Consider the following 288,358-nt stretch of genomic DNA (forward strand, 5'->3'; position numbering starts at 1 on the left):
CTCTGACCATTTAATTGAGGTTGGAACTGCCTGTATTTCACATACCTCTTCAGAGTTTCTTAACAAAGACCAGAACCTTCCAGGTTATTAGGCTACTACCCAAACAGCCCAGTCCTCAAGTTACTAACAGACCACAATGATTCCTTTAAGACGCGCAGTGGCTGAATTTAAATTATGCTGTAACAGCAGTATGATTGTACTGAAGTAATTGAATTTGCCTGCATCTTTTCAATTTCCTGGCTGATTAATTGTGAGGCAGGGGGAAATGTTTCATTCGGATGAGAGTTCTTGGGAGATGCAAATGAACAAACCCAAAAATACCTGTGGTCGCTTTGACCCTGGAAGCATTATCACAATTGCTATTCCCATTGCCAGAATTAAAACCTTAATTGCTCTGTCACAATAATCCTTGAGCTGTTCTTAACATCAAGAGAAACTGACTACCCCACCTACAGTACACACCCAACCGCTTTTGTAACCAGATTATCACAATTTTATCCAGCTTGATTACTACAAAGCAGAAAAAACATCTGTTTCTCTATTTGACAGCTTTTTTTCATAATGCGTATCTTTGTATTTTATAAAAAGCTCCATGCCAGGCTGGTGTGATGTCATCTAACAGCTATTTCGTATCAGTGTATTTGCAGGAAGTCTTGCCCGGGAGTTCTCTTTTACCCAAGCCCAGGCTAACAAACCGTGGGCAGGCACTGAGGAAGCTGTACAGGCAGCAGTGCGCTCTGCAGGTGCTGCTGCAGGGAGGGGAAAAGGAGAGGGAGAAAACTCATCGAATTGTACAAACACAGGAGCCTATAGGCAACGTGAAGAAGGCAATTATATTCAGACTTCCTGCTGGTGTGGGTCATTTGATTTGTGCAGATACAATTCATGTTGGTAGACAACTGGAGAGACGACTGGATAAAACTCAGCCAAACGGCTGAATTAACAGGATCACGGCCTAGACAGGGGCACTCTTCGCTGGGTAACAAACTGGCTGGACGGCCGGGCCCAGAGAGTTGTGGTGAACGGAGTTAAATCCAGTTGGCGGCCGGTCACGAGCGGTGTTCCCCAGGGCTCAGTGCTGGGGCCGGTCCTGTTCAATGTCTTTATCAATGATCTGGATGAGGGGATCGAGTGCTCCCTCAGTAAGTTTGCAGACGACACCAAGCTGGGCGGGAGTGTTGATCTGCTGGAGGGCAGGAAGGCTCTGCAGAGGGACCTGGACAGGCTGGATCCATGGGCCGAGGCCAACTGTATGAGGTTCAACAAGGCCAAGTGCCGGGTCCTGCACTTTGGCCCCAACAACCCCAGGCAATGCTACAGGGAAGAGTGGCTGGAAAGCTGCCCAGAGGAAAAGGACCTGGGGGTGCTGGTTGACAGCCGGCTGAACATGAGCCGGCAGTGGGCCCAGGTGGCCAAGAAGGCCAATGGCATCCTGGCCTGTATCAGAAATAGTGTGGCCAGCAGGAGCAGGGAGGTGATCGTGCCCCTGTACTCGGCACTGGTGAGGCCACACCTCGAATCCTGTGTTCAGTTTTGGGCCCCTCACTACAAGAAGGACATGGAGGTGCTGGAGCGTGTCCAGAGAAGGGCAACGAAGCTGGTGAAGGGCCTGGAGCACAAGTCTTATGAGGAGCGGCTGAGGGAACTGGGGTTGTTTAGCCTGGAGAGGAGGAGGCCGAGGGGAGACCTCATCGCGCTCTACAACTCCCTGAAAGGAGGTTGTAGCGAGGTGGGTGTTGGTCTCTTCTCCCAAGTAACCAGCGATAGGACGAGAGGAAGTGGCCTCAAGTTGCGCCAAGGGAGGTTTAGATTGGACATTAGAAGAAATTTCTTTACTGAAGGAGTGGTCAGGCCTTGGAACAGGCTGCCCAGGGAAGTGGTGGAGTCACCATCCATGGAAGTATTTAAAAGACGTGTAGATGAGGCCCTTAGGGACATGGTGTAGTGGGTATCGTGGTGTTGGGTTGATGGTTGGACTTGATGATCTTAGAGGTCTTTTCCAATCTTAATGATTCTATGATTCTATGATTCTACATTGCATATGCTTCAGTATCCACTTAAGACGTGTTTAATTAAGTTGTAGATCCAATAAGGTATGTGGATCCTTTTGGTTTGAGTTGATTGAGGATTTCCCTTCCAGTCTGTCCTACTCACAGACAAAATAAATATTTTTTCCATTTATTATTTCTTTAATAAGATGGAGGAGCTTCATATTAGTCTTTGTCATTTAATGATACATGCACGTCTTAGGAAATTTATTCTGATGCTGTCATTCCGTTGAAGACCATTTGCCATAATTGGCATGGGTGCCTTCTCTCTAGCATTTAAAATTCTTGTTATTTCCAATGTCGGCAGAATACATAACTTCATTCTGAAGCTCTGATGTAGTTATATAAAAAAAGCTGTATGGTTTCATGAATTCCAGAGTACGTTCACATAGCTGAAAAAGTGGAGACAGTGGAATGTAAATGTCTTCCGATGTTTTATTTATTATATTTAATAACAGGTGAAATTAAAATATAATGGTGAACGATGAACAGTCAAGAATTAAAAGGCAAAAACCCTCGAGAATACCTACCAGAAAACCCATCATGTGCTTCTAGCCCCTAAAGAATTTTCCAGATACTGTATGTTTAAATACTTTTTAAAATGACATTTAGTCTATTTTATGCCTTTTTGGAGTATTTTCAGTGTGTGTCTGAACCTCTCTGGTTTGACTAATTGTCTGATACGGAATTTGTGGAATTCAGTAAAGCTTTTTCAGCTACTTAAATTAGCTGCCTAATTTTAGAGACGGGTAACACAAAATATGAATGAAAGAATTTACTTTCCTGGAGTTGTTTCTATTTGCTTTTACTGTATCTACCTTCTTCCCAAAGATACTAGGAAAGGTCTGTTGTATTCAGAATATTGCTAAACTGAAAGTCGAAAAAAAAGCATTCCCATCCTAATTCCTAACTGAAACCTATCACAGCATAACGGTGAACTATTATAAAAGTGCACAGACCTCTTAAAGCTTGCCAGCACATCCAGCATCATGGATGTCTGTGTCTTATAGAAGTGAGGGCTTGGGTACTCTGGATAATCTCAACTTCCTGAATCTTAGGGGGCGAAAGACTGCCTTTTGAGCAGCTAAGGCCGAAATTTAGGTAGACATTTAGGGGTTCACATTAAATCCTGGATATGTATTGACAGTAAATAGAAGTTAAAGAGTGTTAATAAGACGTGTTCACTGTGAGGAGAGTCGCTGAAATAGCCTACACTGCGGTGGTCTGTTAGTCACAGTTAGTCCTCATTATGAAGTAAATCAGCTTCAAATTATGGCTCTGTTAATCAAAACAGTACCCACAATTTTCAGAATTTGTTCTATGCAATGCAGAGTCAGTCAATACACTGTCTGAAATCCTTTACTTTTGATTGTACAGTAGATATTTGGGGGGGGTTGAGGAGAACTTAGTACAAACTGGCTATCTGCAGCCAACAGGATTTCCCAGTACTGGGAAAAAATCATGATGAATCTGTCAAGCTTTCAGACATTTGGGATCAGTAAATCAAACTAAAGCTTTATCGGTTTTAAAAATCACATTAAGTAGCATTTGTACATGCTACCTCCTCCCATTTTTTCATACTGAAGTGCAGAGCTTTAGGGTACCATGTTCATGAAATAAAAAATGAAAGTTGTAAATAACTTTTCTTATTTTTCCGGTACAAAAATCGCCAGGTAAGAGGGAATGGGAGTGACTTCACTTTGTTGCTTCGAAGTGACATAAGTATGTTCTCAGCTTGATTGTGAAGCTGAAGGAATGACAAAATTAACTCAACTAGCTATAGGTAAAAGAAGAATGCAATACTTCATACCATATTATAACCTGTACATGTCCTAGCTCACTAATTTCTGTATAGAGAAGCCTAAGAAAATATTGGTCTAAAAGTTAAATACACACAATTCTAAACACAGAAGCTATTGTTAATTCATTTTTATTTTTCTAGCAGCAACAAAGGAAATACTATAATATGCTTATGCAATAGCTAGTTGAAGAAAATTAATGTAGATAAGCAGTGGTAGATAAGAGTAGTTGTCTTTTTACATGGTTGTTCCTTAGATTTTGAAAACATCTTCATTTTATGGGCTATACTTTATCAGTGTAATCCAGAGTAAATCTTTCGATACCAACTCCAGGTTTGCACAAGAACATTACCAAATTTAATTGTGTATAAGAAATCAAAGTCTGTTTTCCCACATAAAAATTTCTCCAGGTGATGTGACCAAAATCAGTGCATTAACATAAAGACTCCGAAGACCTGCTCAACAAATCAAAATCTGTCTGAAACCCTGAGGTCATAAAATAACATGTTATTTATCTTCCATGTTGAGAGTGTAAAAAAATGGGAAAATGACAGTGGTTTCAGTCCAGAGAAACAACTAGAGCTGCAGCAGTGTGATTTAAAAGTGACTGTGAAAGTCAAGGGGTTATAGCTGACGCTCGGAGCAGAGTCAGGAAAATTCACGGATCTTCCTGCCTGGGTGTGGAAGGCTGCCCGCGTTCATGGTGAGCGTACAGCTACTGCTTGCAGGCCACAGTCACATGCAATATGGAGTCATTTCAGTTTTACTGAAGGGGCAGACTGGCAATAAAAAAGACCATAGGGTTATGGGAAGGTTATTTTCTTTTCTTTAGTCTATTCAAAAAGAAACCAGGCATAGCTAAACAGGACATCAGGAGAGCTGTACTGTTTCTATTCTAGTTTAAGTGAGACTAAAAGTAGCTTCTCCAGGATTACTTCGTCACTTTGAAAGCTTCTGACCTCCAATTTTATCTTCTCATCTTGTATTTGTTTCCTAACACCCAGGGTGTAAACGTTAGGTGCTCTGTATTTCAACATGACTTCCAACAGCAACAGTACACACTGGTGTAGAACCATTGATTTTGAAAGTGCTCAAAGCTGTAGTACGATGTAGCCACCTGCTGGCTTTGGGAAGTGGCAAGGGAAAAATACATGTATCTTAAAAAGCTGCTCCTGCAAGTCAGTCACAAGATTGCTATTACGGAGCAGTTACTAATGAGTGCTTCTGAAGTGTCTCTGTTGTTTTTTCCGTTTGGTTAGACCACGTCTCTTCCCTGGATAGCCAAGCATTCATTCTGCAGTCACTTGCAAGTGTACTTATCTCTTATGCCATAGAGCCTCTCGTGCAAGGAAGTTTGGCCACAAAGGTAACTGCAGCTTTAAATCCTGTCCTTATTAGCTCTTACATAATTAAAAGAGCCGGATCAATAAAGAGCAATAGTCCTTGCAGTAATGTGGAAAGGAATTAACGACAAAAATCAGAAGCTATAAAGACAGCTGTATCAGAAACTGAATATTGTTGCATATTATTATTTAAAAATCACAGTGTTAATTACTTTAATAACAGACTCTGGATAGAGATTAGATGCTGGCAAGATCAACAAACTTGAAATACCTGTTGTATATGATACATGTTTTTCCTGTACTACTTAATTTGTTCACAGAATGTACTAGGAACCTGTCTTTCCTCATGTGCAAAGCAGAAGTTTTATTTGCTGGACTTCACCTTGATTTATGCAAATTAGACATGGTCCTCCGACAGACCCCAACTTCAAGGATCATTCCTGGTTGGAAAGGCGCTTTAAACACATTTGAAGTTAGACAACTACCAGTGCAGACAAGGGATGTAAAATTCAAATTGTATGTCGGGAGTTTTAAAAATCAGAATAACCCCAAAAGAAGGAAAGGAATTACAAAACCAGCCAAAACTGGTCTAAGCACTTTCAGCTGTTTCAAAGTGCATGTGCAGCAGCCATGGAAACCGGACGTTACTGCAAGCGAGTCCTGCTCATCAGTGTCCAAATTCTAGTTGGTAACAAGAACAGTATAAAATAACACACCAAATAGGTGTGTGGTGGGGATTATTTCTCTGTGCACTCAGTAAGCAAGGCTTTTGGGATGCTTGGAGCTCTTCAAAGCCTAGGTCTGAAGAGTTTGCTGGACTGGCCACCTGGTAACTGATGCTAATGTAGTTTTTGTATATTTTATGACTAGTGTTAGTTACAGTAATGATCAACTTTTACTCTTGTTTTTACCCTCTCTGCAATGATAAATTTGAAAAAATGTGACTATTTGGTGTAACATTAGACTGTATTTTGAACTGGAGCCTTACTAAACATTCGTTTAGATAAATACTATTAAAAAGAGGAGCTGTTCAAGCTATAGGTAGGCAATACCTCTTTTCTGCACCTGGCAACACTGTCTGCAAATATACCTCTACCTACTTAAAAAATGAACTTTTTTGCTATATTCTTTGTCTATGCACAAATACAGTCAGGAGAGCAGAGCTCTGATTTTCAGCTTGATCAGGAGATGCAGAGTACCTTTATTTGGATTACTAAGTCACCGGTGTGGGAATGTTTCTTTAATTCGTCACAGACTGGGGAGATACATGGATGTGGCAGCCACCCTGCATTCAGCAAGAGACAATCCGGTTCCTGTAGATACTGAAGTACCTGTAGCCATCTGAAAACACCAGTTGTGTCACATGCAAAACCTGTTAGTCTTTCAGTGGTGTGAGCTGCAGGGTTTCTCTGGGGCTGTTAACAAGCCTGGAAGCTTACTGTGTGGACTGTGTGAAATCAACTAGAGGGAACCAGCAGTGAAAGAAGTATTTGGGAACAAACACGGTCCTCAGAGGAGGGACACTCCTTGGGGAGGCAGCAGGGAAACTCTGAGAGAGTACATTGCCTGCTGTAGTTTTCGTGACAACAGTATTAGAAAAACAGGAATGTATGTTCCCTGAAAAGAGAAGAGCGTACCAAAAAAATGTTTCAGTCCCTTCTGGTAAAAACACCTTGGCAAGTCCCAAGAGCCAGTGAACCATGATAATCATCTCACTGACTTTGTACGCCCTGAACCAAGGGCTGGGAGCTGCCTTTTGCCTTCATGGTAGTTGTCTTGTGTGGGTTAAAATCATGTAAAGTTTGCTCCTGTAAGCAGATTTCAAGTGTGGTATTGTGCAACGCAGTTTAATTCGGACAAATGCTGATTGATATTTGAGCTTCCAGGTGACATCTGCAGGAAGTTTGCTAAAAAGTTTGTACAGTAAATTCAACCCATCATTCTCCACTGGAAGGGAGTATTGTAATGTTCTTCCCATACTTGCTTCTGAATCTTTGCAGAGATTGCTAAACTTTTTTCCACAGCAGTGGAAGAAAATGTGTACTTCTGACTCGCCCCTGCTCCCCCTATGAGCCATGGTTGTGACTGCCCTCGCAACTACACCCACGGAATTTGGAGGCCAGCAGGACCACCAATGCCATGCAAACTGTGATACACCCCGACATATTTCAATAGGACTTTAGGTCTTTTTGCTGGCGTAGTTGTGGCCAAATATATCACTGGTAGGTCTGCATTTTTTAGTGGATATGGAGTAAGAGCATGTTTGGCTCACAATAGAAATTCCCTTTGAAGTACAAACATGAAAATCCTGAGTACTTTGGTACGGCTGCCAAATAATGTCATATTTTACAGATCTTGTTGCCTGCTCATTCATGCAACAAATATGTGATGTTTTTTGTAATGTTTTTGTAATGTAAATGGAAGTAGAAACCTTATGTGAATTAAATTTCAGCTTCTGGCTCAACTTTGCCCTCATTGCAATCAGTAGAACTTTTGCTATTTAAATATTTTTTCTTTGTAAATGATGTATCTTTAAATACTCGTAGAGTTTGTTAGTACAGTAATAGGCATTATAGAAATATGCATTAATATTTTATATAGAATTTTTAAATTACTGGTGTAATATTCAGATGTGAGAGACCTTTTACTTCAAGATGCAAAACCCCCCTTTTTCCTTACAATTTTTTTTGCTATAAAGTGAAATCGATCTTTTCCCTTCCAAATGCTTACTTAAGATTGAAACAAAAGCATCCGTAGGTGTGGGATCTCTCTGTATACATAACACTTGATGAGCTTGTTTGTTTTCATATTTTGAGTGCTGCCCGATATGCCCAGCTCTATTCAATTAGCTCATTGCTAATTTCAGCTTGGCTTCTGGGTACATTTTACACAAATACAGTGTGTGTCTCAAAGGCAATTCCATTGAAGAAAACAAAGTATATCCACAAAAATTTGGGGCCTTCGTATGAAAAGGTTGTTTGCCTGGTGAACTGGGTCCTTCAGAAGTCATCCAAACCTTCTTCTGTGTAATGGGACCTCTAGGACACCTAGGAAGCTAGCTTTCCTGTGGACCTTGCGACTTTGAGAGCAAAACTCACGCTTCCCTGACTATAGTAAACTGCTCCATGAAATACTGGTTCATTGCTAGCTCAACCCCCACCCTCCACTCTTTAGGCTATGTTCTGGAGAAACCTCATGTCCAGATCATCTGTCCCCAGCTGAAATATTTTAAGAGTTGGAGATCCCAACCTTATTGTAGAAGGGAACAGAGTCAAATCTAAACTGTGCTAGACTTCATTAATTTTAATGAAGTTACTGTTGTTTGCTTATGGCACCCAGATCTCTGAGAGTCTTAGCCACAGCTAATTGCTGTGGTGCTGTATGGCCTGGCTGCGAGAACCTCACGAGAGGCCCAAGCCCAAGGCGATGGGTAGGTGGGGGCCTCGGGGAAGGAGGTTAGTGTGTTGTGCAGGGCACCCCTGTGGGGACAGTGAATTGTGTATCTGCTCCACCCAAGGTCTGACCCAAGGCAGGCGTGTTTACAGCTGCAGCAGTTGCATCCAAAGATTGGATTAATCTTTGAGTATTTGGAAATATATATACATATATATATGTGTGTATATACTTGTATAAATTATAAACATTGAATTGAAGAGGTAAAGTTGCTGTGATGATCAGTCACTGAAGGGAAAACCCTTGACTATTAGATCCTGTAATACGGCTCCATGCAGAATCATCCAGAAATAAAAGTACTACTCAAGCTCATTAGTGCTCTCTGCTATCCCTGAATCTAGCTCCCTATCTGGCAGCAATTCCTAGGTAAATAAGAAGTATAGGCTACTGTCCCTCACTCCATCCAGCTGTACTCAGCCCAAAGGAAATTAATTCAGCGCCCAGTTAGATGAACAAAGAATGAGAACGTGGCTATTGCGCTGAGTGTTGAGTAGTCCTGAGATTGATGAATCTCAAATGCATTTCAAACATGTGCCTACCCATCATCTTTGTTCTTGCAGCCACAACTAACTGGTATTGAGATCTCCCATCAGATCGGCCAACTCTGCAGTATGCAGCCAGGCGAGTGCTTGGATAGACCTCTCCACAACATGCTGTGGTCTTGGCAGCAATAGCAGTGGCTGATAACCTTCCACTGAGTCAGATGTGGATAGGTGTACAAGCAGTGTATTTTTTTTTTTATACTCCATCAGCTCAGCATTTACTGGTAACTGAATTGAATTTATCTGTGTGTTGCTTTCTGTTTTCTAATATTGGCCATACTATTTAATGCCAGTTTCTGAAGTACCTGACTTTTCAGGTAATCTTTCCAAACACTAGCTGCATAAGGATTTTTTGGCCTCCAAGATACAGCAAAAGGGGCGCACTCAGCCAAACATGGCTGTTGAAATATGTTTGTGGAGTTTTCTGTATAATTGGTAATAGTATGAGACATTTAAGAGCCTCCTATTTGTAGGGGGGGGGAAAAAGCCTATGCTTTTTTGAATGAGGAAGGGATGGCAATCCTAAACTCTGATGCAAAATCCATCTAATGGATTTACATCCTGCAGTTCTGACTGGGCAGAGTGTTTTCTCTCGTTGCCTGTTTTTTTCTCCTACCGGGTGGCGTATTTGTTTTTGATCATTTCATTTATTTGGTGACTTCCTGCTAGATGGCTGCCATATTCTGTGGTAGTAGTGACTGTATTTCTGTAAAAACTGAAACATAAGAATCTGTTGTCTCTCAGAGCTCTCAGACACCTCAAGTCTACATGGTATAGGGTATTACAGAAGCAAATAAAGTGTCAAAAAGACATAAGTGACCTGTCTTTAAACCAGGCAAATAAAATTTTCCCGAGTGCTCTGCTCCTGCAGCTGTGCTGCTCTCAGAACACACCAGTTCACACCTGCAGTGTAACAGTCAGTTTGGAGATGTGAATTTCATGCTGCAACTCTGAGAACTCCTGGGAAGCTCATCCCTCTCCACATAGTCCTGAGAGTAAAGCAAAAAGCCCTCTTAACAGTGGTAGACTTTGACCTGCTCCCTAAAGCTTCATTACTAGCTCAGGTCCCTCTTCTAGGTCCCCTTTTGGATGGAGAAAGGCATGCTGCAGAGACTGAAGGGAAAGGTAAAATATCCAGCTTAGAAAGTAAAGATTCCTTCTCTACTGTAGGCAGGAAAATCTGTGTTGCCGGAGAGTCAATCCACACGTGGGCTGAAATCCTGCCTCTATTGAGCTCCTATGCTGCAGGACTGAAGGGCAAAAAGCATTATTTTATTATTAATGAGTGGGTGTCCACAACTGGTGTCTCGGCTGATAAGGACCTTCTTCCATACCTTGTGGGCTGACTGTGGCTATTGAGGTGCATAATCTGTTTTAAGCACTCACTGGTTTGCTTCACCATTCACTATGCAATTGGAAGCATTTATCATTTATGAGAAGCATATACTTACAGTTTTTCTTTTATGTTCCACATTAAAGGGCTTTGCATATTTATTAGCTGATGACAGTAAGCATTATGTACTTCTCATTTGTTTGTGGTTGTCTGTATTTCCTGCTGTTAGCAGTCCAGCAAAAAGCCAAAGGAAGAGTTGGCAGGAGTAGCAGCGCTTCAGCTTTTCCATTGCGTTTTCAAAAGAACATTACAATCACACAGAACTATTTTCAAAATATGGAAGTTTACAGGTGATTAAGAACAAATAGGCAACATGACTGAAATACACCTTGTGTGCAGCTGTCAGTATTTTTTTTTTTCTCTTTGTAGAGTTCCAGTCACATCCCATTTCGCACTAGCTGTTTCTCATCTCACACTGAAAGTGCTCCTTTTTCAACACAGTGCTGACGCCTCTTTCAAGGCTGGTCAACTTCAGTGCTTGCTTCCCGCATGGTTTTGCACAAATGTATATAGCCTTTTATGGTGGACAACATAATAGTGAAGCCATCGGATGCTGTATTTTCTTTCCCACTTACACAACAAATGGGATGAGGCTGCTCCTCCCTAATGGACCATTCTTTTTCCCTGAGGAAACAACTTTCCAAGACTTGCACTCTTACACAAGGTTGCATTATATTTTCTTCTGTTTCCTTACAGCGCACTCACCTTCTTTGGTAGATTTTGTTATATATATAACAAAATATATGTATATATATTTCACAGAGTCCTCCTCCTGCTTTGGGCTGTGTTGGGATACCCCGGAGACCCACGCTGTGGGCGGGCAGGCAGCGTGGGTACCCCACTCCCCGCCGGCAGCTGAGGGGATGTCCCCCCTTCGCGGGACACCGGGCACTCCCACGCGAGTATCAGTCGCTCAGGTGCACTCAAAGCCGGGCAAGGCACGCCTGCGGCGGGGAAGGCAAACAAACGGGCTGACCATTTCCCTCTCGGGGCTGCCTTTTTTCCCCAGCCCGACGGAGCGGAGCCCCGCGGGGATCCCAGCCAGGGTCGGTGGGGCGGAGGAGCGGGGGGAGCCGGTGAGGGCGGAGAGGTGTCCCCGCGGGCCGGGCCGGGCCGGGCCGTGTCGCGCCGGGGGCGGGCGCAGGAGGATGCTGAGGCCGGCGAGCGGAGCGCAGCCTGACGCAGCGGCGGCCCCAGCCGCGGCGGGCGGGCGGATGGCGGGCGGCGGCGGGCCGCCGCGGGGCTGAGGGGCGGCGCCGCCGCCGTGCCGTGCCGCGCCGTGCCGCGCCGTGCCGCGCCGTGCCGTGCCGCGGTCGGCCGGGCGCCGCTGCAGGCTGGCCCCCTGCGCCTGCCTGCGGGGCGGCGGCGGCGGCGGCAGCAGCGGCGGGCGGGCTGCCGGGATGATCCGGTTCCGGAGCTCCAGCATCAGGTCGCTGAGCCCGGAGATGAAATGCACCGTGCGGCTGCTGGACGACTCCGAGATCTCCTGCCACATCCAGGTGCCGGCGGGGAGAGGGGCGGCGGCGGGGCGGCTCGGCGGGCAGCGGCACCCCGGCCCTGGGGGCGCAGAGCCGGGCTGGGACTCAGGCGGCGGCTCCCCGGCGCGGAGCCGGTCGCAGGGCCCGGGCGGCGGCTCGGCGGGGCCGCGGCGGGAGCCCCCGCACCCCCGTTCCCCTGCGCGGGGCTCCGCGCACCTGCGGCGCGGGCAGCCGCTGCTTCTACGCCGCCTCCCGGCGCTGCGCCACGGCGCTGCACAGCACGGCGCGGAGACCGACCGGCCGCTGCTGGAGCCGCGGGGTCTGCCGTGCCCCGGCACCCCCGGCACGGCATCCCCCTGGGCGGGAGAAGCCCGCTGGGCTGCGGCGCGCCCGGCGAGCAGCGGCCCGGGCGACAGGGAGCACCCGGCGGCGCCTTCCCCGTCCCGCGGCGCGATGGCGGAGCGCCCCGGTGGGCACTTCTGGCTGCAGAGGTGGTGTGCGGGGAGGACCTGCTCCCCGGTGCCAGGAAAGCCCTGCCTTGGGAGCAAGGCCCGCGGCGTGCGGTCTTAGGAAACGCTGTTCCGGAGATAGCGGGCAGGGTTCAGAACGAAGTGCTGCTCCCCCTTCCTCGGAATTTAAGGCAAAAGATAACTTACAGGAGGATTTTCGGTGATAGTAGTTGTACAGTTGGAAAGAAAGCAACTTTGCTGTAGTCCCTCTCCCTAATTACTTAGTCCCTTTTTATTCCTTCAAGTAACAAGGATAAAGAGGCGAAGAGTAAGGAGTCTGTGAAGTTCTGGTGGTGCAGCAATGTGTGTAGTGTGTGCAAGCAGAGGTATTTTAGGTGTCCTGACAAGACCCAAACTCTGATGCTTTATGGATGTCTTACAGATTCTTGAACTGCAAACATTAGAAACCAAGTTACTCTGAAATTTCCGTGGCATCCATCGAATCACTGAGATGAGCTTGGCATCGGAAGATGTCAGTGGTCTTTTAGGAAGTTGCTTGTCACTCACAATTGGTCTTTCAGTCTCTCTGGCAGTATGAAATATCCACAGCTTTAACTCAAGTTGGTGGTCTTGTACAAAGACCAACTATGGCTGAAAAAAACAAGTGCCATGAGATGCAAGCTGCATTTTTGCTTGCACCAAATTCTGTTTTTCATTAGTTTCAAAGGAGCCATTTAATACTAGAAGAGAAGAGAATAGAATAGTTCCAGTTGGAGGGGACCTACAATGATCATCTAGTCCAACTGCCTGACCAATTCAGGGCTGACCAAGAGTTAAAGAATATTATGAAGGGCATTGTCCAAATGCCTCTTTTTAAGGCACTGGCAGGCTTGGGGCATTGACCACCTCTTTAGGAAGCCTGTCCCAGTGTTTGACCACTCTCTCTGTAAAGGAATGCTTCCTGATGTTCAGTCTGAACCTCCCCTGGCTTTGATGCATTCCCACGCGTCCTATCACTGGATCCCAGGGAGAAGAGATCAGCACCTCCCTCTCCACTTCCCCTCCTCAGGAAGCTGTAGAGAGCAATGAGGTCACCCCTCAGCCTCCTTCTCTCCAAGCTAGACAAACCCAAAGTCCTCAGCCGCTCCTCACATTCCTTCCAGCCCTTCCACCTCCTCTGGACGCATCCTTCTTAAATTGTGGGGCCCAGAACTGCAGACAGTGCTCCAGGTGAGGCCACACCAGTGCTGAATACAGCGGGATAATCACCTCTCTTGACCGGCTGGCTATGCTGTGTTTGATGCACCCCAGGATGCGGTTTGCCCTCCTGGCTGCCAGGGCATGCTGCTGGCTCCTGTTGAGCCTGCTGTCCACCAGCACCCCCAGATCCCTTTCTGCAGGGCTGCTCTCCAGCCACTCCTCTCACAGTCTGTACTTGTGTACTAGTTACACTCAAACAGCATGTAGCCTGGAAGTAACAGGAAATTGCTGAAACATCTTGTACCTGTATCATTGTAGTGCTCTTGTTAATGAGTAGCATGGTTATGAGATCATAGCATTAATGGGTAAGAAGCAGAATGGCCTTCGGAGTCTTTTCTCGGAGGTTAATGCAAGCTTTGCATAACTTATTTGGCATCTTTAAAAACTAGTCTCTTTAAAGAATGATGAATTTAAAGTCAGAATTTGAGATGGTGTCATTACAGCTCTGTAGATTTACAGCACTCAACAGATTTACACGTGCTAAGAGTATGCCCTTCAATGCCTACAGGGTAGAAAAGAACAGTCATTACTTTAGGTGTTATATAGTGCAAGGTGAGGTAATGAGCTCAGAACCAGTTGAATCATATTGCATTGTTGTGGCTCATTCCACATGTAATGCATGCAGGGGAAAAGTGTTTTATGCCACAGTTGAAAATGTTTTAACTGTTACAGTTCTAAGGGTAATCCTGAAAACAGAATTCTACTATAAACTTGTCTAGAACTTGTTTTGCTGAGTCTGCACACTGACCAAAAATATTTAAAAGGTGGGAATGGCTCCTGTTTTTTTTCCCCTAGGATTTTTACATACTGAAATTCTAAACACGTAAATGCAGATCGTAGTGTGAGGAAGTACTTTGCTCTTGGTCACTTCAGCAGAAACATGCAATTAATGGTGACATTTCATAGTTCTGAATTACCTTTCACTCTTTCCTGTGCCACACGCTTCAAACTGCTTAATCCTATCTATAGATAGCTACCCCTCACCTGTCACCGTATATGCAGAGGAGATATAATTTAGCTGTATAATTTATTTATCCTCTTGTATGTGTGTAGCTGATAAGACACTAGACTAACAAATCCCAAACCACTCAACTTTTTGTGTTTAGCCTCTCGATCAGATCTGTATTTGAACTTCATCATGTGGACAAAACTTGCTAGGAGTTTTCACAATGCTACAATTTTATTTTTGAATGGAAAAAAAAAGGCGCGAATTAGCTGTATATATGCATATTGATGCATATTCAGCGGGACAAAATAGCCCAGATGATGTGCTGCTGGGTTAACAGCAGAGATGCCAGGGTTGTGCCAGCTGGAACATGTTGGACAGCTGTGTTTTGGTCATTGAGAGGATAAGAAAGCCTAATTCTACAACACTGAGAAATGCCAACAGAGTCTCTTAAGGACATGGGATGCAGTAAGGAACAGTGACGACTGAAATTCTAGCTGTGCATTTTCAGGGGGAAAGGAGGGGAGCTATGCAGCTAGTCTGGATGGTCATGTACATAGCTGATGATTTGCTGCGTTTTAGCGCACGAAGTTTTGCCAAACCCTACTTTTTCAAGTATATCTTTCCAGCAGCTGGCTTGCACACATGGGCCAGTGTCCGAGTACCACGTCAGTGCAGAGATGTCTGCTAATTAAAATCCTTGCGGATGCACTGTAGATCTTTAGCCTTACAAAATGAGCAACCAGAATTGTGTGTTACTCAGCTAAAACATTGGGAGGTAGTGTTAGGAAAAGTAAGTGGGAGCAGATTATTTAGGTGCTGCATATATATGTGTATTTTTTTTTTCTCCCTGTGTAAATTTCATAGTGTTTAGGTAGGAAAATAAAATAAATTTTTCTTTTTACTATTTAAGTTCTTTCAAAGCAGGGTTTCAGCAAGCCAACAGGCTAATAAAGCCTGCTTTTGGAAATTACATTTTATAGCAAACAGTCTAATGACAGCATATGCGGTGGTGTGGGGAGAATCAGAGATGAATCATGCATTTGCAGACTCCAGCCAACTAGTTATCGAGCTGTGCAGCTGCCATGTAGGTCACCAAGTTGCTCAAGGCTAGGTTTGCAGCTCAAAGGTCGGGATTCAGTATGTCGTCCTCCTCATCTGAGAGACTTTGTGACTGCAAATTAGCCGAAGCAGTGACAGACACAGGAAAGGGCTGGTGCCCGAGGGACGCTTAACTAATTCTTGTGATGACATTTATTTTCCTATGGTTTTTTTTTTTGTTTGTGAAGCCTCTCTGGGACATCGGGCAGTCTTACAGCAGCAGTAGGGTGAAGTTGCAGTGGCACAGCTAAAATGGAGAGGTTACGAAAAACAGCCTGAAGGGCCAGTGGCCACTGTCTGTTTCCATGTGCAAGAGAGAGAGGTGACCTGCTTGTGCAGGCTGCTTGATAAAGCAGAGAACCGAGGCTTGAAAGAGGGCAGTGGGGGAAGTAGGTCTTCAAAACTATTGGAAATGTGTCTGGAGCAGCAGGAAGACCTCCTTTCTGGAGGTACTAATGAGATACTTATTTTCTGAGTCATTGACATAACGAGCGCTTTACTCCCCTTTTTGCAGGCTTCATGCAAAAATTTCAAGCATCTAATTAACCTTTTACTAACACTAGCCTAAACATCTTAAGTAGTAAAGAAAAAGATTTCTTTTTTTTTGCCTGACTTATTCTGTAAGATTACTTCTACTTATATCAGTTGTGAGTAGTTAGCCATCAAGGTCCTGTTATGGTAGACTGTTTGTTATTAAATATGTAAGTACATCTTGGGTTCGCTGGTACCGCTGGCATGCTTTAAATAAGGCATGGGCTTCAGTATACCTCATTTAACTGAAATGACTCTTGAGCGTGCTACTGTTCCTTAAGTTTTTAAAGACATGAGTAAGTGTGTTTTAGTAACCATTATAACTCTAAATTTATTTAGAGTCTACTAGAGGTTAATACAACATTATAAGCTCGCTCTAGAAAAATGCTACATTTAATGTATTACTTAATTTTTAAATTAATAAAAGTTTTATTTTACTCCTTGAGCTGTTCAGGTCCAGTATGCAAAACTGGAGGTAAGGTTGGCATGAATAAGGCTTTTCTCTCAGCTGGAGCTTATTATTGACAGTGGTAGTGAACTTTGCTGTCTGTGCGTTTATTTGTAGAAATACTGTATGACTGGATCTTCTTGTGCCTCAGCCCACATGTAAAATTGGGTAGTAATGGGGCCTTTATAATGACACAGGTTTTGCTTCCTATGAGCTTTCCCAAACAAAAATCTGTATAGATATCCCCAAAAATATCACCTGGCTACACTACTGATTTTTTTTGTATGTATCTAAATGATTATTTGATTGTCGTTTAAAAGAACAAACTTGAATTTCTGTGTATGTCCAGCTTTTGAGCAAGGAGAAGACATAATTTTTAAAAATCGCTTTAGAAATCAGCAAGAAGACAAGCAGAGCAAAGCTTTGGTTTACCTGTGGTCTGTTCTTAGACCTTTTACCTTATTTTGCACAAGTAAAAATGAGGGTAATATGAGGTAAATGAGGTAAAAAAGTAAAAAACTGAGAAGGCTCATTTCTTTCTGCTGCTGGTGGTCCTATAGTGTAAGATGGCCTTGTGTCTTTTTAAATCTTAATTCAGAAGTAGTTTCTGTGCAGTTTGAATACTGCTGCCTGTAGTTTGGCTAATAATTTACTAGCTTGATTTTTTTTTCCCCCCTTTTAAATGTGACATACATTGTCCTGTCTAGTTCTTGTTGTAGCACATTGATGCCTAGAAACTTGCCTTCTTGCTTAATATTTTCTGCTTGGTCTGCGTCTTGCAGGCAGATGCTACATTTAATAGAAATCTGTTAACCAAAGAACTCTCTTTAAAATTCCCATCCCTCAGTAAAGTTTAAAAACCAAAACAACAAGCAGGCTGTGAGGTAAAAGAGCAGTGTCCGTGAATCTCACTGCGAAGATATGCTGAATGTGGATGCTTTGGATAAGTAAGTGGGAAAGGGAAGGCAGCATGAGAAATGAAGAGAGCAGAGAGGCCAGAGATGAGAAGGCGGCAGAGAACCATAGCTGCGGAAGGGGAAAGGTTAAGGGATTATGTAGGCAGCAGGCAGGAGATTTAGTGAATTTATATTTATCCTGTAAGCGATGTCAGAACTGTAACCAGCATCTTGAGCTGCTGGGATGATGCTGTAACGGTTCAAAATAGAAAGACGAGATAAGGAAGGGGATGCAAGTTAGGATGGATTCTGTGCCATGTTCGGTTGACGCGTTTTAGAAACCGCATACTAGGGTTTGTATTCCTAACTTAATGCTTGAGCCTCTAATTGTACAGTTATAACAGGTACTCTTGGTGAGAGCTGCAGATGAGAAGCCTCTCCAATTAAGCTAAGCCTATGGGTTAAAGTTACCTCTGTTGTCGTTTCATGTGTGTGTTTGATGGAATTTGCAGTAACATGTTTTCTTTTTGATAGCACTTATGGATGTGCTCTTACCTCCTTCCAGGGCTGAAAAGGAAACAAGGAGTAGAAAGTGCTACTAGAAAGTTGCTAGGGTATTGGGAGTTCTCATTTACAAATTAAGAAATTAATTGTCTTGACGCATTTTGGTAAGTGTCTGTGAAGCTCAGCATTTGCTTAACGTTGATTTCTGTTTCTCTGGTAGGGGAAAGGCACGTATCTATGTGTAATACTTACGTGTTGCTACCAGTTCACGAACTCTGTTGTTCTTTCTTGTTATTCTTAAATGAAAACACTTACAAAGTTGGCTTATGTAGGATTTTATCCAATATATACTAACTGCAGCTGAGCTGCTTTTGTGTTGGATAAAGCTTATTAGTGATGTTGAATTAGGGTTTTTCCACACTCCATGTTGTCTGATTAATGAACAAAATCTGAAAATTCTCTATCCTCAAGATGATGCTCTGGCCTTTCATTTTAACTGTGTATTTCCTGTGTATTGCAATTGGCATTGTAATTCATGTTTTGGTTGCTAGTGAACAAAGGTGGGGGAACTTACATGCATGCTTAAGGACTTACCCGACACAGGGTTGAAGACAAACATGTATTTCAGTAAATACGAACAGTGTAGATGATAAGTATTTCAATATATTGGTAAGACCTGGTGCTGCAGTGTGGAGGAAAAAAATATGAAAAATGCAAGTATCCTTAGACAAAGTTAGCTAGTCAACAGGGACAAGCTAAAAGGATAGTTACTGATTTAATATGTAAGTATAATCTTTTAACTTTTACCCACCTTTCATTTTTCTTACACCTTTGAATAAAAACTTTCACATTCTTTATTGTCATGCATGTTTGGACACTGGCTAAACAGTAGAGGTGGACCTGTAGTAATAATAAAAGGCAACTGGAAAAGCAGTAATACGATGCAGCGCAGCTTAGATCTCCAAACTGCAAATCATCGGTTTGATCCCATGAAGGTGGCTCCTGTGAGATACAGGGTGCTTTCTGCTTGCAGGAACTTCGTACACTCTTTGGCCTTGAAAGGGCTTTTGGCACCTCATGAGGCATTCTCTCACCTTGAGATGCTCTCTCGCCTCCGGAGGCATCTTCAGCACACTGATACAGATTGCTGCCGAGAAGCAATCATTTGGCAGAATTAATTGGCCTAAGATTAGAGCCAAAATGAATCATTGGTGAGGAGGTACTGTATTTTCACTTTTTGGTTGTATTTGCCTAGGTTGAAGTTTCTGTGTAGGTCAGGAATGACTTAATAACATATATCAATTCTCCTGAAATGACCTTTAACAAACGAAGAGGTTAGTGCCTTTTCTATGGGAAGGTGAAATAGGGAGTCTGGATTTTGCCTATATGGTTGTTGCTGGTCCCCTGGAACAGACAGTATATTAAAAACTCAAGGTTTAAACACTGAGGTTAAAGAACGGGAGAAATGGCAGCTGATTTTTCTCCCTCAAAATGATGACTGGAGAGTAATCTTTCTGTGATAAAATGCTTGTTTTCTGTAGCACAGGGCTCTGTCCTTCTGGATATTTTGGCTTATTAAACCAAACATACTGAAAATGGCCATCTTCATCTTCTTACTCTCTCTCTTTTTGCACTCCCCCTCCACTCCCTGGTGTGGATAATATCAACCTGTTGGCAAGGTTCATAATGTCCAGATAATCTTTCTCTCCTTTTCCTGTTACAGTCAAGCTGTCATCAGATGACTTCTGCTGTGTCTTTCCCTGCTGCATATGGAGTATATCTCCTCATAGTTCTTCCTTCAGCTGAGGCTGCTTGTCTGTTCCTTCATTCTTTGTTTGCATAAATACAGCCTCATTCTTCTCCCTAGCCTTGCTTTCTCGAAGATCCTTTCTAGACCTTACAAATCGTCTTTTTGTTCCTATCAGATTACCTTGTTCTCACTCTGTTTTAATTCCTTGTCTGATAGTGAAAACACAACTGTAGTAATTCAGCAGTAGTTAAATTAATACTAAATCTTTTTCTTTCTGGCATAAAACTAAAAAAAAAAAAGGCCCTAAATACTCTTTCTTCCTTCACTCCTCCACTGTCAGTTTATTTTATCCTTTCCAGCTACAGGCACTCGGTTCATAAAAGTGTTCCTGTTTTCCTCTTTTCAGGAGGAAACGTTTAACACGTTGTTTTTGATGGAGGTGTGTTGATAATCAGCTCTTGCCATTTCAGTGTGCTGTCAAGATAGATGCTGTTCTCCAGCTCACAGTTAATTATGGCAGTATAGGCCAAGTGTGAATAGTAATCATCCTATTCATGGTTGCTGTTCATGGGAGAGAAACTCAATTAAGGAGGACCCAGGGATGAAGAATGAATGTTGGTGCTCTAGTATTGTTACATTTAGAGGAAAAGTTTCCTTTGACTGAAAGTAGTGCTGGAAACTTGAGGTAAAATGGATCATACCAATCTGTATAAGGTTAAGTATATGTATAAGGTTAAGTTAATGCATAAAATTTCTCAAGGTTGCTCACAGCTGGAAATGAGAAGGTATGGGCTATATACGATGAGCTCTTTCTCAGCAGAGCGGTTCTCAAGCAGAAATAACTCCTGCAGCAATTGGAAATCTGGCCATTCAAGACAGTTACAGTAAGAAACATAAGTATTAAGTGGCTGCAGAATGATTGCTCTTTAAAGGCTTCCTTTAGTAAAATGTCGAATGAGTCAACATCTTTATTAAAAACACTTGTTATTTTTCTCTTGTTTACTTAAACCCCAGGAAGAAGTAAACAATCTGGATTGAAGATGTGCTTTGCTCCCTGCAAACGTATTATCTCGCAACGATATTTTCCCCATCGCAACTCTCTTTGGAAAAGAATTGTGCTTTAAAAAAACCCCCAAAATCAAGATCTGCACCTGGCCATTTTTTGTCCTGATGTTGTAAATATGTAAACTTATTATAAAAGGGCACATGTTGCAAAGATAACTTTGGGTATTTCTGACGACACTGTGTAAAACCTTTTTCATATAGTCAGTCTGTTTGCCCACTTTTTTTGATCTTTTACGTAACTGCAGCAGAAGCAAAAAAGAAATGGGATTGCAAAATCAAAACAAACAAACAAACAATCCCCTCATCCCCCCAAACCCAAAAAGTATCAGGAGAATTTACAACAGGACTTAATAATTTATTAAATATAAAGAGACCAAAAAGCAGTCACAAACAATTTTTAGTTAATGGTGAAATCCTGTGGAAATTGATGCATAAAGTTCAGACTGTAATGGTGTATTTGTATTGTTTCCAGGCATGGAGGCTAGTCAAACGTTTTTGTCTCCAAAACAGAGTGTCTGTGTGTGAACGGCCTTTTGGGAATGGTTCCTGGACCCTTCTGTCCGCCAGGCGATGCCTGGAAACTGGTCAGCAAGAATGCTAATTGGCACAGACCGGATTTTTGTCAGGCAATGCCCTAACAAGTTTGCTAGCATGGGTGGTGGATTTCAACACCCCAAAATGCTTGAAGGGTTTTAGTAGTTTTAGTATGGATCCAGTCTCTGTTTTCAAAAAGAAAAAAAAAAGATTTTGTGAACGACTAAAGATATATTTTATAGTTCTGATACTAAAACGTAAATGGTAACTGTGTTCATAACACTGTCCTCCTAAGTGGAAAATCTAAAGTATTATTTGGAGCATCTTAAACAGTTGGTGGTAGTTAAACTAGGAGTAGCGCTAGTTTTAATAGGTGCTTACAAAAAAACTGTGCATGGGATCTGTGGCTGTAATCTTGGATTTGAACCTGTAATCTCTTCTGGGATGACAGATTCTTGATTTTTTTTTTCCCCCCAATGCTCTTAGCAACAGAGTCTAATACAAAAGTACTCTGCAGGACCAGGAGACCAGGACATCAGTTGGTGGTGGTTTTTTGATTTTGTTTTTATTTTTACGGACACAAACTCCAAGCCCTATAGTGAGAAATGAGACGTGGTTGTTTCTTTGAACAGTAACTGCAAAAATGCAGAGATGCTCTATGGAGTGCTATGCACACCACAGAGATGCTATAGAATGTACTTTTAATGCTATTGCTTTAGGCTTTTCAGAATAAAATACAGCTGATCCTTCACTTTCACTCTGTTACTTTAAAATTGGGTAACAAAGATAAATACTTCACAGTCAGAGAGTGATGGTTGCCCTTGTGTTAGGTGGGACAGTTGAACTCCGGGGGTGTGAGTTGAACTCTGAAGCTGTGCAGTGCCAGCCTGAACTTGGTGACTTCAAGGATTTCTGTCCAGACGTTCAGTGTGCCAACAGGTGGAGTGCACCAAACACACTGACTCTGCTCGCTCCTGCTCTATGTGAATTTTCTTTCGCTCCATCCGGGGAAAAGGAAGGAAAGAGCAGAGGCTTTCACAGACGGTGCCGTGAGTGATTCAGCGTGCAGACTCAGCTGTTCACATGAAATCGCTCCAGCAGCTCGCGGTGCCCCCGCCAGTTGCTAGGTGCAGATCCAGGGAGGCTTTTCTGTTTTGACTGGAGAATCCACTCACATTGCCAGGATTTCCGGATTAGTTTTCTCACAGGGTCTGGCAGTTGGTACTTCACAGCCGTCAGAACGGAGAAGACTTGAGCAGGAATCGTCAGTCCCCAAACCTAACGATGCTGCTGGCTTGTGGGCATTAAAGCAAAAGGAGTGGCACATCTAAGTGAAAAATGAACGGTAATCTACACAGTTTCAGGACAATGTGTTCAGGACAATTCTCGTTATTTTTTGTGCATGCACCAAATAAGTAGCAATTTTCATCCTGTAGCTTTTTGAGAATCAGAGGCTGGTTTGTATCTTGCCCAGAAGAGTTTATGGTGTCATTTCAGGGAAAACACAACAAGGGAATGCTTGATTCGTGTTGTGATGATGAGACCGCACAAAGTAATTCGTGTAGTTGGCCTGAGTTTTAACTTAAGTAAAGGGGGGAGAAATACTACTGCAGAAGAAGAAATTCCAGGAGTTGGATGCTGGTATGTGTGGGCCAGAGAGTAAGACTCCAGTTGTGTAGAGATTTCAGCAGTTACATGGTACATTGCAGAGAAGGTGGCAGTATTGACTACACCCTTCCAGAGTTTGTACCTGTTTTTGGTTTTATTCTGTTATTTAGAAACTCCTTCCAGTGAAGGAACACGTCGTTCATAAATCTATGATCCCAACCGCTAAGGTAGTTTTTACTACCCTAATCTGTTTCCCTCCTTATTTTTCACTTTATGTTTGCTTTAAGGTGTCAAGAGGTGAGCTCTGTTGCAGTTAGGTTTGTGTAAATAACTTGCCACCTCCCTGTTAGAGGCTCGTGCAGCTTGTGAATGTAGCAAGAACCACAGCAGGTTGGGTTGGGTTGGAGCAGGAGGGGAAATATGAGTTGTAATTCTGGCTTGCAGACCCACTGGTTTTGATTTCAACTCTTGCCTTTCAGCAGCTCTTAGCTTACTGCCTTCTCCATCGTGGATGAAGATATCAATACCATGCCTAAACCCAGACTCCTGCAATACCCTTCTGAGGCCATCACCTAACTCACCAGTTGCATCTCTTTTTCATTACCGTTTTCTTCAGTCCTCCAGACAGTTTTCAATCCTTTTCACAGTGCTTGAATTCATGGCACTTCTAAGTTATGATTTCTACTATTTTGGAAGTGGGGCAGTACACTGTGTTGGATACACAACAGAAACCTAGATCTGCTGATAAACATAATTCCCTGGTTTGCTGATTCTGGTAATTATTTCACAGAGGATGTTCAAAGAATTGTTATAGATTTGTACTAATCATTACTTACTTTTCCCCCAAGGTGCTTTTTTGGGTCATCATTTTGATGATGATCTTTGGACGGTGATTACCAGATTACTGGTTTTTGAAGTTTCATGTTATATTTTGGTGGGTGGGTTTTGGTGGTTTTTTTGCGTGGTGGTTTTTTTTTTTTTTTTTTGGTAATCTTTTGTAGTTTACTGCAGTCTCAGTGAATTATCTTGACTCACTTGTTATAATTGTGTTGTGGTAACATGCTCTCTGCACAGGGTGATGTGCATATCTGTGTGTTTGTATACATCCTGTAACTTACCTGTAATGGTCTGCATAGTTGTAAGGCTTTTACAGTATCCTAATCGTATGTCTTTGTTTTGCTAACTGCAATTTATAATGATCAGGTTTTATAACAGCCAGGTCATAGCTTAGAAACTTCAGTTTCTTCACCTTCTTGTTCATTAACTGATTTATTCTTACCAATTTAATTTCTTTTCATTGATTCTAAAATCAGAAAAATCTTTAGTTTCATGGTCTACTAGGCTGACCCCTCTCAACTCATATTACGTTTTTTTATGTCTTTCCCAAAGCCTTAATGGAATTTACGTATTTTTAAATTGAGATCCAGCACTTTCAGTCTTTCTAGCACAGATTTTTGCCCATTCTTTACATTTGCACTGTTATGTGAAATCCTAAATGATACTGGGGTGGTTCAGAAATAATGGAAATGTTTTGATGTCCTGCAGGGGTTTTCATGTAGCGAAAGGAAACAAATAATTTTTGAAAACTAAACCTCCCTTCCTCCCTAGATGAATTTCCTGTTAAAACTCTTAGCACCGCCAACATACTCTTCTGTATGAATATTCACATCTTTTAATTTTTTTTGTTGTGTTAGAATTTATTTAGACATCCTGTCTTGTTTACAGGAAATGATACATAGTTTTCTGTCATGAGGTGATAAGTAGTTCAGTGGATATCTTGTGTCCTGAAAAAATAGATAAAAACTGAATGTTTCTGTATTCCTAGCTCCAACATCTGTCTTTTTACAGTTCTTTTTTACTCGTGAATATTTATGCTGTTGTTGCTTTGTGATCAGAAGTATCATTGTAATCCAAAAACCGCAAGAGAGTTGTACTTCCTTTTCAGTTTTTCCATATATAGCCAGTGTTCTGAAGATGGAGGAACTTATGTTGCATTTGATGTGTTTCCGTTAACTTGCTTTTAAGAGCTCTAGCTAGCCGTATTTTTATTGATTAGGAAACAAAAGGGAAGATGCAGATGTGGATTTAGGTGCCTTCCCCTTCTTTCTTCTTCTCCCCACAGTCCACAGGTGGAGCTTTTGCTCATTTTGAGGGCACTGATTTCTAATAGCGATTTTGGTGCCTTCCTTCTCCTTAGCCAAGCTGTGCTTTGGTGGTACTCCAAGAAAGATGAAAACTCTACCAAGCGTAGGCAGGTATGGCCCAGAGGTAGTATATTCTCCTTGATGTCCAGGCAGGTTGCTAGTTACGCCTGTGATGTCCTCGCTCCTCTCCTGCCCCAAACTGACCTCTGTGGTTCTCTTACTTGCTGCCTGTCTCATTGTTACTGGTATTATTTGTATTACCCTTCTTCTCTATGAAGCAAACCTCTTTGCTGTCAGTCTTGGCTACACAGGTAATCTGTTGAGGAGGGAACGTTTTTTTTCTGTTCACTGCATCAAAGTGGGTTTTTTACCGCTCTCCTAGTTTCTGGTTTTTTACAAGCAGGTAGGCACGGTGACATATAAATCCTGTTTGAAATTCCTAATTCACTGATTTGACAGTACTCAGAGAAGACAAGAAGAGCTACGTTCATGGTGATCCTGCAGAGCTGGTTTGTGCCCTACATAATGTTTGGCACGTCTCTGAGATGCACATAAGGAATTGCATTTTCTAACCTCTCTCTGCCTCCTCTCTCTCCAGAGGATTCTCTGCTTACGCAGAAACCAAAATGTTTGCTGGAGAAGGATTCTGAGGGTTTTACCCTGCAGGCTGAATGGTGAAGAAAGCTTATGAATCCAGGGGGAAGCCAGTTTAATGAATTCTGTTTTCCTATTGTGTCCATACAGGTCTGATATTGCTTTGTAATTCAAATTGGATCTGCTTCCACAGAATATTGTTTTTCTCATTTTGAACTATGTAGCCTTTCCCATGCATTCCTGAAATAGAACAGCTAAACATATGCTTAAAAAAGGAGGGATATAAAAGGGAAAGTACTGTCCTCCCAAAGGTGCACTGGGATTCCTGTAGCAGTATTTCTTTGCAGAAATATCATGAGTTGAGTTTTCTTGCCGAGAGAGAGGTTTATGCTTTATGAACAGGATAATTGTATATTTCTGTTCAAAGTAGACATAATTCTGACACGTTTCATGACCACAAGATATTTTATGCACTCACTGGAATAAACAACACACAGGGCTGTCTCAGGCACTTAGTCAACAGATAACGTTGTGCCTGCTTTTACACATCTTTCAGCTAAATCAGAGATCAAAACCGAACTCCAGCACTTGAGGGCATGTGGGGGGGATTTTTGACAGTCTGGAGGAAAGCGAGTCTGTAAAGCCTTAATGATTGCTCCTTCATCTATGCAGACTCGCTTTAACTGGTGCCAGATCTGCTGTAATATTCATGACATCCTTCACCTTGTTAATGGCCCAAGCATAACGGAGTGTATGCTGGTAGTCTAATTTTGTTCTCTATATAGGGAGACCACAAATGGTGAAGATTGCATATAAGGATGTGAACTATGGCTATAAATTTGTCATGTAACATGCTTTCTGTTAAGTGAATGAAAAGTGTTTAAAACTTGCATTTTTGTGCACTGGGCACATCCCATGGCTTAGCTGGTATGGGAAGTTCATTAAGCAAATTCTGGAACAGTTCCCTGACAATGAGGAAATTAATAAAATGTTGCAAGATATAACGGTAAAGTCATATGTTGAGCGACTGCCTTTATCCCCAAGAGAGTATGAGAGTGCACGGAGGTACAAATCGCCTGTTGCCTTCCATCCATCTTGTGTGGTTTGGAGTTTTGGTGAAGTGTTTGGCAGTTAGAGCACAGCAGTAGTTGGTGAAAAATTAAATAGGGGTAATATGAACGTTTAGCCAGACTGAGCAGTAGTGGAGTTCAGGTTTACTGGTTTACAATAGGGGATTGAAAATGCCTGAAGTGGGGCTGCAGTGACCCATGGTCATAGTCAGGGCTGCTCCTGGGAAATGGGCTGGCTGATCTGGTCCAGTCCCTCAGAGAAATAAGAAGTGCTTTCCATGACTTTTTGTGGTCGTAGTGGAACCATTCATCCTCAAATGTCTATTTATAGTGTTCCTATGGGGCACGCTGAGAGGTGTACATCTAGATTTTAAGGATAAAAGCTGCTGTTGGGAGAGAAGCTGTAATGGAAGCTGTTTAATTTGGAGCACGGAATGAATTCTGCAGGAATGACTGCAGACTTCCCAAATCTGGGAGGGAAACCCTAATGCTCTCCCCTCTGTACATGTAGATCCATTCATGTGGGAACATCTTCCCTGAGATTCGTAAGAAGCATTTAGTTCCTCAGGTGACCGTGTGGCATGGAGCGTCTTGCACTGAACTGGAACTTGTCTGCTTGCAGAGCTCATCAATGAGAATGTGCTTTGCTACATGTAGTGTGGAAAACCTGCCTCCACAGGTTGTCTGCCTCCTAGGCCTCTCCTGCTTTGCAGAGAGAGGAGATGGAGCTTGCATTGACCGCGGCATAGCTGTAACACTCTTCCTGGGTTTGCAAGGTCACTGTGTCCCTCCAAAGGGTGCAGGAGAGACGTAGCCATCCAGGCTGTCTCTACGTTGTCACTACTCCAGAGCTGGAGGGGATCGATGGATAAATGTCGTCTTCTGCTGGGTGGGATAGATGTTGTGTCCCAGGGGGATGTTGGGCATCAAGCTTTCCTGTGTCTTGTGATTCTCACAAGCAGAGCTATGACCCTGTGCACGCCAGTGTTACTGCCAGACCTCAGGTACTCTGCGTCATCTGAAGCATTATGTTTTTCTATATTATTTACAAGATAACCATTCATGGGTACAAATAGAGAGCATAGCACAGGAAGCATTTAGAATTTCCAAAAATTACATCATAAGCCTTTCAGAGGCTTATAATTTGGCGAAGGCAGAATCATGTTTCTTTCAGAGCCCATTGTTCCTCAGTGCTAGTGTTGTCACAGATTTTCAGCGTACCCTTTTCTGCTTCCTTGCAAAACGGACTGATAATAATTTTCCTCCGTGCTAGTAATTTGTTTTTCTCTACCATATTACCATTTTATTTTTGCAGAATTTGCCATTTTTAAATGATAAATGTGTGTCTTACAAGTTTGGGTTTTTTTGTTAAGAATGTCTGCTCTTTCGCTTCTGTGATTTAAAAAAACCACACCAAACAACCAAAACTCAGATGCTTCAGTTGTCTTGGTATATCTAATGAATGCAAGGCGCTTAGAGCCAACATGCAGATGGCAGCTTGACACAGAGAGTGAAGCATGTAGAGTGCATTTCCATGGGCGGTGATAGCAGTGTTTATTGTGTTATCACAACAGTGCCTCAGAGCCTAAGGCGTGGATAAAGACCCCATTTTGCTATGCAAACACAAAGTAAGATACACTTCCTAGTCATGTCTGAGGACATGGACACCAGTGGAATATTATGTTATATAAATAAACCAGCTTGCTGCCGTTTAGATGAGAAGTTGTACTTGAATCTGCATGTGCTTTTGGACCAGGAGTGAAAACATAACAGTCTGAAGCCTTTTTGCCCATGCATATTAATATATTGCGGTTGGACAGTGCTCATCAAGGCAGGCAATAATCTATAAAATCTTCACATGCAGCTGAGTTATATTCTGTGCCCACATTCTTAAACTAAGACTGATGCCTAGGTGGGCACGGGCAGACAGAGAAACAACAGTGGACGACGTGATGTAGTGGTCTCCACACATTGTCATCTTTGCCAAGAAAAGAAGGGTTTAGAAGGTCATAATGGAGTGTATTTTGTGGTCCCTCCTTCCTGACAGAAGGGCTGACCCGGAAGGAAATGTAGAGTTGCTTGTTTTGGAAGTTTAAGAAGAGGACTGTGGGAGCTGAGAAGAGTAGGTGATTGCTACCCTCTCTCATTCAGCAGGAAGGAGACGAGGAGGCATAAAGTGAGAGGGTTCTGAGAGGCAGGGGTCCTGAATTACAGCTGGGAACAGATGGATGAAGAGTAGCTGGTGGAAATGTCGAAATCCCTGGAGGGATGCACAAAGGGGTACGCTGCAGTGGAAGACCAGGGAAAAAATCTTTGCATCATTATTTGGAAAGATACCAGTGGAGCAAAATGGCATTTGGCAGGCCAGAGGACATGATATTGGGATAATCCAGTCACAAAATAATGGTAATGAAAGAATGTCTTGTTTTATATACCCTTGTCTACTTAGGGGTTAAGAGGAGTAATGATTATTTGTAATAAGAATATGATTTTAGCTAACAAAGTAGGTGTATGTTAGGAGAACATCAGCTTTGTCATACTTCAAAATTAATTGAGCAGGTAAGAGCTTTTTAAAAGCCTTCTTTGACAAGACCAAGAATGCATGGGCTGTGAAGCTGGTTGTACTATGTACTAGGTGTGCTTCCAAGAATGTAATAAATCTCCAGACACTTAGCAGTAGAACCCTATTTTCAATTAATAAATGATATTTTAATACTTCTTTGGTTTGAATTTGGCATGGAGAATCCTGAATGACATGCTAGCACCCAGTTGTGTGCTGGCAGGGTCATAGTCTTCTGGATGATATAATCTAGATTTAGACTTGCCCTGTTTTGGGATTTTCGGTAATGTTATCTACAGACTTGAAAGGCGAGTCTTAACTCTATTAAGCTCTTCAATGTCTACAAAATTGCTGTACTTTTATCTGACAAATTATATGCACTCTGACCTTGAATGGTATGATTTTCAATATGATAAGCAGCTTTTAATGCTTCAAAAAATATTACACTCTTTAACAATAAAAACGTCTGGCATCTCTAACATGAAAGTTTTAGTGTGAAAAAGTCAGAGGTTTTAACAAGGTGCTAGGGGACATTGCAGTAGGGTAAAAGTACTGGTGGGGTCCTTCCAGTGTAATTTGCTGCTTTGGAGGAAAAAGTTGAGTCACTAGGGAAAATGAAAATCCATTTAGAAAAGGTAATGTAAATGTTTCTATTGATTTGAATCAGGTATTTGACTAGATTAAGTTGAATTAGACTAGATTAGTTTACTAAACTAGAAGAGTTAAAATTAGACTAGCTAACAGACTTTTGGCATGAGGCAACCAGCTTAAATGTTAGTGCTGAAAGACTGCAATATAGGGAATGTCTGTTAGAAAATTAAGAATTTAAAGAACTTAATGAACATTTCACAGTCGTCTTTTAAAGGGTTGTTTCATGTGATTAAGGATTGTGTGGTGAAGAATGCCAGCAGACTGTGACTATTCTCAGTTCCTGACCAAAAATGTGAAGGAAAACCGGTTGCATGCTTACTCCATTATTCATGAACTACTCAGAGATATTATGTGTAAGGTTTAATATGGCACACCTGAATTATGAAAGTGGTTTTCGTATTTGCAACAGATTTCCCCTTACCTTTATTGGATAATCATAATGGAAGTGTACATAGTACTGTCCTTACCGCTGACGCCAGAGATGTAGGAGTGGGATATGCAAATACACATATCTTTCATTACATCTAAATTTTAGAGTACTTAAAATGTTTTTTTCATCGATTATAACTAGGCCATATGACAGATTACATGTTTGTTAACTGCAAAATATGCATTGAACCAATGCCTTTGAATATGAAGGGACAGAAGTAGGCACTTTAAAATGCATTGGTGCCAGTTGGGTTCGCATGTAACTAATTGGATGGATCCGTGCTTGGTCGACTCCTGGCAGAGTGGATTTGGAGGGAAGTTAGAAGTTACGGGTGCTGCTTTACAGCTAGTCTATGTTACTGTGGGAATACGGTTATAATTTACATCAGCTTTAGGCAAAACTGTACTATGAATAATACACAAAGCTTACACAATTTTTTTTTTAATTTAGGTTAAGGTGTGTACAACTCTTATTTGTTTAACCAGTTAGTGACATCAGTTAGAAACAAATCTTTAATGCAAAACATCCTGGAGGAAATGGATCAGTTTTCAGGTGTAAAGCACTTCAAAAGCTCAGGGTGGGAAACAAAGGCAGAAGTTTACATACAGAAATTTTAGTTTGGAGAAATGGTTAGCTCTTTTTCAAGAAATCCTCCGAAGGGTGTTAAGGTGAGTGGAACCAGCTAAGGAGTCCCAGTGGAGGCAGCGGAATCAATACGGTTGAGGATATATGTAAGGTACAAGGGTTAAAATGTGAGTCACCTTTATTTCCTGAATCATGCCTGGATCTGGAATTGCACCTGCACAGTACGTAAAAGCAGTTGCTGTCAAATACGTGTGCTTTCTTATAATTTTGTTATGCTTACACTGACCAGGGCCATTTTCTTGCAGGCATGACTTCACCTTGTTTTTTATATACACTGTAAGTGGTTTCCCAGCTTGCTCTTTTGAAGTTAACAGAGGAGAGGTTTGGAATATTGTATCTGGGCCTGCTGGTGTAGATGTACTGACGCTCCTGGATTTTGGGCAAAAACAGTAGCTGCTGGTTTAAATGTTCCAGCTATTACCTTCAGTATTGTTTTTCCAAGAGACTGAGGATGCACTACCAAAATCACATGAGCATCACAGTCAGCTTTGAAGGTTAATTTTATGTAACAACTCTGAGGTCTTGTCAGACCAAATAAATAATTTGTATGAGGCTACGTAGTTCTCACGAAGACAGTCTTTTGCAATCGCTCAGAACGCTGAGGGTTTATATACTATAATAAAGCTTTATATACTTTTGCTTTATATACTATAATAAAGCTGATTTTATGCCTGATGCAAACAAATAATGAGCTGGAGTTTCCTGTGGTGATGTTGCTAGGTCTATCCGTGATTTTTGAGTTGCAGTCAAGGAAAAAAGGGAAAGTTACAAACCATGCCATTGTCATAAGAAGCCACTAATCCATGTTTTGCTGCATTTTCTCTGCAGAATACATTAAGGATTAGGTAGTGTAATACATAGTGGAATCTAAAATTTGACATGTTTAATGGTACCACATAAAAAAAAATTCCAAAATGACAAACCTTATAAGAGCTTGTACTGTGTAATAGTATTTCTTTATCCATTATTTACAACAATAGCTTTTCCTTGAACAATTATACAGATTGTTCACCTCAATGACTTGTACAATCTTCAGAAACTGATGAGGAGAACTGAAGAAGGAAGGCTTTTTTCCTCTTTAGCACTGTGAATGAAGTGATAACAAAAAGATACAAGAAACATACATGAAAGTAGTACTATAAAAAAGACTGATAGTAATTGCTGTTCATGGGCAGTCCCGCCGCTGGTCTGTAAAACAGGATGAATTATCGATTTAAAGGGAACTTACAAGGCTGTGTGGTGTTTTTTAAAATTGTGGTTCTTAGGAGGAGACAAATATAAAGGTCTCAAGTATTCACATTTACTGAAATAGATTTTTCAGCGTAGGTAATTTTTCTTTGCAGAAGGGTCGCAAAAGTGTGACAGTCTTGACTTTGTAAGTGATGACTTTGTGACAGTCATCACTTTGTAAGTGATGTTTGAAAGCATTTTGAAGGAAAGAGACAGCACTGGGTTGGAAATTCCTTTTAACAATAAATAATGTTCTGAGAATAGGACATCAGTATTTCTGGAGGTAGAAGTCTTACTCTGCTTATGAACTAGCTGGAAAGAATCAAGCCCATTAAGGGTATGAATTTTTGTAATTATTTTAAGAGCAGATATCTAGCTTCTGCCATTTTCAGTCACATAAGCCTGATTTATCCTGTATAAAACAGCTAAGTAACGTGTATTATTTAAGTGGGAGACTGTAAACACACATATTGCAATTGAAGAGGGGAAATTTGGGGGCATGCAATCTGTCGTGAAACATAATTTATAGAAGGGATTATTATGAAGGTTTTTCTGATTCCTGCTGAGTGCTTTACTGAATGCTACGTAATAATATTAAATTACTGGTCACAGAGGATGTCCTTGTGTCAGCAAAGTTTTTTAGGTAAATGGGAATGACTGCATTTTATTACTTAGCTGTAAAAACATTTATTTATTTATTTATTTATTCTGCATTTAAAAAAAAAAAATTATAGATATATATCTCTCCTTATTTATTTTAAAGAAGGCATATGTGCCTGAAGGGAGAAAAGCAGAAGCAGCATCTGCATCACTTGTGGAGAATTTTTTATTTTTAATGGAACTCACCTTACTTTGGGGAAGAAATCCGTCACCAAGCAGCATTACATAGCATTACCCACATCCTAGGTATATGGCAGTTCTGCGCTGAGGCCTGCCTTGGCCGTATGTGGGAAGGACCTGTATTTTACTGTATTTTTTTTTAATTCTTAAGCTTTTTTTTTTTTAAGACCATGCTTTTAGTTTTTTTAATTTGGGGTAGCGTATTCAGATTGTCCTGAAAATCCCTGAAGGATAGAAGCTGCTATCATCATCATCAGAAATTTTCAGCTCCATTATTTATAGACTCCAGCTGGTAGTTTAAAAAGGAAACCTTTCCTGCCCATTATCTTTTGATGCGTAACTAAAGTCTCAAACATTTGACATCTCCGGTCTTGAATCAGTTCTATCTATCCGTGGTGTTGTTGGGCAGTGTTTCAGAGGGTATTTTCCTCTATACACACTCACACCCCTCACACATCTCTGGATGTCTTGCCTACTGGGATGGGAGGCAGGACCCAGCTTCTGCCCTAGCTGAAGTTTTTAGCAGTGTAGCGTTGAGAATAGGAGCCTTGGCGTTGCTGCAAGCATTTCGCATGTCCTCTCTCTTATGCAAGTCCCTTTGTGCCCCGGTGCAGCAGAGCGTCTCAAAGCTGCTATTTGGGAGATGCTGCTGTTTGGACAGGCAGCAAGTAGGCAACTAGCGGGGACTCTTCTGCTTGCACAGCCCTCTGCTGATGCAAGTGAAAAGATGATGAGGAGTAGCATCTTCTACTGTAGGGGTGACAGTGGTGGCCTGTGACTGTGCCACCAGGAGTACAGGCCATCCCTTGGTGGCCTCTGCTGTGGCTGCTGCCTTGCTTTCAGGCAGGGGAGGATGCTTTGTAGCTTGGAGAAGGGTGGGGTTGATTAGGAACGGTGCTGATAGGGATGGGATGCTGATGCGACAGGGATCGTTGGCTGCACACCTGTAGTAGGCAATGGGGGCGTCCATGGGGAGAGGTTTGTGTGTGGTTGGGGCTCCCGTATCTTACTGCGTGCAACTCCATGGGGTGAGCAGCTGGGACCCCAAGGACTTGCTTTGTTGTTGCTGCACTTGCGGGCGACAAGGACAAGATGATATTTTTTTGTGTAGAAACCTTTGAGCTGTCTCTGACTCCTTCCGCTTTATGTGTTTCCTTATCAGCTTCATTGTATGGGTATTCCTTTGGGACTACAAAATGCTGTGCATGGAGGTTTTAGTCCTATTTATGCCATTTCTGACATTTCAGGCTGGCAGCAGTCCAGTTGCAAAGTACAAATTTGATGTATTTCCATTCCAGTCACAATAGCGTGTCTCAAGATGTAGTTGTAGCTTGAATATTAAGAGCTGTTTACATTTTTATTGTACAGTAGTGAGCAAGTTCTGCCAAAAAAATTATCTATAGAACATTTTTTTCAATGTGAGATTCATATTATTCTTCTCATTTCAATTAAAACAGTGTATATCTTGGAAGTTTTTCCACTCCAGTATCAGTTATGTGTCTGGGGGATACATTTAGAGTATAAATGGGTCTTTAGGAATGGGACAGGCCGATTGGTTTAAGCCATATTGAATGCTTGAAAATTGAGCAATATGGCACAGGTGAAATTCAGCAAATCTGAACTGGACCTTTACCTCTTTGCTTTACGGATAATTATTGGGCCAGATCTTATGGACTCTTGTTGTATTAATCTCAGTTCTCTAATTTATTCCTAACTTGTATCATTTAGTGATCCAGAGGCATTTGCTTCTAGGTTTTTCCATTTTTTGGATACTCCCAATTGTTGGTCTTTTTTTAATTGTGTGCTGAATATATCTTCACAAAAGGCAAAATATTCCCATTCATATGTAATATTGCAAGATCTGTATTTTTCATTATGGTCAATCTGTGGATAAAGAATCAAATCTTCCAGAATGCTTCCTGGGATGCCTTGGTTTGTGGTTGTTCAGGGTTTGATTTGTTTGTTTGGTTTGGTTTGGGTTTTTTTCCCTTTAGTTTCTGATTTAGTTTCAGAGTGCCACGGAGACTTGGCGTACCTTTGTAGCCTTAAACATGATAGCCTAGCCTCTATGTTTCTGAAAATCAACAAATGAATAGGAAAATAGTATTCCACAGTATAATGAAAAGGACTGAGAAAATCTGTTGTGGTCTCTTTCCTAAGATCTTTTTACTGTTTGCCATCAGAAATTGAAGGGATCTTCAGTATTCATGGTTACAGTATATTGAAAGACCAGAGGGAAGCCACAGTGGCTTTTTTCTGTCGGCCCAGCTGTGGGTGAATGATATATTTAACTGCTTCTCTAGAACCAGGCTCAAAAGCTTGTTTCATTCTTCTGTGAGAGCGTTTTATTTGTAGCATGCAGTATTTGTTAATTAAGATAGAACTTGAGTAAATGATCAAAATGCTGATTTTGCTGTTCTTGAAGCTGTGCTATTTTTGAAGGTCAGGAGTAATAATCTGTTATGACTAATGTTTCTGATTTAAAAAAAAAATCTTATTTAAATATTTATATATTTGCTTTTATTTAAAATTTAACCAGACCCCCCCCCTCTTTTCTATGAGCTGTATCAGAGAGAAATTATCAGGGCTCCAGGTATACATTTATTATGAGGAAATAATATGTCTGAACGAAAAGTTGAATGGTGGTTTATACTTAACCATCTCTGATGTTAATTTTGGTGGAGTTAGTTTATTCTGTAACAGATTTTTTCATTGGTAGCTGACATTCCCCAGTTCTTTCAATTTGTGGGATTTATATACATGCTTACAGAAACTTTTCGGTCTCTGGATTTTTGAAGTGGGGAAACTTTCTTTTGAATATATTTTCTTCTGTGGTCAGCTGTGTCAAAATATTAAGTTGCAATTGCTGCATGATAACAGCGGGCTTTCTATATTGGATACTATGCTACTAGTTTATGACTATATATGTGTGTGTGTATGTGTGTGTGTACAGTATTCGTTTATTATTATGATTATTGATTCGTGTATACCAGGACAGGTTCCAAATACATGGACCAGGTCAAGTAGAAATATGGAGCTATTGGGTGCTAAGTTCAATGGGTGCCATGCGTTCCTCACAGCTTGTGGAGCTTAGGTCAGAATGTTTAATGGTAATGTTACTTCTTTCTTCCTTCTTGTTTATCTAATTTAAATAATGTGGTCCATGCTTACATAATCCTCATTCTATATGAAATGTAAATATATTATTACCTATCTGGTGGGAATCCCCCACAGACAGTTCTGTAACCTGTGCTACTTTATTCCTCCCTTACCACATCTGCTAAACGGTGCAGGTAGTGAGGATTTTCGCTTAAATTTGTATTTCTTGTATTCTGCATTGCCCTTCAGCGCACCCCTCTCCACAGCACCTGCTTTTCAAAGGCATTGCACAGGGTGACATAATACCTGATTCAGTTGTGGAAACTAATGACATGTCTGGCTAAGTTTCAGAGCCTGGGCAGATCCTGACTTTGCTTTTTGCAGTTGCAAATACGTCTTCTTTCAGTTGCTGCTGCCTCATTCAGCACATTATTGTTGGCTTTTCAAGTTGGAGCCGCTGATTGTACAAACTGTCATTAGTTGAGCTTTTTTAACCTGTCCCACCCTTGCTCTTCCTCCAACCCATCTCTCCTCCTCCCTGCACAGAAACTCATTTGTAAAGCTTAGATGTACTTCCCTAAAAAACCGAGGACAGATTATTTATTTTGATGCAAGTTCTCCCAAAAGGCGATTTGTATAGAGACTACAAAGGTTTCTTTCACAAGGGCTGGATGCAGCACCTGAATTGCTTGCAAGGACCAACTTCCCAGAAAAGCTCCAGTCACTGGCTTTTGGTGAAAATTTCATGTCCTTTTGATGATCTGTAATCATTTTATGAATTACACTCACTTGATCATTGAGATGTTTACTCTGTGAATATCACAGTTAACAAAGGACTACATAATTAATTTGAGTCTACTGAAAGTAGGCCTTGATTAATTCACTGTCCATGAGGTCCGGCATCAGGGAATAGTTGCTGTGTGCTGACTCTAGCTCTGCAATGCCAAAAGGCACTGCATGTTTTCTAAGCAATTGGGAACTGGAGCAGCACATTGCAGCTACTTCCCAAAGCCCTGGGAGAGCAGGGGAAGGATTTGCTGCCAGAATCTAAGAGGCATCGCATATCTGGGCCATTGGTGGAGCCTTGACAAAGTAGAGAGCTGGCTGTGGACCAGAATCTGCCATTTAAAATCATTGTATGCCTGGTTTAACATGTTAGAAACCCGTAAGCAGTAGCAACTAGTAAGCAAATAGAATTGTTCAACATCAGCCGCTGCTTTCAAAACACTGAAGAATTAATTTGAAAAAAACTCAAAATATATGTAGGATCTTTTGCGTGTAGCAGGTTTAGATTTGTGTTTGCACTGCTTGGCAGATACTGCTGTCATTTTACAACATATTATGGCACTACAGTGAAAAAACAAACTACAGCCTACTCTTACTGCCGGTCACCTTCACTTCTCTTTTCTTTCCTCCTGTATTTTTTCTGCTTCCTTTGTAGTGCCCCCTTTTAATAATTTGTAATGATGCTTACTAATAAATCTTATTTGGAAAAAATGGAAAGAAGAAAAGGGAAAGATGACTGAGATAAAGCAAGAAAAGTAAGAAATAAAGGAGAATGGAGAGTATAATGCTGTGGTCAGGCACTGGATTTAAAAAAAAAACAAACTACTTTTAAAGCTTTAAAGAAGCGTAGCAGATAGTCAGTTGCAACTTTTTATTGTTTTCCTCTTTACCTTCTGTCAGCTTATTCAGGATCTTTTCAAAGGGTCATAATTAAGCCTGCTAGCTAAAAATAGTCTTACAAATATACAAATTGTATGATAAACCTGAGTGAATTAACTGCCTTTTTTTTTTTTTTTCCTCAGAAGTGTGGAGGACAGCATATTTCAGCCTTGGGCTGAATAGCACCAATACGTTTTCCTGATGCTCTGACCCAGGACTGGGTTTGGGGTTAGGTTGAATTTCCCACTCTTCCAATCTCAAATGAAGTCTCTTCCCTTTCCTAATTGTTTGTCATAAACTTGGATATATTGACATATATAGATATATTAATACTATTACTTTTGTTATCTTTCATTTCTGTCAGTTGCACACATGCATGCACACACATGCATGTTCATGTATGTATGAATTTATTTTAAAAACTAGGTACAACGTCAGCAGAGGTGAGATAAATCTTCTCTTCGTAATCTGGTGTATCCTACACGAGCAAATAAAGTGAGAATTAGTATCTTCCTTTCTTGGGAAACAGTCTGATTCAGGTAAATGTGGACTTCCCCTAGGTCTTGCGTGTTCTCAGTGAATGTCCTGATGTGATGAGATGCCAGGATTTTCTCTCTGTTTTTGACAGAGAGCTGGTGTCAGTAACACTTTCCTCAAAGCTTCGTATTTGATGAATTGACATTTTTTATTAAAACTTTGTCTGTACAACTTACTTTGTCTGTGCGATTAAGAAAGAAATGGACCAGTTTTTTTTTACTACAGAACTTCACATTTAACCAATTTCCTTGGCATGTTCATAAAAGTGCAGATAGATATTACGGAAATTATCTTAGTGAGTTTGAATTTTTTTTTTTTTTTTAAATAGCTGGACTGTTGAGTTTTCCCTTCCTCTGTTGGATACTAAGTGCTTTGTACACCATGAATTTTATTGTGTGAACAGTTACGAGAGGACAGTACTACTGGCATTTTCTGCATCTAATATTTTAGTGTTAGTTAGGTGACTTGTAAGAAAGTTTCTTGTCTCCCATTCTTGATAAGAAAAAAAAATAATTCTGGCATCATCTCCTACTGTTCCTTTTAATTAGTTGTCTGTTGGCAAAGTTTCTCTCTGTGCCACCTCAAGCCATTGAGTGGGGATTCGAAAGGAACACAATGATGCTCATTTGCTAATTTGCAAGAGCTGCATTCTCGTTGGGATGGATTTTTCTTGCTTCACCTGTTCAGTTTCAATTAGCTGTTAGTGTAGGTGTCAAAATGTACTACAGACAGTGTGGCCAGTTAGCTCTGAAGTATTTTGTTGATGTGCTTCAAAGGTCTATGCAAGTTGTACGAGAGTATATACCTGCCTGGGATGATCCACAGTTGGGAAAATGCTATTATCTTGCTGCTTCATGGGCAGAGCTAGAAAGTCTTACAATTGTTAATTTTTTGAATGGGCTGTGGCCTTACAGACAAGTCATCCATCTGAACAAGGAGGGGCTTGAAACTGAGACTAGCAGCTCACCCTGATGTGCTTGGTGCATGCAACTTCCACCACTTTTCAGGATGAGTTCTTACAAAATGGTGTGTTACTGCTTTTTTTCTGTAAGTGGTTTCACAGAAGGGTGGGATACAATTGCTGCAATTTATTGCACTGTTTCTTGTGTAGGCTCTTGAGTTGAAATGTATGGGGGGAAGCTCTTGCGGTATGTGAGTCTTCGGCTGTTTTTTGAAGAGGTAATTCACTTAGCTTTCTGCATACCTATTCCTCTCTGTATGATCCGATCTGCTACAGTAGTACATGAGTAAAAGTTGCACCTGCAGTGGGATGAGCTGTGAAAATGCCTGGCTGGGATTCAGCTGCTACCTTCAGGGCAATTTTCAGAAGCCCGTTTTCCCAGAGTCAACTTGACTCCTCTCTCTTATGTGAATGGATCCTCTTTTTGTCACAGTGGGGAGCAAGGGATGATAGAAAGAGCCATTGGAGGGGTCAGATCTGCTGTTGTGCAGGTCAAGTCTACGTGTTCATCAGCCTCTCTCTTTAACAAAAACATAAAATAAAATACAGCATATGGGGAACCAGAGGCATGACCAGCTGAACTGTGGCCAAGTTGCATGTTAGCAAAAGACAGCATCTGCTGTGTAATTCTTGTCAAAGGACAACACTAATCTCATTGAGTCATTATTTCTCATGAGATAATTTTCTCCTTTTGCTTAGCTCAATAGGCGTGGTTAATAGTGTTTGCTAGCCAAGATAAATACTGCTAGGGTTGACTGAAAGGCCTTGGTGCGGTGACCAGTTAAATCTGTGGAGAAGGTGGTACAGGTTAACTGTGGAGTTGTAACACAGTGATGCATAAACTCACTATTCAGAGCATTTTAAATGAAGTACTGTAGCCCCAAAGAAAATTGAATCAATTGAGTGATTTATTGTAAAAAGTGATAAGGGGAAGAAAATAATTTGAATATTGATTGTGAGTTAAGCCTGTGTTATAAAAATACAGAAATTTCATAAAAACTAAAATGACAAGACGAAGTGTGTTTAGCTTTTCCAGTTGCAAACTCCACCTCACACTTGAAGTTTGTATACTGCAAAAATGGTACCCTGTTTAGTTCAGTATTTGCTGGTACTTGAATCTTCTTAGACACATGAGTGGTATCGCTAATTTCAAGCCAGTCGTAGATACTTGGATTTGATCCAAGCAGTCCTTTGATTTCTGCCAGAAGAGTCCTGCTCAGAGTTTCTGGGGTATCTTTACCGGGCACTGCATTGTGCCACTTTAACGTATGCCAGATGTTGAGTCCCTTGCTGCTACTGTTAACGTAGCATGTGCTCTCCCTTCTCTGCATCTAAGAAAAGGAGAAGTTGCAGCTCATAACAGGAGATGTTAGCAAAAACCAAATTTCATTATCTTCTTAGCTCCAGTAATTTCCCTTTAAATTCCCCTCTTGACTGGAGAAACAGGAAATGTTGCTGATAAAGTATCATGGGCTCAAGTGGCTATTGCATATTTTCTGAGAAATGGCATTTCACATGTGACTTCCAGTGTTTCTAAAAGCAGCTGAGAAGATCTGTGAGAAGAATTCAATAATCAAAACATCAGAAAATCAATTATAAACACACTGGAAAATGCTCTTATTTCAAAATTGGTCAGTATGACTACTACCTCATGTTTTCGCCATTGTAATTTGAACATACTTCTAGCTGATAATATCATCTGCATCTAGAGTGAGTGGAGATTAACACTGCATGTCATTTGAAAGCTGTGATTATATGCTTCCAGCTGGAATGCACATTTGCTTTAGTTCCATCAATTCTGCAAGAACAGCCTCATGAAATAGTGTGAAGGTAGAAGGAAAAGAAAACAGAACTGCAAATAAGAAGTCTTCTGTTGTAAAGTCAGTTGGCTAGCGGATATTGCTAAGACTAATTGTCAACTTAGAGTTCTAGGAAACTATTAAAACTTGTAGGAATTACAGGGGTTCGTGGTTGGTTTCTGTACTTAGAATCCTCAAGTCCATGCTAAAGATAAAAATGCTGACACCAAACAGTCCAGCACCTCTTAAATCAGTCCTGGGTAGGAAGCCTCACATTCTTAATTTGGATTTTGTTTAGTCAGTTTACAGGCCACACTCTCAGTAACTTCAAGTTAGAGCTTTACCTCTAATCCTTTCCCTAGAAGTGGTCACTGCACTGGCGCCTACCAGGGCTCCAACCAGCTAGCATTTTTTAGAGATTATTGGAGAGATGTATTGAGGAGGGTGGGGTTGCAAGGTCAAATCAACTATCATGACATATTAGGTCTTTATGCCAAAATAAGAGCCCAAGAGAGATTTGCTTTTCCAGGAGATCGTGCTTGATGCCTGAGAGAGAGAATTGCAGGAGGGCAGCTAAGATTTCTGAATGCCCTGTATCAGGGCTTCCTAATCTTGCGGGTCATCTTGAGAATGGTCAATTTGCTGCTTTTCTGTGAAAGAAACACAAGTAAAGATGAACTTGGGTGCTGACTGGGGTGATTGTCCCAAAAGTCTTTCATAAAGTGATAATTTACTCTAAAAGACTATTGGACTTTAGAATACTGTTGCTGCTAGGGATTTTTTCTTCTTTGTAACTCTAACACATTACACTCAAATTTATATAATGCTGTTAGTCTCATATTTCAAACTGTTTTCCATTTTCTTTGATTGCTGTGCTATATTTAGTAACACGCAAAGAGGACTCAAGATGAACAAGGGCCGGGAGGGGGCGGGACAGGGAGGAGGAGCAGATACAATTTTAAAGCTGTAAACAATTTCCAGCCAGAGACATCTCTGTTGATATCAAAGAAAGGTCATAGCTACTTGAAGAGGCAATACTAACAACTGAGCGTTGGGAGAAGCCTTATTCTCTACTAAAGTAAAATTTATACCATAGCAGCTGGATCGAGCTCCTTGTCTGTCTGATTTCTTTGAGATTCTGACGGTTCAGCCCTATGAGGAGAAGCTGTCCTAGGGCAAGCAAGTGCCCGTCAGACCATCTCATTTGAAGCCGTTCAGGGAATCTGTTCAAGAGCATTCAATGTGTGCACTGGCAGCATCGGTGGCGCAGCGAAGGCATGCCTCCTGAGGAGCTGCTTCTGCAAGCAGGCACAGTCTCCTTTTCTGGGAGCAGTTATGGTCCCTGCACAGCCATATGACAAGCTGACATGCAGATCATGCACAAGTAGAAAATTCTGCATGAACATGCAATGTTCTCGTAGCTGCAGTTGGCTATCGCAGCTTGAGGGGTCCCCTGAAGATTGTCTACCGTGGGATCTAACTGGGAACAAGACTTTTGTCTATTCTTGGCCCACTAAGAAAAGCGTGCTCTAGCACGAAGTAGGCTCTCATTAAAAAAACTTGCAAAAAGTATTTTTTGTAGTGGACAATGGTAGGGTGGGGTAAAAAGGGAAAGGAGGAGTAATGACAGTCCAGAGCAAATGGTACTGTTTTATGGTATCACATGTTCCTAGACCTAATTATAGATATCTAAAGGTGGACTTCTAATCCAAGTCTATCCAGGATAATAAATTTCAAATAACAAGAATCAGCTGTTAGGATCAGATTTGTAAAATTCAGCTCACACTATAATATGAAACTGTGTATGCATTTGTTGCTCTTGCCCTGTCTGAACGCAAGTGGGCTGTTGTGGTGGGTTGACCCTGGCTGGTTGCCAGGTGTCCACCAAAGCTGCTCTATCACTCCGCTCCTCAGCTGGACAGGAGAGAGAAAATACAATGAAAGGCCCGTGGGTCGAGATAAGGACAGGGAGGTATCACTCAGGCCTGTCACAGGCAAAACAGACTTGACTTGGGGAAATTAATTTAATTTATTGCCGATCAAAATCAGAGTAGGGTAATGAGGAATAAAACCAAAATCTTAAAACACCTGCCCCCTATCCCTCCCTTCTTCCCAGGCTCAACTTCACTCCCAAATTCTCCACCTCCTCCCCCCTGAGTGGCGCAGGGGAAGGGCAACGGGGGTTGTGGTCAGTTCATCACACGTTATTTCTGCCGCTCCTTCCTCCTCACTCCGGCGCCTTCCTCCTCACTCCGGCGTGGGGTCCCCCCCACAGGAGACAGTCCTCCATTAATTTCTCCCAACATGGATCCTTCCCATGGGCTGCGGTTCTTCATGAACCGCTCCAGCATGGATCCCTTCCACGGGGTGCAGTTCTTCAGGAACAGACTGCTCCAGCGTGGGTCCCCCACAGGATCACAAGCAAACCTGCTCCAGCATGGGCTCCTCTCTCCACGGGTCCACAGGTCCTGCCAGGAGCCTGCTCCAGCATGGGCTTCCCATGGGGTCACAGCCTCCTTTGGGTGCATCCACCTGCTCTAGTGTGTGGTCCTCCAGGTGGATATCTGCTCCACCGTTAACCTCCATGGGCTGCAGGGGGACAGCCTGGAGCTCCCCCTCCTTCTTCACTGACCTTGGTGTCTGCAGGGCTGTTTCTCTCACATATTCGCACTCCTTTCCTCCAGCTGCTGTTCTTGCGCTGCCGTTTTTTTCCCCCTTCTTAAATGTGTTATCACAGAGGCACTACCACCGTTGCTGATGGGCTTGGCCTTGGCCAGTGGCAGGTCCGTCTTGGAGCCGGCTGGCATTGGCTCTGTTGGACACAGGGGAAGCTTCTACCACCTTCTCACAGAAGCCACCCCTGTAGCTCCCCTGCTACCAAAACCTTGCTGTGCAAACCCAATACAACTGTTGGACTTCTGAACTAGCCTCTATACTTAATTGCCATAGATAGACATCTCTTACAATGACTTGTGGAAACTTGAATGCATACCTACATGCACTTTTGTGGATGTCTCTCAGACCTGCCTTGTGAAGCTGTGGTCTCTACATTGCTTTTAATCCTGAAAGGTCAGATGAAGGAGATGCACAGAGCCATCCAACCTCTTGGCTTTGATCTAGTTGCAGGTTCAGCAAGTATAGAGCTAAGGTCCTGTTCTGAAAAATACCTTAATAAGGCACTTTGGTAAGGTGTGTTGTGAATTTTTTCTACAAATCTCAACTCTGCAGTGGAGTCACCTAATGATGATGGTTTAATGAGGCGGCTAGGCTTGTCTTAGTGCAATTTCGGTCTGCAGCCCATGTTGTATCCCTCAGAAGCATCCTTAGAGGGGGTCATTGCATTCTTGTGGTAGATGGCTTTGCAAATAATTGGGGTATTACAGTAAACAAGAGACCTGGATTGCTGAACAAATCTCTTCAGAGAAGGTAAGGACATTTATGGGTTAGTGTAACTTCACGAATGAGAAGCAAATGTCACCTCTTTTTTTATGTTCAGACATTGTCATTACTCTCTCATAATTAACTTTAGCCTTCTCCACTTGTTACTTGGCTGTCTGTAACTCTTCTAAGCAGTTTGTCGAGGACAATATCCTGCATAATTGCAGAAGCAATGTAGTGAGTCTCTTCACTATTAGTAAAGAGAAAAATCAACCCTCTTTTGAGCTTTTCTAGTCATGCTACATGCTAAACAAATAAAATTGTCCCTGTTTCCCTTTGCTGCAAAGACGCAACTACTTTAAGCTGCTGGGAGGCTTAAATAGTACTAAGAGCAAAGCTCTTTCTATGGTGTTATTTTATTAAAGCAAGAATCTCTGCCTGAACTGGTGATACTTATTTTTCTCAGGTAAATGCTTTTGAGGGCCAAGTAGAGAAAGCTTCCAAAGGCTTTAAATGTAGAAATGCGAGTGCAACAAAGAAATTGAAGCTGAACTGCAAGCAGTTGTATTTCCCCCACGTTTTAAGTATGTACTCAGCTGTTTGACCTTGCATGATTCCAACTCCATATATTTCACTCTAAGGATATCAACTTCCAAGGATGAGGTCCCTCTGTTTAATGATTTGAGGACACTGTCATGTCTGTTAATACGGATAGCATGGTGATAATGAGTGGAGCTGGTGAGATTTTTCTGTTAGCTTTGTTGTGTATCCTATAATTGCTGTTCTTAGGAAAGCAAGTGAAATAAAATTTAACTTCTAGTTGCTCCCATTAAAAAGGAAAAGGGGGGCCAGGAAGACGGAAGAGGAAAAACAAACATAATTGAGGTTGATTGTGAAAATGGATGTAGTGATATCATCATATACTGCTTGTCCTAGAAAGTGCAGTACAGAAGGAATATTTAGTGTACTGCATATTCTGTTTTTCTATAATCATATTAGTGGTGATATTTAATAATATTCTCTGGAGATGCTGCATATGAAGTTCTTTTAATATGGTAGATATCATTCATCCTGTAATCAAAATTAGCACGTTTTGGATGTATCTTGTGTTAACAATAACAGTGTCTCAAAGAAGCTGTTCCACTTCATGCTAATTTTTTTCTGGAAACCACCACTGACAGAAGCAAAGTTCTTCTGTCTTTAAATAGGTACTCATTTTTCTCTTTTCATGGCTAGATCTCATCCAGTTTTTTGGAAACTATTTTTAGCATTTGTAGGAGGAGTGTGCTACAATCATTCATCCTCTTGCCTCTGTCAGTTGTTAAATGTGCAAGTCAGGGGAACTCTGATGTGACCATGCTTGTCAGAGGATTTGTTTATGCCTTAGGGTTTGTATACATGTGGGCTTCATCACATGTTTGCAAGGGATAAATATTCCCTGCATCCATATTTACAAAGAACTTTTTTGCATATAGTCATTTGTGACAGCTCCTGAGAATACACGTGGGAGCGTGGGGGGAGACGATATGCCTCTTCAGCCTAATTATATTTTGAGTTTCTGTTTTGATGTATTTTTAATCTTGTTATTGGTTAATGTAGATTAGTGGTTTAGATGCAGTATTATGTCTTCCAAGATATTTCACAGGTTAACTCAGAAGTTGAACAGCTGGTTGCAGTGAGTTGCTGCTGTTGCACAGGAATTCAGATATGTTAAACTTCTGAGTTAGAATGAAATGTGCTGATCAATACAGACAAAGTAAGCCACTAAACATAAAATACTATCTTATAAAATGCAATTGTGCCTTAAAGTGAAACTCAGGATTTAGTAGCTTGTTAAAGAATTCTTGTTTGCCAGATACAGTTTGAAAATGAGCTGTAAACTTGTTGCTGTAGAGTCTGGAGTAGCTTTTAAGCCAAAAAGCTGCTGAAAGAATACGGTAGAAACTGGAAATTAAATGGAGGGCAACATTAGTTTAGTGGTAGTCAGCTTCAGACTAGTTAACAGGGATGTACTTGAATGTGGAGGATTTTCTGGCAGCAAGATTGTAATTGCATTCTGCAAAGGATGAAACTCTTTTTTTTATAAATGGTTTAGTATAGTTAGTCTTTAAGGAAATAAATAAAATTTTCATTAAAATGTTGGTTTTACAGATTTTTTTGGTGTCTTTTTTTTTTCCTCAGTTGAACAATAGCCTCAGTGTCAGTCTTATTCACTCATTTCATAAGTATGCTTGTACTGAGATGATGAATTCCACATCCAGGACTTTCCAGTTAAAGGCTGTCCAGCTTGTTGTGCAGTTTTGATCTGGGCTGATGGATTGCACAGGAAAGGAGCAGATTTGCAGCTGCACTTACTTTCATTTTAAGGGGTGATTTGAGGACAGTAAACAGTATACCATCTTGCACTAAATCCATAAAACATAAAAGAAATTGAAGCAAGAAGTAATTGAGCAAATACATTGAGACATTTCTGCAGTTTATGTGGCAGAAATAGCTTTTACCTTGGGGGTAAAGGTAGACACCATAGATACTTGTGTTGCTGCAGGAGGTGCATATTTAGTCATCTTTTGATTTACACAGTAGCAGCTCTTCTGTGCAAGGGCTCATTCTGTTTACCATGCTTCCTTTTTAATTGATAGTGAATCTGAAACTGCCAGCTACTACGTATGGTATTAATTACACACCTATAATTTATTAACCGATTATATGATTGGGCTAACTGTCCACCATTTCACCGTGTGTTTTCTTCTCTTTTGAAACCTTCACTGTCGTGAGCTCATGTTTTCATAGTAGCTATTTACTATGCATTTTTGAACTTCCTATAGAAGTCTGCATATAACCATTTAGCTTCTCTAGAGCGAATAGACCCTGGTTAAGGAGGAACAAGAGGTAGTGTGTCTTTTTAATAGATAGTTTCTGATGCAATCATCACGTACTGCGGATGGAGAGAGATCAGTGTTAATCCTATATACTTTACTCCTATGTGCATTTCTCTCTTTTCTTACTTGTGTGTGTTACAAACAGGTGTACTTTCAACTGTATTCAGAATTCGGTGTTGGAGGCAGAAAAGTAAGTACGAAGAGGTTGACAGCAATGGATCTACAGCTAAAGAAAGCACCTAATTTTAAGCAGTTGCCCGATTTTAAAGCAATGCCCTGCTTAGAAGTTAGGCATTTATAAGTGGTTTCCAGTTTTGCATGAAAGCATAAACGATGTGCATTTTCTTCAGCAGTTGACTAAAAGGAAAACACCGAAAGCCAAAGTTGGGGCTGTGCCACCTTGTCTTTGCTTCCATTTTACACTTGTTTCTACCCACCTCTCACAAAAATTGAGGTGGCTCCGCTTCTGTGGTAACCATCTTACAGATTTGAAAGGGCTAAGCTTCTTATCTCCCTTTAGAAATTTTGATGGCTAGAACAACAGATTTGCAAATAAATGTAAAGATTTTAAGGAGCTATTTACACCCCCTAAAGGATATGAATTTTTCTGAGAGAAAGGCAGGTAGTTTAGACCCATTTTACAGGAGAGTAAAGACTCAGATGTTCAGAGATTTGTCCTGGTTCACACAGGCAGGGTAAATGTAGGACTACAGAAGCTTTCTTTGATAGTGGGAAGCTCAGACCCCTGTATCTCCATGTGGTGAAAGAGACCCATACGGTTTGAGGTCTTGAACATCAACAATTCTGGTGCAGCTTTTGGTAAGGTTTACACAGGTCTACTTGCAAGTGAAGTGAAAATGGATAGATGACTTCAGCAACACTATCTGTGTAAGTGCACCTTTTTCTTACACTGGTAACATGAGTATGCAGATCCTATCCACAGTGACACAAATTCGTAAGTGGTGTTCTGCAGTAGTGTCTGCTTACAAAATAATTTGAGTATCAGGGAATCTTCCATTTTTGGGAGCCTATGAAACCTCTGGAATGGTTACATTAAGTTTTCAATGAGATTATTCTGGTGAACTTTCGATCTGTAAAATAAAATCACAACATGCAAAGTAGCACGTCTGGGTTTTTGATATTTTGAGAAATTTTTACTTCTCCCAATCAAGCTTCTAGCTGCTGCCAGGTGAAAGGAAGATGGATTCCTTGCATGCGCCGTGTGCTTCCTCATGTGCACACCCCAATTCTACCCCATGCTTCACATTGACTCCCACTTGCGTAATTTTAAAAGTGTGCGCTTTTGCAAAATGTACAGTGATCCTACTTTTGAAAGTAGTCTTTAAATTCCATACTAATTTTCTTTGAAAAAAGAGTATTTGTGTGGGGCGAAAGAAGCTAAATATTTTAAAATCTGTAGAGCATTCTCTGAGTTCTGATATACTGATGTCATAACGATATCACTGAACTTACCCTCATGAGGCATCAATATTTGTTTACTACAGGTGTATTTAAGGTGAATTTTAGGAATGCCTTTTCATATCAACATTCATACAGGTTTTCTTTGTGCTAAGATCCTATGTTACAGTATTTAGAATATTTAGTTATAATAAGTTACCTTTTATTTTAAAAGAACCTGCAAAACTTGAAGCAGTTGTGAAATTTGCATTTATCTGGAACAAAGTTGTTTACCTCCATGAATTGAATGGCATTACTGTAGTACAGGGTCGCAGGAGTTAACTTCCTGTGCTTACACTTGAAAATTGGTATGCAAGTGGGAAGTTGAATGAGTGGTGGGAGGCTTTTATCCCTTCTCCCCAAAACAGTTTGGCAGAGCTTGTATGAGAGCAACGGGACACATGCCTCTATTGTCCTGTTAAAGAACAGTGGGCTTCTGTTGTATTCTTGTTAAATGCAACCTCTGTGGTATTTTTAACAGGGAGTAAATTCCTTGTTCATGCATGTTTCTGAAGAAAAATGACATGCAGATGAATAAAAGTCGTAGGCTGATGCTAACCAGGCTGGTCGGGAAACAAGCGGGATTGTCAGCTAGGGACACAAACTGGCATTTCTGCAAAATGTTAATCTGTTGGGACTTGTTTTAAGTAGTCTGAACAGCCTTGGGGCACTGAGCTGGTAGGGTCCAAAATTGGTATGGAGAAAGATGAGATTGAGGAAGTAAGCAGCAAATATAAACCTACGCTGCCAAGCAGGAGATACCTATCTGTGTTGGCATCCTATTGGAAATGTTTGTGTAGTTCACTGGGAACTGGTTTGTAGTGGAGACAGCAGAGGAGAAGGAAGGATTTATGAGTGAAGAGAGGATCTCTGCTAATTCACTTACATTAAGTTTAGGAAAGCGCCTCAGAGGGGGAAAAAACCCAAACCCAAAGTACTGCGGCTATGGTTTTCAAAACTGGAGAGTCCCAAATTCTCAGGGTATAAATGCACAGGGGTGAGGTGCAGGCAAAGTACTGAACTTGCCTTCACCAGAAGCAAGTGAAATTCTCAATCTCAGTTTCTCAATCTCAGTTTCTCAAACCAGCTCCAAAGTGTCTTCATTTCCTGGCTGAAATAGGAAGCATGGTGCATCACAAAGATGCCACAAGAGAGGTGAATCTACTAATATTTATTGGAAGTGTTACATGACAATGATGGGGGCTTGTATTATGCTCTAAAATGAAGGACTGCAGAACTTTCTGCATGCATTTTTGCAATATTGTGATATATGGCCAATTTGGTAGTGAAGTGGAGACCTTGGTTGACCTGGCTTCTGCAGCTCTGATGCATGCAGATCTTGCAAAGGGATGCTGTCGTACAGATTGCTTTTACCTAGAAGTTCACGGTTCTCAGCCTGCTGAAACTGAAGGCACATGCTGAACTCTTCATCTCTGAGGAAACCAGTTTTATGTTTAAGAGGGGAATTTTCAATGGTGTATATAAGGACTGTTTCAATCACTTACTCTTCCCACATTCAATTTTTAGTACTTACCCATTAATTTTATATCTCCATGTAGTAAATAATAATGTAAAAAAAAAGGCAAACCTGTTTTCTGCGATGTTTTATTTCTAGTTATGTTTTTACTGGAGACCTATTTCATCAGCAGCAATGACTTCACCTCCTTACTTGTAAATCTGTGAGCTATAGGACAGATCAATGGGAATCTAGTGCATGACTTGTAAGTAGGAAGATAACAAAATCCTTTATTTTTATTTTTGGTTGCAGAAAATAGTAAACAATCTCTCTGGACAGAAAAGCTTAGTATGGTGAATATACAAATAGATAGGAGGAGGGAACGTGGGGAGGGAGGAATACTCCTGGCCAGACAACCTTTGAGTTTCTCTGATGAACCAGAAGGGTGTTTAATTCAGGCTTTTTTTTTCTTTTGTTCATGTTACTTCCTTAAAGGAGCAGGCGTTGAGGACTTTTTCCCCTTTCATTTTACGTTGCTTTAGGCTTTCAATCCATTCCCATGCTGACTGCAATTTTTTGAGAACTGGCCCAGAGCACAGTAAGGCATGATGGTATTTTCATCATACTCTGTACCACAGTATTGCCACTGGTATAGTGCTTATCACAAGGCTAAAAAGCCTGGTATAGAGACAGACTGACTGGAGAAGAATTAGGTGTTACCCAAGAGACAGTTCTTTTATGACTAGGTTAGGCAAACAAGTCAACTTGGTAATATGTAGTTTTCCCCTCTTACTGTGTGAAATATTTGCTTACACGCCATAATGTTGCACAAATCTGAGTCTCTAGAAGTCTATAGCCTTTTTCTGGACAGTAAAAGAAATTTACTTCAGATGAGGCACTGAAGATTTAAGTTGCGATTCAAGTCTTCCAGACTGTTCAGATGTTTCATAGCCTGAATTTTTTAAAACACTGGCTGTTTGTGAGCCTAATTTTTGTACGTATTTTTAGAAGATAATATTTTACTTTACAGAAAGATGGAAAATAAATTGAGGATATCAGCTAATAGACTTCTTGTAGCCCTTGTGTCTTAACCAGAACCAAAAGAAAGAGAGTGGTAAGAAACTTGGTAGTGTATATAGTTGTAACACTGCAAATAAATCAAAACTAACCAGTGTATGAGTGTGTGTATGTGCATCTGTGGAAGTGATGGTTTATGGCTAGTAATGGATGCGTCTTGCTTTCAGATAAAGGTAGCTTTGTTAGCTCTTGAGGCAGAAGCCTGCATTTTTGTAACAGGAGACCCCAGGTGGCCATGATCCATGCTATGCCTGCAGTGCTGAATGGCCATGGAGTGCAGAATAGGTGACTGCTTGAAGTCCTGGGCGGAAGGTGATCTACTTATTTATTTTATCCATTTATTTTGCACTGCAGAAGCACGTTTTTGATGTTCATTCTAGTCAGCTGCCCTTGCCTAGATCTCAATGTGGGGTTTTTATGCCGCTAACCCACCAGCACGGTGCAGCGAGAGAGGCTGTGGAGTGGCTCCTAGCTTGCTGTGGGGAGCTGAGCCTTGTCCTGTGCCTGGGCGAGGCTCTGCTGGTCCCCGGCAGGAGAGCCTGAAGCACAGTAGCTTCTCGTTGTAGGCCTCCTGTAGGTCAAGCTTTATCTCTCCTGTGCCCGTTAAGGAGAAGTATGGGGGAGGAGGGAGAATGTTTAATCTTTCTCCTGCTTTCCCTCAGATTTCTCCATCATGCTGCTTTCCTAGGTGGCAGAGCCCATTTTTTATTCAGCTGTAGGCACGCGCTGACCAAGAGGAAGCATCAGGGTTTAGGCACCGCCATGTGAGACAGAAAAGCAGCCAGGCTTAAAAGCTAAGAGGGGATTTGTTTAGCTAAATATAAAACCAACATATAGAGAATAGCATGGGGCATGAAGTGTGATTACACTTGTTGTCAGCACTTTTCAGTGATAATAATCAGTTTTTTGGCTCTAATCCATTTCTTACTGAAATAATTTCCAACTGACTTCAAATGCAGTTGGATTGAATACTTTGAGAAATCATTCTAAACTCCCATATGCTTCTAGCATATTATGTAGAAAAGGTCAGATTTTTTATTTGAAACTGATGATCACTGAAAGGCCTGTTGCCTGCAGGATTCCCAAGCAGATTCTTCAGGAATGGGTATTTGTGTTTTGTAGAGCCCTTCTGAAGCCAGTAGCATCTCCTGTTGGTTTCAATGTTTACTCCTCAAGGTAACTTTGGAAATTCAGGACCTAGTGGTGTGCACTGGATTGAATGCTAGGTTTAATTTAACACTTCTCTGGATGGGGATGGAAAAGAAATCAGAAGGGAAGTATTTTTGTTGCTCTAAAGAAAATTGCTGCTTTCTCTGAGAAAGAAAATTGCCCTTTCTTTGAGAACATAAGTAGAAACCCTGCACTGAAAAGGTTGATCACTAACTACTGAATGATTTAAGGGAAGGGTCATGATAAACTTCCTTTCTAGTATCCCCAATAATGCATTTTGCTTTTTTATGTTCACTTTCAATATGAATTCAATACGAGGTTTTTAAAATTTGAAAAATACCTATGATTAATTTTGCATGTATAGTTCAGCATCATATTCTTGAGACCTTATTTATAAAATTTTCATTTGTAGCTTCCCCTCAGTACCAATGTGATCTATAAAAATGGTCAGAACTGTCACTACATATGAAAGAAACAGGGATTTCCCATCTGCTCTTGTAAATATATATTGTAATTAGATTTCCTTGTGGTTTTGTAAGTATAAGTACTGTCAAGTTATCAGCGTTCGCTGCCAGTGTTCAGTAACAATAGAGCTTGAAAATGTGGAAAGGGGCCATGCTGGTAGCAGTGCTGTCCATTACAAGTTTTACCTTTAATAGCAGAGAAGAAAATCTTACTGTTACAGTTCAGTGAACATGGGAAGAATGTGCTTGATGTTAGTAGCAGACTCAGTTCTCTTGCCTGTCCATAATGTTCACTTCCGCTATAAAATGAGGTCTCTTAAAGTAGATCATGATCCAAGTAAAATTTTAGCATCCACTGTATACTTGTGTGGTTTTTTATTTGATTGGTGATTTGTTTTATTTTTAATTTTCCTGGCACCTTTTTCATATCAAGATCCAATTTGGTTTTTTGTTGTTGTTGTTGTTGTTGCTTGTTTTTTAAAGGTATTTACAAATGCCAAGTCCCCAGTGAAAGAAATGGGATCTGCTCTTGAGATCAGAGCAAGGTCAGTAATTGCCACGAGCCGTGGAGCATATGTTGTTCCATGTTATCTCTTTGTGCAGTGACAAGCAGAGGAGAATTGAGGAAGAAACAGTGGTAAATGGATCGCTGAACTGCGTGAAGCCACGGAGCAATTCCTGTTAGAGGCGTGCACGGGAGGCATGGCTGCAGTAGTGGCCAGAATGGCGCTTTGGACAGGGAAAGCGTTTCATTTCCTCGTTGACTGCATAAATCATACATGCAAAACCCATTTGCTTCATCTTTGTGTACCAGAGGAAAAGATGACTCTAAATGCTGGGCTTTCCGTTAGATGATTCTAAATGCTTGATTTTCTGTTTCCGTTATTTCATTTAAATGACTTTATTTTTTTGGCTTTAAGCAACAATTGTTCAATAAATACTCAGTGATATATTAGTTAAATTTATTGAAGTGCTAACTGCGAAGAGCTTTTTTCCCTTTTTATTTTTTTTTTAATAAAGAGAATCAGTATCAAGTTCTTGTAGATTGAGTGTTTTAGAATGTGCATTTTCTCATTTGAAGTGTCTTTGGTGGCATTAGGTGTGCTAAATCCTAAAGGGGAATGACTGGCATTTCCTGGAACGAAAAATCAAAGAGAATAAGGATTGTGCAAAATAGAGATCAGTTGTGTTAGTCAGTTTCCTAGGGAATTTAAAAGAAAATTTCAAGCCCTGCTACTTTTAAAATATTTAAGATTTACGCAACTTACTGGTCAGCTTACTTTTGAACTAATGAACATAAAAGCAAAACTAATTAATTAGCTTTTTAATCTCTAGGAATCTTTAAAATTAAACTTAATCATAATTAATGAAACTAATACACAGATGTCTTTGGTTTACATGAAAGGAGAGTGAAGAACTGAGGCTAGGCTACAACTTTCTGTTTCATTGCATAATTTACTCAATCCATTTGCCTTGAAGATGTCATTCCTCTTGTTCTGCTGGTTCAAGTTCATACCTTCGCTGAACAACACTTTGATGTAATTTCCCATGACTGCACCAATTGATACCGGGAACAAACCTACTTTTTCTGGCTTCCTTTTGGGAATACAGTAAACTTTTCAAAGATTCCTGCTGCAAGTAGGTTGAAGGGATCCAGCAATCTTGAGTCAGTAGCTGTTTCATCCTTGGTAGTTCCCATGTGTATCTTGGGATGCTACGAGTGCTGTACCTTCACACTTGTGCATTGTAACACTCCTTTTAGCCGCCGGCTAGCTGCTGGTAAAAACCTATTTGCCCGTCTCTTTCAGGTGGATGCCTGTGGGCTACTGCTGAGTCTTGTGACTGCTGACAGTTTTTCTGGTTTTCCCTGCCCTGCACCGAGGACTTGTGCGCGGACAGGGTAGTCTGGACCCACATCTTCCCCTCTGCAAATCTGTGGCTGGCCCTCCTTTTACTTTTTCCTGAGAACGCATGATGTACACGTGTGATGCTACCATGATACATGCATGTATTTCAGACCTTCAGAAGTCTACGTGATGTGCAGTGCTGCATCTCGCAATGTTAACACATTGGAAATAGAAAAAATTTAAGTCGAGAGTAAAGAAAATAGGTAAGCATGTTAATGCAAAGAGAAACACAAGAAAGGGTGACCCTGGTTTGCTCATGTTACATATACCTTGAATTTTATTGAGACCAAGACAAGAGAACTTAAGCACTGAACTCTTTATTCCGCTTTAGGAGTTCTGTAAAAGTTTGAGCTCCATAAATTAGCACGAAGAGGTCCTTTTGTTATGTGCTAATAGCTCAGCTAATGTGCTGAGATGCTAGCCTAAGACTGCAAAATGCTTTGTGGTGAGTGCTTCTTTTTCTCCCCCCTCCCCCCCCCCCCCAGCTGTTAACTTATTCAGCCTCCATCAAGTGTGAATTTAGTGGGGCATTTGACCCTTGCAGAATTAAGCTCTGAATTTTAAAAAATAAACCCAGTAAGATTTGCAGAGTGGGGTCCAGGATGCATAATAAATAACTTAAAAATGTGGTCTTTTGCAGGAGGGATCCCCTAAAATCAGCCTTTGAGCTAATATTTTAAAAATGCCATTTGAAAGGATATTGACCTATATTATTTACTCAGTTAGAATGGTTTAATAAACTTCTCAAAATTCTTCTCACACATGTGTTTTTGAAAGCAATGAAAAATTTGTCATGGTAGCCTGAAATTCTGTGTTGGTAGCCCAGAAGCTGGTGTTGCTGAGGTGGTAGCAGTATGTTGTTTTATGCTGATTCTGCTGCCACTCTCACTGTTACGTGCTTTAGACATGGAACACCCTGAAGTGAGTTAGTATTGCATGTTTGAAAGCTATCCTTGCTTTCTGCCATCTCACTGGTGAAGCTGGGGTAGAGCCAGCCTCAATAAACTGTCAAGACAAAGCTGAGTCCGTTGCTGTATGCATTCCACAGTGGCCTTGTAATCTTTCCCTCCTCCATCATCTGGGAATGGTTCGGCATTCCTCTGCCCTGTATAGTAGCGTGCCGGCAGTGGAGTCATCTGCCTGTCCTGGGCTGTAACCTAAATGGCTGGCTGGGGGATATAAATGTTGGTCCGTATTTTCTTTATGTGATCTTTACGCTATGTTGGACTGTGACTAATGGTCAGAATAAGACCCTGAATTCTTTGTGATCTTCTCTGAGAAGCCAGTATAGGCAAGAAAGTTTGCCTTTTTATTTGCTCTGTGGTGCTTTGGCCGGGGGTGGCTTAGAGTTTTCCTTAGCTTAGGACGCACGTAAGAGAGAGCGAGTGTACTTCCATAGTTATGTTTCTGAGGGGAGACGTGCTCTGTCATTCCGTGCTGCTGCTCTTGGCCGATTGATTCTCTTTATGAGTAAATAAATTTTCTCTTGAAAAGAAAACAAATACGTAACTTTATTACTTAGATGTTTTCCTTGAATGTAGTAGGCAACTGTGAGATGTTCTTGTAAATAAATAAATTTCCTGGTCCATCCTGTCCAGAGGAGTTAGGTTATATGATACCTATGGTTTTTTGTATCACCAGGAGACAATCACAACGTCCCTTATTAAGATGAAAAGTTAATAAGAATTTACCCTCTGGTTCTCTGCAGAGGGGCTGATTCATTGTTCAGGCTAGTCTGAAGCAAGACTCTCTTCTTGGCTGAAATACTGGCGTTAAGTGGATGGAATGGATGGATGATTAGATTATCAAGCTGCATAATACAACTAAGCCACCAGATGTTTTTGTTGCTGTGTTTTAGGGTGTTCAGTGCTAGAAGAACATAACAGAAAGGATTTGGAAGTCCATTATTCCTCACTATACCAAAATAGGCATCAAAACATGAGGAAGTGGAATACAGCTTTTTTTGCACGTGAAGAAAGAAATTGATAGGAAAGCAAGCGGTAAGGCAGAAAACTGTCAAAACATAATTCATTAAATCTGGGCAGTTTGTCACTAAACTTTTTTATTACCAAGCATTAAAATTTGTGAAATGGAAAAGATTATCAGGTATTTATCATAGATTATCAGAATAAAGGCTATTTATACGCTTGGTGTAGCATTCAGACAGGAGATATTTTTCTGTATTATCTTGCTGCTGCAGTTGAAAGCAATGTTGATATTCACAGCAAAACAGTTTTTTGGGAGTTTGTATTTTATTGTTTGAACCCATTAAGCTATCTCAATAAAATGCGGCACACTCATTCCTAGACCACATATAATGCTGTAATAAATGTATTCATATTTTCATTTAAAATTTGAAATCTGTAATGGAAATGACCTTTAGATGTTTGCTTTTTCACAATCTAGGCAGAAGAGTATTGCATTAGGAAAGCTGAATCTTTGTCCTTGACATGGATTAATATCTCTGTGTTCAGGAGAAAAGCTGAGTTGAGTCTAATTTATGTAGTCCTGGCAGGATGCTGTTGAAGGCTGATAGTTTATTGATACTGTTTTGGTTGCACTAGTTCATTTGCTGCATGTCATACAGCATATTTGCTATTCTTTCCCAATACTGCCAAGAGCAAACATATGAAAATCACCCCTAAAATTGCAAGACTGGCTTATAAGAAAAGCAAACTGCATTTACAGAATGCAGTTTGCCTCTTTTTTCACTTTATGGTGTTTTGAGGAGGGTGGGTGGGTTTTCCTTAGCTTGGGGCGCATGTTTTCCGTGTTACTTTTTTTTAAGTACAACCAGAGATTGTTGTCCAGTTTTATGGCGGATGATGCTTTCAGGAGTAGATCAAAGATGACAACAATTTTAATGCAGTAATGGGAACTGTCATTGTCAGTTCTCTATATCACCCCTTAGACTGGGTGATGTGCAACAGGTGATAGATGTCATAGAGAAAGGTAGGATGTCTGCTACCTGATTGTGCAGCTGAGAGGTTGAGACCTGCTCCTGTTGTACCACTTGTTTTGGAATATCGTGACCTTTCTTTTGGTGATGAGAGAAAGAAACGTGTGAATTTTTACGTTAATTCGCCTTTTTTTTCATGCGCACAATGTAGTTATCCAATAACATTTTCGCTAGTGGAAGAATCTTTATGTGTTAGCTTTCTGGTAATTTCAAAGCTCTCCGGAAGAGTCCATAGTTCAGGGCAGGAGATGAGGCAGGATGAAGTCAACTGGGAAATGTTCTAATTAAAACAGAGGAAAGTCTGAAATAGCCACACAGGGTCTAAAGTGGTTGGAGTTGCCACCCGCTGTAGGCAGGATCTGTTTTCTGTATCTGTGTCCTTCTCAGCTGAGCTTTTTTTAGGGAACTTGACAAATACAAAATTCAGCTCAAGCGTTCAGCGCGTGGCCCTGAGGATTTCCCTTGTTTCTGCCAGGAGGGGGGAGCCACGCTTACTTTCCCCCCTGATGTAACATTAGAAAGTTGTCGTGCCACAGCGAGATGGGAACCATGGCCGTCACACAGCCGGGGCTGACATCTGGTCCCCTGTGATTTCGGGGGCAGGAGCGCGCAGTTTCGTCCCAGCGCAAGCTGCCTGCCTGCCTGCCTTTCCTTTCACTAATCTGTCGTGAGCTTACTGGGAATGGGTGTTTCCAGGGCTGCTACAAAAGGGATATGCGCCCCCCTGACTCTTTCCTGGTGCTAGCTCCCCATCGGTGATTGGGGGGCAGGGCAGTAGGCACCAGGGCAGGAAAATCGCTTTGCTTTGGGAGCTTCAGTGCAACTGTGCATATTGGTGCCTGAGGTCCGTGGCGGAATGTGCATTCTGCACAAGTAAGTGCAGAGGTGCTTTGGGGGATGGGGAGAGCGGGGATGGGGACAAGATCCGTACTTGAGCAAGGGGCTGAAAACTCACTGGACTCAGGAGGGCTGTTCTCGCTTTGCCCCACAATTATAAGAAACTGCAAGCCTGTGACTCTCACCTAAAATGACGTGTGGAGCAAGTTAACTGCTTTCAGCATAAATTAGGCAGCTGAACTGATTATCATATAGATTTTCCTAATGTTCGAATGATTTTTTGTTCCTTTTATATTTTTTGGAGAAAGGATATCGTCTGTAAAAAGTTTCAGCCAATACAGTGCTTCACTTGGCTGCTCATGGGTGTTTTAGGGACTCAATAAAATAAGGGTGAGACTATACTTTAAAACTTTTTAGGAAAACCTGTGCTTAAAACTTTGGAATGTGTTCTGGTTTGTGAGAAAGTGGATGTTATTAAATATGACAGCATATATATTTTTTAAAATAACAGTTTTTGAATGCTGTCAAATAGATCATGGTCCTTCATTAAATCCATTTGATCAAAGGAGATTGTTCTAGATATATAGCTCTTTTTATCAGCATTTTTATTTTTGTAAAAATGTTCGTAGGGAATTATGGTGCTCCACGGTGCTATGCTGATGGTTTAACCGAAGCATGATTTTTTCCAAGTTTGTTTTGTAAAGCTTGTAATGCAGTAGAATAAACCAGCAACAGAATCTGCAGACTGCAGATTTTCAACCTCTGTTTTTTTTAAAGCTTTAAATCGAGAGTGACTGCCTCGGCTGAAGATATGCTGTAGAAAAAATGCAATTATTGAGCTTGACAAAAGATAAAGCTGGCTAGCATGAGACGTAAATTGGCTAAAATTGTATGTTCCAAATTATATGGACAGCCAAATGATCGCCAAATGATCTAAAGGCCTTCTCTAATTCCTTCTCTAACTTCTCTAAAGTTCCTTTAGTCCTTTTTCTTGACATCTTTCTTATATATTTATACATAAAGAGTGTGTGTGTGTGTGTGTATAGACACATATGCATAAAAAACTACGGGCTGTAGTGTATGTATGAGAGATATCAAAGACACGTTATAAGCTACAAAAGGAATTGCCTTTTATGAGCTGAATACATGATGACGGTCAGCATTTTTGATCTATCGGCCATTGCTTATTATAGGATTTAAATTGATATTTAAAGACTAATATCTGCTGCTCTCCAAGACAGCTCTGTATGAATATGTACTAGAGGGATTCAGTAGGGTGACTGTTTAAATAGGTAGTCCTAAGTAGAAATAAATACCGGCGTTTAATTATTGAAACACCTTTCAACCACACTGTGAAGCTGTGTCCTTCAGTAGTTCATTTATTTCTGACAGTTGTGCACTGCTAACCACTTACGCCTGCTTTCATGCCTTGCCTATAACGCAGCGTACCTTACAGTCAAATGCTCAGAGCTTGCAAGCTGATGTTCATTTACTTTTGGGTTTCTGGTTTCTGTTGAAAGAAGGTGGCAAAGACAAAGCTGTAGAGCGTGTTGGCTGTTGGGTGTCTCGATGTGCTCTTCCCACCCGCCTGGACTGAGGTGGCCGCCTGCTGTTGCGTGGCAAAGAGGAAGATGGGCAGGACTGGGAAGGGTTAGAGAAGACCAGGTGGTGGGACAGGGCAGCACAAGAGCGGGATGTCACTCCTGCACCAAGGTTTAAATGCTTTGAAAAAAGGGGATCTTCCACCTTATCTAGAAGAATACATCCTGGTTTACTGGGTCTCAGGTGTCTTTGATACGGCTATGCTTAACTGTGGTACTTTCTCAGCTGAATTGGGAGCCCTGTCTTTTCCCTAAGGCTCTTCGGAGAACGCGTGAAGACGGATGGTTTTGGGTTACTGACAGAAGCGCACCTGGTGGTGAAGTCATCCCTTGCTTCTCTGCCTTCCTTCTGCTTGCTGCTCATGCCTGTACTTCGGGTACACGGCTAAGGATGGTTTCTGCGTCCCACAGGAGGGGTGCAAGGGCACTGAAATGCCTGCTGGCTCTCTTGCCCATTCCCATGCTGGCTTGTTTCTCACTGTTTCCCAAAAGTCCTTTTTGCTTCACTGTGTCAGGCAGAAAGAGAGATCCAAAAAGTTGCCTTATGCTGTAAGGCAAAAGTGCCTTTTCTTCTTTGGTGTCTTCTGCTCATTTATGCAACTTCTCCAGTTTTGAAAAAGAGGATCGTTATAAAATAATTGCATCCTGAGTTATTCCAGTCAGTTTTGGCACAGCAGGTATGAAGCTGTCAGAGCTTTGCTTGTTATAATCCGTATGTCAGCCTTGTGCTGACTCTAGCTCTTTCTTAAGAGACGATTTTTTTTTTCACATAAGCCTGTAGCAGCCATAGATGATCTGGATGAAGAGAAGGGGAAATGTAGCCTTAGTCTGCTCCCAAATTACAAAAGGTTCAGCACAGATCTTTCAACACTTAGAGGGGAGAAAAAGAAACCTTACTTAACTTTTTATCTTGAGATAATATTCAAAGCTGTTCACTCCTTTGTCAAGTTGCTCAGTTTTTGTCCTGACCTTTGCTGCGGCTCTGCTTTTACTCTAAATGTGAGAGGAATGTAAAGAGAGTCTTTTCTGATGCAACTGGTGACCTAGGAACCAGCTGTACCATTTATTTATGAATGTTACTGTATGTTATAATTTTTGACAGGTCTCCCCCCAGCCCCTTAACCACCTGTGTGAGAACAGGACTGTATTTCCAAAAATTTGCTTTCATGCTTAAATACCTGTAAACAAAGCACTTTAATTTTTTTTTTTAATTTCCTGTGTTAGAATTTGACTTCTTCGAAGAGACTTTCTTGGGAGAACCACGCACTGCTTAATTGCGTACAGAATGTGGCTTTCACTATGTGGCTTTCTTACCCACCACTACAGATAGTAAAATGAATAGAGGTGATCCTGTTCAGTATCTTCCTCTGGTCTTTTCTTGCTTTAATGAGTTTCCTTTACACGTGTTCAATTGCAATAGGCAATGTGGATAGCTGAGGGACACCGGTCAGCGTGCATAAACATCCTTCGCATCATATGCAATAAACTGAGTGACTTTACAATGTTTTTCTTAAATGCCAGTTGCTGTGGAACATGTCAGACAACTCCCAATGTTTAAGCATATATTCTGAAGTCTTTTTTTTTTTCTTTCGTTTCAGCAGAGTGCCAAAATGTTATAAATACCAAAGACAGCAAATTGTGTCCTGAATAGGCATATACAGTGTTTCTGTGAGGTCAGGGTTTGCACTGGGAAAAGTGAGTTGTCATTTGGTATATAATTCAGGACTTTGCTTTCCAGTTATTAGGTGTAAGAAATGTTTGCAGTGTCCTAGGATTTATTTCGGGAGTGGGGATCTTAAAAGAGATACGAGAATAACTGCTGCTGAGAAGAATCAAGTGTGATGAGTTCCCAACTTATTCAAAAAGGATGCATTTTAATAGTGTGCCGATATGTACCATGACTCAGAGATGTAGAAAACAGACCAATTACTGAAATAGTAAAAAGCTAGGTCAGTTTGCCTTTGATCTCTGCTGAGTGCATGGGAACAGGAAGTCTGGGCACAGGACAGAAGGATGAAGATGAATCTGACAGAGTAAGGGAGAAAAGTGGAATCTAGTAAGGGAGAAAGAATTCATTTGTTATGGGACCTGTAAAATGTATTGCTTTATTATCTTCTTTTTTGCAGCTGTGATTAATGGAACAAGCCTGTGGAACCCTCCATTTGGATTTTTGCTAGCCATTATTTAAAATGTGTTGTGTCTTTTTGTGGTGATATTTAAAAGAAATTCAAAGATTTTTTGTTTTAAATCTGGATTATATCTAATTGTTCTTAAAAGAATTTAAAAAATACTTATCGTAGTTGAAGTTTTGTGAGATGATGATGAGAAATGCAAGGGGAGTTCTGGCTGTGCTATCAAATGGAGGTCTTATTTTAGGTAGTGCTAATGAGGCAGCTCGTGTGGCTTTCAAGGACTGAATGACCTCCAGAAAGAGAGAAAGAAAGAAAAAAATCAATCCAGCTCCCCCTACTACAAAAAATTTGCGAACTGGGAACTTTTTTTTGGCATAGTGACAGAAGCTTGTATGATACAGAGAATGAGTTCCTCCTCTGATGGCAATGGCCGGCTTTTATTAAATACCATTGGGGTGCACTGGTGTGGGCACTATGTCCAAGGAATGCTTCTGGAGGACTTCTTTCTCCAGTGTTTTCAGTCTACCATAAATTGCTTTTCTGAAGATTGGATGTCTAATCTCACGAATTTCATGTTGTTTGTTTTCCTTCACAACAAGCATTAAACAGCTGAGATTATTACAAGGTGGGGAGAAAGTATTGATGAAAGGTTCTTTTCTGTGTAATTATTTCTGACAGGAACATGTATTTATGCATGTGTGTATATAAAGCACTAGTTGAGCAGTTTGAAAATAGTTTTTCGTGATAAAATTTTTCTTTCAGTTTGCCCAAAGAGAGTAAAGGAATAAAACTTTTTGGCAACTGGGAAATGACTCAACATGATTACAAAATTTCTGCAGTCAAAACACATGGGAAAAGTGAGAAAGCATAGTGCAATATTAACAAAGACCAAAGAGTTTTCTCAGAAAGGGGTTACTTACCTTGGGCAGGTGAGCAAGATGAGCATTTGAAAGAAAAAGTGTGTTGATGGATTTTAAGTTAGTAAAAGGTGGGAGAGCTTTTTGTGCATCCCCACCCTCTTCCAACCCATAAAAATCTTTTTGGATATCCTCAGAGAGTATTGTGACAGGTGTCCTCAAAGGCATTAATGATATGATTATATGGTCTGACTATCGGACAGTTCAAGTGCATAGCATGGTTAGCCAAAAGTTTTTATCTAGGCCCTTATCACATCAGATTACTGTATGAGTTACACTTATATCTGGTTCACTGGGAGCTGTTGACTTCATCACCGTGGTTGAGAGTCTTGTCAGTCAGGAGGCTGCTGTGGTTTGCAGCACTTGAGATTCAGTGTGCTTCAGAGTTGATATTGCCAGACCACTGACTACACAGCTGGGCTTGTGATTCTGGAGTAATCCACATAACGATGGATCAAATTCCCATAATATCTAGTCATATATTCTGTTCTTTACGTAAGCTCTTAGCCTCACACATCACTCTGATAGCCTTTCAAATGGGCATTAATTCAGCACTGAGGAAACCTCTCCCTCCACGGATTATGTTCCATGATCTTTCTTTCTTTCTCCTTCCCTCCCACCCAGTGCGTGCACACCCCGTGTCATGCTTGCAAGCACTCGTGCTATATTTCCCTGTGACAGGAGAGGAACGTGGGGGGTTACCCCAAGCTGGGGGGGCGAGGGAGACCAGCTGAGGCGCCCTTACGAGCGCTGACAGGGGCACAACTGCCCTATGGCAACAGCAGCTCCCCTGCTCTGCGCATCTCTTCTTCCAACTCCCCCTTCTCTGCTGTGGTCGTACTTTCCCGCTTGGGGTGGAAACAACGGTGTGGCTGTTCCTGCATGACCCTCACCGTGGCTGGGGTTCAGTCATTCAGCTGAACCCTGAAATGCAGCTGCAAAGGGGCATTCTTGCCCCTCACCAGTTGGTTGTTTTTCTGTGAGCGGCTTAACTCAGCTGTGTCACACCATGTCGATTCTGTCTTCTGCCTGTGCTCAGGGAAGTGTATTGTTTGCCTAGAAGTATTTTTGGTTGCTTTTCTTTTTAAAAATACTTCTTTTTGTATAAAAAGGGCACACTGCTGTGTATCTGTTAGAAAAGGTATAGTTACAGAACTGTACTTGGAGCAGAATATGTGGGAGGCCTCATTTTCTGGGTCTGCTGAACCCACTGAGAAGATTCAGTAATGCACAGGGCCAAGGGAGGATTGCTGACCATCATCTGTACTGGGGGACATCAGGTAATTTTGTCAAAATCCTGATTTGGCTCTTCGGTTGCTTTGTAGGTGAGGGCTGAGAACTCATTCTTGAAATCTCTCATTTGCTTTGCTAGATGTGCTATGATGGTGTGCCCTAGCTGTATCTTCCAAGTTAGCTTTGATGTCGAGGATGCAAGAGAGAAAGCAGAGTTGGCTTTTCTGAACAATGCTGGGTATTGAATAAAATGATAGATTTGTTGACAGAAGCACTCAGTTCCTTTTAAGAAATCAATAGTGCTTCAGATAGCATCATAAATGCTGCGCTAATGGAAACTGTTACCAGAAGTGAGCAGTTAATGCTGCAAGCCTTCTGTGAGGCTGTCACTTCGGGGACACAAAACCTAAATGACCAAGTGTTGCCATGTGCAGAGGGACAGAAAATGATGAGGAGCCCTGTAAATGAATATTGCATTTGTGGTTTCTTCAGTGCCTGCCTGCCTGGCTGGTGGCGACTTTTGAGAACTGCAGTATGTGACCTATAATATTTCTTTTTGTCATTTATAATTTACTCCTGGGTCAGAGTAATTTACTTGCAGAATAGCACTGAGCTTGAGAGCTGATTGTGTGAAAGCTGTTATCTGTGTTCACTCCTGCCATCCAGGTTTTACGTGTGCTAGAATACAATTTTCATTTTCCATACGATTTTGTGTTTGTGATCGTTTCCATTGCATGGGACTGGCATTGTGTAATTTTTCTATGATGCAATTGTTTCTTTTTCCTGTTCATCTTTTATTATTTGACCAAAATCATCCTACAATAACCTCTAATTCAAAAGAGGGCAAAAATGTGCTGTTGTATGGACAAAGCTGTCCATCTGCTGCAAATGAATAGTGCAAAACTAAAGAAAAATAAGTAACCTTGAATAACCCTCTTCATTTCCCAGCCGAGGTAGCACACAAGAGGAATCATCTTTGACAAATACATTTCTGACCTCACGACAGCAGATATTCCTGGGTAAATTTTCAATGCTGTGTACATTTAGCCATGCAGTTTCATTTAAGATTAATAGAATTTCCACAGCTGCATTCACACATACAGCCTTGAAATTGCTCTCCACTTACTTCTTTTCTTCTCAGCATAGACATTTTCCTCCTTTTTTCTTTGGTTTTTCCTTTATCTTCGAGATGTATTTGTATATTTGTTGCCCAAATGAAACAGTAGGAAGAGATTGGTTCATGTTTGGGTTTATTATTAATTAATATATAGCACTTGGAGCTCAACTGATAATTAAGGGCTCAGGAATTTGACTTTAAAGACTGATATCTTTGTAAAAATGATGTTCTTCAAGACCCATTCCAGGTTAGCGAATGAGTTCTAAAACCAGAGGAGTACAGGTAGTTTGTGTCTCAGGCATGAAGTGTTCTTGTGGGCAAAGGTTATCACTAGTGGCTGCTAAAGTCCCTATGAAATAAAACGGGCATTAACTCTCCAATGCTTTCTCTCATGTGTTCACATCTTTCTCTTTTTTCCCTCGAAAGTATTTCCCGCTTCAAATGAGGGTAAAATAAGATGATCACTCAAAGCTGAAGTTTTACTTCTGTTAGTTTTGAGCGAGTTGTGCTGTTGCGTCACTGTGCATTTCTACAGTATATGCGTCTGGGAAGCTCTGTGCTGAAATTACTGCAACTAAGGGAAACATGTATTCTGGTTGCTTGTCTTATTAGGGGGCTTATTAGGAAGAGGTGCATCTTCCGTGATGTTTATTCAGAAAGTGAGTAGATAAATAAGAGCAAGTATAGTTCTTCCTCCAGTATGTTTTCATATTGTAAGGTGTGTTTCTGCTTTGTGCATTACCGTGTTGGGTTGTCACTCTCCTCCCTAGAGGTCGATTTTCCTGTACATCCCTCCATTCTTCCCATTTCTTGAGCCTGTGTCTTGTCAGTCAGCTCCACCTGGATGGCATTTGTAAGTGGACGGTGTTGGGGCTGGATTTCCAACAATGTAGTAAAGTGCCACTTTTTCCTTTCAGTTAAACAAAGATAATGAAAACTCTGCTATTGAGAGCACATTCTTTGATTTATTTCTGTCAGATTGGATGAGTAATGGAGTTGCTTAGAAAGATCTGGACATACACTTTTACAAAAGCTGATTTCATAACATCATGTAGTGAAATGAGTGAATTTATACATAACAAAATGTATTAAGAGACACAGATTAAAAAATCCATCCTCCCCTACATTCTAGAATGAAAAAATTTTGATACAAATTATGGTTAGGTAATTGACTATACCGAGTGAAGTATATAATTTGCAAGAGATAATTCATATAAAATAATGTATGGAAGAGGACCCTTGTAATTAAGTAAATGCCAGCTGCTTTATTGCAGTGTCATTTTTTGTGTTCTTCACTAAGAATTATTAGCACTGATTTTTTCCCTTTGTTTCAAGTTTGTAGAAACACAATTAATGCCTCACTGTAAAGAAAAGAAAATTCTGCGATAAATACTTTGCTTCTAAAATAAAATCTGCCAGTTCCAAGTTGGGTTTTTATTAGCAAAAGTTTGTTGTCTTTTTTCATTTTGAAACTTTAACAACAAAAAAAAAAGAGTAAATTACAGCTGGCCCTTCTTAAAATTCAGAAAATTTTCCATTTAATGCTGTATAATAGACTTCCAGTGTATTTTCAAGTAGTTTGAAGTACTGGAGGGTGCTGATTATGAACAGGTAGGAAATCCTTTTGAAGGGTTACAACATTTTAGTTGAGGAATGAAACAAGCATGTTTTTAATTGTTCTTTATATTTTGAAGGCATTATGCAATGTCCAGTTCTTGTGAAACATACACAGAAGAATATTCCTATGGCTGTTTCCAAAGGTGGAGTAAAAAAGGCAAAGAGGTTGTCTGTGTATCTGTCTTGTGAGTAGTTACTGTCATTTGTAATCTCAGTGAATCTATAAATCCAAAGAGCTGTAATAAATTTGCCCAGGGTGCTGGAGGTTGTCAGGGTTAGGGCTGGCCCAAGTGTTGCCAGCTTGGTGCTGAGCCCGTTCCACCTCGCTGCCTTCGGTTGCTGCAGAATGAGGATTCTGATCTTGATGTTGCTATTGGGGCGGGACTTAAAAATTAATCCAGAAGATGATAGTGCAAAATTTGGGCATGCCAGGTTGCCTTCCTTCTCCGTGCCCTCAGCCCTCCCTATTCAGTTCTGAAGGGTTGTTATTAAATCAGTCCCATTCCCATAGCACGTGTCCCAGTCCAACGGTGATGCTTAGTGAACTTTTTTGCTGTGCCACTGGATAAAAATGCAAATGTGATGACAGCTGTCCCAAAACGGACATGAACAGAGAATTGCTCCCAGATGTCCTTTTACAACCACGCTTTGGTGTATGAGAGCAGGCCCCGATACTGAACTATAAAGTAATTGTTGATGAAATGGTAGATGTGCGCCTGTTGGGATTCAAGGTATTTCTCTCACGAAAAGCCTAGAAGAAATATGATCTCATCACTGGAAGAGGATGTCCAAAGAGAAGTCAGAAATGTGAGAGGTGGCAGGCAAGGAAGCAGTTTAGCTCTGTAAATCTCTGTTGTTTTTTATCATTTTTGTCACATATTGTCATATTGACAACTATACTTTTTCAGTTTCCAATGGGTAAAGCTGCTTTTTTGAATTATGTTTTTGCCTTAGAGGAACTTCTTGATTTTGTCCATTTTTCTGACCCGGTTAGGTTTCATTCTATGGTGGTATTATGATTATTCCTGGATTCATGTATTTAATTTTTTTACATTGATATAACTTCAAAATACGTTGCACACTAAAGAAAACAAGCATGCAAAATCAGACATTATTCTTGCCTTGCCTGAGAGCCTGGACTTTCCATTTATTTAAAGAGAAATACTATTTTAATTGTGCTTTTAATTTACTTTTTTTTTTTTTTGAGTGGATTTACATTAGTCTTGCAAGCACTTAAGTACGTGAACAGCTTTACACAGAGGGTCACTGTTGGGAACTGTTTGCACAAGTAAAGAGTGGGATGAGGACTGAAATCCCAGTACAAATAAACACTGTGTTTATGACTCTGCACTGCTTCTTAGTAGTGTCAGCGGCTTCCTGACGGAGATAAGCGCAGCTGGCAGGACTTCAGTGGTTAGATAACAGAGCAGAAGCGTGGTGTTTAATCTGCTTATGACTTCTGCTCTTCCCTGTGACGACATTCGGATAAATAGACACAGAACTCCACAGCGAAGCAGATGCAGATAGGGAAGACATTTCACTGAATGCAAGGTCTTAAACTGCTATAAATGGTTTTCCTCTCACTTTCGGGATTGTGAAAGCGTCACAAATGTTTTGTGGTCTCATTTTACGTCATCGGAGGATGGTTAAATTGGCAGAACAAGATATGGTCTCCCTTGCTTTTTAACTTGCACAAAGAAACTAGGAATAAAAAAAGAAAAGAAATCCCCAAAGCAAGCACAAGATTGGCATATTGTGTTAGACCGAAACTGCGCAAGAGCCATGGAGATCTTTGTTTGGATTAGTTTCTGAGTAACAGAGGAGTTACCAAGGAATTGGGTTACTCAGTCATAAATTTGCAGAGCTGCAGAAATGGGAGCTGTAATAATAGTGTCTGGTAGTGAAAATGAAGCATCTCTGCAGTGTCTTACTTGGTTCCTAGAGCGGAGGAAGAAACTCAGCTTGTCCTGCGAGTCCGTCAGTGAGGACTCTGTATGATCATGTTTCCATGTTTTGTTGGAGTGGAGAATGTCCCTTGTTTTGCTTAATTCTTTTGCAACAGCTGCTAGTTTAATTTGATACATACTTGTTTCAATAGAAAAGTTAAGTTTTGATCTAGCTTAAAAAGCAGAGTTTAACAGTTATTTGCAAGTTAACCTTCTGTGTTCAGGGATTCTGCCATTTACATGGCATTATATCCCTTGCATACGTGTTGGGGTTTGTGGTGGGATTTTAGTGGTATTAAGGTCAGATACTCAAATGCAGCCTTTAGGAAAAACAACCCCATCTTTTCTGTGCCTATTTATCTAAGCAAATCAGAGTTATTTCTCAAATTATTTATAGGAATCTCCAAAAGCCTATTTTGCGTGAGTGTGTCGAATGGGTACGTTACAGGACTTTGTTTAAGACCATTTTAAAAAACACTTTTCATAGAGTATGGGTTACAGAAATCTGAAAGAAAATGTATGATGTCAATTGAGATAGCCAGATGTTGTATTTTAATTAATGAACTTAGAAAAAATAGCTTGTTTAACTAGGTATTCTTCACTGAAAACAAAGTATTGATTGCAATCCAGGACATTTTGGTTCTCTTGCTTACACACTTCTGTGACTCTTGTTTCTGCCTGGGTTGTTCTTCTCTACTTGAGAATAGTTGATGACTTCTGGGTGAACTGTGGTATAATTATCAGAGATTTCAGCTGTGAAGCTTTTAAAATCTGGCTTGACTTTTGATCTCAGATTCCTGTGGTCCTGTTGCTGACATTTTTCAGTAGTGTTTCAAATAATGGCTTTTTTTATAATGTCATTTTTTTCATGTTCTGACAAGTATGCTGAAATGTAGCATTAAAATATTTTTCTGAATTGCTGCAAAGTACTTTACTGGTATAGCAGGGTTTGGGGTTTGGTTTTGTGTGGATGTGTGTGGTGTTTGGTTTTTTTTAGGGGAGGGTTTGTTTTTTTAAAGGATCATTTAATTGGAAAGCTATATGGCAACTGTCTGAAATTTCAGGCAATGTTTTATATTCATTATTCTGTGACCCAAATCCATTCTTGTGCTCTGTTGTGGATGACTGGCAGTTCCTAATTTAATTTATCCATATTCTTTCACAAATGAGAATCAGTTTTGGATTTAATATATTCTTTTGTACTGTAATATGTAATAAGTGTATCAAAGAACACAGGAGACAAAGATCATCAGATCCTGAAGCTCAGGAGAATTCAGAGCATTGTTAGAGAAATGTAGATGTTTATGGATGCTGTTTGCAGAAAACAAAATGAACAACCATTGCCCATCCTTTTTGCCACACTATCTATTATGAATTCAGACTTGAGGTGCTCTGTGCCACGTCCAGTATTTTCCTCTGTGTATCAATTATGATCTGAATTTTTCAGATTTCAGGTATTTAAAAAGCATAATAGTGGAGCATTTAGAACAGTATTTCTTATAAGAACGCTCATTACATTATGTATGTGCCTATTTAGCCACTTTTATCCATCTTGAATTTTTTTTAATATCTGGTAATGAACCGTGTGGAACTTGAAGCCTGACTGAGTAGCACTATTAACTGAAGGGTATACAAACCAAGGGTGAGGTTATTAGCTAGCACCTTTTATTTACCTATGGAGGGCTTAAGGATTCCTAGAGCATGAATTTAGCTTGGAGGCTTTTGCTCGTTTGCTCTTTTTTGTTTGGTTGGTTTCCATCACCTATCTTTCAAGCAAGAAGACTAGGGCATCAATTCATTTTAGAAAGGGAGCATTGTTACTGGGTTGAAAAACACTGTGTGTGCATTAGCCTTTTATCAGATTCCTCAAGAACTCAAAAAACTTCTGTGATTATTTAGGTGGGTGAAGCAAAGGACTTGTTAAATGAATGGATTAGAATGAGAACCTATAGAAGTTAGGAGATTTACTGACTGTTCTTCCAGTCACACCCTCTAATGTCAGATGAAAATATGACTAGTCTCGTTTCCTGATTTCCAGTGTTTTAAAAATTGGATTTCTTTTGTACGCTGTTGTCAGTAAAATCTATTTTCATGTTTGACTGTACCTGAGTCACCTAATAGCTGTTATTCCCCAGTTCTATTTAGTTCATTGGAGATTCATCGTAAAACTATGTGCAACTTGAATGTCACATCTGTGTTCAAATTTTTTTCTACTGGCTTTGTATTGAAATGTCACTGTGCAATTTTGTCTTAATATTTTGACGGTCTTGCTTATCGCATAGTCACAAAAATTTGCAGATGCTTCTAAGATTTTAAGCTAGAAAATGCTTCATTGAGATATGACTGTATAAGTGTACACCTTTTTTTGTCAGTCACAGGGAGAGTGGCAGTTTTCTTCTTGCAATTTTCAATCTTTGATACCGGCTTTGCCTGTTGAGGAAAGTTCTCTCTATACTGTCACTAGCATGCCCATACTTGTAACTGGGTGCAGTATAAAAAAAAGTCAGTGTATGTGTTAACCACTCTTAGCAGGAAACAAGTCAGTTTTTAAATGTCCTGAGGCTGGAAATTACGGAAGGAAACCTGTTGCAGTTGTGTTTCAGGAAAAAAGGTAGTAGTGCAGGGCGCAAAGCATGAGGTTGAGTGAGCATGTACAGAAGACAGACAAACTGGGTTAACATCCTTTGACACTGGCTGTTTAAAAATAGGAAAACAAAGTACAGAAATACCATGGCTCAGACAAGGCAGTGATATCCTCCAGGCAAGTAGCAGCATATGGAAGAGTAAAGGACACATAGTGAGGGGTAAATATATAGGAGATAGAAGGTGGAGGAAGAAAGAAGTAGCAGAAGTACATGGCTTACACAGTAGGAAGACAAGCAGAGACCCCTGCATCTCGGAAAAAGAAATCTGTAGAGAAATTAGCAATTTCCTTGTGGCTGGAAGTGAGTTCAGGAGGAGAGAAGGTCCTTGTGTCAGGGAAGGGGGTGGCCGCAGGAGCCCTGGTGCGCTGGAGGGGCCGTGCAGCTCTGTCGGTGCCTTAACTGAGGATGTTTTTTATTTAATTAGTCTATTTGTTCAGTGATGGGAGCGAAAGGATGAGCAACTGTATCCACGTCAGAATTCCTTATTAATTGTAAAGATAAGAAAACAAAGCAGTAGTTCACCGATTGTGTTCTTTTTCTAACACTCCAGTCTTGAAGCATGTCTCATTTTTTCTGTGGGAAGCAGTAGGTCTCACTGGACAGTGGTGGTCCTGAGGCCATTGCTTCCTCTGCCCATTAGAGTATGACCTCGGACAAGTCATGGTGCTGTTTTTGCCTCAGCTGCTCCTATGTGAAATGCAGATGATAACAATGTCCAATTTTGTAAAGTACCTGGAGAAATGCAGGAGCTATCTGTTCATTTTTGCCTAGCCATGCTGTTTATGGCTTAAATTGCCTGTTAGCTTCTTAAAGACAGGTTGAATAAGGCATAGCATTAAAGTTTTCACGCAGTCATTTGGGGGAACAATTAAGAAATTTTTTTATATAATGTGATTGCATATCCTGTGTCGTTTCTATTTTGTAGACATTAAAGAGCTAAGTTCAAGTTGTTTCATGTCAGCAAAGGGTAGAGTCTTGCAAACTCGCTACCTGGTCCACAGCAGAGGCGTCTCAGTGCAGGACCAGGGTAGACAGATAGAGGGAAAGAAATGCAGAGAGCTGACACCGCGGTGTAGTGAAGCACCTTTGTCTGCTTAGAGTGGACTGTTTTAGGAGAGCAGCTTTAGCCTGGTGTTAATACCCACACACACCACAATTCAGAAAAAAAAATCAGAAGAAATGTGAAAATTCATGTAGGTTCTCCATATCAGACAGTAGATTAAGGAAAAATGAAACACAGTATTGGGACTGAAGAAAGCAGAAATAAAGAATGAGATTGTTAACTAAACATCATGTGTACAGTAAGTTTCCTTAAGGCTATAGCTACCCAGTGACAATGCAAAGATAAAAACATCTCTTTCAGTCATTTGGGCATTTCTTCCTTGTGCTGTAGTGCTGTCTGGGAATTAAGGATCTCTCTTGCTGCAGGCATTGCGTAAAGTTCCAGTAAGGTACTCGCTGCCAAAGCTGCTTGCAGACTTCGGGGATACAAAAAGACACACACTGCTTTGAAATTCCATCTGTAAACAGGTATCTGTTATGCCATTATAGCATCAGGTGGAAATGTGGTTACTAGTAATATATTAAATGTTATAAATGTACAGCTATTAGAGTAGCATGAGTTTTCCTGAGGCAGGAGTAGTGATGATGTTTTCTTAACGAATCAATTTGTGAATGTGCAGAGAGTATATTGATCACGAATCTTGTGCATCTTTTAGCAGAGATGAATGCTCAAATCCTTGTCCTCATCTGAATAACAACAAATTTCGCGTGCCATTTTCCTTGACACTTTGATTAGATTTTTTTAATATTTATAGACAGCAAGTTAGAATACTCAGAATAATATATGAATTCTTTCTTTTTTTACAGAGGGAAACTAAAGGTCAGTTTCTCATAGATCACATCTGCAACTATTACAGCTTACTGGAAAAAGACTATTTTGGCATTCGATACGTTGACCCTGAGAAGCAGAGGGTATGTATATGAACTCTGACTACATTTGCTTTTAAGTAATGCTAAACTGTTTTTTTTTTCAACAAGCAGGCAAGTTGTAATGCAAAGTTATGTATCTCTGAGGGTTTATACTCTGGTCATAATCCATAGAGGTTCCTAAAGTGGCATTATTAAATTAATTTTCCCCTCAGTTCATGTATTTAGTTTCAGGTAAATTGATATATTCCGATTTGTGTAGTTCTCCTGGGCACTGCAGATAGAAATGATCTATAGGCATGACTCAGAGGTAGCACAGGGTAGCTCTAGAATTTGGGATTTTTTTTTTTCTATAGAGTTGATAGAGGGAACTAACACTTAAGGGTTAATAGCAGAGCCATTGTCTGGCTTGCTAGTGCAATCTTTTGTAGCTAGCAACTCGGATAGACAAGATGCTGTTATAAGCATAATAAATATTGTAAGCAGAAGTTACAAAGGCTGTGTAGATAACAGGATCCTTGAATTACTAAACTAACTAACAATTCCTGACTGAGACTTTACTGTGGTTCATCCTCCCACTTGATAGGAGAGGATAGACCTTGAGCTGGCTCTTTAGGCCTCCTATGTAACAGCTGTGACGAGATTAGTGTCCTATGTAAATCACTAACAATGAACAACTGTGAAGGGATAAGTGTTAAAGGACAAGATAACCCGATGCCTCGTTACATTCCAAGAGTCGAGGAACTGATGAGTTAATTAAGTGACCATATATAGAGAAAGGAAGCCCAGAGTTCAACTAACGAACACAGTGAAGAAGACTCTGGACGACTGCTGGAGAAGGAAAAGACCCTGACCCTAACCCTAATTTTACTGTGCATGCTTGGACTATGTAAATGACTTCCAGGAACTCGTTACCATAAGACCGCCTTTTCTAAGGAATGTAATGAATATGTATATATTGATTGCATATAACCCCTGTAAGTTAAGTACCCTGGTGTGCACGATTGTGGTGGGGCAACCCCCCCGTGCTGCCCAGCGCTGAATAAACATACCTACTTTATAACCTTCTAGGTTGTGGAGTCTGTTTTCCGCACGTCAGAGTATGCTTCTTGGGAGATGGAGGCAGGAATCCTATTGAGTTTAACCGTTAAAAGCGGTCATTCTATTCCACTTGTCACAGGGCGCATAGACTTAGATATCTGTAATACACAAAATAGGTATGATTTGTCAGGTTGTGGGGGGTTCTTCAGATTAGTTCTCCCTATGAGCACCTTTACATTTGTGCAATAAAATTTACAGGCCTGTGCTCTAGGCATTTGTGTGGACAGTGGTTAGTCATCTCTCTTAGGTGGAAGGTGGTCCTGCAGGTTGTATTCTGTAGGTGATTTGCTACTGCTACTCCACTCCCTGATTGGTTTCAGATGATACTGTTTGAGAGTAGGAAAGGATGGTCAACACAGGAAGCAGAAGTCCTCGGACAGTGAAATTCAGAACTGCTTCTTCACTGTGGGGTCCTGCTGGTCTCAGGATTAAGACGTAGGTATGACTTTAAATATCATGGGGGCATGTACTGCATTTAATCTTTGGAAGCGATCACCAGTTTGAAACTGCTATGATTCAGGAAGAGAAAAACATTTTGCTGGGTATGTCTTGCTACACCCTAATCAGTTTTGTTAAAAATCACTGGAATTAGGGAATCACCCTCTGCTCAACCTTATAGAATTGCAGTAGCTTTGCAAAGCTGCAGCAGGTCATTTCCATTGCATCCTCCTTCTAAAATTAAAATAATTAGCAGAATAATTAGCAGTTATTCTGACCAGTGTACTTAATTCTTCACAATCATTAAAATTATAGAGGTGTTCACCTGGTTGGAATTGGTAGGAGAAGTAGGTGGAGTGCTGGATTAGACTATAATTAGGTAGGACTTAATGAATACTTACTTTTGTTGGGCCTTTCTCTGACAGTCACTCAAAAATTGCTACAGAAAAGTTATTTTACTTAACAGCAATCAAGAGGGTTTTTTAGTAAAAACTTCAATTTTTTTTGGCAGAATACTTTAAAAAAGTAATGCTTCAGAAAAAACTCTAAAACCCACTCCCATTGGGATGCCTGTTACATCGTACCTTAAGTGACTTCCATGTTTCAGAGAGCTGCTAACTATATTGACAAATTCACTGCAGCATCTTATTCCTGATGGCTATACAGTTGTTATTTTACACCTTGTAGTATAGCTAATTCTGTGTTACGTTTATGGAAGATTATAGTTTATACTGAAGCTTAAGTTATCTCTTGGTTAGTAGTAAAAGGCAATCTGAGAAAATATTTGTGTTCTTACTTAAAAAACCTTAGGTCTTCACTTCCCTTTATATCCAACAACTCAGAATACTGTGGCTATCCTGTGTAGTAGGATGGATTATATCAGCTGGCCCACTCTTCAGTTGGATTTTGTTAAGCAAACTTCTGAAGCTTACATTTTCCATGTGTGGCTTTTTAAATGCTGATTTATAATTACTCTCACATTTTTAAGCATATGGATAACTTCTGTTATTGGGTATTAGTTGATTTTGATTAGTTGATTAGTTGATCAAATTCTTGATTTTAAACTCTCTCATGAATTAGGACAGGAATTATAAAGGACATGTCTTTATACAGACTTAAATACTCTGGATGATGAGTTGAAAGCAACATATATTTTTCTCTTAAGTTTATTACAGTTTACCAAAATAAGCTATTTTTACATGCAGTATGTTCTATTGTCCCTTTGTCCTGTTCTGCTGGTTTTTTTCTTTTTTTTTTTCTGTTAAGATTGCACTTCTAAATATGTATACATAAAATGCTTTCCCTCAGAGTGGATATTTCCTCTGCAAAAAACCCTATCCTAAGGACTAAACTGCAGATAAATGTTATAATAAAGGAATACTGTTTTTATGTCATCTGACTCTTCTGAATCTCTGATCTTGTTGAGGTTCACTTACCTGAGTCTTACCTCTGTATCAGATGCAGATGCATGAATACTTCCCAGTGAGATACAGGAAGACTGTGAAACTATAATTACAATTCTTCTCCCATCAGCCGAAGACTGTTCTGATCTTTTTCTGATCTTAAAGAAATGTACTAACCAATAATCTCCTAGTAGTATAACAAGCCTGGGACTTCATGAATAATTACGCTTGGGCCCAGGCGTTGTAGCTAGATAGAGTTCATCAGTAAATGGCTCAGCAGAAAACTGGAGGAAATCACGATGAGTTAGGTGATGGCTGTTCCCACAGTTTTGTATTTTAGCAGTTGTGAGCTTAGCTGCCTGAAATTCATGTTAACGAAAGCCCTGAGGTTACAGAGGAGTAATTGTTTAGGTATGTGGTTATAGAGATAAGCTGTAGCAAGTATAAGATGTCGTGGGGTCACAGGAGGAATGGCACATCATCGTAGCCACCTTACAGGAAAGAGTACTTAGAGCTCTGTAGAAGAGGTTTCTGAAGTTCCGTGGAATTCTTGCAGGTCCCACCAAAGAGACATTTCCTGCAGTACATTCTTATGCATTGGTTAGATGTATTACAAAACCGAAACAGTAGATCAGTAAAGATCTGTAGGTGGAATTCACCAAGAACTTCCTTCTGAAGTTAAATCTGGTGATTTGACTGAGAGCAATTGCTTTGAAGGGAAGTGATAATTCATCCTAAAACAGTTCAGCAATGTGTGCGACAATGTACGTCAGTGCCCTGTAGGCAAATAAAGAGATGCATAAAATGAATATTGCCTGGTCTGGTTCTGGCAATAAACCACCGGCATGGCTATCATAAAAGACAACACTTTGTTTGCCACTTTTTAGGATTGTATTTTCAGGGAAGTATTAATGTCATTACACCTTAATGAGACCTCAGCTATTCTGATCTAGATGTCTGCATTTAAGAAAGATAAATTTAACTGAATCGGGAGAAGGATTAGAAAGATAAAGAGAATGGAAAGCTTGTTTTTGAGACGGTATTCAGAAGGGCATAACCCATTTAGTGCAGCAAAATAAAGGATAAGAGGATATGGTTATACATGCATCAGAGTGTAAAATAGAAAGAAAAAGAAAGTTTAAGCAAGAGAGGTGGTTTCTTAATTAACTCAATGGGAGCTGCTGTGTCTGGAACAGCCATAATGGAGGCAATGGGGCCAAATTTTTAACTAGATTTGTAAAGAATTTCAAGAGATCTCTCTATAATTTTATGGAAGGGGTCTATATTAAACATTGAGAGAGACAGAGACTAGGCACCATCTTCTGAATTTTCTTTCAAAGAATTTGTAATAAAAGCTGAAACAAGAAAGCATAACGATTTTTTTTTAAGAGAGTTGTTACTGATTCTGATGCAGGTAGTGTACAATTCATGTTGCTTTACCCATTTTCTTGGAAGTGTTGAATGCCTCTGTTATAGTTTATATTCCACTGCATAGTCTCTGTCTTTGCACAGAAAGGGCTGTATCTGTGGTTCCAAATGAAACTGCCAAAATCATGCATTTAAATTCTGGCTTTTAGTGAATTATTCTTGATTGGCTCTTTGGCGAGTTAATCTATATGACATAATAGTATATTATTATATAGTGTACCACACATACATATGTATATATAAAAAAATATTATGCAGAATTACTCCTGCTGGCATTTAGTCTACCAGTGATGCTTCCCTCCCTTTTATTTGTATGCAATTTCTTGTGTGAAGGTTGCAGAGTTGCTCCAACAGCTAATTTGCAGTCCTTTTGTTTTGTAATCTATTGAGGGAGCTCAACCAGGCAAAAATACCAGCTTTCATTCATCCTAAATGTCTTCTTTCAGAGTATGCTACCAAAATGTAGCATTTTGACTTAGGAGTGTTGAAACACTGGACTGAGTTTGAGAATTTAAAAAATGAGATGTTTCAATATTTCAGATGTTTCAAATGAAAAGTTTCAATGTTTGTATTTAGAACATTCAGAACTTCTGATTATGTGAAAAATGTAGATAATTGAGCTAATTGTCTTAGGTTGGAAAAAAATTTTGAAATGTGGGAAAACTGTGGTGGGAAACCACTGTTGTTTTTATAGGTTATTTTTCAAGTAAGTTATAATGTATAGTTCTTCCTCCCCTCAGCCCCCCTTTTATAATAATCCTTTCCTTCTGCATAAGTAAATGCGTGTGGATATTTTAGGCATACTTAAACTTTGTAAAATTTTCTATAGTTTTCAGTTTTCTATTCCAAAAAAGAAACTCTGGAAGACACTCTTAACAGAAGGCAGCACGGTAGCTTTTTTTATATCTTTGAATATGCAGGAGAGCAACAATGCCAATGACCTCAAATTGAACCAGCAGTTAAAGATTCTAGGTTCTACACCGTATCTGCTGTTTTATCGTCACATTTGGATGTTCTTTTGGGGAAACTGTGCCTTAGGGTAGCTTAGAAAAGCCAGGATTGTACTAAAAGTATGCAGTAAATTGCAATATGCCGTTTTATGTCTAATGGTACTACAGAGGAAAAAATGAGCGCCTAGTGTTCATATATTAACTGTTGAATCTTTTGCATGGATTTCTGAGAAAACTAGGTATATGGGGTCACATTGCCTTTCTCCCCAACTCTCAACTGTAGTAACTTTTGAAGCCAGTTTTGGTCAAATTTTGCTGGGGTCTCAAACATTAAGTTCCTGTAAGGTTTCATAAAGATAAGCTGCCACATCGGTTGGTAAAACCCTATTATTCTTTTCACTGAGGGAAATGCTTTAGGGCAAACCCATGCCATAGGGAATCTAGAGAGAGCTGAGAGAGAGACCCTGTAAGAACCCAGAAACCATAATTTGGAGCTTGGATTTTTTAGAAATAAGTAGTTTCAAACAGGAGACATACGTGGAGGAGGTGTTACTGATTCTGCTACTCAAGGAACTACCTGTTGGTACATGTTCATGTACTAGCTGTTATTGAGGCCAGTTATCACACTCTCACCCCTGAGGAAATGTAGCGTGGCTAATTCTGTGCCAGGTACCCTGGGTTGACTCAGCACCTTTATTGTGGTTTTTTTTGGGCTGGTAGGAGATGGGAATAGGATGAAATAACACAGCTACTGTTCAGCATCTCTCACTAGAGAGGATCGCTTGTTGAGAGAAGCCACTGGTATTGAGGGCATTGGAGGATTGGGCTGAAGGAAGATGGTAGTGTGGTGACATTTATTCTTTAAGTCCCTTCAGGAGAGCATCTGAGCAGTGATTTAAAGTTGGAAATACTTAAGTTTCCTTTCTTTTTCCCCCCAGTGGTTGGATTTGAGCAGGTGCTTGTGATTATGTTTTTGAATGTGAAAGTTTGAGGTGGTAGTTAGGCAGAAATACCTTGGAGCTACCCATGGGGTAGGTTGGAATTGTTAGGTGTTATGAAAAGGCTTTGTAGGACCCTGAAGCAACTGTGAAGTCTCACCAGTCACTGTAGAAACTGTTTGAGATTGTAATCACCCTGAGGCATTAAGATGCTTTGTCATTTGGATGTGCTGCAGGGTTGTCTGGGAGGAGCAGAGCAGTGCAGCGGTTTTAGCTCTGCACATGTATGCCTGCCAGTATGAAAATAAAGCTTTCAGATCGGTGAAACTGCTGTATGAATACCCTCCCACTATGCAGCCGATCTTGAATGGTGGCTGTGAGTACACTGTGATTTTCTAACTTCCCCAGAGCACAGAGCCCGGCTCTGCACATCGTTAGAAAGACGTCACTGTGCACTACGGATTTGCCGGTACTCCTGCCCGTCTCCCCCTAGAGAAATGTCGCAAATACAATTCTTGTTTTGCTTTCAAGCTTAGATGCACTGAAAACCGGTAGGCATCTCTACACACAGGTAGTTTTTTGTCAGGTTACATGTTTATTTCACTAGTAAGGCTGTTGGGGAGTCCCATTTGTATTTTAGAGTACGTCACTTCTAATGGACCTGGACAGAGTATTTGTTTAATTCTTTAACCTAAGTTGTTCGGCATTGCCCCAGTATTTACTAGTGAAGGAAATGGGAGCCTGTTGTCTGTGAGTAAAGAGTTGCTTTATTGTGAAGTAGCAGTTCTGTTTTTAGTGGGACATGTACACAAAATGTACAGCAGTGCCTCATCAGAGACACCTTTTGAAAAGGTCAGCGTCTTGGGTGCAGCTGATCTCTGCTTTAGCAACAACAGCTATTTAATACATGTTCTTGAAAGTGTGCACTTAGTCCCACGTGAGGGTGGTGAAGGTTGGCAGAAAGGACAACAGATAATTTGCAACCTCAGTTTAACAAAGCTATGCCTTTGTGTAATGACTTGTAAGGCTCTGTACAGCTATGTAAAGAGCGCTATCTGGGAGCTCCCCAGTCTCTTTGAGGGGGGTAGAGCCATGGGTTAATCAAAATTTTAATGCTTCTCCGTGCATATGAACCTCTCTTCCTGGGCAGGGTTATCACAAAATTTATGTGCTTTTGCACAAAGTCGTGCTGTGACCCTGCTTGGTGTGTGCAGTTTAGGTCATGCTGTTTCAAAGAAATATAGTAGAACTAGAAAAGGAATAAAGAAGGCCATCAGAATGATAACAAGTAGGAATGTATTTCATACGAAGAGAGATGGATTAGACTAGAATAATTCAGCTAGGAAAAGAGGTGAGCGAGAGAGAATGAGTGAGAGAGAGAGCAAGAGAATGAGCAAGAGAGAATGAGAGAGAACAATATGATGTAAAATGGCTTGGAGATGGTGATCAGGGAAAGATTGCCCTGTAATTCTTATAACAGAACTAAAACACACTTAGGGAAATTATAAAGCAATTGGTTTCGATGAACAGTTTTAAAAACACCATACCTAGTCATAAAATTCATTGTTGTAGCTGCCAAAGGTATAAAAAAAAGTGTTAAAAAATGAGTGTTTAGACAAATTGGTGAAAGTCTATAAAGACTTAAAACCAAATTGTAATGGAGGCTAGTGGAAAAAGCCCAATGAACACAATGGAAGCTACTACTCTTGTTCTTTTTCTAAGTGTTTGCTTCAGGCCATTTTCAGGGACAAAGTGCTGAGTTAAATGGATTCTTGCTTTTACCAGTAGAGGTGCATTTATGTACTAAACAAAATCTTGGCACAAATGAATAGTACTGTGAATATACATATACATATGCTTAATTCAGCAGTAATGCTATTAACTGACGTATCTTGTGTGAAGATTAGTAACCTTGTAAACCAAATCATTCTGCAGGCACTTTTAATGAAAATAAAGATGGTTCTTCCATCAATTGTGAACCTGTTGGCTGTAAGCATGTGGTGGCTCATGAATACATCAATATATGCCGATGTTATGGCCCGATGTTCAACTGATGTAGAGGTTATGGATCGGTTGAGCTACTCCAACTTACAGCATTGGAGTTTCTCTGAATATTTCAGTGTAGTAAGAATAACAGAGTGAGAATTTGGAAATTTGTTTTATAAATTCCAGCTCAGAATCATACAAGCGGTGATTCTATTCCAGTGTATGGTACTGTTTCTGGACCAGATTCATTTTTGTGACAGTGATGTACATTGTTTCTTCCTGCTTAGCATACCACCAACCAGAGCCGATGCCCTGATTTTGGGAACAGTAGAGAGGAACAGGTCCCTTGCTGCAATGCCGATATTCTTGGTATAGAGGTTCTTGAAGGTGTGAAAAAATGGTGTCAGCCTCAGGATATGAAGAAGGAGACATGCAGGGTGCCCTGGGTCATTTGGCATCTGTTGTGCTGGTATAGAGTGGGCACCCAATTAATTCCACTGTCTGAGCTTCCATTAGCTTTGGATACTGTTACTATTTTTTTGAGTCTGACTTTTGGCAGGCGGTGACCTGGTGCAAGTCACTGCCTTGAGGCTAAAGCAAATTGATTTTGATTTTGCTTTTCATTCAAGGAAAAGGTTAGGTACTAATTTTCAAGATGAATATAAGGTTGAGGTTTAAATGAAATTAATTTTATTACTTTTCTAGCAGTGTTTTGGTGCATATCTCCATTCTCCTGCTTTCTTCTGTCCATTAAACAAAGTCTTCAAATCCAGTCCTTGCCTGGCTAGAATATTCTTCTGACATCTGCAGGTTCTTCTGATTCTGTTTTACTGTATGCACATCTGAACACTTGACTGAGTATTGCTTGCAGGGGGGGATTTAAATATTCACAGCATTTGGCCACTTTTGATTGCCCCTTCATTACTGCTCCTCTTGCAAACACAGGGACTAAATCAAAAGCCTCTTTTGTTGGAGGAGGGGAGAGACTTTTCACTGAATTCATGGGACTTCTGGTTGGTCAGGTCCCAAGCACCTGCTTTTGGTTTGGCAGTTTTTTAGGAGTTTATGCCAGTCTTGCGCAGGAGGCCATAGGAAGAGGAGACTGGAGCACACATCTTTGCACTGTAGAGTGGCTGTTGCAATGTAGACGAAGAACAGTGTGGGGATTATAATGACACCTGACCCCTTACAAGGGCTGTAAGAGTAGATATGGGACTTTCCTCCCCACTTCTTATTCTAAAACCCTTAACCCTGTGCTGTACTGAGACCAAGCTCAGTCCTGTCTGAGCTTCTCAGTGAATGACTTTGTTCAAAACAGGTTGTCGGCTGAAGTGTCTTTACTAAAAGCATATAAAGCATATCAGTGTTTGTGGAGTTAAATTGACTTTCTAGAATGGTGCTTTTACCCTTGCATGGTGTCCTTGCTTATCCTGAGCATTTGCTGTAGAAGCTGGTAGCACATCAGCTGCTCAGCATTTGTGGGTAAGCAAGAATACACCTGGCCTCGCTAATGACTACTCAGTGCCACTTAAAGGCTGATCACAGGTGACGGCTGTATTTACAAAGTAAAAATTGCTCAAGTTTGAAACACAGCATGCAGTCGCAATGAAACCTTAGTCAGAAGGCAATTCTCAACATATTTTAGGATCCCAGGACCAAAAGTAATATCCATAATAGTTTGCTTACTCACCACTGGCACTTGAAGCACCAAGACTCAGTAGCTATCCCATGACTGACCTTCAGGATCTCTTAGTAGCTTTCTCTCTGCCTTCTGCTTCTGTGAGGATGTCTGCCTGACCATCTCGATAGCCAGCTGCTACCCAAACCTCTTTCGGCAAAAGATTAGAAACTGGCAGTGCTGAACATGAATGTCCTCACAGGATCCTTGGTAATAGGCGTTAGCTGGATTAGGATCAGTCTTTTCTTCTCCACTGGGCAACAACCATGTTGCTAACATGCCATCAAGGAAACGGGAGGCTCAGCCTCTGCAGGAATGATTTCCGATTATCATTAAGTACTATCACATATAAAGCCAAGCTGGTTTGAGGGTGTAGGCTGTCATCCAATTAAAGCAACCTTTATGGACAACAGTGTGAAATACATGAGGAAAAATGAAACTGTGTAAGATTGTTGGGTTTTTTTTCTTCCGCTAGTTTGCACATTTTACTTCAAGGAGAGAAATTAAAGATTCTTGTCTCTGGTTCCAAGTTTATCTCTGGCTTGTTTTGTTTGTCTGTTTTGTTTGTCTTATGAGGTGTTAGCCTTACAAGAAAGAATTGGAAACACCTATGGTGTGTTCCCACAAGGCAGTGTGGCATACTGTGTAGTAATGAAAATCTTTTGCAGTTGAAGATTTAAAAGGCTTTTAAAATTTGGCCTGGCAAGCTAACTTGAAATGTTATATTTTCCTTTCATCTGAGGATTTTTTTTTTCTTTTTCAGCAAAATTGTTAAAAAAAGGATTGATACATGGAAAAAGCATTTTGCAAAGCCAGATGCTTTTCAGTTGAAAATTCCTGCAGAAACCCTTCAATGAATTTATAGGAACCTTAATCTGGTCCTTGCTATAACAGCTAATTAATCTCGGAATAAATATAGCATGAATACGCTCTAGTAGAGATGAGGCATAGTTATTAATTATTAATAGTCAATGCTGTGAGGCTGGAAGATAAGTACTCAGGGGAAAATCTTCCCTAAAACTCAAATTGAAATACGCAAACAAATATAGGAGTGGCTACTTTCAGAAGTACTAGCAATGACTAGGTGTTTATCTTCCCCTGACACTCAGAGGGCATTAAACACCTAATTGCTGTGTCTTTGAAAATCTCCACAAATTGTGAAGTAACTGCTCAGTTTTCTGGAAGGTTCAGCTGAATTGCCTACACATTTGCAATCTTCCACCAACAGAAGGTCACCACAGAAATCTGAGCTTCTAAAAACTGCCTGTCAGTTCCTTGACCTCCAAGTGAAAGTCTAGACTGCTTAATTGCTCAGTGTCTTTTCAGTCCATTTTTAACCCATGAAAGTCAGGTCTTAAGTGAAACATGTTTGCGTTTGGACATGTTAGCTAAATCTGCGTTCCTGGGGGTTTGGTGCACTGCATGAGTAATTTCATCCATGTTTCCCCTTTTTCATTATTCACGTAGTGAATTATGAGTGTTTCATATTTGCAAATTGTTTTTTTTTACCTCTGACTTTTTGTAAGAATAGGTAATTGATTTTTTCAAACAGCTATAAATGCTGACCTGGTCTGTGCTAATATTTCAGCCTGGCCTTTAAAAAGAAATATCAAACAAATTGTGTTGTGCTCCTGCTAGATGAAAATAGTGAGATACCTCTTACCTCTCAGGTCCTTGGGAACAATACAGAATGGCTCACTGTCCAGGTTCCAATTTGCTGTCTGAATCTTCAGCTAGGACTGCCGAGGCGCTGGTGGAGATGGGCTGGGTGTGTGAAGACGTTAAAGAAAGTAAACTTGCATATCTGTGTGTCTTGACTGGTTTCCTATCTGTGAATTCATTCTGGATTATGTATCTATAAGTACTGCAGACTGTATCAGATTTCTTAAATTGCCTTACCTTTTTATGAACAACCCTCACCCCCCATTATTCAGAGCAAAATGTATGAATAATGTATCTGTGTGATCTAAAAAAGAATGAAATGAACAGGTATTTCTGGTAAGTTGGTGAAACTGTCATTGCTTTCTCAGTTCTGTTTCTTTCTTCTTTTCCTCAGAAAAGAGAGATACTGGGGAGAGGGAAGAGGTGAAGAAACAGTGTGGGGTTGTTTTTTCTTGCTGTTGTTGTTGTTTTTTGACGTTTGGGTTTGTTGGTTTATTGGGTTTTGTTGTTGTTGTTGTTTGAGTACCAGGGTTCTATATCAGTCTCTCAGTGATAAGTGAGCTTCAAACAGAAATACATAGTCATGCTTATCTCTGATAGTGCTGTAAACTATATGCAGGAGTTGCTGAGCAGCCATAGCATATTAGCTGCAGATATTTGAAAATGTTCTTTCCAAGGGATTTGTTTTGTCAGAAGTTCTGTTCCAGAAAATGCATTTACAGTTACCCCTGATCTTGACCGAATATTTGAGACGTACTTACATGATTTTTAAAATAATAATTTTCTGTCACCTAAATTGCTACAAAATATCTTCCTCTGCCCTTTCTCTGTAGTAGAATTACTATAAGTTATGAGAAAAAAACGTAGCTAACGTGGAATATTTTAAGTATTACATATGGTTTAAAAAATGCTAGGTTTTCTTTTTGCAGTAGACTGTAGGGTTTTAGAGCTAGAATGAAAAGGGTTAAAAATGAAACCCCTTAGTGCAAGGCCTTCCAGTGTTGATTATGCTTATTAAAGCTGAATACTATGCTTTTTGACCAGCTGCTTCTGCAGCACAAATCTCATTTTAGTGTGGAGATTTTTTGCTTACAGGAAAAATCCTAGTACAAATGCTGTTGGCTGTGGTCAGAAGTGGCACTTGAATATCAGCATGTTCTTTTGTCAATCAAAACATCCTCCTGAACAGTTCAGCTAGTGTTAGCAGGGGATGTGCTAAGGCTCTTAACTAAAATGTGAGCCTAGCTTTTCGTCACAGAAGCATCTGAGTTTATTTTCCAGGAGAATAAAAAAAGGAAAGTTTTCCTGCCATTGCAGTCTTTCCCTGGAAGGTCACACACCAACTGGTAGGCATCCATACCTCTCGGTTGTGCATTTACTGTCCGTAGCGTAAACATTTCCTGGAAAAGTACACTCTTTTTCCCTTCAGATTTTTAATTCTTGCTAGAAAAGAACAACAGCTTGTATTCTGAGGGCGCTGACTGAGAATGCAGTATTTACACATGCTTTAGTTATAAGAACTGTAGAAGACAGCATTAATGAACAGATGACGTTAACATTTCTGAATAGTCTGTCCTACTGTCCAATATGATCATTCTTCTGGAAGAAAATGGCTGAAAGTGTAAGACTGAAATGTCTGCTGCAAACTAATCACTAGAGCCTGTCTCCTTTCAATTTGTCTTTGAAATATTTGTCTTATTTTTGTCTCAAGCGCATCTTACAAGCAGTAGTAACTTCAAGTACGCTTATACAGTGCAATTCCAGTATTACAACAGTATGGAGGTGCTTTTTCCAGTTTATGTATGTCTCAGTGAAACAAAATCCTACTTCCTATTTTTGGTACCACATACATCTACAACGATGTTGTTGTCTGCTGTGATCCATATTAACCTCTGCTCTCTGCTTTGCCTTTCCAGCACTGGCTTGAGCCCAACAAGTCCATCTTCAAGCAAATGAAATGTAAGTGTTGAGAGCTCATGTTTTTAAACTGCTTGTGAAATGCCTAACGGTTTTCCTGTGCTTCCATTCAGTAATTTAGAATATGCTTCATTTGTTTCCTGGTGCAAATAGGCCCTTCATGTCCTATCTGGACTTCTAAAAACTCCATGCTACCCTCATTTCAGTGTCTCACAGTGCTCTGCAGATCAAGAGCTTTCCCTTACTGCTCAAGGCTGGAGCCAGAGGCCAGCTGATGTGTGTGGGGTGGCAGGTCTGGTGGGAAGACCTGTACGTTCTGGCGCTCGTTTTCAGTCAGATGCCATCAGCCACTGCGAGAGGGCAATAAAATATGGAGTGTGGCAATCTGCTTCTGGGTCTTTCTGGCTTGCTTTCTTTCCGCTGCCCCCTGCTTCCTGACAATGCAGAGCATTGGTTTGAGACCATTGTTACAGTCCAGCAAACTCAAGTGCTGTGGGTTAAGTGGTTGAGCTCCTGCCACAGGCGAGTGGAAAATTACAATTGTTATTTAAAAAAGACTCCTCAAAATAGGAATGTATTATTTTAATTATCTTTTTGAAATGTTATGGTCTGGCTCATCCTTTCCATTAAATGGGCCAACTGTGAAGACTTCTTCAGGAAACAGAGCTGCTTTGGTACTCAGAAGTTTATATCCAGCAGCGGAAGAGAGTGTTTACTTGTTCTGGAGACTTGATTTAGGTCATTGGGAGTTGTGTCTTGTTTAATAAAAGCTGTTGTCTATTTATCTACTTAGCTTATGAAATGAAGGAGAATTTTGCTCACATACCCTTTGTATGCAGTTTTTTTCTGTTTTAAGCATAAGTACAAGGTGTCTTTTGTGTGGGAGATGACATACTTGCTTTAAAATGTGATGAGGCTTAAGAGATCATCTAATATGTAAAAACAGTTAATCCTGGGTGTTGAGTGGACTGCATGGAATACTTCAAGAAATTCTTCCATTAATGCAGTAATAGTATATATTGCAACATTTGCATACGTTTATATAAGCTTGCAGACATATACCTGAAATATTCAGCGTGAACTGTTTATATCTAGTGTTTAGGTAACCGGGGTAAAAAACTGGTAAAAAAATAAGTTCAAGAATGTCAAGCTAAAACTAAGTTGTGCTCCTCTGCAGTGCTAGTGAAGGAAGAGAGACTGTAATAATTAATTATCTTTATCTCTTTCTTCCTTCCAGTGTGTTATCAAAAGTAGAACAGAATTTCCTCAAAGTATCCTCTAATCTGCATTTGTATCACTGCTTTCACCCAACAAAGCGTAAGGGCCCGTGCTTCTTGTTGCACTTTGCATAGCAACATATTCAGGAACTCTGCCAACCGATGCACTGAGAGTGTTTTGATTTATTCAGAACAACTCTATCTGCATATAGATGTTCTGCCTAGATGTGATCATACATCTGCCTAGATGTGATCAATGGTACTCCGTAAATGCCACAGATGTAGTGATGTGATGGCCTCATCAGAAGACTCGTGTGGCTTTTGGGGTGGAATCCTTATCAAAACTCTGAAGAATGAAAAATGAATGCATAGAAAGAAAGCAAAATAAAATGCAGCTAGTATGAGGTTTTTATCACAGTGAAAAGGTCTCAACAATAGCAAAAGAGAATGAGACGCTAACAAAGATGTTTTGTTACCAGCCTTTTGTTATCAGACACAGAGGTAGAATTAACTATGTGATTGGCTTTTCATGAGCAACTTCAGTTTAACACTAGTGTAACTTAACTTTACCTTTTGTCACAGATGAAAGACTTTAGTTGCTACAATAACCCTTTAAGGAAACAAAACAAATTAGAGATAGGTATTTTTTTATATGCATCTGTAGAATCCATGTAGATTATGCATAAATATATCTTTTGCTCCCACAGGTTTTAAGGACGTTTTTGTAAGCATTTCACATCAGGAACCTCTTGATTTATTTTTCTAAAAATATGCTATATTAGTGTAGAACACTAAACAATTTCTGAAGGCACACAAGGTTAATTCGTATGTTACCTAAAAATATTCAGTTTACTATGAAAAGATTTAGACTCAGAAGAAGAAATTACCGATATTCATTTGAAAAGCATCGCAGTCTCAGATGACACAAGTGAGGACTGAAGTTAGTAGCAGGTGGAAAATGTAAAAACTGAAGCAATGAAGTGACTGGTTAATAGAACATACATTATATATATGACTTCTGGAAGAAATGGTGGCAGAAAGCTGTTCACGGTAAATGTATTAGATGGAGGTTTCCTTTTCTTTCTTTGCCATTAAGGAATTCTGAAAACAGTGAAATGATCTGTTTTGTAAGAATGGACTTTAATTTCCTCTGATGCAAGAGTAGATTGTATTAATACTAATGACTCAAAATGTTCTAAATTCAGTTGAATGCTCAGATTTATATAGGATTATGGAGCACTTGCATACATGCAGCAAAATTTGAAAAATGCTCTGTGCTTGATCTCAGCTACTGTTTATGGGGAGCTTCATCTTCCCCCAGCACAGTAAGAAGTTTTTCAGTGTATTTATTCATGCAGCTCAGTATTGACAAATATTCAGAGCAGAAAATGAATGACTGGGGGTAGTGTTCTCATACAAATTTCAGTAGATTTCATGGCCCTCAGTAGTACGTGAATCATTCAGGCATAATCCCTCTATATAGTCAGGTTGTACAGAAATCACAGTTTGGCAGCTATACGTTTCTGTTGGTGGGATAGCAGGTTGTATGTTTGAAGCTCTCAAATTTGCATACGTTCTTGTATGATGTGCTACCATTTTAATTTCTTTAGCTTTAGCAAAGATTGCTTTAAGTTCCTATTTAGAAATACTGGGATGTGACAGAAGGAATCTTCCAAAATATTTTATATTTTGTCTTATCACATATGAAAACATATTTAAATGTGTCCTGGTGCAACACAAGAAGAATGAAGGCATGGCATCTTTTTTGTCTCAGCATCTACCTTTGCATTTTCCATCTTCACTGAAATTGTTTGTGTCATAACATGATGTGTAAAGTCTAGGTCTGTGTCTCAACCATTTTTACCACTAATTTTGCCTGAGAGGGGAAATTTTAGTCTCTGAGAAATGTCCTGAACCACTGCCAGTCTTGTTTGTACTGGTTGCAGCCAGTTGGTGGCCAGTGATCAGTAGCTGTGAGCACCATGCTTCCAATAGTGTGTTGAAAAACTCTCTGGAAGGTTGCCTAAGGTAGCTGCATCTTTGTGGTTCTAGATAAAGACCTTTTAAAACCAGTTTTTCTGTCCTTTTGCATGCTTTTGTGTACTGTTATTCTTTCTCAGATGCTGACAGTAACGTTCCTCTCCATTTGGCCATGTTACTTTTTTTTAACTTATTTTCTGCCTAGGAATGTCTTGGTGTAAATCCTACTGATCACATCAGCACTAATGTTTAAGTAAAGAACGGAGGTTTCTCATGCACTTTCCTTCTCTCTTTTTTTCATTAATTTTAAGGGTTATTCTGAATAATAAATATGCAGCTATCCTGTAACCTGCTTTGTGAGAAATATCCAACTATATGGGTTTTGTTCTTGATGACAGTGGAACAGAATCAATTCTGTTGCTCTGATGTGCAGGAGTTAAAAATTTACATGTTTTTCTTGCTGCCTTGCATCTCAGATGATATGAGAGAGTAATGCAAAAAGGGTGTTCTCCTGTGTCAGGCCATTGGAATTTGTTAAGTTAATTTCATTAATCTCTAATGCAGTTACAAAATGTGAAAGGAAATGGAATGAACCAGGGGAAACAAGAACCCAGATGCAGAGATGGGTTGTGCAAAACTTTCTAAAGATTCTTCAATCTCAACAAACTTGCCATCAGTTTTCGTGTCTCAGTACAAATCTGAAAAAGAGTTTAGTCAAATATGAGGCTCATAAATCCATGCACAGTGAAAACAGGAAGTTTTGTGTGATTCTTCAGGCACTAATCTGAATGCTGTATATTCTTTACCTATGATTCTTATGAAGATTTGATAACACGCTTTAAAGCATTATTATAACTGGTTGACGAAAATCCACCTTGCCCTGTCCCATAACTAACTGAGTGCAATGAGGAAGACCCCACAATTTGAGGTTTGTGATAGCTCAGGTGTCTTTTATGCATAAAATAAAAACACTGAGTAGTGTTCTGTCTGTCTTAAACATGCTCAGCAAGTGGTATGGATAAACAGCTGATTCAGGAAGAGGTGTACGGAAACAATAGCATATGTCTTAGGGTTCCCCAGAGATCCTTCTGCAGCATCAGTGAACATGAAGACTGTTTCAGTGTAATGTTTTTGTTTTTTTTTTTAAATGGGCACTAACTTTTGGTAGGGTAATGTAGTTCAGAGAATATGTAACATCAAGGAGAGATGCAGCACGTTTTCTGCAATGTTGCATTCTCAGGACTATGAAGATGATTTAAACATCTGCTTTTGGCTTTCAGTATCCATCTGTACTCCATGTTTAATCAGAAAACCAACAGTGCCAGTACAGCTCATTACAGAAGCTAGTATTTGTGCTAGGTTGTTAAAAAGCAGGTTGTTAAAAACAAACAGGAAACCTTCCCAAAAGTGGCAGCTGAGAATCTTCCGTCCTTCTCCCTCTTTGGTTCACACTTCTAAAACGTCAATCAAGTTTTTCACCAGCTTTTAGACACAATTTTTCTCTTACATAAGTTTGTTGTTGTTGTTGTTTCAGATTGTCTTTCTATGAAGAAAATGGTAATATGAGTGTGTAGTTCTTCTTAGGCTTATCGTTCCCTATAAGCTCTTCATCTACACAGAAGAGGAATGATTCAGTGGGCTTTGCTTAAAAATGAATGCATGTGAGACTCAGTCCCTTACACATTGCTGTCTGTGCCAAGGGGTGCCGCTCCCATATCCCTCTTTGTTCTGGTCAGGGTGTTAGAGGTGTGGTCTTTAGCTGGGAGATCCTCACTGTTTCATGTACATTGGATAGTTTGTCTGAGTCAAATGCAACTGAAATAAACCTTAAAAACATACAATCAGTTGCCTGGAAACCTTCCACACTGTGTGTGTGTGTAGTTCCTTCATGAGGGTCTAGATCATGGCTGGTTTCAGCATTTGATATCATTTAAATGGTTTTAGTTGTTCTTTTGCCTTTGTCTCTTATGTGCTGTTAGCACATAAACTGGCAAATTAATAGCCTTATTGCAATAGAGTTTGCAGTCAGTGCTATTCTCCACGCTAAAGTCCTTTGAAATTATTGTAATTGTGAATCTTTTTTAGTGAGAAAGCAAAGCCTGTGATAGTAGGAAATTCTGACAAAGCCTTGGGCATTTCACTATACCAGCTGCTCCTTATCTGACAGATAAAGGACCACTCTGAAAGGAAAAGCTTATAGCTATTATAAAACTGATTATATTCAGGCTAGTTTTGTGCTGAAGAAATGTTCTTCTGCAAATTGAGTTCTGTTTTGGGAAGGTTGTTGTTAATGTTTCCACTTTAATCTGTGAGTAAGAGGTAGAAAGTAATTTTGCTTTCGATGAATTGTCTGGCTTGACAATCTCATCTCTTGAGCTGATACAATTCACTGCCTGTCTTGCTTTCCGCGACAAGTGAATGAGAGAATATGAGGCTCTCCTGTGTGTTTCTCCAGTGCTGTAAAATCTGTAAGACAAAAGCCTGACTAAACGTTTACATATCATCAAATGCATTTTTGGAGGAATATTAGGCTTATGATCCATTTTAAAATTAAGATGGAGAGGAAAGTGGATAGCTGTGGGGGTTCCCTCCTTTCCCTTTCAAGTGTTCATTGTTTGTGGCTGGTTTTCTAACTGGGAAAGAGGAACAGAAAAAGAGGATCCTGTTTCCTTCTGTAATTGCAGGGCACCTTCTTATCTCATCTCCAGAGGTGAATTGGACGGAGGGGATCATATTCTTCTTAACATTTCAAATTGCAGGTCGTGCCATTCTTGCAGGTGTTACTGAGAAAGGACCTCTGTTTCGCAGGCTGCGGTGGCCTTGTTTTGTATTGCTTGCTGCACTGCTGAGGATTGTTACAGAAGCCTGAGTTTGGGAAAAGGTTTCCAAAGCAGGCTTCGAACTGCCTTGCCAAGTCTCCTGCATGTTCTGTCCATTGCTGTATACTTCTGTCACGTTCTGTCCTTCTGCTACAAGGAAAACATTTCCTATTATAACCTTTGCTATTAGCTGAATGTGGGCTATTTTTTAGTGCAGTGTACGCCGTCCTCTTCTCACTGTGATACTCTCTGCATATGGGGCAGCTGTTGCTTTTCTGTGGTTTACCACATACTGCCAGATTGTGGCTCTTCTACTGTAACCTTTTTTTTTTCCTTTCTTTTTACCACAGCCAAAGTTTCAATCATTTCATTGACATCCAAAAATTTGGATAAAATTCAGTACATTTTTAGGGTCTTGCAGTAAGCTTGTACTAGCTAGGGCCCTGCAGAGCCATGCACTAGCTATTCTTATTTCTGCATCCCTATTTCAAGCACAAACTACTTCTAAATCTGCCAGGACATTTAAAAGTCCTTTTTTGCTGAGGAAGAGCTCTTGCTCATTTAATACAGGTTGGCTCTTCTATCACGTTTTGTAAGTGCAACCATATTCTGAAAATGCAAGTTTTTCTCCCTTGCATAGTTTTTAGAAGGCTATTTAGAAGAGACAGAACCATGAAGATGACTTATGTTATCTTTTGCTTTGTCCAGGCAACACGACTCCTTAGTGCATTTCTGGATGGCTGTTTTCCTTTCTGGGACATTGAGTTCGGTTTACCTTCTAGTTTGCCATTGCAGGGCAGGGAGGACATAACAGTATCCTCTGTTTTGCAGCCTATTTCCAGTCACTGTTAGACAATGCTGCGGTCACATCTAAGATGCCGAAACCCAGAGAAAGCAGTCTGTTTCTCTTGCCTTCAGAGGGCTCGTTCAGATTTAATTAGCTTGAGTGTTCAAACCGTTCCTAGAGAACACTTAAGGCTTGTTTTCCTTTCTCCATTTCCCTTTTTTTGTTTCTATTTGTTATTGTTTCCTGGCTTGCTTTTTTTCTGTATTTTTCATCTCTCGATCCCCGTCTCTTCTGACATTCCTCCTTGTGTCTTAAATGAGTAGTTATTTAAACAAGTAAAAAAATATGAAATCAGCAGTTTTTGTTGAAGCTGACCATACTTAAAAAAAGTGCAACATGAGGTCTTCAAAGGGGAAAGTATTCCTTCATCTTCAAAAGCAGTTGAACCCTCTGAAAGATATTATAAAAGAACTATAACAAAAGATGTAATGCATTTTTATTTCCTGTTGCTTTTGTACATGAACTATGTGATATCCAGAGATGTGTTTCTGGAAAACTGCAGCATACAGGTAAATACTGCATTCAGAGTAGCTTCAAGAATATCATGATTGTCGAACTAATTTCCATATGCAGTTTATACAAGCCAGTGAGCTAGTAAGCTTGAGGAGATGGTACAGTAAAATGTTCTGGTAGCTTAGTGATTACTGTTATAGGTTACAATAACTAAAATGTAATTCTCTGTTTTACCTATTCTCTTCCTCCATTTTCTCTGTAATTTTCTTTGTCTTTTTCTTCTGCCTTCCCTTCTTTTCCTGCTGTAAAAGCACCATCTCTTCAAGATTTAGGAAGGTTAGATTGACCGTGTGCATTGAGTATACATTAAGACTAAGGGACTTTTAAAACAACCTAGAATATTATAGATCTGCACTTCACAATGAATTAAAGTTGCATGGATGCTTTCCTTTAAACAAAACAAAACAAAACCCCAAACCCCCAGCTTGTTAAAAGTAAGGGTCTATAAACGTTGAGTACTAGTGTAAATATATGCAGAAAGTTAATTTCGTCGTTAAATATTTTAATAAGAGGATTAGAATTCTGCATTCAGGTCTGTAGGACACTCCCCAATGAGCACAGCGATCACATGTTCCCATTTTGTCTGATGCCTCAGCTTTTCCTCCATTTCTGTCCATGTAAAAAAGGCTGTGCCGCTAAACATTTTGGTGAGGAGGACCCTCGCACGGCGCACTGTGCCGAGGCCCTTGCTGCTTGGACAGCAGTTCTGCCTTGGTGCTTGCTCCGTCCCCCAGCTCTCTCTCGGTGTTACCAGCAGGCCTGCGGTTACCATGGCCTGTGTCATACAGGTGGGTTTTTTCCCCACGCGCAGTTTGAAGATGTGGTATTTTCCTTCTCACTTCGAACTGGAATTTAAAACATTGCCTGGCTACAGATAGCTCTGAGGGCTCTGCCTACCTGTGTATTGTGCCCGATGTGATATTTTTAAGCCTTCTACTTGGTTTTCACACGTCTTTTATCCTAACGTGATCATCACAAGATGCCTCTTTGACTAGAATAGTAGTCTTTGATTTGCTTTCTGTCCCTCCTGTAATCACTGAAAGATCACTGGCTTATGATTAGATAATGTCTTGAATGCTATCAAAGATACAACAGTGGGATATAAAGCTGTGTTCATTAATGTAAAACTGAGAGACACTGATCGCAGAATTGAAATAATTCCTGTTACTGTGATTTTCTTTCTTTCTTTCTTTCTCTTTTTTTTTTTTTTTTGAGAAGTGAAAGTATTGTACTTAAGACCTGGTATTGATACCATAGTTCAGGAATAGGAAATGTAGTCGTCTTAAATACTGGAAACAGAAACAGTTCTGTTGTCTCTAGCTTCATGAACCAAATTTAATTAATGGTTTCTTCCATTTTGTAGTGTAGGCATTATCATTATGAGGAATAACAAATACACATAACACCTTTGTATCTCATTGTGACAAAATGCAATTGCTTCCTGTTTATCAATTGCCACAAGAAGAAGAAAAAAAAAAAAAAGAAAGAGCAGCCCAAATGTATTTTGTACTTCTTGGATCAAGCACTAAGTCTTGTGAAGTGCAAAGCCATTTGTAAATTGATTGCATAGGTTAGCTCTATTTTGCACGTGCTTTTGCCTCTTTGTCATATGTTCTATTCTTTTCATATGTATATATATAACATGTATTGGTTTTGTTTGTTTGAATCGATGCCTGATGCTTATCATAGAATGATAGAATCATAGAACAGTTTGGGTTGGAAGGGACCTTTAGAGGTCATCTAGTCCAACCCCCCTGCCATGGGCAAGGACATCTTCAACTAGATCAGGTTGCTCAGAGCCCCGTCCAACCTGACCTTGAATGTTTCCAAGGATGGGGCATCTACCATCTCTGGGCAACCTGTGCCAGTGGTTCACCACCCTCATTGTAAAAAATTTCTTCCTTATATCTAGTTTGAATTCCTCTCTTAGTTTAAAACCATTACCCCCCTTGTCCTGTCACAACAGGCCCTGCTAAAAATTTTGCCGCCATCTTTCTTATAAGCCCCCTTTAAGTATTGAAAGGCTGCAATAAGGTCTCCTTGGGAGCCTTCTTTTCTCCAGGCTGAACAACCCCAGCTCTCTCAGCCTTTCTTCATAGGAGAGGTGTTCCATCCCCCTGATCATTTTCGTGGCCCTCCTCTGGACATGCTCCAACAGGTCCATGTCTCTCTTGTGCTGAGGGCTCCAGAGCTGGACGCAGTACTCCAGGTGGGGTCTCACCAGAGCAGAGTAGAGGGGCAACTGATGAAGGGCAACAAGAGATGCTTCAGAGCTAACCGTCACACAGGCTACTTTGTAGGACTCTTGGAGGCCACTCCTTCGGAGTGGCTGAGGCAATGTTTGTTTGCTACGGTTCTCATGCTTTTTCTTTATAATGTTTCAGCTCATCCACCATATACCATGTGCTTTAGAGTGAAATTCTACCCACATGAACCCTTGAAGATTAAAGAAGAGCTCACCAGGTATTTTTGTTTGTTTGTTTATCTCTGCATTTAATGTACATCGTTAACAAGTTCAAAATAAGACATTTTGTTACGTAGGGTAAGGTTCTCACTATTTATGCTAAAATACTCCAGTAGACAATCATTTGCACTACTGATAGCTTTTTTAATTTATTGAGATACCTATGGATTTTTAAAAGCAGGTTAAGGGGACTTTTCTATAGCATATAGAGAAGTAGTGATGGTGTTGAAGAACTTTCAAAAAGAGAGGCAATGGTCAAATGAGTGGGCAAGGATTATCCTGACTCTTCCCTTGGCAGAGATTGTGGTCTTGAGTAAGTTCCTTTTGTGTCTCAGTTTTTCTTTTTTTGTGTGAAACAAGCTGTGAAGTTTAATTCAGTAATGGCCCTGACTCTTTCAACAGGAACATGAATAGCCTCACTGAATTTGTACCACAAACAAGATAGTATTTTTTAAGTGCTGATAGACCTTTAGCCAACTGGTGTAGAGGTGCAATACATTTGTATTTTTAAAGTACAGCTGCTCTGGAAGTTAAGAAGTCTTGTTGCTTACATTGGAGTTTTCCAGCCTTTGCTGTGAAAACACACCTGTGCAACAGATCAGTCATACTTAACGAATGGGAGTTTTGTCCTTCCTACTAGCCGTTGTGAATATTCTATTGCTCTGGGTATTTTTCAAGAAATGTACTTGGGGGGAAAAAGGTAGGAAAGTAACAGCTCTTTTGACCTCTGCACCAACTGCGCAGGGCTGTGTGTACCCCTTACTGCGTTGTTAGTCAGCAGGTCACACCGCTGTTGCAGAAGCATGAAGCGCCTGAGCGGTTGTTGCCTGGAGTTCTTCACTGATGCTCTCCCCAATCCTTGCGAATTCTTATGCTCACAAGTCACTTCATGAATGGGAGTGATCCCATTATCCCTGGTCTCATACTGAAAGTTTCAGGAACAGCTTGCATTATGCTGAATGGTAAGTTTATAGTTTGTCTAGAGCAGCTGGAAGAGTTTATAGTTTGTACAGAGCAGTTCATATTATAGCTGTTCATCTTGGGTGAAATACTGAAACTGTTTAGCTGAGTGAACAGATTGTAGACCAGGAAGTCGAGGGATTTTCATTATTTGTTAGCATTTATCCTTGGATGAACATTTTACTTTTTATGAGCCAGAGTATAAACTTTGTATAGACCTTCCTCATTCAAGAACCTTAATTAATTAATTTTTTTTTTCTCTTGACTACTTGGATACCCTCCCAGGAGAAGTTTTATCGAAATGCAAAGCACCTAGGATTAGCTCACTGAAGTGTATTGTGCTGTCAGTATGGTTTAGGCTTTGGTGGAACATTTCAAATTAATTTTTAAAGTCAAGCTGCTGTATGAAAAATGTTTTACAGTCTTTTGTTAAAACTAATACTATTAAGACCTTGAAAAGGAGAAATAATTTCTCTTTTCATATGTCCACCTTGTGCACCTGACACTTTTTTGTATCTGATCAGCTTTATAGTTTCCCAATATTGCTATTTGGGAAGCTTTGCTTTGTCTCTGCCCAGGTCTCTTACACAATAATAAAGTATAGAAAATGCTCCTGAAATGAGCAAGTGAAGTGTAGTCATGTAATTCGCCTCTGAGAATTTGCTTCATTGTCTAAAGCAGAGGGTCAGATTCAAGGTGACACTCTAAATTGGCTTGAGTTAAATTTTTTTTCTTGAATTGCAATGGTTGGTGAAATTCAAGAAGAAAAAAGTCCATTAGTATTTGGCAGAGGGCAGTCAAATGCCTAGTTGGTTTTTTGGTAGATTTTTTTTCTTTTTAGCTCTGCTAAAAAATCACATTTGTTCAGTGTGTACTTAAGATGATTTGAAAATAAATTAATAATATTGTCACCCTTTGACTTAAAAGCCATCTGTACTTCATAGCTGTATATACAGTCAGAGTACTAGTGCTTTGCATTTCTGCTACTCCCCGTGCCTAGGCATGTCACAGAGCTGCTCTCTTGCTTCTTCAGATGGGTAGAAATCTGACGGGTGTCTGTAGTCCCCATTTAGATAATGAAATTAAGATACAGTAAGACTCATCCTGTCACATTGTCATACTACTCTGGTTCAGAATATTAATTAACCCTGTCTAAATCCCCCATGTGGATTATTGTTGATGCAGTCTTTGTAAAAGCTTTATAGGAATAAATCTTTAATGAAGTACCTTAAAAACATCAGAGACACACAGATGTTATAAAGAGCTGGTTTCCTGCTCTTCCATGGCAATATCTGATGTTAAAAAGTTATCATCTATTCAGTACATGAAGCTGTATGGGATAAATTGTTTGATTTCTGTGAAAATAGTATAACATGGATAGAAATACTATTCAGGATTTAGACATCACTTGCAAGAAAATTGAGTATGTGTCACCTCAGATTACTGCTGCTTCATTTCTGTCCTGCCTTTGGTAGGCTGGGCTGGGCTGTAATCCTTGTGTTAGTTTGTGGTTTTACAGGTGGAACTATTTTCAGCAAATTAAGATGGAGAATGACCTAGCTGAAGTCATCCCTCTGTCTATGTTATTATAGAAAAAAAACCCGTAAGAGCCTGAAAATGTGTGCACACTGCGTGTTCAGAGGCCAGGCGTGCCTTGGGCAAAGGATGGAGCTACGCGCTTGCCTGTCACTGTGTTTCGTTCCACTGCTCAGGACGCCTGTGAATATTGTCAGTCACATCGTACCATTCCAGCCGCTTACTTTCATCTTCCCTCGTTTTAATTAACAATCGCTTCCATAGCTATGCTTTTGAAATAAAATCAGTGCCTGCCTCTGGTTGTTAAGGCACTTTGAGATATTATTGCTAAACAGGGAATACTGTGGACTCAGGACAAAGTTTCCGCCTCTCGCTGCAGAAGGAGGTTCTGTGTGGTCCTTGATCACTGTTTTCTCTAGAGTCAGCTGGTGTTGGGATTGCAATTCGCAAGTTAAGTTCAGCGGCCAAGGGGGTTGTGGCCTTGAGCTCTCGTTTCTGTAATAACAGGCTACGTGAAACCTGACTTGTCAACAAGGTCCAAATCTTAATGCACTTCAGTGCTTAACCTCCTCAACTCATCTCCTTAACTTGTATCAACATGGATTTAGAAGATCTGTCCTTATTTTTGGAAATTTTTGCTTCCTCAGCAGGGCAATGAGGCCATACATGTTTGAAACGTGTTTGAGAAAGACTAAAGACACAGTTTTTAATAGTTAAACTGATCAGGCAGTTTTTCCAATGCCTTTTAAAAAACTATGATGAGAAAGTGGCAAGGATTTAATTTACTTTTCTCAAATGATAGGGCCTCTGGCTTTATTTCAGGTGCACTGGAGGCTCAGCAGATTGCACCACAAACAGTGAATATGGATTTTTGAACAGTTTGTGTAATCTTTTAAACGGTGAGAGGTGCTCAACCTTAGTGGAAGAGTGATGTTCCTCTATGCTGTGGCCATCTCTGAGGGTTTGACTTCTGCTTCATGTGTAGTATCTGGAGGACATCAGGCTCTTCTGAATGGGTACATGGTGGCTTTCTAGAGCTCATTGTCTAGCACTTACAGGTGATGTGAAGTCAGGACAAAGTATTTCAGTTTCAGAAAACATTATTTGATTGGCTTCACTGAGCATCCCTAATGAGAGTAATAACTACTCTCCACAGCTGGGAAAGCCTGAGGTGCTGTGCGTGAACAGAATGGGTACAGTCAAGGGAGTGTGTACAGCTAGATCCAAAGACCACTCACACTTGGGCACAGATTTTTACTGTGTTATTTCCTTTCAGTGTTCTTCCTTAGGTAATAAATAAATCAGTTTTTATTCTTTCTTACGTAATAAAGCAGCCCAAGGCCTCATGCCTTGTTATCTCCAGATCCCTACATTATACGGGGTATGTATAATTAAAATGAGAGAATATAAAGTCATTTGAGATCCCAAAGGAACGATCTAAAATGCTACACTAAAATGCTACAGATAATACTGTATCAGCAGTAATCCATGATTATTGTAGAAAAAACAGACCTAGAAGAGGGCATGGGTGAGTAGCTGGTGGAATTAACCAAAGATGGATTATTTCAACTAGCTTTCATCATGCGCTTTTTTCCTAATCCATATTTCCTAATCCAAGAAGCAGTTCTTCAATCACTAGGCTGTCATAAAAGAGTGTAATGAGTACTTTGATACAAGGAAAGCAGATAAAAAAAGGTTCAACTGCAAAGCATATAAAATGACAAAGACTTGGGGTGTGTAAACACGGCAAATTCAAGAGCCCTGAGTGAGCTAGCTTGGACGAGGAAGAACAATACAGCTGCATGCATGTAATGCTTGACTAGTCCTATCTCAAACAGCTGTACTTGATACTGCCTTGTGCTGGAAGAGCCTGGTGCTTTTCCCTCCAGAACTGGGAGGCCAGTTGAGCCTGATAGTGCTCCAGCTGGTTGTTAATGCTTGAACATCAAACGATTTATTTGCAAGTTGAAGCGTCTTGCAATATGTTTATCCTTCCAAGAGTGAGCCAATATGAGGTGGGCCTGTGCTGCTGAACCCTGTTCCAGGCATCATTCAGGAATACCTCTGCCTCGCTGGGTACCCTGTCCTGCTTTTCTTGAGATGTGCAATGGTAGCTATGTTTTGATGCCTCTGCAAGTCCACTTGTCTGTTTTGGCTTTCTTGAGGCCATATTGGCAGTTGGCAAGTGAATTTATAATTTTAATTAATTAATTAATTTTAATTTAATTAATTTAATTAATCACAATCAGATTGAATAGCATAAGTCTTAAAAATGAAAAAGAATTGTTAGTAAGAGCACTTGGTGCTGGCAGGCTTGCGGAGAGCATTTGGGGCGGGGAAAAAAATTATCTGGGAGAGTCCTGGATTTTTTTGGTGGAGCTTGTGCCTGTGGAAGGAGGAGTCCTTACACGTTCAGAGGTCCCCTTGTGGTCCTCTGAGGGGAAAGCAGGAGGGTTGAGAAGATGCAGTTCAGTTGTAGAAGCTTGCAGAGGAGAATCTATTCCTGTGCTGTGGTGGGGCTTTTATGTACCCAGTATCCAAAACAAAGCTTGTCCCTTTCCACTCCTTTGTCCTCTTTATTCATCGGTGAAATGGATTATTCTTGTGTAGCAATAAAACTTTTTTTTCCCCTGTAGCCAGTGCTGTCAAGCAGCTGGCAGGCATGGTAATTTCTCACACTTTTCCCTTTTCCCAAGGAAAGACCATACGCTGTGGTGCAGGCACTGGCCAGCTCCAAAGCCAGGAGGACAAGCCCACGTATTGCTAGATCAAGTGGCAGTCATCACCCTCACCACAGAAATGAGAGATTTGAGATTACTGGAAAGCTGTTATTCAGGTGACCTTCCCACCCCCACCCCAGGGCAGAAATGGGCTATTTCTTTCTGAGGGAATAGTTTTAGTGGTTTGTTTTTGTTTTTTTTTTTTAATACTATGGATCCAGGTCTTCTCTGATGATTTTGGTGATCTAGGAGGAACATAGGTTCAGGATGGAGTTATGGGGTGCTGTTACTTTCATTCTGTTTGAATCCTTAGCATTAGTACGTCTTTCCAGAAAGAATAGAACAAGGAGGGTGGTTCTTCCTAAAGGTGCCTGTTAACACAAAAGACAGTCACGCAGTTTCCCAAATAAGTTAACAAGATAGTTCCTACTACTTCTGGTGTTAGATATTTTAAGAGAAAATGATTTTTCTTTTTTCCTGTGTTTGAATTAAGATTATGTTTTGAAGTCATGATGGCTATGCTCCTAGTTCCTAATTCCTCTGCTAAAATTTGGCTTATGACTGATTAGGTGGATTGAAAGGGTGACTGCTGTACTAACATCACTGTGGCACGCTTATTGCCGTGTGTATCTGTTTTACAAATGCTGTGAGGGGTTTAAGCCACGCTAGTGTGAACAAAACTTTCATATTCCAGAAAAACAAGAAAACAAATAGATGATCTCGTTCTCACCCAAATTCACTAAAAGGTTTCTTGAATTATTATATCAGGAATTTTAACAGTTACACTCCTGCCTATTCATTTTAGTATTATTTTCTGGATCTGTTGCACATGAATTTGTCTATTTGTTCTTTTTTTGGACTTACTAATGCTTTTTTTCTTCACAGCCTCCTGAGGCAGTTAGTTCACTGCCTGCTGTGTAGGGTACTTTCTTTCATCTGCCTTAAGCAATTTTCTGATTTCACTGACTTCCCTCTACTTGTAGTATTGCAGGATTCAGTGAATAGCAGTTCTGCATTTGCCTTTCCCGCTCAAGATTTCATAAGACTTAGGCTTATTCCCCCTCAGTCACCACCTCTCCTTGTAAGGGAGGCTCTATCCTCTGACTCATTTTAGTTGTTCTTCTCTGTATCAAGCTCAACTATGTCCTACTTAGGATGTAGAGGCTAGAGCTAGATAAAATATTCAAGATGTGATTACACCCAGGCTTTAAGTAGTGGCAAAATGCCCCTCTGTCTTGTTCAAGTACCTTTCTTGATGATGCCCAACGTTTTATTGGCTTTTTTGGCTGCTGCTGCACCCCGAGTTGATGATTTCAGAGACCTGTCTGTGATGACTCCAAGATCCATCTGTCAACTTTGTGTTTTATTGGTAGCTAATAGAGTGATGCTTGTCTTTAGTTTATAAGATATCAAAATACTTCTCAAATATTAGTAAGTAGACAAGCAATATATTTTTAGAGAATATAATTATTTTCTCTATTAGCCTTGTTATCTAGGTGGCACTGTAAAGCACAGAAAAGATGTTCTCTTAGTTGTGGTATTACATACTACTCTGTAGTAGTTAGTGTTTAGTTTAGATTCATAGACTTTGGCAGGAAACTAGCGCTCCTGCAGTGTACTTGATGATATCAACTGTAGAAGACAGAATGCAAAGTTAGTGTCCCGAAAAATATACATAAAGAACTCATAAATTCTGCTGGGGGAGGAGGGCACCCAATACAGGAATATTGTAAACATCACGTGCATTTGCCCTCTGCTACTCTGCACCTGAGTATGCACAGTAGCATGGGAAGGAGCAGTGCAGTCAAAGTTAGACACCACGCCGAGATACCAATTTCTGAAACAATTGCTGGATCTCTCGAGGTGACCGTGTCTGTCAGCTGGAAAGGCTGCAACAACACTGGGAGAAATGCTTGTTACTGGAATAAAATGAGTGAAGTGACTTGAACGCAAGAAAATAACAGTACGTGGACAAACCACAAAGTTTGGCTGTGGGAAAGCTTTCCTTCCTCGTTGAACATCTTAAAATAGATAAATAAATTGACTGTTAAGCAGTCAGCAACATGGTCTCTGGGGGTCATGAAGCCTGCCTGAAAACAAGAATAGATATTGCTGACCCTTCATCTGCAGTTGCAGGAAGGGCTTGGCTAACCTGGAGTTGAGTCATCTGTACTGCAAACAGATAATAGATGGAAATGAGGTTATTCCAATGATAGACATTTGTAAGCGTAAGTGCTGAAGCAAACATTTATTAGCTTGCTGGTAAGCCTGAGTACTTAGGGCTGTAAATCAGCCTATAAAGTTGTGCCAGAGCTTGGAAAAAAAAGATGTGGTGGAAGGACACGAGAAGCAGCAAAATCAGATCTAATGTAAGTGTAGGCAATTTCAAGTACGTGCATAAACCTTACTGAATTCAGGAGTCAGGTACGCATTCATCGGTCTTTGCTGACCTGGGACATAAATTACTTTATCAGGATTATAGGAAGTGTCTGAGGTTGAGCCAACCTTTGGCAAAGCTTGCAACATTGGCTTTCAGTCCAAAGTGCATTATATCTCCTTTATTTGAAAGAACTACTTAATGTCTTAGTCTTGTTCCAGGCTGCCCTTCTAGCTTTGGAGATGAACAGTTTCCTGTGCAGCTTGCTGTGTGGGTGGTCTCTGAAAAACACATTCGGACTCTCTGACTCTGCTCTGCATGGGTATTCCCCTGCCCTTCTTACAAGTGCAAGTGCTTCCCTTGTGTCCCAGCCAACAATTTCTCCAGTCTCCACTGCGAACTGCACTCTGTGCCTCCTTTCCCCTCTTGACTGCTGCCTTCTGTCATGGAGGTGTTTCTTTTTTTTTCTTTTTTTTCTTTTTTTTTCTCAGAAGTGGATTAATTCTTTGAAAGTGCAATTTCGACCCATTTGATTAAGGATTTCAGTGGTCAAATGCATGTAGCAACTCAGTAGCACAGAACCTTAGTGACAGAAAAAATAAATTTCAGTATTTTTATTTTACAAATTATTAGCGTAATAGAAAGGTACATGAACAATTTAAGAGACACCCTCTTGCACCCCAAACAGCCAATGAAATGTTGCAACAACAAACCCCCTTTCATGTAAGGGAGGAAAAACAGAGCTTCTTGCTCAGACTAGCAAGTGCTAGGGATTATATATTTTGAAGCAAAGACAGATGAATAACATCTATGGCCCACATTTGTGACAGAAGCTAGCCTAAATGATGGCTTGTGTTCAGCTCTGTCATGCCAGGATGATCACTGGGAAGAAATCAGCTCTGAGGCACAAATGTTCTTTTCCCTAAAATTATATCTTATGTGCTGTTTTGGTTATATATCCTCTGCTTACTCTTATTTCTTTTCTGTTAACATACCTCTCAGCAAAAATTGAATATGTATTTGTGTTTTCCCAATTGTTACAGAAAGGAAATATTCCCTGGTATGTTAGGAAGATAAGACAATGAAAAATGTGTTATACTGAAGTTACAGAAAAATTATAATGGAAATTTTCTGCAATTTTTTAATTCTGATTTTTTTTTTCCTGTACAACTTGCCGAGCCAGTGATTTGGGTGGGGGGAATGGATAATAATACATTTTTATTAGCTTCATGTAATTGACAAAAATGCATATATTGACAATTTAGATTGAAAGAGTATATATTATTTTTTATTGTAATGAAGCTAACTTTGGGGGATATTTTTTTGACAAATTTTGGTAGTTTCATATTGCACACAGGCTTAAGCAAGAAACTAGTATAATACCTATATTTATTCCTGTTTGATTTCTTTCTGGGGAAAATAAACCCATGTATTTCTTGTTTAAGATTAGCTCAGATAACTGAGACTATTATGGATGCAGAAATTTAATAACGACATTGAGGATGTTTGATCCTGGTCAGCAACAAACTATTTGCTTAGAAATGCCACAAGTATGCACACTCCCACCCAAACTCCCATGTTCATCTATATAGAATTTTAGTGGAATGCATAGAAATGAGTTTTTGCCCTCATTCTGAGGGGTTTCTGTCGATGCTGCTGTTGTCTTTGATCCTAAGTGCTGGTGTAGTATCTTGGTGACCCATCCCAAACTGTTGTATTTATGGCTGTCCCCCTGTATTAAAAAAACTGGTTCTGAATGCTACTGAATTCATGTATGTGTGTTTTCAGGTTTGTTCTCATAAAATAACTGTATATTGGGGGACTCCCTGCCATCTCACTTCAAGACTCGTGATTTGCTGCATAGCATTTGAGAGAAAGAGAGAGGCTGCCTGACTCTTGAATAAGTTTGAGTAATTCTTGAATATTTTCCATTCTCCCTGGGCTCTGAAGATAATGGCTTGTAATAGATGGTCAAGGTGGGCAGCGTTGGTGCCTAATCTTTCTTTTGTCAATAGCAAAATATTAACAGAAAAGTAACCGTTTGTAGCGTTTGCTTCCATCCGTACAGCTGGAGAGCCGGACCTACCACAGTCATGAGACTTCAGTGGGTTAATACGCTTTTCCAGAAGCCTATTTACTTTCATATCTCATTATAGTAATTTTCAAACTCAGACACCACCAGTGTACAGTGTCACTGGAGATCTGTTGACCTTACAGCTCCTCTGGGAACTACCTGTACTGTTGCAGTACCAAATTATGGAAGTGAATTAGTGAGCTGTTACTGGACACTGATTACAGAAAAAAAAGGGGGTTGCAAAATAAAAAAAAAGGCTTTGAAGTGCAAGGTTCCTGTAGAAACTTGTAATACTGTAATGTAGTGAATGGATGTGTTCAAAATGAGAACAAATTGCTTTTCTCAGTGATAACTCTCTCTTATTTATGTACCATTTAGAAACAATCCACGGAAAGGAGGAAAATTTCTCTTGCCCTTCAGATAATACTTCCAGTCTTGCTGGAACCTAGAACTCACTGTAAGCTTCAGATAAGCTACTTGGTGCAGGAGCTCATGGTACACACAGAACCAAGTAACTTGAGCAAAATATGTCTGACATCAGTGTTATTCATAAAACACGTTTTTAGTGGCTACACTGTAGCTCAAGGTTGGAAATGGCTGGCAGCATCAAGGAATGTCCTGAAGGTCTGCAGAAGCCACTGAGTCTCATAGCACCCTCTCGTAGGTTGACTTTGTCTGGCTAAAGCAACGCTTAAATGGTTTTATTTTCCCAGAGGGGTGAAGCTGCTGAATGGTGCAGCTGTAACCAGCCAGGTGCCTGGGAAAGGAGCTGCCGGTGCGTCGCTGGGCTGAGCCGGTCCGTCTCTGGGAGGCTGCTCTCTGGAGGGGGAAGGCAGAAGAGAAAGCCATGGCCTCGCGGCTGCGCCTCTCCTCTGGCTATTAGAAATAAGGCTGCTCCATGGTAGGAGGCGGAGGGCAGGCAGAAGGAGCCTTTTGTCGTCTTCTCCCCAGTTCTTCTGGAGGAAGAACAGCTCTGAGAGGAATGGGAGAGGTTCCCCCCAGGCAGGTCCCCTGTGCCCACCACCCCCGCCAGGCCTCAGGGAGTCGTTTCTGCCTCAAAACTTCATCTAAGATTCTTTGCGGATTAAAAAAAGAAAACGAAAGAAATCCTCTCCACTGTGGTCAATGTGCTATTTTGTCTACAGCAATAGAGCGAGAGATTTCGTTGTGTAAACCTGTATTTAATGAGAGGGGGTGTGCTCAATCAAACTTACATTACTGTAATTTATTTCACGTTACTAATGAGCATCCTAACAGCTGTATATTTTAAATAAAGTACTCTCCATGCTACCTCTTAGTGGGTTTTTGTTACTTCTGCTGTCATTATTTCACTGTTAGTGAGAAAAACCTCGTCTTACATCTAGTTTCTCCTGTGGTTCCACTTTGCCTCGTTTTCCTGCCATTTAAGGTAGCAAGAGAGGGATCCAGAATAGTTGCACATCTGGTTTCACACTGATAAGTTAAATCTGTCATAAAAAAAAGAAGCATCATTTCCTAATTTTTTAAATTATATTTCAGATACCTCTTATATCTACAAATAAAAAGGGACATTTTCCATGGCCGTTTGCTGTGTTCTTTTTCTGATGCTGCCTACCTGGGTGCCTGTATTGTCCAAGGTAAGTACAAGCAGCAGGCTTTTTTAAATACTTAACTCATAGGTGCCTTCAGTAGAAAGAGAAACTCAAAACTGTTGTGGGAATATAGCTACGAATAACGTGGGGATTTTTTTTTTCAGTTGTACTGTTTCCCTGCATTGACGTGCACTGTAAAGTGTTTTAAGTAATTCAGCCATTTAGCCAAATAAAACCAAACTGGAACGTCAAAAAACAAACAAACAAACAAACAATGAGTTATCTTAGCATTTAAGTGAAAAAGCATGGCATCAATGTTAGATTCCAGTTATAAACAAAGCAAAATTCTGTTCTGAATCCCAAATGTAAATGCAGCCTATTCCATTTGAACTAAGCAGGAAAAAGTGTCATTCAGTGCCCTTACTTATGGTAAAGGTGACCTGTGTGATGACGGAATCTTTGGCAAAAATAGCAGATGTCATTCAAGGAGAAAGGTCTTTTTTCTCCCTTTTTTTTCATTCTCCTCCTCTTTCTCCCCATCATTTCCTTGGGGCCAAATTCAGGTATATGTCTTGGATTACACACAGAGAAATAGTTAGCTAGATGTCTGTTAGGGACTTCATGTGTAGAAGTCCTCTTCATTCTGCCTTAACATGAATTAAGCTCTTAATGCATTATAAAGCAGCATATCCAAACCAAGATTGAGTCTAGACCTTATTAAAAGAGGCTTATTTAGAAAATTAAAACGCCAAATGCCATGTTTGGGTACCTAAGTGACACATCTTTTAGAAGAGGAATCAAATACTGCGGGCCACCTTAAACAATGTTACAGCCTGTGTTTCTCTCCTAGAACAGAATTGTAGCAGTCTGTATCGGTGAGGATAAATTGGTGTAAAAAAGAGGAGAATCTGGAGTGCATTGTTTTAGTTCTGCCTGGTACCAGAATGACAAGTACTGAAAGGGGGAGCATTACGTATGCCTCTGTTTTACAGAGCATGTTTCTGCCACAGAAAATAGTCTAAGATTGCTAATTAGTACTGCAGTTAATAAGCCATGATCTTCACTTGAAACTCATTGATTGAAGTAGCAGATTTTGTTGTTTCAGTTAACTATCAATTTTCCAAAGTAGCATTTCTTGAGAGATGCTGGATTCTTACTGATCATGGAAATGTCTTGAATTACACTGTATTTACTGACTTTTTTCCATATTAACTAATGTTGCAATTGAATTTTTTTGTTTTGTTTTGTATTTCGGATCTGTTTAGCTGAGCTTGGTGATTATGATCCTGATGAACACCCAGAGAATTACATCAGCGACTTTAAGATTTTTCCCAAGCAGTCACAAAAGCTTGAGAAGAAAATAGCTGAAATGCATAAAAATGAATTCAGGTAATTTAGAATGCTATTTGGTAAAGGGACAGCTCAGAAATACTTTTATCTGTTTCCAAATAGCGTATGTTAATTTAGGAGGGTTTGTTCCTTGGATTATAATAGATGCTCTACCAATATACTGTCTAATATGCTGTATTTGAAAATGCGGTTTCAGCTTAGTGGGTTTTCCTTTCCTGTTAACCTTCATTAATCATAGCTGATTCCTGCACGTGTGCTGGTAATTTAGACTGCATTTGCTTGAAATGTAGGCCTGGTTAGTGGCTCCCATCATGATTGCTGCTCTGGTTGATTAGTGCAATAACATCTTTCATTTAGGGATCACACTTACGTTTTTTGCTGTGAAATTTCTGGATGTAGTGCAATTATAAAATTCTTGATAGATACTGACCTCACTGAAACTGTAATGAAGTTATTTTATCTGTAGGTTGTTAACATAGTGGTGAATTGCATAGAAATGTATTTAAATAACTTCTCTGGAACACTAAGGAGGTGAGATTCAGAACTCTGCATGCTCTTTTTCTGTCCTAAACTTTTAATAGGGTGACAAAGGGGAATGGAGAAAGGTAGATTAATCAATCTCTTGGTTTCAAACTTGAGTATGTCTCTGAAGTATGGTGTTTCGGGAGAGAAGTAGCAGTGCGTTGTGCAACTACACCCTCTTCAGGATTGTCAGCAAATGACACACACGCACAGTAGTCGTGACGGCAGCTTGCACCATACCCTAGTCATTTCGCTTAGTCGAGCATAGTCCTCGGAAAACTTACAGAGGAATCGGATGTGAAGAACATAAAATGAAAGCCGATGATTAATTACATAAAGTAGAAGGACAATTTTTATTCAATGATTACAGGGCTCTTTGCACTTGCTTAAAGCCCCTATGTTTTGTTTTCATATTGCGATATATGTAAATGCTTTGCTTAAGTGCATGAAGACTATTTATACAAAAATTAGACCAAATTCCTGGGGAAAAAGAAAAAAGAAAATGAAAAATTCCTTATCAGAGGAGTTAAAGCTTAAAACACGTCTTTTTTTCAGAAGCCCATCAAACCTGTTGTTCAATCAAAGTCCAACATTCATGACAGTAAGCTTGCCAGTACTAATGTGTCTTCTCCTTTTTCCTTCCTGAAACCTATATCCTTTGTCCATATTTCTTTTAGTGAAACAATGTTTTAAATGGCACAGCTACATCTAATATTTTTAGAGGAGTCCAGGCTCCACTTTACACAGACCCGTAGAAACAGCCTTTTAAAAAACGAAACAGAAATTCTCTTACTTTCAGTATTGTTCCATACAGTGGCTGCAGATTTCCAAAGGGTAAATTCAACCTTTAAAAAACCAAGATCTTTCATCAACTAAGCCAAGGTGCAATTGAAAAGATTTTGATCAATTCAGTCTTTCAAGAACAGTCTAGTCCTTTATTTGAAGTTAGGAGAAAGGGAAGGAAGAGTGGTTAGCCAAAGCTGGTGGTTTTTGTATTTCATAGCCCTGGGAGAGATGTATTTTTCTGTGTTATTTTTTTCCCTTCTGCATAATTCTGCCCATCCATTGTGAATTTAATCTGCTAGTTCCTCTATTATGAATAACCAGCACATTTTTTAGCTCATTTTTTAAACCCCTTTTCCTGTTAGTGTAATGTTCCTGATCCAGGAGTGTGAAATAGGAGTAGTGATGTATTTTACAGAAGTCATGGGTTCCTCCCATCAATGGCTGCTCAGCATGTGAGGATGTCCCCTGAATTTCTTCAGTAGTCTTGGTGAGGGACACTATTCATTATTGCCTTTTGGAAATCAAATGGTATCAACCCGACTTCTTTTGCCTGTTGATCTGCTGATTCCTGCAAAGAATTCCAGGAGGTGTTTGAGGCATAACTATTATTTATGGCAGAACTCTCCTCATATATCCCACATATGTAAAGAGTCCTTAATTCTCTTTCTGTTCTAGATTTTACTGATTTGTAAGTTATGAATGTTAGGCGCAGTGGCTTATAGCTCTTTGCAGGAACTGTTTTCTTTCTTTTCTGTTTTCTTTCACTTATGCCAGCCTCTGGTGTGCCTTACCTATTTGTCTGGTTACAAAGACAGTTTCAGAGCTGTCTGGATAGCTACTGTCTGGCAAATTTCCACTGTAGCTCTGTCTTCCCATTTATTATTTATTATTTATAATAAATTATTACATTTTTTACATCAGACATTCACTAGTCACATAGAAGTTTTACCTTTTTCCAGATGTTTAATTCCATGGATCTCTATTCTAGGAGTACAAATTAATAAAACATATCTGTCATATAATGAACTATATATAGAGAGGTCCAGTGCTAGAGGATACGATTTCCTTATCTAGCTGGAAAAAAGATGATTAGAAAAAACCCTGAGCTTACAGGCTTCTGTCTGTTATTGATCAGCACATCTGTCTCACTGCATTCAGCAAGTTGAATTTTCTGATAAGAATTAACATTTTGCTGCTCAATGAGTATTTTTAAAAACGCTGCAGAAGGTTCCCCTGGCCTTTTTGTAACAAGATATTGAATGACGTGTTAGATGAGAGCTGTCGTGTGAGGAGAGCAGAAGAGACTAAGAGCCCTTTAAATCCAGCTGCCATTCTGCTACCTTCAGAAGAGTTACTTCTGAGTGTCAGCACTGCAAGTGAGTCTGGTTCTTCGTTTTCTTCACACATGTAAATAAACAAAGATCATGGCATCTCTCTCGTGCAGCAGGCTCCCATATAGCCAAAGCCCTGTGACTTGGAAGGGGCCAGTTCTTCACTGAATCCTGTCTCGGCCTCCTCCAGGCCTGTTCACTGGGCACATCTTTTCTTCTGTCCTACAGCACGATGGAGGAATTTGCCTTTTGAAAGGTGCATGAAGACTGAGGGGAAGTGGCGATAGGGTACTGTGACAGCTGCCAGTGACTTGGTGACTCATCTTGTGTCATTTAGAAGCCTTGTTCTTATTAATTAAAACAGATGTATGATATGGTGCCCCTATTTCGTATCCTTTGTGGCTGTGAGAACATCACCGGATTTTAGCAAGTGTGACCTTTTATGTGACTTTCCACTGCACCTAATTGCAAAAATATAAATGTAACAGACAGAAATGCATGTCAGCTTTATTGAGCTGTGATTAATTGTCTTGTGAATTTTAATTACTTATTCTTCCCTCATTGAGAAAGGGAGAGGTACAGAAATAATTTCATTGAACCTTACCAGTGGTGGGGTAAACACCTGCCTTCATTTCATCACAGTACATATTCTCCGTTTCCTGTCATTCCAAGTAAGTCCTCTTTTGAAACACAGTATACCGCTGGGAGGCAAAGAGATAATGCTCTTGTGACTTAAAATCTTAGAATATGTGAGGATGCACTAGGAACTGATGAGACTTGGAGACTTATTCTTAAAAGAATTCAAAATTGATTCGAATGTTATGTTTTTGGGTACGGTTACAACAGAACATAGCTACTGAAGTAGTAGTTACTTGCATTTCTGTTTCCCTGCCACTCTTAACAGATTGGGAAAAAAAAAAAAAATCTAGATATTCTGCAAGTATATTCTGGTATACCTTCTTCTTCAAGTGAATGCTAAGGTCCCTCCCCAGGTTGCTCATTTGTATGTCCCTTATCCAGTTTAGTTAGATGTCTGCAAATGTTTGTAAGGTTGCACTGTAAATCACATCAGTGAAATGATTCGGGTTAAAAATAAGTTATTTTCTTTTACTTGACTTCCACGCAAAAGTACATGGAACCACATGTTCAGTTCTCACCTATTTTGTCAGTATTAAAGATATTTAATACACTGCACTGTGCTCGGTGTATAAAGCCATAGTTCATTCGTATTTCTGGAGACCAAAAGCCCCCAGCTTAACAAAAATATAGTGAAGAATTCTGCATAGATTTGGGGAAAACCAAAACAAAACTAACCTATCAAATGAGGTTAAGCAGAGTCATAAAATCTTCTAGGTAGAGGAGAGGAAAGCTGAGTCACAGGTTAATTCTTCAAGCATAACAGCAGGGATTACTAGGATTACTGGGGTTTTATGCAAAGGGTCACTCAGGTGATCTTAATAATCTCTCTGGGATTTGAGGTTTTGTTTTGTTATTTTTTTTTTAACATATCAGGAGTTTGCTCCTTTCAGATGTTCCCAAAACAGTTGTACTTTTTCCATGGCAGAATTAGTACTGTTTGTTTGTTTGGGCAACCTGCATTAGTAGCTGGCCTAGTTATTGCTTCTAGCTATTGCTATTGGATTTTGTGGGCTCCTCTTACAAAAGAATGGACTTTGTACGTATGTACGCACCTGTGTCAGTACTAGTTCTAAATTGACTTCTGTGTTGTTACAACTGTGGGATTTGCTTCACATGACCAAATAAAACATCAGATACTTTTAGTGCAATCACATTCCTTTCTCCCTTTTCCAAGACAAAAATTCCTTCCTATGAATTTATGTCTTTACCTTATCGTATGTCATTTAATAGAACATTTGATACTTCAATAAAATTCCCTGTCTTTTGAAAGATACCTGTCAGCTAGAGCTCCCTGAGGCCAGATATCTGAAAATACAAAGATTTCCAAAGAGAAGATCCACATAAATCCTTATCAAGGAAATTTATATTTGTAGGAATCATGGTTTTTTTCCCTTTTAAACTTTTTTGAAAGGACTCAGTGGTTGAAAATAAAGATTATTTTTTGAAAGCTTTTTCTGAAAGCTAATGATCCATTTTTACATATTTCTGGTATGAAATATTATGCCATGTAATTTACATGAAACTGTTACGTAAACAGCCATTAATTTATCTGAAAGTCCTATGCAAATGTTAACTTTGCCCAGTAAATTACAGAGTTACATGACCTATTCAAATGACTGTTTTCCAGGCTGACCTCATATAGGTAAATGCAAGTTATTTATTACTGCTTGGGATGGTGTCGTGGTTTAACGTGGCAGGCAGCCAAACCCCACGCAGCCGCTCGTTCACCCCCGCCACCCCTCAGTGGGACGGGGAGAGAATCAGAAGCGTAAGAGTGAGAAAAACTCGTGGGCTGAGATAAAGACAGTTTAATAGAACAGAAAAGGAAAAATAATAGTATTAATAATGATAATGATAGAATATACAAAATGAGTGATGCACAATGCAGTTGCTCACCACCTGCGCTGACGGATAACCAAGTAGCGATCGGTACTTCCTGGATCATGCCTACCATTCATATACTGAGCATGACGTCACATGGTGTGGAATACCCCGTTGGCCAGCTGGGCCAGCTGTCCTGGCTATGCTCCCTCCCAGCCTCTGCTTGGTAGAGCATAGAAGCTGTCCTTGACCAGGAGGGTACTTAGCAACAACTGAAAACATCAGTGCGTTATCAACATTCTTCTCATACTAAATCCAAAACACAGCACTAGGAAGAAGTTTAACTCTATCCCAGCCGAAACCAGGACAGATGGCCAGTGTGGATACAGGCTCAAGAAGGTTGAGTGCTACTGAATTGGCTGTGGTCTCCATCGTGTGTACCAAGTACTCCAGCTTTTGCAAAAGTCGTATGTAGGAGAACATCTTTTGGGAGATTAAAAAGTTTCCTCTGAGGGCGTGAAATCACTGCCATGTTCTGCTATTAACTATCTCTAAAACAATTTAAACTTTTAAGCTAAGAGCTAGTATTTTCTTCAAAGCCAGAGTAGCAAATTAATGCTTGTCTTTGATCCAAGCTAAATCAGAAGTGTTGTTTAAATTTGATTTGAAAGGCATATAACATTTTTATCCTTTGCTGCATCATCTACACTGTAACTACTCGGTGGGGATTTAAGCACTTTTAACTCTCCTCCGCTGCTCTAACTCTTACTGTACTCCTTTCACCGTACCATCGGTTACTCTGGGTGCTTAGACTCTGGTGCTAGCAGGAGTACAGGATTTCTCGGTCTCTTCCGATCTGGTTCTCCAGCTCTCATGCAAGACACGGAGCTGTCGGTGGAGCCACTGGCAAGCATAATTACAAATGTAGCTATCAGAGTATATTCTGGGAGGCTGTCCTAGAACACTTGGCAAGGGTTGCTAGAAAATGCTTCTCTTTGTGGGTGTAATATCGTTTGATCCAAGATTAAAGCAACTTCTTGCATGATGTTGAATACATTAAAAAGTGCTAAAACTAAATTCCCATTTAGCAAGTCCAGAATAAGGTGGAGCTTGTATTTAATTTAAGAGCTTCTTGCAATTAAAACTACATATTATCTGCTTTTATGCGTTTAATGCTGGCAGCGCACTCATCTATGCTTTATATTTAGCTGCTTGTACTACCCTAATCGCATTGGTATGTAATGGCCTCGTATGCACGAAGGGAGTCCGATCGGAAGGACATACGGTGTGCTCCAAAGCTGGCAAGTCACGTTACAGGAGACAGAAGCCACTTTGCTGGGGACTGAGGATCTGTTGAAGTTTACATGGGGGGGGTGTGATGGTGGAAAAGAGCTGGCCTTGGGCTACAGCAGGGATAGCTGACTTCCAGGCCTAAGGAGCCAAAGTCTTTGTAGTTCTCAGGACTTTGGAGAGCTGAGGATGATGATGATGTGTAGTGGGAGTTCACAAGTGCTGACAGCGGCTCGGGGTCCCACCTACGTTGCAGCCCTGGGGTACACTGAATGTCCTCTTCATTTCAGCCTTGATAGCCCATGCTGGCTCCCAGTATAGGCATTTAGATTTATCCATCAGGCTGTATGTTGGCACCTTGTCATGCAACTTCAAAATTATCTAATTCTCTCTAATTTAGCAATGTGGTATTAAAATGCCATTGTGTTTGCTGTAATAGGTGAATAATTTGTTTGTTTCTATTCTGCTATATTTTCCTGGTGTATTCTTTCACTCCATAATTCTTATCAGTTGTAATTTGGCTGAATTAGAGAGATGGCTGGAATGTATATTTATTAGAAGTTTGAAATAACAGGTTCTCCAGGTCACCTAGTCCTTTTCCTGAAGAATGATGTGTGTGTTGCTTTCCTCAAAGCTCTGTTCTTCTGAACCATTTTTTCCTCACAGAAATAACCAATAAAAATTAAGGAACTGTACTTGTAATTCTGGATGCACTGACTAGAAAATGGGAAGAGCGAGATGCTGTTTGTTGAATTGGTGTTTGCATGGTACAGAGAGTATTTCCAGAAGCTTTATGGTGGTGAGGAGCAGCTTTTACCTGAGCATGATTTTAATGGAAGATGCAGTTGTAGCGATAATCTAGAGAAAGGAACTTCACAGACAAAACAGGTGTCTTTTCCCTCCTTTTTTCTCAAAGGTCTATTTGATACAATGAAAAACCGAAAAGATGTATCAGTACATGTGATTTTTCTTTTAATGGGAATTTCAAGAAGTATTCAGTAGAAAGACAATCTACTTGAATTGAAAAAGCGTTTTTTGTTGTAACACTGATAATTTTTTAGCTTTAGGAAAGATGTATTTTGTGTGTGTATGTGCATGCGCTTCCCCCCACCCCTGAGAAAAGTGATCATAATCATGATCCACAAATGTGGTTGTTTTCTTTACCAAGCTAGTTGTTGCCTGTCTCATGGTGAGGTTTGGATTCAGGTTCTGCATATTTAGCATACTGCTGAATTCAGATGTCTGTGTGAATTTCTACAATTCCTTCATCAGCTGAAAAGACCTATTTCCTCTGCTGCTCTCCTCCTTCCCTACCTCTTCTTTATAAAGAAGGCTTTATAGGCCAAATGTGTCTGGACTGGAAAGATGAATCTACTGTGATATTAAAAACAGATCGCTCAGATGTCTCCGTATCATGGGAATAGATTTTAAATTAATAATAGGTAAATTAAAACTGCATCTGCTCTGTAAATGTATTCTGTCTGTTGAATAGGCTTAAAGCTGTCTGCGTCACTGCATCAATTTATGAAGTAAAGTTGAAATACAAGTACCTAAACACAGATTTCCGAGATACCGTCTCAGCCTGATCTCCGAAGCACACAAGTAATTTGAAATGTTGTGGTAGAAGGAGTTATGTAAGTGGCACATGTCATTACAGCATGTGTGGTGTAAAATTAAACCCATAAGCATTTAGTAGACTCAGTAAAAGAGTTTGATTATTGTTTTAAAGTGATTATTCAGATTTTTCTCATCCTAGAATTCTATTTATCTGAGAGAAAAAACAATTTTGCAGTACAAGTTAAAATTGATAATTGAGTGTTGCGCAGTTTTCTGAGTTTTATATGTTCCAGCAACATTTCAGCAATTCAGGCCTTTTCATATGCAGACCCATTTAAAGGCTTTTCTCCTCCCCGCCGCTGCCTGGGCAATGTGCAAAGCCTGGCCTCCCTATTCTGACAAACTGAGCCACAGCCTACAACGCAATTTCGTTTACCAGCATCTTCATTTACTGCTTTTCTTTGAAATTATCACCACCGTTGTGCTATTGTCTTCAGTTCAACTGAAACACTGATAATTGTAGCAGATTTGTGTTTCAATACCACAAAATCCTCCTCAGCACCTTCATTCTGACTAAAAATACTAGCAGACAGACTGTATTTAAAAACATCTCCACTGTGTACCAAAATCTACTGAGCTTAAAGGAAAAGTAAAAACTACTCAAGACCTTTAGCACCATAATTGTATAGCAATTGGAGCCTCAACCACCTGTAAAAAGATTTAAAGAAACAACAGCAAAACCTCAGCCATGTGGTAAGCAGTTCTGTGATAAGTATATGGTGTAGCTAAACGTGTTGATGCTTTATGCAGAGTTCTGGCTTTTTTTTTGGGTTAAAAGGAAACCCTGTTCTGCTGAGGGATGTCCTGTACAAGATCTAGGATGTAACAAGGAGAATATTTTATAGATGGAGATCCTTCCTGAAATAGTCACTGTGGTCTCTCCTGAGACTGCAGTGAAATATGTCCACAGTTGCAGGGCAGGGCAAAGGGTGTTTGATGGAGGCTGAGCCTATGTTATTTAAAGCTTTATGGCTGATACTTTTACCTTGTTTGCACAGAGGTGAATACGTAATGCTTCTAGAGGCCAGATCATTATGTACATACTTATTTATTCTTTGACTTAATTACATTGAAACACCCTACAGACCATAGATACCCAGAAATTAATTGCACATGGGGCATGCTCAAGTATTGTTATTGTTTGACATAGAGATAAGGCAAAAGAATGGACAATAATTATGCCTTTTATTATTAGTAGTAGTATGTTAATAGTAGTATCTCACAGCACTTTATAAGTCAGTAAGAGAATCAGAGAAGATACATGAAGTGACTTCATTAAGGTCATTCAGGAAACAGGAAACCGAGAATGGCATTTTTCTTTGCTGTTATTGCTATATAGTCCTCTCCATTTGTTAAACGGAATTAATGCTCAATCCTTTGCTATCTCATCCCTGGCTTTCACTAAGTTTCACTACTTCAGTTTGTAATAGAAACGTACCTCAAAGGAAAGGTATGAAGGGGAGAAAATTCTAGAGTGACTTGGTGTTGGGCAGCCAGCAAAACAAGTAGATCATTGCTGTGGCACATCCTGGAAGTATTCCCTGTTGAGCTTCCTGGCCTTTGAAGTGCTTCAGAGTGGGGGGCCCTGTGGGGAATAAACAGAGCTTGTACATACTCTAGTGCGTACTTCTCATGAGCCTAAAGGAAAAAACAGAGCGTGTTGCAGACTTCTCAGTCTTCCGTTAAAGTCTTTGTTTCATTAAAATTTTATTAGGAACTTTTAGATTGATTCCTAGGTTGAATCATTAATTCATAGCTAATAATGTGGAGCTCTAATTTCACAAGTAACCCACATTTTATTATTTGTATGGTATACAGAGACTTTTCTGTGTAATGGTTTCTTTTACTGGTCCTGTTGAAAACCTTTGGCACGCTGCATCTGGGTGCTATAGTGACTCCAACATATGGAAAGGGAATACATCTTCCATTTAATGCTGAATACATACTGAAACATTTGGGAAATCATATAAGGTCAAAAGGAGTGAATGCACTGAGAGAGAGACCTGACTTTCATGAGAGAACCAACTTACAAAACAGCAAAGGTGCGTTGTTTAAATATTCCCTGATTTTCCACTGTAAGAGGCATTAGTTGAAACACTTGCATAAATGAGGAAACTCTATACATTTTTGTGTAAGGCTGTTTGTTGCTTGTAGAAAGCCCAAAGGCTTTTTAACAAAGCCAATCAAAGGCATATCTAATGTTAAATCAATGATTGTTAAAAATATGTTGACTTTGCTGATAGAATTTGCTATAGTTACATTTTTATTTAGTAAGGAAAATTTCATTGCTAAGTTACAGATGAAAAGCCTATTATCAAGGCTTGAATATTAATCCCTTGATAAGGGATGATAAGAGGATTTTTTCATTTGATATTGCCCTTGACTCTTCTGCTTTGTGATGTTCTTTTAAGGCTTTCCACAGTAGCCATTTGATTAGCCTGTAATCCAACAGGATCAAACTTGTCCATGTCTTCTGCTTTTTTTTCCAAGTACCACAGCTTGTTCCACTTGATGTGCACAAAGACAGCATAGTTTCAGAGGCTATAGGTGAGGAGAGCATGCTAATTCTTTTTTAATGTGTCTCTTCAATAATAATTGCAATTTAATAATTTGTTCCCTTTTGGAAATGCCAAAACCCCCAAATCACATTGTTCCAAATTATTTGTCGCTTTTCGGTCCTCTCAAACCAGAAGACTGACTACTTTGCTTTGTACCAGTAAAGGGAGGTGGGAAGAAGATGCATTTTATGATCTTATTTTTCTGTAAGGCCCTATTTCCAATAGCAGTCAAACCATCTATTTGTTTTTATTCTAAGTAATTTAGGTCAAGTTTGTTAATTACTTCTGTCCTGTGCAGTTGGTTGGTACATGAAACAAGCTTGTTGCCTTTTTAAGGCTCATTTATGGTCTTACAGTTGTGATTACACTTAAAGTTGTGATTTATTAGTATTGAAAAGGGAGAAAAACAGTTTAGTAGAGCCATCAGAAAATTGATTGGGCAAAATAAGCATTTCTGTTTGTTTGCTGCTTTCATGCTGTCTTCTCCTTAAATACTTTGCTGTGTAAACGCACGTTGTAATTTTTGGTGTTCCACTTGATACATGTTCTTCTCTATTGGAAAGTGGTGAGAAAGAGACCAAAAAAGGAAGGAGAAAGAGGGGCGCTTCTTCTCTAATCTTGTGTGGTTTTTATTCTTTAAAAGCTAAACGTCAACAAAAATGTGATCTGAAGTAAAGTGCAAGTAGTGTAGTATCAAGGAGGACCAAAAGACATACGGAAGGAGCCAAAGAAGTATCATGGGATTGACTGGGAGATGATGAGCAGTGAAGTACAAATGAGCATGAATTAAAACTTTGTAACAGAAAAGGTTATTGACACTTACATTGCCACAGGCATCAGCTTGGTAGGTTCAAAATGGGATTTGACATCCACAAGCATGCTAGACATTGTCTTAATTGGTAGACTGAACTTTGGGCCAGGTACTGAATCTTGTATGTCAGTGCTTGTTGGTTTCTAGCCAACTGGGGGATAACAGACCTACAGGGAAATTATTCTACACCAGTGCACAGAGCAGCTTTTAAATGCCAATTCCCGAGTGCCACTGGTCACAGTGTGAGACTGGACCCCAAAATGCAGGGGTAAGATAAAGTATGACTGTTGCTGTGTTCCTTGAAGATTTGTCTATGGCTCATTTTTTGGATAATTTGCATGAGAGGCATTTATGAGGCCTGGCTTTCTAAAGGTCCTAAGCAGTGCTCATTGTCACAAAACCGTATTCTCTATCAGAATCATGTACTCTAGTCGTGCAAATACACTAATAAAATAATCCTCAGAACAGTTCCCTGAGAAACAGGCATTGTAAATCTGTGTTAGAGCTTATTGTAAAGGCAGGAGTTAGAAGAGCAGAAATCAAATAATAAAACTTACTCTAGAACTCAAGTCTTGCATGCCATGTTTCAGGCTTTAGTGTATATTCATGGTTGATTATAGACACCCTAAAAATAGGAGCATATAATGGAAATTCTGAACTATCATGATGGTAACAGGCACTGCTATAATTAGGCATGCATCTGAGTAGACAGTGTAATATGATTGCCGTGTTTATACCCTGCACTGGAAAGAATGTTTGTTAATCTGCACAATCCTTTTAAATGAGTTGGGGAGCAAGAGTTTGTGGAAAAAAGATGCTGAGGTTTATTTCATATTCAGGCTGACGTGCGTGTATATCAAAAGACAACAGATACTTGCAGAATATTGGATAACTCTGGTTGACTGCATAACATGTTGTTATCTCAGGATTGAGAAAAAAACATCAGAATTTACCTGAAAACATCAGGCACTGTACAATTCAGCAGGAGAAAACATGTGAAAAATTTTCTATCTTTATATTATAAACAGAACATGGTTGAAATAGTTTCAGTAAGAATTTTTCTTTCCTCCCTTTTTAGGCATTTAAACTCTCCAGTCAAAAATTCTTTTTCTCCTATTTTCTTTTTGCTGTCAAACTACTGTTTCTTTTGTAATTTCAGGGGTCAGAGCCCAGCTGTTGCTGAATTCAACTTGCTCCTGAAAGCATATTCTTTGGAAACTTACGGTGTTGATCCTCATCCTTGCAAGGTAACGGTTCTTTTTACTAACATTCAATAAAATGTTCTTTTTACTAACATTTAGTAAAATGCCATTAATTGAATTGATTTAGCTTTGTTTTTTATCCAGGCACAAATAGGGAGTAATTCATAAAAGAACTTGCCCTGGAACTACATATTACTTTTAAGCCTTGGAAGAACATTGACTGGTTGACATTTCTGCATCAGTCAAAGGAAAGGTCTCTCCAGAGAAAGCAGAACATCAAAGGAGAATGTAGTAGAGTGTCATGACAAAAGCTTTGATTATACTTCATAATTTCTTTGCATTTAATGCAAAGGTTTCTCTAAATACTCCAGGTGTGAAATATTTTATGTTTGCCAAGACGTTCAGGATTCAACATTATTCTTGTCTAGAAGATGCAACAAATCGTTAGTCCTTGGCAGATCAGTTTTTCAAACACCATCAAAATATGCAAATCTTAGGAAGAACAGCAAACCAAATGTATAGAGAGGAGAACCAGATATACATTTGCATATTCCTCCACTTTGCTGTTTTGTGGTTCTCTATAAGAAGGTGGTTTTAGTTACCAGTTCTGATTATCCCTTACACCTGCGTTTTTAATTACTTGGTTTTATCTGCGTAATCTGCAGTGTTTGTTTTTAGTGTTACTTGCTTCATATTTTAACTGCTGCTTTTACTTTGACTTGTATACCATCTCTTTTGGTGGAACAGCAAAACTGTGAACTGTTCTGGTGGTGGGCTCTAAACAGTCAGCTCTAACATAGAGTTGCATCGTATTTCATATGTACTTTGCTAGGAATGGTGGTCCTGTGTGAAATACAGGGTCTGGTTCAGAGCTCAGTGAAGTCAGCGACTTAGTAAAGTTTAGTTTGAAACTATACTGCAGATTTTCAGAGTGCATCCCAGAGACTTATGTTGGCACTTAGGACAGAGTCAAAACTGGCTCCGAATTTCCTCTTTACCTGTGTGGCAGGGTTTGTAGTGTGAGGGCATGCAGGGGTTCACGGCCCATGCTTAAGGAAAATTTTTCAGTATCTGGAAGTGAACTGCAAAGCAAGGTGCTTCCCTGGCTCCTTACGATGTGCTCCATCCAGTGCTGTGGCTGCTACTCCAGAAGCATCACTATTTCTGTTCCCCCTTATTTTGTTAGTGGAACGTAAGGCACAATGATGTTGACTAACTTTAGCAAGGTGAGGGTCTGGAACTTGGGATGGACAGGAAATCCAGTTAATACAAAACTCACCTGAATCGTTGTGCAAAAGCTATGAGCCAGAACTTTTATTGTGGAACTAAAAATTTTAAAAATGGTCTTTCCTATTTGAAGGGCAAGTATCACCATATGTTCTGGTTTATACTCAAGAGTACTTGCTTGATGTAGTAAATGCTGTCTGTCAGCAGTACTTCCAACACAACATCTTGCAGAGGAACGATGTATTGTGAAATCTTAAAAAATACCAGTGTTGAAGCAGATATGAATCTCTGGTTTGTGTTAGTCAGCACGTTAAGGATGGGACATACGCAGCAGTATGTTTTCAACAAAATTAGTAAGTATACCTATGGATTCCCCGTTGTCATCAGCTACAGGTAGATAGAAACAAAGCATAAGATGCTGTTACTCACTTAAATGCCTAGAAATAAATGAGGCCTGTATTGCCCACAGCAGTCTTTGTTCTTTAGAAGTGTACAATTTGAAGGCAAAATTTATTTCGAAAGGGAAAACAAAATAGAGGTAATCTATAGTGGAGTAACAATTCATGCTATCAGTAAGAAATACCTCACTGGATGAGGGGAAAATTATATTTCTTTTTTTTCTTTCAAGGACTCAACGGGGATGACTACATTTTTAGGATTCACAGCTGCAGGATTTGTAGTCTTCCAGGGGAATAAAAGAATTCATTTGTTAAAATGGTAAGCATGTGAAGTAAGAGTAGATTAATATGCAAGAGTCTCTTCTCCTGTGTCTTCCCTTCTTCCTACTATCTTCACCTGCATCTGTTGTCTTCAAGGTGAACCACATGAATATTCCTTCTCATGCCCCATCATGTTTCTCTTTTAAAGGATCTTAGATGAGAAGTAGAATAGTAATAATTTGGTCTCATTCTTCGTCCAGTGAAAATTATTCCACAGGGTGCATTAGTCAACATAATGCACAAATGCCAAAATTGAGTAAGCTGATTCTTCAACTATGCTGTAGATCACCAGTGGGGCTTTTGGCAGAGATGTCTGGAAGAATTTACAAGAGTCCACCTGCATCTTTATTTGTGACTCTTGGAAATATTGCTATTTCCTCATTTAATTAACCTCACCTTGAAAAGAACTATTAAACTACGTATTAAAGAACTAGTAAAGAACGTAAGCAGAGAAGGAGATGAGAATGCCTTTGAATTTTTATTTTTTAGCCTCTTTATTTAAGAAGTAGACACTTACGCAATTGTCCTTGGTTGGTCTGGCTTTGCTTTTCTTTTCTGCTCCTGTAAAACATTTGACTTAATTGGGCAGCCTCAGCCACATTTGAGCTTCCGCAGGTGGTGTAACAGCAGCTGGGCATGCCCTCAGTAATGTGGTGCAGAGTGAGCACAGTCACGCTCGGACATTGATAAATCTCATTTTAGCCCTGCTGCTGAACAGATGCCAACAGCAGTTACTTAGATGTGGCTGCTCCACCTCAGTGCTCCCAGCCTGTCTTGTGGGAAAAAGATGGGCAGGAGGTTGAAGAAACGATGAGGTGGTTTTTTTGTGTAGAGCCAGTCTCTTTGCTGCATATCCATAGAAACCTCCCCAAGAGCTGACTAACCTGAAATCCTCAGAGGTATAAAGTCGGCATGGTCCTGTCTGTACGATTCAGTTCCATGTGGAACTCTGGGGACGTGTCTGTCAAATACATTTGTGATCCTGGATTTGTGCTGCAGGTTCCCTAGGGTTAATTTCAGGTAGCCCTTGTCACAGTGCTTTGGTGGTTTGTGCTTTTGGCATAAGGACAACGTAACTGTAATGTTAGTCTACGGTGCAGGGAGGAGAGAACAGCACTTGCAGAGCATGTATCCACCATACTGTGGGAAATGAGTTTCACAGCGCTTAGTTTTTCATGTTACTCCAGGATAACGTGTCCCTTCGGAGATCTCGGTGTATTCATTTAGTCCATTGGCATTAAACCAGATACAAAATGAAATAGTGATAGAGGAAACGCCGTTAAACTGTCTCAGTGTTACGCTGGCCGTTGGAAGGTCGATCTGGTGAGATTTATCTGAACGCCATGTACTGCTCCTTTCATTTCTGAGACCTAGAAGTGAGCGCTAGTAGCTTTAACTGATATTAGCTGAAATTTGCACTACACAATAAAAATCCAAATTCATATCTGAGATTTCCTTTGCAATGGAAAAGCTTTCTCATCTGGAATCATTTTTTGTTGTTGTTGTTTAATGTTAAAGCAAAACTCTTGTTACAAAGTTTCTGGGATAGCATTGTTCTTGCCTCCAGAATCGTTCCCATTTCAACCATCTGACATCCAAAATCTTTAGAGAAGTTTGTGAAAAACTAGAGTGTCTCCATTTTAGCTGTGGTAATGACAAAATTTTCATTACAATTTAAGCAGAGGCATCATATTGCCTTTACATCGTGCATCACTATTCCATATGTAGACTGTGCTTTCAGCCTTGGTTAAATTAAACTTTGATACAGTTTTGCAACTCACAAGGCCCCAATAATAAGTGCTGTCAAACATTTTCTTCTTCTTCCTGTTGTGTTCTGTCTGTAAGTAGTCAGTTACTAAGATGTGTGATATGGAACTACAAATAAGTAAGGGCAGAGATAAGACGTTGCTGGTAAAAAGTGCCTGCATCTAGAAAATTGTATGCCTTCTTATGCAACATATGCAAGCTAAAATTGTCTTTCCCTCAATTTAATTACATTAGATTTTAAGATGTAAGAGGAATTACAAACTGTGTAATAAATAGAATGTAAACATAAGCTTCTGCCTACTTTTAATTTCCTCTGCGTTTTCCAGCAGTCAAAATTAATTCTTTGAAGGTGCATAGGGATGTAAAAGAAATACTTTAGGCTTATCTTCCCTACTCTAAAGAAGATTAGAATATTAAATGCTTTTTTGCTAAAGGTTGTAAGATTTCTGTTGAGGCTCTTTGTCATTTGACAGCCTGCTTGACTTTGGTAATCAGGGAAACATGCATGCAAGTTGCTTTTCTTACCTGTAGATCTATTTTTCCTATACTTAAATGATTTTTCTCTTTCTAGGTGTGATGTCTATAAACTGAAATTTGAAGGGAAGACTTTTTATGTGTTTGGAGCTCAGAAAGAGGTCAGGTTTAATATTCTTACAGAACTTCTGTATTGGATTTAGAGTCAACTAAAATATAATGTTATTTTTTAACTAAACAAATTTCTAAAAAATCAATAATTGTACTTCATATTGTAACTAAAATATAGAATATGAGTGAATGTGAATATTGCTGTTGTCAAAAGAATGCCTAATTTGCAAAGGGTTGAGACATTTCTCACTTAACATTCATGCAGTGCTATGTTGATTGCTCGTGGTTTTGGTTGTCTCTGTAGTCAATTTTTAAAGGATTTTAAAGCGCTAAAGCTGTACCCACCCACTCTAAAGCATCAGCGACATCTGTATATGATTGAAAATTCAGGTGGGCATTGATACCTGGATCAATGTGAGGTATTTCTGGCTAATTATGATCATCTCCTCAAATCTTGGTCAGCTGAATAGGCTGGAGTCTGTCCTAGGTAGTTAGGAGTCCTATCATTGGGCTCTTGCCATTGCAATCATAGAGATTTTTGCCTACAGCATGCTATAATCAGTTCTTCCCCCAGGGCAGAGTGATATAGCCCAAGATTATGGCTTTGGATGCAATCTAGATGAGGAATAGAAAGTGGAGGAAGGAAATAACAAGAGAGGTATCAGGGGCTGTTTGTGTGGTTGACAGTAGGACACAAAGAACAGGGAGAAGGAGGTGGTAAGTAGTGCAGCAACTGTGCAATGTGGAATATTGAACATAGAGACTTTCCTCCTTTGATTTTGGCCTGAAGACAGTTGGTACAGATTCATTCTACAAGCCGCTTGCACATAGCTCTTCTCTGCCCCCTCGAAGCATCCCCTTTTATTTCTGAAACAATTGCCTGGGCAGTTTAAATATCAGCTACATAGGGGTTGTACTTCTGTGGGTGAATCACAGATGGAGGCTACACAGGAAAACTTGGTCTTCAGTGTATGTGGTTCATGGTGATGCTGTCAGGTACAGCTACTTCAATTTTTGAAAATTCAGCATTTTCATTACTTTTATTTGCTTTCTTTTCCTTGCACTTAGAAAAAGGCTGTGCTGTCATTCCATACCTCTACACCAGCAGCCTGCAAGCATCTTTGGAAATGTGGGGTGGAGAATCAGGCTTTTTACAAGTATGTAAACCTGAAGTCATTATCTATACTAAAAGTAAAAAAAGTGCATGTGAGTAGAAGATTGTTCAATGTGAAATGTTCCATTTCATTAACAGAATTCAAAATGCAAACTGAAAATATGCAAATTATTGGGGAATATTATTTCATTTCAAGCCAGTATTATAAATTGTTTAAAATCTGAATGAGGCAGGAGGGTTTTGGCAGTGAATAATTACACTTTTTCCAGCACACGGTTTTTGCTGCTCTATAGTGTGACGTTGGATGGACCCAGTACTGCACTTGTGTCTGAGAACATAGTTGTTAATCTCAGCCCTGCTGTTGAATACCTTGACAATGGAGGAAAAAATCTGGTATGCTTGATTCTCTGGGCTTTTCTGCCAGTAGGAAATGTTCTCCCACTTGAAATCCAACGTTTAGTAAGAGTTGATTGGGAAGAAAAAAAAAAATTCTCTGCAATGATTGAAAAAAAAAAAAAAGACAATGTTCTTAGATAGGTTTTAAACATACATCTCATTTAAAAAAAAAAAAAAGCCTGTAAATTGACAAGAAAAAAGGAGTATCTTCCTCCCTATTCCCTAAAAGACAACCTGAAAATAATTCGTCATTAAAAAGCTCTTACGCATTCTCTCTGCCCTCCATTGACTTTGTCAGATCTGTTTATTGATGCTTCCCTTCAGGCATGTAGCTTTTATTCTTGCTACTTAGTCTCTCCTTACGGCATCTTACATATTTTATAAAAAATACTGTTTCTGTTTTGGAGCATCGCAACACCAGGGGGCTGTTATAAGCGTAAATAATAACTAAGTAGAAAGAATGCGTCTTCTAAGAAGGATGTTAATGACCTGCTTTATTTTGAAGAAGATTCATTCTTTCGTTTCAACACTGATACAATAATATATCAATATAATCTATTCAATGAATATATTCAATGAAGAAACGGGAAATATGAGCTGGCACTATACAGCTGTTAATTATGTTAACATCTACTGTGTTTGAGACTGAATTAATAAAAAGATTATCAGGAAGTGATTTCCATTGGAATACATGTAAATAGGAAAATAGTGGGTTGAGCAATTTTGAGTGGTGTTTGAGCAGTTTTATTTTATGTTACTAGAAATAAATATAGGGGATAGGAAACAATTCCCACCAAAAGGAGAGAAATTAGTGCTTGAAGTAAAGATGTCTGAAGAAGACTCATAGGAATATCATCTCTCTGCTTTTATTGTTAAATGGTTGTAATATTAACTGTTTGGGTTTTGGTCACAAATACCACTCCACCAATGGTTGTGGTGGGTTTGGCCTTGACTAGGTGCCAGATGCCCACCCAGCTGCTCTCTCACTCCCTCTCCTCAACAGGTCAAGGAGAGAAAATAAGACAAAAAAGCTCATGGGTTGGGATAAAGATAGGAAAATTACTTAGCAGTTACTGTCGTGGGCAAACCAGACTTGCCTTGGGGAAGGTTAATTTAATTTGTTTCTCACCGTCTTACTCTATTTTTAAATGGCAATAAAGACAAAATCAAAACCACCCCTCCGTGTCTTCCCAGGCTCAACTTCACTCCTTCATTCCCGACTCCTCTATATCCTCCTTGCCCCGAGGAGCACAGGGAGATGGGGAATGGGGGTTTCAGTCAGTTCACAGCAGTTTCTCTCTGCTGCTCCTTCCTTCTCACACTTTTCCCCTGCTCCAGTGTCCTTCACAAACTGCTCCACCATGGGTTGTTCGTTGCAATCCTCCAGGAGAAACCTGCTGCAGCATGTGTTCCTCTCCGTGGGCCACAACTCCTGCCAGGACCCAGCCCCTCTGTGGGCTCTCCAGGGGCTGCAGCTTCCATCAGGGCATGTGCACCTGCTGTAGTGCAGAGTCCTCCACGGGGTGCAGTGTGGATATCTGCTCTGGCGTCGTCTTCCATGGGCTGCAGGTGGACAGCCTGCTCCACCATGGTCTTCTCCAAGGGGTGCAGCGTAGTCTCTGCTCCGGCACCTGGAGCACCTCCTCCCCCCACTTTCTTCTCTGGCCTTGGTGTCTGCAGGATGCCTCTCTCATGTCTTTTTCTACTTTCCAAATGTCTTCAGGGCACTACTGTGGGGTTATTTCTTTAGCATGACTGCTTAAAATTATGCTTGCCTGTTTCAGTTTTGGTGGGTCTTAAAAGAAGATTGGTAGTGATATTCAATGGAGAGGAACCTGGCTGATAGATTGGAAAATAGTAATGGCTAATATGTGGAGTGCAGAAAAATAACAACAATCCTCCAAACATGAAACTGAAGCCAAAGCAATCTGTAAATAAAGGCTTAGGATAGTGGTTTTGAAACAGCAAAGTTTTCATACATTTCAGAGAAACTGAGCTGTACTGGACTGTTAATTACTTAACAGCATCAGATACATCCTGTCTATAGTCTGTATAATACCAACAAGTTATTCTAATTAGATTAGAACAGATGTAGCCAGGTTGTGTTAAGTAATTCATGATAACAACACTTTGCCTTAATTAGATTTGGTCCTCTTCTCTGCTTAGAAGAGCTTGAGGCTTGGAATTTAAGATAAGGTCGTGATCTCTTGGTATGCCTTGAAAAACAGAGCTTTAGCTCTGTCTCAATCCAGGCTCAGGGTTGACTGTTGGGATTATTTTCAAGTAGATCTAAACCATAAAAAATTGTCTACTAGGGTCTTGGAATGAGAGACTCGGTATGAAATCGATTTGCCATTTTGAAGGCAGGGAACATCAAGGAGATGGCGTGTCTGAGGTACTCTTCCATCATCTTTGTGATAAAAGACTGATAAAAGATTGCCGTGTACTTCGTGATTTGACAGAAGCAGTAGGGTATGATGTAGGCTACTAAGAAGTTGACTGTATAGAGGCATTGGAAATGCAACTACTTTTGGAAACAAGTATGTCCCAATCCAATGTTAGGGGAGGTTTCAATATGATCCCAGGAGCGAGGTTAAGACACAAAAACCGAGGTCAAATGCCAGCAATTTCAAATGTCCTAAACAACTTTTATTATCAGAAGTTAAACTTATTAGCGATACGATAGATTAGAAAAAAGACAGAAATTAAGCAAGCATTCGGGACAGAGTTGCAAGAATAGTCACCACCATGGATCCGCGGCGTCCCGAGGGTCCAAGTCCTTCAAGTGTTTCGTAGGCGGGCAGTCGCGCTCGGGTCCAAATCTCTCGGTGTTTCTGTTTCGGCGGCTAGGCGGTCGCGCCGGGCTCCAAACGTTGGGGGTTTCGGTTTCGGCGGTGGGCGATCACGCCAGGCGGGGTCTGCGGTAGGCGACGGGCGGGGACGTGTCTGGGCAGCCCCCCTTATCCTCCCTCAAGGGCCGCAGTTTCCGTGGCAACGGCACGTACTTGCACTTTGCTACATTCCTGCGCATGCGCCTACGCTTCACGCGGCTCCAGCCTGGCTCTTCACGCGGCGAGCACGCGACTAGCACGCGGCTGCACATGCGCACACGCGCCTCACGACTGCGGCTAGCGCGCCGGCTCTCGTGACCTTCGGTTGACCCCAACCGAATCCTGCGTGCGGCGCAGCCCCTGCAAACCGGAGCGGGTCCCCGTGGCCCCGCTGGCCCTCCCATACTGTGCTTCGCTTAGACAAGCAGGCTTTGAGGCAAATGCTTTACAGTTCAGTCCCGTACAAAGTGTTACCACTTCTTTATTATTTCTTTGCTTTACGAGTGGGAAGGTGGAAGTAGCCGTATCTTCCCACTAACAAGGTAGTGTTAGGGCAAACTTGTCCTAGGGGCTTTTGGTGTGCCACGGTCTTTCCTTCGTCCTGTGAATGAAAGTCACTAGAGGTGCAGCAGGTGTCGGCACTTAATTTTCTTGCTTTCCTATCCCGGTAATCACTTGTTTGATGTTCGGTCATTCTGTGCTGTCTGAATTGTTTTATGTATGCTTTATATTCTAATTTGTATGAGGGCCTTAAAAAAGGTGGAAAGCCCAATTACTGAATGTTACTTTGTGGTATAAAAATAACAAAGCTTGTAGTAGGCCTTGTTCGTTTTCGCTTATCAGGTTCCTTCTGTGCTGAAAATGTGACAACTTGTGTTCTTTTTCTTCAAGGTATGCAAAATCCAGTCAGATCAAGACCATGTCCAGCAGCAAGATATTTTTTAAAGGCAGTAGATTTCGATATAGGTGGGTGTTTGCTGTTTGTTTTTCGTGGTAAACTATTTCAGAAATTAAGAGAAAATGTCAGTAATTACTCATGGCAAATTAAGGGCTTTTCCTTCTTGAGGACCTGTTCACACCTAATCCAGGTCAGGATTCGAAAAATTTTCTGTTGTCTCTTTAGCATCACTTATAAAATAAACTGGAGGCTTCATACAGACTTCTGTCAAAGAGCAGTTTCACCAGAACAGGGCTCCAGTTTTGGTGCAGTTTCTGTAAAAACAAGGATGTGTGGCTAGTGTAGAGATTGTATGCCTCCTGTAACTGGGCAACTTGGGACCAGAGGTGCTTGCAGTCCAGTCCCACTCCTAGCGTTCTACTACAGAAGGTTGCCTTTTCTTCAGTAGCTTTGCAGAAAGTGGTCAGCAGAATTTTTAATCTGGGACATTATATATCCACTACATGCGATATTTTTTTTTTTTGCCTTTTCCTTTTTTCTTTTGAATGTAACTTAATTGTTCATGGATGTATAGTGCTTGGCGTGTAATGAGCTCATCTTAGTATTTACTTCAATATTTATTTCACGTTTTAATGCAGTGGAAAAGTAGCCAAAGAGGTTGTGGAGGCAAGTTCTAAAATCCAGAGGGAACCTCCTGAAGTTCACAGGTATGTCTTGACATTCAATATTAAAGTGTAAGGACTAAGGAGGATTATTGTTCTCTACAGAGAAATTCTCTTTCCTTTACTGTGAGAGGTAATGGCTGTCATTCTGAGCTTCCACAATGAGACATGCAAGCCTTGGGAAATATGTGTTGCCAATGTTAGAAAATTCTGACAATAGCGTATTGTCTCCTTCACAAGGGAACTTAATCTGTGCTGCTTCTAAACTGGGTTTAATCAATCAGTCAGATAAGTAGCTTATATTATTTTCTATGTTATGACATAGACTGTCATTACATGATCTTGACAGAAAAGTACATTCTCATTTCATTCCTGGTTCTTGCCTGGTTTTGAAAGATTCTGGTTTGTGTATGTATATGGGTATGTTTAAAGGTATACGTGATAGTTTTTCCATAACACAGTCAGATTAAAAAGTAAGAAGTTCATTCAGTAAAGAGAAAAAAGATCAGAGAATCCTTTTTTCGGAGGAAAAAGATTTGGCTTGTTAGAAATAAGCAGCTGGACTTCGCAAGCAAACTAATACTGTCTGGTCCTTATCACTCATTGTAGTGACAGTGAAAATTGATAAGAACCTAATTAAAGTCCTTCGGAAGAGAAGAAAGAGGCCAGCAGGAAAAAGCTATTTAAAAATCTTTTTAAAAGGTTACTTAACTTTCTGGACATTCTACAGCCGTATCCCTATTGTTATTGTGATTTTTTTCAGGGGCAAGGGATGTGTGTTTGGTTTATTTTTAATTGAATATGGTGATTCCATCTATATTTGAAAGAAAAGTGGATTGTCTTTATTAAAGGGCAGGAATATATTTGCAGCAAATATTTATAAATAAGCTGTCCAGCCCTATTATGTAATTAGTAGTAAGGCCATGCAGGAATGCTTGTGAACATGCTTTTACATTTAAAAGTGGGGTAAATGATAGTCTAGAATGTGTTAACTGAGAACACAGAAGGCAGAATATTGGTCTATCATTGAGGCAGGGTAGATTACTTGGGCACACAAATGCATTTTAAATGAAAATAGTTACTCACATAAGGAAATAGCTTATTGCCTGCTTTCCATAGGGTTTCTTTCTTCCATAGGGTAAGAGAAGATTTTCACGTCAAATTAATTTTTCTCTTGTATTTTACTTTTCTTTGCTTGCAGTATTTAAAGTATTTTAAACATATTGTTTAAAACTCTTAGTGTACATAAAGAAACAGATCAGAGGACAAAAAAGTTTATAGAGCAATGTCATATGGATTTAACACCCATAAATAGTAATGTATATTTTTTATGATTAACCTTCTTAAAAAGCTTGCGTTTACAATATTATGGTAGCTCCAAGTTCAGTTTCTTAGAAAGACTAAGAAAATGTCTAATGATTTCAAGTGTTTTTATAATGCAGGTTTTGAAATGAGAGACACCAGTAGATAACTTGTCCTTCTAAGAGCACACGTAGGCAAAAAGCACAGAAAATTTTCAGCTCCAAAAAAAGCAAACTTTAGAAACAAGTTAGTCTGTGAAAGAGGATTTGGGGACAGGAAATGGTAGTTTTTCAGATGCAAAACATTTAGAGGAAATAATATGATTGAAGTTAAAAAAAAAAAAATTATATATACATAAAGTTTTCTCTCTCTGCGCCCCCCCGCCCCCCCAAGTCAAATCAATGGTACCATGGCTGCATTGAGAAACATGCAGTTGTGAGGAGGTTACTGTTCAATATCTTTGTGTTTGGATATTACACTTAAAGCACTACAGACTGAAAATCTGTTGGAGTGTGTAGTCATGCAGCATTAATGCGGTGGCAAGTTCTTCTGACAAATACACAGTGAATGATTTAGTATTTTGCTTCCAGGGCATGCCTGAAGGAGGAATCTTTGTAAATAAGTATGGAGTAGGAGCCTTATGGGTGCTCCCAGGCACAACTCTGGTTCTGGGACTTGCTTGATAGCTCTATACAGCAAGCACAAAGATCCAGGGGCTGCGTAACAAGTCTGTGGAGGTACCGTTGGGTTGGAGTGATTGTAATTACAGTAGTCTGAGTGAAAAACTTCTTTGGATAGTGAAAAGTTAAACTAAATCGTTATTAGAGACTGCTCACAGAATGCAAATGAGGATATAAGTAGCTTTGGGCATATGTTAATAAGCAAGGAATCATGGCAATTGAGCAAGAAAGCTTGTTTATCCCCACAGAATATTTAATGACACGTAATGTGACTTAGAGTAGGACATAGCGTTTACCTAAACCCTCAGCAACACACAGTGTCTTCTTTTCACTTGCAAATAGGTGCTTTGTTCAGTTTGTTTATCTATGTGGAATTTTAAGTTGAGTCTTTATGCAAACTTGAAATCCATTTTGTGAAACTTCAGCACTGTACCTATGTACCATTTGAAGTCAAGTAGAATCCTCTTCCCTTTCATCTTTGCTTTTGTCAAAAGTAAATATTTTATAATGTAATGGTTCAGATTTATTGCAGGATTCTTACTTCAGGCCTGTATCATGTAAGTGCTAGATAACATTCTGAAGAGCCGTTTTATTTTCTCAGTAATACGGTTTTAGGCTAATGAGCCTCACGACTGAAGCAAATCATCAGCATTCCTCAAACTTTCCTGAGAAAGTTCAACACTTGCTGTCAGGAAAGCCTGTTAGAGCCAAGTAAGACAAGAAAGAAAACCAGCCTGAGCACCTGGAGGCATGGTCTAGAGGCAGTGTCTGGGGTGCGTGAGAATGAGAGCACTGTGTATCTGTTAACAGAAGGGATACGGTTGTTCCTGCTTTAGTCTTTAGTCTGCAGTAATCAAACCGTAACAAATCCTTTACCGAGTCCCGGAGGCAATGGAACAACATCAGGAAAATGATTTGTATCCTCTCTACCTTCCCCTTCCTTGAAGCCAAGTGCTCATGCCTGCTGTGCAGTGTGGAGCGGCGCAACATGCTGAAATCCTGCAGCAGATGAGAAGGAGTGAGGCTGAGAAAAAGGAAGTAAACCAGCACAAAACCTTCTCTTACACTTCAGATGTTGAAAGGTTTATAGCTGCTGAGGGTGCAACATAACACGGCTGAAAGCAGTGTTCAGCGTGCAGAGCTTGTTATGATAGCTCAAGGCCTATTGTAATTTATGCAAAACAATTCTGAGATGAGACTTATTGGACTGCAGTTGTTTCCTTGTGAATAAACTGACCCTGTTTTCCCTGTTCTTTTAGAACCAGCATTACCCAGAGTCGCAGCTCTCCCTCGTTGAACAAGCAACTCATTATCAACATGGAACCTCTGCAGCCCCTCCTTCCTTCTCCCTGCGAGGAGGAAGAGGTTCCTTTAGATGATGGTGAGTCACTTACCCAATTCTTGCCAAACACTACCAATATTTATTATAAAATGTATGGAAAAAGGTGTGTTAGTGACTCAGGGATATGGAAAAAATCTAATAATTTCCATTAGGAGTACGTCATACTGAGAAATGATTACTAGCTCAAGGAATTGTGCACAAGCTTCATGCAAGATACATTGTGAGGAAAGTTACTGCTCTTAAGCTTTCTGTTTCAAAAATCTTTTTTTAGATTGTCAGGTGAAAGGAACTTAACAGGAAATAAATAATTCAACATAGCACCATTTTACTAAATAGTAACTGCACTTACTCAGGACTGAAAACTGGCAATTTACTGCTAGGTATGTTTTTTTCCTTGCTTCCCTTTACTTTTATATTTCTTTCTTTCTTTTCTAATGTTAGGAAAAACTCTCTGCTAATTTAATTCCATTGACAAAAAGGGACATTATTTGAAGGTCAGCTTGGAAAAAGTCTCTGCTAATTTAATCACATTGACATAAAGGGATGTTATGGGAAGATCAGTTTGAATGTATTTTGTAGAACAAGGTTTTCCATGTATTTGTTTATTCCTTGATATTTTAAAAATCACATTCAACACCTATCTTTTTGAAATGTGGTCATTACAAAGAGGGTTATGAACATTTTAGCCAGTTTAAATGAGGATAACTGCATTCTTCCTAATAAAAAAGGAAGCCAACCAAACAAAACCTAACAGTGGTTCTTACTTGAGATGTTGTGAGCTAATTGTTTCAGAAGTTGGGAAATATGACCACTGCTGTTGCTTTGTTGTGGTCAATTAATGGGAAACAGAAGAGAGTTGAGCAAGTATGTTCATTCATTTTCATGGGAGTACGTCCTAATTTCATTCTATAGGAGTCATATGAACATGTTTTGTTCATTATTCAGAGTTTCAACACTGAGTGTAGTTAAGAACAGGGTGAATTAGATTGTCTATGTATTTAGCTTATTATAATGAGTAGTAGTAGCTGCATGACATGTAGTTAATAATTACTTGTTCACCTCTGCTGTGAAATACGTGTATCTGAGAATTCACTTCTTGGCAGCCAAGTACCAAGCACTGTGTTCCTGCTAGGCAGTTTCCACCACTGCAGAGTACCAACAGCTTGCTGCTTGTAAGACTGCTGTGTCACACTTACAACTCTAAGCAATGAAACCCATTTTTGGAAACTGCTGACTTACCATTGCTATATGCTCACCAGAGAGTGCTGGTTTCAAATGTATGTATTGCATAAGTTTGAAAGTCATGTTTCCTTTTAGTCAGATTGTTGTTAGTACTACGATTTAATAGAAATATTCGCTGGTGAGTTTCCTGTAGGATATGTTATGCATAGTTAAATACCACCAACTGCTAAGTTAACAGTACTTAGCTCTTTTACAGTATTTTCCTGCAGCAAACTTGGCTATATTATCAAATTGCAGCTTGAACTGATCTCACAGCTCTCTGACACTGATGCTGGCTCTCTTCCCCACAGGCACTCAGTCCACTTCTGTGGATTCCCATCTTCTTCTTTGTACCAGCACTAATCACCCCAGAGTGAATTGGGAGAAGTAGTTTAAAAAAAAAAAGGCAACCAAACCAAACCAAAAAAAACCGCCCAAACCCACAACCAACAACCCCCTAACTGTACAGTGTCCCACCACTGGCTGGCTCAACCTTTAAGTGGCTCATCAGAGAGGGTTGGGCAAGGTCCTGGGCGAGGGCAAGGGCAGGAGCAGGAGATGGGGAGAGGGAAGGCAGCTAGCCCTGAGACTGACTCACCTGCATTGGGAAACTGGTTTTAGTGTGTTACACGTGTGAAACAGCCGTGGCATCTCTAAATGTCTGGGCCTGAGGTGGGGGTAGACACCCTGGGGTGCTTTCCAAAGGACCTGCAGATGCTATTGAGAGCACAGTGCAGCCCTGCCTAGGTCAGATGTCCCTACACTGCATGGGTTGGCTCATGCAGCTTCCAGGACCCATGCTCGTATTTCTGCAAGGTGCTGCCGTATGCATACGGATGTTCCAGCTGCTGATGGCCGAGACCTTCACAAGGTGCTGCATTGTGCTGTGTAGATGAGCCCAAGCAACTTGTTAGCAGAGCTGGCTATAATGGCGCTGTCAGCTGTGCTTACCTTGGGTAGACGCAGGAGAGTGAACAGCTTTGTCTTTTAACTGAGAAAAACTTACTTGTTCTTAATTTTAAATTGGCTTTATATATTGTGAGCAAAACACATGGCCAAAAATATGGTGGCCTCAGTGTCTTGAGTAAATACGTCTGCTTCCTGAAACTTCTGGAGACATGAACTCTGAGTTGTCTGAGCCTGGGCGGTATGAAACTGAACTAACAGAAGCTGCCAGGTGAGAGGGAAGATTTTGTGCCAATTACTTGACGGTTGCTAGGGGACAAATCCATCGGAGATGGCGATAGCAGAGTCTGCAGGGGATTTTGAGCAGCTTCAGCCTGCCTTGTTGTCCATCCTTTCAGATGGAAAAAAAACACTATGCAACCAAATATTGAAAAACAACTAAAGGCCAGCCATTCTCCTATTTGAAATTCCATCTTACAAATCTACTCTGGCTATTATACTGAAGAGAAGCTGTCCTCCGAAAAAGCCCAAATTGTCCAGTGGTTTTGCAGACATGTAAGAAAGGGTATACTGACTAAACATGGTCAAAAATGACATAAATGACCACTGTTTGTGGGAAGAGAGATACCGGATGCCCATAATATCACTGTAATAGTTACTTTAGCAGTTGACACTTATGCAAGAGGATTTGAAAACAAGTAATGGCATTTTATTTTTTGTTAGAATGACAGGCAAAAATATCCAGAGTTTGTCTATTGGTGTGTCATTCTTCAAGGGGCAATTCTTTAGTCTGCACTCAGCGGTCATATACAGGTGTCTAATTACTAATTTAAGCACCAGATTTGAATTTAAATGTGCTTACTTAAATGTGCTTTCATTCCTGTTTTAAATTATAGTTATATAAGTGACTTACCTAAGAGATTGGCCAGCAGCCAATACATATTTTATCAAACTAAAAAACTGATCCCAAGTCCTCATGGCTTAGGTATTGCAGGTTATCTCTCAGTGCTTTGTTGCTACTGCTTAAGATTGATTCTTCAGGCTTTCACATTCCTTGTTACTGTCTCTTGTTTTGCACTAATGTCCTTTCTGTCTCAGGAGGAGGAAAGAGGCATGGTAGTGTAAAGATGCAACCATAAAATTACTGTTGTGCGTAGAATGTTATCACATGGAATTAGATTTCATGAGTGTCAGATATGCTTGGAGAGATAATTTCTACCTTTTGAACTTAAAAGACATTGTTCAAAAGGCACCTAGCTACAAAAGTTTTAAGTGTATCCAGAAGTATGATGGCAAAATTCATTTTTGTCACAGATGGCCAAATTAGGTCCTTCTGAATGGTCCTGTTAGGTCCTTTTCATGGTCCTTGCTCCACGTGGAGTTGAGCATGTTAGTTTTTTTTGGTATTGCTATAGCTGTGGCTGCCTTCTTTCACCATCTGATTTAGTGAGACAGTTTATTGCCTGTCCTGATCACTTGGCAATTATTTTGCAGGTAGTAGATCATTGTCTTTGGATTTCCCAGCACCAGATGCTGTCAGGGCTTCACCTATTTGAGTAGTCCAATTGGAAAAAAAAAAAAAAAAAAAAAAGGGCAAAACCACACCCTTGTGTCACAAGATGTTAATGTGGTTTTGACAAAGTGACGAAAACTTCTTTTAAAACTTGCTTGATACTTGTGTGCTCAGGTTTCATACATGAATTATTTTCCTGGTGACATTGACTTTTGCCTTTGGAGCAACCAAATCCATGTTTATCCATGTTTCTCAATTTTTTACTCCCCAGGGCGTTACACACTTTTTAGATGTCCTCATTGACCTTTTAAGATTTTTTTTTCTTATGAAATTGTAAGCCTGTGTGTCTGAGTTGTGTACGGAGAGCTCTTATCCTTTAGCAAACTTAATTTTGTGTGTCATTCAAGTATAAGAAATATTGCATTAATGGCAATTAATTGGCACGAATGATACCTTTACTTTATAATGTGGAGCCTTTGTTGCATCTTACAAGAGTGTATGGGAATGAGTACACACCAGCTACTACCAGTCTAGCTGTCTCTGTATGTGAGTTCTCATCTGTGTAAACTTCGGCTGTAGAGCAGAGGCATATGGAGTTCTTGTGGGTACAGCTTAGGCAACATGAAGTGTGTTGGCCGCTTACGAATAATAGTATGAATAAATATAAAAAATATGCTAGTAAGAAGTGAAATAATGGTAAGTATCTGTTCACATGTTATGTTTGTACAGCAAGAACACTATAACAGTATTGAACACGGTGGTGATTATTGTAAGAATTGGTGCTTTCCAGTTTTTGTAGCTGTGTAACAGTGAAGACTCAGCCCTTTTTTGTGAGATTTTAATGATCATTTTCTGGTTGCTACAGCAGTTATGACAATAAAGGTGAGAAAAGCAGACAGAATCTTACTTTTGAAGTGGTGACAAAATGGAGATAGAAAGCGAAGGGGCACTTGATCTTTCCTCAGACCCACGAGGAAGTGCTTGCAGAGAAGGAAAGGAAGAGAGGAGTGTTTACCCTGCAGGGGGAAGGAGTAAAAAGGAGCACTGCTGGATATTCATACTGTATGGGCCAGGCAGGGGAAAGGAGCCACCGTAAAGACGTTTTCCAAAAGCTCCGTTGAAGCAGATGTCTTTCATGAGGGAAATCACTTGGTATAAAATACACTATTTGCAGGACTCTCTCCTCTGCCGCCTTCTTTCCCACATATTTGTGCAAGGCTTGAAATGAAAGCATTTTCATCCTTTGGTTTACCTTGTAACTAAGGTTTGTAAGCACAGCATAGGATTTTTCCTTTTGTATCTGTGCATTTTCCATAACTACTTTCCAGGCAGTTGTGGCAAACCGACATCAGTGGCCAAATTGAAGCTCTGTAGAAAAATAATGGGCACAGTGTCATTTTGTTCCGTGAAAACAGACCCTAAATGCTGGCCTTTTGTTTCACTGCGCTATGTTTTGATGCCCTGGATATTTTTATGCTTGTGTGTGGTTCAGCTGTTATGCTAGCAACTGCTAACTGAGATGGATGCTGTGGAAGTTTGTATTGTACGTTATGAGGCATTTGGAAATGTTTAAAAATAACCTCTCGTTCTGTTCCCTACTGGGATATTTTTGTGGCCATGTTAGAAGCTTGTCATTTGATTCATTGAGAGTGACTTGTGCTAGTCTTTTAAAACTCAGTGGGAACTCAATAAAAGGTCCAAGCTGGTATGGGTAGAGCCTTTACAAGACTTTGAGAAGAGGAATTAATAGTCAAAATGGTGAAATGTCTTGTAAAAATCCAAACCAAGAGAAGCATTCATTTGCGGATGGTTAACCATTGCAACAAGGAAGTGTGCATTCGATTACTGCGGCACGGCTCCAAGATCACAGCCAGAAGGGCTGGTAAATTTACATTTATTTTACTCAAACCTTTTTTTCCCCGCCCTGTAGTTTATTATGCTAATAGTGGTCTCTTGGAAAGGAACTGTACTGTGAATGACAGTGTTACATCGAGCACAGCAGAGAATACGGACAAATTACTGACAGGAGCAGAGTTGCAAATGGGGAACGAATGAAGTGAAACTTAAATGACATTTGTTGTAATATCTTAAGTAAATTGTGGATTTATTTGTTAATTGCTAACAAATGAGTGACTGGAATTGTAATTTTCTTGGACTCGGGAATAAATACCTTGAAACTGTGATAATTTCTGACAAAAGTAAATAGTTCTTAAATCAGCAGGTAGGTTGGTAGCAGATTTTGAACGTCAGCTGAATACAGTAGTGGATACAGTTTAGCATTTTACTGCAACTGAGTGGCTTGGGCTGCCAGACCATAACTTTGTTGTTTTTATTTTTCTAGCTACTGAATAATTTAATATACTGGGGGAAGGGTGGGTGGGGAAAGGAGCTCTGATTCAGGTCTCTTTTTCACTACACGTAACAGGAGTGCAACCCAAGGAACAAAAAGTACTCAATATTGCTTTGGATAGCAACCAAAATGAAGGGTTTTATTTTCTTGTTTTTATACCAGATCTCTTTGCCAAAGATAGATTGGCCCCTCTATCACTCTATATGTCTCTGTTTCCTTAATGAAGTAAGACATTTTGAAATTTGTTTCTCCATGCTTTCTGTGGGACTGTTTACTTTTGATGTTTTGGCATATATAGGTCAACAGATTTCAGTTTCCATGCACCTGTATAAAACTATGCCTTTGTATTGAATCTTCATGTCAGAAATGAGTATTTACAGAAGAAGTAACTGAGAATGTTCTGGGAAAACCCAGAATATTCTCACACTTTTGGCATCTGAAAATCAGAAAGCAGTAAGCGCAGCAGATAGGGGAGAACCTGCTTCTTGCAGTGATTTGTCTCTGAGTAGCAACAGCTCCTGGCTGCCTTTGCTTCATGAATTCATCACTCAGGGGAAACTATAGTGTCTATGAGAATGCACCTAACTCCCTTGATTCAAAAATTAGTAGCAAAATTGAAAAAGCATTAGTATTTACATGTATTTTGAGTTCTTACACCTCAGAAGTTAAATGCTGGCTCCAAATAGATACAAGCCATTGGTTTAATATGACACCAGTCTAGTAACAGATTTGTGCATTGGGGCTACATTGGATCTTAAAAACCTTGATTTTGCAGTACTGTTTATAGGATGTTACTCATTTTGGTGTACACATGCATAAAACCTGTATATCAGCATATGAAACCTAAGGACTGGAGTTAGTTTGTGCAAAACTCATGTCAGGGGGCGTAACTCCTTGGGAGAACCCTGTTGCTGAGTGGGGATGCTGAAATGTCCCACTTGTCCTTTTCTCGGGTGCTAAGCTTTCACATCAGTGCCCAGCTCTTTTCAGCCTTGCTGTCTTGGCTTGGTGCTAGGCACTGAGTCGCTGCAGTCCCTTCACCAGCTCCTCCCCTTTCTCTGAGCTGCTGACAAATGTATCTTGCCTTCTCATTCCTGCTCCCATGATACACAGTTCTCTCTCGCTGCTACTCCCCTCAGCCTTTTCAGTGCTTAATCCTGGTTTTGGAAGGGGGTCAACAATGCTGGGGTGGGCTCCTTCCAGGCCAGAGGGAGGTTAGAGGCACTCCAGAACGCCCGCTGTGCTGCATGTTCTGTTTTGCTTCTATCTCTGCGCTTTGGGTGCCCTTTGCGGGGTGTGAAAAGCAGAGCAGCGGTCTCCGGTGGCTGCACTATTTGTGACATTAGTTGAACACCGTGACACACCACACAGTTGGGAGGCCAGTTGTAACGCCACAGAGTCAAAGTGCTTGCAGCTCATGTGAGTTGGCAACTGCGACAGGGCTTTACTCCCTTCTAGAGGTTCCTGAAACACTGAAACGAACGGGAACGGCCAGCAGGAAAGCCAGGTCACTGCCTAAAAAGGAGTTACTATAAACTGTCATTGATTTACTCTCCTTGCGAAGCTACAGCAGGTGTCTTCTATGGCTACAGGATGTGGGTAAGGTAGGGTATCTATGGCCTCCTACTTCTGAGGGCTGGACATCTGGCCGTGATGCAGATCCTGCTTTGATACAGATCCTGTGGGGGGGAATATTTGAGTTTAGTGCAATTCTGGATTCTGTTTCCTACATTTTCTTTGTGACATCCGTGCACTTCGCTCATGTGGGAAAGTCACCTTCTCCTTCCCTCGAAAAGGTGATTCTGTTCATAGTACAAATAAATTTTGTCCACATTGAAAATAAGCAAAGGAATACATAGTATTTCTAGAGGAAGTAATAAAAGGGATAGGAAGGAACTGTCCTAACAGCAGCCTGGCTGGCCTTCCTTGTTTACATGTCTGTATGAAGTATTCCCAGCACTGCTCTTTCTGGACCATATCTAATTTTTCCGTTCTCTGTTTAAAAGAAGGAAATCTTCACACTTGTTCCTTTCTCCATTATACAAAGCCTTTACAGATGTGTAATTCTGTTTGCATGTCTGGTAAGTAAAGCTGTGTGCAGTATATCTGGCCACCAGACAATATGTGAACTGAATTTTTTAATAAGCAGAAGATGCATTTTTCTGGGGTGCTGTATTTCCAGCAACTGCAGCTTCTTAAGAATGGTGGAGCTGGGGCTGCCCTTCATCCTGCTAATCCTCAGCTGCTGCTTTTGGCCCCTTTAGAAACACTAGCAGCTGACAACATTTATATCAGACCTCTTGCACGTTCATGTTCGCAGCAGATGACCACTGTAAACTCATGTTTTGTTCAGCTGTTCATGTTCCTATCTGCTGCAGCAAGTTAGAGGTTTGGAGCAATCCCAGTGTTTGGTGGAGGGGAAGTACTGAGTTTTGGCTAATGACATCTGGCTCTGTAAAATTTGTCCTGTTGCCAGAAAAGTGTAGCAAATTTTTGCTATGGATATATAATATAAGAAATAAAATCGAGCTTTTTTAGTTGCTATTCCAGTAATATGTATTAAAAGATTCTCATCCATGGAATGTAAATTGCCGGTAAAAATATAAAATGAAGACTGGAAGGAAGAAGTCTTCTCAAATGTAATTTAATACTCAAGTCATAGTCCTATAAATCTAAAAACAATATAAATTTTAACTAAAAAACCAGTAGACTTTTCAAAGTTTAGCCTAAAAAATCATGCAAAATTATAGCCTTATAAGGGTAGCAGCAAAATAATTGTTATGTATGAATAAGAGCAAAGGATTTGCAGCAATATTGTAGAGTAATTAAAGGATATTGGCTTTGGGCTTGCTTTAGCTTTTATATTCTCTTTTTCCATTGGAAGACTCTGAGGACTTTTTTCCTTTTAACCTGGTTTTATTACTTCAGATAACTGACTTTCTCAAAGGCTATCCAAAAAGTAAATAATGTGAAGAACTTGTTCTTTTTTAAAATTTGTGTCACTGCAATATTTATTGTAGCGTAGAATGATTTTGAATTTCGGTGCTTTAATGTGATATTCTTATGCCTGCACAAGCATTGTAAATGATATGTGTCATAATGACACTACACTTGTGTCTTTTGACACCATCAAAATCTGAGTGGCCCAACATACTTATCTGTATATTGCAACATGACTGGAACTTTGCTGTGGGCTTACATTGACCATGGTTAATAGCCAAGTGTTTCCTCAGTCCTTGAGAAATGTTGTGCTGTTATAGGGAATATGAAGGAATGAAAAGAACAGCTTGATATATTTGATTTTTTAAATATCAAATGACCTTGCACCGGCAGCAGTTAATGCCCATTCCAAATTTTCAATTTTTTATATTAAAATATTACTTATTTACACGTGTATTTGGCTGATATAAATGCAGTTACTTTGATGTAATACGTTTTAACAACATACAAAACAGCTGAAAATTCTTTTTTACTTCTTGAACTTTTTTTTTTTTTGCTTTGATGCTATGGAATAGGATGTAATTTCTTTACTACCATATTAGGAAAAGAGTACAGGTAGGATGGATTGGCAGTAAGTAATTGTTTTAGTTTCTGTGTGATTGTGTTGCTTTTAAGTTACCCGCTCAAACTAAATAGTGGACTGTAAAGTTGATGTATGCTCCGGAACTGTGACCCATTTCAATTTTAATACAACCCCTTCGGAAAACACTCATCTGAAAAGGTTCCTCTGCTGCCTTCTGTCTACAGGTTAATCACAAAGTCAGACATTTGCCAGTTATTGGAGAAAAATACAGTTTTAGTTAAAGTTAATATGATCTTTCTTGTGCATGCTCACTACGTATGTTATGCACGCTGGAATTTACTCTGGGGAAGGAGAGAAGGCTCAAGAATCATAAATTGGGGTGACCTTTCTTTGCAGTAGCTGCAGCTGTCCTCTCCGTGATGAGAAACATGATGAAGATGTATTACTGACCTTACATCTAAGCAGGTATAGAGAAGCCTATGGCCAGGATTCTCAAATTTGGGAGGTTAAAATTAGATCCTTTAATCTATATTGAGGTGCCTAACTAAGTGGCTTAACTAACCTTTTACTCCTATTAAGAGAAAGTGAAAAGCACATTTGAAAATCAAAGTGTAGTACTTGTGTATGTAAAGATACGTGTAGATGCTTAATATTGGGCTCCAGAGTTTAAAAATTTTGGCTTTTATATTTTAAGGTATCATGAGTGCACTCTCAAATGACTCGGAGTATGGTTTGATGATCCAGCATTACCTGCTGTTACGGTAGGCTTAGGAGAAAGATCCCCCCAAATCTGTTCTCACTTCTTGGTGATCGTATACTGTTGTGTCTAGTTTCAATTAGTATGTGTCCTCCTCTTGATGACTGTGGCAAGTATATTTGTTAATGCAAAGACTGGAGTAGACAGTAAGTTCCAGCACAAAACATGTCTCATGCTGAAATGTGATGAATTTCTAAAATGGCTGTGATAGGAGAGGACAGAGTAGTTCAGGCAAGGAATTATTAGCTAGGCAGTCAAATTAAGAACTAATAAGGAGACATCTGCATTTTCTTTATTGCGGACAAGGTTTCATTTCAGCTATGCAGATCTGCTGGCTAGGTGCTGGTGAGAGGAGCACTCCTGCTCTCTCTCCATCCCCTGTAATGTGCTGCGCTCGTGAGAACATCTGACAAGCCAGGTCAGGAAGAAAAACCATCAGAGAACTAACCCAGGAAGAAAAACAGTTATCTTCCTAGGTCAGCTTTACAAGCTGGCTCGCTGAGGGATGAAATAAGAGGAAGCAGAAATGGTCTTTTTGGTTGATTTAGCCAGAATGTGAAAACTCAACCTGGAGGCATGGCCAGCTTATCTCCTAGAGAGCAGGAAAAGAGAACAAATTACAGGAGAAGAGATCTGTCTGGCCCATTCTGAAGACTTAAAAGAGGAAATGAATTTTAATAGTTAATGTGCTCTACTGAAGGGGGGATGCTTCCTGAGGATGGTATTCTGTAATGAAGAGATTTTCAGTAATGAATATAACGTGACATGTAAGAGCATGCACTAAGAAGGGGATCCAGAAAGTTGTCTGGTCAGGTAAGGAGCGAGCTGGCTTGTTCAGGGAGTGTTTTAATGTGAGTAGGTTCAAAGTGCAGGTGTTCTGTCATTTCTTATATCTTTTAGAAATATTTGTAATATGTCTTATATTTTATGTTGCATTTATTGGCATTTCATCCCAACTGGCATTAAGCTCGCTATAATTTTAAAATTACCGGATATTAACAAGCCATTGCCCACCCAATTTTTGGGAAGTCTATAAACTGGGGTAACTTAGCAAGTAACTTACTTACCCTTTTGATTGTCTGGAGAACATGCTTAACAGAGCTGCAGAGGTCACATGGAGGATTTTGTGGTAACTGTCAGGCACTCTGGCATACAGCAAGGTACTATGGCAGATACTTCCATGAGGAAGTATCTTAACAAACTTTAAGATTCCTAGTGCAGCAGCCCCATTTCACAAAGTATTAATCTGCTTGTTTAATTTCATTTACAAAGTTTTGACATGTTAACTTTGTATTGGCAAGTGTATTTCGCGCTCTGGCAGAAATGTGATCATGTGCCTGTGTCTGGCTCAGGGCAGGTCTACTGCTGAGTGACCTGGTAGTACACAAATCTGGTATCAGTTATGAAATGGAGATTTTTGTGGATATGTCCTGTCCTGAGCATGGTAGTCATGGTAGATACAAAAGGAAAAAAAAAAAAAAGAAATTGAAAATAGAGATTGTAAGACCTTGTAATTCAAGAAATGCAAAATTTGTGACAGAAAGTCTAGGGTAAGGTAAGTATTACCGACTTCGCTGAAATGTAGTTATGCATACTGCTAGTTAAATGATCAGTAGCTGATGGCATAAGAATATTCTTTTGCTATCTAGTCAAATAGAGGGAAAGTAGGTTTCAGAAACAAAGTTAGTAATTTCAGTACAGTGAATGGTATCTACCATTCTTAGGACTAATAATGTAAAAAAAAAATCAGGGACATTTTCAAGAAAAAATGTGAAAAGGCTTTTGATTTCAAAGTAAGAGCCTTTGCAGAATTTTGGTCAACTGTAGTTGCGTTACTATTTAAAATTGTAGCTTAGAATTGTGATCCAAAATGCATCCAAACTGTGTATCTTCCTATATTGTAGATGTCTTCATGATCGGGATTTTTGCTTTTCAATTTTTGTCCTTGTTTGTTTCAATTTTAATGATATGTTTACAGAGCAGTGATGCATCTTTTCCTTATAGTGTGGTTCTGATCATGCCTTATTTCCCTTACCACAAAAGGACCATAGTGGGCCTTTTGTTTAGTTCAGGTTTTTTATGTGTTTGCCATCTTTTAACAGAAAACTTTAATAGAGCTTGCTGAGACCTTTTTATTTCACACTGAAAACCATTATATGTCTAGTGTAATTAGCACTGCAGATGTATGCTTTTCTGACTACTTGTTTTTCTGTAGTAATACATTTTCTTTTATATCACATTTTAAAATCTCTGAACCTTAATCTTTATGCACTAAAACTGGAATGAATTTGTGATGATGTCAGTTCGCTATCTTTTACAGACATCTTTCATTGAAATCAAATAATTGGGCTAATCTGAATTATAGATAGTACTTTGACATTTATTTCCTGAGTTACTTGTTGGACAAGTCATGTAACTTTGTATTGGTTTTACCTGCTATATCCTTATCTGTATGTTGCATTTGGATTAGTCATTAGTAAAGAATGGAGAGGTGCTTAACATCACAATGCTTAACATCACAAAACGAGAAGTACTAAGCGTTATAGTATATTACTATTGCACATGATACTGTGTATAGTCTGTTCCTTTTACACATAGATGGCATCTGAAGATGGTAATGAGTGTTGGATGTGGGACAAATTTAAAACTGTTTTCCCATCACTCTGTCCAAGCTCTGTGCCCAACTCTCCTCTGTTCCACGCCTACAACTGCAGTCACTGCAGTGTTGATGTAGCTGCAAAACAGCTAGACTTTCTTGTACACTTACTGCCATTAGTGTTAGACTGGGAAAAGGATAGTAAGTTTTGAGAGGAGAGGGCTTGGGCAGAGAGTGGGGTCATAAGAAACAAGCATACCAGTAAGGCTATGAGAGACTCCTCTGTAAGGTGGAGAGAGAAGTTTAAAGGAGAGGGAGAAAAGAGACTGTGGATATGAAGAGTGGAAAGATGACTGGAAAAAAAAAGAGACATGAGGAGAGGGAGCTTTTTAAAGAGGTGAGGCATTTCCATTCCATTTCAATGATACCTAATCCTCATACTGTGTGTCAACCTTCCTCTCCTTTTATCCTCTTTACTGTTAATATGAATTCATCATGATAAACTATTGTCTCTTTTTAATGTCATGCTCTATTAAAAATTCCCAATCTCAGCCACTATCTTATCACTTTCTCTTCATTCATCTCAAAGAAATAAAGATGGGTTGTTGTTATTATTATTATTATTATCATAATTATTAGACACCAAATAGCACCAATTCACATATGTACTAGGTATTCATTTATATCAGAAATCTGACTGTCAGAAGAAAATAGGCTGTTCTGTTTCTGTTTTGCATTACACCATTGTTAGTGGTAGCTGCATCAGACAAAGTTAAGCAGATCTGGTGTACTGCAGTGTTGTAAAAGATGTTGCCCTCCTCTGGAGCTTTTCAAAAAGCTTTTCCAGTTTTTGCTAATTGTGTGTGGTGTGGTTTCAATATGCAAAATGATTGCAGAATCTTCTTTCCAACCTCTGTTAGATAGTATTGGAAGGCTGAGTTTTGCCACCAGGAAGGCAGAAATTTAGGATCACTATTTTCATCTCCTTTTTTCAGGTATCCAACTGCCAAAGGAAGATGAGATTTCAGTACCTGTGACTTCAAGCTCCCCAGTCAAAGACACTGGGGAGAATGTTGATCTTGCCATTGAACAGGAAGAGAAGATGAAAGAAGAGCCTTTAACCATCTCAGAACTAGTATACAATCCTAGTGCCAGCTTGCTGCCCACCCCTGTTGATGATGAGATTGACATGCTCTTTGATACCTGTCCAAGAGTAGAGAATGAGAAAGATGATACAGATTCATTTGAGGAACTGGAAGCAGATGAAAATGCATTTTTGATTGCAGAGGAGGAAGAACTGAAAGAAGCTCGGAGAGCACTTAGATGGAGCTATGACTTTCTAATGAGCAACATAAAGGTGAATGCCTTTGTGAAGAGTTTCTCCAGACTTCTCCTTGTAGGCCTTGGACTGTTGTTGTTTGTGTTCCCTCTTCTCCTTGTTCTCTTGGAGTCGGACCTTCAAATCTCTTTTCTCCATGAAATCCGTCAGACGCCGGAGTTTCAGCAGTTTCATATTGAATATTACTGCCCCCTTAGGCAGTGGGTGGCTTGCAAAATAAACTTCATTCGTGACAGGCTGGGCAGCTTTTAAATTTTAAATAAATATGATACAACTAAGGGCTGTATTCAAAATTTCAGTTTAGTGCCAGCCTTCCATAATGTCCCTGGGGCCATCAGTCGGTAACTGTCTTCATATCCAGTTCATTACAAACTCTTCAGGTTCTTAAGTTCCCTTTACGTACTTAAATTGCCCCTTTAGTTACAAGCTTATACAGTCACCTTTCAGTAACCAAAAAGAAGCTTTATTTTAATTGCATTTCAGACTTCCTGCTCATCTATTACATCATATAAGACGGGGTCACAATATGTTTCATTGTCCTTAACCTTTCAATCCATGACACTAAATCCAATGAAACTGAAAGAAAAACTTTTTTGAATATACTCCTTAGTGCAGCAATCTCTTCTAACCAATGCCTATACAAGCAACGTTTATGCTGGGTTTTTGTTTTTGGTTTGTTTTTCTGTTTGTTTGGGGTTTTACATTTTTATGTGTTTAAAATATTTTGGTAAATTTTTAGCAAAAGACAACTTCTGATGTTATTTAAATGTACAGGTTGGTAAGAATAATGCACAGGGGCATGTAGGGTGTTTTTAGTGTTTTAGCAATGATTTGTTTTTAAACTACTGGCTGGAGAATGAATGAGTTTAATATAGCTCTATACAGAGGGACTGTGGTTTTGGAAATATATAGGAAGTTCACTCAAGTTCAGTAGGGGCTGCCTGGGGGAGGTGAAAGGACACCAAGTACACAGAAGAATTTCTGAAAGGCACAGTTGTAAAGCTTGGGGAAGTGAGCAGAACTGGAAGTAATGATCCTTCCTCTTACATGTCAGGTTGTCTTACACTTTATCAACCCTGTAGAAAGTTTTGACAAGGTAGTCCAAGTATGTTTTGGAAGAGAGTGAGTCTTCAGTCTAAATATAGATTATTGTACATAACATGGAAGAAGATAATAGTAAGTAGCAAAAAAAAAAAAAAAAAAAGAAAAAAAAAAGCCAAAACCCTAGCTATATCAGTAGGTGAGTGACCTACTTTTGAAAATGACAGAGAAGAAAAATGTATTCCTTTTTACAAGCAAAGCATTAGGCTGTACAGTTGACATAAAAGTATTCTATTGACTCACAATTAAAGGCTTAAACACTTTAAGAGATGCATCTTCATCCCTGATACCCATTATTACTAATCTCTAAGACAACGTATTTTCTGTGCATAGTAATATGCTTCTTTTCACATATAGCAGCATACTTACCCTCTTTCCCTGTCATTACGAGCCCAGTTACATGATCTAATGCTGTTTCGTGTAACATGGATTTGTATATCTAAAGATATTCCAATATAGCTTAGAGAATATACTTAAGTAAAATTTTGTCAATGCTGAGAACATTTTAAGGCCCTCAAATGTACCACAGAGGTTGTATTTAAAAGGAGAAGGTTTTTATTCTTTCCCCCCCACCGATCTTAGTGCGGATGTATTTCATATTTAAACTAGGGAACTCTGATTTTGGCCTCAGAGTCTTTCTGCTGCTTAGAGATTTTTGAATTGGAGATGTATTTAAGGCTGTTTTATTAGATGTGCATTTAACACATTGTAACCACATCTCTAATTCCCCTAAATTCCTTTAGTTTCAATATCAAAGAATCGGTTTTGCTTGGTTTTCTCATGTAAGCCTTTGCAAATGTCTGGTTTGAAAATGCCAGTTTCCTTAGAGGATTTCTCCTTCCCTTCTAATCTTCTCCAGTTTTTAAAGGACAAAACAGTTGCAAGGCTTAGGAGTTCCTTTTCTCAGTTGAAAACTTTTGGGTTGCTATTAATTTCCCAACCAACAAAGGCTAAATTAAACAACAGCCGTTTTTCTCTTGTCTTTGTTTGTCCTTGCCAATCTGTTCCCCAGAAGAATTATTATTGATTCGTTACTTGATGTGTATTTCTTCTTGTGCTACTTGCAGCTAAATGATCCTTTCCCATGAGGTAATAATCCTTCAGCCTAATAGAGAGTGAACTAAAGTAGACATTTGGCCTTAACAGGAAATTACTCACTTGCATTGTTTCTAAATAAAGGTGTTGGAAAAGGTGTTTCGAGTGGTGAAGGCTGTGAGAGCTGGCATCCTGCTGGACTATGGAGACATGGTTCCATACAGGCTCCTGTATGTCTGATAATTATTTTAAAAAAAAAAAAAAAGTTAGATCCTATGCTCAAAAATACAGTCTTGTCCCTGTGAATTACAGCACTCCAGAGGTAGGAGTATTGTCATGCTTGATTTAACTCTATCAGAAAATAGCTGAGTTGCATGAGAACATAATCTCAGAAAATGTGCAGTGCAGTGAGGTTTTATGTAGGGTTAAATGCAAGCGTGTGTGTGCACATGTGCCTGCCTTTACTAACCATGTGCATACATTCAGGCCTGGCCTTTTAAAATTCTTCCCTTCCTTCCTGATACTCTCTGGTCTATCAAAGTAATTTAACTGAAAGTCATGACAGTCCTATAACTTAAAGGCCAGGACCATGTAATGGTTGGGCATACTCAGAGAGAGTAGCAGTCTAGTATTTTATTGGTGAGGATGACGGACTTGGATTATGGAGCATCTATAGGTACAGTATTGTGTATTTCTGTCTGTGCTTGGATTATATTGTAAAATGTTACGTACTTGAAATCTATTTTGTGGTTTGTCTAACATTTATAAATACAACTCTGGGAAGAATTAAAAATGGTTTTATTTCATGGAGACTAAGGGGAAAATATACCTGTAACTCGAGCCTTATCTTTGTACAGTGAATTTCACATTTCTATATGTCAACATCCTGATTGTTTTGTATGTTGATATGATGGCAGGAATCCCTAATAAAAATACACTGGAGAAAAGCTTTCTGCAGTTATGACAGTTCTTATGGTGAAAGATATTTCGTAAATAATAGTTTTTGTTGAAAATTAGTTGGTACATGGTACAGTACAGATTTCTTAGGACTCTTACAGGGTTTTTTTACATACTTTTTTTAATTCATCAGTTGGAGAGACACTAAGAAAGTGCTTTAAAATAAGACATTATTAACATGCTTCAGGTGCACTAACCAAGGGCTGAATGGTTTGCCCAGTTACCACGTCAGAGTTAGCCACAGTCTTGAATTTGCCCCGAAATAAAATTACTAGACACAGAATAGAAATTGAGAAGTCTGGTTTTAAAGTCAGGCCCTGGCTGTAGTCACATGGCTGCAACCGTTTGGTAGGCAGATCTGGCTAGAGTGTCATGCAAGCAAAGCTGTGCAGCTTTTGGATGGAGCTTGCTTACATTAAGTTGTTTTGGAGCTCAGACAGTGCAAAAGCATCTGGTAAGAAACATACAGTCTGCAGAGAGGCAATTAAACATCATTTTGGGGAGCTAAGTCAGAGAAACCAGGGCTACTTCTTGAGCACATAAAACATTTAGATGCAGACATGTCTGTACTGTATAAAAAGTGCCAAAATCTAAATGGACTTTCTGGCGATTTGAAATGTAAAGGACCAGGACTATATAGTACAGGTAGACCTATTTATTCAGTTAAAATGGTGTAGGTTATAACACTGCTTTCAAAAGAGGTTGCATTCCTTCTTTAACATAAGAATACAGCATATCGTCCTCAACATTGTTTGCATTCTAAGTACTTACCACAATTTATGAAAATCGTATGTGTACTTTGGTTAGAAATTCAGCATTTGCCATAATTTCTTTCTGAATAATGACACACAAAATTTCTCTAAAATTACAACTCACTGAAATGTCATGCCAATATGTGCAGTTGAAGAGATCAGGCTGCATTAATCAGCACTAATGGTTGCTGTAGGTAACTGTTACAACTTGACAACAGCCGTGTTGGCCAAACTGGAGATGACAAGCACTGGAATGCAAGAAACTTCAAGGTACGTTTCTCGACTTTTTGTTTTGTTTTGATGTTTTTTGTTTTTGTTTAAATCCCAAAGGAAGTAATTGTCCCTTTTGTTTGTATGGATTTGCTGTAGGATTTCTTACAGCTGTGTTTTATGTGGAAAAAGGTCTCTGAGACACCTTGTGAAGATCTCTACAATTATGGCCGTGCTACCAGACTTTGATCGCATAGTATTATGTCTTTCATTCTGCCCCTCTACAAAGGCAAATCTTTTATCAGCCTTATCCTCAGAAATTTGTAGGAGCTGCTCTGACGTTTTGAAGCTGTCTTGCTTGCAGTTGCTTTCTTTTAAGGCAGGTTATTGCTGTTCATCTCAGGCAGATGAACTCCCTGCAGGAATTCCATCTTACACTGTTACAAAGGTTCACAGCTTGCCTTCTACATGCCTTGTAGCTCCCTCCTAGAAAACTTAAGCACTGTCTGTCCCTGTGAATTGATGCTTAATGATGTAGTGAGAATTTAAAGCTGTGGCATAACTTTTATCATGAAAGTTTTACTGCTATAACCAACCACAGCTCAGTGCTTCTGCATTACAATGAAGAACAATAAGGCATTAATTTCTACTTCACAATCATGTAGTGGAGGAGTACAAAAAATGGTTACAAAAAAAAAATATGAAACATGAACATGAAAAATTATCTTCTCTATTTATTTCATTCTGACTTTTCCCATGTTAACTTGCTTTTAATGTCAATGCAGATATGTTTGCTGAGCTCATGAAATGGCAGATACTTCAGAGAAGTGAAGTGGCCCCTAGAATCTTCAACAGTGTCTTGATGAACGAATACCACATACTAATTGCTAGTCACAAAAGATGAAGAGAACATAATTGGTTTAAATGGACTAGAAATTGAGTTGAAATAGGTTACATTTCTTTGACTGAAGAATAATTGACTATATTGATTGAATAGAGCATGTATTACTGGAAAGAGCTGTAGACAGAAGAAATTGAAAGCCTCTCAATTGCAATCCTATACATCCTATATAGAATCTGTAATAAAAAGATCTACTAAATGTAATGTCTTCTGAAAAGTCTGTTTTTAAAACCACTTTAAAATATCTTCTGATTTTCAGTATTATGCATAGGAATAGTTTCCTAAAGAGAAGTTTTGAGAGGGCTGCAGGTATTTTTAAATTAACTTCTAGTGCAATGAACCTGGCAATAAAAACTAAAATGTCACTTAATGTGTCCACTACTTTTCTCAGATCAAATCTTCAGATTCCTCTTCCCACGGGTAGAGCTGGATGGACATAATGAGATACACTTTTTCCCACCTTAGTATGGGAAAAAAGGACTTCTGCAAAGCCAAATCCAAAAAGCATCTGAGCACAAAGTTTGCTTAAATCTTGTTCTTGGGATCTAAGTTAACAGCTGTAATCCTCACTCAGCAGGTATATAACCACCAGAACGCCAAACTCAGTAACACAGCATCTCATGACCTCCTCATGATGACCACCATTCTTTTACTGGTTTTGCCTAGCTGATGGCATGTGACACTTCAGTCTGAGATCCTGGTATATCCACAGGGAACTGTAACAACAAAGGTGATGTAAGGAGATGTCTGCGCTGTAGTAAACTGGCATAAAAACAAAATAAATGTCAACTGCTGGTGAAAAATAGATTGAGTCAGCTTTGCTTCATAGCTGGCTATCTGTTCTTGTTATTTCAACCCACTGCTTTTTTGGAATAAACCTACTGTTGAGCCAGGATAGCTGAGTTGTATTTGCTTTGGACAGCCCACCAAAGATATTTCTAATTCTATTACCTTTGAGACCATTATTCTATCCTCAAAATTTTCTCTCTCTCAGAGGGGTGAGAAGTCCTCTTCCCTTCTCCACCCCCTCCCCGCCCACCATTGCTTTCCCCAAAAGTTATTTTGGAACCTTAGAAATGAGATAAACCAACATGTCTCTAAAGAACATGACATGGTATAGGTACACTGCTCTTCTTTTAGTGTGTGAGCAGTGCCTTTGTCATTACAATAGCATAGTTGGCACGTTTGTGTGGGAAGGGAGCTCAGAGGCTGGAAACAAAGAGTTTCTATTGCCAGCCACGTACTCATGACTTCCTCCTTCCTGTATATTGTCCTTCTAATCGAAGTCTCCTATGCTGTTCTGATTTAGGCAACTGTACTCCACAAAGCACAAAGCTCCTCCTGCCAAAGTCCTCATTTCCTACGCCTCTCTTCCTCTTCCACCTCTCGTGCAAATTTAATACACACCCTAGACCTCCAAACCATTGCACTGAACTTCAGCATAGCCCAGGGCTCTGTCCACCCCCAGCTCCCCGCCGCTTCTCTTGCCCGTGCCGACCCCTGAACACCCGGCACCAGAAACGCTTTGAGGTCAGGTGGAGCCCGATCTGCCTCCACAGCGATGGCTGCGTTTCCAGAAGTGCACACGCAGACCCTTCCCGCTGGCGCGCTGGGGAGGCTGCAGAGCTATGCCGGGGCCAGGCCGGCAGCTGGGGCTTGCCCGGCACGGGTGTCCGTGGGTGTGCCTCACCCCACAGCCCCACACGTCGGCTGCGTGCACCAGGGACTGCAACGGCCACCTTTAAGCTGCTTGTGAACTGTGGTTTGGGCATCCTGGCTTATAGGGAAGTGCAGCTGTAGCAGTGTTTGTCCGTATCAGGGCAGGGTAAACCTTTGGCAGTGCATTAAAAGGGGTATCCTTTTCATTCTTCTGGTTATTTACAAAACGTGCAGCTTTTACACTGAAAGGGCTGTTTCTGAAAGCATTCTAATAACATTAAAGTGAGAGACAGTTCTCAGTTTCTTTCCCATCCTTTTAAATTTAGTACTACTTTGACTCATAGTTCTCCTGAGCTGTAAAACATGTACAGCTGATTCCTGTATATTGTGTGCTGAACAGTTATTTTTTATGACTTGCATTGCAGCATTTGCTGTCCTTACATATTTGCTGAAAGACTACAATTATAGCAAATTATACTATGATCCAGCACTCTCAGGACCTTTGTAAAGTACAATAGCATCTGTTTCAAAGATTTTGGCTCTGTGGGTGTCTCTACTCTCCTGCCTGTGAATAACACCTCTGAATTTATGGTTGCACTTTGCATATTGACTTCTGGAGTTATCAGGATTCCCTTGGCAGGACACTGAGAAGAGCATTTAGCAAAAAGCAATCAGCAGAACTCTGAAATCACAAGGTATTCCCCCACAAAGGCTGGAGCTATTCATCACAAAGTAACAATCTAGAAAAAGGAATACAGCAAATTTGAAATTACGTAATCATTACTAAGCATTAATAATGCAGAGCTCACATCTAGCTAAAACATTTTACAATTGTGAACGTACACCAGAAAGCCTTGCTAATTATGGAAGTTTGACTGTCTCCAAAGATATAGACTCCAAAGCAAGGAGTGTAATCCTACTTGCAGTTACATTTGTCTAAATGTTCAGCTCCCATGTAGATTATAAGAGAAGAAGAAAAGAGAAAAAACACAGTGGTTCATATTATTATCAGCTATAAACTGGGTATGCTTAAGAAGTGTAAGCACTTCTGGTTGTTTTATTATGAGTTTCTTCATGTTTTCTTTATCCAAATCCTTCCTGGATATGGTGGCAGTGCGGTAGATTTAGCCTGTTGGAAATGCCGTAGTGGATCAAACAGGAGCTAGTGATGTGGGAGAAGCTGTTTTGGTAGTACCACATCAGACTGAACAAAAATCAGCAAACAGATGTGAAGGGCCTAAGTAAGCCTTAGCAGAATATCCCAGGGCTGGCCACATTGGTCAAGACAACAGTAATCGTGGTATCCTGCATCCACTTAATTGCCGCTATGATGAAAGCCGAAGTTAATTTTGAGGCTTTGAATAACATTTTGAGGTTCCTCTCCACCCCTCAAAACATTATTATTGTAACATTATTATATTATAATATATTATATTACAATATTATTATAATAAAGGTGTTAAAGTCCTACTCAGCTTGGTTAACAGTATCATTCAACTCCATGGCAACTTTAAATTGAAGTTATGTATGAAACATGTTTATCCCAAAAGTGACCAGCATCACCAGCTATCTTAAACTCTATTGTTCCTAATCAGTTTATTGTTAAGTTGTATGTGTAAAGAAACTAATTCATCATTTAACTGTTTTTTTTTTGTTCTTATTCAGGCCACAGAACTTACTGCAAGTCATATAATAAGCAAAATGGAGGAAGATTCTACATCTGTTTGTTGTAAACACTTGTTCCACCAGAGTTTACTATAAAGAAGCAAGGTATTTTATGTATTTGTGTTCCTTTTGTTCCAAACTGATGATTGGGTTATATCAACTCATGTGTTTTTAATGTATAATTCACATATTCTAATTACTTGCTTGGCTCTATCTAGAAAACTTGCACCCAGTGTCTCTAAAACAATGATAAGGCAATGACATTGTAGTTATTGCAATACTTTTAATACTACTGCTAGTTTCATGAGCCTAGTTTTACATTTCTAGAAATGTAATTCCTAAGTAATTTTTTTAAAAAAAGCATACATGCCTGGTTGCTTTGAGCAATTAAAGACAACGTATATGAGTACTGGTACCAGACCTTTACAGATATGGAAATAGCAAGTTTCTAACAATGTTGTAACTAAAGTGTAAAATATATTACATGCTTTCAGAGAAAAGGTATAAGTACAGTATTAGAAAAAGCTGTAAGAACAAAGCTTATGCAATTCGTATAAAGGGCTACAGCTGTCAGTTGAGCTAAAATTTTTAAAGCAGATATAATAACAAATTTTATTAATTGTTTACTACCTGAATTCTGAGCTTAAGCAGGATTTGGTGAATATGAAGAACTGTCCTTATCTTCTGTGTTGCTGGGGAGCAAAAATCTGTATTTACCACTGAATACAAAATGACTTGTAAAGTGCCGGACTTCATTAAAAAAAGTGGTTTAAGAGTGTCCTCTTGTGGCACTCTAGAATAATCCATCAGAAGTCTTGCACAGAAACACTTTTTTAAGAATTGGTATAGGGTCGTGTTTGGCTGATGTTATGGATAAATGCATTTAATCACAGCTTACATGTTTCCAGTCTAGTCAAACAGGAGATCTTTAGTCACTTTCTCCCCTGCCCGTCTTGTGCTTCTGAACTTACTTTGTGCCAAACATAAAGTAATCACAGGCGATTTTTAATTTACGACAGCACTACTGTAGCTCAAGTGTCCCAGAAGTTAATGGAGACATTGGTGATGTTGAACAGCATCACACAAGGGAAATCTGTTCATCCAGGATTGACGGCCTCTGCTGTGCATTCACCTCCTTGATTGCTCTAAAAGGTCCTAATAAGGACCTTTTAGGTCCTTTTAGGCAATTGAGAATTACCCTTAGAGAAGGCAGGCAAGCAAAAGCATGTGGGAGAGGCTTGCTTTGAAAATTATTGTGGGCTGATAACCTGAAAATCAGGTTTCTGAGAACAGTTATTATAAAAAAGCACAGTGTAATTTTCTTTCCCATTCAGATAGTGTTTGCAAGATGAAGTTAATTTCCATGTTCTTAGGTGTTGTTGCTGTGCCCATAGTATTTGTAAATTATTTGTGAATGCTAGTTTTTTGTTTTATTTTGCTTTTTATCAAACCTACAAGAGTCTGGGTTGCATTTCTTGCTGTGCCAGTTAAGATTTTGAGTCAACTGCTTAGTTGTTGTTTTTCTTACCTCTTGCAACTAAGAAAATGTTTATCGGCCCCAAAGGTAATATTTAAAAGGTAGACATGCACAAAGTTATTATTACTCTTGTGGTCTAAATTAGAAGTGGAGAATAGAGAGCTGTTGAAGAATTTAGAAATAAAAATAGTTAGAAAAAAGCCCTTGATATGTACAGGGAATGTCAAGTTTTTGGGTCTTAAAAGAACTATGTGGGAAGGAAACTTAGCCTGTGAAATAATGAAAAAGTATTTTCTTGGAAGGAACTCCAAGTAAGTTTTCGAACAAGAAAACCTGTTTTTCTGCACTGCTTCCCCTGTCTTCCATCTCTTGTTTCCTGCTGTATCTTACTTATGCAGCTTACTTATGGCTGCAGGTATCAATCGTCAACTCTGCTGTGTTTTACAAAATCATATGATAACATTTAATTTATTAAGCATTTCAGTTGTTATAGATGTCATTCATTCCCTATAAATACTAGAGGAATTTTTCCATGTTTAACTGATGAGTGCCATTTTGATTTGACTGTCCTTCTGACAGTCTTGTGGTGCCTCATGCTGCCTGCTCTGCTGGAGTCGGATGGGCTGTGCAGATGGCTTGGATTCACTCCAGTTGCTTTGCTGATGTGGACATTGTTCCTGAGGCCAGCAGGTATGCAACAACTCTTTGTTAGAGCAGAGGCTGAATGGAATAATATTTTTCTTCTTGATTGCTTTGATACCTGAGCCCGTGTGTCCTCTGCTCTATGAAGAGAGTAGTCAAAGGAGGAGGAGGAGGAAGATCTGAGTCAGTAGTAAGGTCAGCCTAACCTATCTTGAACCTGAGGAATAATATCACACGACTTGTGAGTTCTGACTTGTTTGTTATTTTCTTAATATGAGTCAGCCTGCTTAGGTGAGTTACTTGGGCAAGGGATTAAGATGAGGTTGGGAACAGAAGCCCAAGAATATGCAGTGTTTCACCTAAATTCTTGATCATCTGTATCAGTTCACTTTAGTGGCTTTAAGTGTAGTGGAAGCTTCAGATTTTAAGGAATCTGGCTTGCCTTGACAGTATTTGCTGTCAGTTTTGCCTTGGGAAAATTTGTGCTAAGAGCAGCCTTTGAATGGATTTGTTTTATTGATTATATTAACTTGGAGAACTGATCTTTGGAAACACAAAGCCAGTCTTAGCTGTGCTGTCAATTCAATTGCTTCACTGCTCCCTTTTTACTTATCATTAAAATTGTGATTGATTACCTTGTAGTGTATTTTATTGCTTTGTTTCCTAAAATAAAAAAGTAGCAATATGAATCAGAGGGCTCAAATACTCAAGGAAAATACTTAAAAATAATCAGCATCTACTTTCAAATGAGTACTTCAGCCTGAAAAAGACATTGCTGAGGTTCCTTCTTATTAAGGGAAATTCATGTTTACAGAGGTGACCCCTGAAAAATGCTGTTGAGAGTAAGCCTTACCCAGGTCTTATTAATACAGTCAAACAGCACTCAGTTCATCCAATGATACAGTGACAAATGACCTAGAATATCACATTCGGGAAAAGATCAGATAACAAGTTCAGAAGTATCTAGAAAATGTACAGGGCAGACTCATAGTAAAACTCACAGGGGCAATTGTCTATCAAGAATTTCACAGTTGTACCAGGAACGTCTCTTTTCTCAAGATGATGAAAGTGAGAAAGCACCGTTTAGCAAGATAGAGAAATCTGAAAGTTCAGGCAGCTTTTGCTCTTTGTGGGCAGACAGTCTCAGTTTACATGCTGATGTGTGCAAGAGCTCTAGACTTTGTACCATTTCTTCTATCAGCATGGAGTGCACAAAAGAATCCATTCGTATTAATTTCTTAAGAGAGAATTCATTACCTTCTCAAAACAAGTGTTTCTGTAAGATGCAGTCTAATCAACAAAGAACAGCAATTATAGATAAACAGGAAGGAAAGGATCCTGAGATCTTCAAAAGTACTTTGAGCCAACCTCCAGCTGCTGACCAACCACAAAACCTCAAGGAAAAATATTTTGAAAGCTTGAATGAGGGAGAAACAAGGGCAGACGTGCGTCAAGCCCAACCTCATCCTTCTATGTGTAATGAGGATGATTATTCAAACACAGTTACAAAGACACCACATGAAAATACTGATACCTATTTTTGGGCTCCCCTAATTGATAATTCTGATGAGAACTGTGCAGAAAGAATTTCTCTGACAGAGATTAAAAGTATATCGGATAGGGAGACCATACTAAAAAAGTCTCCAAAGAAGGTCGCTTAATTCAAAAGAGAAAAAACAGAACATTTTTGTTCTACTTGGTTAGAAGGCAGCGTTTTCTTCACAAAAAAAGACCAACAGCAGTGGAAATTGCAGCATGGGACAAAAGCACATATTAGATAATAAAGATGATGAGATGAAAAATTCCACCTTTCCCATAAAGACTGACATTTCCCGTGTTTGCAAAAATATTACAGATGATAGCACCAAGGGGCAGGCTTTCTCTCATGAGGCAAAAGGAAAAAGTAGATGATTTGGAGGATTTGAACTTAAATTTTGAAGTTTTGAAAGTACATACAGGTCAGAAAAACAAAGAAAGATTTGAAGGTACAGAAGAGGAAAACAAAAAGTCAGAAGTGAGAAAACAGATTTACAAAAAGCAAATGGATAGTACCCTTAGTGAATCAAGTACTGACAACATTTTTGGTGGTAAAATAGTGCTACAGTCACCTGCAGAAGGTTCTGCTGTGGAAAGCAGTGGTTTGATGCTGAACTCAGGAGCCAGTCCTTCAGGAAGCTACTTGTCCTTTAAAGTTTTTTCCAATTATAAAAGTCTCAATTCTCCTAACACGAATTCATGCAAGCAACGAGGATATACTCTGTTCAGGATATCAATAAACTCTGGGAAATATGATGTGGAACAGCATACTGATGAGCAGAAAGAGAGTGCATCAAATCAGATAAGCATATCTACATAAGTTTTGAAAAGTAACTTAGATGAGGCTCCCAAAGTAAGAAAAGTGTTGTGTTGGGAGGATGAACCATTAAGCATAGGTCACAAAATGAGTGTTTTGGGTAAATAATATTTCCTTTTGAGGATGCTAAGTATGATGAGAAGTCTTCAGCCCAAAGAAGGAAATGAACCACCTTTTCTCTAAAGAGAAAATGTATTCTTTGAAGAGAATACATTTGCCAGACATCTTGAAAATAAAGTGGTTGAACAAGATAAGATGGAAGAAACTGGCAATGGTTATAGATCATCCAGACTAAATTTTATTAGTAATTGAAAGATTGGTGATGTGGAACAAAAGACCATACTTCTTGAAGATGAGAGCTCTTAAGCAGAATTTGCTGTAGAATGTGTTTTTTCAAAGCCTTTGGATAGTCCTGAGTCAAGCAATAAAATAAAGTAGAACAAATGTCAGGTTCACATAGGTAAAGAATTTTTAAAAAATGCTTAGCTATTGATTTTAATTGTGTCAATAATCATTGTTAATGACTGTTAAATACAAGTCACGCGTTTTGATATGACTGTGATTACTTTTGTTATAAATACACTTTGTTACTGTCTTTAATGTGGTAGTAGGAATAATTGCATTACCCTGAAAAGTAGTACCCTTATTCATTGAAATACATAATAGATTGATCTATTCCAGCATGGTCAATTTCTGCATTAGAAAAATGTTGTCAAATAACACCTAAAAGTTGCTTGTATAAATAATTGGTAATGTTAACGCTTTTCTATAGCCTGGTTGTACACAAAACATCCCAAATAAAGCTGTTCTTGGATGTTGTTCACAAAAGATGACACCAAAAACTGCAGCACAATGTAGTGGAGAACCATGAAACTGTGTTTAAACAATGCAGTTGTCTTACATTGGAGAAGTTTTGCTCTCCCCTTATTAAAAGCAACACCCATCATGTTTTGCATTAAATAAATGTGTTCGGTAACATTCAGTGTTGTCACATAATTTAGATAGGAACCTCTCTGGAACAGAAATCCTTAGAACCAAAGTGACTGGTCCAAGGAGGCACTGGGAGAAGTCCAGCATAGTCATCTTATATACATGGGCAGCTGAAGCCAAGGTTTGCTTAGTTTTTTAGTTTAGATTTCTTATAAGATATTTTTTATTTTTAGTGAACATTCCAGTGAGAGAATACTGATTGTGTCCTTAGCCCTTATCTTCAGCTTTAATATTTTTCTCCATTTTTAGTGTATTGCCTTAAGGTTATAATTGTCCTGAGAATGATTTCATTTAACTCAAATAAATCAAATTACAGTTGTCAGAGCTTTGTTTTAATACACTCTCCAGTGAGGTGGTACACTACAATGAATACATTCTTTTAATCAATGTTTGTACCTGTTTGAAGCACATCCATAAATGAGATAAGTTAATATCCCGTAAGGCCTCCATAACGTCTGTGGTAAATTTTCATTCAAAAGCCTCAGAACTTCATTACTTTTATTTAGTAGACAGCTGAATATTTAAGACAGGGAATAGAAAAAATAACTATTAGAAATAGAAAGCTTGTATACTTAAATAGAAGAGATTTTTTAGCATGGATCAGATTAGCATTTACACTAGATGTAAACCTAATATAAAATGAGTTTAAAATGAGAAAAATTCTGAAGTAGCTGACCTAGTGATGGACGAAAATCAAGCCCATTGGAGGAAAGCGGTGGGAGAAAAAAAAATCTGGAAAATAGGTGAGGAAAAGCGCATTGAGAAACCATTTACATAACAAATACATATTTTTCTATTTCCGCCTTCATTCTGCACCTTCTTCTAAGTCACTCACAGCACCAGGAAACTGAGTGCAAGTAAACTGGCTGAGCCCTAAGCTGGTGTGTTTTGAATGTTCCTGTTTTCAGAGTGCACGGATTTTGTCTGAGTAAGTCTTTTCCTGTCCTCTCGTGATGTGCTTGTCAGCATCCTTGCCGAATTGTTGCCCACGGAGTCCCACAAAGGCAGCAGGACTCTGGACCTAGTGGGTTTCCCTGCACTCTCCCATTCCAGTTGTGCCTCTGCATGCTTGATAAATATCCCAGCCTGAAAGTGGGAATAACAATGTGGTAGGTGACTGAAGTGCTGCAGATAGTCCTTTTCAATATCTTTTTATTCTTGAGGAGTATTTGGTTTTAGCGGGAAATCTGTCCTGTTCACTGATTTGCAGGGGCTACTGTCCCAGTTTCTTGCCATGGGCAAGACATGCCACCCTTATTTTTCCTCAGAATCTTTTCCTGCCTTTTATCCTAGTTTTACTTGAGATTTAGCTGAAAACTTTTTTTGCACAAAATAAAAATGAAGAATTCAGTGTTATTCTCAGAACCTTATGACAATATTATGTTTTGAAAATAAAAGTTTCAATATAAATTTATATAGGGAGATAATAAAAAAAGTAGTGTAACAAAATAAATTTGAAAGACAAATACATTTTATTTTTGAGACACTTAGAATTTTTTTATTGAAAGTTGTGTCAAAATGGTGCATTTCTGCAAAAGCTTATGTTTGCAGTTAAGTAACAGCTTCCAGTGGAAAACTCCTCCACCAAAATACTTTAACTACTTCCTTTGAACTTAGATCATCTGTGCAGTGTCTGCACTCAGATTGTTCTCAAACTATTATGTGCATATGTTGCTAAAACCTATGCATGCATGCACCTTTTTCAACTACTGTATTGGAGACTTTCATGAAGAGAGAAAAAGGAAAAAGAAAGGTTCTTCAGTGTGTCAACGCTATTTTTTACTTGTCTTTCTCTTTGACAGCACATATTTCTGATCATATTGTGACCTTACTACCAACTGAAACTTTCCAAGCTGAATGTTTTTGGATCATCCTCCCCCCCCGCCACTGCATTATTAATGCTTTTCAACACTTTGCTGTTATTCTTTTGTTTTGATTAATGTATAACTTCTTATGGTTCAACAGCAATGAATTTTAGTCATGGCTAGGATTATTTGATGTGGTATTGGTCATACGGTAAAATGAACTAAGCAACCTGGGCAATCTCCTCCACTGCTAGGTTCTGCTCCTTTGCATCATTAGCAAGGAATTTAAATGTGATAAAGCCAAAGGTTAGGACTCTGGATTATTCCTCTAAACGTCTCCCTACATAGAGTTAATTGCTGCTAACTTGGTGCTTGTTTTTCTTCATTCCATCAGTTTTCGTTGCATGCGACCCAAACAAATTTGAATGAGCTTTGTGTGTAATGTTGCATGAAAAAGTGTAGCAAATACTGTAAAAAACTCCATCAATTTCCTAAAAGACTTTTGAATGAACTTTACTGCTTAGAAATGACTCTGTATTTTGTCTTTCATTTTTTCTGGTTCATTCATAAGGGCAAGCAGTAATAATTCATATTAACAACAAAAAAATACAAGGCTAAAGCTTCTTTAACCCTCATAGTGTAAATCTGTATGCATGTATTCATTTTTTCTGGAGTACCTCATTAAGAAGAAATAATGAGAACTCTTCTGAAATATACTGTTGTCAGACATCATATTGCTAGGTGATAGGTATACTTGCATGAACATTTGATTTAATTTGTTGTATGATGCTAAAATGAACACAGAAATGCTCTTAATAACAGATGACTGTTAGTATGAACGTCTGATTATGAAATTAGTATAAGCAATGTAACAAAAGGTTGGAACTTCTGATACTCACGTTTTAGTAGGAGGAATCTATATGCAACTCTTCAAACTAGTTAACCCGTGAAAGTTAAATAATGGAATTTTAATTACTTCCTTTGAAGAGGTAATAAGCTCATAAATATGATAGTGAATTCCTGAAATTCTTCATATGGCTATTAGGATGGTTCCACATTCCTTATATAGATTCGCAAGTTATTAAATTATACTATCTCTGCAAAGAGGCACCCATTTATTAAGGCATATGTAATATGCTTAATACATTTAGTAAAATACTACTAGTATGATTTCTGTTATGTTTTTGTCTTCAGTGTATTTTAGTACTATATTTGGCTAATGCTCCATAGTATGCTAATTGGCATGCTAATAGCTCTTGATGAAGAGCAAATTAAAATAAAGAACTAATTTAATGAGAATTTTTTCATTGCCTGATAGAGATCACACAATGTCCAAAGACCAGTTTCAGCTGCTGCAAACAAGATGATGTTTAATAATATGAATCAAAATGGTCAATCTTCAGGTATGTGAATCAATAGCCATGAAAATGACAAGAGTCCTTAGGCTAAATGTATGGCTAAGGCAATGGGGCATATCTGTTCAGGATGTGCCAGAGTAAATGTAAATGCTATTGCATATTTGTAGATAAAATACAAATTCTGATCAACACCTAGGTAGCCTGTAACTCCTGCTGATGAGTGTGAGAAAAATTCAAGGTTTCAAGATCTACATTTTCACATGGTCTAAAATGGCCATGTGACTCTGTTAAGAAGGATGAAAATAGATTTCAAATTTTTAATATTTTAATTAAAAACAGAAATAAAGCCTGGCTTTTCAATGAAAGGGGAAATGGTGTATTTGAATCTCTCGATATTCTTCAGTTTATTTCTTTCTGTTTTACTTCTCTGAATGGGTGTCATTAAATGTGGTGTTCTGGTAGCTGCAATCTCACTTCCGAATAAACAAATATTATGAAGCAGGGAAAAGGAAGCATAGAATTGTCTTCTCATCAGCCCAGAAAGTGGAACTGGATTGCATATATGCCTAGGAATACACAAAGACCAGCGTAACATCCCACAGTTTGGTGGTAATCATGTTGTGTTTCTTTCTTGCCATGCAGAATCTGGAGCCTGTGGGCTCTGTTGATTACTACCCTTCCCTTATCTCCAATTACCTCTGCCATCTGGTAGACAAAGTTACTGAAAGCTTGACTCTGAGCCACCAAATGCAGGAGACGCATCTTTGAAAAGTAATTCAGAAGGTTATTAATTCGCGTGTACATGATTTCTACATGTCATCTATGAGCTCATTTTCTTCTCTTGCACACGATCCTACTTTTTCACTCTCCATCCTTTTGGAAAGGCATTCTTCTACTATCTACATACCTCTGCTGAAGGGCTTTCACAAAGAGTTATGCTTTGCTTTTTGGTTTAAACATGCAAAGTAGTGTCATTCCATTTATCACGAGATTACTTAGAGTAAGCATTTTATTGTTCACATTGCTGAGATTAGCCTTAATAAAGAATGAAAATCAGAGCACTTTTTGAAAAACTGGGAGTAAATAGTCCCCTGTTTACTGAATCACAGAGTCACTGAAGTAGGGGGACATCTGGAGACTGTCTCATGCAGTGTCCCTGCTCAAAGAAGGGTCAACTAGAGCAGATTACTCAGGTTGACTCCACAGTTAGTCTCCTTCATGGCTGTTTGCTAGACTTGGTCTCTCTTATAGTGGGGAGCCCAGAGCTGAACCCAGTTTTCCAGGTGTGTCTCACCAATGGTGGGTAAAGAGGAAGGATCTCCTCCCTCAACCTGCTGGTGATGGTCCTCCTAATGCAGCCTAGGTAGTTGTTGGCCTTCTTTGCAGCAAGGGCACAGTGCTGGTTCATGTTCAACTTGTTGTCCATAGCACCCCCAAGTCTTTTTCTGCTGTATTTTCAGCTTTTCGTTCATGCTTACCCTTACGCTTACTGTGTTTCTTCCATTGCCCTTTTACCATTAGTGTTCTGCACAAATCATACCATGACAATGATAATTATATACACTTTCTATAACAGGAAAATTCTTATTTAGCTGAATTTTATCATACTGTGCCAACAGCTACTTATTTGACAATTCTTAAATGGTATAGAAATATTAAAGGGTTTTACATGCATTCTAAAGCATGCTGGTTTATATGTCCTGTGTCTGATCAATTAGATGAAATTTTCAGTGGCAAATAATTCTCAGTTTTACAGATTACAAAACTTGTTTTTGTCCTTTTTTTTGTATGTTTTTTGTGCTACAAGGCAGCTATTTTATAACAGACAACTTCCAGTAAATAATTTCATGCATGAACACTTCCACAATATACAGAAAATATACTCATAATAAATGAAGAAATTGCATTTCAGTCTTTCAGATCTCAGTGTCAGAACACTGCAAGAGATCCTGGAAAGGCCTTAATATCCCATTCCTTAACAGGCTTGTATGCTTATACTAGGTGCGTTCTTACTGGAAGTAATGAGGGATCGTTCAAAGATGGAAGGCCCCAAACCAACAATCATTTGACAGATAATTTTATTTAACTCTGACTGTGTGACTCAACAATAATTGTTACATAAAGCCAACCTTGTTCACTAGCAATGCAACTAGAATCCATAATATTCTTTTGCCATTAATCTAGTCATACATTCAAACACAGCACAACTGAAAACGTCAGGCAAGAAGATAAAAATAACTGGGGTTTTTTTCCCCTTCTGTTATTTTCCTATTAGTTTATATCTCTGAGTTCATCAAGATGATAAATCCCAAGTCACATATTATGAGAAGCAGCCCATGTCTTCTGGGACATGATGTGTTTAAAATGATTAAAATTCTTAACATAGGGCTTGCAGTATTTAAAAAGATTCAAAAATAGGATAGAATGTTTGGTCCAAAAAATACCTTCCAGGTAAATTCAAGACTGAGTGAAGAGGTCTGATGTGAAAACTGAATCATTATGATTCAGCACCACGGAACTGCTGGATTACTGCAGATACGTTATGCATAAAGACTGAGTTGAGCTGTGGCATGGATTCTTTCCAACCTTTGAAATAATTTTGTTCTATGTTCCATTACTTATCACACCCTGAGAAACTGAGAATACTAAAAAATCACGGATTTGCTGATTAAGTAATTAACTTCTTTTATTACGTTACAAAAACATTTTTTCCATAGGTTGCGTCAGTTCCAGACAAGGGAAAACACTTCCTTCCTGAAAATTTACTATGTCTGAGAAAGTACAACAGAAACTGCCTACTGAAGACAGAGTAGTAACTCTTCAGAAGACCGTAAATGCACATAAATAAAAATCTTTATATAAGTATCACCTAATTTCTGTGCTTGCTACATCCATGACTTTCCCTTGCTTGTTTTAACTTCTGCTCAGATCTGGTGTCATGAATTAATCCAGTGATGTTCTGAGCAGCTGAACATTGAGCAGTTGAAGCTGCTCCACCTCTTATAGTCAAGTTTAAGAAGCTTGCAGGAGGTGGCATAAAAGCATAATCAAATAATCTGTCTTAGAAAGGGTCTGAAGCTATTCTTGGATTAGTGGCTGAAGTGATATTAATAGGACTGTAAGATTTGAATGGGATGCTACCAATATGCTATTCTTTGAAGAGATAATCAAGTAATCTCTAGCTTTTATATCTTAACATCTTGTATGAAGTAGTGTAGACAATAAGTAGTGTATTAAGTTTTAGAATCTGTAAACTGCATGAAAATGATATATATCTATATAGCGTAGACATAAATATAGATATCTGTTATTGTATTTGTTGATTGTAATTACTTATACAGCTTGTGTCTATAATTGGAAATAGTGTAGACCTTTGCACTTTTGCTATTGTTTTGCAATGAATGCTAGCAATTACGGTCCATCTGAGTTTATGACACTATTCTCTTCCACCCACAAAGATAGTCAGTGACTACTTCAGTCGCTGAAGTCAGTAGTCACACGGTAATATTAGCATGGATAGCTCAGCATGCTAACTATTTCGCTTTCCAAAAAAGACTCTGTGAGTGCACATGGAATCACATGTGGCTTTGCATAATTGCAAAAGCTATCTGGATAAAATACGGTTGCCCTATAATCACAGGTGCTTTAGACTCAGCAAGCTAAACAGAATTTAATTTCCTTTTTTTTTAAAGTTTATGAGTCATTCTGTTTTTGTTAGAAATGCACTTTTGGTATTCTGCAAAAAATCACGTCAACAGAAGTGGTAGGATGATTTTCATGCATAGTAACCCTATCAGCACAGGATTGTTGTTAGCTGTCAACTGAAGCACAGTAGTTGAAGTGAAGGGCAGATAGCTTGGCACTCCATGTTCTCACTTGCTGTGTTTATAGCCTTTTAAGCACCAGTTTACTACGTCCAAAATTACTGGACCGCCGATTCTCTACTCTGCCCAGCTATTTAGCTTCACGTATAAGTGCAGCAATGGAGTGAAACTTGTCAGGCCGATGGTAAGCCAGTGGTCTTCTCCAATCCACCATGCTGCTAAACTTGAGCAGTGTTGAGTTCAGTCTAGAAAGCAGGGTCAGTATTTCACAATGGTGTGTAGAAGCTTAATTTGCTTCATGCTAGAGTAATTCATCTGCTATTAACTGTTGACCATGTAGCAATTGCTGTGACAGAAATTAATGTATAATCACATAATATCAGTGACTCAGATAAAATACTAATTGAATAAAAGACTGGCAAATACGTAGTTTGTTTGGTGAGGTCTGATTTCTTAGAAATGGGAAAGACATATTAAAATCATGTAATCTGTCTGCCACCTACTCTAGGATGATTCCCTATAACGTAGTGTCTTTGTAGTTGTTAGAGCTGGTTTTGTAGAAAATGTTCCTCTGCATGCTCAGACATCTATAAGACAGCAATTCTGCCCAAGTAAGTACAAACACAAATGATCCTGGCACAAAATTTTGCCTCCAGTTGCCTTTGCCAGTAATTTGGAGGCTTTTGATAGTCTGAACTAAAATGTGGAATAGATCCCTTAACATCGTAGGGCTTTTTGACCTTTTGCACTAGAAGTTCGTAGAAATTACACTCTGGCCAGTTGTATACTGGTTAAAATGGAAATGCTGAATTCCTCATGGAAAATTTAGGAATTTGATATTGATACTGTTTGCCCTGTGGTGACAATGTACATATTTAAAGTTCTGGTAGGGTACGCCAATTCAGCTTGAATTGCTGAATCGCTTAAATACATAAGCCACTGCTTATGTATTTATTACTTTGGCTTTTTTTTGTATGTTTCCTTACTAAAAAAACCAAAGAAAATTTCTTGTAACTCTGGGATTTCAAACTAATCTCTCTTTCTCCTAGGGTCCAACTCCAAATACAATCCAACTTCCAAAAATACAGTTCAGACTACTGAGAGAACTGAGATCTTTTATGTATTGGATAAATATGTACATCTATGCTTAGGTATGTGTTCAAAATACTACATTTGACCTTAATTTTTCCAAAGCCAAATCAGCCTTTAGGTTATTTTTTTTTCAGGTCTATCTTAAAGATTCTCACTTTGGGATTGTAGAGGCATTAGTATCAGAGTTGAAAATGACAGAAGCATGGTCTTTATTTGCAAAGCTGTTCTCTAGCTTATTTTTACAAAATAACTGTCTTCCAGGGTGTGGTAAGCAGCTTTTAAAGTAGGGACTAGTGATCTTACTTCCAAGAGTCTCTGTTTCATGCTTTAGACCACGTTTCTTATTCAGGAAAGTCACATGGCATTAAAATAGATCTGAAGAACAAAAGAAAATGCTCCCCTCTTCAGTATCTGACTTTGCATGCTTATTTGCTTGGGCAAGAATTGATTGTCAGAGACTGTACTGTATTTGTTTGTTACGCCTTGCAATTACGTGTAGCTTTAATCTACTTTCAGAGCAATAAAGGCAAAAGTGACTTCTCAGTGTGGCTTCTTCTGCCTGATGAGGTGTGGCTATACATCTTTTCATAAGGAACTTTTGCAGGTTGCTCAAGTCTGCCACCGATTCCACTGGCTAGCAAGGGATGAATTGTTTTGTAAGAACATTACAATATCTAGATTAAGATCAGTAAGCAGAAGGGGAAGAAGTCTCCTCTGGTGGGGAATAACAAATGAAAATTCTAAGAAACACCCTAGTAACCACTGATAGATATGGAAAACTTCCAATGACATATTTATGTTTCAATCAGGTAGTTATTTAGAATGTAAATAACTTAGTGTTCACACATGTTCAGGCTTACATTTTAATTTGGCAATACAGGCCCAATTCTAATTGAGTTATAAGTTTTTGTAGAATAAATGTCTGTGAATATTGTATTTGCTCAAACAATAACTCCTGTTCATATTATACAGTCATTACAAATAACAGGTTACCATTGAGAACTTGTGCGAATATTTCATTTTTAGGGAATTTTTGAAGAGGAAGAATCTGCTCAGTTTTTGAGCAAATAAGTGTAATCTTTTATAAGCTATTAAACCCATTTTGGAAGTCATAAATTGTAAAGATTTCCTTTGTCTCTAATGAGTTATGTAGTGGAAAGGTGATTGGAACAATTTCTCTGTATTGATAATCTATGCAGATCACGGTTACAAAGAAATGTATGTCTGTCTGGAGGGGAGATGGAAAAGAACTTAATTTTCATGGTCTTACTAGAAATTTGTCATGTGCACTGTGATATGTAATGTTTGACTATGTTATTTAAGTCTTTTTAGATATGCCGTCTTTTAGACATGACCTGTTTTTCTTTATATGTGAATCTCCATATTATTGGAAATTGAATTCAGTCTAGGCTTGTCTACATGTTCAGCCTCTTCATTAAGTAGGATAATATTCCATACTGTTCCATTTTTCCTGGAACGTAGAAAGTCTGTTTTTATTCACTAAACTACTTCTACTACAAAACAGCCTTGCGAAGTGTTTTTTTTTTTTTGGTATATTATCAATCAAGACAATGATAACATGTAATGGCTAAGTAACTGCATCATATGCAACAACAACAGATATTATTATACTTGTTTTGTTCCATGTAATGTATTTAAAAAAAAAAAATCTCCTGAACATATTTATATTTAAGTTCTTTAAAAAAAGATACATAAAACCACAGCCATTATACATTTGGGACTATTGCAAATGCTAGTTAATAATCCTTGATAAAATGTGACTTATACATTTCTTTAATTGGATTTTTTCAGTAAATGAAGTGTTTCCATTAAGGAAAATTCTCACATACTTACCTCTTGTAAGTGATTTCCTCTCAAGGTGCTTTCTCCCTTTTGTATTTTTTTTTTCATTTTTAAGTTCATCTTGACATGGTAGCTGTGGATTTTTTCCAGGTACTCTAAGCACTCCTACATTCAGTACCCAGCTAAATGTATACATGAGTGTAAACCAAGAATGAAAAAAAAATTGCTTTTATTGTTATAAAAGAGCACATAAATATATGCTTTCTTGTTATGTCTCATCCACATACTGAATTTGGCTGATTGTGCTTGAACAAGTTTTCTGTAAAGAAAAAGTCTCCCTGCTCTCCTCCCAGGAGATTTTGACCACCTGGGCTTGCATGCATATGCAGGTAGGAAAGTTGTAGGTTTGTGATCAGTGGCATCTGGATTCAGATCTTTGTCACAAATTTTGTTCATGACTGGGGTAAGTCAATGAACACAAGTTTCTTCAGTTTGTTCATACAGTTTTCCAGAATCTTTCACCCATGGGAAAGTTTAACTTATTGCAGAGAAATAAAAAGAAAGTTGAAGATTTTCCGCTGTCAAACAGTGTTTCTGTTTCATTGTTCTCAAGAATTTAGGTCAAAATATAATCAAATAAAAGCATGTTTATCCAAAGGCCGAAGAGGAACAGTTCAGAAACAAAGCAAAAGAAAACGAATGTGCACCGAATGACCTGAATGGTTATCAGGGGAGGTGGCTTCTAAAAAAAGAAGAAACTCAAGGCTGTGACTAAGGAAGCAAACAAAACTGTAGGTCACCTGCTGTAGGTAGCTCTGTCATGGCTTATGTCACGTTCTCACAGTGAATTCCTGAGCAAATACTTACACCTTGCCCAAACAAACGTCAGGTGTTGCATTTCAGTGGTGCTGAACAAATGTTCTAGCAACCAAGCGTGCTGTTCCCGCGGAGGGGCGGCGGCAGCGGCGGCAGCAGCGGCAGCAGCGGCAGGCGGGAGCCCTGCGGGCGGGCGCGCAGGTCCTGGCTCAGCCCAGGTGTGCCGCCTGAGGAGCCTGCGACAGAGGAAGCCAGCAGGCCTCTGTGCAGGATCTTTGTGCTGTGTCACAGACTATCATATATGAGGTAAACTAAACTCATCAGGCAGGCATGGAAAAACCCAGGTCAGAGTCTGGGGTTTTTCCTTTGGTGCTTTCGTTTTATTCTGCTTTGGTGGTTGTGCATGTCGCGAAGAACCAAAGCTTCAAAACTCAGTGAGGTTTTTTCAGTTGTACGTGGTCAATTAAATAAGAAAAAGTCTGTCAACTTCTGCGCAGTGAAGATAGGTATGTTGTACTTCCAAAGGCAGCATATATGTTCAGTTTCCAAGATTGATTAAGGCACGTTGTTATGATTGACTATAGATACTTCTGAACGTATATTTCTATGCTACCAGTATTCTGCTACTAATAACACACAAAGTTTGCAAATACGAAGGTAATGCTGATCTTCGTTAGCCTGTTAGGAAGCCTCTAACAGCTGAGCCTAACTTTTTTCTGAGCTGAAGGCACTTTGTTTTAAGGGTTACTCTGTCTTTATCTTGCCCTAATGTTTCAGACTAACATAATATTATGTTCAGTCCATGATATTGATACAATTATGTACTTCATATGTGTATTTTTTAAATTTTAATAAATTCCTGTATTCATATGTTCAATAACTGTAGCTACTTTCCACTTCAATGGTTCCAGTTTCTTAACTGGTATAATCAAGAGTAGGGAAATACAAGAGTGAAGCCAATCCAAAGGCAGCTTTCTAAAAATCTGCCTGCTAGTGCCCAGCTGGTATTGACAGAAAGATTCATAGTAGTATAAACAGTGATCTTAACAAAACTCCCCTCCAGTTCCTGGAACAGAAAGTACGGCAGGATGGGAGAGCTAGTATTCTGAATAAACTAAGGTATGAAGATCCTGGACTTCTCCTGTAACCAGCAGCTCTAGGTTATTCCAGCTATTAGGGTTACTAGCATGTATTTTATATTTAAGAATATCTTATTTTTAAGAAGAAATACAGGTCTATAGTAGCTTATCATATGTATTCTTTAAGCAGACAAATATACTACCTTATCAGGGTCAATTAGAAATAATTAAATCTTTTAGCTCCACTGTAGTCGTAAGTGCAGACAGCTGCTCTGGGTTCATTGGTAGTCTCTCAGCAGGTTGAGCAATACTGTGTTATGCAGCAAGAGTGGAGTGGGAGGCATCTCCTTCCGTAATTTCTTTAGTATATAGAGTTTATGTCCCTGAAAATCAAATCTTGTTCTGCTTCTAATGCTTAGTTCATACTCTTAATTTCTGTTCTCAACCAGTTATTTAGATGTATTTTTTGTCAGTCTGTAGTAATGGTGAATGTCATTTTCCAGAGTGATTGTCAGGCAAGGATTTGGGGACTGAGCGTGGGGCAATTTCATGTAATCAGGCAGTTCTCTTTAGGAAATGGTGTTTCTCTGAGTGACTAAATTATATTTGACTGTTTAAAACGGTAGGCTTGTTTAGCTTATCTATATTGTTCCCTGTCTCCCCTTTGAGGAGCTGAAAATGGGTCTCAACCAAAGTTATGGATTTTTTCTTAAGTCCTACGTGAAGCTCTCCTAAATACAACCCATAGAGGGATGTATATACATATATATATGTACATATGTAACTGCCACAGAGGCAGTAATTTTAGAAGAAACAAATCTTTGAGTTCCAAGCTCTGGAAAACAAAGTGCTTTTTAATATATATGCTATTTACATAAAAGGGGCTGTGTGTTTCCTAAGCTTATTAAGTCACAGTTAATTAAGTCTTTCAGTAGATGTTAGCATGTCTACCACAGCAAATTACACACACCACAACTGTAGAAAGAATAACCTGTATTTTTCTGCCTATAAAGTTATCTTTCATCATTAATATAAATTTGTAAAATATTCCTTTTGCTTCTTGCATTTTGAGGTACTCTGGGCCCAGTTTTGGAGGACCAGCAATTTCTGTAGACGTGAGTGCAACCTAGGCGAGTTTACCATTGTCTCCAAACAAAGCCCTAACTTGACAATATACTACATATGACTAGGTCATTTATATGTACAGTTTGAACTGATGTACATTGTGTATAAAAGAGAAGAAAGACTTTAAATCAGTGTATTGAAACAGCTAAGTTTTGTCAAGTCACTTAACATAGAATCTGTTTTGTACTTTCTTCTTTTTGGAACTGCAATTTAAGTTAATGGAGGTAAGTACTGTGATTGCTTTAAGTTTTGTTGTCAAATCCTACAACACAAATCCTGTGTCCTTTTGGCACACAGAAAAAGGTGCTAAGGTGATTAACTTAAAGTAAGATAGCACACATGGTGAGAAATAGCAGATTCTAGATCTTTTGTGAATTGTTATTGCTGTTGTGATCATAGCTATTTATACAGCACCTGATGTGCACGTGGTACCCTTTGGACAAGTAAGCAAAGTATTTTAGCTTTGTTTTAGGTTAAACTTGATGGTAAGTGAAGCAAAGGACAGTGAATAAATGGGAATAATTGATAATAGAATCTTAATACGGTTTTGTGACATTATGAAATCCTAAGATGTAGGTGCTTAAAAAAGGGAAAATGGAGGACTCATGAATGGCTGCAGCGAGCTGTTTAAACAGTGCCCTCAAACATTTCCCATTAGTAGAACAGACTGTAGAACACTTTTGAATGAGAGTATAAACTCAGGCTGCTGTACATTGAAGATCTATGCAATAATGAGAATATGAAAAACCATATGAAATACTGTAACAGCTATTATCCTGTATTGCTTCAGTTTGGATGCAGAATATAGATTGGTGTACAATAGCGGAGCAGTCCTACCAGCTGAAGCCATTGTATGTTGAAGATTTAAGTAACCTTTTTAAAATAATTTTGACAACTGTCAGGGAATTTTTGTGGGACCCCTCGAGGTGAATTAAACACATGTTTGTGCTTAAAATATAAAAGAAAAACCTAATGAACAATGCACTGGACAGAGTCCCACCGCAATACCCGGTTCTACAGGGAGTCTGCAAAGACACATGACAAGCAGATTCCTTGTATACACTTGCACCAACACCAATCCCTTGAGCGGTTGCATGGGTCACCTCAGCCTGGCCGTGGGTCCCAAAGGTGGCCCCTGCGCTTGGACCCCTGACTGCTTGCATTCCAGAATGGTCTACAAGACAATGCTGAGGCTGTTTCTGATCTCATCACCAAAGGAAACTTCACTCCCTTGCAAGGAGTCTGTCTGTGTCTGACATTCCTGCTTCCAGCAAGTTTAACCTCTTCTTGCAGTTGGGCCTCCTTGCTCTTCATACCAGATCATTCCTTCATCACAGATCACCACTGCTGAGCAGTTACAATTAGAATTTCCCTTTCACAACTAAAATATGAGTTCTTCTTGGCATCCTACATCCGGTCTCTTCTGCACCCTCATATGCACTGAGCCTAGCAAACTGCAATCATTTAATCCTTCATTTATCTGTCCAGGAGCTTTGGTTTTCTTTTCTTTCTTGCTATGCATTGTATATCTCTCTTGATATTAAGCAGCTAATTCAAAGGCTGTTTCAGGTATTTATATAGAGGACTTCCTGTTGTTGGATCATCAGCTAAAGTAACAACATTTAAAACAGAGAAGAACGGGAGGTAATTGGGATGACCTTTATTAGTGCCTTGCAACACCCACTGCTTTGGGCGATGGCTGAGTGAGAGTCTGCCCTGGAGCAGTGTTTTATTATGAGGTTGCTATGGGCACTGGTATACAATGTGTTGCAAACACAGACATAGGACTGAACTTTCCAGGGGGCCCTTTTTTAGAGATAAGTTTCAGTTACTTGGGAAATGTTGAGCCTTAAAGTTATTTTGTTCAGTGGTAGCAGTCAAATTAACCTTTGCTATAACAAATCATTAGCATTCGAGCATGTATTACAAGTCTTCTGGCTACCTTATTTAGATATATGCTAGAAGTAACTCAGGTTCCTTTCTGCTCAGATTTTGCCTTGGTGATGTCCCATGCATTTGTTTTAAGTCAGTTAGTTGCAGAGTCAGCTGGGCTAGTGCGCTTTCACATGGTAAGCAGCTCGAAGTAAGGAGTCACAGCTGGAAAGAAATAAAGTAAAACTCTGGGAGTTAAGATCCTTTCAAGACCAAGATTAAAAAAAGGTTTTTCAAGCCAAGAAAGGCCCTGCCTAGATGAATATCTTTGACAGATCAAGACCATGTTGAGGGGGTAATTCAGAATATAAATTTGAAATTTGGAATCCATTCTCAAATATGACCTGAGAAGTGTGCTTGAGATGATGCGTTTACTTGAAAGCTTTTATTATGCTTCTTGCGTTAGCCCAGATACACAGAGCCTTGTTGAACAGGCTCAAGCAGTGCAGAACTAATTAGCTGACATCAAAGACATTGCTTATTTGGAAGCGAATGAAGTCGACATGAACTGCCTGAGCAACATGATCGTTTTCTGAGAAGTAAGCAGAGCATGACTGAGGTTGAGCTGTTCTTTATGGAAAGCCTGACATATATCCTAGAGGAAGTTGCTAATATACCTTCAGTTTTTAGCAAGCACAAGGTAGTCTAAACTTTATCATAACATTTTGAAACAAATAAAGAAATTTACCAAACACCAGAAAGTAATTTTTTTTCTCATGCAGCTAAAAATTAGGAGTAACACTTTTAAGAAAGTGATAGTATAAAACCGGATCAGCAAGAAAAGTGTCTGCTGGTTTTATTCCAATGGTGTTAAAGGAAGCAGAGCTTTGTGAACACCCTATGTGAAGAAACAAAATTGCATCAGTGAAATTACTGCCTTTTCATAGATTCTCCTTCTAAGAGAAATAACCTGACAAGAATCCAAGAGACATTAAAGTCTGCTGTAGCAGCTAATCATCTTGCGGAATAACCGATATTCAGCAGAAGCACTTTTTAAAAATCCTTGATATATTTTTTGTAATAGCCTCAAATGTTCCTCATACTAAAAATGTCTGTTTTGAAAAGCAAGAAAAAAGTTTCCTAAAAGTTTTACACATACTTATAGAATGGACAGAATTACAGGAGTTTTCACCTCTAAATATACTCAAATGATACCTCTTGTTTGGTGTACATTGTGTAGCTGTGATTAGTAGTTCAGGAGCTAGAATCAGTATAGCCACATCACCATGGCTCTGCCCTGTGCTAATTTGGCTGATTGGCAGAGCTAATTAACCTGGAGGCAGCATTGTGCTGATGCAATTATACAGCTTTTTGGAACATAAGCTAATATTGTGGCATGGTAATGTGGCGTTCCAGTTCATTAATAGTTAGATCAGCTGTTTCCCTACTGTGGTATTGCATTCCCTGGTGTAGATGTGCTCACAAGGACTTTGCACAAGGGACAATTTCTGAACATTTTCCCTAACCATTAACATGACACTGGAAACACTTGGAGACTTAGGGTAAACCAGGTTGCTTTTGCTGCAGCTGTTCTTCAATCCTGCATTAGTAAGACTTGCACTAAACAGGTAGATTTGTAAAAGACTTTAGTCATATTCATTGAGACTAAACTTTAAAGGAAGAGAGGAGAGAGTTTTTAGAAAGTGATGCCATAATAGACACAGCCTATCTATAGCTTTGGGTTTCTTTGTTTCATAGAGTCACAGAATAGCTGAGGTAAGAGGGACCTCTGGAAATCCGCTAGTCCAAAGCCCCAGCTCAAAGTGGGTCAGCTAGTGCAGATTGCTTGGGGCTGTCTCCAGGTGGGTGTTGAATATCTCCAAGGATGGAGACTCCACAGCCTACGTGGGCAACGTGTTCCAGTGTTTGATAATCCTTAGAGTCAAAAAGTTTTTCCTATGTTTAAATGTAATTTCAATTTGTGCCCACTGCCTCTTGTCCTGTCACTGGATACCACTGAGAGAAGTCTGGCTCTGTCTTCTTTACGCGCTCGCATCAGATAATTATACGCACTGATAAGATCCACCCGAACCTCCTCTTCTCCCAGCTCTCTCAACCTTTCCTTCTGTGATAGATGCTCGAGTCCCTTAATCATGGGACATCAGTCTCCTTCATGGCTGCTTGCTAGAGTCAGTCCAGTATGACCATGTGTCTCATGTACTGGGGAGTCCAGAGCTGGACCCTGCTCTCCAGGTGTGTCTCACCCGTGCTGAGCAGAGAGCAAGGATCACCTCCCTCAACCTGCTGGTGGTGCTTCTCCTAGTGCAACCTAGGCAGCTGTTGGCCTTCTGTTGTCAAGCTGCTGGCTTGTGTTCCACTTGTCCACAGGACTCCCAGATCTTTTTATGCCAAGCTGGTTGGCTCCCAGCTTGTTCTGGTGCATGTGGTTATCCCTCCCAGAAGCAGGACTTCGCCTTTCCCTTTGTTAAACTCTTCCAGATTCCTGTTTGCTCATTTCTCCACCCTGCCGAGGTCCCTCTGGATGGCAGCACAACCACCTGGTGTATGAGCCACGCCTCCTAGTTTTATATCACCTGCAAACCTGCTGAGGGTTCACTCTGTCTCATCATCATCTAGATTGTTAACGAAGATTATAAATTATATTGACCCCCGGCTCAACCACTAGTAGTCTACTCCACCAATGACTAGTCCATTGTCCAATGGAACTTTGTGCCACTGATCCGTAACTCTCTGAGACGAGCATTTTAGCCTGATCCTCTTCCACCAACGGTAAGTCTTCCATGCTCCAGACTTTCCCCCAGGTCTCAGGGGACTGAGATTCCTGGAGGCAAATCCTACCAGAAAAGACTTAGGTGAAGAAGGCATGGAGCACCTTAGCCTTTTCCATGTCTGTTGTCAGCAGGTCCCTGCCCCATTCAGCATCATGCCTGTATTTTTGCTGCTGATGTACCTGTGGAAATTCTCCTTGCCCTTCATACCCCTCACCAGATTCAACTCCAGATGGGCTTTGGCTTTCCTAACCCCATCCCTGCATGCTTGGACAGCGTCTCTCTATTCCTGCTGAGTTACCGGGCCCTGCCTCCAGCTCCTGAATGCTTGCTTTTTATGTCTGAATTTGGTCACGAGTGTTTTGTTCATCCATGCAGGCCTCTTGCGGCCTTTACTTGATTTCCTGCTTGTCAGGATGGACCATTCTTGAGTTCTGAGGATGTCAGCCCTGAAAATCAACCAGCTTTCCTTGCCTCCTATCTCTTCAGAGCTGTATCCCATAGGATTCTTCTAAGCAGGTCCCTGAAGAGGCCAAAGTCTGCTTTCCTGAAGACCAGCATTGCAATTCTGCTTTTTGCCATATTTTCTCCTCCTGGGATCCTGAACTCCACCATCTCATGGTCACTGCAGCCAAGGCTGCCCCTGACCTGTACTCCCCTGGTAAGTCCTTCCTTGTTTTTTAGTGTAAAGCCCAGCAGAGCACGTCCTCTCGTCGGGTCCTTGATCGCCTGCCAGAAGTTGTCATCAGGGCAGTCCAGAAACCTCCTGACTGCTTCTGCCCTGCTGGATTGCACTGCTGCAGCAGGTATCGGGGTGGCTGAAGTCCACCCTGAGAATCAGGACCTGTGAATTTGAGGCTTCTGCCAGTTGTCTGAAGAACAGACAACTGTTTGCTGTAGGTTTTACCTTGTTCCATTTTTTATGTTTTAAACTTATTTGAGTTATGGGTGCTAATTATAGTTATAGATGCTAATACAATGTTAGTTGGGTGTTTTGGGTTTTTTTTTTGCTAACTAATATTTTTCTCCCACTTTCCCTCTCAGGAGTTTGTTATGATTCATTAGCTGGGATGATATTTTCCCTGTGATTTGGTTGTGGTTTTATTAATTCTGGCATTTACATACCTAAATTACCTTAACCTCTACTGGAAAAAAATTAACATAATTATAGCACATTAACTGTAAATTTATGCTGTGCTTCCTGGAGTGCCCCTGAAGTCTTGTTGTCAGTTGCAGATTCTGCTGTTGTTAGCTGTCTTCTGCATGCTGTTCTGCAGGTGGCAGAAATGGGAGTATGTCAGCCTTGAAATCCGAGTGCTAATGTCTCAGGATTTACTATGTCAATCCATAATAAAAGCAAGACCTGAAGGGATTTTCCCTGCAATTTCTCCTTTATGACAGAGAATTTTCACCTCAAGTTAAAACAAGGGGAATAGGAGTAAATGGAAACAGAGAGACAAATTTTGTCTTGGTACAGGCCTATAGAAGATGTAGCAAAAGGCAGTGATTTAATAGTTTGCTGGTTTTCCCTTGATAATTGTAGATTATTTCATTATTTCCTCTCATTTGTTTGCTGCACTTTCAGGCCAGTGAGAACGGCCCTTGTTTTCAGGCATTTTCTGTCATGTGGAACCAGTGTCCCTCATTTCCATGTACATCTTAGCCTCACCTTCCCTTGCCATCTCTCCTGTGCAGATCCATCAGAGTATGCTGTTTCCCAGCTTTGTGTTTGTGAATCAGGAAGTATGTAGCAAAACCCAAGGTGGAATCCAGAGTACTTCCTACAAAACAATATTGATTTAATTTCAAGTTTTATAGCTTTTATTAACTTAATAACGTGGTACTTTTGCCTTTATTTTGACTAGGACTGGTATATGGCTACCTGTTGTACCATTACCTGGTCTACCTGTATGCCCTTTCTTACAAGATTTTCTAAACAATTCAAGGTTTTTAAAAATTGGTTGTCTTCTGCCATATGATCTAAGAGCCAGCTCTTTTAGGATGGAAGTCTCAGGTTTGATGATTTTAAAAGGGTTATATCTAGTGAATGTTTTCAGATATAAGCCTCAGTTCTTAATGATCTGGAAATCTTCTGTTGTACAAGTAAACCATCTGGATTCTTTTCAAATATAGGACAGAAATATGCATTGAACAATTTTGCCTTTCATGCAATATTAACAGTTTACTGTCTCTGTCTGGAAGTGGGATTATACCATTGGCATTATTTCTTTTGTTGCTAATTTATGTCAAATATGTTTGTCTTGCTGGTCTTACATCTGACAATACAGATTTATTTCGGCAGTCTTTAGCTTCCCTTATCCTTTTCCTGCACTTTATAATTTCATTTTTATTACCATCTATTTCCTCCTTTTTGACATTAATTAAATTCTTTTTGTTATTTCTAATTGTTGCTTCTAAACGCAGTTCTCCATTGTCTAGACAAAGATGACTGGAATCAAGGAATTCTGCCAAATGCAACACTTGTTATAACTTCTGATTATAGTTTTCTCTGAACATTTTTCTTCCCAGTAATTTTTCGTATGACTTTTTGCATTGGGAAATTTAGCCCTTTTGAATAACAAATTATGTATAATTACTTGTTGGGACTGTGTTCTGTATTCCCATATTGAATACAAGTGTGTCACAATAACTGGTCTTTAAGCAACCACTAGTTTCCAGTCTAGTAATTAATTAATTTTTATTCATTATAGTGAGACAAAAGTAGACGTATTTACTGTTTTGTGCAACAGCTTTGCCTTAGTTAATTTACTTCTGTAATAATAATAAATGTGATCATTTGGTGCTCATTGCACGAAAGGTCCTGTATGTCACCTGAAGTCTACTCAAAGTCCTCAATTTTAATTTTTACCCATTACAGACAAAGTTTTTGAAGAATGAGTTATTTTGTTGTCAGTTTGTTCTGGAATTAACATGATTTTTTTTTTCCCTGCATAATGCATATTGTTGCATTCGGTAAAGAAGAATGTGAAGAATTCTGCACATTTAATACTGAATTTGAATAGAAGTTGCATTGCTTGCTGGTATTAGTATCTTGTGTTGCTAGTTTTAGCATATCAGAAATTCTTCAATTTTAAGTGGGGTAAAATACAGATTGAGAATCTAGACTAAATTAAAGCAATTTACACCTGCACTCAGACAAGAAAGTGAGCAGTCCTGCTAGAGGAAGCAGCAGGCATAGGTCTTGCAATTATAGGCCAACAGTTAGATCAGAATTATTGATCTTCACTAATTATTGGGTATTTCTTGACCTAAGTCACCACAGTTCCTATGCATTGCGAGATGAACCCTTAAATGCCAAAACTAGCTGACCTGAGACTGGGGTTCCGTTTTGACTCGCATGTTCTGATTTTCATTCTCAACAACAGGTAAAACCTATTGGTTTCCTCAGAAATTGCTCTTCTTTTTCTATTCACAGTAAAATTATGACGCTTTTAAGGTAAAGCAATGTTTGTAATTTGGCTTGGATGAGTGACTGAAACTTTTGGGTATGACAATAGCAGTATTATGTCTGGTCTAAATAAATTATTTGAGCTTTCATAGGGAAAAATGAACATCAGAATGGAATAAATATGCAGAGGCAAAAAATGTTCTTTCATCAATAATAGTTTGTAAAGGTTATTTCCAAATGGCACCGTGTAACTACGGAGTAATGTTTTTGTCAAGTGATAATACCATACCAAATAGCAATAAAATTTTAAAGGATTTTTTGCTAGTAGAAACACAGGAAATGTATGTGACTGAATTTTCTTGTTTGTTGGGGAGCACTGACCTTTGTTTATGAAGTAATCAAAGTTCATCTTTAGTTCATACTGTATTCTAATGATGGATTTATCAGTATGAAAACACACTACGCACATATATTCTGGATCTAATTCTTTAAATGAAGTCTTTAAATAAATTATTTTCAACCCATTATGTCATCCAAACAATGGAATGGAAATATCTGTTTGTAATTCTTTGTGTATCATGGTAACATGAGTTTCTTTTTGCAGGAAGGCAGATTCAGATTGCAGGTTACCCTTATTTGAACGATGAATGGCCGTTCAGTTTAGGGCTTTGTCATCCTCAGTGTTTCACTCTTTACCTTTGCCACGACGAAAAACAGCAACTTACTGATAAGGGGTTAGTTCTTCCATCATTGCAAAGAGTCTCTTAAGATAATGCAAAGTTTTGTGAGGCAAAAGTCATCTTTTTTTCAGAAATGTAGCATGGTTAATATGCTGATATATTTAGGCTTTTTAAAAAGGTGTCATTTTTCTACTACAAGTACATGCCAGGAAAGATTTATTTCACATAAAGGTCTGCTTCTTTTTTTAATACAAATTTTTAATGTGTTTAAAAAATACATGTATAGCATGTGATGAGAATTATCCCTTTGTTTCCTTGTGTTCCTCCATTTGTTGTATTTACTTGTTGCCTTACATCTCTGTACTTAAATTTATGCTGTTTGTGGCAGGCATGTTCTTTTGTATTTTGTACATTATCTGAAAAACTGATGATTAAATCCTGGGAATTAGTGATAGACATTGCAGTGCAGTAAAATGCTTGATGATAGTTATAAATATTACTCATGTACAAAAAGGACGTATTTTATTTTAAGTATGTTATATAATGATAATGAACAACTCCATAGACGTTTACATTTTCGAAGTAGTGTCCTAATGGCTATCAATTACTGTTACCCCTATTTTACAGAAAGTGGTAAACTGCAGTAAAGAAGCTCTAGCTGTGTCAGGCATATGGAGTAAAAGTAAGGAACTTATATTACACATTTGTTCTATTAATTTCTTGTACTTCACATCTAAATATTTTGCCAATATATGATGCATTTTAACTTACATGGTCAAAAATGGTATATTAAATACATACACTTTCTAACTGTATTTTGATTTTGTCAGTAACTACGCTTCCTAATTTGTGTAGGCCTAAGGAGTGAATTTACTATAGTCCTTCATATAAACATATGAAACACATGAAGATCCACATATGTTTTAAAAGAAATAGGATCTATAGCAAGAAGAGTTTTTACTAGACAAGTATCTCAAATCAGCCTTTCTCAGCCATAAAAAGATGGCAGAAAGGACCTGTTGGTTTATTAAAACTCTGTTTTACTGAACATGTCATTGAAATAGTAACATTTCCTTGTGTTTGTATCATAAATTAGACTTTCATAGAAAAATGCAGACATTGATTAACTAACTTTGCAGCACTCCTGTTAAGGTACATAATTCTTATCTTGGTTTTACAGCTGAGGCAAAGAACAATTACCTTGGATGCATGAGACTAAACCACTGGGACAGCTTTTTCTCTTACTTGCACCATTTATATAGCAAGGTAACTGAGAGTGTTGCTGGTTCATATCATCGTAAATGTGAGGAGGTTCAGTTCCAAATAATTAACGATAACGCAGCAATTTTAATGCTAATAAAATCTCTCTCCTCAGTTGAAGAACATACAAAAAGCCCAGAGTCAAGGACTGGGAGTGATAAATCTTTCTCACTAATGCAAGGGAAAGTGCGCTGAAGAACCTGTAATAGATCTTTGAGGTGTGGTTTTAAAAACCCATTATCCCTCCAGGAAATGCAACCAGTGCAAATGCAATTAACTTTGGCTGCCTTTAACAGGATGCAGATGTCTAGCTACATGATCTGTCAGTTTGCTTAATTAACTATACATCCTAAGTCTGCATAAGACTCTGTCAGTGCAGTAAGATGCACTCCTCTAAATTCCATTTTGCCACAGTTCTGTATTCATATGTCTGTGAGCTCTTTTAAATGGCAGGGTTATTTGCATATTATAATGCTGTGGTTTCAGCGTATAACATGTTTTTGCAATTGATTACAAAGTGAGAGACAGGATTAATGTTTCTTTTAAACTTGTACATTTGGTTTTACAAATTTGATTAAGAAGTATTGCCTGCGTTGCTTTCTGACTGTCTGTCACTTGGCCATGTGTCGAAGAAGACACATCTCTGCTGAAGTTCCACTGTTGTGAAAAATTTGCAGTGCAATTAGAAAAACAAAAATCCCCACATCCTGGAGCTAAAGTCGGTAAGATAAATAGTAAGCAAAGCCCTACTTTATGCTGTGTTTTATTAGAATGATTGCATTTCACAGTAGGATAGAGCTTACAGAGTTTCTATTTGCTTCTGTTGGTCACTGGTTAGTTATATTAGAATTTCCCTTTTTTCTGCAAAATGAAGTATACTGATTTATATTTCATTCCCATTCACTTTCTAAATAAATTGGGACAATTCTGACAGTTTTCTCCTTGCTTTTCTTTTACAATCAGGACTACACAGCTAAACTGTTTTAGTAAAGGCTGTGCAAAATTGTGTTTATTTATATATGATGTTGCACTGCGGAAGAAATCTTTAAGTTTGAACTAGGTAGTGGTCTCTGGAATGACTAATGCATGCTGTTACAGGCAGGAAGATGCTGACAACAGCCTTCGCCAAGACAAAGCCCCGTTTATCCCCAGGGAAGGTTCAAACTGGCTGGTATGTGGGTACATCTACTTCACCAGCCTGTGCAGTGCAACAAGGGAAGGACTGGGCATTGATTTGACATGAACTGTTATGCCTCTAGGATTACATGTCTATATCACACATTTACCAGCAATAAAGTTCATATCATTTGTCAGTCCTAGGCAAGCACTGTACGTCTATACCTAACAGACGATGCAAGACAGATTGCTCTGAAGAGGATGTTGCTGTTATTAACAGAATAGTGGACATGGAGAGTGAACTGCAGGAGACCTTGCATCCACATTGTGAGTTAGGTGCCTTAACTGATGCCCTTACGCATGATTTCAGGCTTGGTTGCATCACTTTGAACACATCTGCGATGTGCTTGTGTGCACACTGCATAGCTACAAGTGTAGAGACAAGGAAAATTTGCACCTACAAGGAACTTTACAGTGCGCTAGATTGCTAAAGTATGTTCACTCAGTGAGTCACTCAATAGTGTGACGCTGTAATTGCAGACTGTAAATTCTTACCCTCTCTATACCTCCATTTCTCATATATAAAATGGGAATAACATCAACTATTACCTGTCCTATATATTGAGGACAGTTTCTCTTTGGGAGATGTTCTGTTGCTGTAGTGAAGGTCTGGTCTTAGACCTGGCTTTGAATAGCGGGCAGTAGGTGGTACATGGAACCAGGTGTGAAACAGTTAAGATAAAACAAACTGTTCTGCAGCTGCCCATGAATCAACACTGCTGTGCCAAGCAAAGCAATTGCTGTTGAAAAAGATAGTATGTGATAATATAAGTTAAGGCACTTGAATTAGATTTCCACAAACATTTCTGACATCAAATGAGAAACTCCCTTACCATAAAAGCAGTTAAAGCTATATCTATTCCTTTCCAAAGCTGTCTTCAACTTTTATTTAGTGTACACAAATTATATTGGTATAAAATTCTTCTAAGGTATAAAATTTATAGATGGAATTACTTGATTCTGGGTTGCTTTTGATCAGTATTAAATGATGATTCAAGAACTCTTTGATTCTCATCTTTTACAGATGACTGAGAAAAATGTTTTTACTCAGAACATATTTCATTCCCTTGCTTGGATTTCTGTCTGTTATCAGTCCTAGCGAATTTAAGGGTTTTGTGTGGAAAAATAAAATATTTTGTAACAAATAACCACGAGGGGGAGCCCATGTAACCACGTTTTTTTTAAATATACTCAGTAGGCGATCCTGTGTTGTTTAAATAGTTAAACATGAGCGTTTTTCTTTAGTAGTTAAAGGTGTTCAGAATTCTGTTCAACAGAAGTTGGAAATTTATCTGATGCAGTATATTTCTGAATGTTACCTTTATACTGGGGAAGGATTAAATAGGTAAGATTCTTATTTTGAATAAAAACAGAACCAAAGAAGGTACTGAAACTCATTTGACTCAGTTGGTCTCTACTAAATTCAGAAGTTTTCCTATTAACTTTAATGAGATCAGAGTTTCATCCTCAGCCTCTTAAGGATTATACAGGCAAACCTACACAATCCTTAGTGTCTGTGGATTTTTTTTTATTAATTTAAGAATTTTCAAGGATTAACAGAGAGAATGGTATCACTTCTGTTTGATTTTAAAATATTGAAAAGATTGGTGGTGGAAGTGAGCTGCTTCTTCCAGGAAATTCTCAGACAGATCTGTCTGCTTTATGGTCATGTAGCTACAGACAAGTATATAAACTGAAGACAAAATTATATTTCAAATCCAAAAGAATAGTATCAATATATCTGACTGAGTAGTACGAGGTTACTTGGCAGACTTAAAAAAAAGTACTAGCAGAACAGTTGTTTTTATCTTACTTTTAATGCATACCAGTGTAAGTAACAGGAGGATGATCTTGCCTAATAGGCTCTTGAGCTGTTGCTAATAATGGCCACAAACCTTACACTTTTATGTCACCACAGTTTTTAGGAAATGCCTGAGATATCATGGTAAAGAGAGGAAACAACATGAAAATATAGAGTAGAAAATATGGGCTTCCCAAACACTATAGGTTTGATTTGTATTCTGTGCTGCCACACTGAAGAGGAAAATGTTCACAGGCAACAACTGCCATAGATATGCTTTTGCATTACAAGATCAGTATCGTGCATATAGGTTTGCAGGTAGGCAAGTATTTTCAATGTAACGGGTGCCATACCATGAATAGAATTAGATATACATTTAGCTCTGTAAACTGTTATAGATTTATTCCTCTCCTTTTATTAGGTGAAGGAGAAAATTATTCCTCACTGGTGGAGATTACCCTAGCTGAGGGTGTTGAATGAACTAGAGCTTTGCTTTTCTTCAGAAATTTTGCTAAGTTCCTGCTTTCCTTTAGGCTTCCATTCAGAACAAGATTTTAACTTGGCAGCAGTTCTTGCCATCATATCTGGCTAAGCCCTAGAAATCTCAGCTGTGAAAAGTCATGAATCTTTTCTCTCAAAACCCATCATATCTGATGCAGTGTATTTCTGAATGTTACCTTTATATTGGGGAAGGATTAAATAGGTAAGATTCCTATTTTGAAACAGAGCCAAAGAAGGTACGGAAACTGATTTGCCTCTGTTGGTCTCCACTGAATTCAGAAGTTTTCCTATTAACTTTAATGGGATCAGAGTTTCATCTTCAGCCTCTTAAGGATAACACAGACAAACCTACACAATTCTTATTTTCTGTTGATTTTTTTTATTCATTTAAGAGTTTTCAAGGATTAAGATAGATTAATATGGTGGTCATAGCTACCATATAGCTTTGACCAACAATTGATTACAAAAGCTCTTGAAGCCCACTGTACAGTGATGAAATTGATACAGTGCTCATCAGTATGTCAAGATTTTTCAACAGAAAAATATAGAAAAGTAAAAGAAATCAATTGCCAAGGCTTCATATTACTAAGAAAACACATTTCAGTGGCTGCTTTATTAAAATCAATTAATTAAACATGAGCATAATGTAAAACTGAAGGGCTTAGATCTATAATGGCTCCCCAGGGAACTGCCTCAGAACTAAAAGATGACATAAAGAATTTGGTGTTTTGAAACATACATTATTAGGAGCTATTTTGTGCAATTTGAGTATATTTATTAACAAGAGAGCCACATATTTCCAGAGGAGATGTAAGTAGAGAATTTTATCAATAGTTACAAGAAGTCATTCTATATAAGCAGTAATAAGAGGAAGATTAAAGAAACATGTCGTTATATTAGATGGACCAGGAAAGTGATTGACAGACAATGTGGGAGAAATATTTACATCGATTTTTGCATAAGGTAACTACAGTCAATTGGATAAAATAATCGATAACAGAGATAAATGAGTAAGTGCTCAGCATCTTGTACGGAAGACACAGGGTAGAGAATACTTGGATAACTTAGATGTTTGCAATTGATCGGGCTTTCTGTGCTTCCTCCTGGGCTACTGCTCTTAAAGAGCAGGCAGATGAAACCTCAGCCATAAGTGTAAGTATTTATCATTGTGGTGGAAGAGGTTCTGGAAGACTCTAAAAACCCTTAAGTAGTGCTTATCTTTGAAAGGAGGAAAAAGAAGGAAGCCAGGAATTATAGTGTGCTAAGAATAACTTCTATTCTTGGAGAAATTTTCAGATAAATAATCAAATTTCACTCTTGATGGTGAAGAATAAAAATAAAAAGATAATAGCTACCCTTTTCCAATCCATCTAACCCCTTTCTGCAATATGCTAACAGGCCTTAAAGAGAGAGCAAGAACAGTAGATACCAAACAGGCTTTTGGCACTGTTCACCGTGGTGTTCTCACAAGCAATCAATATATACACCTAGTATGTTTCTAGGTGTATATATCTGCAAACATACTAGGTGTATATATCTGCAAATGAATGAAAAAATGTTTGGAATCTGTTTCAAGAGTAGATGGAAGTGATTTGTTTTCAGTATAGAGAGAATGTTTTGAGCTCTTTGCAGTCTTTGTTCTTGGTCCTCTACTGTTGAGAGTTTTCGGTGATGACCCTTATGCTGCTGTAGGCAGTTTGCTCCTTACATTTGCAATTGACACCAAACTGAGGGGCTGTGCCAGGGCTTTGCCAGTCAGGATTAGATAACAAATTTGAGTATGTATCAGCAATGTCATGCTGCTGCACAAAAGGTGAAAAGCAAAGAAACCAGATAGCTACTGACACCTTGATTGCTGAAATCTCAGAGCTGCTACTGCTTGTCATTGTGGTGGAAGATGTATCAAAAAACAGGACAAAAAGTAGTGTTATAGACTGATACTTCATATGCAAATGTATAAATACACAGTTGCACGTACAAAGGTACAGATAAATGGTTTAACATGCTTCATATATGTATTAGACCCAAAATAGGTAGTTTGTCCTAGGTACCAGCCAAGTAAAGTGAACAAATCCTTTAGCAGCAAACACAAAGTGTCTGATAAATGCAAGTATCTTGTAAATAGATTGTCCGTTACATAAATTAACCAGTTTTCTTCAGAACATTAGCTGTGGCTGAATACTCCCTAATGAGAGCATTGGGTTGAATAGTAAAACTATTTTAAGACATAGAGGATTACTAGGAATAATTCAATTAATTTCTGCAGCAGTTCACCTTTTGTGCAATAACCATTTCATTATATGCCCTTTTCTGTAAGTTTCAGATCAGTGAATTGAAAAAAATCTATTCTGCTAAAGCAGTTATGGGATATATTTGCTAGTATTTAGTAGGTTTTTATTTAATAGCAATATTAATTCTTAACTCTGGTGTTGGAAAATTTATGTTTTATGAAATTTGGACTACATACTCTCTCAGGTTTTTCTACTCATTGCCCATTTAATATAACTACATTTCAGACCAAACACAGCTTCCATTACCAGCAATAGAAAGGTTCCTAGTGGCTTCTGTGGGAGACAGGTTCTTCCTTTCCTCTTCATTTGTAGACTTTGAGGTTCATCTTAAGTTTGTGTGGTCTTCTTCCCAGTGTTTTACAGCAAACCTGAAAAAAATTTGCCTGGTTGCACATCTGTGTAGCGACTTGTTCCTGCATGTGCAGCAGAAACTGTGACGTGGTTGTAAGGCCCCTTTTGAACTGACTCCAGGCCTGGCTATTTGGATCTCTTTCTTTCAAAATTGCTCTTTCAACGTTGTATGTTCAATGGCTTCTCATTTTCCTAGAGGGCAGTAATAAGAAGAGAGAACAAGAATATGTATGGAGGAATACGGAAAGTATTGATCAGCAGCACTCAGTCCATTCTGCACGTCTTTAGTCTATTTTCAGTGGCAAAAGCTACCAAGGGAGGAGAGGATCTGCAGCTAAAACCAGTCAGGAGATGACAGGAAATGCCGTAAGGCAGGAATTTTCAATAAAGGCACTGAAACTGCGATACGGGAACTCCTGCATTTGTCACAGACTCCTTCTGCTGTCTTCATGGAACTTCCCAAGGAGAAGTGAAGACTCGGGAATTCCCATATTCATCTCTTCGGTTGAGATTTTATTTATTAACTGATAATGGGGCTAATAATGACACTTTTGCCCTCAGAGGTCACTGGGAAGATATGTTCCTTACCTGTCAAGTGTTCTGATAACACGGTCATAGAAAATACAAAATTATCTTGGTAGATGGGTAGAGGAAGAATGTTAGTTAAAAATTATAGATAATTTTAGATCTTGTTAATATATCTATCATGTAAAATGTGAAAGCAAGAGAAAGAAAGATGCCGAAAATATTTAACTGGAGTCCAATGAGCCAATTCAATGTAAACATCTCAATTGTAGTAGTGATTTGAAGTGATTTGAAGATTGCATAGGTGAACCATTAATTGATAATTGATTTTAAAATTATAGAAAATGCAATATAAATCTATTTCAGCGCTTTCTTCCGTGGGAGAATAACAATAAATCTTTTAATGATTAGCACAATGGGAATTTTCTGCCAAAATAAAAGTTTTCTTCTTCTCTTTGGAAATTCATGTTCATATCCTGTCTTATAGAGAAATGATTTGTGACACCATGGTAAAGTTCTTGGCAATTACAATTGCTTTCGTGCTACAGGAGTGAATAGGCTTCAGAGCAGGGGTAGAGATAAATCAGTTGCCAAGGGGACAGAATGTCAAGTAGAGAGAAAAACCACAGGGGACATCTGAGTGGGGCAGCCACATAATACCTGGCTGCAGTTCTCTGACGCTGGCATTCAGTGGGCTGTAACCAGGCAAAAAAAAAAGGACTTACAAAGGACTTCAGATTGCTTTGTGAGGAGCGATTAGAGGCAGCCTCGTAATATGATTATCAGCTGCAAACCTGCCTTCTGTTCAGAGCACACAGTGGAGATCAAGTCCCGAAGGCTTCACTGCACCAAAGGCGGTTGGGATGGGGGGTTTAACAGCCTGACCAGGAGGCAAATGAGGACTCAAACCAGGCGCTGGCTATCTTCACACACACTGTAAACACACACTGGCTGTCCATAAGAGCGAGTGTGGTGAGGGCTGTCACAGTGAGAACTAACTGAAGATAAACTGACAGTGGACTGAGAGAGTAATTGCTCACCGTTGTTAGCCCACTGCTCACGCCTGGTAACTCCTGGGTGTCGGGAGATAGCTGTGTGGAAGCTACACAGTTCAGTTTACAGTCTGTAAACTGACATCTGTAGCTACCATAATACCTATACTTCAGCCCTGAGAACAGCAATTCTGCAGGCTCAGGAGAGGTAAATAAAAGGAATATAAAATCAATTACAATTAATTTATTTTAAGTTGAATTAAAACTGCTTTATACTTATCTCCAGATTTTTGAATTCTTAAAATTGGTAGAACAAAATATGAATCCCAACCTTCTTCCAGTTATCATTTTATTTGTAACAGTAGACCAAGGAAATAAATGTAATCTTTACTGTCTGTTATTTTCTTGTCAACAACAGTGACTTTAATTAATGAACAAGTTATTCTGTCCTTGAATGTAGAGAACAAGGGCATTGCTATAATACTACACTGAGGTATAACAACTTCAACTTATACTGAAGTGAATCTCAGCTGCGGTTAACCACATCAATAAACAGCTCAAGTTTTGCTAAGGTGCACCCTATTGACACCTACAAAAATACTTATTTAGTTTTGCACCAGATAAAAACATGTACCTAAACACACATAAGGTAGTGCAAACACAGGTATTTTTTCGCATCTAAGTGTACACTTCATATGTGGAAAATAGTAGTACACCAAGTACATAGGCTTATATGTATATACCTATATATTTTGCACATGTGCTGCTAGAATCCCATTAAAAAGAACAATCTTCAGGGTCATAAAATAGTTTTTTAATTGTGTGGATATAAAAATGAGGATAAAGAGTTTTACGTAAAGAATAGCAGCAGGATAAAAATTGTAATTTGAGAATTCTTCCAAGTCCATATTTAGTGAAGTAAACTTTGCCAAGGCCTTCCTCTAGAATCATTCAGCACTGTTCAGCAACAAGACTGCTTGTTGTTTTTATACCTAGCTATTGAATGTAACAAGCTGTAATGGTCCTGTGCTAAGAGGGGACACAATGCTGCTGCATGCAATCATCTTTTGTAAACAGCTTACCTCTGTGAATAAGTAGCTGGGCAGTATCTACTGATTTAGGAATCATTTCTTTAGCAGAAGCTTCTTTAGGATCAAATGTTTTAGGAAAAAGCGAAAATCAAATCATACCATCATGCACTATTGAAGTCCACACGTACATCTTACTTGTTTTGTTCACTGACATAAGTTTTCAAAAGCCTGCTGTATCCACTTCGTTCTTGGTTCTCAGCTATACCAGAGCTCTGTTCATCGTGCACGGACGGAGAGTTTGGTGGCAGAGAACAAACCTTCACTCTTAATTTTCCAGCTCTGAAATGCATGTACACCCTTGGGAATAGGAGCTTTCTGTGAGTAGCTCTCATTTCAGGGGTACAGCTCCCTTCTGTACATCCTTTTTGCATAGCGCCACTACAGGCTTTCTGCTTAGAGGACTGGAAGCAAGAGGCACAAATATTTACTCCAGTTGAAAGTTATCAACACCTTTTCTGGTTGGTTGTGTCCAGTTCCCATGCCCTATATGCCTCCCGAGTAGTGGGAAGGAGTTAGAGTAAATGAGTCCTGTCCTTCAAAGCCAGTGAAATTGTCAACTTTGGGGTTTGTATTTTTTTTCTTTTTTTTTTTTTTTTTCTTCCAAGACTGGAGAAATAGCCATTTCTTCTTGCATTTCAGTTTTTAGGGTGTTCCTGGTAATGGATGCCAGATTACTGATGATGCTTTAAATATCTTGGTTGAAAAGCATGGTAAAAGGTAACTGCCATTCAAATAACCTTGTGCAGTGATATTATCAGTTTATTGTGACAATGCAGGTCTTTTGGCTTAATGGCAGCCAAGTTTTATCATCTGTGTTGAGCTATCTCAATAAAGGTGCACACGTAGACTGTGTTTACATTGGAAGGTGGGTTTCCATTGGAAGGAAAAGTTTTCGTAACTGTTCCCCAAATGGGGATATAGCTTCTGCAACACTGTGCTTGCTTAGCAGAACAATAAAGCAGTATCCTATGCAGAGTAATACCTGGTGATAACCTAGTGTTTTGACAGCAGGGTTGTGTCTACCTGAAGACATTAATCATTGCAGCTGGTTGGAAGTGTGTTTTTCACACTCCAGAGACACACAGCTATGCCAGAACTTTCAAGTGTAGATTGAGTCTTGAGATTACGAGCAGGTGATTTGGCCTAGGGTTTGAGATAAGTCAAGAGACAAGGCCAAAAACATTAATTTCCCTACTCTCTGGTGTCTGTGGTAGCCCATCTACCTCCCTTGCACTGTCCCTACATCCACTTCTGAGAGATCAGGTTTTGTTCCATCCATGTTTATGAGTTACACATTCAAACTACACAAACATAGTCTAATATGAATCAGTTCTGCTTGGATATGTCACCATCAAGCTGTTCAGATTTAAGACTGCACACATTTTTCTCTAAGAGGATTCTGTGCTGTAACAGAGCTAATAAAAACTGGAAGAGTAGAACAGAATGTATGAACAGCTTATTTCCTGGCTATACAATTTCAATTGGCTGATATGCTGTGTAACAACCTCAAGATAAACCTAACTGAATTTTGTGTTTGGGAGTATATAATAGGCATTAGATTTGAATGATTAGCTAGGAAAAAAGTCAACCCCCGTGGAACATAAAGAGTTTGTTAACAATAAGAACTATGTTAACATGATATTTAGGGAAATAAAGCAACAAGATGCATGAGAATGAGAGAAGATGAGCTAATTTTTGCAATAATTCAGTGTTTATATATTGTTTATAATACACAAGTCTAGAAAGTGGAAGGAGGATACTGTGAATCTGTGTTACACATACATCGCTAATTAAAAAAAAAAAAAATTTTACATAAGGTACTTTGGCAGTAAGGTATAAGAATGCATGCATCACCCTGTGATAAAAGAAAATCTTGGCTGTGTGGTAGCTTAACAATAAACAGAAAAATCAAGGGAATGAATTGCTACAGGATTGGGGAAGAGTGGCTGGAAAGCTGCCCAGAGGAAAAGGACCTGGAGGTGCTGATTGACAGCCGGCTGAACATGAGCCAGCAGTGTGCCCAGGTGGCCAAGAAGGCCAACGGCATCCTGGCCTGTATCAGAAATAGTGTGGCCAGCAGGAGCAGGGAGGTGATCGTGCCCCTGTACTCGGCACTGGTGAGGCCGCACCTTGAATCCTGTGTTCAGTTCTGGGCCCCTCACTACAAGAAGGACATGGAGGTGTTGGAGCGTGTCCAGAGAAGGGCAACGAAGCTGGTGAAGGGCCTGGAGCACAAGTCTTACGAGGAGCGGCTGAGGGAACTGGGGTTGTTTAGTCTGGAGAAGAGGAGGCTGAGGGGAGACCTCATCGCGCTCTACAACTACCTGAAAGGAGGTTGTAGCGAGGTGGGTGTTGGTCTCTTCTCCCAAGTAACAAGCAATAGCACGAGAGGAAATGGCCTCAAGTTGCGCCAAGGGAGGTTTAGATGGGACATTAGGAAAAATTTCTTTACTGAAAGAGTGGTCAAGCCTTGGAACAGGCTGCCCAGGGAAGTGGTTGAGTCCCCATCCCTGGAAGTATTTAAAAGACGTGTAGATGAGGCGCTTAGGGACATGGTTTAGTGGGCATGGAAGTGTTGGGTTGATGGTTGGACTCAATGATCTTAGAGGTCTTTTCCAACCTGTATGATTCTATGATTCTATGATTCTATTTTTCTTTTGTTTATAAGCAGTGGCCAGTTCTTTTCCTGACATGTTTGCTTGGGATGGGGGCGGGATAAAAAAAATAATTGTGAATGAAGTTAAGGGTTTTGTAAATAATGATGAAGGTTTCTTCTGAAATGTAGTGGAGCTGAGTTTTAGGCAGAAACCTTGTTTGGTTGGAGAGGAGGCAGATAATCTAATAGCTCAGACAGACGATCATTTTTGTCCAGCAGCAAATTTCTTACTGTGATTTGTTGGGAGGAATATCGGAAATGCTGCGCTCCAACCTTCTTCCTAATACACAGTTTGTTCAACTACCTTGGAACATCCCCAGTGTACAATGAGGTACTTGGATGAATTAAAATTCGGTCACGAAATCCAGCCTTGACTCCAGCACCCGCCTGATGTCAGGGGACAGGGAATTTCTCTGATGGTGTTTGGGCAGTGGGTGAAAATACTGGCAAGGGTCAGTCTCGTGAGTCACCTGAATGCAGCCTTTGAACTGAGCATGGTCTAAACTTATCCTTTCTGCTTCTTCTGCATGCTTGGGATCTGTACAGGAGCATGGGGTATATCAGTCCTCCATCTTTAGACTGATTCTTCCAGCCGAAGGGGGAAGACAGCCTATTTCTGTTCAAACTGACCATGGCTATCCGTTTTTAAACTCACACATCAGCCAAACCGCTGTCCTCTCAGGGTTCACATTTTGCCCTATATGACTTAGTCACGCATGTCTTTTTTGTTTGTGTCTTCTTGGCAGGATTTTTAAAATTTTGTTTGCTTTCCAGGATTGTGGGAAGTGCTTTATTTTTTGTTGCTTTTTGGGGTGTCTCTGCAGGTACAGTAAATATAGACTGGTTCTGTGCTTATTAAGTCCTCAAAAGATGAGTACTCAAATGATCCTATTAATATACATATTTTTAAGCAAAGTCCTGTAAGGAAATTTCTTTCTTACTTTTTCAAGCATAAGAACGGTTCCACTTTTGTCAAGCTAAGCTGTAAAATTACATTTTTTTGTATTCAATATATACAAATATATAGGTATATACATACACATATAAATGAATACACATTAAAAAACCTGCATCACTTTAAGTGCAAAAGGTAGCACATCATAAAATTATTATTTTAAACTAATGCCAATAACTAGTACATTTTACTCACTCAAGTATGTTAGTTAATAGGGTGAGACTGTAAGTTACATGTATTTCAGCTGAGAAATACTAGATACGTGTGCATAGACAATCCATAGTGGGCAGCACATGGATAGTAAGTGCAAAAAGGCTTGGACCTACTGTCTTAGCTGTACCAATTGAGTACGACACGTGCAAAGGGTCCAGTGCATGCAAGATGTGCTGGCTCACTGTGTACGCCGTCTCTATGATTGCAGAAGCCTGAGGTGTCCAGATGTCTGATAGCCATACAGAGCAGTAACTTTGATCAGGCCACCAGGAATGTGGCAACACTGTACAAATGGCCAAATTCTTTTTCAATTTGTGCAAAGCTTCTGAGAAGAAAAGATCTGTTGAGGAAAGAAGGTACATGCGGATTACATGTGCTCTACCATGCAGTGCATCATGTCCCTCTTCATTTTAAGACCTGATGCTTTGAAACACACAGTTTGGTTGTGTCTTATATGTCTTATAAATTTGAAAAGCAGTTATCTGTGTAAAAAGGGGAAAATATCTGATCTTTCCTAGGGGAAATTCATAGTTCCTGAAGGTTGCCTTTTGCAAAAATTTATGGAAATTTTCATGACAATGTCAGTTGTCTTCAGTTAAACAAATTGCCAGAAGTTGAGCACTCTGAATCAGTTTTCATCTGTTTGAAGAACATTGTTAATTGTTAATACTTGAGAATTCAGCTTATGCGTCATTTATTGGTAAGGATGACATGCTTCAGATATTGTAGTAATATCATTCAATGAAAACTATTACCACTTGTGCTGCTTTTTCAACAGAAGAATATTTTTTTTTTCCAGAATTCAAGAATTTTGTGGTATGGTGCATTCATTCAAATAAATTACACTAGCAAGAAGAAAGGAAAGTAATTGTAGTCAGCTGCACTGTCTTCAGAGCAGTTCTTTAACATTCTGTGCAAAGAATGTGTGTTATGAATTAGGCAAAACCTTGCCCATCTATCTGATTTTCTTCAGCAAATAAATCATGGATGTTTCAAAGCTCTGAGAATGCTTATATGTTTTCTGTTAGTTTAACATCTGTCTGAATTTTTTATTTAGAATGACATAAAAATGTCTTTATATGATGAACTGCTGACCCTTCAACTGTCCTTTCTATTTCATATCATGCAATACCATGTACTATCATAAATTAATGTATGTCAAAGCTTAGGGCAGGAGTCTGCTCCTCACAGTGAATTGGAATTTTATGTGACGGGCTAGATCCCTGGCTAGTGTAAAAGGAACTCAATAGGATACTAACTGATGTTACAGGAGCATCTAACTCTCCAGACCACCTCTCAGGAGTTGATCTGGTTTGTTTGTGTGTATGGTTTTACATTTCTTCCGTGGCAGGTGGGGAGGAAGGATGTTCTTGTTTGTCATAAAAGTCAGAGGGAAGTGCAACCCAGGAGCAAAAGCAAACTCTTCAGTATAGCTTCAAAAGTAGGAAACCCAGTTATTGGTGAAATAATACTATTTTAATAATAAGACCTTTCTAACTCACATAATGGCAACTGTACCTTCTGTAGTAATTTTGACACAATCTTCAGTCTGTGTTTCATCTTTCAAGGTTAGACATCTAAAACTAGGTATTTACAGAACCACTTTAAGATTGGCCTGATTTTCACAGCTGGTGAACGCAATCTGGGTAGCCACTGTACATCTCACATGACAACTGGATTTCACAGTTTAAAAAAAAAAAAAGCACTTAATTGATTTGGGAGATGTCTACACTGACGTTGGCAGGTGCATGTAGAAGTCCTAGAGCTAGCTCAAAATGTGAGAGCAGGGGCACCATTGCAGAGCAGATCTCTCTCTGCCCGGTGGCAGGTCAGCACAGGGGAAGCTCTTGTGCTTCTCCTGGTCTGGATAACTCAGTCACAGTCATCCAGGAAGGAACCTCTTCACCATAATTGGTAGTATGTCCGTTAAGCATATCTGTACTGGCTTTAAACTAGCTTGGCTAATCATTGGAATCACAATACAGAGAAATGCAGCTTGGACTAACTGCACAAATATATATTTAGCTGCTTTGGGTGCTTATAGTGACCACAATTATGCTCCACAGTGCTGCAGCAATGCACTAGAGGTCATTCAATGCAGTTGAGGCATGGCGCACAAGCAGCGATCACAGCAGCGGCTGCAGACATATGCAAAATACTTGACTGTTGAATTCAGCTTCCATTTCCTATATATGGAACGTATGGCTGCATGACAGAGTGAGAGAAGGTGGTTGCCAAGTGCAACAAAACCTGTAGTTATAAACAAGCCAGCCAGGATCCATATCCTGTAATTAAAGTTTCACTGCCATTCCCGATAGTACTTCTCTGACTTCTCTTTTACCATTTTCAAAGGAACACCTGTTCCTCTGCTTACATGCAGGTCTTGTATTAAATATTAATCCCCTCTCTCCTCTGTCCCTCACATTTTGTAAGATAGGAGTGACCATAATGATCCGCAAAATGGGAAAACAGATGGAACAGGTTATGCAGGACACAGAGAGGGGAATTCCTCTCATGCTTAGAAATAGTAGAAATGGCCTCAGAGGCAGAAAATACAAAATAACTGATTTTGTCTTTTTTCTTCCTAAGATGGAATGAAAAGATTTGGAACAGGCAAAAAAGAATAATCATGATCATATGGGACAAATGGGTTTCTAAAAATAGATTTTTAAGTATCAGAGAGAAGGAAAGATGTTAAAGAAAAAAATAAGAACAAAAAATGAACTATAAAATACTACAAGAAGTATAAGTAAGATATAGTTCTGCTCAGGAGGAATGCTCCTCCCTTTCGTATCCTACTAGATTCAGGAAATGAGCACATCATAAACCTTCAGCATACTGCAGATTCAAACTTATGATGAGAAATTTAAACAGGGACTTTCTTATCTGAGTGTGTATTTGCCATGTGAAAGCAGCTATAAAACCTACCACCTTGTCCTGCGGGGCTCCTTTGGGACGAATGAAGAACAGTTTTAAGCTGCAGTCTGGTTTGTTGCAGAATACAGAAGGTGTCTAGTGAATAATTCTAGTTAGTCACTAACCGTATTTTCAAGGCAATTTGATCCCTACGAGGTTTGAGTTGCAAGTTCAGCTGCAAGTGAGGTCTTTGGTAGCTGCTGTTGCTCAGCAATAGCTTTAATAGTAAAACACTAGAGAAGTAAGTAAAGAGTTGAGACTTGAATCAACGTGTTTTGTCTTCTGTTTTGTTAAAGATACTCTGACTTTTGGCAAGTCACCTTTTCTTAGGTAAAAGTAAACTAATATAAGATGATATTATTTACTTATCTCTCAGAGGAATTATAAAGAGAGGTTAAGTTGCATTTCAAGGATTCATGTATTTTATTGATGTGATCCTCCCAAGCACCTGAGGAGAAAAAAAAAAGTGCTCAGTGCAATGCTGTTTTATAATAATATAGTGCAGAAACAGAGAAGGAAGGGTTCCTCATTCTCTGACTCTGAGCTGTATTTTATGTCTATTTTATCATATCACTAAAGACACCTTATAAGGCATTGAGAAAAGATGGTGAATTAAAATTGCACATCTGCTCAAGTCTAAAATTTTAAAGCTTCTGTAGGTTTAATTTTGGAAACTGAATAGATTTTATTAAATAGATTTATGTTTACATGATATTAGCATGCTAATGGACTGTGAAGTAGGCCTTAAATGACCATATATGTCAACATCTGTTACTGCTTTCAAGGCTAACCATGTAACTTTCTTGTTTAATATCTTTTTCATTTCTCCTACTTCATTCCTCTTTTCTAATGGATTGTGTGTTGCTGTCATATAAATCCTGGGAAAGGGGCTGAGTCCTTCCAGGTTCTGAGTTATGCTGTGCTGGACACTGTGTCTAAAGGGCCTGTTCAGGAGAGAGAGGGGGAGCGTTGATATGTAAGAAATCAGGTGCCATCCTGGGAGATTTACATTCACATTTTCATTTACCAAAATCTTCAGTTTATATGTCTAGGATTATGGTCTATCAGGATGAAAATTTTATGTGATTAGATGCCCTGAACAGTTTTCCATCACTCTGATCCCCAGAGAAGGAGATTCAGACACAGGGATTGACTACTTGCTTCTTTCCCTGGGGATGTTTAGAAGTTTTTGTTTTGCTTGTTTCTTCCCACGTTTTACCAGAACTGGACAGTAAGAAGTCATCAATTCTTCTCTATCAGTGTTTGCAACCTTTTTGATGTGTCAATTCCAGCCTATTTAAGAAAAAGAAAATTGAAACAATTTAAAACAAGTTTTGATTTTTTTTGCTTTTTGCATTAATCATCTTGAATTTGATGTTTCTATAATTTCATCCTTTTCTCCCCAGACTCACAAAACTAGAAGTATTTGGCTGTCAAATATGTAGGCTCCATGGCTAGATGGAGACTGTCCAGATCTGCAGATACTGAACATTGGCAGAGTCCTGGGCATTATCCATGCATGTTCATCACATATTTTGAAATATCTGAAAAAACTAACTGCACTCAATGTAACCGGGCTCGATGTGGTAAGGAAGTTTTGATTTCTTGCTCTTGCCTCAATTATTTTTAAAACAACTAGGTGCAGTTTGATATATATCTACATTATTTGCATTATATGCACATGCTGGTATTTGTAATGTTATGTGTTGATATTTGCTATGCACTTGCAGCATCATGTGTAATCCACAGGATTCACAGTAGTGCCTGTACTTCTTGTTTCTCTATAGGCCTGTGGGCGTGGTATTATAAAATGGCATAATATGGTGCATGAGAATGTCTCCTACATATTTTGCAACATGGAGAACCCTAAAAATATTGTGGTGGTGTGCTAAAAACTACACTTTGTTGCAGAGTGTTTTGTGCAGACTGAATTTCATGTATAGAAAAGACAGTAAGTTACCAGGTCTCATTGAATATCAGTGGGAGTCATTAATACAACTTTAAAAAAACCACAATTGGGGTAGAAAGTGGAAAGTTATCCTCAGTGAGAGGATGTGGATGCTTCCTGTGATAGTGAACAAAACACAGACACTAAGAAAATAAAACAAATTATAATTGGAAGAACTTTTCCTATTAAGAAAATAACCTCTTGCTATGAGGTCTCTTGTTGCAAATAGCTATTGGTTCCTTCATTTATTTTGGTAATATATAGTTCTGTGTATAGTTCTGCATTTTGCCTAACTGGTGAGGAAATAATGATGCCTCTTGATCAACAGAGAACGAGTTGTTAGAGGTCTTTGCTCAACGAGGATGTCATGGTTTGGGAAGATCTGCCTCTGAGTCAGGATGGTCACCGTGCTATAGCAGGCAAAGCTTGTGAGGGGAGGATCCAGCCATGTTATGTATGTGTGTTAATGGAATCAATATGTGTTGTAAACTTCAATCCTCACTGTTACTACTACTTGTTATCATATCATTTGTTTTTTGAAAAAATGCAAATTTTTCAAGGGGCAAGGACCATGTAACTGTAACGGGCTGCAGCGCCAAGCATGTTTTGATGATAAAGTTAGGTATAATGAAAACTGTCTACTGTTTATCTACAGACAAGTTGTGCAAGCATGAATGGCCATTGGGTTTTATTGTTTTCAGCTGCCATTCAATGTTCTGGCAGGGACATTTTAGGCACGTACCTAAAGAATATGTTCGTATTTCCTTTAGCCTTTAAGTGCTGCACTTTAGGTGAGAGATATTGTTGTTCATTTTATTGTAACTCAGTGTCCTCAACTGGAGTATTTAGTTTTCAGCTCCTCTTCGTAAGTGACAGATAAAAGCTCATGGACTTCAACACCTATTTATGAATGATCAGGTACAAATTTGAATGCTGAAAGGAAGAATTATGTCGATATGTGAGTCTTGTAAATTTGAATATTTCAACCATTTGAAAAATCGTGTGGGTCTTGCTGGTATTCCAAAAGCGGAGACTGTGGTTTATTTACTGGAGATGTCACTGTAATTGTATGCGAGTCCTGCATCAAGTTAGTCGTCCTGGTTCTTGTGACTGAAAGCATGGATATTTTGAATGACGTCCTATTTTGCAGAAGCCGGTTGCATCTCCATAAATGTCCAATTTTTCCAGCAATTTTGTTTTAGAGGAAGATGGAGACATCAATTTTCCTTCAGAGTATATCTCAGTAGGCTAAGATAGTGATCCTCTGTAGAAATATTTTTCTTGCTATGAACAATCAAAACATTATGTTATTACTCTCTAAAGATATTTCCATGATGAAATCATGATACTTTATGCAAGACAGCAACATTTTGAATTACTAAATTGCTGGAGAAGTAATTAATTATTTTCTGTATAAATAGTGACAAACAGTTCACTGCTTATAACAGAATATTATTTTTTCTCACCTTTTAAATGTATGTAAATGAAAAAAACAGCTACAGTATTTGTTTAAGGAGTGAGATTCTGTGGCAGCATCTACTTCAGTAGAGCTTTCCTTTTCTACTACAAAATCCTGAGTTCACTGAAGCTGTAATTTCTCATAATTCCTTCTAACTTTCTGTGTGGTTCTATGTAATTGGAACCAAGAAAATGCTTCTGTCCATCTGTCTTGGGTATTTTGATGGTGCCTGATGATAATAACTGAAGTGCTCCTTCCTCATGTTCATTAACCACATTGCTGTGTTTTAGCCGAGCCTGTTAGTTACTTATGAAAATTGGTATCAAAGTGAGAATACAGCATTACTTTCCTAACAGCCCTCTAGAATACTTACAGTCATGAAATTCTTGGGCAAACAAATGCTGCTTAGCATTTTGCAACACGATAGTAGACTCCAGCAGGAAGAAAATGTTCTTGCAGTCTCTTTAGAATAATAGGATTTCAGGGCGTTATTTGACATGGTGAATTGGCATAAATATTATTCTAGCATAGGATATACATGTATTCTGATGTAAGACATACCTTAGTAACTATTTTGCTGTTTTAGCTCTTAATTGGTCAATCAGTGCTCTAAAATCCCATGTGTTGTGACACAGCTGTAAGCTTCCCAAGTTTATTATCCATCTTTGGTGAGATAATTCATGAATGAACATGCACCACTGGGTTTTTTTCTTACAAAATAAGACTGACATTCATGAGCTGCTTAGGCATGAGAATTGCAAGCAAAGCTAGTGGATCTCACATTTAGAATTCAAATGAAGCAGCTTGTTTATAGAACATTAACTGTAACTCTTGGTTGCATATAATTCATTTACATTCTGGGAATCATTACATTTTCCTTGTCAAAAGTGATTGTGTATATATAAAAGCCTGAGGACAAGGTGGAGGAGGCGTCTTATGAGAAATTTTCTTTTCTACAGAGATTATCTTGATCTAGTGAAAATCCTTCTCATTAACAGTCTTTGTACAAATTTATTTTAAACTGAAGCCATATTATAAGCAGGAGATGTGAGTATTAATGTATATTAGTATAGAGTGTATACATTTTAAAGTAATCAACTCAAACTACTTCTGTCATGGTCTTACTAGTATAGTTATTTAAAATGTACAGTAAATTTACATAGATCACCCTGAAAACATGATGTTTCTTGATTTCATGAAGGTGTGCTCATAAAGACATACTTTGGAAGTAATCTGTTGTTTTGATATCTACAGGTATCTTGATATTTGTGGCTGTAAAAGGTGACTGATACAAGAATTCAGGCTCTGGCAGGCAGCTGTCGCCAGCTTCATTATCTTGCTCTGAGCTCTACAGCAACAAGCAAAAGAGGGTAAGGCACTTGTCTGAGGCTTAATATGCTGAAAGTAGCTAGTATTCTTTTTCATTTTCTATCTTTTTTGCTGTGAGAAATATGTTACAATTTTGTTTCTTTCATAGAATTTTCCATGCTAATTATGGGCATTCAAACATGGCCTATGTGGCATAACCTTCAGTGTAAAGAATATACAGTGGACTTCACTAAAGAATAGATATATGCTAATCACACACTGTGATTGGCACCCTTCTCTAAGTAAGAATTATGCCAGAAATCCTTAGCCAAGGCAAATACTATATCACAGTGTTGCAAATATGAAGGTTGGAATGGCACTTGCTGTGCAGAGATCTGCACGATCTTGAATGGTTCATTCTCCTCATTACATTTCTTTGGAACAAACCATTGGCATAGCAAAACTCTGCGCAGGCATGGGAGGCTGCCTTAGGAATTAGACTTCTGTTCCTCAAATGCACAGACTCATTCTTGGAATTAATAATTGTCAGTGAATCAGATTTTCTCTGTTGTCTTCTTCCTCCTATCCTCCCCTGCCTACACAGTCCCAGCTGGCACGCCCTCACACCATCCTTGGACATAACGTCAGGGTCCCATTGTACTACCCTATGGCTAGCCATTAACTTCTTCCCTAAATGTGACCTAGATTCTTCTCAATTTGAAAGTCCTGCATGCACACCCCTGATAAAAATCTTCTTGCTTCTAGTAAAGCTTTATAGCTGAAGAAGAAACATTTTAAATGTTTTATGGTTTGAAGTTTATTGCAATTGCTATCCTTATGGTTATTACTGCATTAATTTGTTTCCTTTAATTTAGAAATCAAAATTAAAGCTTCACCTGCCATATATTGTCTTGGTAAAATCTTCATATATATGAAATACTTAGTTTATAATGTATGGAGTTGAATCAAACTACATTATTATTCATCTGTATGGTTTTATGCTTTTTCATAAGACACAGGAACTATTGTATGTAGAAATTTAACACAAATGTAATTTTGGAACATTTCTTTAGATAGGTAATCTCTCTTAGAAAAATTGATTTAATATTTATATATGTGTGTTAGAGAATAGAGAATAGGAAAAATGTCAATAATAATTTCCAGTTATATTTTTTACATATATATCTAGATACATAAAATTTTTCTATATTTGTAAAGTGTTAGCAAATGTCCATGACTTTTATTTTTGCTAGCCTGTGATAATGTGCAAGTATCTCATTCCAGAAATGAAAGCAGAGGCTAATAAACTTTTCTTACAAGGGAGAGAAATTTAAACAAACTGTTACTCTTGGCTAAAATGACTGATAGTAATTTCTTATTAAGAATATAGATGATTACAGAGGAAAAGTTTTGTCCTTGCCAATCATTTGCTCACAGGAAACGATGAACCCTGGCTGGTCACTGGATTCCCTGGAGGACTCAGGCAGAGCACACAGCAGTCTCTGGTCATTGATTCAGTAGATTTTTTTCTTTAAGTATGAATCAGTAACAAATATTTTATACATGCATCGACCATCTCATTTCTTTTCCAATGATTGTAGGCAGTGATTCCAATATTCTCTTCCTTATTTCTCTGATCTATATGTATACTAAAAGGAAAACAGATGTTTTGTCTATCTGAAGTATTTTCTTCCTAGAAATCTTAGAAGCATTTTGTCCTTTTTTATTTTCGCATTAAAACTATTAAGTATTTAATTGTGTTTTTTTTTAACATAGTGACATTCTAAATCAAATTTTCATTTCAGAGAAATATTCAAAGGTGTTGAAACAGCAAACATCTTATAATTTTCTTCTTGAATAAAATGACAAATCTTAATTTTCTAGTGAATACGGAACCAGACAACAGTAGCCAGCGTATGATCCACACAACACATGATCATTTTCCTTTAAAAATTGTCTTTCAGAGCAACAGTCTATGCACATGTTGGTTTTGTGTAACCTAAATGTAGGTAACATTTCAAATAATCAGATATGTGAGCATAATTTGCATTCTCATTCAGGCACAACGTTCACAGATTTAATTCATAATTTATTATCTACACGTACCTGTGATGATTGGAATAGCATTAGTTCAAATTTAAATGAATGTTAAGATAGAGTTTTATGGAAAGTATATAGGCATGTGTTTTATCATTCTGAGCTGCCATTCCTCTGATCTCATCTGAGCCCATTCTGTATGTTTACGTATGACTATATGCATGTGTATATATGCGGGTATGTATGTGTACATGAATGCCGCATACACACGAATTTTGCTATAAGAAATGAATGAAAATAAGTGGTTCCAATACAGACGGGTTTCAGGGAATTTTTGTAGTGTATTTGGTACAGACTATTTGGTGATTAGCTGCTTCAGTTTCTCTTTGGGATGATGGCTGCCTCAAAACTCAGTGAGAATTCTGGTTGAAAGATGTAAATTTTATTGGATCAGTTCCTGAACCAGATATGTTTTTGGAGTTTTTTGTTAGAGTTGGGTTTGAATCTTACAATTGATGTGAGAATTTTTTCGGATTTTGTATTTTAAAAAAACTCTCTAGATGGTTATTTTAAAGATTTGTCAGGAAAAAAATATTAATTGTTGTTGGTCTACTTGACGTTTGATCAGAAGCATTTGTAATTAGGACAAATACCATCTTCAGCATGTGTTTGTGTCTGTGTCTGTGTCTGTATCTGTGTATATGTACGAAGATTCAGGTGACTGCAGAACCAAGGAGACCTACGTGCTCTAGATGACTAGCGTGTGTGTCCTGTAACATGCTAGCATTGACAAGGCTCTGTTTATGAGACCTCTTCAGATTAGCAGCACTCTCTAATTTTTGGCTCAGCCTCTGTAGAGAAGGGACACAAGCAAAATTCCGTGACATGCTCCAGAACAGATACTGGAGTTGCAACAGAGCTCTGTTTAAGCATATTTAAAAGCCTGATTATAATTGCTGGTTTTGAGAGCTGGGGTCTGACAGGCATGCTTTGGTTTGGTCTCACAATGATGGAGGAACCTGTAAGCTTGGCTGGCATTTCCCTCTTTTTTTCCTGAGGCATTTAGAGAAAGGGCGCTATCCTGAAATGCTGGATGTGATGTTCTTCCAGTTCAGCTATTCTTTAGCCACTTAAACCCCCCTCTCTGTGATTTCCCTGTTACGTTACTGATGCTTTTCTTTTTCCCTTTTGTAGAATCACAGAAAATAGGTATTGAAGGGGCTTCTGCCCCAGGCAGAAGATCATACCTAGATTATTCTTTAGAGATGTGTCTTTTAATCCCTTCTTAAAACTCCTCAGTGGTAGAGTCTAAGCATGCTTAGGGCTCAGAATGCTTGCAGACTGAGAGAGTATTAAGGGGGAAACATCATCTGTGTATGACCTGTTCTTATACTCTTTTCTGCTCATCTGCTGTTGGCCAGTCAGAGGTAGGATACTGGGGTAGATGGTCCTGACGCAGCCCTTCCCACTTTCTTGTGTTATGTTCTAATGTCCAGCGGCAATATATTCCTTACTGCTAGAAAGATTTTCCTTGTGATCAAGAGGGTATTCCCTACATCCTTACAATAGCCTCTTATACTGAATATTGTTATACCTTTGCTCAGTGCTCCTTCTCCTCGACAACCTTAGTTTTTTCAGACCTTTGGAATAGGGTCATGTTTCCCAGGCTACCATCCTTGTTATTCTCCTCAAGATTCTCTCCAACGAACTCATGTAGCAAAAATCGGGCATTGTTCTCCCATTGAGACCTTAGTTCTGAACACAGTGGAAGTTTAGGTCAGATGTCTCTGAGGTTGTGCTCCTTTGTATAGATCCCAGTATGATGTCTATTTTTTTGATGATTGATGACCAGATGATGATTCACACACCTCCAGATCCTTTCCTGAAAAATTACTACCTAGCCAGTTATTTCTCAACCAGTTAATCATACCTGCCTAAGTGTGGTATCTAATTAATGAAGACTTTGTCCTTGCTGATTTGTACCTTGTTCTTTCTGCAATTTTCCCAAGTATTTTTTTTAACTCTAAACCTGCTGTTTCACTTGTTTATATCTCTTTACAGCTAGGTTTCAGCTACAAGTTTAATAAGAATATTCCTAACTCCAGCAGGGTTATGAGTGAAAATCTGAATAGTTACATACGTATGACAGATCTTGAGTTTGACTTTGAACCCTAGGAAAATACTTTCCAGGTATGGCTTTTCAAGAGATTTTTTCATCTACGTAACAATAGTTTCATGTTATCTATTACTTCATCACAGGCTGGTCTAGAGCTACTTCGCTCAGTTATTAGGAAGCAAATGTCTTTCCCCACATGACTTTTGATTAAATTTCTTGCAACTGTATCCTGATTTAGAAAGTCTAGAAAAAGAATTGTTTGCATATAATTATTTATACCATCAAGGCAACTCAATTTTTTTTTAACAAAACCTGTATCTCATACTGGCCTTTAGATTTCTATTTTTTAGTAGAAAAATGCTGTTTATAGATTTGAAGAGAAAAAGGGAGTGCTGTACACTTATTATTGGTCCACTTGTTTACAGTTGTGGATCTTAGCATTCTGATTGTAATAAATTGAATCTATTTTTGATGAGAGAATTATTTACACTTTAAAAGATCATCTTCTCTGATGGAGTTGTTGTGCGTCACAGGTTTCAGAGCTTATGTTGAGACAATAGTTACTGGCAGATATAATGAAAATACTCTCTTTTCATCATGATTCTGATTTTTAAGAGGCTAAGCACCTGTTAATTAAAATACAGAGAGCAAGATAGGTAAAATATCGAAAGGGCTTTTCAGTATATTTTCAATTTCCTATCCTGAATCACAATGTATTAAGATTCCAGACTGTGTTTCCTAGGTAGCTATAGTAACATATATTTTTGTTACCTTTTATGTTTCTTTAGTAGAGTTCAGTGCTATAAGAATAACCATTTTATTTGTTTGTTGTGGTCCAGGTATATGTAACTTAATGTGAACTTTTCAGTTGACCCTGAACTTAGTATTTTTTTTTCTGTGATGAAAATGAATTAAAGTGCATTTGCGTTGACTACATAGTTGCTTTTTTTTTTTTTTTTTTTGTAATTATACTTAGCTTGCTGTGCTAAGCTGTGCTAATAAATTGTTGGGATCATTTTAAGGGACCTTCATGCCTGTGACTGCCTTCTACTTTGCTGACTCCAAGGAAGACTCTCTGTATTTGAAAGAATCAGACCAGAGGTGCTTCTGTTTATGCTGTACCACTTTCAAATTATTTAGATTGCATGAATGCTCTAGCTCTAAAACAATTACACTAATTTGTTTTGCAAGGACAGACTGCTCTAATTTGACATTTAAAGAGAAGGAAAGAAAATTTTATTATTTATTATAATATAGGAGAAAAGTGATTTCCCTATATTTTGTCAAGCAATAATTCTAACTATTCAAGAGATTTCAAAAAAAGAGATGCTTAGCTGTGATCTTCTCATACAGGTAGAATATAATTTTGGGAGCTGGATTTTGGCATAACCACACGTCTCGAATGGAAGCTGGAATCTACTTGCATTGCATTTGACAAGGGCTCAAATACTGGAAGTCTGTAGCTTTCTCCTTGCTTTCCTCTCTGTTCCAACTTTCTGTGCCATCACTTCATCAGATACAAGAGAAAGCTGACTCCCTTCTTTCCTTATCCATGCGGAGGAGTGGGCCTTCCCTTCCAGCTTCCCCTCCACCTTCCAGCCCTCTCACTCTCCTGTGGAAGTCACTAAGGCGGAAGTGCTCAGCTTTAAATTGCTTAGATATTTCAAAATGTTCCTATTGCAGACCGACCTAGGTTTGTTCATATTTGGACTTACGGAGCTCAACATAAATGTCTTCTGTGGGTTATCCCTAATATCTTCCAATTTTATTTTTTTGTAATTGTTTTATGTTGCCCTGTGTATTCAGCACGTATACAATAGAGTTTTTTCCATAGCCTCACTTGCATTTCCGGGTTTGTAGATTTTACCTGTGTCTCACTATCTGTTGTCATTTGTTCTTGTTCTCAGTTGTACATTCAGTATTGCTGCGAACAAGTAGCTGGAATTTGTTTTTGTAAATCAGATTCTTAGATACATTGCACATTTTGGTAAGATTTCTCTCAGTATTTAGAAAATTACTTTTATTCCCTTTGAATGTAAAGAACAAATCGCTAAGGAATACTAAGTGCCGCATGTTGCCAGTTTTATGGTTACAGTTTGTTCTGAAGTTAGCATCTATAATGGTGAACTTTATGGAATACATGCATTTTTTTTTAAAGCTACCGTGGAACCACAATTTTCCCTGTTAGTTTTACTTGTCATGGATGATTGTCTTGAATTACAGTGGTGTTATCATAGCAGAAGTAGTAGCCCTGTAGCCTTGAAAATGTGTAGCTTTTTGACCGCAAAGGACTGCCTTATGTTTTTGCATGCTTCCTTTTTCATTTTAGAGTTTTAGCCATAAAGAATAACAATGCCAAAGAACAAACATATTTTCTGCCCTTTTTCTATTAAATAGCAGGATGTAGAAAGTTCTCTGCAGCCTAACCAATACAGTCAAAGGTTTATGTCCCTCAACAGAATGATACACACGGTCTCTTTCAAAAACGTATACTTTTATATCTTCCTATTTTCCATAAACAAAAGAGAAAATAGGAACTTTCCATAAACAAAAGAGAAAATGTAGCCTTGAGCTAGCTATCAGCAACTAACACATAGCCAGAGCCAAGTGTTACCCTGATCCTTCCTCCAGCAGCCAATCAAACCACCTTGTTTGGATTTTGTCAGCTGAGTAAGACTTGTGGATTTTAAAAATTTAACATATAGGTGTCCTTATTGATCTGGAAAACACAATTTTTTCTTCATCAAATGCTGTTGCTGTCAGTAGGCATCTTTTAGAGATAATCTAATCAGAAGAATATCTACATCAGAGTTCACCCAATTAATAGTCACATTCTATCAACTGAAAAAATTCAAATGAATGTAGTCATCAGAACTGATTTTAATTACTCAGTTGTTATTAGTTACAATTTTACATTTACATTTTCTATAGAATTCTTTGCAGTATTACTTTCCAACCCCATTTTTATTGAAAAACAGCTGTTTTCTTTTAATTGTGTTATTAACTGACATATTGTCACTTTCTAAGCTTATTCCTTGAGTTGCGATAAATGAACAAAATTGAGTACTTAGACATAATTATGTATTTTGAAAATAAGCACTAATTATAAAAATCTTAATTGAAAGCAAGCTCTTACAGCTTACTGCATGATGCATAGTGTAGTATGTATTCATGCTAAAATAACAATTCAAGTTACACCACCACCACCTCCTCCCGCATATAAGAATGATAATCGTATTCCCAGCTGCAGGTTACACCCGAGACAGACTGGTAAATTCCTCATCGCCCGTTATGTTTCCTAAGTTTCCTAAGTTCTTAGATGCTGTGTTTTGAATTACAAATTGCTGTAAATTTTGAATTGCTTTTACTTTTTTAAGTAACTTAATTTTTTTTTCAAAAACCAAAATCATGTTACAGTTCTGTTTCTGTCTTTATTTAAATATAATGGAACAAAGTTCATTTTTAAATTTACCAGATACAGCTGGTTCATTTTGCTTTTAATTAGTTTGAAATAAAATCTGGAACAATAGCTCGTCCAATGATTTGTCACATATGCCTCTACATCAATTAGTTTTGGTCTGTGCTTTTTTTTTTTATTTCTTGCTGCTTAAGCTGTATGGACAGAAACCTGACTCTGCTGAAGTAGTGGCAAGATTCTTGATGGACCTGTGAATCATCTTGCGTTTATATGGACTGGTTCAAGTTCAGTCAACAAACCCATGCAATTGCCACAGAACAGTTGTTAGAAACACTTACCAGTGCTTGCCGTTATAGGAAATGGGAACTGTAAAGAAAGAGGGACTTCCTTTTCTTTTTCCTAGTCATTAATATAGTTATGTATTTTTAGATTACTTTCCAGGAATGTGCCACTCGACAATTCTTCTTCAGAATTAATTGGCACCCCAGTGTCCTGTGAGAAAAGCAATAGCTCTTGCGTCTGATCTGAAACCGTGCCACGTGGGTTGGAATACCAGTTCTGTGCAGTCTGACTGCATGCACACCCCATTTTGGGAACAGTGTCTGAACCATTCTGGCTGCCTGGGAATTGTTCAAAGACTGCTAGTTAGAACAGGCCAATTTTGTGCCAAGAAATGGTCTAATAACTTACTAACAGAGGCAGCTGAATTATAGTGTCTAGGAAGTAGCAGTGACACACCAAAGAAAAGGAAAACTAACTATTTAAGTTGGACATGTGGACAAAGTGCCTCTTCCTAACCTTGAAAGTCATACATTAAAATTCACCTTTAGTTAAAAGTTTTTACAAATCTTGCTATTATTTCCAGAGGCTCTTCCTTTCCCAGCTTATACATAATTTCCCTTTCTTTCCTTTGATTTTTCTAAAGCATGGAAAGTGAAATTCAAACTTCATCAACATTACTGGGATTCTGCATTTAATATTTATTTATGGTTTTCCAAAAATAAAGCTGACTCAGCGCTTACAGTGACGTGTATGTCTCTGTGCCTATAGAACCCATGAAGGAATTCTTAAAGATATCTGGAAGAATGTAGGGTTAACTTGGTTTTTGTTTGTGGGTCTCAGGGTTGGCCAGCTTTTGCTAGGTCAGTCTGGAATGCTTGAAGCTCAATTTCTGCAGAGATGTCACTTTGGATGCAATTAAAAAACTCTGTAGTAACTGGAAAAGGTAAGTGTCTGGCTTTCCAGAAAAAATATCCATCAGTCTTTGGTTACAGCTGCAGCATTTCCTGTCAGATCCTCATTATGTAATGCAAATATCAAAGCATTATTATTCTCATTAAATGCAAAATATATTTTTAAAGCCATTCACAGCTAACGTTTAAAATGCAACCAGTCTCCGTCACCCTTACAGGTATTTGTCTGCACTACAGCGTGTTATAATCATGTTATAGTAATTTATAACGTCTCTTGTTAAAATACTTACTTTTATAGGTTGTACAACATTTTTTCAAAATTACAGCTCTCAAGGACAGAGTATTTTACAGCATTATGTTGTAGGTATTTTAAGTGGTATCTTTAATACTATATAGTACAGAAATTCATGAAGAGTAAATTTACAAAAGTTTGTATTTTATTTAAACGCCATGTTTTTAAAAAAGTTTATCATGAAAGTAAGAATGATTACACATCTTTGACACCGTTGCAATGAATCATTTAACAAATAGTTTCTAAATTAAAAGCAAAAATTTTTCTGTTGCTCTGGATTGCCTGTGAACAGTTTCCCTTTTCTTTTTTTTCCCTCAAATGCATTTATTCAAAATTATCCACCTGATCATCCTTAGTTTTAGCTTGAAAGTTATCAGTTCATGATGAATATCTGAAACTAGAGCTGTCCTCATTTCTGCTGAAGACAAAGTGATGTGACACGCTTTTCCTCCCTGATCAGATGGCTGAACGTGATGGCCCATTTGTGCTAAAAAAACCCCAGCAGTCAGCAGAGCACATTATGTTAACTGTCACATAGCTATAAAGTGGTATGAAATACAAGATGAATATATCCAACCGCTTTTAGCCCTGTAGTGTAGTCAACTAAAGCACTTAGACCTCATCACAACTAAAGCCTAACAATACAGTCAAGTGAGCAGCAGTTGTTATTTTTGGGTTTCAGAAGTCAGGTGCTTTAGGAAGAGGATCAGCCTGGCACTGAAAGCATACTTTATGTACACAGAATTAACTTTCCGTAGATGTTCTTGAGTATTTACTTGAAGTTTACTAATACATGAACATCAGTATACTCACTTTGTAAAAGATTTGTGAGCAAAGGTTGATGCAATACAATTTGTGGAAGAAGTTTCACCTGTAGAAAAATTACACATTGGAAATAGTTATTTTTGTAGTCTTTTCCAGTTCTGTAAATCTTGAAGATCTGCAAGGGAATACAGATACCTAAAGGCTATATTAAGTCTGTTAATGGATTTGGGCTCATAAGAACATAATTTTTTTCTTTATGCTTTGGAGGCAGATGAGAAGGAACTTAGTTTTAGTGACCTTTTAGAAGAGGAAACATCCAATAGAATTAATCCTTTCTGATTTTATACTATGTTGCTGAGATGCATTTTCTTTTCTGTAATTTGTACAATGAGAAAATAGGATCTCTTAAATTGGTAGAAACTCTGGCAGATGTTTTTTCAAGTCTTTTGTTTAAGGCTATGACAAAATCTCACTCCTCTTCAAGACTAACAAGCAGAGTATTTTCTCTTACATTCCAGAAGAATTAGTGTGACTTTTTAACTTTGTGATTCTTCTATTGTTTGTTTTACTTTTCAGCTCTGAGTCATGTAACCTTTAATCTCCTTTGGTTTAAAAACCCCATGAATTTCCTTTAACACTTTCCTATTTAGAAGAGCCTTGAGGGATGCTTTACTACACCTTTGTTCTTGGCCAGCTCTCCATTCTTCTATTGCAATATTGTTTGGTCGTACATTGTAATAAATAATTATTTAATATTTTTGAATGCACTTACTCTATTTCTCACAGGATACAGAATTAACATTGCTTAGGTGGAGAAAAGTCAAATTAGTTGTGTTCAGTTTTAGTCAGCATTTAAATTTAAACTATTTTCAAAGTATTATATATGCAGAAAGTAAATTCTAATAAGATTATAATTTCAGATGTTATTCTGACCTTTTATAAACAAAAAAGCCTACACAAGCTATTTTTCTACCCTAGTAAATTAAAAATGTCAGAACTGTTTTCTGGTACTGAGGCCAGTGGGCACGGCATTGTCCATTTCATTATTATTAAATTGGATTTACCTTCCAAAACAGGGTGACCACATTAGGACTTCTATCTCCAAAACAGTGTTCATTAGGACAGAGAAATCATTTGGGAGATGCTAGTTGTCCTGCATCCAATGCCAGGGGTTTGTTCTAAACAAATTAACGGTGTAGGTGGTTGAGTTTCAGTGCCTTTGCCTGAGATCTGGCACTTTTGAAATTATTAGTTGCAGTCAAGGGGACTGAGAGGCACCATACAAAACTGCTTTCAATGGGGCATTGACCAGTTCTGTTTTCCCCAGGAAAAATGCCCAGAAGCCTGAAGTTGTGGGCATGTCCAATAGCCCTTGTAGGCGCTGAGCAGCTCAACAGCCAAAATCCTCTTGGTATCCAGAAATGGGACATTCTTCCCCCATTCTTTAAGGGTCTGCTCTGATACCAATACACAGAGTTTGGCTCCTGTTTCACACACTGAAACAGTGGCAGCCACTTTTACCCAAGATAAAGTACAAAGAAGTACTGATTGTGTGTGTCTTCTTTATAGAGCAGCCTGAAGGTAAGAGCATTACACACAACTTTGGAGATGGATTCAGTCTTCCTCTCTGTCTGAACAGATTCAGATATTTCTTGCTCCAGGTAAGAAACCCTGTCCTTTAGGCAGTCTTATCATCGCTCAAGTGATTGAATACATACCATTTAGCCAGAACCTGTGAAAATAATGTAAGGTTTTTTTGAGCCAGATAGAGGAAAATGAAGGATGGATCAGTGATCCACTGGCATAGGGAAAACTGGCATCCAGCATCTGCTCCAAGGACATTTTTATCTAGTTATAATGCACTGTAAAACACAGATACTTGGAGCAGTGGCTTTGAGCAGCTGAATGCTTTTCAACTCTATCACTGTGCCCAGCAGCTTTGTGGTTAGGAGACTTGACTGAGGAAAAAGAAAGTTAATTTGCTTCAGGCAGGGCAGTGAATTAAACTTGGTTCTCCTGCTCCTGCGGAAATGTTCCAACACATTGAGCAAGAAAGGGAGATAGGAAGAGGGTGAAACAGTGACCCTTCTGTTTGCAAGGAAAACCTGGACCTTGCTGTGTTTTTGAAAGAGCTTTGGCACCATTCTGCAGAAGAAGGTCAAAGCTAATTCTAACTGGAAGGAGATATGTCCGTTTGACCTAACATTGTTCATCTCTGTCCTGAAAAAGACACATCTATCCTCTGTCTTCAGCATTGCTCATCGTTAACTAGATTTGCACATGGGGAATTGCATTTTCAGATGCCTATTTCTTCAAGAACAGAGAAGGTTCATCAGTACATGTAATGACTATTAGAATTGGAAAAAGTATGTAGACTTTCAGACACAAGGAAGGCTTATGTACTTAATAGCTTGTATCTTTCAGTTAAAAAAAGATACTATCTTAACCTAGAAAGCTTATTTGCTTCTCTCTGTAGACTATTCTGTCCATTAGAGCACTACCAGTAACTCTCTTCATGGCTTCTGTAGGAAACTTAGGAACCTGATAAATACGGATTTCACCATCTGTGACCATGCATGAAGGAATATTTAGTCCATGGTGAAATTTGAACTCTTAATAATGAGCAGCATATAATAATCTAATGTAATTAAATGACTTTTCTATTGACATGTTATTTCGCTGTGCACGGGATAACTGTTTTTCTTTTCAGTTCTTTTCACAAATGGACTCAGAGAATTTTGCTTTAGATTAATTTCTTTTACAACTGTGGAGAAAGACATAGTAAGAAATTAAGCAGTGGTCAGGTTTTCTCTTCACAGAGCAATGTAATTACTGCTTGTTGTAGCAATCCAACCTTACCCCAAGAAAATAATGACAGAATGGATCTAGCAGCTTTGATTTCTTTGAGCCTAGTGGGACTGAAAAGACACAGAAAGAAAAGCCTTTATTTCCTGAGAATGCTTGTGGATCTTTCCATGTCAAACAGTTTTGTTCGCCCCTTTTTTTTCTGAGGAAGTGTTACTTCCATACCTGAAGGTGGAATTTAAGATTCAGTGACTTCTTTTGCATTTCACTCAGCCAATTTTGCATTTCCATTCTTGTTCACTAAAAAGCAAGGTATTTGTCAGGATTCCTAACACCTTAAAAAAAGGACAGAACAACAAAAAAAAATAATCAAGATGTCATGAAAATCACCACGAAAGCCTTCCTGTAAAAGATGAAATTCACAAACAATTTTTGCTATGTTATTGATATGCTTATGTTATTCAAAACCACTACGGATTTTGAGAATTGGCAAAATGACAGCATGTCTTTAGAACAGTCTTTTTCTGTTATTTCTGGAGTTGGAGCACTCTTGTTAGAGCAGCATGAGGATGACTGCTAACACCTCCAAACTAGGGCCAGCAGTCATTATTGGTCATTTCAGCATCTCCCTGGCTATTCAGTTGATCATACAGACAAGCTTTTAAAAAGGCTGCCAGATGTTTATACCTCCTTTGCTGCCAATACTTAATAATTTCTGCAAAAGCATCTTGGGAACTTCACTATTCTTTTATTAATGGTTTATTTTCTCTCTTGCAGGCTGAAGATGCTTCATCTGTATGGTTTCCGCTTCAGTCATGGTCTGGAGTCCATTAAAGAAATCAATAAAACCGTGAAAATCTTTCATAACCTCACTGTCCCAACATTTCAGTTGAATGAAAAATTCTGTGTATTCTGAGAGACATTTTTGGCTTTTAAATGTACCTCTGCTTTGACAAAGAGCTTTTATGTCATTTTGTGTCTCATTTTTTGATAAAGTCGTGGCATAAAATTGTGTTCTTTTGCAATATTATGTCAGCTACATAATTTCTTTGCCTTGGAGTATGTTTTTAAAGATATAGATTATGCCTTTTCCCCTTTAGAGGTTATAATGATGCAACATATCTGAGAAGTACAGTCTGCATGATGGCTATTACTAAATACATTACCTTTAGTTTTTAACTGAAGAGAATAAGAGTGAGTCACATTCGGTAGTACTAAAAATTATACATCAGGGAATGTAGCAATGGTCTATAATCTGCCCAGACTTGGCATTTAAGTATGTGCATCTATCGTCTATCCTATATGCTTCATATGAGGTGCATGCCTGGATATAACTGGGTAAACACCTGAAAATGCCATCGAAGTAATAAAAACTGCAAATGAAGGCACAGTAGGAGAAAGGCAGAGAAGGGAAACAGCGGGGGCGAAGAACCATTGCCACGGCCCATCTGCTGGAGACCTCCCAGAGCCACTCCACGCTGCATGCCAGCCTCTCACCATGCCCTTCACCTGCCCGCACACACTGTGCTTCCCTTCCTGATGGTAGGGAGAGGGCGAGGTTCGTGAACAGGTATGGGGACAAAAGGAAGGGATGGAGTGCCAAACTGGCATTGTGATGCTTTGAGATATATGGTGGCTTGCAGAGGTGGTAGAGTTTGTGTCGGCGAGTGGAGAAATTGGAGTAGGTTTAATTAATTAATTTTCACGGCGCTGGTAATACTAACTGTTTTCAATAAGATGTTTCTATATTACTGGTTGGTTCTATTTTACTTATGCTCTACTTTCCAAGTAAACTGCACAGTTTGTGCTAAATTGCTTAAACTGTCCGAATGTAAAACAGACAAAGGTGAATAAGAGAGTTATTGCAACCATACAAGGATCCATTCACTCCCTTAACCATGCATAATATTGGGAAGATTAGTTAATATATGTAAGAACTGTAGAAAACAAATACTCTGTCTTCAGAGTAAGGTCTGAATAGTGTCTGTCTGTTAAATTGTAAATAATGCTCAAGGCCACATACGATGATGAAGAGAAACAAATTACTGAATAATTGCTCCGGTTTATGTTCTATTTCCTAACTTTTAGATGCTTGATATTCCAAGCAAAAGTCTTCCATTACTATGTATGTAAGATTCCTAAAACAATATATAGAGAGGGATGGGAAGAGGGCTGTGCTTTCAGGTATGGGATCTGCCTGGAGCACAGCACTCCAGCTTTTCTGGGCTTCTGCACAGTTCTGCAGAGTTACTTTCAGATACCACATGTATTCAAACAGCATTTAAGAGTTCTGTAACTTATCCCACTGGCCGCTGCTCTTTTGCTTCCTGGGGCAACTCTAGGTCTCGATGTCACGTGGTGCCACACCTCCCATTTCTGGTTACCCTGTCTCTTCTAATCTGCTCCATTCAACCTCTGTGTCTATAACAGCGTCAAACCCCACCTTTGCCCACTCAGTACAATAGGACACTTCAGTAATGATACAATGAATCTCTTCTTGTTCATGTGTTATCTTAGGCCTCCCTGAAGTTCCTGAGCATGATTTCATGTTCTGCCTCTTCAGCCGAACAGATGCTCTGGCTAACTTGTGTGCTTCATGGCACGGTGAAGTAAAACAGATAGACTGAAAATTGCACATGGGGTATATCTGTATCTGTAGCTTCGATATCTTACTTATGAATTTAAAATTGCCTCTGTACCATAGCCACACTACTAGACCAGAGAAATGGTGCTTTGCTTTTGCATATTTATTTAATTTACAGCTGGATTTGAAGGGACAGATCCTTCTAAGAATAGGCACATAATTTCACCACCAAGCGCTGTTTTGCCATTGCCTGCTGGGAATCCTGCCCTCACCACTCACTCTTAGGTCTCATCAAATAAATCATCTTGTATTTGTTATCTCTGTGCTGTTGTGTTAGGATCATTTGACTGAACCATGGCCTGCCAAGCAAGCACTGGTGGCGTGGCATTGTGTAACACTGCGGGCACCATCTGTTTTGCAGGATATACCTATGCCATGGCAGTGCTAAATGACACACCGTACTTCATGCCAGTGCCTGAGATTTGTGTGACAAAACTTCTGTAACAGTGGAAATAAGGGAGATGCCAAAGACCAAATTCCCTTTTTTGACATCCGCTGAATGCACAAGGGATTACCTGCACATGAAGGCAGAAATCTGGCCCATGTAGGCATCGCATTGGCAAATACTGCAGGAGTTTTATGTGGCTTGATTCAAAACTGAATATTGATGTGAAAATTTCCATTTGTTTTTAATATTATTTACTATTTACTTGTATCACATAAGTAGAAACATAAAGCTTTCAAAGAAAACATAGATGCAGACCTTTGCAGCAGGAGGGTCAAATCCCAAGTCATGTAAAAACAGGGTTACACAGAAAAGTTTAGGAAAAGATGATGTTAAATCTCAGAGGAAAAAAAAAAGATGGGAGCTAGATGTCCAAAATTTACTTAGCAGTCCAAGGTAGTCACTACCACAAGAGATACACAGAACAGAGTGAGTAAGAGAGTGGGCAGGATAAGGATTACTGACAAACGTGAACTCATAAACCTGCAGCCACAAAAGTAAACAAGAAGGTGCGCACATTGATTTGAGTGGGAACTCCCTGGCTAGTGAGACACATTCAGGCGCGGATGAGGCTGTTCCCATTCAGCTCAGGATCTTGTCGACACTGAAAGCCAAATGTCCTGACTCCTTTGAACAGAGAGCTGGTGTATGTAAGCAAGATAGGTTTGTCTCTTTTGATGGCTGAACAACCCTTCATCAGCTTTGTAAGGGCTTCATGATACTCTTGGGTACACAAATTTGATGGGCAGATGAGAAAGTATGGAACAGAAAGAACACTTGTTAAATTAACTCTGCTTTACTAAAACACTAGATTTTGCTAGGCTCAGAGTCTGAAGATGATACCACTTTGCTACTCTCAGTATTTTACTGTTGTGTATTGGAAATGTAGTGACAAAAATGTATAAAATCATAGATTGAAGTAATTCAGTCCTCTTATATTTTTAAGCTAAAATTTATATTCCATATTATTTAACAGCTGTGTTTCTCTAGAGTGCAGGGAACATTTCACAAAATGTTTTATTAACTAGAGGCAGATTGTTGGCAGGATTTTAGGCTGAGCCTGTCTAAGCCTGACAAAATAATAATCAAAAACTGTATAATAATAATAATTTCCTTTGAGGGCATTCAACACCTCTTAGGCAGAGGAGCACTTTAAAGTTCCCATTTACAGTAGGTGATTTATTCTAAAGAGAGGTCAGCTGGACTATTTGTGCTTTGCTGGGTGACGTACTTAGCCTTGGGCTATGTTTCAGTCGGTAAGGAAACTGTTTCGATAGTTGGATTTGTATTCTGTTTAACTCTATCACAACTTCGGTGTACGCAATTTACAGTTGCAGATACACATAAACAAGAGTAAGTGCAGGGAAATACACCCCACCCCCCACCCCCCCCCAGTTAAAATTTAACTGCTTCCAATGAAATCTGAGTTTTGAGTCTGACTTCAAGGAAGTGAGAAGTCTTGAATTCTGTCAAGACAGACAGACGCTAGTTCTTCTATACAGAGCACTGAAAATCTGGCTCCTTCCGTTTATTGATTTGAATCTAGCTTTTGCATTTTCAGTTTGAGCTGGTATTTTAACAATGTACAATTCTAAATTACTGGTGATGGGAGAGCAATGAGCGCATACTTGGCAATCTATAGCTCCAAGACTACTCGTGGTCAGCAAGAATTTATCCAGTGCAACTTTGGGTCACCCTTGCCTTCCGTGAGCATAAACAGTATTTTTATCCTGCTGGAAAACAGAATGAGATTTAACACCTCACAGTGACCGCATAGTATTGGGACTCGCATTTGACTGCTGCAGGGGGGTGCGAGGTGTTTTTAACGCGCTGTGTTCGTGAGTAGTTACCCGGGCTGTCAGCAACGTACTGGGCAGAGGTGCGCCAGGGGATCACCCTGCCCTTGCACCTGCCGGCCGCCGGGTCGGGACCTTCCCGCTTTCTGCCGAGGCGCCGGCAGCCCCTGTCCCTGTCCCTGTCCCCGCCCGAGTGCCGCGGCCGCCTCGGCCCGGCCGGGCGCCTGCCACAGGCGAGAGCCGCCACCTGCGGCCGCCCCCGCCTCCCGGCCGCGCCCGGCCCCGCGGGGCGCCGGGGCGGAGCAGGGCCCGTCCCGCCCCGCCGAGCCGACGGCAAAGTTCTGCCGCCAGGTCGGGCCGTCGCCGCTCGCCCCATCCCGTCCCGTCCCGTCCCGGCCCGGCCGCGGACAGAGGATCCGCGCCCTCCGCCCCGGCGCCGGCCGATGGATCCCGAGGCGGCGGGGGACGAGCTGTCCCGCCTGCGCGCCCTCTTCCTGGCCTGCGACGCCAGCGGCTCGGGCCGCATCGAGCGGGAGGACTTCGCGGCGCTCTGCGCCGAGCTGCGGGTGCGGCCGGCCGAGGCCGAGGCCATCTTCCAGCGCCTCGACAGCGACCGCGACGGGGCCATCACCTTCCCGGAGTTCGCCCGCGGCTTCCGCGGCGCCACCCGCCGGCGGCCCGGCGGCGGCGAGCCGGAGGGCGAGGAGGAGGCGGCGGCAGCGTGGGCCGCCGCGGGGCTGGAGCAGCCCTGGAGGGACTTCGAGGTGCGGCTCGGGGACGAGGCGAGGTACATCCCCAGGTAAGGCCCGGGCCGGCCGGCGCCACCGCCCGCACCCCGCGACCCCGGGGCGGCGGCGGCGGGAGGGGCGGCCGCCCCAGTGGAAACGGGGCCGCGGCCACGGGGGTGCCGGGGCCGCGCCGGCCCGCGGGGAGCCGGGCGGCAGCAAACCGCCCCTGCCGCCCTCCGGAGGGGGAACGGCCCTCCTGGCAGCGGCTTGCGCCGGTGCTGATGCAATACCCTGCTGGGGAACGGCCGCACCGGAGTTCAGCCTGACCCCTCGCCCGCTGTACTTGCAGGTGCGTAGAGCCCTCCCCACATCTGCTTCCCCGGTTTGAGGGTTTCCAGCGCTCTTTTTCCAGCGTGCAGCCGCTTGCTTGCTTCCTCTCCGCTGCTCTGGCAGGGACCCGCGTGGGAAAACCAGGCCGGTGGAAGGCACGGGACGTAAAGGGCTGCCGGCTCCGCAAATGAAGCTTTCTCCCCCCGCTATCCCCCGACCAGCCCCCAGCATCTTTCTTGCACCCCTGTCTTCCCTTTCCTGGCAAAGGCAGACCAACACCACCTTTGCCTCCAGGTCAACGGTGTTCGTAAGTACGGCTGTCGGGCTGAGGAGCTCACTCAAGTTCGTGAGAGCCTTTGCCCTCGGTGTCAGTGAAACGAAGACAGCTGATGGCAGCTTGGTGTGGGATTAAACCCGATTACTGCGGGTCTGTCAGTACCGAGCTGGTTCCAGTTTATAGAGATACATTTTGGTGATTCTCAGTGATCCGCCTGAAACCTAAGGTGCTCAATATGAAAATGTTGGCCGTAAAAAGTAGAGGGTGATCCTGCTTCCTTTAAAAATTGTAATTTAAGCTGGAAAACAAGCAATCTGAGTTTAAGGGCCTGGCAGCTAGTTGAGAGGCAGTTTAAAAAAACTACGTACATGACTGTACCCAGAGAGACCGTGTCAAGTTGCAGCGGCTCCTGGCTGCGAGGTACACAGAAACTAATAAAAAGCACACTAGTTTCAGTGTAACTTTTGCATTAGTTTCAGTGTAACTTTTGTAACAATCTAGTCGACTGTGCAGTTTGTTGTTTTACAGGAGTAGCTATTGAATCACTGGCAAATTTTTATCATACCAGTCTTCATATAGTGCACCTTAAATTCTTATCTACCCCAATAATTTGCTTCTAGCCACTTTTAAAAATGTGTTTGGATTGTGAAATGAAAAGTCTCTCCAGAGAATTTGCAGTTACTTAACCTGCTACTCAGATGCACAACTGGAGTCGATTGTTCTTTTCTTTGTGGACTGGAAAGGTAAATAATATTGGTTAGTCTTATTGGACTGCTCCATTTCAGATAGATCAGTAACTTCATACAGGTCTTTCTTACCTAGTTCATGATGCCTTCCTTGGTACATATTTGCTTTCTATAGAAAGAGAACAACAACAAAAAAAGGCTGTTTGAAAATTTGCAGCAGCAATTCATAACTTAACCTAAAGCCAGACAGAAACTCAATAGGAGATGGGAAAAGTCTGACTCGTGAACAGTAGTGGCTTGTGAAAGCATCTATCTCCTCTTTGATAATAAGCCTATCTCAGTATCTTGGTTACTATGTTTGCAGCAGCAGTTTGAATATAGTCCAGTTGTCTCTCTAAGAGGGTAGTAGGAGGGAAGGGGAATAGCTTTCGTTGGCTTCGCCGTGCAGACACGTCCTTTAGTTTTGTTAAATTCATCGTGATACAATTAATGTCATTTGTGTTATGGTTCTCATACATCAAAACTGCAAACGGAACTAAATTTTAATAGTTAAATACATGTGTATCAGGTGAGCAGTATTTGATGTAAATGCTTCCTATTCACGTTCAGCTTTATAAATAGTTTTGAACATCCTTTGTAATTGGCTGTATTTATTAGGTGTGTGCCAACGTCAGCTGAAGAACAGTGTACCCTTTGTTTTCTTGTTCTTTCTCTTTCCTGTCCTGAAGTGCTAGAAGCAGATCTGTGTTACAGTTTTTTTCCATTTGTGGCATGCATCCTTTTTTGTTGAAATGTATATGTAAGTTTTTTTTCATGTGAGTAGTCCTACTAAAATCATTAGGACCATTTGTGTAAGTAATGAATATATTGAAATTGTTTGAGGAGTCTGGGCGTAGGAGAGATTCTAAGCAACAGAATGTAACAAAACCATGTGAAGTACAAGCTGGTACTTAAAAAAATTTATTTATCTTTTTATTTAAATAATTTAATTGTTTTTAGTGGTTTATCAGTTCATTTTTTTCTAGGGAAAGGCAGTACTTTGAAAAACAGACCTAGCTTGGAACACACCTGCATCTTCAATACTATAAAACGACTGGTGTCCTCACGTTGTTGTTTATTACTCTTCGTATGTTTGCTGTAACATTGGTATTGAAAACTGTGAGAAAAGTGATTACGAGGAAAAAACTCCTCAAACCCAGATGAGTGGAGTTAGTTGTCCATATTTTTTATCTTGATCATGTGTGTTTTTTATCTTGAACTTTTTCGGGATCAGTCCCTCAAAATGCTATGCCTTCTGGCCCCAGTCTAGCAAAATACTGGCACGTGTGCTTTGAGGCTGTTGTGGTTTATACAGAGAGAAACAAGGCATAGCAGATGGAAGTAGTGACATAAAACCAGGGCTGAAGTCAAGAGAAAATTTCGCAGTAAACACCTGTGGTCTCTATCATTCCTGAGCTTGATTGAGTGCCCATGGAAATCAAGGGGAAATTTTTCACTGATACCAATTCACATGGTTTAGCGTCTGCTTCTGCAACTGAGCTTTTAAAAGCCGCAAATAAGCCTCCATGATGAGGTGTGAAACGCAGTAACAGATCCGTATCCTGACCCAGTCCTCAGCGTAGTAGCAGACATTAAATGCAACACTGTTTACTGCCAGGTACTGCCTCGTTCCAGGTACTAAAGTAAGCGTATACTACAACAAGCGTATTTTGAATTTAGTTAATTTTAAAAAAGATAGTTTTATTATGGATTGGATCCTGCCTCTCTGTAGTTTGGTGTATCGGTTGCACAGTTCTGTTAGCTTTAAAACATCCAAGTCTGTACTGGAGCTGTGGTTGTGTCGACTGCAGTTAAACAGGAAGAGTAACGTCAATCTTTTCAGCCATGCTCCTTCCCTCCCCTTCTGAACAGATTTTTGGGACTAAGTTCAGTTAGATTTCTTGGTAAGGTGGTCACTGTGAATCAAAGTATTGTTTGCCCTTAGTCTTTACACATGCTCAGTGGGCAATTGTGCCTCTAGCACAAAAAAAGTGGAAAGTCTTTCCAGGCTGATGACCTAATATAATGTGTGAAGTCAGATTTTAGTGGAGTTGTGTAGAGGGTTTGGGTTTTTTTTTTTTGGCATTCATTTCATTTTAAATGCAGCTGTTATAAATGTGTTGTTATATTCAATCAGGTATAAGGAGTAATTAAACACAAAAGATTGCAATGCCTTTGGTTTATATGTAGTGAATTGCCATCTGGCACATACCTGTGTGAGCCATAGGAGATCTGTTTTATTGAGAACTCAGGCATGTTTGTTAGTTTGTTCCTCTAAGAAGTCTTTGCAGTTGTACAGGAGTAGATAAAATAAGTTAAGAAACTTACCTATTTGGTGCTCCAGGCAGTGAGTGCTCCAGGCAGTGAGTGCTCCAGGCAGTGAGTGCTCCAGTGTACTGCCCGCACTGGAAGGGTTTAGCCCTTGACTGTGTTACCGGCTGTTGCGTTCTTTAATATGTGGCCAACTTCAGATCTGTTTGGATTTCAGTGGCAAGATTGAAGGGTTCCCTCAAGGCTCCTAATAGCTATGTGCTCCTTTAAGCATGTGGGAAAGTCTCTTAATGGCAATGCTTTTCCATTCCTCAGCTTGAACAAAGAATGATCCAACATCCACTGACACGTCAAGAGAAAACCTGTACTTATGAATGTACTCAGATAACATTTGTTATTTGTGTCTGTAAATTACAGGCAAAAAAATTCCCGGAAAACAGATTTTGCAATTTTAATGTCAAAGACCTTCAGTCAGAAAGAACAAAGACTTGGGACTGTGTGTGCTGTGTGCGTTGTTGTGTATTGTGGGATAAACTGATTTCCTTTAAGTCCTACCAGGCAATTTTTGTGTGATATTTGGCAAACTGGGTAATCTGATTGGAAAATGAACTAAATTAATTAGAGCATGAATGGGTAGATGAATCTGGAGAAGAAAGTTTGTATCCCTATTTTGAGTTAAATTCTGCTTCTGAGAGACCTCATACTTCATCGCTTTGCTTTTTAGTCTTGGGGTCTGTTTTACTTGTCTGTCTTGTACTTTGGGCCGATCTGACTCTCCATCAGACTCCAGTTTCAGTGTTGCCAGACTGTGAGATTTTGTGCATCATACATTCCAAAGTCTCCTAATGTGATTATGATAACAGTTTGCCCCCAATCATGTCATCTGGAGCTGTATAGAAAATGTGGATCTGGGGGACGTGGTATAATGAGAAAAGAGTGCTGTTTTTAACATGAGCTACTTAAACTGTGAAGATAGGCGATGCTCATGGGATATACTGCTGTGCTTCAGCAAAGGAGAGGAGCTCTGCTGCATAAAAAAACATCCAAAACCTGTCGTGCTCTTGCCGTCATGAACCAGGATGGATTTTTGCCAAAGTCAATACAGAGCACAGCATCAGCTCTTGTTAGCAATTTGTGTTTACTTCCAAGAGGTGATGAGCCATGATATCAGCACTGGAGAGATTTCCTTGGAAGTTGAAGTGTGGTCCCCGGAGAGGGGATAAAGGCAAATCCTGAGAAAAAACAAATGCTGGGTCCCCCTTTGTCACAGTGCTGGAGAGGGGATCTCTGCTGTAAGAATGATGTCTTGTCCTTTAATATGTCTCGCAATAGGATTTTGAGAAATGTGCTCTGCTGGAAGTGTGATGGATGCCTTTCTGTGAGCTAGAAGACTTTCTGAGCTACCTTAGGTTTTACTGCTTTTATGTTTTTTGCTTTAATCAGAACAGCATCTGTGCCAAATAACTTAAACACTGTAGCATTTGTTTTCCTGGTATCTTCATGTCACACGATCATTTGTCATAACCATACCCTTTGGAGCATTCCCCTTTTCTACAGACTTCATCTTTCCTTCCCTGTCCCACAGTCTTTTCCACTCTGGCTCCCCTGGCTGCAAATCAGACCTCTGTCTTTAGGAAGGGAGCAGTATTTATTTATTGAAAACATTAAAAAGTCCCTTCCCAAGGGAATCAGCCCTTGGCCAGGCTTTCTCATCTGGGGGCTGCAGATTTGTTCGTCTTCTTTTAATGCAGCCTGTTTCTGAAGGGGCAGATACAGAAAAAGAAAAGGTGGTATTAAAAAATCCTGTAGTGCTTCAGGTTGAGAAATTCCTTGAGTTTTACACCGTGTTAACTTTTTGTGTAATGTGTTTTTCCTAAAGGCACTTAATCTGGGAGAAAGATTTTGTCTCACTCAGCCGTGACAGAAGTAGATCCTTTCCAATTTGAAACGGATTTGGTCGATCTCTTCTAGTGGCTGATATGATGGCATATCCAAAGTGTCTGCTTTTCTGAAGAAGGTATTTCTCTATCTCATGGTGGCACACATAGGCTATTGGTTTTCAGTGCAAGGACAGTCATCAGATGCATAATGCTTGATCTTTCTTTGGCTCCGACCACCCAGCTCAGACCTTCCCAGCTCAGACCATCTTATACTTCATCCCTTCATGTCCATACCGGAACAGAGCTGCTAAAAGTGATGAGAGTAATTTTACAAGCTCACCTACACTGGGAAGAGACCATTAGAATAGTGTTCTAAAACTTAGGAACAGGAGCATATTATCAGCATGAAAACAAGTTTAAGTGCAGTGGTGATTATCTTTGCTTTTACCTGCACCTACAAAAATAGAAACTATATTTTTCCAGTCTGGGTCAAGAAAACAAAGAGAAAGTGTTTGGGGACCTTAAGTCTGCAGGTGAGAACATGGGTAAGAAAGAAGATGGAAGTGAAGACAGAGGTGAGTAATTGGCAAGGGGTGGTGTTGAGAAGGATATGGATGTACACAGAAGGACCTACAAAAACAGTCCTGCTGGGGAATGCCTTGGTCTAGTTTTCTTACCTCTCAATACAGCCCTCATGCAGCTAAGCCTGACAGCCCACATGCAGCTCCCGCCTAAGTGAGCTTTTACCTTGTTTTGCTACTTCGTGCTCCCCAGAGTGCTCTGCACAGGGGGGCCCTGAAATAGTGCTGGTCACCTTGTCAGTCTCTTTTAAAAGCAGACCCAGCTAAACATAGGCAAAATAGCAACGGAAGAAACACTGAATTTTTACCATGTGAATGAGGGAAGGTGGTTTTATAATATCACTGGCACATCTTTGATTTCCTCCAGTTTTCCACTAGCTTATTGCACTTTGTACATCTTCGGTGGAAAACTATACGGAAAATACTGCCCTTGGGGTCAGACTGAGGGACACGTGTAACATAGCATCCTCCCTCTGGCAACTACATAAGGAACACATGTAAGACACTGAGCAACTGTAGAGTTACTCTTCTTTGATAAATTCCATCAATTCCCTCTGAGCTGCATTTAGAGTGTGACTTATTAGGCAAATGGCCACTGTACATTCAGCAAACCAAAATAATATTATGAATTGATATGAGTTAGCATATGTCTGTGGGTTAAATGAAATTATGCCACTTAATATAATCTAAATATCTGATATCTCTAATCCAAGTGTTGTTTTTATTCTTTTTTTTTTCCTGTCTTCTGCCCCTCCTGTATTCTACCATGGTATTTTAAATCTATCACTTTACAAATTGTGTTATCATCAGAGCAGTTTTATTTTCTTTCTGTAATTCTCTCAGGAACTCTCTGAAATCATGTGAATACTATACTATTTTGGGTACTAGTGTTTTGTGTCTATACTTTGTAGAAGCAGCAGAAAGGCATGCATGGTAGATAACATAACCATAGTGCCAGATTGCCCAAAGGCACAGTTTCTTTCATGTCGTATATCAAAAAATGCTCTTTCTATTCATTAGTATTTGTGAATGTCTACAGTTATGTTAGTGTGGAACTTAAAGGGGTGCAGGTAAATCCATTTAAAAGTGATTTCACGATTTCAAGGAAGACCAGTTTTAAAGGGCAAACCTGAGCATTTCTGTTGAGTTTTGCTGAAACTGAAATAAGAGCATTCTAGTTGCCTTTTTGTCCAGCAAAAGGATAGACTATTCAGAGTTCAGGAGTCAGCTTGGCGAAATCCATTTGTGAAATCTTCCTTGATAAATAATTTTGAATAACTGATGAATGTGCAGAAAGAAATAGCATGTTTGCAAGGGGAACTGGAGACACAGAAACAAACAAATTGGGCAATATTCATTGCAACTAATCTGTCCTGCTGCAGTGGTGTCACTGATATTTACCACAACATGTGAAAACAGAGGAGTGATTGAAAATACGGAAAGAGAAAATTCAGAACAATTCTTCTCATAATCATCAAATATTTGCTGCATGTTGCTATAAAGTGTATATAGCTGCATCTTTCTAAAATGCTGTGTTATTATTACGGATACTTGGAGTGATTAAATCAATAGCGGTCTTCCCAATTCGTGAAAGTGTATTACTTCTTGCTGAAAGCGTAAGTGATTAGGCAGAGTCCCATCAATTTTGTTGTATGACTTTAATTTCTCCTCTGGTTTTTTGTTGCTGCAGTAGTTGTTGAGTCATGTTTTTAATTAAGACTTCCTGTAAAGTTGCCATAGAAGCACTCAGGTAAGTGTCACTGAGAATTTCAGTGGCCAATTTTAATTTAAAAAAGCCTTCCAGGCCCTTTCCAGGATCCTGCACAATTGTAGTTGTATGGGTATTGTTTTGCTTCTTAAGCCTAAGTACTGCTTCATAAAACTGGGTCACTGAGGTATTTTGAATCTATCTGGATGGTAGCTGGTCACTGAGCTAAGGAGGAATAATAAATATAAAGGGGTTTTTGTATCACAGAGGGAGAATAAACTCTCACAATAACTGCTTTGTGCTTCTCACTACTGCATCTTAAAGCAGACTTAGCTGTATGGCAGAGGCTCAGCAGCATGGAGATACTGATTCCTATCTTCAGTTCTGGTATGTGTATTTGCATACACTTTGAAAAGAAGCTGCAAGAGGGAGTGGCTGTGACATTCTTGTAAAGAGAACGAAAGTTGCAGAAAAACATTACAATATTCCACTACAAATGTCTTCTACTCCTGGCACAAAATACAGTAAGCTAATTATTTGATTCTCTACTCCCATCAGCGTAAGACACTGTACCTTCAATTTTGCTACTCCATTAATAATCTGTATGATAGGAGGCCTCTGGTATTAACATTATGCATGTGTTATTTTTGAACACAGGATTTGTAGTACAGTTTGAGGTACAGTGTAGTTTTATGGATGTAGCTTCATTTGGTTTAAAGGCAGCAACTGATTAATCCTGCACAAGATGGGGTGAGAAAGATTAGAGTACCAATATAACCCTATAATCTTGTGAAAAAAGTTATGTAGGTCCTTAAAGATCTAACTCTAATTCAGTGACCTGTGATTTGGAAGAGAATGGGGAAAATATTTGCCCAACTAACGAATATGTTATGTTAGCATCAAGTAACAAGTAATTTTCCTGCTATCTGCTTGCTTTCTAGGAAACAAGGTTATTAGTAAGCATTTTGTTGGTGAAATTTAAAGGAAAAAAAAAATTTCAAAACACAGATTTCATGTTTGTATTTCATATTTCTAAAAATCATGTATGTTGACCTAGATTGTGCTGAATTTATCTGCCTTGGAAGATTGATAAACTGTCCATCTCACTCTGGTTAGTGCCATTTCTATTTTACATGCGACTCATTTAAAGGATTGTGTGTATATTCACACTGTTTGAAGACTTCAGCAGCTAATTCTGGGTATACACCATGTCTGCTTCTATCTAAAATTTGAAACTATTCTGGAATAGTTTATTGGCTGTTTTGTTTAGCAATTTGCAGCTCTGAAGGACAACTGCTGAAGTCCTAGGAATTTATGAAATGCAGCATACGTTACCAGTTCTCAGTCCAACTATCAAAAATAAATGGAATTTCAAGCAGAGAGACTACGGAGAGGGTACATTTTGTGATGTTTGAAGTACAGCGAGGCTCCAGCTTCAAGCCTACCCAATGTTAACGGAAGTGTGGTAGGAAATCTGTAAATGGTAATGACTTGAGACACTGAACTTACTGTTTGTGCAGCTGCGTGTACTTGCAAATCAGTGTCTGAATGCTACAAATCTGCTGTACACTTGAAATTTAATTGAGATCTGATGAACCCAAACCTCAGACTTATTTTTATGATGATACATGCTATCATCAGAACCGTTCCAAAACTGCTGTGCGGTAAACCCTTTAGTGCAGAAATCTCACATTTGTCTGTATGTTGTAATAGTACAGAGTGGAAGGAGGGCGGCTTTTAAGTGTACCATTTTATTTTTATTTTTTGTTTTTTCCTAGTTTTAGTATTTCTGATAGTGCTGATAATGTCAGTGTTGTTTTAGTGCAAAGTTGTTGCTAAGGAAAATGTCCTTAACAGTTTTTTAAATGTGAATTATTAATTGAGTAAACACACATTTGGGGAGTTCTTTAATGATGTATTATTTATACATAGTTTGTAGTATCTGATGATCAGATAAATCTGCACATTATTGTGACTATTTGTGAACCTTGACATTACTCTGTTTAAAATATATTTTGAAAAAGCAATTGTGTGCATACATTGGAAGATATTCAGAACACCATATTAAGTTTAACTTAACTTCTGGAAATACTGAATACAGCTAAAGCATTAGCCTTTGTAAAGGAAACCCTTTGCAAGACAGAAACATGTATGTACACAGAAATGCCGCTGGCATCAGTAAATCTGTATTTCTTTGTGCTACTGTTATATTTCTGTATATTGAAATGAATGTCAGCATTTCAGCTGGAAACAGATTTTATGGTGTCCTGAAATACTTCAGTTGTTTAAAATGGGAATGGGAGCTATAGTAACAATTATGGTACTGTTGTAATAAAATAAGTTATACCTTCAGTGGGGAAATCACATAGAAGAAGCAGAGTGCTGCAATGTTGATAATCTAAGCTGTGAAATTTCTTCAGGTGGGAAAAAATGCAGAGAATATACACTGATTGTTGATACCGTGTATGGTAAAGGTATTAAATAGCACTACCTCCATAGAAGATAGGAAACATCAGCTGTCTAACAAGGAGGATCATTAAATCAGAGTTTAAGCTTTCCTTTAACAACAAAAAGAGGTCATGTATTTGTGATATGTTAGATATGATGTTAGACTAGAACTTGCAAAACATTATTTTTGTTTGGATTTCTGCCACTGATATGCTGTATTTCCTCATTACTGGCCTGGTTCCTCCACCTTTCTAGACCTGATCTTCCCTTTTCCTTTTTTTTCTGTTTAGTTCTTAAGTTCTTGAATACTTGAATCTATTTGTGTTCTGGCATATAGTCTATGTGGCAATCAGCTTCCATTTTCCTTGTGAATGCTAAATTCTGTTATAGAATTTTCTCTGGTATATTGCCTTATAGTAATCCAGATATTGGAACCTACCTGGCATGTAACGCAAAGGATTACATGGCGTTACCAGTGGTATGACCAGAAATCAGTGCTTTTTATGTAGTAACTTGTGTAATAATGTTTTGGTGCTTTTGCTATTCTTTGTTTTTTGTATTTTGTTAAGATTCTTTGCTTTGACAATTAAAACTGTATACAATCTATGTAAATGAGTCCAGATCAAATGGAAATAGGAATATACTATTCCTGCATTGGGGCAGTTTTTAAGAAGTAGTATAAATTTCAGGAGGGCTTTTAATAACTAAAGGATCTAACTAAAGGAACTTTTTCCTTTCTTCTGTACGAGATATCTCTGTTATCTTTCACATGAGAATCATATACAGAATTAACTTCTTATAACAATGAATTTTTTGGGTTGTAAAGCAGGGCTGGCATTATGAGGAGTGCAGTTGCCTGGACTAGAATAATTTGTCTTAAACCAAAGAGCTGTATTCTCATATCCCCTCCAGCTCTCCCCCTGCCATGCACTGATACAAGAGATGTAAATACTAGAGGTCCAAGAGCTGAGGGAACATCAAACTTTTTTTTCTTGAAGGAGATATGATCACCTCCCTCTCCCCCCTTTAAACATCCATTTTAACTTAGGTGGTTGGCATTCATGCACATTTTCATTTCTCATACAGCCTCCTAAAGTCGTAAACTTCTTCACGGTCTATGATTAACATTAGAGCCACCAACAAACTTGATATACATTATAGGTTACTCCAGTGGCATGCTCTTCGACACACCATGAGTAGAAGTACAAAAAATTTATTTAGGCTAAAAAGCTTTTTCTACAGTGACTATATTAAAGTAGAGAAGCAGGAAGGGTAAACAACATTTAGAAGAATTCAGACATACTATGCTGGATGTTCGAAGTCCGTATCTAACTTGTTAAATTTTAAAAATATGCAAAAAGGGGAATGTCTTCATTTGTAATACATTTTTTCAAACCTGTTCTAGAACATTGTTCCAAATAAGTGCGTTAAAATTATATGTCTCTTTTTCAGACAAGAGCAGGTTAGTGTTCTGTATCAGAACATACATATAGCGGAACCCAGATTAATCCAGCCGTACGAACATGTCATTAAGAACTTCATTCGAGAGATCAAACTTCAAAGCACAGAGATGGAAACTTTGGCCATCGCGGTAAAAAGGTATAGTGAATTGTGTTTCTAGTTCAGTTATACAGTTACTTTTTTCTCTATCACACTTTGTTGGATTAAACTACTGGGAGTTAATGCCAAAATATGTCATGCGGAGTATTTCCATAAACTGAGTTCAAAGGTTAGTTTATATGCACACATATGTGCGTAAACACACACAGCAGCTTGCACATGATTCCCTGTTCATATTTTGGATAAGTCCTGGACCAAATTTTTGCAGGTTTTATTCTTATGTTTAATGTCTTAAAACATTTCCACTCCTCTTCCTTAGCTGTAACTTTGAGGTTTGGCATACACGTCCATTATACTTTCATTTTAGAAACCATATTTTTGCTTCTTCAGCTTCAAGGGGTGTATTTACCCATTGTAACTACTTGGCATCTGCAATCTCACATCATTACTGCCAAAACCAAACAGATTATCTCAGGACAGAGATTTTGTATGTGTGGGTGATACAAGTTGCTGTAGTTATCCTTCTGAAGTTTCTTCATAGGATAACCAGAGGGGCCTTTTATCTCTGTAACTTAATTTTCAAAATGCAGATGTGATGTATTTCATATTAATCATCAGCTGTCAGCTATTATTTAAAATCTAATTTGCCTGTATCTTCAAATTAATTTGTGATTTTGATTCCCAACCATACCGGTTTCAAGGTCTGAGCAATGTTAAACTGTTTCCATGTCTGTCTGTTTAATTTGTTTCAGCTGAGGTAGGCAGATGTGTTTCACACAACATTTCCATCAAGCCAGAGGGCAATTCCTAAGCAAGTATTTACTTTTAAATTTTAGAGCTCAGGATAAAGCGGCAGTTCAGCTCAGTGAGCTGGAGGAAGAGATGGAACAACGGATACAGGCTGCAGAGCATAAAGTTAAAAAGGAAGTGAGTATTTTATATTTACAGAATTTCATAATTACCAAACTCTGAGTAGTCTTAAGCAGGACTGATGGCCAGGTATGTTTTTGATCCTGATAGGCTGACTCAAAGCTGCCAAAGGCAGGGCCTGGTTGAAAAGAAGCTATCCATGAGATAGAAAAAGTATTCTCTTAATGCTTTCCCAAAGAGTAATGGCTGCTCAGATGTAATAAACCAAGAAAAAAAAGTTTTCCTCATTTGTTAGAATGTGCTGGCCTAGAGGAATTTATTTCTGAGACCAGTATTGGAAACAGATTGGAGAAAATGACTTTTCACCATAACAGAATGGAATCTAGTTCTCCTAGTACATGAATTTATGTAGAAATTAATGCTTAGATCATTTGTTCCTAATTTGTATGTCTGCCTGGAGCGGTGATCTTTCTTTCCCCCATTCTTAGCCTGCAACTATATTTTAGAGAGTTCTAGACATAAGAGAGGGTAATTGTGATGACAGTGTGTGAGGGCCTGGACCTCCCAAAGCTGATGGGAAATTCTGTTTCAATGTGCTCAAGTTTTAGCCGTTGTTTCAACTGGTCTTGATGGAAAAGTATAAGAATGCTCTTTCCCTTACCCACTGAAAGATATTAGAGCCACATGTGGCTATGTAATTCAAAGCAGAAAGCAGTACAGCAAAACTACCCTACCTGTGTTGTCTGCTTTATATTGAACTGGTACTAAATTCACATAAGATAAACCTAACTTTATAATGTGCATAAGAATAACAGTTTGTGAAAGTGTTCTAACGTGTACATAAGAAATGCATTAATTAAAACATATACTATGGTCATAATTATTGCTTTGTAGGACACACAATATACTGAATGTCTATATATTTGGTATGGGTTCTTTCACCAATGCATTTGCAGAATCAGAAGCAACAAAGTGCCGTCTGTCAACTTGCTGATTTTAAATAGTTCATGGTAATTGATCTGTGAAGGAAATTAGTATTCTGATAGATTTACTTCAAGCAGCATCTTTTTCTGTATAAGAGGAAACACTCCTACCAAACCATAAGAGTCAGTTGTTTTTCTAGAACCAAAGTATAACGACATAAAAATGTTAAAGATATCCCAGAAAAAAAGTGTATCATAATATGTTTAACTAATGATAATGGAACTCTCAGTAGAGGTAAACTTTCCATTTCCAGAGAGACTAAGCATTTATGTTTAGAAAACAAATACATTTGCTCCGGAAAATTTCTGTTCTGTAAAAAGTGGTAAATCACTGAAAAAAGCCCTCTTTTTCACTACTGTAAAAAGATGACTGGGACGTATGTATTCGCTTACTCTGAGAACATCCACAGTTGTGTACTAGCATTAGGGGAAAACACATCTGCTATATATTATCCATATGTAGTCTGTGTTTCTCTTTCTAAAAAGTCCTCAAATTGTCACCGAGTTGCATGGATTGCGATTTCACTGTTCACACGTAGCTATAGATACTAAAGATGGGCTGTAACTTGTTTCTCACAGCACTCTCTTCATTTTCACTCCTAAATGTTCCTTGCAGCTCGTAGCTCCACATATTCCACCTGCTAAAACGCCCTGAGAGTAAATGCATGGTATTTACTTTGTGGGATTGTACTATGCCATTAATCTTAATGCCTGTACTCAAGGCTATTGTTTGTCAGAGTGATCTCACTCATGCCACCGTGACACCTGCCTCTGCATGATAGTATCTGCAGGTTAAGCCTATCCTGCATTTTTTTTTCTTCAAGGGAAGCAAATAGTTACCAAACAATACTTTGGAGTCCTATATAGGTGCCAACAGTGAGAGAATCCAGCTTAAGCTGATTAGTTTGATTATCGTTTTAACACACCGATTATCATTTAACACACGGATGTCAGCATCACCTACAGGAAAGCACTGAATTCTGAGCAAAGTCCATGTCTGTCTTTTCTGTGTGAAAACTCAACCTGTCTCATTGGCACCATGTATTACTGCTGCATTCCGGTTTCTTGTGTTGTGAAACTGTGCACTGAAGTCCCTGGGGAGTGAGTGACTGGAACATACTCATCTATAGCACGCGGAACATACCATTCTTCTCATGGGCTTGATGTAACTTTCCTTTCCAAATCTCTCTGTTTTGATTAAAATAAAACCCAGAATAGTGTACTTGGCTTGATATTCAGACCAAGTACCATATGAAACTAAAGATGCTGTCAGCAGCATACCTTTTACTGAACATGGGCCTGTAACATTCCAACACTTGCAAGCGAAAGAACAGAAATAAATAAGTAACTGATGGTGGCACGTTAATGCCATTACTAGCACATTGTACGCCGAGCCATAGAAGGCTGGTTTGAAAAAAAGGATGTAATGCCCTGATTTGCGTGTGGGTGTGTATACATCTATATATGCAATACACACCTAAATCTATGTACAAATAAAATTTGAACACATCTCTTTCAGTTTTTTTTTTAAGACATTGAGAATGTTAAGCACAGGAGACTATGACAGGAATAACAAACACTGAATTGACCCATCTCTTTATTTCTATGAATATTTTGTGAGTGGACTGCAATTATAGAATCAGAATCTATGGATCTTAAGGAAGGGGCAGGTTGACGTAATGGAAAGACAAAGTTACACATATTAGTCTAAGGGGAAAGTGTGTGGTTTCCAAACTGGTGAGTGCATTTTTTAATAAACATTTGAAACCTGTCTCAACTTTTAATAAGATTAAAAATATTGCAGGAGAAGCGAAAAGCTGAAGAAGCACTAAATGAGCTGAAGCGCCAGTATGATACTGAAGTTGGGGATCTTCAGGTGACAATAAAAAAACTTAAAAAGGTAAGTGAGTTGAAGTCATGGTGAGAGCTTTTAAAGTGTTTTAAGACATGCTGACCTCATGAAGTGCCTTCCCCAAGATGGATAATCATAATTGTAGCTTTTTAATCTAATGTGTATTAGTAATTATTAGTGATTTTTTGAGCAATGCTGCCTACTCTGCCTACAGAGTTGGGCTAACTCTGAGTTTTAAAAACTTTAATAGCTGTAAAATGTTTTAGGGGTTATTTAATATGATTTCCATTACTTTTTATGTACTTTGAATCAGAACAAGCAATAACATACATTAATTGTGCATTTTTCTATCCTTCTAGTTGGAGGAGCAATCCAAAAACGTAAATCACAGAGAAGATGTGGTTGAATTGAAAAAAAGAATACATGATATGTTGCTGGTAAGAGATGATTATCATTAACATAATAATTTAGCTTCAGTTTTAGCCTCTGCAATACAGATTTTTTTTTTTTTTTTTTTTTTATATTTAGTATTGGGATGCCACAAAATAAACTTTTAAAGTTGTTAAGTGTATGAGGACCTTTACCCCGGAAGAAAACTGTTCTGTATAAATGCATACACATTCTAGGTATAACATTTAGAAATGGCTTGAGATGGTATAGTCCCCTTTTTGTGTAACTGAAATGGAAAAATAAAAATTCAGTGGTTCTTGCATGCTAATTTACTGACTTCTCTGTTGATTTAGAATTCTTTCATTTTCTTTCCCCCTCTATGCTCAGATTTTCTAGTGTTTCATTTTTATTTAATTTTGATGGTTTTTCATTTACCATTATAATATGTCAACATTTTCTGCAGGTGATTGTGACAACTAACGTCTAATATCTTCCTTTTTTTAAGGAAAATCAGAAACTTAAGAAAGATCTTCTAGAAGCACAGACAAATATAGCTTTTCTACAAAGTGAGTTAGATAGCTTGAAAAGCGAGTATGCAGATCAGACTTTGAACACTGAGAGGTAAGGTACTTCTACATGATAATATTTTCACCAGGGGAAAAAATCTGTTGTCTGATGTAGTTATTATGTATGCAGCTGGTAACTGTTATTTTCTAAATTTGCCATAAATGACAGGTACACATTTGACACCATGGAAAGTATGCCATGGTTACTGTTCGCTTCTCTTGTCAGGTTTCTGAAAGAGCAAGTTCTGGATGTGATGCGAACTCATAATCTTGCAAGGAAGCCCATTGACTTTACTGGGACTTTAATTAGGAGTGAAAGTTATAGTATCAGGCAATTTTTTCCTCCATGACTTGCACTCAGATGAATATGTGTATGAATATTAGGGAGAATAGTTTTGGAAGCCTCCCACATCAGTCTCAACCAGTTTTTTCTAAAGTGAATGAAAGCTACTTCTAGACATTTATTTAAAGGAGCGTAAATGATAGTTTCATTATGTGGTTATCTTCAGATAACACAAATGATGTTTCAAGGGAAAAGGAGGCAGTCCATATGGGTTTTTTTGTAGAATTTTTATTTTTCATTTACAGTCTTTGTTGAGGTGTAATGGCAGAGATCAATGAAGTTGCCAAGTGATTTTACTTTGCATAAAAGTGCTTTTAACATATTTCAGCAGAAATGTAAACAGAAAAACTGTACTCAGAAATATTTTGAAATATATATATATTTCACTATATATATATATTCCCCACTATATATTTATCACCTCTTATAAATGTTGACTGTTGAGTTTTGCTCTCTGCCGAAAGTAATATTATAAAAATAAAAAAGGATATTCTGTATAGTATAACTTCTTGGGTTTTTTTTTGCAGAGACCTAGAAATGATCCGAGAGTATACTGAAGACAGAGATAATCTGGAAAGACAAATTGAAATACTTCAGTAAGTTCTTAGTAATTCAAGTTTTTATTAACAAACTTTGTCCAAACATACTTGGGGGTAAGTGTTTTTGTATGCAAAAGGTGGGGATTTGCTTTGCTTGGGGAATAAATATGAACTAAAAATACCGAAATGGCCTCAATTCTCATAGAAGGTACTGTGCTCAACTCTCATAGAAGGTACCGTGCTACTAACTCTACTGTGTTACTGAGCCACTAACTCTTCATTGTTTTTTTTTTTTCTTAGCCTCACTGACTTTCATTTCTTTATGATAAGCTGAACGAGATTTGGGTCTATCATGCTATTATAAAAATTATTACTTGGCTCCTTTTTTATTGACTTCACTTCTCCAGTAACTCCCTTATAACCGTTTTATCATTATGTGGAAAGTACTAAGTGTGTGCAGTATCATACAAGGGGCACAGAGATTTTTTGCTTTCAAGGAGGGTCACAAAGAATAGTTTTTTTATATCTTTAGTTAATTTCTTTATCCTAAACTTATTTTTCTTTCAAGCAGCTGAATCACATCTGTCGTTAGAGTCAGCAATACTTAAAGGGCAGTCACTTGGTATTTCAGAAATGGCTGTACCAGTTTACTACCCTGTAGCTGTTTTTTTGTGGCCATTCCTACAGTGTTTTTTTCCCCTCAGCTGACCACAGACTGTGCTACAGAAGTGAAACAGGGTTTCCTAGGCTACTACTGGAGGTTAAACTTGACAGTGCTTTTTTCATGTACAATCGTTTAAGTATATGACCACAAATTTCTAGTTCCACATTACTCTTTAGTGTTTATCTAAAGAAAAACAAAAGGTTTTTTTGATATGTATTTTTTTCAATTTTTCTTTATGATAAGTTACATAATTTTTAATGTTTTCTTTAGTCCTGCAAGTTAAACTATGTTTCCTTGTTAGATCAGCTAATAGAAAGCTACATGACAGCAATGATGGTTTAAGAAGTGCACTTGAAAACAGTTTCAGCAAGTACAACAGATCATTGGTATGTATTTATAATTTTTTTATGTTGTACTAGAAGGTTTAAGAATTAACACACCAAATGCAAATTTGTTTGTACTTCAGTGGGTAGTCAGAAAATTGAGTTTTATTCAGTGGGCTCACTCTGGGAATACACTTGTGTAGTTGAATTTTGTTAGATTTTACTTATGTTTATGAAATAATAGAGTTTTGTTAGAGTACAACTACTTTCTGAGGTGCCTTGGAAAGTAGTGAGTTTTTTAATATGCTGTGGCCAAATGTATCTGAAGAAGTGAATAAATTAGTAGTTTCTCTTGCACTAAAGAGAATATGTTGGTATTGTGTACATGGGAGTAGTGTACCACTGAAAACACTCATTTTCAGAAAACTGCTTTTTTTTAGTAGCAAGGTCTTAACCTAATTTGAACTTTTGTCCAGGTAAGTCACTGGGAAAATGAATAGCAGGGACTGCTGATAATAGGGACCTCAGTCAGACCTTTTCGGCTATCACAACTGCACAGGTATCTGTTGTAACAGATGTAACCTGGCATCCTCCAAACCAGAGAAAGGAAGGCTTAAAGTTACAAAAAATCTACTCTACACTGCCATTTTGCAATATTGGGAAACCTGTTAAACTCCAAAACTAATGATCAAGCAAGCCCTTACATCATCAGGAAAGCAACTGTTTTAGAAGGACGGGGCACATTTAGAGTAAGGGGCCCACAGTGACAATACTGGCCAGGAAGGAGGAAAATACGGGTCATTGCCCGTTTCCAGCATACCATACCAACGAATGCAAGCGCCTTTTGCTGATGCAGGCTACCAGAGATTCACTGCAGATGCCATAAGAGATACCATTTCCTTCTGCCATGCCCTGAAACATAAGGGAGCAGATTACAGAGAAGACAGAGGAAGCTGTTACCAGTGAATAAACCTGTAGAAGGACAGCAGAACGTGCGAAATGCTTTGTCGTGTACTATCGGTTGAGATCCTTCCTTCTCTCCACTATCTCTTTCAAGAACCAGGAGGTATCTCTGCTGAAACTAACTCAGCCAGTGGCATTTCCCTTTTCACTTTAGTAGTCAACATGCCATTTTTCTAAATATTACTTTTCAAAGTTTAGCATTTCAAAGCCTTCAGGTGTAGTCAATGAAATCATCCTTTTGGAATTTCTGTTGTCTTTTTGTGGTTGAGTGTGGCTAGCAGGTTCAGTATTAAGGCAGTAGTGGAGCCTAAATGCTATATGTAATGGGCCTTTCAACATCCAGTCCTGTATAAAGCATGAGGCTTAATTAAAAATAAGTAGTTGAATATATATGAAAATACACAGTAGTAATTCTGATGATGCACACTTTTTTCATGACAAATCTAGGTGCTTACACTGTGTTCATCAAACTTACTATGCATTTGTTATGTATCTGTCACAGCGGTTAGCAAACACCTCACCAGGAAGTACCATTTCCCGAAGCAGTCCTAAATTTAATGGTGGACAGTCTCCTCTAAACCCACGGTATGACAGGTAAGCCAGATTTGCTTCTATTAAGTTTAAAAAGACTAAGGCATCACACTTGTCTTAGAAGAGCAAATATTGTCAAATAACAGAGGCAACAGTTCTGTCTGATTCAGAAGGAATGTGTCTCGATAGCATACGATCCAAAGTACACTGAAGTCAGTGAGAATCTTTTCAATGACTTCAGAAAGCTCAGGAAAACTCTTTTCAGTGCAAATCATGAACTTATGAAGAGTTCAGCCAGCCTCTTGTTTGGTTTTGGACTGTTTTGATTCTAGTTTGATTCTGAATCTCCCCTCCTTGTCTCCAAGAAACTATAAAAATCTACTGAGGACCTCTGTTAGCTTACTCCGTACTTATGATCAAAAATGTTTTATTTCCTATCTTCAGTGTGCATGTCTGATTTTCCCATGTAATAATTATTACAAAGGTATGTGGGCCTAATTCTTCAAAAGAATAAACATCCTCACACTGACATGCAAGAGCAGTGAATGCATTTGGATATTAATGGGGTAGAAGCCACAGAGAACAGTAAGTTATCTAAATGCAAATATCAAATGGTCAGAGCTACTTTCGTTTTGTACTTACTGGATGCAGGTCATTGATCAGAGCTTCCTCAGATCATTACAGAGACTCACTGAAGTCACCAGGCATTGAATCCAACCTCCAGTGCTGTAGATCATGCGCTGTAGATCATGCTATTTTGTCACACTTTTTTCTTTTAAAACAGCTGGAACTGCTGGCAAAAATGTGTGTCCTTACTCAATTGATAGATTGTTTTGTCTTACTTTTCTTTCAGTGGTAGTTCAAACGCTAGAGAGATCCCTGTTAAAGTTCTTAGTAGTCGGTGTTTTATGTTTTGCCAGAGATATGAATATCTTTGGTAGGGATTAAGTTAGCTTCTGCTTCACACTAGTGATATCCCCATTCATTCAATAGTGTTACTCTTATTCTGCTGTCTCCATGTGAGATGTGTTTGCTGGCTGTAAAGTTTTGCTTGTCACAAATTGATTCATTCTGCTGAACGCAGATAAAACCAATTCCCCTCTGTTGGACCCTCTGCAAATTTCGAGAGGCATCCACTACTAAGTTGCATATTACATTGAGTAGTTTTCTGAAGGGATAACTAGACCTCTCTGGAGGCTTAGTGATGTCCTTCTCTGTGAATATTTATTAGTACCTGCCACATGGTACAATCCTTACATTCCCACAAAAGTGAGAAATGCAAGCTACTTTAGAAGAAAGTTTATGTGGTAGGAATAAAACTTATGCTTCACAGGTGTGTGACTTAGTAGTATTGAAAGAAGAAAGAGATATGAATGTCCCAAAACCTGTTCATTTCAGTACTTTGTCTCCTGACATCAGATCAACATTAAGAGATGTTGATTTGCACTCTCACGTTTTACACAATTTACGTTAGTAGGTATACTTTTCCTTTTTTTAGCTGTATCATGCATCTTGGTCTAACTTGCTTTAAGCACATATGAAACTCCCAGCATTGAATTCATGCTTCGGTGAGGTTGAAAATTGACTACTAAAGACCTTTATTTCAGAGAATGCCTGAGAAGCTTAACTTTGTTATAGCATGCACCCTACCTCTGTATTTCGGTGATTTGGTATAGGCTAGTAGGTGCATGAATAGAAATAGCATGGATGCTGTGATATTCCACAGCAAACATCACGCTTATTCATGTGATTATTGATTAGTCCAAAAGGATGTAAATTAGATGGTTCTGGATGTTGTTGCATGGGACAATGATGCCTCTGTCCCCCTATTTGGCCACGTGCAGGGAGGACTCTATTCTGACTCAGTAACAGCTTCATAATCTGGTGATTCTCCCCAGTGTACTCTTCTGTGGTGTGCCATTGCACTGGGAGTTCCCAGCCGCTCTGGTAGCAAACTGTCTTTACAAGGGTTGATGCTGGCCTTGCCTGTTCTAGCAGTTTAGTGCTTCACATCCATTTCCAACAGGACAGAGCCAAACTGGTTCTCTCTTCGATGCTGTGACTTGGAGGCCTTTTCTACCTCACTTTAATTTGTGCCTGTCCCTGTCTTGCTGCAGGAGCAGGATAATGATTGTGGCCGTAGTAGACTTTTTTAAAAGATTGATTCTTTTAAGATTCACTCTATTAATCTTTATTTTCTGTAGTTTTATTTACATAAATAAAAACGAAATTGTTTTTTCTGTAAGCCATGCTGTCATTACTGCATCCGTTTAAGTATTTTTATATATTACAGCATCCAGAATAAAAAAAAAAAAAAATTAAAAGGCCTTTGAAGGAAGGGTGAGGGGGAAAGAAAGGACTTCTGTGTAAAACCTTAAGTTTGCGTAGCCTACCAAGCTGTAAGAAAACACGTTTCGGTGACTTCTTCCACCATTACTGATCTCCTGAACGCAGTTACCCCCTATTCTCCATTTATAGCTGTTACTTATTGGCCTGTGTGCCTCTGTGAGCAAATGCATTCATTTAGATACAGTATTTCAGGGTCATTTTATGTGTCTTAGAATAGGCCAAAATTGGTTAAACCGTCAGCTATCATTTTCTGCCTTTGATGTCTTCATAGTACATCATTTTCTGAATCTTTTTTAAACAATTATTTTTTCTGTGTATGAATAAATAGACATACTTACTGAGACTCAGGAAGTCATCATCAATAACATAGATTATATAATTTAATCTGACCATCCTAAGAGGTATGATTGAAAAAGAAATTATTTAGAAAGGCAAAATAGGCATTGACATATGTCTTAAACTCTACAGTTAGCATTTCTAAGTATTGACTATTCCAGAATGGCTTAGATTTTGTTGGGAAAAACAATTGTGGAATAATTTTATTTTTTTTTTTCCCCTCTGATATTTTCTTATTAGATCATCTCATTCTTCTTGTGTGGATGAAGATTATGATTCTTTAGCCCTTTGTGATCCTATGCAAAGGATAAACTGTGAAGTTGACAGCTTGCCCGAGAGCTGTTTTGACAGTGGTTTGTCTACCCTGAGAGATTCAAATGAGTATGATTCAGAAGTGGAATACAGGCATCAAAGGATTTTTCAAAGGTCACAGTGTATGCAAGAAAGCTTTGGTGGTGATGCTTCTGATACAGATGTAAGTGCCAGACTTACTCCTTCTCTGAGAAAGACCTTCGGTTGGAGACAAAATTAGTTTCCTGTTTTTTAAAATGAAATGGATCTTTTCCCATAGGCTAGTTAAGTATTTGGCTTATATGCATTTAAATAAGATTAGTGACAATTTTTTTGAGAATGGATAGTTACTCCCCTTTAAAATAAAATCTTTGTTTTGACATTTTTGATAAATTTTTGAGGTAATAACTTCATTTTTGAAGTACACGTGGTTTTTGAAAGTTGTTAAACAGCATGCAGACAGGAGCCCATTTTCTAATTATTAAAAAGCAGATACTGTAGAAGTTAAATAGGTTTCTGTTCACTTTCTCTTACTGTGCTGTGGCAGTGAATGAAAAAATCACATATATGAGAAAAAGAATGCTGTTAGTGCATACATTGGCTTACACGGTAAGTCTCAGAGAATTTAGAAATGTAGGAAGGTGTTATTGTGTCCATTTTATTGTTAGTAAAATGGAGAGCTTTACTGATGACTACATAGCAAGACTAGTATCAAGCACAGCAGAACACGGGTTTTTTTTTAGAGCAGGTCCTTTACTGTGCATTTGGTAGAGATGTTTAGTCTCTGCAGTTGAAAATGCTATGAATAGTGCTGATTACAGCTATGCTATATTTAATTTCGCTTGAGTAGTAATAGCACAGAGAGCAATGTCTTGTAGGGAAATTCTTAATTTTTGTAAAATAAGCTTTAAAATAAAGTATTTGTTTATCGTAATTATTTTTTTAAGCTGAAGTTTTCCGTATGGAAGTTAATTTGCTTTATGTGGAAACTGTACTGAAAGCATGTATGTCAAACAGCAAACACGTTTAAGGAACAAATGTAGGCTATAGTAAACAGCAAATGTGAATAAGAACAGAATAATCACAGTATTTTGACTAGAATTGCACAGCTCTATTTGGTCGTTTATCTCTGTTTAATCCAAACTGTTAAAACAAGTGTTTTAATCAGTCTTTCCAAAAAAGCATACTTTTCTCACCAGCGCTAATGCACTAGCTTGTACTTTCAGGTTCCAGAGATCAGGGATGAAGAAGCATACAGTCCTGATAACAGCAGTACAGTATTAGACTGGAAGCCCTCACGACCAGTAAGTCGAAGCAGCTCAATTACTTCAACAAGGAAATACATATCTGCTCTCACCCCTCAGGTAACCAGTTCTTTAGGAAAACAAAAGAAGTGTTTGATATAGAGAATATTTTTTATTTGAGTTGAAATAGAGGAGTTCTTTTTATTTTCAGTCAGATGCAACCGAATCTACTCCAAAATACCCCAGTTCAGAGAAGGCTTACAAGATTGTTCTTGCTGGAGATGCAGCAGTGGGAAAATCCAGTTTCCTTACGAGACTTTGCAAGAATGAATTTCGAGGCAATACCAGTGCAACCTTGGGTATGGTTGTTGTTCTTAAAATACAGAAGTGAATTTCACTGCTGTTCTGCAGAAGTGGGTGAAAAGATTACTCTCTGTGATTGCTTGCCAGGGTTTCTTAAATATACACACGCAGTTTCATAGGCTGTGGGACCTAATTGAGTACTAAAGCTTAGAAATGCCTAGCTGCTGTTTGGAGTGGATAATAGGGTACTGCTCTAATTTAGTTTCTCTTTGCAAAGCACAAAGCCTGTTCCTGAACAACACAAAGCACCAGAAAAGGCAGTTTCAGTGTAATGAACTTAGAATATGTGTACGATGCTTTTTGCATTTTTCATTGCTTTTCTGTCTTCTCAGCTCTTTCCTCAGTATTTCATACTATCCTTTGATGTCTTTCATACTATTTTTTGTTTCCATTTCTTCAAAGTGTTATTGAAGCTTTGGTTTAAATGCAGCTGGAGGGATTTCTGACTGACTTGTTGTGTATATTATTATAGCTGTCAGGTAACAAGCTTGTCTTACTGATTCCAAAGACTGAATTTTTGTCTTCCAATCAATTCATAGTTATATGTTTGTTTCATTGCCTCTGAGTCAGGATTTTTGTTCTAATTTCTCTTTTTCCCTCTTCGCATATTTCCTTCACATGAAATAAAGTCTGTTTTCTAAAACATTTTCTCTTCTTCCATAAAACTGTTTAGCAAAATACAGCAGAGAGAGATCTTCTTGTTTGCTGGTCATAATGCCAAATTTATATCAATGCTTCTGGGAAAACCTGTGGGTAAAATATTTCTTTAAATGTTTTTCTAAAGACAAATTAAATACGTTCAGGGGATTATTGCAGTTCAATGCTATGTGAATGACTGAAATCTCATAATCTATTAAAAGAGATGAATTTTGAAATGAGTGTTGTATATGGCACATAACTTTTCGTTTTCTGTGGTTTTTTTAAGGTTATTAATTCTTTTATTAGACTATACACATCATTCTTTTCAGGTGTGGATTTTCAAATGAAAAGATTAATTGTTGATGGAGAACCTACAGTGCTACAACTGTGGGACACAGCTGGGCAGGAGAGGTTAGTGATTCTCTGCACTTATATATTTTCATTTGTTTTGTTTCTAAAAGACGTTTGCATTTTTTCATCTAGGTGAAAAAAATTCCGCTAAATATTATATGGCCCTATAGTAAGTCAATATGGCCATATGTAAATGCCTATAAACAGATGTGATTTTGCTTTGCAGAGAGAAATAGGTTCACCACAACATTAATTAATTAAATCCGTATGTGTCTCTCTTGCAATACAGAAAGATGGAGTAGTACTTCCATTTTTAGTCTTTAGCTTTCTTTGTCCTTACAGACCTGTATTTCTGAGCAGGCTTTATCTTGGAGATTCCCTTCCCTTCACTCTCCTCTCCTCTTATTTCCTTGAAAGTCCTGATCCTGATTTGCCTTGTATTTAGTGTATGAAAATTTCTTCCCAAAGACTTTAAAAAGACTTATGGCAAAATTGTATAGATTTCTGAATGTATATCCAAGGTTCTTCAAATTAGTGTGTAGAGTTTCCTCACAATCCTGTGACATCCTTACTTGAGAGCCATTACTTTTTTACTGACAGCTTTTGGGGCTTATTAAGAGGTTAATCTAACACCTTGGAAGTCAGTTTAATCTGTTTGTTGACCAAGATTTGTATTGGGCTGCATGTGTTTACTTTTGCCTGAATGAGTGATTATGTGAAGTAGGTAGTCAGAAGCCCAATCATTCTCCTCCCACATAATAAACCTGTGAAGAATATTTTAATATTTAGTGTAAATACCTAGTTGCTGTATTTGGTTGTTAAGTAGATTGTGTTGTGTTAATGGCAAAGATGACTGTAACTGATGAATTCATTCCTGGAATAAGTTTATTGGTTTCATATTTTTTCAAATGTGGCAGAGTAACCCACTCAATTTATGAAGTTACATGTAAGTGAAAAAGCCTTGCCACCTAATCAAAAGTCCAGTGCAAAGCAGATTATTTGTAATAGATACACTGTAGATTGTTTTGATACAAAAAATGTTGATTGCTGTTTAGGACAGAATCCAGATCTGTAGCATTTGTAGACCTGCATCAGCAGTTTTCGAGAACTACTTATGAAAGAAGCTATGAGAAAACTCATCTTGTAATGTGTAGAGAATCTTACTGCAATAGTGCAGTAGTGCAATAAAGTAATGCTGGGTTCTTAATGATGTTAAATTGAATTCTTTTTTGATAATGTGGTCTTATGCAAACCTTTTTTTTCTGAAAGATTCCGAAGTATTGCTAAATCGTACTTCAGAAGAGCAGATGGTGTCTTACTGCTATATGACGTAACGTGTGAAAAAAGCTTTCTTAATGTGCGAGAATGGGTGGATATGATCGAGGTAAGACCCTTAGGAATATACAACTTACAACCTATGTTTCACTGCATTGCTAACCTTTTTATTTGTAAAATTTGAATATCTGTATATTAGAATGAGCCAGACTGCAGTCTCTCATAGAAGTAAAGGCTACATGGAATTCCTAAATGTATCCTGATGTATTCAGTTAGTGTTAAAACTGATACATCTTTTTGTATAAAAGGGTATCACGTAATCACACTCTTCCCGCTCTCTTTTGAAATGAACATGAGAGCCCATTTCAGATACCTGCTTGTGGATGGCTTGAGTGTTCCTTGGAGTCTTAGCATTTTAAATCAATACGTTAGATTCTGCAAATTACCTACAGTTCAAGTGAAATTTTCAGTATTTCTTTCTACTATTACTTCTTGTTTTTTATTTGAATACGAATTTGCATTTAATGAAAAGGGATTTTCTTTCATACTAGAGATGTTTAATAAGAGGGAAAGTAAAAAGCAAAATCTTTAATTCATCTTCTGAAAGCAATTTCTTTTAATCATGGTATAGGAGTAGTCGCTTTTCCCATAGTAATTTTGTCACATAGCATTTGGATACAGTTTCCATTAGATTAACTTAACACATGAAATTCCTTGTTGGGAAACAGGGCTTATAGGAATGGAAGCACATCTTTGCAGGCTGATGTTTAAGCTGCCTGCTTAAATATCAACTAGTTCATGAAAAGTTCTCAGCATGGCTTTCATAATCTGTCATTTTTTTGATAGTGCGCAAGACACTTTTTTGTGGGAAGGAAATCAGTATGACATGATCATGCTAGTTACTTTTTTCTATTCTGAGTGTTCTAGCAATAAGGAAATAAAATCCTCTTTACAGGATGCAACTCATGAGAATATTCCCATTATGATGGTGGGAAACAAAGCAGATCTCCGTCAAGCTGTTACAGAACAAGGGCAAAAATGTGTGCCTATAAACTACGGAGAAAAGCTGGCTATGGTAAGGTCCAAGTCTACCTCTTTAGTATAAAACGGTCTTAAGAACTTTAATCTGAAAACCATGTGGGAACTAGTAAAGAAAAGTAATTTTCTGGTCATTTGTTCAAATCTAGTAATTAGGATTCATGGATACTTTTCATGAAACTATCCTATTTTGATGGTGTTTGCTGGGCTAAATCGCATCCCAGTGTCCATTGAGCTGAACTTCATTATTGGCTGGGATGGTCTTCTCAGTCTTTATGGTGAAAATGTGGATGGACTAGGAGACAGAGTTTTTCTGTTGCCAAAGAGAAATTGCCCGTGTAAATATGAAGCACACTAGTGAGCGTTATGAGGCTTTTCGCATGGCTTCTGTCTGTTCAGCTTTGGAATATTTTCATCTTCAAGAGACTATGTTGTATTCCTGCCACGTCTGCAGAAAGAAAAAAGGAACCCTCTGCTACTATAAATAGAAGTGTGGACAAGTTTTTTTGCATGTATTTATATGGGGGATAAAGGATGCACATATCCCATATTTTACAGAAAAAAATGTAGAATCTTTAGAGTCTTAAGTTGTTGAGTGCTTGCCCAATTGATTGATTATACGAGGGCAGAGATCATGTCTGTTATTTATGGAATGATATTTCTGATTCATCTAGAATACCAGATGCGAGCTAACAAGCTGGATGCAGTAACCTGTCCTAGCAACTCTCTTCCTATTTTGCAGTCTTGTGGACAAGAAGATTGAGTTTGGACATTAAGTCTACAATGTGTTTTTTATTCAGTTTGTTAATTCAGAATATACTGAATATAAAAACGATACAATTAAAAAGCAATTACTGTTTTTTTCTTAGTACTAAAGTGAATATATTGGAGAATGAAGAGTACCAGAAGAAATCCTGTTCATTTAAACGCATGTCATCTTTCTTTGTGTTATTGAGGAAACCATTTGTAATTGAATATACATATTCACATGGGAACCATTTCAGATTAGTTGGCTTAACATTTTATTTTTACTCACAGACTTACAATGCGCTATTCTGTGAAACAAGCGCTAAAGACGGATCTAATATTGTAGAAGCAGTTCTTCATCTTGCTCGGTAAGTAGCAATGTTTCTATTTTTGAATAAACACATCTGAGTATATTTTATATAAAGGACATTATATGTGAATATACATACAAAGACACACATGTACATTTAGAATTGTACCAACATCAAATTCAACAAACAAAATTTAAAAAAGAATACCATGTTAAACCTTCATAGATAAATGCAAGACAAGATTTATTCTCAGTTTAATTGAGTAACATTTTTGCTTGCAAACGTTACAAAGCTGTCTCAATAATTAATATTTAAATTAGACCTCAGTTATGGAGCTCACAATTTAAAAGCCTGTTTGGTGAATAAATTACTTTTTTTTTAATGGTACATGGATTTACTTTCTTAATTCTTTCTTAAATTAATTTCAAATGCATATAATTCTATGTATAATTAATTCTTAATTCTTTCACATATATTAATATATATTCAGTTTTATTACTGACCGATCTAATCCCACATATTTTCTTTGATGCCTCTTCTCTAAATTATTTAAAAGATAGAAATTCAGATTATATCTATTTAGCAACCTGCTATTTCTGTGATAATGTGTGAGGCAAACATTACACTTCTATTACCTTTCCAGACCATTCTTGGTTACAATATAATTTTGAAGGACTGGTGGTATGTAATGAATCCTCAGCCTCTGATTTTTCAGTTTAATACATGGAGCTCAAGGCCAGAATTACAAACCATACTCGTGTGATTTTTGCAGCAGACTAATGCAATAATCACACTTTTTGACATTTGGTCAGTATTTGGTTATTCATTGTTAAAATACTACTAATTAACATGGCTTGAATACAAAAAACTGGTTTTCTAAAGAGGGTCTTGCTTTTTCATATGGGACTTTCAAAAGCACCCCTGTTTCCAGGAAAATGCATCAGAGATGCAGCAAGAACGTAGGCTTTTATTTGTTTGTCAGTGTCAATGTAAAGTTAATTGCTGATTTGTTAAATGACTCATTTCCAAGAAGTTGGACATGAATGCAGCAGTGGATTATGAAATTAGAGAACACATATAGCAGAGTTATATAAGATTAATCACAGATGGAAAATTATCTCTAATGTTTAAACATGATAACTTTGTTTAACTGTTTCAAGGATAAAAAAAATAATCAAAAGAACAGGAAAGGGAAAACAGAACATTGTGGAGTTATTACATGTCAGAAATTATTATATTTCTATCACTAACTATGATTTGTATAGAAATATTGATATGATTCCAAATTGCAAACTTATGAGACATGTTGATTCTGTGCACTAAAAACCATAGTTTTAACCATGCAGTAGATGATGGTGAGCTCTGTAAGATATACTGGGAGAAACGGAACAGTGAACATGAATAGAAATGCAATAATTGAGTGGACTTGTTTGTTTGTTTGTTTGGTTTTTTTACAGCGAAGTGCGAAAACGAAGTGATAATCAAGATGATACGAGGTCAGTAACCAATCTGGCTGGGACACCTGTCAAAAGATCGGCACTCACGAAAAACTGTTGCAATGTTTAAGTAGCAGATACTTTTCCTGACCTAAATAACTTGTGTATTTAAGAAAAAAAAAATGAAGGATTTAAATAATGTATTCTTTTTATTGGGGATTTATACATTTATGTATTTAGAAATTGCACATCATGTTAAAAATCCAGACTCTACTTTCTACTCATTCATATTTGTGCACTTGCTTTGCCCATTAGGCTCTGGTTTCATTTTTCTTAAGTAATATAAGTCAATGAAGTGAGCTCAAAATCAATGCTACAGGAGTCACTGCATACAATATTGTAATATATTTTATCTTCTTTACCTGCTGGTTTCTTTATGGGTTCAATATTTCTTACATACGGAACATGATAATATCATATATCACTCATAGCAAGCTTCAATTAATTTAATCTCTTTTTGCTCATGTCTGCTTAGTTAGTTTTTTGAAGACCTTAAATTATATGTTGATGAAACATTTCCCAAGAAAACCCCAAACCATTAAAAGGTTGCCTAGATCCAGGTAAACCCTAAGTTCAGGGCATGAAGCAGAATGGTCTCTGTTGGGAGAAGACAGTGGCAGGTGCATGGGGTTCTGGTGCAATTTCGCAAAAGTTGGCGAGTTAGAGTTTATTTAATTTTGGGAGTTGGGGTTTGATTCAGAACTGAGAAGTAGACTTTACATCTGATCCTACACAGCTCAGAAGTGAAAGGAACATTTGCATGGATGATTACCATTCAAAATTCCAGAGAGACAATAATACCTGTGATATGTGATATGTGTATGATTCATCTCATACCTGAGATGAATTAACGATCCAATACTTGCCTGTTTGTTTAGACTAGATCATTATTTGTATTACAGAGAGATATGGGTTGTAATTTTTCCCTTGTTTTTCAAATGTCTTCCATTCAGATGCTAACTGAGGGATTGTAATATACAGATGAGTCTGTTTTAATGGATATTCTTTATGTATCTTTTAAGTTTTAAACCTGCAGATGAAAAAATTGCTGCACATGGACAAGCATCTGTATAAACTGTTCATTAAAAGGAGTCCCTGAAATGAACAACAACCACTTATCTTAATGAGAATTCCTTTGCCTGATTTTAGGAAAATTCTGAGAAACTCACCAGTGGGTGGTAGCTTCAGGTGTCAGCATCTCTAAAACCGGACTTCTTATTGCTTATAATAATTCCCAATGGTCCTATAGTGTAGTAAAAATTGTAGCTATTTATACAGTTAACAATCATGATCCAATTCTACTCAGCTTTCACTAATTTTGATGGGAATGGGATAAGGTGCCTTCAGAGCCATCAAACCATTTCAGTGTTTTCTGTATATTTTAATAAAACACCTCCAGGCTGAAACGTAGCTCAGTAAATCAACCTTAGATAAAGTTTTATGGACTGATTGGAAACCCATATGACTAGCAGCTGTTACTGCATTTTATCAGCACTATGTTTGAACACCGTATAGTCTGTGCTGTGTTACCAGTTTTATAAAATGTGGAGTTCTCAGAAACAGGATGGTTCATCATTTAAAAAAACCCACAGTTTTAAAGTAGGAAGAGCAGTGTTTTTAGGCATCCTTTCAAGCCTCTAGATCAGAGCAGCTAATCCTCAGGTAACTATCTGAAAGCTTGTTCTTAACAAGACAGAGGAATCTAATGCCAGAAGGAATAAGACATTTTATTTCATTGTATTGTATTTCAGCCCTAGAAGAGAAAACATGTTTGGTGTCCTTTTTGAAGTAGTAAGGGAATTTTCACACACTACCTTATTCCATGCAGGAGACTTTAAGGTTGTAGCATCTTCCCACCCAGCAATACAAGAGGCCTCACTGTAGTCCTGAGGCTTACCTGGAGCAGGTGGCAGAGAATGAAAGAGATGCAGGTGTACCAGGAACATGCCTGGTCACATATTTATTGCTTACTATTAACCCTCTATTATTTAAACAAGAAAATCACAGCTGCAGTTGGCTTCTCTGAGGAGAAAACCATGCTTAACTGAGCGCATTGCTGAGGGCCTCTTCTGTGTTCTTTGTGTGTAAAAGCTTCTCTCTCTCCAAAGGAGTGAAATGGAAGTAGAACTGATGTGGGTTGTACTTGCAGACAGTTCTTCCTGCAGCAGCAGGGAGGAGAAAGGGAGATGATCCAGTGCTTGGTTTCTGAAGTGTAAGCTTACAACATGTAGGCGTTTGCATTTTCTCAGGATGAGGTCATGATTATAAGCTGTTGCTTACATTCCAAAATATTGCTCCTTCAGTGTAGCTAACTTCAGTGTAGTTAACTTGTAGGCCTTAGACTGAGGCTCAGTGTTCTATGTGTGTCTCCTGAACCACAGTGTTTGACCAGCTCTGTGGTCTTGGCCTGCAGTAAATGAGGTGAAATATGTTTGCCTAAACCTTATTGACACACCTGCATGAGCAAAACATTTTGGTTGGATACAGAGAATCACATAAAATTGTTTGCAAGAAGGATTTGTCCAAGCACCCAAGCAGAGATGGACTGTTGCCAGCCCTAGATCAGGTTAGCTGTGGGTTTGACTAGCCAAGCTGTGAAAATCCCCAAAGACAGAGATACCACCACCATTCTGGGCAACCTCTTCCTGTGCTTGCACTCCCCTTCTGGATAAAAATTCCTCTCCATGTCCAACCTCAGTTTCCCAAGTGGCTACAAATTTATAGCTGTTTCCCCTCATTATGTCACCTCCTGCTACCAAGAAGAGGTTGGCTGCGATCTTGGTAACTTCCCTTTCAGTATCTGTAGGCTATTAGATCCGCCTTGGCCTTCTCTTCACCAATATAACAAATCATGAGGTACCTCTTGCAAATGTGGGTTCCACATCCCAGAGTTAGCAGTGTGCGTGCATGTGCAGTAATTGCTTTCATATCTAAGATACTTGCCATACAGAGAGTGCCATGTGAATGTCCATGCCTGGAGAGAGCCTGCTTGAAGGATGTGAGTCCAAGGACCTGCCTTCACAACTATTTTTTTCTCTCTGCAGGATTGGGCCATTGATATTTTGGGTACTTTTTTTCATTTTACTTAATGACCAAAAATCTCTCTTGTGTTATTTGGCCAAATTACATAAACTTGAATCCCTTTTTTTAAGCTCTGAAATTTTTATGTGTCATGTAAAGCAACTTTAATTTGAAACAGTGTTGTTTTTTAAATAAGATTCAGGGTTGGAAACTGTTAACAAAGTTTTACCTTGGAGCAGTTTTATGGTCAATGTTTAAGTAACTAAAAAAGCACTACAAAATGGGGATGTAGCTATAGCTCAGCTGGAACTGGTTTTAGAAATCCTATGATGATCAGCTCCATAAAGTCTGTATATTCACATAATACTGTGTATGTTAAAGCAAAAGAACTTGGAAAAAAATTATTTAAATTTAGAAGTTAAAGCATGTATTTATACATGGAAGTAATGAATATATAAAGTTTTCTGTTGTTTTGCTTTGAAAGGTTACCTTGCCTTCTACCTAAAATATAAAATGGCAAACGTCAGCTTTATGCTCTGACATGGTTGCACTATTGTACTTTGAATGTTTTTATGGTTTTGTTGAGTACATAAGAACTATTCATTTAATCGCACAAAGTTATTTTTTTAGTTAGTGGATGTGTTCCCTTAATACATGTATTTATTTGAAAAGGAAAGGCCTTTTGTGTTTTTCCTCATGATCTGTAAATAAAATATTTTTATTCAGTTGACAAAGAAGTATTATTTTATCCTGTATTTTTTTTGACCCTTTTTAATTGCGGCATAGTACACATTTCTGAGGCAATAATTTCTGTGAGATGCTCTGAAAATGTATTGATCACGTAAGTTCTTGTAACCACTTTATGCCTGTTTAGCATACATTAATGGCTTAATAAGACAAACTGCAGCTTCTTTTAATTGTTCTTAGAAGTACAGTTATGGCGTAACGTGGTTTAAATATTTTTCTCTGTACTTATTTTTGTATTGACTACAAAATCCTCTACTATTTTAGGAAAAATAAATTACAGTTTAAAGTCTGTGTAGCCTGTTAAAATGTATTTTAAGGAAAATATCTACAGGCCACTCCTGCAAGGAGCGTCATGTAGATGTGCACCCATGCAGATCCCCAATTAAGCTAATAGGTTCTGTGCTACTGCAGGCAATTTGTTCACAGATAGATCCTCTTAGAGTTGTGTTTTTTTTTTTTTTTTCCCCAATCCACTGCTGTATAGCAATGCTAGGTAATTTTTTAGGGAGTTCACTTTCACTTCAGTGAAAGATCCCTAATTCATAAACGTAAGGGAGGTATTTATTCATATAGTCAAGGCATTTTATTAGAAACCTACTTCCAAGATGTCTCTGACTGTACTAGGTAATTAAAAAAATGGACCAATATCTCATGTGCAGTTCAAATGCCCTTTACTACTAGTCCTGCCAGATTTGAAATAGCATGTAATGCTATCCCTCTGACCCTGTCCAGGCTACTTGTGGATTGGAGAAGCTTTTTACAGCACCAGTTATTTTAGTATTTCTTTCCCATTGTATTACTATCAGGCCCAATCCTTTCTTACTGGTATCCTTAGGACTGCTAACATCAATATTCATCATTATTCTTTTTTTTTTTCCCACCTGTCTTGTTTTGTGAGAAAACTCTTCTTATGGTAAAAGAAAGTTTGACTCAGATATGTGGAATGTATGTTCAAATGTGTCACTCAGTTTGTAAAAAGAAGTCCTTTATCTAAAATTTCTGCTCTTTGAGTTATGGCTATAGATAGCTGGGTTTATAGGAAATTAGTCATTGGGTGGCTGAGTAACAAATAAACCTAAGCTGTGAAGGTTTCCTGCTTAATATAAAGTGAAGTATTTAAAATACAAGTGTATGTTCATACTAGTATGAGGAAGATATTCAGTGCCAATTGCATGTGCCAACTTTTAATAAGAGTCTGTAATTTATATAAATAAGGCTCTACATTGTGAAAACTTTTGCAACTTTAATTTATACTGTTTACAAGTAAAACTGTGGTGTTCATGCAGTTTGTTGCTCCTCAAAACTACAGATCACTGCATTCACTGTAATTTTGTACATATATATGTTTAAAAAGAATGACACATTTTCTGTATTACAAATTGCTGTATAATAAAATATGCTTCAATAGCCATTTTTCTTCAGTGTATTTTGTTTTTGTCAGTGCTCATGAGCAGCAGGCTGGCATAGCATCTGTGAATGTCGGTTCACCAATTTCTGTGGCCAACAGCATACAAAACTGATTCAACCACTGGTATCTCTGGCTACCTCCAACTTATTAGCCTCGATGAACAGTAATCAACTTACATCTAAGCTGAGAGATGTCCTTCACCGTGAGTCCTGAATAGGTTTTGAAATTATGCTGCTGTATTTATAGAGATGCTTTAGTTGCTCTGTCTCTAACCACTAATATGTGACAGGTAAGAAAGAAAAGACAAAAATAGCCAAAAGTAATAAGCATAGAGCATATTTGCTCTAGACCTCAAAGAGAAAATACTTAGGGGTCCATATGTCAAAGAAAAAACTGCCCCAAACCCGAAATTAAAAGCTGATTCAGGTAAAATTGGCAACTTTAAATGTTATAGAATCATTTAGGTTGGAAAAAACCCTTAAGATCATTGAGTCCAACCATTAACCTAACACTGCCACCACTAGACCATGCCCGTAAGTGCCACATCTACACGTCTTTTAAATACCTCCAGGGATGGTGACTCAACCACTTCCCTGGGCTGCCTGATCCAATGCTTGACAACCCTTTCGGCGAAGAATTTTTTCCTAATGTCCAATCTAAACCTCCCCTGGCACAACTTGAGGCTGTTTTCTCTCATCCTATCGCTTGTTACTTGGGAGAAGAGACCAACACTCACCTCGCTACAACCTCCTTTCAGGTAGTTGTAGAGCGCGATGAGGTCTCCCCTCAGCCTCCTCTTCTCCAGACTAAACAACCCCAGTTCCCTCAGCCGCTCCTCATAAGACTTGTGCTCCAGACCCTTCACCAGCTTCGTTACCCTTCTCTGGACACACTCCAGCACCTCCATGTCCTTCTGTAGTGAGGGGCCCAAAACTGAACACAGAATTCGAGGTGCGGCCTCACCAGTGCCGAGTACAGGGGCACGATCACTTCCCTACTCCTGCTGGCCACACTATTTCTGATACAGGCCAGGATGCCATTGGCCTTCTTGGCCACCTTGGTACACTGCCGGCTCATGTTCAGCCGGCTGTCAACCAGCACCCCCAGGTCCTTTTCCTCTGGGCAGCTTTCCAGCCACTCTTCCCCAAGCCTGTAGCGTTGCCTGGGGTTGTTGTGACCCAAGTGCAGGACCCGGCACTTGGCCTTGTTGAACCTCATACAGTTGGCCTCAGCCCATGGATCCAGCCTGTCCAGGTCCCTCTGCAGAGCCTTCCTACCCTCCAGCAGAACAACGCTCCCGGCCAACTTGGTGTCGTCTGCAAACTTACTGAGGGAGCATCGATCCCCTCGTCCAGATCATTGATAAAGACATTAAACAGAACTGGCCCCAATACTGAGCCCTGGGGAACACCACTTGTTACTGTCCGCCAACTGGATTTAACTCCATTCACGACAACAACTCTTTGAGCCCGGCCGTCTGTGTTGATCCAATAGGAACTTAAAAGCACTTTGTTGTCTTCTGTCTTCTTACAAATATATTCTTAATAGGTACAATACTCAAAATACTAAATACACTCTTTAATAAGAAGTAAGATAGTTGAGAATAACCTAAAAGAGATATCACAGATTTTTAAGTTAGTCCTTAGACTTACTGGCAGAACTGCTGTGGTGTATGTTCCTAGGCTTCGTAACAGGTACTGCTTTCCTGTGTACTACTGACATCTGCCCTTGCAAATTTTTGGCACCTTGAGCTCCTTGATGAGATGAGTTCAGAGTGACATTGGCTAGCAGTACACTGTGTATCTTTTTTTGTTTCTAGGCTTGGAGCGAAACTTTGACGTTCTCCTTGGCAGTTCTTAAGGAATTTTAGATTTGCTTGTGTTGGTTTTTGTAGCTACTCTGAAGTCCATAAAGGCATTATGTTCTCATGCATATCAATGTCCAATTTAATTGGAGTTAGAGCAACAGAAAAAGTGTGGCTTGGGACAGCGGGCGCAATGTGAGAGCAAGTCCCATTCTTCTAAGCTCACATATGGCTTCACTAGTGACTGGATTTGGAGCTAAAGCATGAATGTGTGCCACACACATTCTGTCTGCCACAAAGCAATAAGCCCTGGAAGGACAGGGTGGGGCCGGGGTGCGTGTCACTACCAGAATGCTCTTTTCATAGCCTGAATTCCCTTCTTTTAGAACACAAAGCTAATAAGATATTAAATTTAATTTTCATATTAATTTTCCTCTTTAGGTATTTTCCTCTCTTATTTCTGAAACCTATTTTTGCCATGGCCATAAAAGTAGTAAGGATTAAAGTGTAGTTTTGGCTTCTTTATAATTTGCACAAATTAAAAATTATTGTTGAAACTGAAACATTTAGCCATATTTAATGATAGTATCAGCATATAATCAGAAACAATTTTTATAGTCCTACATATCTTCTTACTGATATTATGGTCAGTGGGGAATTCTAGTTCATAAGCTAGTGATGTAATCCAAAGAAAATGAGATGTGCAGCAACGAAAGTTGATCTTCTTACTGCAACTAAAAATACTCACCTGGCAGTATTTACACTTTTCTGTTACTTTGTGCAAATAATCACTGACTTTGCTAAGAACTTGTTATTGTTGTCCTTTTGCAAAAGGTCTTTTTCTGATCTTATTTAAAAATAGGAAAAAAAATCAAAGACAGAACCAAGGACAGAATCCTTAAAAGAATGGAGAAAATCCTCCTTAGGGCTTGCTTATTTTTTCTCCTCTCCAGCTCCAACTGTGAATTTTCTTGAGGAAAAATGTTGAAGTGTTTGCACCAGAATAAAAGAGGAATAGAAACATTTAAGATATAGAAAACAGAAAAAAAGGCCAAAGTTACTATATTTAGAACAGAATACTGAGTGCCTCGTGGCTTTTTTTTTTTTGCTGAAAGAAGCTTTCTGCTTTAGTCTGTATCCATTCCTGTAGAGTGTTTCCTTTTGTAGTTCTTAGGTAACTGTTCGGTTCATATCACAAACATACCTTTACAGAGGTAACTGTTATTGGAGTTGTCAGAGAAAATCTTCAGGCATTTTGCAGTAAATTTATGAGAAAAGTTCCCTTTATCAATTAAGTAAGTCAGAGTGCCTGAGATTTGGATTGATTCCACTAAACAAACTCTCTTAACCTCTATATACTGGATAAATGCACATTCTAAGATAAAATAATGGAGCAAATTAACTGTGTGAAAGATGTCAAACTAAAGCCAGGCCTGTGAGAGCAGACGGTGCTGTATTTACACTATGTGTGTAAGTGATGCAAATAAAAATAGAAGTTATCAATTCGGTGAAATGTTTTAAATAAATCTAATCTGTGAATTATAGAAACAGTTTGTGAAGTAGTTGGTATTTTCTAAAATATTTCTGCTAGTTTTTATTTTACCCCAAATCAAAGACATTGTTCTGGCACTACCAGAGCTGTAACGTTAAGCTTGCGTGTAACCACAGTTGTGGACCACAAGCATCCTAACCGAACCGTACACAACCCTTGCCAACCCTGTAACTCTTCCCATTCTTAACCATTATCCTTGGTCAAACTGGTGGAAATCTGAACAAAGCTGTAGAGATGAAATAAATTCTACTCTAAGAGATTTCAGCAAATACACAAAAACATACACTTTTTCTACATTTATTTTCAAGTAATCTGAAGTGACCAAACATGAGTGATAGTGTAAGGCTAAGTAGTGACTAGTAACCCCTTTTTGCACGGCAATATTCCTATTCTGGAAAATCAGGTTTAGGGAGGTATATACATATATATACCTATATACACATACACATCCACATTAGAGTATATATACTCTTATTTTTCTTTTATATACACACATGCATGTGTATATATATGTATTATGTATGCATATATGTGAAACAATGACTCCTGTCTTTCCCTTAAAAAATTAAAATCCTAGATTCCCATAGCGGTTTTCATAAAAGGTAACAGTGACATCAATGTTCTTGTCATCTTTTCCTCTTAGTTTAAGTCTGCTCTGAATCCAAGGTTGTGTCTTGCTAAGCACATACTGGCAACTACTTTTGTTTTTGAAACCCACAGAGTATTTTTAGTGTTTTATCGCAAAGTGCTTTGGGCTACCTTGTACAAAGAATCATAGAATCATGGAATCATTTAGGTTGGAAAAGACCCTTAAGATCATCGCGTCCAACTGTAAACCCAACACTGCTAAATCCACCACTAAACCATGTCCCTAAGTGCCACATCTACACGTCTTTTAAATACCTTCAGGGACGGTGACTCAACCACTTCCCTGGGAAAAGGTACTATAACATTTTTTGCATTCTATTCTGTAATTACTTGGGAATGTGCATCAACATTTGAGTATAGAAGAAGTGCCTCAGAATGATCCTCTTTCAAGATTTGCATGAACGATTTAGGTTGCAACATGGTCCCAAGGAATAAATAATGTTTTTCATAAAGACTTCATGGACCATTTGAGCACCAGTTCTCACAGAATAGCTGTGCTTTTTGAAGAGGAACGTGAATAATTGAGGCAGTGAAGTGCTGTGATGGGCATAAAATCTGTCCTTCTTAAATGGGGAACATACACAGATCATCTCGTGTGTAACAGAGAGCTAGCTTTTTCTGCCTGTTAAAGAAAGACTTGTCTCTTTTTTTTTTTTAAGTGTATTTACAAGTAATGAAGTACTGGGGAAGATAGGAGTCGTGCAGCCTGTGTATAGTGGCTTTCCCAGAGAGCTTGATGACAAATCAAGCTTCTAAGTGAGTTCAAAATTGAATATGACACTTTCAGTGAATGGAACAAATAGGTGATGCGGAGTGTGAAATATCTTTGGTGATTAGCTATTGATAAGATTTTCTTGAATAAAAGTGGTAGAATTATGCTTCCAAAGAATACATTTGAAGCTAGATGGGGAGCTTTAAAATCCCAACCAGCAAAGCACCTATGTGCCTATATAACTTTGTATAAAAGATGTATAAGCAGGTTTAACCGGGGTCTTTTTCTTTAAAGACAAGTTCTGTAAACATTTTGTTAAGTCATAATATTTTATTAAATCCCATGTTTTTCTTACTTTTATCTTAAATTTGAGATTTAGGATTTAGGCAACTGAGTAGTTTATATATCAATACATTTAAAGTATTTTCTTCTTGAAAGAAAGTCACATATCCAAAAACTGTAATCAAATATTTGAAGGCCAAAAGTCGACCTGCACAGCACACCCAGAAAGGCTTACTGTTCTGCTCCCAAGTCCTGGAGTTTTCTCGTTCTTATTTTAGGTTTTTTACTTTTAACTTTGTCCTATCTCTCTACCTGTCTATCCATCCCATACTCTCACCATCCTCCTTCCATGCTCTTCCACACCCCTCTCATTCAGCTACTTCCAATTATTCATGTCTCTTCTATTTTTCTTTCACCCATAGCTATTCCTTTGCAAACTTCCACCCCTTCTGCTTCACTGTGACTCAAGTGCAAGGGCTCTGTCTTGTGACGTTCCTGGGCCCATCTTTGCTCTGCCTCAGGGAAAACTTTCTCAGATAATCATGTGATGGTTTCTTTGCCAACTTATTAAAGGAGAGCCCAGGTGGTAGACACTTTCTCTGAGAGTGGTTGGCATTGGTTTGATTTCAGATAGGAAAATGTAGCTGTTTTTATCACTGATTCTTTTCAGATAAGAGCTTACGTGTGGAGTAGAAAAGTGGGCAGGAATCTAAAAGAGTGCACGTGTGTGTCCCAAGGGCTGATTATTAGTTAGATAGTTGTTTAGTATTCAGCACCCTCTGTTCTGCCAGGATCATTGCAGAGATAAAAGGTTGCTAATGACAGAAGAAATAGTTTTGCTGCATTCATCTGGAGCATTGTAGTTTTGGGTTAACGAAAAACTGGAATGTATTCTGCTAGTTAGAGCACAAGTGCATTAGAAATCAAAAGACGTTGGCAAATTGAAAGACTGTAAAGGTGGCATGAACAAGTTGGGCTTTTTTTTTCAGTATTAATCTGATTCAGAACAGAAATTTACTGAAGCTAACTACAGAAGACAAATTTGCACTATGAAAGAAACATTATGGACTTAGGACTGACTTTGATCTGTTAGGCCTGGGTACGTGCTCTGATCGTGTTCCCCGTTCACAACATGTTTGCTTCCTTTCCTTCTTGCTTGCACATTCATCTTGATTTTAGCAGAAAGGAAATGGGAGTGAGGGCCAGAAGAAGTTTCCCTGGGGCATCCAAGGACCATCTATGGTGAATGCTGTTTAGATATAGCTTGGGAACTTGGAAAAGGAAATAGTCTGGCTCACATAAATGCACCACCTACTTAGTTTATAATCTCATTGGGTCAGAAACTGTCTTTTAATGTCCTGATAGTGCCAAACATAGGCCGAGGTAGTGCCTTGACACAGACAACGACACTGTAAATAGTAATTTTTGAACAGACTATTCCTTTTCCTAGTTTGTAACTGTACTTGAGTGGGAATGGCTTTCTTTATTGGGAGGAAATACCAGTTTAAGGAAGTTAAATTTGAGAAATCAACAGTAATTTCATAAAGCAACCACCTCATACTCCAGAACTTACTTTTGAAAAACAATGATTAAGTTTCTCAAGAATGATTACTAGGAAACATTAATGGTGCATTAACCCTTTCCAAACCCTTTTCTCACCAATAAATCTACACTAGTTACATGATGATGTTGCTAGCTGTGGTACCTTGATTATACTGTTACAAATGACAGTGAAGTCTAACTGGAGGTTTATATGTGTAGGATTCAGATGTTCTCCACAAGCTTGCTGCATATAAAGATGAAAACCAGGATATTCACTGAGGTGGTTTACTATGATGTTTCAGTTTGTTATAATTTAATCCAGTTAACTGGTATTTATGCTGGCAAAACAAATGAGTTTAAGATTTTGCATCAAGAAAATGCATCAAAGAGTATGATTTTCAGCATTGTTCGTAATATGGGCAAGATCCCGTTAGAGTTAACATCTATAAGCTAAACAAAAAAACACGATCACAAAATATTGGAAATTTGGAACTACAGTATTAAGGACTATCAAACAACCTGTCTACCATAAAATACAGATTTTGGAAAAAAAAACACTTTGAATTTTGAACAAACCTTATAGTACTCATTTACTCCTACTGTGCAATTCTGCACATGCGCAATTTACGGAATTGAGGCCATGATGCACATTTGTGATTTATGCTGTTTTTTGTTGAAATGTCTGACACCATTTATTGTGAAAATCCCCAGTAGTGTAAACACTGTCACATACGTAAAATGTTTCCAATTTGTTCATTGAACTAGTAGTCAAGATATAATAATATAGATTGCTTATTTGCAGCTGTAACTTTTCTGAAATACTTATCATGCAGTATTTTAATGCAACATAAAAGTATCGCTGATTGTAATCTGTGATCATTTATTGAACTACACCATTCCATTTACAGAAATGTTTATTTATTTATTTACATTCAAGTACTTTGTTTATTCAAATGATATTTTAAGGCTAAGATTAACTAAGATTTCAGTCTCATAAAATTCTATCGTAGTTCAATGATACCCAACCGATCACTTACATCCTGAGAGCAAAGAAACCTTTTGCAGCAAATACTCGCTTCCAATTGCTTTTTCTGCGCAGTCACTAGAGGGCAGCAATGTCCAATATAACACACTTTAGTCTAACTGCGAATCCCTTAGGTGAGGCTACTGTTGCAAAAAAACCACACACGCACAAAACCCGTATTAGAAATACGTACAGTCAAAAAGTAGGTTAGTATAGCAGAACTTTGTACTATATTAGTTAAATTCAGTGCTGTTTTCAGTAAAACAAGCCTGCTGAGTGGTTTATTAGTTGCTTGTGAAGATTACCCTAAGGCTAAGATTCACATTCAAAAATCTTACTGTCCTCCCCCGCCTCCCCTCTTCCCCCCCCCCCCCCCCCCGCCCCTCCTAGCACATTTCTTTTGCTATACATTGGTTTGGCTGTTCTCATGTTGCAGTTAGTGGTGCAGCAGATATGTCTGTGGCTATGGGTGCCAGCTGCTGTCTTGCAAAAATCCTTGGATTAGTATCATTCTTTAATTGCTTTCATTTGTGTTTTAGGTTATTATTATTATGAAAACAAATTGCTGGAGGGTAGTTTTCTGTAATGAAAAGCATTTCATCATGGTCTTTGAATGGAGGGAAAAAACCCCATTCCAGCTCCTCTGACTGACAACGTTGCACAGAATGAGGAATGTGCACCACGTTTTGTGTCCTGGAGTATCTCGTGGGCTGAAGAGATTACTTCTTTTAAGAGTCCCTTTACACATGTATCTTGATAGTCTGAATTTGTTAATTTTGAGTCAGTAAATAATTAAAATATAAGAAATAGAAGGCCTTCACTTTGGGACTACCCTGATTAGAATTTTTGGTTGTGTAGTGGCATGCATTAATTGGCAATTAACTCAAGTTAACTAAAACAACTGTAAATGTTAAGACTGGTTAGTCCCAAGGTATTTATTCATTGCCCTGTTTCATCAATGCAGCAAATGTTTGTTCTTTACTCTGCTGATCAGTCTAGGGTAATGAACAAATGTTTGCAGTTGGAAACAAATGAGCTCCACGCTAATCTTACTGTGTGCCATGGAAAACACTTGCAAACGTGGAAAAACCTACTCATTAAGTGGTGAGCCTCTGACCCTGGATCAAAGACGCTGGCCTGGTGCTACGGTAGCCTTTGCCTTCCCTGTGGAGGCTGTGGGCTGAGGTGAGGGGTGGCCTGCCATTGCCCCCACAGCCCAGTGCCCCTGTTGCTGTGGCCCGGGTCAGCTGCCGGCTAGTGGAGAGTTTGCTGCCCGCCGGGATCATGGCAGGTTTGAATTAAAAATTTCCAGGTGCTGCACAAACACAGGAGAAAAGGGATCTGCCCCAACCAGCTGCTGCCGGCCTCCTGTGAGGTCCCAGCCCTGCAAGGCACTGGCCAGTGCTGGTGGGGGATGGCTAAGGAGGCTGGGGTGCCCTGGGAGCTGGTGGGCGAGGGTGAAGCAGGGCCCTGGTGCCGGGGGTTGGCCAAAATGTTCCCCCCCATAGCAGTGGGGCTGCTGAGTGGGGCTGGGAGCGTGGGAGGGTGAAGTGCAGGGCCGCCCCCTCCTCCAGCAGTGGTGGTGGTGTAAAATGGTGTCCCCCGGGGTGAGCGGCATGGTGGGGTGGTGGGTGCTGATGTCCCAGGGTGGATTTTCTGAGCCAAACCCCTCCCTGTGCGTGGGAGGAGAGAGAGCAAACATTGCTCTGCTGCAGGCTGGCAAGGCTGCAGTGAAGGCGGTGAGGAAATTAATGTTTATGAAGGGGAATAGGCTCAGAGGCCTGGGGAGAGATGGGGACAGAAGGCACAAAGTGGGTAAATGGAGGCCTTGAGAGAGTGCTATTTATATGGGCAGCCTGTAACAGCACCTATTTTCGAGAGGATGTCAGGGCTGCAGGCTGCTAAGCGTGCTCTTCCGCATCGCCGGGTGAATAGCATAAAGAAGAGTAAAATTTCATGCTCAGCCAGCCTCTCCGTGGCATTCAGCCTTGCCCCGCTCTGGGTGATGGTGCTGCCTCGCGCTCCCACACGCCATGCGGGGAGCGGAGTGCAGCCCTCCATGGGACTCGGCTGCGCTGTTTTATATAAACTCACATTGTTTTACATAAATTTTTTTCTTCTTGCTTTTTTAAACAGAGGATTTCAAGGTCAGCCGGTCACATCTGCTATCTGGAAGAGCCCCAGCCCTGGCATCATCCACCTCCCTGATGGACTTCTTGGTGGTTGCAGCTGCTGAGGTGTTGGGAGCTGGGGCATCCGGGCCTAAGTACCCAACAGCCCTCTCGTCACCCTGGGGAGCAAATGCCCTACATACATGGGCATAAGTTTGGCTGTCTAAAAGGTAGGCCAGGAGGCAGGGTCTAATCCCAAATAGTAACGGAGTATGCGTTGCATTAGAGCCTGAGCAGACCCCCTTGGAGCCCTGGAGGAGTTTGTAAGACTGGGTGCTGAAGCTACTGTGAGGTGATGGTGTTTCCAGAGACAAAATGGGTTGAGAACTGTTATGTCTCCTTTGTCTAAACATATGAAAAAGAACAATAAACCATAAGGAAATAAGCATTCTTTTTCTCATAGATAGATAGCTTTGATTTCTGGCTTGTTTTCTGTTGGTTTTGGAAGGAGTTGAGTGGGAAATAATAAAATTTTTTTAAATCAAAGCCACGTATATCTGTTCTGGAGTTTTGATGTGAAATGGCTTATATTTTTGTGTGTGTGTATATTCATATATATGTATATATATCTATACACACACAAATTGTTTTCCAAAATGAGTTGCTTATGAGGTTTCAAAAGCCATGTTTCTATGATTGTTTTTGTGTTGCTTCAGTAACTCTGGAGCATTTATCCATGTAATAGCATGGTCTTCTGCTTCACTGGTTATATAGACCTCATGCTTCAATAACTTTGTTTGATAGGATTCAGATGAAATGCTGTTTAGTATATTTTGTGTTTAAAAGCTTACTTATAGCAAATAAGAAAAGCAAACATTTAAAAAGACATAATCAGTTTGACTTAAGAGCTAATTAGGTTTCAACATATACATTAAAATATATGACTGAACAACTTGTTTATAATTGATGTAAGTGTAGCTGTGTGTTATGGTAGAACTAAAATGTGAATTATTGGCAAATATAGTTTTTGTAAATGAAGAGATCTTAATTCCTTGAGGAAATAAACAAACCTAATTGGCAGTCTGTTTTAGGGATTGATTATGAAATTTTTTCAGGTAGGCAAATGTCTATGTGACCTTAGCAGAGTCGTCACAAGACGATAGTGGAACAATCATTACAGGGCACATGTGATGATGATCTAGATTAACATACAAGAGCAGGCTTATTACAGTTATACTACCAGTTCTCCAAAACAATTAATCTCACTGAGTTGAATTGGCTGTCCTAGCAAATGCTTGAAACTCAATCAGATAAAAGTTAATCCAGGAGTGGTAGATATAGAAGGTTAGTCTTCATATCTCAACTAACTCAGTAGTCATATGCATCTCCAGCCACTTTCTTGCAGCTCCGGTTCAGCAGTTACTTTCAGTGTGCCCCAGAGACACGTAAGAGTTGTTCTGGAACAAGCAAGAAAGTAGATTTTTGAAGCTGAAAGTCTTACCAGCTGTGCCTTCTCATATGTCACTGAAGTTCCAGCTCAGACTCTGGTATTAGTAATTCTACGAGTATGGCAAAGGAAAAGGGTTGTCTTTCAAATGAGTTCCATACATATGAAGCCTAATAGCTTACACCCCAAACCTGGAATTCAACTGCACCTAGGGAAGGAGGGATGTGACAGGTATTTGGGCAACTCACTTATGGACTATTTGTGACTGCTGAAGTCAGTAGGATCTATTAGATAATGTCTACAATCTTGTTACATTCGCTTAGTTTACCCCCTCAAAATTTAGCACATAAGAGGCTAGTAGTGTCTAGGAGGGTTTCTCCCTGGCAAGGAAATGACTATCAGTTAGAGAGGCTATCAGGAGAAACATGACGAATCGAGGTTATTATACTATCTCCAGAGTACTCTCCAGAGTCCAGCCTGTAAGATGTAGCTGTCTGCCAAAAATGGCTGGAAATCTAGATTGAAGATTTGCTTCATCCTTTTTTAAGTAGCAGGAAATGTTGACATGAGATGCTTGCTATTCCTTTTTTGGTGGTTATCTTGGGACCACAGTTTCAAGGACTTTTCTGTTTGTGATTCAGGAACATCTCCACAAGAAGTGCATGCAGAAGCTACTTGAGCTATGGATATGAATCTGTTGCCTATTTACCATGAGAAGGTAAATCACCTCTGACCTCAGAGCAAGAACTTTAAAAACCTGGAAAAGTGAACTTCCTGTTCTGTCACTTAGCTCCGGAGGCAAATGATTTTTCCTCATTTGATCTTGCGGATTTTCTTTTTAAGCATGTGCAACAAGGTAAAGCTATTCTAGCCCTTCAAAAGTTGCTGCAAGACAGCTTTAACTGGAATGTTGAAAGTCTAAACTCCATGTATAATTTATTTTTATCCGATCATTTAAAAATTTTTTTCCCCTCATCCTTTAGAGATTCAGTATAGAACTACACTGCTGAGTGCAGGATAGAGCGTGACCACTGTCTGCATTGTAAAATTCAAGTTTATTCTGAGAAAACCCTAGGCTGTGCACTTGTGATAATCTTTGCCCAAGCTGTTTCTCTTGTTGTCTGGGTAAGTCAGGTGTTGGTGAGGCTGAGTTCACAACAATCAAGCTCATCAAACAGCTGCTCAAGCTAAGAGTTTCTTAATTACAGCATGATTACCTTCAGTGAGAGACAGCTGAATCCCCAGCAGCGAGGAGGGAGAAGCATGTGGGTTGTGGAGCTGGTTTCTACTATCTACTGGAAATATGTAAAATGTAAAATGGAGGAGCATGAGATCTAAAATAAATTGCCTAAAATAAATTATTCTGAGTAGTAACCCCTCCTCAATGGTGAGCACCATCTGTCTGGAAAAAAAAGATTGGTTAAATCTTGTCAGAGTACAAGTATATGTTGTGATCCATTTAGACTACCAAAGCAGTGGTCTGGTTCTGTAGTTTGAATGATTTGGCTAATTATTTCTCTTTCCTTGTTTCAGGGGATCAAGGGAACCCAAGAGGGACAAAGTCCATGTAATACTCATTGTTCGCATCTCAGCCTTGGATTTGTCTTATGCAAGAAGACATTCTTACATTCTGTTGCTTGTGTTCTTAACATAAGTAACTAGAGGTGCAGTGTTACTTGAATTGCTAGTGTGTGTAAGCTGGAAGCCAGGGGCATGCTGACACCTGAAGTTCCTGTGATTGACTCTTGACTCTGGCATAAGAGTATAACATTTCTGGGAAAACCCTTGTAGAAGATAGAAGAGTCAAGCATAGACTTGTTCATCCTAGATGGTACAGCTCTGTGTGGTAGAAGACTTAGTTCCATTTTGGTTGTATCAGAAGATATTGCAAAATGAATAGTATTATCCCTGGTAAATTAAAGTGTATTTTTCGTAAGACTCCCATGCCAGTAAGTAACAGACTGCCAAGGTGCCTGAATGAAGTGATTTGGAAATGTCAAGGAAAGCTAGATCTTTCAAAGAATTAAGATACGAATCTCACTTAAAGCTTGGACAAAAGATTTCTCTGTTTTCCAAATGCTTTTTCAAATATATATATGCTTATCAGGATAGCAAATGTAACTTTCTGATTGTTTGCTCATCCTCTGTAGAACTCAAGTCATGAAGTGGCTAGTAGTGTTAAACAAATCATCTGACTTAAATAGGTCGTTTCGACAATTTTCTTTTTTTTTCTTTTTTTTTTTCCATCGACCTCTTTCAGCGAAATGGTTGAGCTGTTTCTGCTGGCACATTTAGATAAATATAATATAGTCTTAATCAGAGAGAAGCATGAAAAATTCACTTTTAACTAGTAAAATTTGCTGAAGTTATAAGAAAGGGATAGAATTATAACAAGCGAAATGCAACCTGCATTTTTCTTGAAACACAAATGAAAGTAAATGTCAGTAGAACTGAAGTGCAAGTTGTTTTAGAGGGAAAGAAGAAGAATATGTATCAAAATCATTGCTTTTATAAATAGTGAAAAATATGTAAAATCATACTCTTTTGTGATCTGTTACTGCATTGATATGCAACATGGAATATACAAAATAGATTTTATGGAATTATTTGATAGTTTTCTGTGAACTTTTCCATTCAAATTGCTGTGGATAGAGAACTTATAATTTGATGGGGAGGGGGGATTGACCTCTGTGTTGATTTTTTGAGGGGTACCTAAAGTCATGTAGGCATTGACGATATGAGTGTGTGCTTTCATGCTGAGTGTGCAAGATGCAGAGTACATAGGCTTTGCTAAATTGGTAGGATATGTGAGGACAGATAAAACAGTGAGAAATACTGTAGAACAAATCAACACAGAAAAGATGAGCTTCCCAGAATATGACAAAAGATCAAAGAGAAAAGAAATAACTAGTCATGCAAGTATTTAGTGGGGAGATGCAAGCATGTGGCCAGAAAAGACCGAAGAGCAGTGGTTCTGATTGTCACGAATTTGGGAATGCTTGGCCAGTTTTGTGGAGTTTATTTATTTATTTATTTATTTGAGTCCTCCTTGAACCCTTTTGTGCAGAATATGAGGATTCTGACCACTCCTCCAAGATTTCCAAAGGTCTGGTAAGTTCTGATAACCTGGGTTTATGATAACCTACCTCGATGACCTGACCTAGTGGGCACGCATGCAGACTGACTGTGCAAATAAATATTTTTTTTTTCCCTAGGCATGCACTATGTGGCACAAAATCTTATTTCTATGTATAATTCCCTGGACAGAACCATTCCAGTAGAGATGAAAGATGTTCTTCACTTGTGAATTGAAGTTGCAGAAACACTGTCTGTCATACAGAATGTGTATGCCAGTGTTATACATAAATTCAAAAAAATTATTAGGTTTTTATTTGGTGAATTTTCTAAATTCTAGGTAAAAATCTAGTAGTAGCACAAGCTATCCAATCAAATGCTTAATGCCACTGCCTCAGGAAGTCCCTAAGCTGCAGACTACTGAAAGTTCACCAGAGAAGTATCACTATCCTTAATTCATCAGTCTTTTCTTCCCTACTGTACTCTGTCTGTTTAGGATGGAGTTGTTTTTTTTTTTTTAATAGCAGGCTGTATGGTGTTGTGTTTTGAATTTGTAACTGAAACAGTGTTGACAACCCACCAATGTTTTGGCTGTTGCTGAGTAGTGTTTGCCCAGCATCAAGGCTTTCTCTTTTTCTCACTCTTCTCCCTCCCCTCCCCTGACTTCGGCGACTAGGCAGGGGATGGGCCTAAAGCGGGGAGGGGACACAGCCAGCACAGCTGACCCAAACTGACTGAAGGGATATTGCATGCTGTATAACATCATGATCAGCAATAAAAGCTGAAGGAAAGGAGGAGGGAGTAGGGACATATGTGGTTATGGTTTGTGTCTTCCCAAGTAACCATTATGCACGCTACGGTGCTGCTTTCCACGAAGTGGCTAAACATCTGCCATCCCATGTGAAATAGTGAATAAATTCCTCTGTTTTGCTTGCACGTGCAGATTTTGCTTCACCTATTAAACTGTCTGTCTTGATCCACAAATCTTCTCTCTCTTCTGTTTTCTCCCCTTCCCAAGGGATACGGGAATGATCAAAAGGCTATGTAGGTATTTGATTATTGGCCTGGGTCAATTCACCACAGGCCTTTTTGTTGCACAACATAGGGCTTAAGGGGTTTGACATAATGTCAGATTTGATTGTAGTGTGCTAGACTGAATTTATAGCTGTTATAACTGCTTAGCTGTTAATTGGCAGGCTCCCATGCTTGCCATGGGGCTATTTACTTTGTTGTATATTAGAGCCAATAACTTGTTAGTGGCTGCTTTTGGTTTTTGCTGTTTGATGTACTGCTTATCTTCTTACTTTGCTGTGCCTGGTAACATTTTGGTAACAGTATGTGCCCATGTGCCTGGGCTGGCATATGACTCTGGCGTTGCTGCCATTTCTGTACTGCCATACCAGACATGCGGGAAGTCAAATGAACTGGAGGAGGAACACCCTTGAAGGGACTATGGCCTGTGAATAAGCCCATACAGGAGCAGGTACACCCTCAGAGGGACTGCAGCCCATGGAGGATCCATGCTGGTACAGGTGCAATGGGTGGATGTTGTTGCAGCACTAACTCTATAGCCTGATCCAAAGGGACAAGGGATGGAGATTGGAATGGATATACATTTAACCTGTTGTAACCCATGGTTTGAGTTGTATGTTATAGAAGTGCTATAGCAGGAACTACCCAAATGAATGGAGAATGAACCTCACAAGAAACTGGGCAAGTGCAGTGGTGACTCAGCCTGAGCTGGCTTTGCACACAACAAACCATGTCTTCTGTTCTGAGCAACCACTGTAAGAGATGGAGTCCAAGTCATGGACTGAATAAACTCAATGGGCTTTTATGGTCTTCTCATCTTTTTCCTATTTCCTTCCCATCCTATGGGAGAGGTGAGTGAGCAAGCAGCTGTCTGGATGTTTGGCTATTGGCTGGGTTCAACCCACCGAACCCACTCATCTGTTACATTTTAAAAAAATTCTTCTCCCTGCATATGGGTGTCACCTGTCCCTTTCAAAACCTTAGAGTTCTCCCTGATCAGCAGGGACTAAAGAAAAGAAAGCTGGGAAGAAACTAACTACTAGATCCTTTTGAGACAGGAACTTAGCCTTAGAGGGACCTTTCATGTGATCCAGTAGAGTTTTTTCAGTTATTCATAGAATCATAGAATCATTAAGGTTGGAAAAGACCTCTAAGATCGTCGAGTCCAACCACCAACCCAACACCACCATACCCACTACACCATGTCCCTAAGCGCCTCATCTACACGTCTTTTAATTACTTCCAGGGATGGTGACTCCACCACTTCCCTGGGCAGCCTGTTCCAAGGCCTGACTACTCTTTCAGTAAAGAAATTTCTCCTAATGTCCAGAAGAAATCTATCCATTGATATTGAAATAGTTCTTCTCAGTATCTGTTATGTTTTGATTCAGTCATGTTCCGTGGTTTTGGTATCTTCTTAGCAGAAAGACGAGTTGAAGAGATTTATAGTATGTGAGGATAACTCAAACTTATAATTGGATAGTATGCTTATGCGAAGACTGCAATTTTGGCTTGAGATGCATTAATTTGCAATTAATCAAAGGGTAAAAACACCATCAAAGAGAAATTACTTATGTTTGCAAATGGGCTTTATTACGATTGTGGAATGAGAATTTGAAAAGAATTGTTGAGAACACTGCAGTCAGAGTTGTACCATTTTATGGAACATCTGATTAAAAGTAGACCTCCTTTTCTACCCAACAGATTAAAAAGGACCAAAACTGAACAAGATAACTAACACATTTAAAATTAAGCTAGGTATAGTACTAAGGAATGTACAGAAATGGATGAGTAGTTAATGAAAGCTAAATCAGCTTATCTTTCTTTTCCACTTCTTTTAGTTCTGAGTAAATAATTCTTCAATTTACTGTGTGGTAAGGACCCTCGCCACTCTTGAAATATGCTCATAACTGACACGTACAAAGTATCCTTCAGACCAGAGAAGGATATGATGCAAATGATGGCAAATAATTTTTTTTCCTGGGAAGAATACGGCAATGTCATTTAATCCCACGATCTGACTATCCTTATTTTTTTCCCCAAAAATAGATATATAAGAGTCTAGCCAAAGAATTATATAACTACTGACTTGCCATCAAATTTTGTTTCATTTTCTGCCTTTTTTGTCTATTTTCATCAAGAAGAAAAGATTATTTTGTGGCATAGGCTGAAATGTGTCTGGCATCCAAGTTGTTTGACAGATAAAGCTCAGGCTGATGTCTGCAATTCTTTTCTACTGAGGTATGAAAATTGTGGGTCTGAGTTGATCTTTTCAGCTTTCTTTTTTTTTTTCAAAAGAAGATTGTTAATTGATAGGGTTTTTGGGTAGCTGCGTTCTACTACAGCAGCTAAAAGAGTAACCTTTATGTACTCTTGCCAAGATAATCCTTCTTTGTGGCTTTTTTGCTCAAATCTGTTGGTTGAAGACAGGGGATTTAGCCTTTTGGATCAAGTGTAAGCATGTTTGTTGACCTGGATTTACAAATATCTGATAACGAAGTTCTAGAGAATCATACCTTAAACTCACACAAACCATGGTGTCAGTTATTCAGCAGTTCAGATTTGTATTAAAAGACAAAACCCAATAAATAAATAAATGAATGAAAGAGGAAAGGTCCTGTAATATCTGCTGGGCATGAGGTAAATCTTCTGATTCATGTTTTAGCAAATAGGGCAGTGCTGCTATTGGTGGTGGCAGAACACATTTTGGGGCAGTCACTGAAGCAGAAATTCCATGTTGGTGGATTATCTCGTATAATGTGAAAGAAGGAATTAAGTAGTGTTTGAAAGTAGTAATTTTTGCTTGTTGAAAAACTGATTTCATGTCAAAGCATCAATTCACTTATAACTATGAACTATATCTCTGGTGTGCTAAGTAATGCTAGACTGTGGCCTCCATTGCATAGATGCACATTTAACTGAGACCAGCTCATTATTGTCTCTCTCATTACTCTCATTTCTCTCATTACAGAGAAGAGTAATCTTTCAGAGAATGTATAATGTGATGATAGCTGCTGACAACTACAAGAAAATAACAGAATATGTAACTAGTCAAGTCTTAACAGATCAGCAAATGATCTGTGATCATAATTTGGGAAACATGGATTGTTTGCAACACCATCCTCCTTGTCAGATTGCAAGTTGTATGTACTTGCTTGGTCAAAACCTTGACTGCTGCCCCTTCACAGCCTCTATGTCTTTTCATATTTAACACAACAATGGAGTCCAGTAATTGCTTCTATTTGATCCAGCATTTAGACTTGTGTTGGTACACTTGGAGTCTCCTTTGTATAGGATTTTTCTGTGCATACATGCACAAGTGTGTATGAAATCCATTTGTCTCTCACTAGACAGCTTTCTTTTTCATAATGGCTTTGCTGTGGCCTTCTTGTTTGAACATAAGAGCTATTACGGAGCTTCTCCATTTGAACTTCATGTCCCTAGTAGTCAATAAGTTGACAAGCCCTTCAGCTCAAAGAGATGCTGAAGGTACTACATCCTTCCACAACATGTAAGGGAATCTTACAGTGTAGCAGGCTGTTTGAAAAAAGAAAATCAACTTAAATTGATTAATGATGGTACTTACCAACTATAAAGTAGTTTTCCTCTTCAAGATGCTTCAATCATTAATTAATTTTTCAACACCTTGCCATCCTCCCCATCTGCTGCACCATTCACCTCTCCACCCATTACTCTTATTTTCTACCATCCTCTAATTTTCCACTTTAAGTAATACAGCCTCACTGTCTTTTTCATACTTTCATTTGGTGGTTATCTATAGGCATAATGTGATCTTCAGCATATGTTGTAATGCACACTCATCACTTAGCATAAACCATAAACCATAAACCTATAGAACATTTAATTTACTGCATTTAACTGTGCATCAGATTCTAGCAAACTGACCATAAATTTATCTGAAACATTTTTGGTGGATACTAGATTTAGCACTACTGATTTATTGAGAGGTTGTCATATATAAAAATTAGTCCTAAATGAACAAACAGATGATGATAGCTTCAGCAATATAAATAAATACATACAATTAATTCCCCCTTCAACTTTACAACTTCAGAGTGTGGAAATATTAATAAAAGTATTATGAAGCTTACAGTTTGCATCATAAATATGACTTTTAATTATCTAGAATAGTAGAGAGAAATAAAAGTAATTTGTTTTAAAATTCAGTAAGTCAAGTGTCATACACCTATTGCAGGCCCAAATGATGGGACATGCGAAGATCATGTTTTCCCTTGGGATTTTGTGGCTGGCTCCAGAGGAGGGCATTGCTTGCACCGTCCTGCAAAAGGGGTGGGGTTGAAATGCAGATACACATGCCCTCCATCTGGATTTTGTGGGGGACCCACGAAGTATAGTGATAGGCTTTTTGCCCTTTTCTGTAGGAACTGTTTGGTGTCCTTTAGGACAAGAAATCCTTTCATGTGATTGACAGCTGTAAAACTTCAAAGCTTTTATTAGTGTTTTAAATCTACATGAGAATCACTATCTCTGGTCAGTTATAATATTATGAATCCTGTTAAAAGTGAACAGGTATTTTTCATTCTCCAATGACTTTAATTCTTATAGAAGCTTATTTCCAAGACTAGAAGTAGTCTGGTTGCTGTTTGTCTTCACTCCAATGAGTTTATACCAGAAAGATGAATCTGTGCATGGTGTGTACTTGGTATTCTCCCCATTCCCAACATGTACACAGTTGCAGCAGTGCTGTCTAAAACAAGAGGTTGTACTTAAGGTAACAGACAAGGTACGAGTAAATGACACTTTACTAACTCATGCATTAATATGGGGAAAACTAATGGTTGTACTGGATCCTTGTGTAAACATCTCTGACATTGTCTTGCAGGCGCATTTGTTATACACTGCATGTAGAGAACTTGTGTTGCTTTAAGTTTTCGGAGGCTGTTCCACATGGGTGTATTGGCACTGAATTCTCAATGACTATGCAAGTTGATTGCTTAACTTTGGTCTTGAGTTCAAAGAGTTTTGCAATTCCTATCTAGCTGTATTTACCTAATCTAGATTAAGTTAGATCCATTATCTTTCATCTGCTTTGCAAGGTGTTGGTCTATAAAATATTGTTTACATTGATGATGAGAAATGATAATTGACTGGTCTTTTTGTCTTTGGGGTTTTTCCTTTCTCCCCTAGCAGCATGGGCAGAGTTGTTTTTTTTTTCTGTTTTATTTTCTTTCACATGTTTCATTACTTTGTAGCAGTTAGTTTGCTTTAATGAACCTGTAGATTTGAAGTCTGTAAAGATAAGGGACCAGCCCTTTTACATTTTTAAAAACCATAGGAATTTTGTTTATTGGTTACCTATAATTGAGAGCTTTTTTAAAGTGAAAACCAGTGCTTTATATCTCTACCACATTATCAGAACTGAAACAGTTGTTACTCCTCATGGAAATTTCTGTAACAGAAGCTTATAATTATGCTATCAAAACACAAAACACCTACGATGTCTTTCCTTAGGTTGCAATGGGAAGCTAACCCAAATCTTCTGAAGTAGAAGATTATCTTTCTTTTCTTTTGGCTATAAAACTGTCAGTTGTTGAAAGTCTTTTACAGTATTGATACCAACGATTCTCCTGGATGTTTTGCCTACTGAGCTGAATGAGCAACTTTCTTTTACCTGAGGCCTTTATATTAAGGACTAATTGTTCTGGGTCACCAACTAGATGTTGTCTTAAATGCTTACTACTACCTTGTTTTGGGCTTCACATTGTCTTTTCTATGAAAATAAATATTCCTCATCCAAATTCTGGTATTACCCATCACCATGTCCAGCTTTATGTTAATATTAAAAACTTCAACTGTTTCTGAATTTACGTACACAGAAATTCTTAGTCTACAAAAAAGCTTACTTATAGAGATGGTAGGCATGTTATTGGAGAATTCTTGGCATGGTCTAAACAGGGCAATTTTTTAACAACAAAATATGAGGAATGGATATTCGTCATACATTCGTAGTGTGAATAATCAAGGCCGTGCGTTGTTGCTCTTTCAATAAAAAAAGGCCCTGGAATGCTGTCCAATGTGCATCATAATTGTTTTTTAATTGTTCTACCTGAAGAAAATGATGATTAAGCTATAATTAACAATCTCTTAATTATAAAGCTTTCTGGGAAAATTATGCGAGGACAGGACAGACTGAATAAAGTTAAATGATGAATGAGATGGGATATTACATATATGGAGACCAGAAAAGATGATTATAGCAGAATCGTTATCCCAGAATTGATGGGGTAAAATACAGATAAGACGATTTTCTACCCAAACCCTGTTTAACTAGGGAAAACGGACTGAAAGGAACTGATGGATGCAATTTTAGTAAACAGATAAGGCAATTACCCACAGGGCTGTGCTGTTCTGATAGACTTAGCGATAAGCAATATTCTTATTAAATTAAGAGTAAGGAAGGAATGGTTTGAGCTTTATATTTATAAAGATATTGCTAATTAACATAAAATATTTTGCTTTTACTGTACAAGTTTAGGATTGAATAACTTGGGGCTTATTAGCCCATTTATATTCTGTGGTGATTTTAAGAAAGATGCACCATGCCTGAATTCTGGCTTATGCTGTGTAATTAAGAGAAGTTGCTATTTGGGACAGTGACTGTAGACTCTGCAGTGTCATAGTTTCACTGGTTTAGGTCTGTCAAGCCCATGGGTAGTGTCTGAATGGGCACTGAGCTTCTTTGTAGAAAAGTAGCTTAAATGGAAGGAGAAAATGGGTCCCAGCAAAATAGACAATAGCTTGGCTGGTTAGGTAGTTGGGTAGAGCACCTGAAAACCTCAATTTTTAGAACAATTTGTGAAGGAGGGAGCTATGGCAAGGGAGAAGCAATTGTTTTGCTGTAGGACTACTTCCATTTCAGAGTTAACTGGCGTAGAGCAAAAGAGGAGTGGGAGAGAGAAACATCCTCATTTTGAAAGGAATCCAAGAAGCTCTCTACTGTTTTTAATCTTTTTGACCTTCCGGGAGGGAACGGTTACAGGTACCAGCCAAGGGCAATAAATACTGTCATAGTTAGTGTCACTGGGTAAAAAACTGCTCAACTCATGTTGTTTAAATCAGATGATAATTGTTTATTGATTTATTAACAACATTAATTATCTGGTAATCTGTGAACTACACATTCAAGGTCAACATCAGCAATACAACAGAAACCACAACACTAGACACTTATAAAATGTTCATAAGCACCTACAAATTTGTAAACATGCTTCTTTAATCCTCAGAAATAGTAAATTTCCAAAGTCCTAATTGCACCACCACAGGCCCTGTGGATCACAAGCTCATCCCCACTCCTGGCCGGGCAGGTTCCTCTATTTCCCCACCCCTTCTGGGAGACGCACAGGTGCTCCAGCGCCGTCTGCATCCATGTAACCTTCCACAACTTGCTGACCACACGCTGGTGAGAACTCCCTGCAAAGTTGCACAGGCCTACTAGAGGCGGGGGGCCCTGCTTGCTGTACCCCGCACCATCACCCCACTAAGTGGTGCAGGCTACATCTCTGACAGGGAGGCTGCTTCATCAGGTTTAGGCAGAAGTCAACAACACTGGTGAGGTGAGTTCTGTCTGTGTCAAGCCCATGTTGACTGCTGCTCTGTTACCAAGGTCTTTTCCCTTAATCACAATTTTAAAAAAAAATTCTCTTCAAGCTGATTCCTTCTTCTCAAAAGTCTTTTGGTAATCTTTTGGTTAGTGTTTGATCTGGCTGATGGTAGCCTCATGCAAGCTTTATCTTTGTTAAATATCTCATACTGTTATCAGGTTTTCGGTGAATGCTTTGTGACAGTTTTGGGTAGGCCATTTGTATACGTTCTTCACATTCACATATCATGTCAGCTGTTACCATCCAGATCACGTCACCAAGAGGGGCCTTGTGAATGCCCCACACTTAGTTTCCAAAGTCTTGCATGAAAGTAGAAGATGATCTAGTGTATACAAGTTGTCCTATTTTTTGACAGGGGACTGTAGGTAGAAGTAATACGTCAGACCAAATGATACATCTGGGAAAATCAAACATTGTTTTAAATACATTATCCTTCCCGTTTTTTCTGATTTTTCTTTTTCTTTAACATGGTTCTGCATCCTATAAGGAGTCTTTTTCTGTATGTTTTATGCAAGGCCTACAAAGTGCACCAAACTCTTTGGTTTAAATCCAGGACACAGGCAAATGGGATATTTAGGGAAGGGATTTTTTTCAAGTTCAAGGCAGGTGTGGGATTGGTCAGAATTGATGCCTATTGTGTTTGGCTGTAAGGTTTCATCTTCACAAAGGTATAATGAACTGCCTTTTTTGCCTCAGAGGCCAAAGGAAGAGCACTGCTGCAGCTTACTTAAACTGAAGTAGAGTTAGAAGTAGACAGGCTAACAAAATGGAGATTTTCCAGAAGCCTCAGTAGCTTCATTGAGACTAAGACATTTATTTTTATACATGTAAAGATGTTGGATGTTAAGTGGATGTTAAGAAATCTAATTTAAGTCTTTCCATGTGCCACCATGTTCTTGCAATTTAATCTTCCCTTCAGTAATGCATACATATTCTATAACAAAGTATCTCTTACACCTTAAGTGCACATGAGGAACCAATGAATGTTATCTTAAATATTTCTCTTGTGCTGTTACTTTTTTTTCTGAAGATCATTATGACTATTCAAACAAATTCACTTCCAAATAAGGATAGACAGGTGGATGTTACAGATTTTCTTGTTTTCCATTGTCCTTGAAAATGTTACTGCTGATTTCATAGATGATAAACATTCAATGTTCCAGTCTTTCTAACTGAATTTTAGGTTTCGTGATATGATTAAATATTACCATGATAAGGACAATAGTAATAAGGTCACCTGGTCTCTGATTCAATATCTATTAATGATGCACAATCTGTGGAGGGGCAAATACAGGATGCATTTTATTAAGGTTCAGATGACGCTACTTGTTCATTCTTTTCCACTATCATGAGCAAAGATGGTGATTTATGTTGACTCAGATTGCACCTATCTGAATAGTGGTTGTGTTCTCAGACCTCTATGCAGCAACATATTATCATAGTCCAAAAAATGTGAATTGCAGCTGCTCCCGAATCTATCCTATCCCGAATCTACCCCTATCTTGCAAAATCTAAATGCAAGAATTTCGCCAATCAAAAAACACTAGTCTTAACCAGGGAATGTTTTAATCATTGTGATGTTCAGTTGTAACTTTTTGATAGTATTTTTCAAAATCCGAAGCTATGCAATTACAGTATTTAGAAAGACAGTGTATGAAATTCTTGATCATGGTTCACTGCATACTTCTACTGTTTGCTTTCCCAGGTAATGTGGTATGACTGCATGACTTTGGGGCTTCTGAGGCAGATGATTCTAGTGAAATTATTAGTATGAGAAGGGAAGTTGTTCTGTTTTATTAACCCCTTGACTTAGGATCAGAATCTAATTCAGTACAAACAATTGCAAAAAGTGAAAAATGAATACAACTGAATCAAATGAATGACTTTTATTCACAAAAAAGATTTCATTGATGTATTCCTGGACAGATAAAACCACTCTTGAAGGTTGTTTTCTGAAGTTAGTTTCAGTGGTGCAAAGTGCTTTAAATTTCTAATTATATCAGAGAACCAGTGTAGAATTTATGTATGATTTGTCAGTGAGACCTATGAAGGTTTTTAATGTATTTTGGCAACTAAGTTATTAATTCTGTTTTCTTGCATTAACGATATTAGATTGGATAGGGGACTTCCTGTGAAATATCTATCAACATTGAGAAAACATAGAATCATAGAATCATAGAACCATTAAGGTTGGAAAAGACATCTAAGATCATCGAGTCCAACCGTCAACCCAACACCACCATGCCCACTACACCATGTCCTGAAGTGCCTCATCTACACGTCTTTTAAATATTTCCAGGGACGGTGACTCCACCACTTCCCTGGGCAGCCTGTTCCAAGGTCTGACCACTCTTTCAGTAAAGAAATTTCTCCTAATGTCCCATCTAAACCTCCCCTGGCACAACTTGAGGCCATTTCCTCTCGTCCTATCGCTTGTTACTTGGGAGAAGAGACCAACACCCACCTCACTACAACCTCCTTTCAGGTAGTTGTAGAGCGCGATGAGGTCTCCCCTCAGCCTCCTCTTCTCCAGACTAAACAGTCCCAGTTCCCTCAGCCGCTCCTCATAAGACTTGTGCTCCAGGCCCTTCACCAGCTTCGTTACCCTTCTCTGGACACGCTCCAGCACCTCCATGTCCTTCTTGTAGTGAGGGGCCCAAAACTGAACACAGGATTCGAGGTGTAGCCTCACCAGTGCCGAGTACAGGGGCACGATCACCTCCCTGCTCCTGCTGGCCACGCTGTTTCTGATACAGGCCAGGATGCCATTGGCCTTCTTGGCCACCTGGACACACTGCTGGCTCATGTTCAGCCGGCTGTCAATCAGCACCCCCAGGTCCTTTTCCTCTGGGCAGCTTTCCAGCCACTCTTCCCCAAGCCCGTAGCGTTGCCTGGGGTTGTTGTGACCCAAGTGCAGGACCCGGCACTTGGCCTTGTTGAACCTCATACAGTTGGCCTCAGCCCATGGATCCAGCCTGTCCAGGTCCCTCTGCAGAGCCTTCCTACCCTCGAGCAGATCAACACTCCCGCCCAGCTTGGTGTCGTCTGCAAACTTACTGAGGGAGCACTCGATCCCCTCGTCCAGACTGTTGATAAGATATTGAACAGGACCGGCCCCAAAAGTGAGCCCTGGGGAACACCGCTCGTGACCGGCCGCCAACTGGATTTAACTCCGTTCACCACAACTCTCTGGGCTCGGCCGTCCAGCCGAGTTTGTTACCCAGCGAAGAGTGCACCTGTCTAGGCTGTGAGCTGCCAGCTTCTCTAGGAGAATGCTGTGGGAGACAGTGTCAAAGGCTTTACTGAAGTCCAGGTAGACCACATCCACAGCCTTTCCCTCATCCACGAGGCGGGTCACCTGGTCATAGAAGGAGGTCAGGTTGATCAAGCAGGACCTGCCTTCCATGAACCCGTGCTGGCTGGGCCTGATCCCCTGGTTGTCCCAGACATGGCTTGTGAGTGCCCTCAAAACGAACTGCTCCATAATCTTCCCTGGCACCAAGGTCAGGCTGACAGCATGAAGCTCTTTAGATAATATTCTACAGTTGATACTTATTCCAGAAAAGATTCAAGTAACTTTCTCAGTTAGAAGTATTGTGTAAATCTGATTGTTGTCTTTGAAAATAGTAAGCTGTGCTGTCCTGTGCATCAGCTGTATCATCCTTGCCTATGCAGTGTTTGATGTCATCCACAAATGCTGCTTGTAGAGACGTTAGAGATTTAAAGCATAGTGTACTAACACTGTAAAGGATAGGCTTACCCTGTGTCCTTAGCAATCAACTTCTTTAATATCCTTATGTATTTTGGAGGGTTGAAATTCGGTTAAAAAATCTGAAATGATGTGGTTAGTCCAGTTTCAAAAGAAAAATCACCACCTTCCAATGGTTAAAAAGTTCAATGGCCCTCACTCATTGGAATAAAACCATAAGCTAGATCATATAAATCTGTGACTTGCTTCCTGTTGGGCTTCTCTGCTGCATCCCAGAAGTCCTGTCACTCTGGCACATTTTCGGCAATGTAACCTGGATTAGGGATGAGAGAGAAGCACCAGAATATGGGATACAATAACAGCATGGGTCTTGCTTAGAGGTTCATAGGAAGAGTAACATTATTTACTGCACATGGGTACTCTGAGATCTCCATCTGCTGTCCTCCCTTGCTGTCACCGTTTGCTAGCTATACTACTTTCTATTTCCATCCCTGTCTTGCCTTGCAAAATTATTCAGTGAAAATGAAGTCTTGCAACTCACTACATTATATTATATCAGATAAATACAACCCAAACTCTGAGGTATCTGGTCACCACTAGTCACACTCATGTAGGCTTTCTTTCTGATGTTGGTGACAGTTTACATTGTGACATTAAGACTGAGCTTGCTGCCCATACAGCAAATAAGCCTGCGAACATGGCCCGGAGTATAGCCAGAGAGTGTGCTATAAAGTGCATGAAGCCGCGTGTGCATGTTTGGTGGTGTAGTGTACAGGGAGACACTTCAGAGCAGGCTGCCACGTGGACAGGAGGCATGCTGTGGTCACAGCTGCTCTGAGGACTGCTCACTAGAGGAAATGCAGGCATGACCAGTAAGAGTTGGCATTGCTCTGCTCTGTAGCAAAAGTTTTTTTCTCCCTATGGGCTAGGTTTCCCTCCCCCCGTCTTCTCC

General features: G+C 39.1%; 2 protein-coding genes across 5 annotated transcripts; both read left to right on the plus strand.

Annotated features, from left to right (window-relative positions):
* Positions 1-11,883: 11,883 nt before the first annotated feature.
* FRMD3 (FERM domain containing 3) lies at positions 11,884-153,412 on the plus strand. Of its 4 annotated transcripts, none has more exons than XM_075137930.1 (14): positions 11,884-12,077; positions 74,036-74,140; positions 87,596-87,638; positions 97,357-97,435; positions 108,622-108,719; positions 109,940-110,063; positions 122,559-122,646; positions 124,457-124,545; positions 126,886-126,949; positions 127,968-128,056; positions 132,132-132,206; positions 132,777-132,845; positions 136,042-136,163; positions 149,986-153,412. In XM_075137930.1, exons 1-14 carry the CDS (start codon positions 11,979-11,981, stop codon positions 150,579-150,581), a joined length of 1,740 nt encoding a protein of 579 aa, XP_074994031.1. In that variant the 5' UTR covers positions 11,884-11,978; the 3' UTR covers positions 150,582-153,412. The 4 variants fall into 4 exon arrangements, with proteins under 4 accessions (XP_074994031.1, XP_074994033.1, XP_074994032.1 ...); XM_075137932.1 differs by lacking the exon at positions 11,884-12,077 and adding an exon at positions 21,867-22,885; XM_075137931.1 differs by lacking the exon at positions 11,884-12,077 and adding an exon at positions 39,442-39,639.
* An 83,698-nt stretch (positions 153,413-237,110) lies between these two features.
* On the plus strand, positions 237,111-259,399 carry RASEF (RAS and EF-hand domain containing). Its single transcript, XM_075138403.1, has 16 exons — positions 237,111-237,224; positions 238,022-238,112; positions 240,843-240,938; positions 241,250-241,327; positions 241,786-241,901; positions 242,717-242,785; positions 243,694-243,778; positions 245,181-245,272; positions 248,135-248,369; positions 249,412-249,549; positions 249,641-249,788; positions 250,761-250,842; positions 252,052-252,166; positions 253,013-253,132; positions 254,134-254,210; positions 255,611-259,399. The coding sequence occupies exons 1-16, from the start codon at positions 237,196-237,198 to the stop codon at positions 255,717-255,719; spliced, it is 1,680 nt and encodes a 559-aa protein (XP_074994504.1). The 5' UTR covers positions 237,111-237,195; the 3' UTR covers positions 255,720-259,399.
* The last annotated feature ends 28,959 nt before the right edge of the window (positions 259,400-288,358 follow it).

Source organism: Calonectris borealis, chromosome Z, assembly GCF_964195595.1.
Source record: "Calonectris borealis chromosome Z, bCalBor7.hap1.2, whole genome shotgun sequence".
In the NCBI taxonomy this organism is placed as follows: Eukaryota; Metazoa; Chordata; class Aves; order Procellariiformes; family Procellariidae; genus Calonectris; species Calonectris borealis.

Coding starts and splice junctions, on each gene's coding strand:
- FRMD3 (XM_075137930.1), top strand. CDS start 11,979: ATGATCCGGTTCCGGAGCTCCAGCATCAGGTCGCTGAGCCCGGAGATG. Junction 87,639..97,356: donor CATCTTCAAGCAAATGAAAT/GTAAGTGTTGAG, acceptor ATAATGTTTCAG/CTCATCCACCATATACCATG. Junction 97,436..108,621: donor ATTAAAGAAGAGCTCACCAG/GTATTTTTGTTT, acceptor ATTATATTTCAG/ATACCTCTTATATCTACAAA.
- RASEF (XM_075138403.1), top strand. CDS start 237,196: ATGGAAACTTTGGCCATCGCGGTAAAAAG. Junction 241,902..242,716: donor CAGACTTTGAACACTGAGAG/GTAAGGTACTTC, acceptor TTTTTTTTGCAG/AGACCTAGAAATGATCCGAG. Junction 250,843..252,051: donor GACACAGCTGGGCAGGAGAG/GTTAGTGATTCT, acceptor TTTTTCTGAAAG/ATTCCGAAGTATTGCTAAAT.